The sequence below is a fragment of the Pezoporus occidentalis genome, unplaced genomic scaffold (genome assembly GCF_034315485.1).
Source record: "Pezoporus occidentalis ecotype Australia unplaced genomic scaffold, CSIRO_AGI_Poc_V1 ctg94, whole genome shotgun sequence".
In the NCBI taxonomy this organism is placed as follows: Eukaryota; Metazoa; Chordata; class Aves; order Psittaciformes; family Psittacidae; genus Pezoporus; species Pezoporus occidentalis.
The window spans coordinates 1,144,192-1,432,549 of record NW_026916304.1 but is presented as its reverse complement, the minus strand read 5'-3'; the positions used below and the strand labels follow the sequence as shown (position 1 = coordinate 1,432,549).

General features: G+C 43.2%; 3 protein-coding genes and 5 long non-coding RNA genes across 14 annotated transcripts in view; 5 read left to right on the top strand and 3 right to left on the bottom strand.

Moving 5' to 3' along the window:
- Positions 1-6,918, top strand: part of LOC134157291 (uncharacterized) — a 14,965-nt gene extending 8,047 nt beyond the window's left edge. For both annotated transcript variants that reach the window (XR_009962265.1, XR_009962264.1), the window contains one exon: positions 6,678-6,918. This is a non-coding gene — a long non-coding RNA (uncharacterized LOC134157291). The remainder of the gene's footprint in view (positions 1-6,677) is intronic.
- Positions 6,919-52,338: 45,420 nt separating this feature from the next.
- Positions 52,339-87,675, bottom strand: PLPPR4 (phospholipid phosphatase related 4). The gene is made up of 7 exons (XM_062606132.1): positions 87,521-87,675; positions 72,612-72,797; positions 67,989-68,118; positions 66,107-66,302; positions 60,905-60,962; positions 59,097-59,270; positions 52,339-57,029 (listed from the first exon to the last, which is right to left on the bottom strand). Exons 1-7 carry the CDS (start codon positions 87,596-87,598, stop codon positions 55,692-55,694), a joined length of 2,160 nt encoding a protein of 719 aa, XP_062462116.1. The 5' UTR covers positions 87,599-87,675; the 3' UTR covers positions 52,339-55,691.
- Positions 73,730-83,588, bottom strand: LOC134157316 (uncharacterized). The gene is made up of 3 exons (XR_009962280.1): positions 83,476-83,588; positions 82,996-83,190; positions 73,730-73,766 (listed from the first exon to the last, which is right to left on the bottom strand). It is a non-coding gene; the product is annotated as an uncharacterized LOC134157316 (long non-coding RNA).
- A 1,816-nt stretch (positions 87,676-89,491) lies between the features above and the next one.
- Positions 89,492-201,745, top strand: PLPPR5 (phospholipid phosphatase related 5). 6 transcript variants are annotated; one of them, XM_062606187.1, is made up of 8 exons: positions 89,492-89,700; positions 119,121-119,195; positions 136,579-136,767; positions 158,793-158,925; positions 161,118-161,368; positions 171,269-171,445; positions 172,881-173,000; positions 201,566-201,745. In XM_062606187.1, the coding sequence occupies exons 2-8, from the start codon at positions 119,127-119,129 to the stop codon at positions 201,641-201,643; spliced, it is 1,017 nt and encodes a 338-aa protein (XP_062462171.1). In that variant the 5' UTR covers positions 89,492-89,700; positions 119,121-119,126; the 3' UTR covers positions 201,644-201,745. The 6 variants fall into 6 exon arrangements, with proteins under 6 accessions (XP_062462171.1, XP_062462176.1, XP_062462174.1 ...); XM_062606190.1 differs by lacking the exon at positions 201,566-201,745 and adding an exon at positions 181,786-183,930 and having other exon boundaries at positions 89,505-89,700; XM_062606192.1 differs by lacking the exon at positions 136,579-136,767 and having other exon boundaries at positions 89,493-89,700.
- A 15,645-nt stretch (positions 201,746-217,390) lies between these two features.
- Positions 217,391-245,569, bottom strand: SNX7 (sorting nexin 7). Its single transcript, XM_062606183.1, has 9 exons — positions 245,357-245,569; positions 238,968-239,150; positions 236,988-237,098; positions 236,368-236,532; positions 235,185-235,389; positions 233,116-233,315; positions 229,376-229,456; positions 224,333-224,485; positions 217,391-217,785 (listed from the first exon to the last, which is right to left on the bottom strand). The coding sequence occupies exons 1-9, from the start codon at positions 245,507-245,509 to the stop codon at positions 217,705-217,707; spliced, it is 1,332 nt and encodes a 443-aa protein (XP_062462167.1). The 5' UTR covers positions 245,510-245,569; the 3' UTR covers positions 217,391-217,704.
- On the top strand, positions 221,593-234,522 carry LOC134157347 (uncharacterized). Its single transcript, XR_009962291.1, has 4 exons — positions 221,593-221,754; positions 225,611-225,742; positions 230,559-230,599; positions 233,880-234,522. It is a non-coding gene; the product is annotated as an uncharacterized LOC134157347 (long non-coding RNA).
- A 12,510-nt stretch (positions 245,570-258,079) lies between the features above and the next one.
- LOC134157346 (uncharacterized) lies at positions 258,080-265,821 on the top strand. The gene is made up of 3 exons (XR_009962290.1): positions 258,080-258,760; positions 261,971-262,042; positions 263,955-265,821. It is a non-coding gene; the product is annotated as an uncharacterized LOC134157346 (long non-coding RNA).
- Positions 265,822-274,568: 8,747 nt separating this feature from the next.
- On the top strand, positions 274,569-287,551 carry LOC134157348 (uncharacterized). Its single transcript, XR_009962292.1, has 2 exons — positions 274,569-275,190; positions 283,971-287,551. It is a non-coding gene; the product is annotated as an uncharacterized LOC134157348 (long non-coding RNA).
- The last annotated feature ends 807 nt before the right edge of the window (positions 287,552-288,358 follow it).

Here is a 288,358-nt window from a genome sequence, read left to right as displayed (position 1 = left end):
GATACTAATTTTAAAAAAGTATTGCTTTGCATATAGGGGGAAACTGTGCCAATTGCAACTGATTTATAGATAGAATTTGTCTGCCCATCTTCCTCTCAGGATTCAGTTTGCTATGGCTTTATTCTTTACAGCAAGTTACTTGTTTCATAGCATTACTGTGTCTATTATGTGTTTGCCAAGTTTTACCCTAAAGGTATGTGCATTTCAGTTCCGAGTGAAATTCTTCCTGAACAGTAGGTGACTTGCAAGGTGCTTTGTGATATTCGGTGATAAAAGGTGCTATGTAAATTATCTTTACTACCATATGGCCTCTTCCTGTTCCTATGAACCCACTGGGGGAAAAATCTCTTGGTAACATCAACAGCAGCACATCTGGTCCACACACAGTCTATGACAGAGTATTCTTTTGGTTTGATTAGTCCTTCTATGGAAGCTCAAACATCTTCAGCATAAGAAGAAGAAACGAAGCTTCTCAAAACTGAGAACCACTCTACAATGTTTTTAAGATATGCCAAAAACTGTTCTCAGTAGAGACAAGCATAACAGATTTTTTGGGGGTGCTGTTTGATGAAAAATTTAACATGAGCCGGCTTCAGTGTGCGCTCGCAGCCAGAAAGCCAACTGTATCCTGGGCTGCATCAAAAAGAGCGTGACCAGCAGGTCGAAGGAGGTGATCCTGCCCCGCTGCTCTGCTCTTGTGAGACCTCACCTGGAGTATTGTGTGCAGTTCTGGTGTCCTCAACATAAAAAGGACATGGAACTGTTGGAACAAGTCCAGAGGAGGACACGAGGATGATGAGGGGACTGGAGCACCTCCTGTATGAAGACAGGCTGAGAAAGTTGGGGCTGTTCAGCCTGGAGAAGAGAAGGCTGCGTGGAGACCTCATAGAAGCCTCCCAGTATCTGAAGGGCAGCTATAGGGATGCTGGGGAGGGACTATTCATTAGGGACTGTAGTGAAAGGACAAGGGGTAACGGGTTAAAACTGAAACAGGGGAAGTTTAGATTGGATATAAGGAAGAAATTCTTTACTGTGAGGGTGGTGAGACACTGGAATGGGTTACCCAGGGAAGCTGTGAATGCTTCATCCCTGGCAGTGTTCAAGGCCAGGTTGGACAGAGCCTTGGGTGACATGGTTTAGTGTGAGGTGTCCTTGCCCATGGCAGGCGGGTTGGAACTGGATGATCTTAGGGTTCTTTCCAACCCAAACCACTCTATGATTCTATGATTTTAAAGTGGCTTCATCAGACTGGAAACTGCTTGTAAGGGCACTGCTTTCAAATCACCTGGACTTGCAGGTCAGGAGTTTGCTGCAGAAATGCTCCAGACCCTGCGTATTATTTGTTCTGTGGAAATTCTGGTAGCTGTGACATGGGTTAGTGGTGGCCTTGGTAACAGTTTGACTTGATGATCTTAAAGGTCTTCTCCATCCTGGCTGATTCAAGCTCAGCATGCTAGATTTCACCAAGTCCACCTTTTCCCCTGTTGCTGACCACTGATAGGAGAGTGAACAATGGCTCTTGGCGCAGCTATTTTGTGTGCTGCTCTCAGATGAGGGAAACAAATGCTCTTACCCATGGGGGATGCTGACTGTCATGCTGCAATGCAGGCAGTTTCCCTCTGCTGCTCACAGAGAAGCATGCCAAATTCATGTCAGTGATTTTTTTTTTTTCCACTGCAGCCTCTTGCAATCTGAAAGCATTTTCAAACTAGAAATGACAATACCAGTGAGAGTGAACTTTGGCAGCAGTACAGTGGAATGGGTGGGAGGGAGCACTCAATCTGCAGGATTTGGAAGAGGATGTAATTCCGCCTCCAGTCCTGCAAGCTGTGGTATTACACTGAGGACTTTCAGTACGAGTAGCAAGAGTGTGTAGTCCAATTCATGCATGGTGAGAATAATCCCTTCTGGTGCATGTGCATGCAATATTAACACTCCAGGGTTTTCTCCATGTATTGTTTAAAGTGTGACCTCTTAGAGCCAGGAAGTCACTGAAGTTTCATGAATTTACTGTGCCCAGCAAAGTCAGACACTGTTAAGGGGACAGAATCACTGCTGTAGCACAAATAACATTATAGTTTTTCTCTTGGAGAAGTCACAGGAATAATGGTATCACTCCTTGGCATATAAACAACTTCCTAAGAAGATGTATTTTTTATAAGCAAATGCAGGTTTAAAAGTTACCTCATTACTTTAATAAAAGGCCAGGTTTTCATGTAATAGAACTTGTGGAAATGACTGAGGAATGTACCCAACAGCAGCAGCAGAAGAGACATTCCTGGTGGGAAGAAGGCGAGTCCCGCGATGATATTCATGTGGGTCTATGGTGTTCCAGGTGAACTTTTGGCAAGTCACATAGGTGTATTTATGGCTGGAGAAAGGGGTGATGGGCTTCCCAGTGCTTCAGGTAAAACGTGGATGGTTGTGGGTTTGGGATAAGTTCTGTGGGTTTCTAAATATAAAATCAGGGGATTTAATGACCCTTTGTGGAGCTTACGTGCTAAATGTATCAAAGATTAAGAAGCAGGTGCACACAAGGCAGATTCTGTCTCTGTACAGGAACTTCTAGAAGGAAACCGTGTCTGAGCCGCGGCGCGGACACCGGCACACCCGAGCCCATCGACGTCCATCACCGGCCCTTTGCCGCGGTGAGGCGCTGCGGGCCGGCACCGCCATGACGGGAAGAAGGCGGGAGGGGGGCAGGGCGCTGTGGCAGTTTGCGCGGGAAGGCGCGCGCGCGCTGAGATCAGGGGCCCAGGGTGAGGCGAGGCCGCTGTGGTGGCAGCCGGGCGGAGCTGGGCTGGGCGGGCGGCAGCGCGGAGCTCCGGGTGTCTCAGCTGCCTCCGCTCGTCTCTTGAGGTGAGCGTGGACCGGGCTGTGCACGCCGTGCCCTGCTGCAGCGGGTTGGTGGGCGGAGGGAGGCAGACGACACGAAGAGACGCCAGGGAGGCCGAGAGGGGCTGGGCTGGTGGCTGCAGGCCCAAACTGTGCAGGGGCCGCTCGGACAGAAAAGGAGGAGGGCATTAATGCAGGGGTTGGGAGCTTGTCACCAAGGAAACAACAAAAAAAAAGGAGGAAGAGGCCAGTTAAAAGCAAGGGGCTTCCTCCAAAACCCAGCGCCCCCACCCAGAGCTGCTTGGCAGCTCTGCAGGGGCTCGTAGAGGAACAGTTAATAGAGGTAGGTTTGCACAACTGGATTTTGCTTTCCTATTCTTTGTCCAGGCAACTGGTACTCTTTCTTTCACAAGCATACACATATTGATGGATTCTGCTTTCTTTAACACTGCTAAGCAGATTCTTTTCTAGAGACTGTGCTCAAGACACTTGATGGTTATATGGAAGCCATTTAGTGACAATACATACAGAAGTAGTCTCTTCTCTAGAATTCTTCACATGTACAGAATCATAGTGTCGGAAGGGACCTTACAGCTCATCCAGCTCCAACCTCTACCACAGGCAGGGACACCTTTCACTTGAGCAGGTTGCTCCAAGCGCCTGTGTCCAACCTGGCCTTGAACACTGCCAGGGATGGGGCAGCCACAGCTTCTCTGGGCACCCTGTGCCAGCGCCTCAGCACCCTCACAGGAAAGAGCTTCTGCCTAAGAGCTCATCTCAGTCTCCCCTGTTCTGGCAGGTTAAAGTCATTCCCCTTGTCCTGTCCCTGCAGGCCCTTGTCCAAAGCCCCTCTCCAGGTTTCCTGGAGCCCGTTTAGGCACTGGACTGCTCTAAGTCTCCCCTGAAGGAGCCTTCTCCAGGCTGAACCACCCCAGCTCTCTCAGCCTGGTTCCAGAGCAGAGCTGCTCCAGCCCTTGGAACATCTTCATGGTTTCTTACAAAATTGACAGAATATCTTCCTACTTTAGGTTCACTATCCTCTTCCCCTTATGGGTTGAAGGAAAGAATTTGGGAGGCTATAGAAACTGTCCTTTGTGGTCTTAGTTAATGGGAACAGATACAAGTTTTGCAAGGAATTTGCTGCACACTGCTTAGGGAGGACCATCAACAAAAATTGTCCAGAACCAAGACACGTGTACTGAAACAAGGGGGCACAAAATCACAAAAGGGAATATAGAAACCTTTAGAATTAGATTTAAGTAATGTTAAGTTTGATGGCTTTGTAACAGTAGCAATGGAAAATTACTGAGGTGCGTGATACATAGAGAAAAAAAAATAGAGTACAGCTAGAGAACATACTGAGAATTCTCGCAAGATAAATTGTTATAGTTGTGACATAGTTTACGAAAAACAGTCTAGAAGAATAGGACACAGGGATAAGGAGTATCTGGGAACCGCAGGTGTCTAGGATGGGCTACAGTTAAACTAACTGATAAGTAGGAGGATAGGAGGATTATTATGTCTCTGGTGCTAATGAACCAATTAAACTGGTATGAGCATCTACTGCGCATGCTTCAAAGGCTGCCAGAAGTGATGAAGATTGTTGGAAGAAGTAAATGACCCTCAGAGACCACCACCACAATTCTGTACGCATGCGGGGAACTTTCTGGAAAATTATGTAATCCATATGTAGCCTCATGAATATGTATGTATGCCCAGTGGCTATAAAAGGATGGCTTGTGTGGCAGTGGGGAGACACACGTTAGGAGGAGCTATCCCCCATGTCTCCTGGTGCCGCAATAAAGAATACCTGCTTGTCAGCTTGAAAACTTTGTTGGCAAGTTTGTTCCTGGAGTTTTCTCCATATCAGTACCAACCAGCCCTATCTGTTAATAGAATTATTTGTCTAATTCCTTAAGTGCTTGGTGAGTATGCAAGATGGATAGGCAGAGGTGATGCCTTCTATTTGACAGACCAGCTGGTTGGAAAAACAAAGTTTTGGGGCACAGAAAAGCCATTAACGTCCATGTGTCTTGAAAACCTCTCTTTTTTCCCCTCCTCCCAGCTGTATCTTTTGGTTTGATGAAAGAAGTCTGCTGTCCTGGTCAGCAACCCCAAGAAGTGAAGCAGCACGCCTGGGAGCTATGTCCAAAGCCTTTGCCGCCTCCCTTGGTTGGCTCTAATTCTGTGTTTGGGCATTCAGACAAAACACTGAAACATCACAGCAGGTAAGAAGAGAGGTGTTACACAAGAAGGTCTGGAAAGCCCTAGAGCTTGCTAAGTGGGTATTTCTTTTGTTCTGCAGCTCCTGCAGAACTTAACACTGAGGCTGGTCTCTGAGGGGTCCTTTCTGTGCCTGAGAGGAGGGACTTGTTCTATCCCAATTGCTGGCTTCAGGGACATTGCTCCAACTCACAGGCTGTTTGGCTGCCAATCTGCCTTTTCCCTGAGCAGGACTGAGGAGCAGTGGCCACAAACTAACACACAAATTTCACCTCAACCTGAGGAAGAGCTGCTTTACGTGAGGGTGTCAGAGCCCTGGCACAGGCTGCCCAGGGGGTTGTGGAGTCTCCCTCTCAAGCCATGCCAAACCCACCATGGACATGTTCCTGTGTGCTCTGCTCTGGGTGGCCCTGCCTTGGCAGGGGATTGAACTGGATGATCTCCAGAGGGCCCTTCCAACACTGAAGGTCCTGGGATTCTGTGTCAGCGAAACTGTTTATGGACTGGATGGCTCAGCCAAGAGTGTTAAGCATGGTAGTGTTTTATAATCCAGAATCACAAAAAATAAGATACTTTCTCATTTTGTAAAGCTTCCTATTTATTAATTTATTTACTTATTTCCTGTGTACAGTTAGACTATTAAAATCAGTGGTGGTGTTCACCTGACTATATCCTGTTTGACACAAGCAAGGACTGCAGGATCACGTCCTCATCTGAACTATTTAGAATTAAGTTTGTATAAATTGAGGGCTAACTCACTTGCAGCCACTGGAGGTGAACCAGAGCCCTGTCTGTGTTTCAGTGGCAAAAGGGAGAAAACTTTCTTTTTTAAATTAGACTGTATAGCACCTACTTGTACCCTTGGCAGGTTAACTACACTGAAACCAAACTGGTTTTAATTGTGTAGTGAGAGTGTTATTTAAATAAGCCTTCAAATGGCCCTGAAAGCACAATCCTGTGTACCCCAGTATCTGAGGCTCCTAAAGACACATAATCCCTAAATGCCTGAGCACAAGTTAATCTGGGTTGGGTGGGTAAATAGTGAAAAGTTTGTCCTGTGGTAATACCCAGTGATAAGAAACTGTTCTCTAAACATGCTGGTATTAGTTTGCAGGTAGCAGATCATCATCATCTGCAACCTACCCTTTCTTACCAGGTTTTGGATCTGGCAGGGGCACTGTGTAAGTCATGTAGCCTGCAGTGTTTTCACATGCCTGTGTGGGGCAGACCAACCTGATTGCAACTTGTAAATTCACAGTTTAGGCAAATTGTCATGCAGCTGTAGTAAAATGTCTTATCTTCCTTTGCCCAAAGCTGTCACATATGGCTGGATTCCTGGAGAGTGCAAAGCAGTTGAGCTTTGGAAATTACGCTGCTTGACATCAGCTGAGAACCCAGGCCACATTGCATATGGAAAACATAAAGCTTCTGCTCTGGTTTCTGATATTTTCTGCTATTTTAGTGTTTTGTTCCTACATATGCCTCTACAAGTTACTTCTTATTTGTGTTGCCTGGGTGAGAACAGGATTGAGCTTTAATCTGCTGGTCATGCTCCTTTTGGTGCACTTCTGTGCACTAGAAAAACAAGGAAAGGTATAAAGAATCTGTTTGGGTTTTAGGTGGATGATGAAGGCACCTGAAGAAGGCTGTGGCTGCTGCTAAGACTGTTCTGGTTGATCAAGAGGCCTGTGGTGGTACCTGGAGCATGGGGAGGTGAGTGTACTCCAATGTCACACCCTGGTGTCACCATTCATGTGGCCATAGTGAGCTTTTGCAAACTTTGTTGCCTCAAAATAACCTAAACATGGCTGAGTATGCTGAAGAGACTAAACTTAGCATTTACCTGTGCTGGTAGTATCTTATTTTGTAACTCTTAGAGCAAATCATTCCTCTAAGTAATGAGGAATAAGTAAGAGTAGAATTGCAGCAGTTAAATGGGTGACAAATCTTAGCCTTTAATTCTGCTTTAGATCTAACAGGTAGGAAGGACCAAACCACCTTTCTAGCTCCTAAGGTGCTACAGCACAGCAGGTCTGTGCTAGCATCTTTGTTGATCCTTCTAGAAACAAAAGAAAGGAATCTGTGACATGTAAATAAACAATCTTTCTCTCATGCTGTAGATGATGCTATATCCTGAGCTCATACTGAAACATTATTCAATAATGAACGTTGTATGTTTAAATATACATATATATATCTTACTATCCATTCTCACTTAATGGTGATCATTAAATACTTCTCTGGAATAGAAAGAATATATATTGCAGCACTGAAAATTCTGCAGATGCTTTGTTAATTTTTAGATAAATCAATAAGAATACTATTGTATTCCCCTTAGTATTTAATAAGATCCTTCCCACATTAAGTGATACACATTGTTTTTCACAAATACCTGTAACAGATGCAGGGCTGTACAAATGTGCCTGTGTGAAAGCAGCAGACCTGTGCACCAGGGGGCAGGATGAGACAAAAATTAAGGAGCATTAAGGGGAAAAAAAACCAACTCTGCTTTTAATCTTACTTTCCCCTTCAGACTCTGCAAAAGCACAACCTCTGCAGCTGTGTGACGTTCTGGGTGAAAGCAAATCTTCTGTTTGGGGTTCTTTCGAGGGCCATTATATAAGCAATGCTTGTCTGCTTTAGTGGATCTCTGTGTATTGCTGCTTCCGAGGTACTTTCTGTCCTCACCAACAAAAGTCCTGTGATCTATTTACAGAAGCATTTTTAAACTGTATAAGGCTAGCGAATAAATCTTAGATTTCCGATCTTGTAAAAAAAATGGTGTTGTTTCAAATCCCCTCTGCAGCATTTTTTCAGTTTTCTTCAGCACAGTTTAAAGGTAATCCTAGACATTAACTACAATTCAGGACTGTAGCATTATAATGTCTTTTGTGAAGACAAAGTAGTAGGAGCCTGAGGCTTATGCCATGCGCAGTTTCAGGAGCATTCTGATGTCCTAAGTGTTTCTTGTATCTAGGAATAATGCAGAAGTCAGCCTACTTCCTAAGCTATTGCAATGACCCACTTGTGCTATGATGGAAAGGGACCATTGGCTGGAGCCTGTTTAGCCCAACCATAAGTCAAATAGCTGTGAGGAGCAAAAAACTATTGCAAAACCAAGGTCTGTTCATAAAAGTGGATGTGCTTGTAAGGAAGGCTGTTTATAATTAATTATAGCCTAATCCCAGATGATTTGAGTACTCATCTCTGAGCAAGAAGACTGTGAAAGACATTTTAGTAATTATACAACAGAATTTAATATCTGTAAAAGGAGATGAATCGGCTGAGAATAGAAATCAACTCATTCCCAGGCCACTCCAAATCTGCAGCTGAGGTGTGAGCCTGTAGCTGTTAGGTGTGGGTTGCTCACAGCTGTGATTTCAAATATATTCTGTATATTCACTATATTTCACATATGGTTCTCTGTGAGGGTGCTGAGATGCTGGCACAGGGTGCCCAGAGAAGCTGTGGCTGCCCCATCTCTGGCAGTGTTCGAGGCCAGGTTGGACACAGGGGCTTGGAGCAACCTGCTGTTAGTGGAAGGTGTCCCTTAAGGTGATCCAGTTCCAACCCTCTATTGTCATAATTGTGTATAATACTTGAAGGTGTATATTGCAGTGACCAAACCTACAGTTTATCCTTCTGAAAACTTATTTTTTCTTGTTTTAAGAAAAACAGTATCTTGTTTCAAAGCTTATGTCAAAATATTAAGCTGTTTAAGCTTACTAGCTATTAATCAGGTATTCAGAAAATTAAGCCAAGACTATTATTTCTAATAAGTCTGCAATCTGATGAATCAAATGTCATGATCATAAAGTCTGAGTGTGATTCTGAAAATGCTTTATCTTGCTATACTTTATAAGATTTTTTTATTAGATAATTGTTACAGACACTAAATGGATGTCACTTGGGAACATTCAGTCACTAACTTTAAATGAAAGGACTGAAAACTGCCAGAGGGAAACCAACTAGTAGAGTTGAATTTCTTCTGTTTCTCTTTTACTCTTTCTTAATCCACAAATTCTTAATTTGATTTTTTTTTTAATGTCTAGACCATATTTTGTAAAATAATTTGTTACTCTGTTTTTAATTCAAAATGATTGACAGGAGAAACCAGGGGCTGAATGTCAAAGTATGTGAGTACTTTGGTGGCAGGAAGATGGGGGTAGATTCAGCATATGTTGGGAATTGCTGTTCCCACTGGAGGGATTCTGATGAGATACCTGGTTTGTGTCGGAAGTTAAGAAACAATTTTGCTGCTATGCATCTTTTTTGTGTCTGATGTGGCTACTTCCAGCAGTTAGAGAGGTGGGAGTTGCTGAGCCCATCTCTTTGCCCAGGGGTGATGGCAAGAGCATGAGCTAACTTCACCTGTGTTGCCTAGATGCAGTTGATTAATGTGTGATGGATGCAATGTATGTTTGTTCTAAAAGAAGTTGTAGTATGGAATTTTGAATCCTTTCGGATATTTGGCAGCAAATGGCAACCTGTAGGAAAAAATAAAATAGCGAACTGAAAAAAAGAGAATCTGAGAGTAACAGCATGAAAGTTCTCCTTTATTTAATTGTGATTATGATGGTGAATTCAAAATTCAAAGCCCTTCATCCATGTACCACTTTTTCATTTGAGAGTCCCAGGAGTGCTACAAACATTAATGAATTAATCTTCTTAATCATTCTGAGAAAGAAGATGGGTAATTATTATGAGATACTCGTTTTATAGTGGTAAGATGGCACAGATAAGTAATGTTGATGTTAAATACATGGGTTGTATCTGAAGTAGTTACAGCGTGAATTATAACAGGTAGAGTTGGGATCGGAGAACAATCTGAAAAGAAAAGGCACCTTCAGAATATCTTGGTACTCTTGTTCTTTTAACTGTTGGACCTCAAACCTGTCAAACACAAGTTGAGCAGCACTCTGGATTTCAGTAGCTATAGGAACAGATGTAAATACAAACATCTTGCGAAAAATTAGCTTCTAATTGATGTTTTCCTAAACTTTTTGGATGAAAAAATGCCAAGAAAGTCTTGGCTTCTCAAGGATTTTTCTGACATGTCTAGTATAAACAGAAGCCTTAAAAGAAGTGTATAGCTAATGGCTTATGTACTGATAGGCAACCTTTTCTTAAAGAAGTCTGCTTTAGAGCATTGAGGATTGAGGAAGCCCAAGTTGTCATTTTTAATGCTAGTGTTGACACTACTATGAACTCTATTTCTAATAGTACTGAATGTACTAAGAGAAGTGTTTTGGATCATAAAATACAGGCAAAAATATAAAGGATGGTGTGGAATCTGCTGTGTTTTAGTGAAGAAAACTCTCTTAGTGCTCAAAGCTTATGTTAGGGTAAACTAGATCCTACGGGAGGCTCACAGAGGGGAGAAGGAGCTGCAAAAGTTTCTTGTAGTGCAGCTAAGAATAATTACTTAAATAGTAAATTATGCTCAGTGACAACTCTTGTTATACTGAAAAGAAATGAAGCAGTGACTACAGTTGCTTTTCCTTAGGTGCTTTGTGTTTGAGCTTTATTCTGATGCTTTGACTGGCTTCCTTTGTCCCCTGAACTCCAGCCAGGTTGTACAAGCCCAGAAAAGGCAATCTCTGTTTCTCCTCATACCTGTAGAGTGAGTAAGGAAACTCTTAAAACTTTGGACTGGTCATCTGCAGCTTCAGTGGACAATGAAAGCAATACCAGCAGTACAGTTCGCAGAGAGGGCTAAAAGCCATGGTATTCCTAGGGCCAGAAGAAAGAGGGAGTACACCTCCAGTATATATGCACTGTCATTAACTGGGGGATCATGACAGAACAGGATTTGGTAGATATTCAGATTATCTTTACTACATTGAACATTCTCTTTCCATTGCTGAAGGAGAAGTGGCTGGAAAGCTCATTTTCACTGTATGTTAAATTGACATACAGGCCTGACAAGCTTCAGATTTGGGCTTGGCTAGACTGCAGTGCATTGCCCTGTGTTCATTTCCTCCCTTCATGGTCTGACGAGGCTGTTTCAGAGCCCTTCAGCTTTGATTTCACATGGATCTGCTTCTCTTCTCTGCCTCATCAGGCTGCGAATTAGAACAATCTTCATGAAATACCTTACACAGATGATTACCTGCAGCCCTGATGACTGAGGGAGAATTCTTCCTTGGGTGGAAAATGGTGCAGTGTAGGTGCAATGTCATTTTTCCTTGGGGCAAATGGGAATGGAGGGTGTGAAGATAATCCATAAATAGGTAGATACATATTGTGGAGTAGGAATCTCCTACAGATTTCCCCCTGCTGTATCTTTCATTTCTTTTATAACTTTAGCTGTGTGTGTAAAGCATTTTATAAAATGAATGTATTTAATGTTGGTTTAACTGAGAAAATGGAGAGGGAAAAATAAAAGACATAAATCTAAGAGAAAGGCTATAGATATCTTCCTGGCTTGCAGATATCTTCTTCAGGGCTGTTTCCATGGAAATTATTTATAGTGCCTGGAGGGAGTGAAGTGCAGGTCACAGATCTGCAGAGCTACAGTAGGCTCTCAGCCCAGTTAGGCAGCATCTGACAACAACAAATGTTTCTGAATGGAGCTATTCAGCTTTCAGAGGAAAACATAATATCTTATAAAAATGTACCTTTGAAAGAAAACTATTAATCTCTCTGGCAGTTGGGGGTGAAATTCTAAACAAGAGCTGTCAGTTTTCATAATGAAAACAGCTTCAAACCCTTGTCTCTCCGTTCCCCTTCCTGCTTGACGTCATTAAGGGTTTCATCACATTTCTCAGAGCAGAAATCTAAGTACCATTTTGGATAATTGCCACATATTCCAGTCTGGCTAATTATTTTTCATCTGGAATGTCTGCCTGGGATATGCCGAAAGAGAGCACAGGAGACAAAGCTGACAGATGCTGTGAGTATTGCCAGTGATCAGGGAGCATATTCTGCATTATATTTACATCCAGTTCACTGGCTGTTCTCACCCAAGATTCAGTCCCCTTGAGGTGCATGCCGAACTTGGAAATGGCTCTTCATCTGAGTCAGGTTTGCTCCAGTTAGGCTTCCCCTGTCGGTCCAGAAATAGAAATGGGTTGTGACCCTTGATGATATTCGGGTACAGTGTGCACTGGTGTCTTGTAGGGCCATATACTTTTGTGTCCCCGAGATGCCAGGCCATGTAATGCATCCAGTCCTGTGAAGGTGGTTAGACGTTCCATCTAACTTCCTCCAGCCACAGCGAGAGGCACTGCAGCCACTCCAACCACAGCATCAGGCACTGCAGCCAGTCCAACCACAGCAGCAAGCACTGCAGCCACTCCAACCACAGCAACAGGTACTGCAGGCAATGCAACCTCATCAACAGCCACTCCTCTGCACGGGGAGGATGTGGAAGCCACACCCCACAGGGTACCCTGTGCTTTTACCTGCGAGGCCAGAGACAGGACAGGAGGAAGTGAGATGGAAAACCCACCCACCTATGGGTACATGAATTGCAAGGAAGAACAACCACAAATGGCACTTCCCTTATACTTGGAGAGGCGTCCAGCACGCCTGGAACCGACTGCCACAGAGGTGGAAACACAACCCTACCATCTGCCGTGGACTGATCCACACTGCACTGGAACAGGGGCAAGCTCCAGAACACCTGTAATACACCGATGACATTGGAGTGGCTGCAGTGCCTGTTTCTGTGGTTGCAGTGGGTGCAGTGCGTGTTGGTGTGGTTGGTGTGGCTGCAGTGCCTGTTGCTGGGATTTCAGTTCTGCAGTTGCTTTTACTGTGGTTGCAGTGTCTGCAGTGCCTGTTGCTGTTGCTGGAGTGGCTGCAATTTCTGTTTCTGTGGTTGGAGGTGGCACATTGCAGCTCTCCAGTGTGTTGGCAATGGTGCTGAATGCATCGTTTCTCAATTTGACGCAAAGACCAGCTGCCGCTGGTCCCAGCGTGTGCATCGATAGGCAGCTCTGAAGGGGCCCTGCAGCCCAGTAAACAACAGTGATGCACAATACAATTGCTCAGTACCCTCAGGTCTATGCCCAGCCCGATCCGAGCAGCGATTGGTACCTTTGGGGTAACTCCCTCCAGGTTAGATTCTGGGCATGAGGTGGTGTGGCGTGGAATCCCCCTTTGGGTAGTTTGGGTCAGGTGTCCTGTCTCTGCTCCCTCCTGGCTTCCCGTGCCTCTCCCCACAGCAGAGCATGGGAGCCTGAAAAGTCCTCGATGGGGGTGTGTGCCTACTGAGCAACAACTGAAACCTCCGTGTGTTATCTGCAGTGTCCTGAGACTGAAGCCAAACCACAGCACTGCGCCAGCTGCCAGGAAAAACATCTCTCTATGCCAGCCAAAATCAGGACAGTGTCCATCCACCTCTTATTCCATAGCAGTGACGTCATGGCAGGTCTCACGCTTTCCACCATCACCTTTTCTGTCCTTTGAGAGATATACATATATATGTATATAAGAGATCTACATACAAATGTGTATATATATATATATATACACACACACACACACACAGATATCATTCCTGTAGTCTCTGGACCATCCCTACAACCGTCTGTTAAGTTCATTCAGTCCGGGACTTGGGGCTCCATCTGTGATGAGTCTCTGCGGGCAAGAAAGGTGGCTGGTGTGTGGTGGTGGATCGTTGCATGCTGAAGCTGATTGGTATTCCGTGAGCGCTGCCCTTGTCCAGTTTGATCAACGGTCCTGCTTCATTAGTGTGGTGATCACAAGGGATTGAGGTTGAGATGCTCAAATCTGGGGCAGTGGAGAAGGGTGTCAGGAGGCGTCCAGCGCAGTGATGGGTGTGTGGCCGCCGTGAAGTGATATTACCCAGTGTAAGCAGCATCATTCCCAAGGCAGGAATAATCAGACTCTTTTCCTGGTCAGGTGGATTCTTTGTTAGTTTGTTGTCGAGTGGGGCCTCCTCAGCATGTGTCAGCTCCTCCTCTGGTGACATTCCAAACTCTTTGCCCTCTACGCAGTCCACGATGACTTCCGGGATACCTGGATGACTGGGACTTGCTATTGGAAATGGCTCTTCTTCTGAGTCGCGTGCTAGAGAGGGCTTACAGTCAGCCTGTAATTTGGCCTATGCATTCTCTAGAAGCCCACAGCACCGAAGAAAGCTTGTGTTTCTTTCTGGTTCGTTGGCAGGGACATTGCAGTTATCTTGTTGATCAGGTGTGTGGGGAAGTGGGGACATGCGTCTTGCCATTTTCTTGCCCAGAGCTGGCTGTCCTGTACAGGTGCCTTGACCGTACTCTGTTTTCTGGCAAAAGCAGCCTTCAGCAGGATCTGGATTGTCTTCTTTCCTTTCTGAAAACCTTCTTCCGCTGTATCGGCCCACAGGATAATGTCATCAATGTTTTGCAGGTGTTCTGGAGCTTGCCCCTGTTCCAGTGCGGTGTGGATCAGTCCATGGCAGATGGTAGGGCTGTGTTTCCACCCCTGTGTCAGTCGGCTCTAGGACGCCTCTCCAAGTAAAAGGGAAGTGCCATTTGTGGTTGTTCTTCCTTGCAATTCATGTACCCCTAGGTGGGTGGGTTTTCCATCTCACTTCCTCCTGTCCTGTCTCTGGCCTCGCAGGTAAAAGCACAGGGTACCCTGTGGGGTGTGGCTTCCATATCCTCCCTCTGCAGAGGCAGGAGGCTTCTGTCAGTAGCGGAGATGTTGGCCCGTAGAGGTGGGGATTAGGATCTGTCTTCTTTCTGCTGCTGGAAATCCTGAAACAGTTTCTGCCATCATTCAGGCAGGTTTTCTACAGCCGAGATGAAAGGCCGTCGGGAGGAAGAGAGTTTTCTTCATGCTGCTGGAGTTGGCAGGCGAATTCATTCAGGACTGCTGCCTGTGCGTGTCTCCAGTTCATTCCTGCAGTGAGTTGTCACAGGATGATGGCGAACTTCGTAGCAGTTTGTGCCCCAGGACTCGTGAGTAGTGGCTGCAGTGCCAGATGGTGTGGTTGCAGTGGCTGCAGTGCCTGTTGGTGTGGTTGCAGTGGCTGCAGTGCGAGATGGTGTGGTTGCAGTGTCTGCCTTGCCTGTTGCTGTAGTTGGAGTGGCTGCAGAGCTTGCTGCTGTGGTTGGAGTGGCTGCAGTGCCTTTTGCTGTGGTTGGAGTGGCTGCAGTGCCTTTTGCTGTGGTTGGAGTGGCTGCAGTGACTTTTGCTGTGGTTGGAGTGGCTGCAGTGCTGCTGCTGTGGTTGGAGTGGCTGCAGTGCCTTTTGCTGTGGTTGGAGTGGCTGCAGGGCTTGCTGCTGTGGTTGGAGTGGCTGCAGTGCCTTTTGCTGTGGTTGGAGTGGCTGCAGTGCTTGCTGCTGTGGTTGGAGTGGCTGCAGTGACTTTTGCTGTGGTTGGAGTGGCTGCAGGGCTTGCTGCTGTGGTTGGAGTGGCGGCAGTGCTTGCTGCTGTGGTTGGAGTGGCTGCAGTGCTGCTGCTGTGGTTGGAGTGGCTGCAGTGCTGCTGCTGTGGTTGGAGTGGCTGCAGTGCCTTTTGCTGTGGTTGGAGTGGCTGCAGGGCTTGCTGCTGTGGTTGGAGTGGCTGCAGTGCCTTTTGCTGTGGTTGGAGGGACTGCAGGGCTTGCTGCTGTGGTTGTAGTGGCTGCAGTGCCTTTTGCCGTGGTTGGAGAGGCTGCAGTGCTTGCTGCTGTGGGTGGACTGGCTGCAGTGTCTGTTGCTGTTGTTGCAGTGTCTGCAGTGCCTATTGCTGTGATTGCAGTTGCTGCAGACATGCTGGGCAATGTTTGGACTTGATGGTCTTGAAGGTCTTTTCCAGCTCTGCTTAGTCTGTGATTCTGTGAGCAGAGTCTGAGCATCTTGTGCTGCAAATGGCTGTCTTGGTTTTCTCCCACATTCTAACAAGTGAGCATTGGGGAATCCTTCATCCTCATCTCCTTCTCTTCCAGTGCTTTTCCTGCTGATCTCATCTAGCGTCTCCGAGGGGATTTGCCACCTGCCTGTTGGATTTTGCAGGGCAGTGGCTGCCATGGCGCTCTCTTGCAGGTCTTTCAGGGTCATTGGCAGCTCTGTAAGGGTCTCAGTGTGGTGGTCACTGTGTCCTCGGCACCTTCACTCCTTGCCCCAGCGTGTGCAGAGTTGGGAATGGGGTTCAGGAAGCCACCGTGGGGTCTGTGCAGGGTGTCTTCAGGTCTGCCCTTGCAGCTTCCTGCCCTCTGTGTGCTGCTGCTCACTGCGGTGCTGTGCCTGTGCGTGTGCCCATCGCTCAGCATTTCCTAGTGCTTGCTGAGCTGGGGCAGCACCATCTTCCTCCTTTTCTTTGGTGGGACGCTGCTGTGCTGGGAGGACTCTTGCTCCGTGGTGGTGTGGGCTGGCTCAGGGCGCTTGGGCGGCCTGAAGCGTGTCAGAAGCACTCTTGGCTGCCTGTGGAGTGCCTCCTGCACCAGTGTGTGTGTGCTTGGCGCATGGTGCAGGGGCGCAGGCGAGGGGCTGGCGTATGGGCTCTGCAGTGTCATGCGGGTTAGAAGCACCCTGGGCTGCCTGTGGAGTGCTTCCTGCACCAGCTTGTCTGTGATTGATGCATGGTGCAGGGGCGCAGCCAAGGGGTTGGCCTGTGGGCTCTGCTGTGTCAAGGGGCTTAGAAGCACCCTGGGCTGGCAGCAGGGGCTCAGGATCAGATCCTGTGCAGTTGGTGTCAGGGGATCCTTGCGGGGTCTCTGTGCAGCGCCGTCCCCCGCAGCCTCTGCAGCCTGCTCGGAGCTCTGCCCAGAGCTCTCCAGAGAGCTCTCATTGAAGGGATGCGAGGGGCTGAGTTGTGGCCATGGGGGGAGGTCTGGTGCCGCCCTGACCTGCTCCCCCTGTGTGTCCTGCAAGGGGGAGGCCGGCACCCCCCAGAAGGGGTCAGCATCCCCCAGCATGGGTGACTCCGAGCAGCCCTTGGATCTCGTTCTGTGCACCCAATGCTGCATCAGGTCATGGGCTTGGGTGAGGGAATCGGTGCTGTCAGGAGTGTCAGGGCCATCACGGAATGTGTTGTCTCCATCCCCCAGCTTCACAGTGCAGATGTGCTCTGGCCTGTACAGCGAGAGGTGGGAGAGGTTGTTGAGGGAGCTGGTTGGGAATGGGGACTTTGGGGCCATCGGGGGCTGTGTCCTTGCTGGCCCCAGCCCTGCCACCACCGATGGGTCTTTGGGGTAGCCGTTCCCCCCCCCCCCGCCACGTACTTGGCGGGTTCTGGGAGCTGTTGGAGGACCTCGGTGGAAGGGCTGTGTCTGTCAGTGCTCACGGTGGTTTTCTCAGTGTGCGGTGTCTGTGGCAGCACAGCCTGGTTGAACGGGCAGTCGCCGTGTGCCTGGCCCTCCAAGAAGTCAAGGAGCTCCATGAAGAAGTCGGTGATGGTGAGGCTGTTGGTGGAATGGAGACACGAGGGACATCGTCCTCAGTGTCCCCTAGCCTCCCCCCCGCCTCCGCCCCCCGGCCTTGCTTCTACCCTGCAGAACGTACTCGGAGAGTTCAGGGAACTCGCAGAGGAATGCAGCCCAGTTGGGGACATCCGGGATGGTGTCACCTCTGTGTGCGGTGTCAGAGCAGGCGAGCTGATGGCTGAAGCTGGTGTCTGCTGCCTGCTTGGGAAGGGCCTCTGGGAAGGCGGCTGTTCCATGCTGGAACACCTGCATGGCCTGTGCCAGAGCTGCTGGGGTGGTCACTGCTGCTGCAAAAGCAAGCAAAGGCAAGGCAGGCGCAGGGCGATGCAGGCTTTGCTCAGCTTGGCTGCCTGTGCTCAGGCTCCTCAACCCCCAAGACTCACCTCTGGGGTTCACGGTGCTGGGTAGAGCTGGGGCAAGCCAGCGGGGCCTAGCAGAGGGGACGGTGTCCTCCATGGGTGCACGGTCCTTGGTGGAGGCCGCGTCCTGCCCATGGGCACAGGGGAGCTGTGCCACGGGGCGAAGTGGCAGCGCAGAGGGCAGCTGCAGCAGCTGCTGCAGGGCCCCGGGGAGTCCTGACCCCCCCCGCGCCAGGTGGCGGTGGCCAGGCAGGTCCTGGGCAGGCCCCAGGGGCAGCAGCATCCCGGGGACTGAAGATAGGTCACGAGTAGAGGCACGTCTCAACATGGCCAGAGCGCTGGGGCTCAGACCAGACACTTGTAATGGCGCTGGCAGGTGGAGGGGAAACCTCTCTGTTGGGAGAAGCAGAGAGAGGTGCTGGGGTGAGAAAGTGGCCGGCAGAGCCGGCCTGGGGTTACCTGTGGGGCAGGGGCAGCGGGAGGAGCGGGAGCTGCTGCTGTACCTGCCATGACCGTTGGTCAGTGTCAGTTGGGCGTGGGCCAACGGCCCCTCTCCAGCAGGACCCACCCAAGGGTCCACCAATGGTGGCTGCTCTGGCAGCCTCGCAGCCAATGGAATCCAACGCTTCCCCTTGCAGTGGTTTCCTGCCCTGTTGATGATTCCCTGTCCTAAGTCATGGTTCCCCAGCCCACGATGGTTTCCCATCCCAATGATGTTTTCTGGGGAGGTGAATTTCATGTGCGAGGGGCAGGGATGGGTCCAGCATCGCTGTCCCTGCGATGCTCACGGGTGTGCTTCCCAATGTTTTGCAGTGGTGGTGGTGGTGGTAAGGCGGCTGGTGGCAGTTTTGGGTTGTTCTTGTCCTCGTCCCTCTGTGGTGTGGGCCAGAGCTCGGTCTGGTTCTGGCTGTTGGGGCAGCAAAGCTGTGACGGTTCTTTGGGCCTTTCCCTTGCCTTTTGCGTGAGTAGTGCAAAGCGCTGTCAGGGAGCAGGGCCATGAAAGGCTGTGGGAGAGCTCTGCCAGGGTCCTGGAGTGCCCCGAGTCCTGTGGGAGGGTTTCTGTTAGAGTTCGAGTGGTGAAAGTGTTTAGGAAAAGGTGCAGTTTTTGCTGAAGCTTGGTATGAAATTTCCCAAGGTGTTTCAGGACAGGAAATAACCTGAGTAGCAGCGCCTGGGTCAAGTATTTCTTCCTGGTGAAAACATCTTGGTTTGCTCTGAAATGTGAAACTTTCCCACCGAAAGCTTAAGCTCTGCAGGCAGCAAATCTCTGTCAGGAAGATCTTAGCGGTTGGTGATGTGCTGCTGTGCGGTCCCTGTACACCCTTGGAGCAGAACCAGGTTCATTCTGTCATTGTGCATGTACTTGTTGAGCATTATCATCTGCAGTCAGGAGTACCTGAGCCCAGTGTAATGGAGTACCTGAGACACTGGCACAGGGTGCCCAGAGAAGCTGTGGCTGCCCCATCCGTGGCAGTGTTCAAGGGCAGGTTGGACACAGGGGCTTTGAAGAAGCTGACCTCGTGGTTCTCTGATCCGTTGTGAGAGAAGCGGAAGTGAGAATATTGGCATCAGTGCCAGCATCCCGTTGGTGACAGCAAATAACCCTGTGCTGGCTCTTTTCTCTTGCACAGGCCTTAAGAATTATTTTCATGGTGATGTTCTGTATTTATGCTCAGAATGTTAATATTTCCCATTTGTTTTTGCTCTTACTCATCTCTTAATTCTTGTAGATGCTGTTGTACAGTGCATTTTGAGTAGTTACTTCACAATGTAAATGACAATGAATTCTAGGAATTACTCTGAAGTGTTTAACCAGCAACCCTGCATATGTCAGTGCACCTCACATTGGTTTAGCCACTATCCCTGAGTTTAAGTATTGCTTACAACTATTTTTCAGTGTTGGTTTAGTATCCGAAAAGTTCTGCCTACTGCAGAGTGGTACCTTCTGCCGTAAGTGCTTAGCCACTGTGAAAGTCTGGAGGTACTGAAGAGGTTTTGAACACATGCCATGTCTCTTGTTATATCAAGCAAATAAAATCTCAAGGGCAGTGACAAGATTTATTGTTGTAGTTTAACACTGTAGTTTCTTTGGTTCGAGTCTTTGTGTTAATGGAAACGTAGGATTTTACCACTCTGAAATTGTCTAGAAATGAAGTGAAAAAACTATGTCCCTTACTGAGCTTCTTTCTTTCTTAGAGTGACACAGTATACTATGAGCTCATGTAGTTTGTGTCTCTCCTCAGCAGAGCTTCTCAGGGGGCAAAAAAAACATTAGAGTTTCAATCCCTTACCAGCACTGGGATGAGTTCTCTCTACTCCCCCCTCCCCTTTCCGGGATCTGTTCATGCTTTTCATTTGGAAGATGCTCTTCAAATAAGCAAAGAGTTTCCAAAAGCTCAATTAGGTAAGGCTGCTTTACCATACCACTCAGGTAGAAAAACCGTAGAGGTGGCTGCTGGCTAGAGGTTAAATATTAACCACAACCTAGATATCCAGCACTCACCTCATTAGTCCATTTGAAACCATCTGTCATAAAAATATGCAATATGCCACATCACCTCTTCCCCCCCGCTTTGGCATCTGCCCATTAATTTTTAATCTCTGAAAAATGTGTTGTTAAACTCGGTGATGTTGTGGCCGTGCTTTTGTCAGTTTGGATATCTTGGCTGATATTAAGACTGCTTCTGTTCAAAGAGGATCCATTTGAAATCTTTTCTATATGGCAGTAGACAGTTCTTCCCCTGGTGTCACCCTTCCTTGCTGGGACAGGCTGTTCTGAACAGTAGCATGCCCAAAGCTGTGCTCCCCATGCTCTTGGGATCAGAAATGAGCAAAACAAATCCAGCCCATATGCTCCCTTCCTGTGCTAAATGTGTTCAGATTCCCACAGTGGTGTGGAGTGGGTGTGGAATGCAGTATTTTCAGTGTGCTGGGATCTGCCCGTGCATATTGTGCTCCATTCCTATAGGCATGGTCTTGGATGCAGACAGCATTAGGAGCTGTGAGCCTTTCAAAAGCGGACATGGGGAATGGAAGATTGAGTGCTTCTGTGCTTTCTAAACTATTCAAGAGAGTAAGTCTGTATGCATTCCTAGGGCTACACACTGTTAGAGACTGAATGCCAGACTGTCTCTCTAAGAGTTTCAGTAGATGATAATTTCATCTGTTGTTACCTGTGGTGGTTTATGAAGACATGTACTAATGAGCTCTCAAAGGGCTCCTCAGTACAAGAAAAACAAGGAGCTGCTGGAAATGGTGCAGCAGGGGCCACAAGGATATTTAGGGATCTGGAGCAGCTCTCTTATGGTGCCTGTTTAGCCTGGAGAAGAGTAGCCTGCGTGGGGATCTCATCAATGCAGATCAATAGCTCAAAGGCGGGTGCCAGGAGGATGGTGCCAGACTCTTTCCAGTGGTGCCCAGTGACAGGACGAGGAGCAATGACCATAAACTGAAACACAACAAGTTTCACCTCAACATGAGTAAGAGCTGCTTTGCGTTGAGGGTCTCCCTCTCGGGAGCCATCCCAAACCCACCATGGACATGTTCCTGTGTGACCTGCTCTGGGGGGCCCTGCCTTGGCAGGGGTGTTGGACCGGATGATCTCCAGAGGCCCCTTCCAACACTGATGATCCTGTGATGCTGTGGTTTACATTGATGGGAATAGGTGTTGTTAGGAAGAGTGCTTGATGCACCATTATGGCTGCCTGAGCAGGGCACACTTAGGTGTTTCAACATCCTTTCCTGACGTTCAATAGTATACTTAGATCTATGCTGACCCTTTTGCATAGCTCATCTGTTACTTTTTCTCATTGTGCTTTAAAGCTCTTGCTTGGTAAGAGAAGGCTGACATCAATGCCAGTCTTCTGAAAGCTACATTTTTAGCAGAGCATTAACCAGCAGTATTGGTTTTCCTGCAGGTCACTGACACAAGCTTATTCAGCACTATAGACAACCCAGTTTTGCTTTTGCAGATGGAAATAAAGAGATACTGTTTATATTTTGCCCTCAAATTCCTATGCCTATAATTGCAGTGATGATTTGCTAACTGCTTGCTTATTTTTTGGATCTACAAAAATAAGCAGTCAGAACCCAGAATATGTATCCTAAGAGAAGCTCTGAAATACGATTTCGTAAGAGGGAAGCAATATTTTAACCCTGTCAGTCCTTCTATTTTGATATCCCTCTTTCAACTGTATAGCATCTATATTTGTGTTTCATTATAATAATGCTATAATAAAGCTGGATGGTTTCACCTTCATTGTCATGATGTTTTGACATAGTACAGCTTCTTATTTCTCTTATAATTGCTTAAAGGTGGTTTTTAATTGATGATCAGTCAGCAAACTGGTGGTTTAGTTTAGTGACCATTGTCTGCTCTGGGGAGAGGCTGAATTGAGTTAGCCTGCTAGAATTGAGTTAGCTTTACAGTTAAGTGAGAAAGGCAAGTCTCCCTGATGAAAACCTTACAGTGACTTGCTTTTTCCTGAGGTGCTCACTGAAGCTTAGCCATGAAAAGAGCAGATTGACAGTGATTAGCATGAGCCCTCACAAAGACTTGCACTCACTTTTGAACACTGCACTAGGCTAAACAGCTTCCTTGGCTTTTGTTTGCCTTTGCACCAGATCGGTGGCATTGTTTGATTTCACTGAAGTGAAATAAGAACAAAAAACGTAGGGTAAATGGTTTCCTTTCAGCCAAGGAGTAGCCACGTGCTCCTCAGCCAAGCAGAAGAGTACTACCCATGAGTGTGAATAATGCTTCTAGGCTCAGTGTTGCACAGTGCTCCCTGTTTATTTATTTAGGCAACCATGCAGAGTGAGTCTTCTGAAATGCAGTTCACAGAGATTACTTTATAAATGAATTTGACACTTTTGTCCCAGATTGGTTAAGAACTCTGAGATGGACATCCCTGATGAAATATGCAGGAGGGGTTTGGTTGGTCTGTGTAGTTCTCTCCTAGCCATTACCATGCGGTAGCTCTACAGAGACATAAAATACACTACAACCCGAGATTTTCTCACAGCACTGCACTGCTCCTTCTCTAGAGCTTATTTTACAGCAACTTGTGCAGAACCATTATGAATAAACATCTCCTATGTTTGCGCAGCCAATCCATACAAGCATGAATGAGGAGAAATGATAGTTCTGCAGTTCACTGCGCTTGCCAACAGTACTTGTTTCTGTGGTCATTCTTCTACCTTTTTCTCTCTCTGGGATTCTAAAGTATCAGTGCTGTAGCTTGTATATGTGAACAAGATGATAAGACAATGCACATTGAAGAGTTGGAGGGAAATAATCAGGCAGAAATGTGTATTCGAGAGGAAAATCACTTCTGAGCTTAGGTGACCATGAAGCGATGTGTAGAGTAGTTATGTGGATGTGTCAGCAGCCAGTCTGTTGTCCTATTGGCACTTAAAACTTACATTTTCTATTATAATTCCAGGATAATTATGCATCTCCCTGACATATCGCCTAAAACAGAGTATGCTTGCAGTTGGAATCCAAAGCAGTCAATGCTCTTGGGTTCTGTTAACTAAGGCTGACACTGAAGGCATCGGAGAGAAATGTGTAAATAAATTGTGTGACTGCCTTCAGCTGGGATCTGTAAGAGGAATTACATATGGAAGGGCATGAAGCAGAATGATTCAGTTTTACTTATTGTGTTTCTAGCCTCACTCTGAACTTGTGCTAAGGACCATTGTGTCTGAGCTCTCTGCAAATGGGTATCTGGTCATTTGGCCTGAGAAGGCAAAAGTAAGCAGATGTGATGCTAAGTGAAACCATTCCTTTGGGTGAAGTTGGCTCTGCAAGTTGGTGTGTCTTATTTTTACTAGCCTAGTGATCTAGTTGAGATCAGGAGGCATTTTTGCCTTTTGAATTGTAATAGAATATTTCACTTGGAAGGGACCCACAAAGACCATCTAGTCCTGACTGCTTTGGGGCCGACAAAAGGTTAAAGCATCTTATTAAGGGCATTGTCCAAATGCTTCAACACTGATGGGCCTGGGGCATCAACGACCTTTCTAGGAAGCTTGTTGCAGTGTTGGACCACCCTCTTGGTAAAGAATGATTTTTGGTTTGGCTGTTCTTGGATTTGTAATTCCATTCACACTAGCAGTTGGTCTGGCTGTGAAGCGTGCCTGAGAGTGTTGGTGAAACACCTCTCTCCCATAGCAAGTATTGATGTGTTCACAACCAATGAAGTCTTAATGCTTCCCTTTCACATTAGGTGCACTTGAATATAAGGCTGTCTCTTTTTTAATGAGGATCTCAAGTGTGGCAAAGTAATGATTGTGGTGTATATTTTTACATCTTAACTCCAGATGTTTGTTCCTCAGTAAAAAATGTACAGTGAAATAGTCCAGTGCATATGCTAGGGCTGAAACTTTTATCTTTAATGATAAAGAATGGTATTGAAATCAGAATGGGACAAATTAGTTTCTGTTACACTCTAGTCCTAGATCTATTATTAATGAATTGCAACAGCTTAAATCAGCACTGGGTGTACAATGTGAATATTTCAATTTATTTAATAAGGGTAATCTGTATCTGTTGGAAGGCAGTTCTGATAAAGCCTCTTGAAACAGGAGGAGAAACAAAGGTGATTCTAGGAGTGTTTGTTCAGCCTATCAGTGGGGACCATGTTTAAACAAAGAGGAAATTAGGTTTAAAGATCAAACACAGAGGTGTATGATTCTTCTGGAATGTGTTTGTATTTCCAGGTTGGCTATAAGATAGCCACCACAGGCACAGTGGAGTTTTGTGGAAGCTTTAGACAATGGAGTGCTGTATGTAAGACATAAGAATACTATGTATTCCTATATATACTATGTATTCCTATATATACTATGTATGCATCGTATATAGGCATCCTTGATGCCTACAAGGATGCTGGAGAGGGACTCTTCATCAGGGACAGTAGCGATAGGACAAGGGGTGATGGGTTCAAACTGAAACAGGGGAAGTTCAGGTTAGATCTACGGCAGAAGCTCTTCCCTGTGAGGGTGCTGAGGCGCTGGCACAGGGTGCCCAGAGAAGCTGTGGCTGCCCCATCCTTGGCAGTGTTCAAGGCCAGGTTGGACACAGGAGCTTGGAGCAACCTGCTCTAGTGGAAGGTGTCCCTGCCTGTGGCAGGGGGTTGGAACTGGATGAGCTTTAAGGTCGCTTCCAACCCAAACCATCTGTGATTCTGTGTGAGCAGGAAGAACACTCTCTTGCTGGTCTAGTCAAGCTCCTTGATTTAAGGGAACAGTTTGGTGGTTGTGTAGTGCACAGGGTATAGACACACCTATTGCTGCAGGGTGCCAGTGCTGTTTGTAACCATAACAAAGAAGGGATAGAATGGTTCCAGACTGTAGTAGATGATACAACCATAGTGGAGAGGGGGAGTACAACACTTGGACTCTGCCCATTTAAGATGCATTGTTAGAAAATGACTGGCTGAGAGTCAGATTTACTTTTAATGCTTCTTTGTTTACATTTCAGATAACTAATTCTTGTTTTTTTGGGAGGGTTTGACTCCCTCTTCTGTTGGTTTAAACATTTGTGTTCTCAAAAGTTGCTGTGATGTCTGATAAACCTGGCAATGAGAGCACATCCCTGGCAGGAGCAAAAATACAGCCTTCCAGTATCTGAAGGGGGCCTATGAGGATGCTGGGGAAGGACTCTTCATTAAGGACTGTAGTGGTAGGACAAGGGGTAACGGGTTAAAACTTAAAACAGGGGAAGTTTAGATTGGATATAAGGAGGAAGTTCTTTGCTGTAAGGGTGGTGAGGCATTGGAATGGTTTGCCCAGGGAGGTTGTGAATGCTCCATCCCTGGTGGTGTTCAAGGCCAGGTTGGACAGAGCCTTGGGTGACATGGTTTAGTGTGAGGTGTCCCTGCCCATGGCAGGGGGTTTGAACTAGATGATCTTATTGTCCTTTCCAACCCTAACTATTCTATGATTCCATGATTCTATAAAATGGCTTCTTACCAAGTTAAGTGTTGAATTTGTTTCTCTAGCTAAGGAATAACAACATTGATGCATGTAACAATATCAAGTGTTCTTTTTGTTTCTTAGTTGGCACATAACAGATTAGTTTTTCAGCACAGCATTTGTACTTCAGAATTCTTACTCCTCTGTAAATTTGGTACCCTGTTCACCAGGATTGAGGGATCAAATGACAGCTATGGTCAGGCCAGTAAAGTGCTGTGAGGGGTTATTCAGTTCAGTGCCTTCTGCTTGCTGCACGCTTCTCTGAGATTTCCCTTGATTTTCCTCAAAGCACACTGCATTTTGCTTCACTTGCTGTGGTTCTTTGTTAAAGCTGATGATCTTTAACATTACTTTGTCAAACTGTTAAGTTAAGCAGTGCCATAAAATCCTAGAGTCTGTTTTGAAATCCAGTAGCTGAATGACTTAACAAATGCAGCCTCCACAGAAGTTAATGAATTAAACCAGAGCTCTGTCTTGACTCTCACCTCTTAGCTCTATAAGTCAGTTGTCCATTTACTTGTTCTAGCTCATAGCTTAGCACTTTTCAGTCTTTGACCTGCAGAATGCTGAGCCACAGGACAAAATCTGAGTGAGAGGGTCAGTAGAGACTTAGCACTGAGAATGTTTTTTTTTTTTTGAGGGTATTTTTACATTCCTGCCAAAAAGTAAAGTAATATGTCACTTAAAATGCCTCCGAAGTGACAAATGAAGATCCCTGTGTTGTCTCTACAACAACCAGCACTATCTATCTAAATGCTTCTTTCTGATGCCCTGCAGTGGTCTTGCAAACAAAATCCCATCAGCTTTATTTATTTATTGAATCTCCCCTCTAGTTTTAGCACTATTTGTGTTCTTCCTCTTATTGGTCATATTTATATTTCTAAGGTTTTGAAAACCGTATCTTACACAACAAAGCCAGCTGGTTTCCTGTTAGTATTACAATGTGAATGGAGTGCTTTGTTCTCTCATCTTCAAAAGGGAGATTCTGTTGTTACTACTGTCACTAAACACTAGACATTAATATTCTAATGATTTAAGACATTTTGTCTTAACAGAGGTTTTAAAGTTCATCACTGCTGAATTATTTTCACTTGATGCAAAAATATTACCTAGAACAAAAAAGTAATGCAGTTAGAGAAATTTGATATATAACAATACATTGATTACACAAAGTTATGCAAGAGTGGGAAAGTAAAATGGTGAGATATATAAGCTCCACTCCAATGCATTTTAACTTGGGTTTGAGTTTTCGACTTCAAGATTTCTCTGAAACAGAATCTGGCTGATTTGGTGACAGCCTTCCCCCAAGTGCTTATAGCAACTCTGAGCACCCAAAGTGCTCATGAGCGCTTAAGTGCCTGCAGGAAATAACATAATCATAGAATCATAAATAACAGAATGGCTTGGGTTGGAAAGACCTTAAGATCATCCAGGTCCAACCCCTGCCATGGGCAGGAAGACGTCACACTGGACTAGGTTGCTCCAAGCCCTGTCCAACCTGGTCTTGAGCACTAATCTTTGAGCATTTGTGAGTTCAATGGAAAAAACCTACAAAGATGCATCATATAAAAGAGACAAATTGTTTTCAAACAGAGGTTGTGGATCACATTTTCAAGGGCACAGCAGGAGTCTCATTCTCCCCACCTACTAATCTCAATATTGATGCATGTCACTGCACACGTAGCACATGTTGGACCATCTCTGCTTATTTGCCTTGTACACTTAAGTTCATTGTATGCACACATCAACACACCAGAGCAATGAGCAATGCAAATAGAAAATGGTAATACAGTGGTAGCAAACAGCCTTCACCCTCTTCATCGTTTCAGTGGGAATAAAAATTGGGGGTAGAAGGTGTGCTCACTTCTTCACATCCGGGCTTAGACTTGGATGCTGATGGTTTGGATGTGCTCAAATGGAGGTTTCTCATTCAGATCTTCAGCTCACTGCAATTACAGCTCTGTCATCTCTCATTCTCATCTCTGCTGAGTTTTTTATGTTTTAATCTTACTCAATATGAAAAGCAGAAGCAAAGAAAAGCATCTGCTGAGGAGAAGATTCGGAATTGCAGTTCAGAGAGCTCCTGAATACTGTAGGCTTATCCCTTGTACAGAGCTGTGTAGGCAGCACACTGGCAAGACACACATGTAGGCAGCATGGGGGGACATCCCAGTGTGGAAATTTCTTCTAATGGCAGTGAAAAAATGAAGAAAAACCCCACCAAAACTGGAGGGCAGAGGCTTGATTTGGAGGGTGAGAATGGCATGTTGGGCACAAATTGCTGTATGAATTTGGGCTGATATGACGTGATTAAAAATCCATGTGCTTAATCCCCCAGGTCTTTATAGAGCTTGTTACCATTATGTGGGAAAATTCCATGGGCTGGTTTACAGGAATAAGTATGAATTTATGGATCTCAGGGAACTGGCCTTTTTTTTTTTCAAAATCACAGGATCCCAGACTGGTTTGGGTTGGAAAGGACCTTAAGATCATCAAGTTCCAACTCCCTGCCATGGGCAGGGACACCTCACACTAGAGCAGGTTGCTCCAAGCTCCTGTGTCCAACCTGGCCTTGAACACTGCCAGGGATGGGGCAGCCACAGCTTCTCTGGGCACCCTGTGCCAGCGCCTCAGCACCCTCACAGGGAAGAGCTTCTGCCTTAGATCTAACCTGAACTTCCCCTGTTTTGGTTTGAACCCATCACCCCTTGTCGTATCGCTACTGTCCCTGATGAAGAGTCCCTCTCCAGCATCCACATCTGGCATTTAGATGCAAAATCGAAATTTCTCATGCTGTTCCATGAACCAGGAAGGATTTGAAAACTCAGCTGTGCTTTTTCACTGGTAAAGCTGTGTGTTTTCTGATTCTCTTGGCTGTGTTTTCAGCTCTGTCATCAGTGCTTCTACCTGGCTTTGATGTTGCTATGTCTACCAGCTGGGTCTCTAGCTAACTCTCAGGAAATATTAGCAGGAAGGGTTTGAGCAATGGGTGATTGGGCTGTACAAAATAAATTTTGTATGCTTGGGCAGAATATAAGAGATTACACTTGTTACCAGAGCACTCTTCTGATTTCCAGTGTAAGTGCCAGCTAATATGTGTGTTCCAAAGCCCTGCCTGCCAAAGATGTTGTATTGGAGAACCTTTTTTCCTGCCAGTTGCTGTCATTTGGGTTGCCTATTATTACCCCCCTCAGCCCTTTTACAACGATTGTGCATCTTACACAAGTGCAGAAGTGAAGCTATTCAAGAGGCTGTTTTTGTGTTAAGGTACTCTCCAGGCAACTCACCTGCTGGAAATGAAACAATTCTGCATTTGTGACAATTTTCTCCCCTGTGCGTAGCATTTGTTCCACAAAAGGCATGATTATGGCTATAGAGTTCTTATTTGCTGAGCCATTAGTGAAAGTGAATGAAAACCTGATTCGTAGATGGTTTAAACCAAGCTGGGCAATTTTTAATGAAAGCAGTTTCTTTACAACAGGGCAGGAAATTGCTTTCCCATCCTGTAAATACTCACTATTTAAATACCTTCGTAACTGTAATGAAATTTGGACCCTAGGAAATAGTAACATAATTATGTTATGGGAAAAAAGTGCAGTCAAGAAAACGGAAACATTTAATTCAAATTCTTTTGGAAGATTTAGTTTCTCTCTTTATTACATATTGTAAATTCAGATGTTCAGCTATAAAAGGAAATTCTAACCCAAAATAGCATTTTGTATGATTTGGAGAGCCAGCATAAGCTATTTGGATGTCCAGAGAGATTTTCAATTGCTCTTCAACAAGGAATCTGTTCAAGTGTTTCTTTGCTGTTAAATGTTTTTAGCTCTGACATTATCATGGTTTTAATTGAAAACATGTAATTGAGTAACTCTCCTCTACCTCCAGTATAAGCTTTTGTATCCATTTCTGATCCAACCAAAGCTGGATTTAGTTACTTCAGTTTACTTGACAATATAGGACATTGGTCATACTTGAAATGACTTTAGGATTTCAAAACCAAGCAGAGCCAATGTTCTGTTGATCTTTGCAGCAGTTTAGTCACCAAAATATCATAACAGAAGCTTGTGTAAGAGCTTTCACTGTGCTTAGTGATCTTGGACAGACTGTGACTATGCTGATAGTAGCTCTTCTGCTGAATACAGAAATGCTTGACACAGGTGAAGTGCTTTAGGGGTCAGAATGTAGCCCTGTGTGTCACAGAGGCCAGAGGGGCCCTCTACGCCATGATTTTGCTCCTGTAAATGTCTCACAAATAACTAAAAAGTGCTTAAAATTTGAATGGCAGATACGTCTCCAGATGAGCAACTTCCATGGCCAACGTGCTTTGCCAGGATAACTGAGCAACAAGGGGATACACACCCTAATCGACATTGACCACCTAATAGAACTGCCGGCTGAGCTGTTGCATCTCCACAGGCTCCTGGTATCATCCATGGAGAGAGGTCACATCTTCCAGGCAGTATGTTTGAGGCAGGAGGACTTCAGGGGCTCAGAATTGCTATTGGATAAACCTGCATTTTTCCATTGACTGTTAAAGTTTAGGATGACCTGACAGAGTAATTAGGAGCCCAGAGGTGGGGGAATGAATATACCTTACATGGATTAGCAAGCACACCTCCAAGAGAGCAGGGCCATGCAGCAGTCCCCTGCACATGTGATGCAATCTGATTGCACTTAGTAGGTAACTTATGCAGTACAGGACCAGTTTCTCTGCATGTTCACTGTAGTTACTCTCTTGATGAGCTGCTGCAGTATCCCTTACCTGACACATGGGGCTATGAGACAACCCTTTTTCTCATGATTACGGTCTACAGCCTAGGCTTTGTGTTCTTCTAGATAGCTACTGGGATTGCTAGTTTAATTTTCAGATCCTTGCTAGTGGAAACAAAAGAGCCAGAATTATAGCTGTATTCTTTGTGTGTGTTGTGCAGTTATATCCTACGGCCTGCAACCTACCTACATATAGAAAGCCACCCACAAACTAACTCCAAAGTATCTGTTGTTCTGCCTGAGAAGATATTTCCACTAGTTCAATTACTAAAGTCCATCAGCTGTCATCATTTTTTCATCGCATGTTCTTAAATTATAGTACTTCTAAGAAAAGTGAAGTTTCAGGCTGTTGCTGAAGTGTTCATGTAAAAAGCATCACTTAAGCATTTCGTAGGGGAGTGGTTGTGTGAAGTAGGGCAAGAAAGTGTCAAACATACCAAATGTGTTCAGCTTAATAGTATGTTGTGTTTCAGAGGCACCAGTGCTTGGTTTGTGTGGCAGTGCTGAGTTCTAGCTGTCTCCTCTAGACTCACTTCTTACGGCACCCTCAGGCACTGCGCCATGATAATGCCATGCTGGTTGTGACAAGAGGGTGACTTCTTTGAGGTTGTTTTGGTGTCTTTGTGGAAGAACAGAAGCTCTTTGTCAGGTACCATGGGCTATAGTTTCAGTAGGTTCTCTTCAAAATACACTAGACCCATATGTGCCTTAAATTAGAGGTTTCCAGATTGATGTCAGATTTTCTGCCAAAGAATGATAATGAAAGGATTACTGTTTCACACCATAGCATGGGTAGTGGTTTGTAGGCCTGACAAATCCTGATCTTCAAATTGGTTAACTTTGCTTCATGGACACCACGGGGCAGAATTTGTTCCTCTTGGCTTGGAATTAAAATATTAAGGAGAAGATTTAATGAAAATCCTTCCAAATTCAAGGGTTTTAAAGATTTCAGTGAGCTCTGATTAGCATAAATCTTTCAGTCTCGGCTTTCTGGCCCCTCACAGCTGCCCATAGGTACCATCGTTTAGGTTACATGGTTCTCTGAGTAGCGAATCATAATCACTCAGGATTTGCCAAGCGCCTGGGGAACTGCTGCAATGGCAAAAGCTTGTAAAACCATTCTAATCCTTCCTTCTTTGTCTGATGCTTCCCAATTCAGATAATGCTGTCTGCTCTTTCTTAAGTGGAAGTTCATTATTTTCAAGGTTAATGCAAACTCAGGGATCTAAAGAAATAACTGAAGGGACTTCCAGTGCTTTCATAAAATTACATAGAAGGTGAAAGCATCCAGTGCTCTTGGAAATGAAGTTGGGTTTCATTGGAATTGGTAGCTAAAATGTAATTGCCTTTAGTTGAACTGTGAATTCCACCTGGTATTTAGTTTTATGGCTGGTTTAAAATTACCATTTAATCCTAACTCTTTAAGACACAAAGGGTGCACACACATATATGTTCACACATAGGCACACAAAAAAAGCAATTGCTAGCATCTGTAAAAGTTTCAAAATTTAATTTGAATCATAGACTAAAATACAGTAATAATGTTTTTTCTTCTCATGAGAATCAGCGTCTCCATATTAAACAAATTGTTTATTTTGGTGCTTATAGATCCTAATATATATTGGGTATGTATTAGAGGAAAAAAGTAGGACTTCAGGACTTACAGCTGGCCTAAGTCATGTTTCTGCTGCTGTGGGTTTTGATCTTTCTTTACTTGTGACTTAGGTTACTTTTATTCTGTACACATACTGTTAGTGAAGATGTGATAAAAGGTAGTGGTGGTAAAGTGACATCATGGATAGATTGCTGGCTGTTTTTAGAATCCCAGACAGGTTTGGGTTGGAAAGGACCTTAAAGATCATCAAGTTCCAACCCTCTGCCATGGGCAGGGACACCTTCCACTAGAGCAGGGTGCTCCGAGCCCCTGTGTCCAACCTGGCCTTGAACACTGCCAGGGATGGGGCAGACACAGCTTCTCTGGGCACCCTGCGCCAGCACCTCAGCACCCTCACAGGGAAGAGCTTCTGCCTTAGATCTAACCCGAACTTCCCCTGTTTCAGTGTGAACCCATCACCCCTTGTCCTATCTCTACAGTCCCTGATGCAGAGTCCCTCTCCAGCATCCTTGTAGCCCCCTTCAGACACTGGAAGCTGCTCTGAGGTCTCCATCAGCTTCTCTTCTTCAGGCTGAACAGCCCCAGTGTTCTCAGCCTGTCTCCATACAGGAGGTGCTCCAGCCCCTCATCATCCTCGGGGCCTCTGGACTTGCTCCACAGTTCCATGTCCTTCTGATGTTGAGGACACCAGCACTGCACACAGTGCTTTTCTTCTAGGGAGCCAAGATTAAAAACTCTTGGCTGCAAAAATGTGCCAAGTACACTCCTCTTCAACCCTAACCCCCCAACATGGGCTTATATTTACTATTAGTGTTAATGTTGCTGCTGCTTCTGAACAGAAATCTTACCAGAATCATCATCAGTATTCCTATACCCTTGGTGGAGAGAATTTTGGATTAGCTCCATCTACTGTCTTAAGGAAGGATTTGACATCCCAGTCACAGCTCAAGTTTAGGAATGGGTACTTCAGTCTGTGACAGCTTAGACTGAAGACAGCACTCCTCTTTAGCTACAACATCTTTCCTAGATTATCAGAGTGATCCTGTGCCCTCTGACCAGTGCCAGGAGGCTTTCTGTTACCTCTTGTATGGAAAAATGATCAAACCCACTGTATCTCAGTGCTAATATTGGGCAATTTGGCTGTTAAATTACATTTGACTTTCCACAGTGACTTGGACAGAAATTATCAAGTCTCTCAAGACATGCCAACCTAATATAGTATTACTTTAGCTCTGGTCACACCTGTGGTTATGAAGAAGAAAAGGAAAACACTTTGCAGGCTCTCAAAATCAGAAGGGAAAATGTTTTTTCATTGGAGTTCTGGCTATTTAAATGAATTGGAGATGTGTGCTGCAAAGAATTCTGTTTTAAGCAGCTCTTAGCATTAAGGGGTTTTTAATTACGTTTCCTTCTCCATGAGACATTTTAACATCACCAGGTGATTTGTAGAAATAGTGATTTTAGGCTGTGTCATGCTGGGTGGATGGATGAATATCTGTCATTGCCTGTGACAGGCATCTACTCTTACAGAGCTGTCAGCCTTGTGCTTTTAGTGCTATTGTTCCCCAGGAAGGCTGCTGCTGTTAGGAGACTCCTTGCAGCAAAAGGCAGCAGAGACGAGGTTCTAAGTATGCATAAAGCCACAATTTTTAGTGTTAATCTTTGGAGAGAAGTACTGAAGTATTGAAAGCCTTGATGTTCCCATTGATGCTGCATCTGCTTTGCTGTTATGTTGTACTTCTTGTAGTCATTTGTGCAAATTTCTTTCTAAATCTGTGGAGGTTACTTCTGAGAGCTTCTGGGTGATGGTGAGAGACTGTACCAAGTCTAGGGAAAAGGAGGATGACTTACGTTGTTTTTAGACACTGTATGGTATCCATGCCTTATTTCCTCATTCTGGTAATAGTTGGAATATGTTTAATATAGGGTTATTCAAACAAAAAGTAATCACAGAATCATAGAATCAGCCAGGTTGGAAAAGACCTTTAAACTCATCCAGTCCAACCCTTACCCCAGCACTACCAAGGCCACCACTAACCCATGGCACTGAGGCTTCGTCTCCACAGTGTGTGAACACTTGCAGGGACGGTGACTCCAGCACTGCCCTGGGCAGCCTGTTCCAATGCCTGAGCACCCTTTGGGGAAGGAATTGTTCCTCAGCTCCATCTAAACCTTCCCCTGGTGCAGCTTGAGGCCGTTTCCTCTTGTGCCATCCCTTGTTACCTGGGACACAAGCCCCCACCTCTTTATGTTTGGATCATGAAGTCCTAAACCAGTTTAAAGCTGAATGTTGGATAAGAGCAGCTACATCCTGGGCACTGCAGTTTTCTGTCAGTGCTGCAAATTCTCACTTTTAGGTGGCTTACTGTACGTTAATGACCACATGTGAGTAAGACTCAGACAAAGGACAGTGAACAGCAGACTACAGCACTTCCAGATACTCAGCTCTGACCTGCACACCTGTTTTCAGGCCAGAATCAAAAGGGGGAGGTATCTAAATGATACCTTTGGTGGGCTGATGTTGTGCTGGTGGAATACTGTCCTGGTCCTAGCCTGCCCTTCATGGCTGAGATCCATGGACATACATTCTGGAATCTGTGTGGGCCTCTGGAAGTGCTTATAAAGCTTTGTAAGTTAAATGTGGCATCTGGTTTGCCAAAGAGATAACTCACCTTAGTGAGTGTTCTTGTAGGTTTATATCGTTAGGGATATGACAAAGCTTACAGAGGAATCTGTAGGTCTTCCTATATTATGCATGAGATCAGGCATGTGATGGGCATATAAGGCAGAAGCTCTTCCCTGTGAGGGTGCTGAGGCGCTGGCCCAGGGTGCCCAGAGAAGCTGTGGCTGCCCCATCCCTGGCAGTGTTCAAGGCCAGGTTGGACACAGGGGCTTGGAGCCACCTGCTCTAGTGGAAGGTGTCCCTGCCCATGGCAGGGGTTGGAGCTGGATGAGCTTTAAGGTCCTTTCCAACCCAAACCAGTCTGGGATTGTATGATTCTATACTCCCTGTCCTCCCAGTGAGGAATTCAGATGTATTACCTTGCAGTTGCAAGCTGTGGATGTTCTCTGTTACTCCAGTGTAATTTTACTGACATATTGGACTTGAGGAGTGCAGTTACTAGTTGGTGTATTCTATAAGCATGTTTAGCACTGGTAACATAGCTAGAAATATGTGATTGGGATAGATTTCCAGACCCATGAAAGTTTTCTTAATAGAACTACCTGGATTCCTGGGAATTCTGTCTAATCTTGCAGGGAAATACTAGACAAGTTGTAGAAGGAAAGGGACTTGTTCTTTTCTTTAATTTGTGTAAGTTTCACATGTTAGTGATCATGGGAATGCCCAGTTTGTGTTTGCTTTTAATGGAGTTTATGTTTTGATGAAGCTCTTCCTTTTAAACAGTACCTGGTTGAAGCAATTTGCTTGTAAATCCTTTGTCAGGCACTCAACTGCTTTTAGTGTCATTTTTCTGCTCCGGATGAGTTAAAAAAGCAGCTTTTTAATGTTTTGTGTTTCCCAAGTTGCCTTTTGGAGGCTTTCTGCAGGAGGATTTAAAAATAAGGTCTCATCTGCAACTAGAAAAGGGAAGTCAACATTAATATTGTGGTGCAAACCTAAAGCAGTCTGAATTTGTAATCATTGAGAGCTGTGCATTAGGACAGCCTAATGAGAGCTTGGATGATTTTTATTCTTCATGTCTTTCTTCAGGGTGCTTTGCAGTTGCACTTTGGAGTGCAAGTGCTCGCCGGGGTAACGTGGTTCATCAGAAGTATCACAGAACGTCTGTGTGAGTTTGTTCCTTTGTGACCGACATGGATGGAGAGAATGAACATGAAAATTAGGGCTTTATGCCACACTTGTCTATGGAGAGCTGCAAGGAGATATTTAAGGACAGCTATTTAATGAAGCCTTAATGGATTCATACCAGCAGTGGCAGCAGTTTTCTTAGAACTGAATAGTAAGAATGCTGTATGTTTGGAATAAGAAAGTTTTATCATCTTCCCAACTGTGACCGAACAGTAGATGATAATAAATTGCATAGAAAATTTGAGGAAGTTTCTTGGTAGATGCTCTTTCAAAGGCTCAAGTCAGATATTAGGAAAAGTTGGCTCTGGTTTAGGGTATCACAGTCATTTAACAGGGCTGCATTAAATCCAGTTGGCATCAGGCCCCATGTATTACCACAAGGATATTGTTTGAGAACAATTGTTTATATCGTTTGATACTGCTAAGAAGGACATGGAGCTGCTGGAACAAGTCCAGAGGAGGCCACGAGGATGATGAGGGGCTGGAGCACCTCCTGTATGGAGACAGGCTGAGAACATTGGGGCTTGGTGAACCCAGAGAAGAGAAGGCTGCGTGGAGACCTCGGAGCAGCTTCCAGTGTCTGAGGGGGGCTACAAGGATGCTGGAGAGGGACTCTGCATCAGGGACTGTAGAGATAGGACAAGAGGTGATGGGTTCAAACTGAAACAGGGGAAGTTCAGGTTAGATCTAAGGCAGAAGCTCTTCCCTGTGAGGGTGCTGAGGCGCTGGCACAGGGTGCCCAGAGAAGCTGTGTCTGCCCCATCCCTGGCAGTGTTCAAGGCCAGGTTGGACACAGGGGCTTGGAGCACCCTGCTCTAGTGGAAGGTGTCCCTGCCCATGTCAGGGGCTTGGAACTTGATGATCTTTAAGGTCCTTTCCACCCCAAACCACTCTGGGATTCTGTGATTTTATCAGGGACATCTTCACTAGATCAGGTTGCCCAGTACTACATCTAACCTGACCTGGAATGTCTTCAGGGATGGAGCATCCACCACCTCTCTGTGCAACCTATTCCAGTGTTTCACCACCCTCACTGTAAAGACTTTTTAACTCACATCCTCACATGCTGTGTATATCAGCCATGAATGATGGTAAAGATAGAATTTCTTAGGCTTTGCTTGGTTTACTGAATTAAATATGTGAAGAATGCTGAGGAGCGGCAGTAAGTAAAAGGAAGAGGTGAGTCCTGCATCTACAGAAGTGTTGATTCTTATCTGTGTCTTTAATAGCCAGCTGGTAATCACAAACTGTGGATGTGCTTCATGCCAGGTTTACATTTCATCTAAGACATCTATTAAAATGTGTTGGTACAATTGTAGGAGGATACATTTTAGTGGCTGGTTTTGTTTCATGCTGTTCTTTTAACTCAGAAATGGGTATAATTGTTTCAGCTGTGAGATTCTGCTGTCAGCCAGGATGAGAGCCTTTCCTCTTTCAGAGGGGCCAGTCTGTTTCAGAAGTCACTTGCTTTTCCTCAGACCATGTTGTGAACATGCAGTAGATATTTCCCACCATCAAGCGAGCTTGTTGGGAAGGGAAAAGCTACTCCATGGCAGACTGTACTCATTTTGCTTTGATCTCGAGCAGAAATGAGCTTTTGTCAGGTTCAGCAAGCTTCATTTTCCACTACAGTGCACTGCAGTATTGCAAAAAAAGCCAGTTATCATGGGATTTTCTCTTTCCCTCTGACAAACTGCCTTCCCAGGAGCCTTTTCCAGGAGTGGAATCTAGACATCTGCTGCTGTTTGGCTACACTGACACATTCAGCAGCTGCACTTGCATTTAGGGTAGTAAAACCTTCAAACCACTTGAGTACCACTTAGGCTGAGTTCAGGTTCAGGTCTGATCAGCTTCAGCGCTTTCTTTGTGTGTGTTTCGGATGCTAAAGTTAGTAATAAACCTCAAGATGCCATGCAGTAATACCAGTGCTTTATTATCTTAGCCATATGGGGAGGTGCAGTAACTGATAACTTCATTTCAGCTGGATATTAGTGTTCATTATGACACAGGTTCTACAGTGCTCTGTCCTGGTCTCTTGGATAGCCCCTGCATAGCATTGGTTAAAGCTCTGAGTTTCCATTTCGTGAAGGAAAGTGTGGTTTGATTTCAATTTAATTGAGAGCAAAGCAACTTTAATTTGGTTTTCTTACAGAATGGAAATTCTTAATATTTCAATTTTAGCGTTTGATTTCAGGATCTTGAAAAGGTATTTCAACCTTTTTAGTATATCCTGAAATGATGGAGACATAAAAGAATAACAACCTGAATCAGAAAACAAATTCAAGTCTAGCCAACAATTGAGAATATATATATATTTAATGATTTTTATCAGATCCTTTATTTTTCTAAACAGTTTTGACAGGAGAAATGAACTCATTTCGTACTCAAGTAACAAGTGAGCTGCTGATGGAAACACCCAGGTCAGAGGTTTGTTCTTTTGAATCCTGATGCCATTCCAAGTGAACATTTTAAGGCAAATGTAGCATACTCTGTTGCTGTCCTGTGTTTACAGCATGATAGTAGACTACCTACACAACTAAAACGTCTGAGTGCTTCAGAATAGCCCTCAAGATTAATTCTGCATTATGTCTGCTAAATAAATTATGAAAATGTCACTTCTATGTTTATTTACATTGTCAAAAAACCATCAAAAATAGAGGTGTGCATTTCCCTTTTTAACGTTGCCTTGACATGGAGGTGACATATTACCTTTCCTTGTGGCAAAGGAGACCTTGGCATCTGCCATCAAAACCACTGTTTCTTTGGGTTCAGCCTGTGAACCAGAGCAGTGGTAGAGTCACCAAACCCTGGAGGCATTTAAAAGACATGTAGATGTGGTGCTTAGGGACATGGGTTCATGGTGGACTTGGCAGTGTTAGGTTTACACTTGGCCTCAATGATAATTCAGGGTCTTTCCAACCTAAGTGGTTCTGATTCTATAGCTATGTGGATATGATGGAGCCTGTGCTAGCTAGGTGTTAAATGTGATGTCTGATCATTTACAGGGGCTTGTGCTATCACTTGCTCTTCTTGCAGTTATCTCCTGTTTTCTCATGAACTTTAGTTAAGCCATTCAGAAAAGCTGAATATGGCTCTTTCTACAGCTCTTGCTGGCTATGAACCTTCTTTGTATTATAGGCAGTTATAATTGCATTGCGTTGTATGACAAGCAGCTGTCTGTTCTTGGTTTATAACTTTGTATTTTGCATACTAATGATATTTTGTATCACCAAACAGTAGTATTCTCTGCTGGACCTTTTTATCTGCATGTGTTACAGAATGTTATATATATATATATTATTTTGGGAATAAAATGGCAAGATGGACATAGGCAGATCCCCACAGATGTGATCAACAAGATAACAGCAGTGTCTCCACCAACTAGTAAGAAAGAAACACAAGCTTTCTTGGGTGCTGTGGGGTTCTGGAGAATGCACAGTTTTACAGTTCGATTGTAAGCCCTCTCTATCATGTGACCCGGAAGAAGAATGATTTTAAATGGGGCCCTGAGCAACAACAAGCCTTTGAGCAAATTAAACAAGAGACAGTTCATGCAGTGGCCCTTGGACCTGTCTGGACCGGGCCAGATGTAAAAAATGTGCTGTACACTGCAGCTGGGGAGAACGGTCCTACCTGGAGCCTCTGGCAGAAAGCTCCAGGGGAGACTCGAGGTCGACACCTTGGCTTTTGGAGTCAGGGATACAAAGGAGCTGAGGCCAGCTATAACCCAACTGAGAAAGAGATACTGGCAGCCTATGAAGGGGTTCGAGCTGCTTCGGAAGTGATTGGCACTGAAGCACAGCTCCTCCTGGCACCCCGGTGGCCCGTGCTGGGCTGGATGTTCAAAGGCAGGGTCTCCTCTACACATGCAGCTGATGGTACATGGAGTAAATGGGCTGCACTAATTACACAACGAACTCGAATAGGAAATCTCAGTCGTCCAGGCATTCTAGAAGTCATCATGGACTGGCCAGAGGGCAAAGATTTCGGAATGTCACCAGAGGAGGAGGCGGTGCGTGCTGAAGAGGCCCCACCATATAATAAACTGTCAGAAAGTGAAAAGCAGTATGCCTTGTTTACTGATGGATCCTGCCATATTGTGGGAAAGCATCGGAGATGGAAGGCAGCTGTATGGAGTCCTGGACGACAAGTTGCAGAAACTGCTGACGGAGAGGGTGAATCGAGTCAGTTTGCTGAGGTGAAAGCCATCCAGCTGGCCCTGGACATTGCCGAACGAGAAAAGTGGCCACTACTTTATACTGACTCATGGATGGTGGCAAATGCCCTGTAGGGGTGGTTGAAGCAATGGAAGCAGAGCAACTGGCAACACAGAGGTAAACCCATCTGGGCTGCTGCACTGTGGAAAGATATTGCTGCCCGGGTGCAGAACCTGGTGGTGAAGGTATGTCATGTAGATGCCCATGTACCCAAGAGTCGGGCCACTGAGGAACACCAGAACAACCAACAAGTGGATAAAGCGGCTAAGATTGAAGTGTCTCAGATGGACTTAGATTGGCAACTTAAAGGTGAATTATTTTTGGCCCGGTGGGCCCATGACACTTCAGGCCATCAGGGCAGAGATGCAACATACAGATGGGCCCGTGATCGAGGGGTGGACTTAACAATGGACACTATTGCCCAGGTTATTCATGAGTGTGAAACATGTGCTGCAATTAAACAAGCCAAGCGGTTAAAGCCTCCTTGGTATGGAGGACAATGGTTGAAGTATAAATATGGGGAGGCCTGGCAGATTGACTATATCACACTGCCACCAACCCGCCAAGGCAAGTGCCATGTGCTTACCATGGTGGAAGCAACCACCGGGTGGCTGGAAACATACACTGTGCCCCATGCCAGTGCCCGGAACACTATCCTGGGCCTTGAGAAACAGATTTTGTGGCAACATGGCACCCCAGAGAGTTTTGGGTCAGACAGTGGGACTCATTTCCGGAATAACCTTATCGATATTTGGGCCAAAGAGCATGGCATTGAGTGGGTATATCACATCCCCTACCATGCACCAGCCTCTGGGAAAATCGAACGGTACAATGGGCTGTTAAAAACTACACTGAGAGCAATGGGTGGGGGAACTTTCAAGCATTGGGATACACACTTACCAAAGGCCACCTGGTTGGTCAACACCAGAGGATCTGCCAACAGGGCTGGCCCAGCCCAGTCAGAACTTTTACATGTTGTAGAGGCGGACAAAGTTCCCGTGGTGCATATGAAGAATTTGCTGGGGAAGACAGTCTGGGTTATTCCTGCTTTAGGTAAAGGCAAACCACTCGTGGGATTGCTTTTGCTCAGGGACCTGGATATACTTAGGGGGTAATATGGGAAGATGGGGAAGTCCGATGTATACCTCAAGGGGATTCGATTAATTGTATGCTGTTGCCTGCTGTGTAATACTTTTATAGCCCATCAGCTAAATGTCTCCAGGTCACCAGCGACTAGCCCTGACTTCCCTCCAACCATCATCCCAACAGAGAATGAACTTTGGTAGAACTGGATGAGTTCTGCAGTAAAGGAACGACCAGCATCAGCAGGCAACGATCCAATACCGCACACAGCCTTTCCTGCCCGGAAAGATTGTTACAAGAGATGGAACCTGACATCATGGACTGAATGGACTCAGCAGCATTATAGGGATTGGTCCATGCACTAAGAAAACGATCTCTTTCTCTTGGTCTGTGTGTATATGGATGTATGTATGTGGGAGAGCGATGGTGTATTGAAAATGTGGGATCTGGGCATGACGTGAATGGTATGGAATAAGGGGTGGATAATGTCCTGGGTTCAGCAGTAGCAGTCATTTTTCTCCTTCGTGGTATCTGGTGCAGTGCTGTGATTTGACTTCCAGCCTGGTAACAGTCCTGGGGATACCAATGTTTTCGGTTGTTGCTAAGTGATGTTTACCCTGACCAAGGACTTTGTGAGGCTCATGCTCTGCCAGGGAGGAGGGGAAGCCGTGAGGAGGCAGAGACGGGGCGCCCGACCCAGGCTAGCCAAGGAGGTATTCCATACCACAGCACGTCATGCCCGGGGTGGGGGGTAACTGGGAGCTACCCGGAAGGACATGGGCTTCTGGGTGGGACTCGTTTCTTGGCCAGTGGTGTTGTATTCTCTTCCCTTGTTATTTTCTCTTATCATTGTTGTCGTTGGTGGTAGCGGTGGTGATTTGTGTTGTACATTGGTTGCTGGACTGTTCTTGTCTCAACCTGTGGAAGTTGCACTCTTTTGATCCTCCTCCCCGTTCCTCCAGGAGCGGGGAAGGGGAGAGTCCTGAGGGGGTGTGGGGGGGCCTCGATTGCTCTCAGGCTGGCACCACTCACTGGGAGTGAGTGAACAAGCTGTTTGGCTAGGGTTTAAACCATGACATAGTAACATGTCATTAGTAGACATTCTTGTTTACACTCATTGTATGTCACAGAAACATAAGGTAAAATGTTGCTGGAAGGAAATAGGTTGTTTGTAGTTTGCCAGTAGAATGTAAGGAAGAGAAAATGAAGTAGGATCAGTTGAGGTTATTATTTTATGGGGGGACACAAAATTTATTTGCTCGTGTTAAATATTAGGTGTGCAGAGCTGCTTCTCTGGCAAAGAAACTACCTCAGGTTGTTCTTTTTGCTTTGGATGAGTAGAGACTCAAAAGTAAATGCCAATGATTTCAGGTAAAATAAAATAGAAACATCTCAGGGAGATTAAAAGATGTCTGAACCCAAGACCAATTTACATTTGAATTTCTGCTTTTAACTGCAAAAAGTGGTAAAGTTTATTCAACTACATGACTTTTAACGACACATGTATAGGCTCTACACTAAAGACTCAAACATGGCTATAAAGAAGAATCTCCTCTAGTGCAATAAAGACAGGGAACAGTTGGAAATTTCATTGAAACTGAGGGAAAAAAGAGAAGGTGCACATATAGGCTTTGGAAAGATGTATGGAAAAGGTTTAGGAGAGCAAATTGGATGCCCTTAATACCCAGTGTTGACAGAAGCCTGACTACAAAAAATGCTAATGACCTGCAGTTTACTTTTAGACAGGAAACAAATGTATATATGTATAAAGAGCTACTTTACAGGAATTAATATCTAGCTATATAAAATTAAATAAAGCTATAAGATTTGATATAAGGAAGAAGTTCTGTACTGTAAGGGTGGTGAGGCACTGTAATGGGTTGCCCAGGGAAGTTGTGAATGCTCCATCCCTGACAGTGTTCAAGGCCAGGTTGGACAGAGCCTTGGGTGACATGGTTTAGTGTGAGGTGTCCCTGCCCATGGCAGGGGGATTGGAACTGGATGGTCTTAAGGTCCTTTCCAACCCTAACTATTCTATGATTCTGTGATTCTATAAAGTTTCATCAGCCCATTTTTCCTCCTGTACTTTCATAGAATCATAGAATGATTAGGATGAGAAAGGACCTTAAAGCTCACCCAGCTCCAATCCCTGCCACGGGCAGGGACACCTCACACTAGAGCAGGTTGCTCCAAGCTCCTGTGTCCAACCTGTCCTTGAACACTGCCAGGGATGGGGCAGCCACAGCTTCTCTGGGCACCCTGTGCCAGCACCTCAGCACCCTCACAGGGAAGAGCTTCTGCCTTAGATCTTCCCCTGTTTCAGTTTGAACCCATCACCCCTTGTCCTATCACTACAGTCCCTGATGAGGAGTCCCTCTCCAGCATCCTTGGAGCCCTCTTCAGACACTGGAAGCTGCTCTGGGGTCTCCACGCAGACTCTATTCTCCAGGCTGAACACCCCCAGTGTTCTCAGCCTGTCTCTGTATGGGAGGTGCTCCAGCCTCTGATCATCCTCATGGCCTCCTCTGGTCTTACTCCATCAGCTCCATGTCCTGCTGTTGAGGACACCAGCACTGCACACAGTGCTGCAAGTGGGATCTCATGAGAGCAGAGTAGAGGGGCAGGATCACCTCCTTTGACCTGCTGGTCATGCTCCTGTTGATGCAGCCCAGCACATAACTGGCTTTCAGCTTATTGCAGGTGAGTGGAGGGCAGTTCCTTTGAATAGTAACTTCCATCTATAAAGCATATTACTGACGCCTACAAATGATATAAAATATACAGGGTCTTAATTACTTTTATTAATTTCAAGATCTTGCCCACAGTGTGTGTTTATTTACAACTGTAAAATCTTCTGTCCCTCCAAATCTTTTAAGAACACTGCACCCTGCCTCCTCATTAGCTTACTGGTTTTAATTGCTTTTATTTTACTGATGTTACAGAAAAGTGGCTTTTCAGTAAATAATAGTACTGACTGATTTCAAAGTTTGAGGACCTGGCCTAGATCCAGCCTCATTTCCCTCTTCAAGAACAGGTCACAGAAGTAGGGCGCATCAGACTGGGCTCCCAGTGGGGAGAGGAAAACATGCCATGACTTCTTTTAGGCAGTGCAAGCAGTGCCACCTGGCTCATTCAGCTCAGTTCTGTAGAATCAGGCACAGTAGAAGGTGACCTACCTCCAGGTTGTACATTCAGCCTTAATTCTTTCAAGAGCAGACAAGTGTCTGCATTTGAAAGCAGTCATCTGATGTTTAGCTTCCTGACATCCCTGCAGGCGGCTGTGCTATAGAAGAGCTCTCCGAGGAGGCACAACCTGTTGGTATTCAGTGGTTGGCTTTTTCTGAGAGAGGAATGTATCTGAATCATCCCAAACTTGTCATTTCAGTCTTTCACAAATGGCACTGCAGCAACTGAGACAGAGTTCTTCAGATGCCTTTCCCTTCCCTAGTTCTATCCACGTATTCCTAACATATTCAAGGGCTCCAGTGCCTACCTACTGTAAGGCAGAGGCATTTGTAGTGAATAATACTTTTTTGATAGGAATAATATGACATATGTAATGCTTAAGAAACCCTCCAACCATGTACAGAGTGGTCAGTTAATTCAGAAGTGGCAGCTGCTGTTTACCCTCGGATTGTCTTAGTTTTCTAGTATAACTTAGGGACTGGAGTGATAGGACAAGGGGTGATGGGTTCACACTGAAACAGGGGAAGTTCAGGTTAGATCTAAGGCAAAAGCTCTTCCCTGTGAGGGTGCTGAGGCACTGGCACAGGGTGCCCAGAGAAGCTGTGGCTGCCCCATCCTTGGCAGTGTTCAAGGCCAGGTTGGACACAGGGGCTTGGAGCAACCTGCTCTAGTGTGAGGTGTCCCTGCCTGTGGCAGGGGGTTGGAACTGAGTGAGCTTTAAGGTCCCTTCCAAACCCAGGCTGGGATTCTATGAACTTTGGGGGACTGGGGGGAGGTGGTCTCTGATTTTGCCCCATTTCCCCACATATGCCCATGCAGAGGTTCCTGTTGCTGAATTCACAGTACCTGGCACAGTGAATCTGAGGATCCTGCATTGTATTGACAGGTTATTGTGTTATTTCATCTGATTTCTTCAAAGACATGGAACAGAAGCCCCTAAAATGTGAAAGGAGAACACAGATTTCTTTTCTTCAGTGTGTTCTGATCCTGTTCCCATTTATTTCAGTGGCTTTAGATCAGGCCCTGTTGCTAATTTGCCAGTTTCCCTGGTAACGTTTTATTTTTAGCATCATTATTCTTCAGAGGTCTGGCATGGAGGGTTCAGTTTGAATATGAACTATTATGATTTTATTTTTAAATGGTTCATTTTGTAGGCAAAAAGGAAAAAAAAACCCTAAGCTCTTCCACAAAATATCTGTAAATATCTGGAAAATGTGGCCATAGCACATGGTTAACACCTTGTTACTGCGGTTTTTTGTTTTCCATGGTTTCAGTGGAAGAGTTTTGGAAGACAGGTTGTTCTGCATTCATGGATTTTTAAATCTCTTAAAACCCAGGATCCTCCTGTACACGAGGGTTGTGTTACTCTGGTTTTCAGCTCTGATATCATAGCAGGCCCCTAATGCTCAACAGCACAGTGCCACTGAAAGGAATTGGTCTGGAGATAAAAGAGAAATACTTCTCTCATTCATCTTCAGTCAGTTTCTTTCCCTGCACAGTGGCAAGGCAGAAGTAAAGCTGTGGAGATTGCGTTTGTTTCCATTTTTAGGTTCTATTTAATGGCATACTAATTTCTTCAATAAGGAATGAGGAGAGCTGAAACTCTTAGTCTGGAGACTCCACCTATCATGACAGAATGGGATTCTAGCTGGAGACTGAACAATTGTTCTCCTTCTTTTGCTCCAGCATTACCTGATGATCCATTTGGAAACAACACAGTGACTCTGGGTAAAGAACCAATAGCACTTGGGAAGAAATATGGGGGTTCCTTTCTTGATTTAATGCATGAATGGTGATTCATTTTAACCCTCTCTCTCAGCTTCCTGACGGAAAGCAGTACTTGAGATCTGAGGCTGAATTTACTGGGAATGAAAATAATCCTATTAAATATTAATAGGGTAAAAAAGGAAAAAACTGTACCAGCCAGCAACACCCCCCCCCCCAGTCCTATGTCAGCGTGATGCTTAGAGTTCAGTGGTGCTACCTCGCTGTCAAAGAGCATTATAAAGCTTTCAGTGTTTTTCGGTAGTTTCAGGGTGCTGTTTGCCCATTAACAGATGAAGGATTTTCTAATTCTGTCTTTCACTCAAGTTGCAGAGGAAAGGTGATTTGCCAGAATTTATCAGCAGATGAAGAACTATTTATCCTCTTACGTAGGTTCCTATTTATAGTATTTGTCGAGCAAGTTCTCTCCTTGCGAGGGGTTATATGACCACTATGTGGTGTGATGAAAGCCTTCCCATACCTCAGGCTTTGTGAGCTCCTTTTATCTGAAATAATTGCCATAATAAGACATAAGGTCTAAAAAGCTCTTAGGGTTTTAACTGAAAGTCCTGCGCTATTCAGAAGATTCCTTGGTTACAAGCAGATGCTCCTATTTTCCAGCAATGCTGAAATCAAGGCTCTTCTCTAAGTGAAAAAGAGCCTCTCATTTTTTCTGTTGCTAGGGAAATGGTAAGAGAAAAATAATCCTTCCTCTTCCTTGAGAAAATGACCAATTCGTGTCATAAAACGTGTCAGTCTCAGGACTTTTTAGCTCTGTAGCTTCATCTGTCCAAACAATCTTGGCTAGGGCTGAGATAAGAGTCTGGCAAGACCTAGGTGCTAATTGGGCCAGTAAGAGCTCATCACTGTCTCTTCAGAGGTTAAATCAGATGATGAGAGAGTGGCTAGTTATGGCCATTGGCCCATCCCAGCTGCCATAGCCAAGAGTTGTGCTAATGGGAGCCGATGGGTTGCTTTCTGCCAAATTGACTTGTTCTCTTCACACAGACACATTTTTTGGCCTCTCACAGTGAGCAGGAATGAAGGGCTTTTGAAAAGAAGGAATTACTGGAGCTTCCTGAGTACAAAGGCTCATACACATTGCCTGTCAGTCCATTGGATTTGACAGGCAGGAAAGACACATCGGTGAGCAGGGGAGGGCTTGGACATTTGCTAGGGTCCAGCTAGAACATTTCTCATTTGGAGGTTCTGAATTTTCACACTCAGCTGAATGCTGCTCCTTTCCTCTGTTAGTGTGGGTTAATAATTAGCCCCTGCTTGCACTGATGGTTTTGTTAGTGCTGATTATTTGATCTGCTTTGGAAGATGCTGTCCCGTTTTGAAAGCTACATGTGATGGTATTGCACATTATTTGCACTTCTCTTCATCAGAACCTTTTTATCCTTTCTTAGTAGGGGGAAAAGGAATGGAGAGCATTAAAAATAGATACCTTGAAGCATTATCAGTCTGTCAGGAGTGTATATAGGCACTTGATATTGGGTTATGTAGTGCTTTCCCTGGTGCCCTGACTGCTAGCATATAAATGCTTGGCAGAGGTTAGCCTCTAGGGTCACTTATGGCCATCTATATAGGTTACAACCATGCTTTCTCACTGTGTAATAACACAGGGAGGGATTGTGCTTCCCAGAAAATGTTTGATCTAAGGAAAAAGAATGTCAAAATATGGCACACATACGAACATACAGAATCATGGAACAGTTTGGGTTGGAAGGGACCTTCAGAGCTCACCTAACCCAACCCCCTGCAGTGAGCAGGGACATTTTCACCTAGAGCAGGTTGCCAGATGCTCTGTTCTTAATATGACTACATAGAACATGTGGCTTCACAGAGATTCAGTGCAGCCCTGGCTCTCCTTGTTTCAAAGCTGTGTGAGGCTTTGGGCTTTGAAAATGGTAGCAATAAGAGCCTACCAAATGACAGACCTGCAGTAGTAGTAGTATGGGTCAGTGGTCAACCAGCATGACAAGCAACAGAACAAAGACAAGGGGAAGACAAGGCCAGGGAGTTGGAACTAGGTGAATACCCAAACCAGGCTGGGATTCTGTGATTCTGTAAGATTTTTTTTTGCTAACTTGTATCTGAATTATTCTTGCATCATAAAAAAGGTCAGTGAGAGGAGTCTTTCATAAATCTCATGAAAATGAAAACATTTGAAGAAACCTCTTCCAATGGTCTGCCATGGTTTAGCAGGTTAGACAAGTCTGCAATCTGTTAGGCATCCAGAGCTCACAAGCAGAGTGGGATATATAAAGTCCAAGCTGTCCTGAGTATTTAAATCACATGCCATTTTTCTGCTCATTATGCAAAAGTAGAAACCTTATGGTCTCTGATAGTAAACCAAGGCATTAAATTGGCATCAGACCCATGGTAGTTCTCAGGAAACTCACACTTAGAAGTGGCCAAAGCCTGCAACTCATCCCTTGCCAGGTTGGCACTGGCACTCTCCCACTCTCAGGGGTGGGAGATACAGGCTGCTGTAACCTCTTCTGTGAAAACTCTTCTCTCTACTAAGTATGGACATAATTGTCTCAGATTATATAGAAAAATCAGAAGTGCCAGAGGAGACTGTAACACATACTACTTGGAGGTTTTAGCTAATGCTTCCTTTGGGCCTGGGAACAGATTTCCATCCCCTAGTGATGCTCTGATAAAAGTGTAGGCCTGGTAGGGCTGGCCCTCTGCTTAAGTATCCACACCTTTTCTGGTGTAAAGCAGACAAGTTCCAGGGTGACTGCTCTCAAGGTGAATTACATAGCTCAGGCAAAGAACATCACTTGAATATGTATATGAAAGAACACCCACAGAGTAGGTACTGAAGACTTCGATAAACATAGGCTGTACATTATAGCTAGTTTTAGGGACAATTTAGATACAGCTGCTGTTGGCAAAGCCTTGATTATATTGTACTTTACAGGTTAGAACGAGCCAAGCTCCCAGCTGTGTGATGCTATTCTCCTAGCGGAGCTATTTTCAGGCCGCAGTGTGGTGTAGGAACAGACATCGTCATCAACAAGCTCAGTCTGAAGCAGGAACTTTTTCTGAGGGAAAGAATGGAATTCTCTTGATGTCATGGCACCCAGCTATGTTCCAGTCTCCTCAGAATGAACTGATCAGAGAGCAAAGCTTTCCCATATGCATGATTTAGTAGCTGCAGAGGCTCTACCAATCCACATATCCCTATGGCTCTCACTTCTCTCTGAGCATCACTGGGAAAGTAATAGAGCTGGAAAAGCTGAATGACAGTTGGCCTTTGAAGGTAGGGAGACTTTTCCTCAAACAGAAGAGGTGCTTTCAGGGTCTGAGCTGGCTTCTCGAATTCTGGCTGACTTCTCATCTTAGTGCAAGTTTCTTATTACCCTTTATGGCAAAACCACTGGAGGAACAGATTTCTTCTACGGGAGGTACAACCAAATGATGTCTTTATGTATATTTGGAAAGAGATTACTGCAGGCAAAGCAGAAAACACAATTAAGGCAAGTATTTGCAGCCTTGCACAACTTGTGCCTCCATTTGAATCATCTGTTTAGCTTTCTCTTTCTAAAGCCTGGCTTGAACATGCGAACTTTGAGTAAGCTCCCATGTGCCTTACTTGTGTTTTGAGCAAGCAGTACACAGACACTTACTAGTTTTGTCCAATGCTTGATACGGTCTGTGATATAAAGGTTTGTGAGCAGATTCTAGCCATGATTTTATGAACAAGGGTTGTAATGTCTTGGGAAGGTTCCTGCCAAATTAGCTGTGTACTGCTCTGTCACATAAAAGGTCTTCATATGCCTATACCCAGCTGATTATGATACAAGCTTGTCTGATGTGGTTTCTGAAATCAAGGCCTCTGAAGCTCTTTTACAGTCCAGCACAAAATAGATTATGTTTTGGTTTAATCACTCATAGCTTTGAAAACTCCTTTACTTGATTAGGTACAGCCATCAACCTGGATCCCTGTGAACTCTCTTAGTGACAGTGGTACTGTAGCCAGAATGGTCTAAGAGTAAGACAAGGTTTGTCAGTAGTTTCTCATCTTTAATCAAGCTTTATACTATAACCTGTACATCAAAGATACCCTTCAGAGGGGACTTCATTTTTAGCCTAACTTTAGATGTTTAAAATGTACCTTTTAAAATGTTTGAACTAATTGTCCAGACTCCTTTGTAGTTCATGGACTGGGCTGTTCACAGAGGAGAATTTATCAGATTTGGATGTGTTAGGCATCAGCTGCCAGTGGTCATACCCCAGCAGGAACTGGTTTACCCCCTTTCACTCCTTCCCATGGTCCCTGAGCCGTCACTGTCTGTAGCTTTCCCAGGCTACCAATGCATGTCCTAAAGGGTGGGACACCACAGCCTTGGTCCCCAGCCTTCCTGCTTCACATAGCCTCATTCAGACCAGTCATCTGCTGGGGCAGGTAACAGGCTGCTGCACCAGCGTCTGCTGCTGGCTAAAGGAGAGGTCTCTGCTGGAACTGAGTACTCATGCAGAGGGGTCAGGACACTCTCCACCCCCAGCCACAAGCAGGGTGCTCCTTCAGTCACTGCAGAGGGAGCAGTGTCACAACTGCTTGTAAACTTCCCTTTCTCTGAGAGCCAACAGACTCTTTTCCTGGTTCACTTTCGAATTGTCAGGGAAGTTCTGGGACAGGGATTGCCAAGTGAGGCACATCTGCACAGCAGCTTGGTGTGACACCAGCCAGCTCCAGCATGTGTTTGCTGGGAGCATAGTGCATGGATGATGCTGTACCATGCAGCAGTGCAGCCCAGCAGTGCAGTCAGCTGCCCGGTCCCTCCACCATCCTATGTCCCCAGCTAGAAAGACATGCAACTACAAGGTGGCAGCCTGCATAAAGGTCCAGGGACACGTGGGAAAGCTTCCTGGAGGCAGTTTACTTTGCTGCCATGTATTGCAGGGGCCCTACTTGTTCCTGGGGTCCTTATGTCTGTGCACGCCTCATCTTCCATCCCAGGAACTCAAGGTGCTTCTGTTGCCATGTTTCAGGGTGTTCAAGACAGGTTTGGAGGCTGTTTTCTTTTACATACCTTGTGTGGCTTCTAGGCAACACTGTTCTTCACTGTTGCCAGACAAGGGCATATCAAAAGGAGCGTGACCAACAGGTTGAAGGATGGGATCCTGCCCCTCTACTCTCCCCTGATGAGACCCCACTTGCAGCACTGTGTGCAGTGCTGGTGTCCTCAAGAACAGCAGGATATGGAGCTGTGTGGTCCAGAGGAGGACACGAGGAAGCTCAGGGGCTGGAGCACTTCCTGTATGGAGACAGGCTGAGAACACTGGGGCTGTTCAGCCTGGAGAAGAGAAGCTGTGTGGAGACCTCAGAGCAGCTTCCAGTGTCTGAAGGGGGCTACAAGGATGCTGGAGAAGGACTCTTCATCAGGGACTGTAGTGATAGGACAAGGGGTGATGGGTTCACACTGAAACAGGGGAAGTTCAGGTTGGAGGTAAGGCAGAAGCTCTTCCCCGTGAGGGTGCTGAGGCGCTGGCACAGGGTGCCCAGAGAAGCTGTGGCTGCCCCATCCCTGGCAGTGTTCAAGGCCAGGTTGGACACAGGGGCTTGGAGCAACCTGCTCTAGTGGAAGGTGTCCTTGCCCATGGCAGGGGCTTGGAACTGGATGAGCTTTAAGGTCCTTTCCACCCCAAACCACTCTGGGATTCTATGTCACCTGATGATTCATGCATCCTCACTTCTCCTGGGAAGAGCCCTGCAGCTCTCCCCAGCACTAGCGAGGTGGTTCTAGAGGCATTAGGGTCTTAACAGTGCAGCTGGTCCTGCAGAGTGATCTAGCAGATGTGTCCTCAAATGGCCTGGATTTCCTAATTCACTTGCTTGCTTTGTGAAATGGTTTTTGGATGCAGACAAGCTTGTTTGGACACTGTTCCTCCTAACGTCTTACAACTCCACAAGGTTTTGATGTTTCCCCCACCGATGAGCACTTTTACGTGTCATGAAATAACCAGTATTGAAAATTAAAGGGGGGACTTTAGTGGTGGCCTTGGCAGTCCCAGGGTAAAGGTTGGACTTGATGATCTTAAAGGTCTTTTCCAACCTAGTTGATTCTGTGATTCTATGAATGAGACTTTGCTTCACCACAGAGATGACTGAACATCAATGAGGAGCTTGATCTTTATTTTCATGATGTTAGCACAATAAACTCACACAGTAGCATCGATCTGTACTTATTTAACAAAATACATTTATAGCAATTTACAAATTCTTTTCCATTTGAAAACATTGCATACCATTTTATTAAACACCATACTTTATATAGAGAATTCTCATTTAAAAACATAGGTTGAGTATTTTCTTTTCTCAGTAAAGCACAGCCTGACAAAGAAATGCGTGCCTGTTAGCAAGTAAGAAAATCAGAACACTAAGAAGATGTCACCTGTCAATTTATTTGATTAATTTGAAATTAAGGTATCAGTGGAATGTAAACAAAGAGTAATTTTACAAAAGGCTCCTTATCAAATATACATGCAGAGGTCTGAGTTCCAATGTCGATAGTATTACATTTCTGCTCTCTAACGGAATAGAATTTGATAAGCCATTATTAAAAACAGTAGCCTTTGGCACTTGGAGTAAAAAAGAATATATCAATATTTATGTAAGAACACAATTTCAATGATTACACAAGAGCTTTAAAATCTTTTGTTAAGAAATAGGAAACCTTAGGAAAAATATCGTGCTGCACTTGAAAGAGTGCAGCGAGTTTTGAGTAATAAAAGCAACACATATGCCAATATATATCTGACTAAAACCAAGGAATAAAGAACAAACACTCCCACCAGGAATCCTGCTGTTTCCAAAACAGCTCAATTGCCAGAGGGAACATTTTCTAATCTTTGCTTTATTGCCATTATTCTCCATTTCAATTTTCCATTATTTCCAGGTTCATCTACTTATGTTCTTTGCCCTGCACTTACAAACTAACAAATGATTGCATCTTTTTTCCCTGCATTGATAGGCCAACAGTGATTGTGTCTCACCCGTTCCTTTAAAGCTAATCCTACCGGCTTCATCATGTACCTACACTAAACTAAATCCAAAGGGTTTTCCTCATGACAGTCCAAGTGTTTGTAATTCCTAGGAATCATGTACAAAACTGGATATTAAATACCAAGGAATTAAAGATTCATCCTTTCAAAAAGAAAAGCCAAATCCTGACTTGTAAATACTAGAATCTGAGAATTTATTTCTAAAAAATTACTCTTTCTTTTTATATTCCCTGGCATCTACGATTATTTTTCCCAGCTAAATGCCTTTAACATACACAATATGCTGCAGCCCTACTTCCATGTCACCTGCAAAATACCTCCTCCCAATCATCAAATGTATGATGGAGTTTTCTTCTATTACTTAACAGGATGTGGTCATTTTTTTAACACCAATGCTGTCCTGCAGCAGTGGGTGATGAGCAGGCATGGGAAGCATTGCTGACAGCACTCAGCTATGCCTGGAGCACCTTGTAACTGGGAAGGTATATAAAGCTTTCCATTGACTCCAAATCCCTTCTGTACAGATTGGCAAACGCCATCCTCACGCTTCTGAAATTTTTTAGGATTGGGATTGGGATTTTGGTTTGGTTTTGAGGGGGGTTGTGGGTGGGGGCTTTTTGGTTGAGTTTTTGGTCTGTGTGTGTTGTGCTATTTATCGTCTTGGGATGGGATGGTTCTTCCTTCCACCTCCTATTTGGCTGGGCTAGGGCGAGCTTTTCCTCAGAGTTCTGTGGGGTAGGGTCTGTAGACAGGTTCTGACTAGGTAGTATGTATCTGCTTCTTTGATATTCTAAAGCAGAAGAGGACTTAGAATGAATCACTGCTCTCAAGAAGCCAGAACAGACCTGATCTCCTACTGCTTACTCAGTGAGGGAACTGCTAAATCCTCCTTCTCCCTTCTACAATGAGAGCTGGGAGGTGCCTGACAGTAGTTCTCTTTCAGGTGAAAATCATCTAGGAGAGGATGAGGAGCTGCCCTGGGCGAGCACTACCCCTAGCTTCCTTGGTGGCTTAGGTTATTTATGTCACAGCCAAATACAATGAGGCATTTCTCCCAGCATGCCCAGGACATGTTATGCTTCTTCCTCTCAGAGCTTATCCTTTCAACAGTGTTGGCAATGGAGAGATTTTTTAGCAGGCAAGTTCTTTTGTTACGTTTGAAGCCCAATTTACTCAAATAATCCATATTCTCAAGTGGCAGTGGTGAGAAAAGAATCTGCTGTAAAGAAGGCTCTGTAGGGTGTCTCATGGGATGTGAAGAGTAGCAGTGGCACAATGAAACACTCAGTGATCCTGCATTCTGAGGCAGGAATTCCAAGGCATTCAGTTTTTAAAGGGAAGCATAAATTCCCTGAATTGATCATGTTTGGGGTGAAACTTGTGACTGTTCTTACGGCATGCTAAGCAAGTGAGGTGAATGACTGCTTCTAAGTGTGAGCTAGGATATTAATTGCTGTCTCCTTGGAAGGTGGTCAGGAAAGTGTCTGTTTATCTGCTTATGGCTCACCTTTCACATTAGCACATCTCGCAATTATTGGTGTCCTGCATTCTGTGGTTAAAAACTAATAGAAAAATGGAAGGGTTGCTGGAGGGCAGAATCAGAGGTTTAAAATGCAAAATCTGAATGAGTTGTACTTTAAAAGACCCCTTAAAAAGAACAATTTCAAACAATTCTATGAGTTAGCCCACTAAGAAGCAGCCTCTTCATTAGTAGCACCTCTTCTTAAACAAAAGTTGAGCAGTAGCAGCAAAACTAGTCAAAAATAGATAGTTATTCCATTCTAGTGGAACGTTACCCACATGGGTTTTGTTGCAGTAGACATCTTAAAGAACTACACGAAACCTTTGCAATCTTTGAATGTGACAGATCCACTATAACAAAGCTGTAAATATTTCCTATGCTAAATGAATGCAGCCAGCATCATCAATAGTATTAGCAATAGTACTTTGAAAATAACCGCACATCAATATGTCATGTGTTTGCAGAGTCTAATAAGTATTGTTTGAAGCATGTAAAGTTACCATCAGCACCATCCTGGATGAAAGATTTGGTGCAAATTCTGCAAAGGTGAATATATACCACTTGATACAGCCTTTGCTGTGAGAAATTCAGTCGATTTTGGACACATACAAAATAAAAAGTTGGCACATTCAGGAAATAATGTGTCTGTGTTCAAGACCGTTGTTTTGATTGACATCGTCACCCTCAGATAAATGCTTTGAGTCTGAAGAAACAAGCTGCTTGCAAATGTTTCACATTAGTTAGGTTCTGGCATTGTGCTTTCCCCCCACCACATACTTCCCACAGGCTCATGCATGTTGCACATCAGCAGCGTTCAACAGCAGTTGGGCTGCTGGGAAAGAATTTGGCACATCAAAAGTAAATATCAGCTCCAAACGAAGAGAGCAGAACCTGTGTCAAGATGTGATTGTGGTGGTACGGACCAGCTGATATGTCTCCTCTCATTCCTTGTATGCTCGTGTAGGGGATGTGCCCTTATAGAAGATGTTCCTGGTGTTCTCTGGACTGCTCCCTCTCTCGGGGATTAAAATGATGTTACCTTTCCTTCGAAGTGTTGAGTCCCGGCTAGAAGAAATGGACAGAGTCTCTGAGCCAATCTCGCTTCCCTCTACTGGTGTGACCCTTATTGTAGTGATCCCATGATGGTGATGCTCGCTGTTATCTATGTTGCTCCTTTTCCGGTCGCCTGACCCGTAACTGTCTTTTAAGGAGTCACAGCTCTCAGAGTCTCTGTTCAGATCATTTAGCTCATAGGTCTGACGAAGGGTGATTTTTTCAGGACCTTTCCATTTCCATGACCCACTCCCTTCACCTTCTGATGGCATCTGAATTACAGGTCTGTTATTCTCCGGATGGGCCTCAACTCTGACAATGCTGCTTGGCTCATGCTCTGTCAAGGTTTTGTATCTGATGGCTCCTGTGCAGGTGACTGTGCTTCCCTCTGAACCCTTTGGGCTGCTCTGAAGCACTCCTTGCTGCTTAGACATGGCTATTACTTGCATGATTCTTGGCTGGCTATTGCTTCTACATGCAACACTCTTCTCAGCAGCTTTCAGCCATTTAGCTCTAGCTGAACTAGTTTTGGGTGATGTGTTCACATTCTCCTGAGTCTCTTCAGGAATGTGGACTAGCTGGGAAGAACCAGGACGTGACTGAATAGAGACCCGTGGCCCACCGGAAAGACCTGTGTTGTTACAACCTGGTACGCTGCCAGGTTGAATTTTCAGGTATTGGCTAGTTGGGCCATGATGATCACCATTTACACCCACTCTGGAGGGTTCTGAGCTTGACCTCATCTCAATAGCCCTTGGTGGTGACTGGCCAGATTCAGTCTCTATGACTTGCAGAGACAGCTTTCGACTCTCATTCTTGTTCTTCCACTGGGAAAGCAGCTGTTTGGAACGGGCAGAATCCATGGATGCATGTATCGTTGCATTTCGCCTTGCCTGGTCTTCCATGGATGGTGTGTTGACTCTTGGCAAAGTGTTGCTGAAGGTGACCATATTTTCCTTTCCCATTGGGCTTCGCGGTGTTATTATTTCTACATCGGCATTTGCTCTCTTGATATTGGTCAGAGACCCTGTATCTCTGTGGTTTCTGTTCAGGATACCTTCTGTACGATGAGAAACAATGCCATCACTGCTGCTTCCGTTTTTACCTGGCAGGATCCTGTTGGCATCTTGACTGAGGTCTGTCAAAGACCTTAGAGGTTCTCTGTGAAAACTGGGCTGAAACACATTCTCATCACTTGGCAAGAAGTTCCCCACGGCATACAGGCCCTGGTATTGGAACAGAAGCATCAACAGTCAGTAAGGGGGGGGGGGGAAGAGACATTTAAAAATATTTTAATTATATTATGCTGCCTTTAAGTAAATATTGACTGATAGAATTAACAGCTTAACTGACAGGGTATGCTTGCTTTCCTTTCCTCCCCAGTATATCCTTATTCCACATTCTGTTCTTGGTCTGGTACATCTAGATATGTATGAAATAGGATAATTGGGGCACAGAGCTCATGGCAACAAATAGTCGAGGAAAAGATTTAGCCTCCTTCAGTTTTCTTCCTTTTATAAAGCAACAGATACAGCTGAGGAGAGAATGCTTTGTTATGAAAAGAACAAAATCAATGTTTGCAGTCTTCCAGGCAGTGCTATTTACTACTGTCTGCTCTGATTTACTGACTCTTGTTACAGCATGAGTTGTTCTCTGCTCTGTGATTCTGCCCTTTCTGCTGCATAATAACCGTGTAATGCAGTATCTACATGGTGGAATGATTTATCAACTTTAAATGAATTGCTTTCCGAGCTGCGCAGAGCTGTAACAAGATTTAGTAATACACTGTTTTCTTGTTCAGCAGACTCACTGTAAAATGTTGCCTTCTTAAAGAGACTCCACTGAGGGAGGATATTCCATGAAAGGGTCAAATGCCTGACTCAATCATTTAGGTTCTTTGTTCTTCACACTCCTTTCAGAGATATTTGTAGTTTCACATCATTTCTCCTCCCCTTCCTTTTACTGATGTATAGTTCTTAGGGCAGGTTTACTGACTACTGGGTAGCCAGGACAATGCCCTCTCTGATGCAACAGTATATGGAGAAGACCAAACAAAGAGCATACTTGTTTGTGCATTTCAAACAGGGGAACAACAGCCCCATTTATGAGAGCCTACAACAGCTTAATCGCTTGAAATAATATTCTCAAGAGAGTGCCCTTCTGCTCCCAGTGCATCATGGAAACTGGCTTTAGTAGCTCATGGGGTTTCTTATCTACTCTGCTTGCTCTTTCTTCTACCAGTGTGAAAGCCGTTTTTCCTTCATTCACCTTTGAGGACCACCTACATGTACCTCAGATCACCTCATCGCAGGAAAAAAGGTGGATAGGATATGAAGTTGTTTTAGAGCTATACTGAAATTCATCATTGACTTCTTGGGTATCAAAACCATCACACTGGCTGGCAAGACTCTGTTGTTCATCTGCCAACACCAGAGCAGAGCTGCTGTCAGGAAAAGCTCCTGAATGCCCACAGGTATCTGGGCTCACACAGTGCTCAACAGCTACAGCAGCAGCAGGTGTGGTGGTGACATACTGATGGCAGCAACCAAGAGCAAAGGCTTCATGAGCTTCCTACTAATAGATACAATCAGGCCTATCCTACAAACTCCTTTACAGGACCCTTCCAAGGTGCTCCACCTGTTTTAGCCCAATACGGAGGAAAGGCGTAGGAATAACCTGGCTTTGGCATTCTATTTTCCCAAAAGCTCCAAAGAATCCCAAGGGTGTAGCATGGCCTTTGATTTCTTGCAGGTTCAGCAATTTACTCAGCTAGTTGCTCTGGGTTTTTTTGAGATCATAAAGCTAACATAGAGTTATAGAATCATAGAACAGTTAGGGTTGGAAAGGACCTTAAGATCATCCAGTTCCAACCCCCCTGCCATGGGCAGGGACACCTCACACTAAACTATGTCACCCAAGGCTCTGTCCAACCTGGCAATATAAACTCAGGCTGGCAACAAATACCAATTAACCCAATGTTTCTCTTGCGTTATGCTTGTAAGTGTGGAGTAGAATGAGTATCTTTAAGTATTTAATGAAGCACATAATGTTAGAGCTGTTTCTGTGTATGATACCGTATAATTATATACTAGTTTGTGCAGTTGATTTGAATACATATTTGCTTTTCCCTGTGAAGTTTTAAAGTGATTACCCCAACATCATCATCTTCAACACATTTTGACTACATTTTTAATTATGGCATGTGATCACAATGAAAGGTTTTCATAAAAACTACCAGTACTCTTATTACAGTTTTATTTCCTAAAATTTGACTACATGAATATGATATTTACCAAATAGAGAGCAATTCCTCCTCCTATGAGAAAGCCACAGTAAACGTCAACTGGATGGTTCTTATACTGGGTGATACGAGTCAGACCACATATAATCCCACAGATGATAAAAGCGAAGACCAAGAGTGGTTTCAGAAGCTTTGAGGAGTCTGTTAACGTAGAATTGAAGTACATCTTGAAAAAAGAAAGAAATGAAGAAGCAGTTGAAGAGATTTACCCAGGAGGATATTAAATTCTCACATTCAGTGTTTCTTTCGCATGTAGATAACACAGTAATATTGAAAATAATCAGCCTAATTTTATTTCACAGCCCTGTTTAAATTTGCTTACTTAACCAGAGGGAGATCTGAAATCCCAAGGAATGGATTTCCAAAAGCATACACAATGTTGTCTATTGACATCACAGAATCCCAGCCTGGCTTGGGTTGGAAGGGACCATAAGGCTCATCCAGTTCCAACCCCCTGCCACGGGCAGGGACACCTCACACTAGAGCAGGTTGCTCCAAGCCCCTGTGTCCAACCTGGCCTTGAACACTGCCAGGGATGGGGCAGCCACAGCTTCTCTGGGCACCCTGTGCCAGCGCCTCAGCACCCTCACAGGGAAGAGCTTCTGCCTTAGATCTCACCTGAACTTCCCCTGTTTCTGTTTGAACCTTGTCCTATCGCTGCAGTCCCTGATGCAGAGTCCCTCTCCAGCATCCTTGTAGCCCCCTTCAGACACTGGAAGCTGCTCTGAGGTCTCCACGCAGCTTCTCTTCTCCAGGCTCAACAGCCCCAGTTTTCTCAGCCTGTCTTCATTAATTAGGATAAAGATTTTATGCCTAAATCCTGTTCACAGTCAGAGCCTAAATGTTCTGTAAATGTGACTAAGGAGCCACTGCTTCTGAAATGCAGAAGCCAGATGTTACACCAGATGAAAGCAATAACCTGCTCTAACAGCAGCTACGACCAGATGCTTTAGAGAGCTATTGCTCAACTGGGGGCCATGATGTCAGGGAGGTCACAGAAATTAAGTGGAGGTGGTTCATCAGTGTTCCAAGTTTTGGCCTTTCCATAGGCAGAAAAAAATACTGGCAAACTCCCAGTTCATGCACAATTCCGTTATCCAGGTTGAGTAACTGGTTGTTACTGTTGTTTTCCTCTGGTTTTTACAGGAGGAGTGATGGAATAACTTGTGGTTGCTCATACACGCATTCTAGCCCATACTGTAAAAATGTCACTGGTCAGATGTGGAAAATCAGCAGTGATTGCTGCAGCATGTCCTACGATTCCCTGCTAGTTACTGATGGGGTTTATTCACTTGCTTTGCAGTAGCACCTTGGAGGCCTCTGGGAGCGATTGTGCTAGTTCATCCATGCTGCAAATCTATGGAGGTCAAATGAAACTACATCACATCAGTGGCTGTTCCTTAATGCCTCAAGCTGAAAAGCAGCCAGTCAAGTGAAGACAGCAACAGAGAAAAAGCAGAACACATCATGGTTAATTTGAATGGTAAGTTAAAATATCACCCCATACGATGGATAAACACTGCATTTTACATGTGAATAATATGAGTTGAATAATCAGCTATACTTTAACATTAAACTGTTTGTTGCTTCTTAGCAAAGGCTGTGAAGCAATTGAATCTTTTCTGTATTCTTAATAGAGCTGGATTTAGGTTAACTGTTAGCAGTTCCATTTTGCTTTCAGACTGGGAGGATAAAAACTTACATCCATGCAGGATATTGAGGAAACACATCACTTTACAAGCAAATGACTTTCTGGCTTTTGTCTTGTATAGATGAAAATGAACAGAGTTGGTTACTCACCGAAATGTACACTGCTGCAAAGGCTGCCAGGGTGGCATGTTGAGAAGGGAATGACTTTCTGCCAAGGAAGGACACTCAAATTATGCTTCTCAGTTCAAATACACTGTGCTAGTGTTCATGTGAAAAAAAACACTGGGTGGTACAGTCATTTTCAGTTTACGCTTCCTAAGCAACATATCAGGAACATTTAATTTCTAACTTCTGTAAGCTGTAGAAAGTACCAATGTTAATGAAATGCCTTTGTTTTGAAGTAAACATTTAGCATGAAATTATTTTTGCATACTAAGAAATAGATATTGAAAGAACAGTGGGAATGAGCTAAAGACTGAATGCTTGATTGACGCAAATATTTATACATTTCTTTCTCTACATATATTCCCATAATAACTTTTCAGTGAGCATAAATGCATGAGCATTGATCGTATATTCATAGAATGGTTCGGGTAGGAAAGGACCTTAAAGCTCATCCAGTCCCAACCACCTGCCATGGGCAAGGACACATTCCACTAGAGCAGGTTGCTCCAAGCCTCCTGGCCTTGAACACTGCCAGGGATGGGGCAGCCACAGCTTCTCTGGGCACCCTGTGCCAGCGCCTCAGCACCCTCACAGGGAAGAGCTTCTGCCTTAGATCTAACCTGAACCTCCCCTGTTTCAGTTTGAACCCATCACCCCTTGCCTGTCACTACAGTCCCTGATGAAGAGCCCCTCTCCAGCATCCTTGTAGCCCCCTTCAGACATTGGAAGCTGCTCTGAGGTCTCCACACAGCTTCTCTTCTCCAGGCTGAACAGCCCCAATGTTCTCAGCCTGTCTCCATACAGGAGGTGCTCCAGCCCCTGCTCATCCTCATGGCCTCCTCTGGACTTGTTCCAACAGCTCCATGTCCTTTTTATGTTGATCTAATGATTATTTTCTCGGTGACTTCACTTGGACTCTTTTCAAAGTAAGGACTCATACGCTTCAATAGTCAGGCCCTAACTTCAGCAACAGAATTCATCATCTTTGTGCTCCTGCTTTGTTGCTCTAGCAACAGTGGGACATTCTGCTCAGGGAGAGGCAAACAACATCTCTATTTGCTGCGTCTTCTGGTTTAGTTTTGTTAATTTTTAAAAATTCTAACATGAATGGAGTGAATGGGCTACAGGAACATGGAGAGGGCATTTTAGGAGTTACCAGATTCCTTCTTGAAGCCCAGACCAAGTTGGTAAATGAAAATATGTCCACACTGTGTAAGGCAGTAGGCTCAGGGCTCCCATGGAAAGCCTGGGGACTTGAATGATGCGGCCTGGGTCTCAAGTCAGAAACAACAGGTATGGAAATTAGAAGTGACAGCTTAGCTTCTACTTCTCTGTCCAAGAAAAGGAGATTTTGCTCAAGTAGCAGCTACACAGAACCATCCCGTGAGGCTCTCTATCATTTCAACATGCTTCTTATATACCCATTCCATTAGTGGTGGGAACATTAAGGAGTATTGTTCGCTTTACACAGCAAAGGGAAAAGCTTGGCTGGGGGTGGATTCAGTAACACCTATTCTACCTAGTAAATAGCTTGCAGAATCCCAAAAACTCTTTTATGACCTCTGAGCTCTAGAAGGGAGTAAGATGCCATGAAAATGTACAACAGTTTATACCTGTGCATTTCTGTCCTTCAAAGGGCATGGACACATCATGTGCTGGCTGTTTTGGTGAAGAAGGGTGTGTCTATCTTGCAGCCACTTTCACCTGAGAAAGCTCAGCTTGGGATAATCCTTAAACACGTACTGGGCTTTCAATCCCAACGGGGCTCCATGTCCAGCCATGAGTGAGCCAGGATAAAATAGCAATGGCTGGAATACAGCCCTTTACCTTTAGACAGAGACATTTCTCTGCCAAGCAGCAGTCTGCTTTCTGAATTTGTTTCCTGTGCATTTGACTTTATCTGTTTGAAATAATTCATTGGCAATTCAATGCGTGCATGTAGTTGAATGTGAATCTGTGATCTGAATTGAAGCCTGTGGCTGCAGCAGGTTCATGGCTCTGGCCAAGATGAAATCAGCACGATCCCTTTTCTGTTTCTAAAGACATTTGCACCTAAATTCTTTTTCTTTCCTTCTTCCCCCCTGTTTCTTTTCCCCCTTTTTTTCTTTCTCCTCCCCCTGAACAAGCCTTTCACCAATAGTATCCCTGGGGAACAAGTTCAGGCTGGAGGACAGGAGGATAAAGACATGAACAAAATGGGAATGTTTGTAATGGGTAATCACCTTCTTTACCCTGGCCAGGTTTTAGTGGAAGCATGGATCTACTTGCAGTCTCTGTGGAGCTAATGTGTAGATTTGATTCTTTAGTACCAGTCAGAACTTACCCTTCACTTAAAGGCATTTTTAGAGTATAAAGAGTGTCACTATGTTACAGTCAATTTCTATTCTCTTTTCTATTAGCATGCTTTCAGGGCAAGCACAGCATGTTGCAGCCTAGATGCGCTCTGTGTAATGGTGCCACTGCTTTTGTTCCCCTATTTGTTATCTTTTCATTAAAATGAAAATAGTTCAAGCCAAAAATATGTAGCATTTTTGCACAGCTCTGTATTGAAAAGGTGAACAAAGGTCTCAAAGAAAACATATCCTGGACTTGGGTGACAGTGTATCACTAAATGCTCATGCAGGAGGATGTGTAGAGGGGGAACAACAATGAGAAAGAGTCATGCTGAGAGTCATACTGAGTGAGAACATCCAAAATGATAGGGAATCATCGGGGAAGTTGCTGGAAATCTGAACAGAAATGACTGAAAAGGCTTTCTGAAGGTAAAGAAGGAAAAGATGGACAAAGAAGGCTCCTGGATATTTGGGATGTTGCAGAAAATGATTTTATATAATCAGCTGGATAATTATGTTCTTCTCTGTAATTTCCATTGGGTGGAAATTTCTGGAGACAAGTTTTTGGGGAGTACAACTGAAGAATGAAGGCCATTAGCAACCTCAGCCCCTTACAGGCTGAAATCACTGAAGTAAATTAACCTCCTGGGCTGGACAAGTTATACCATAACTCCTATAGTAGATGACTGAAGGAAGTATTGAATCAGTAGCAAGTGCTGAGCGCTTTGGTAGAGTTGAGACAGACATAAGGAAGCAACAATTTAATAAGGCAAAATGCAATAAAATTGAAGTAAGGAGAAACTGAGGGTGATGGCAGAGTATTATAGATCACCAAATGTATCCTCTATGATAGGAATAAATTTGGGATACCAATACATAGTCGTCTTCTTATAGAAATAGAAACACACCAAAAAAAAGGTTGTTGAGTCTTAATATTTTACAACTGATTTTGCTGGGTTTTGGAAGTGATGATATTTAAACTTAGGATTGATCAGCATTTTTATCATGGCTACAGGCAGTCAGTTCAGAGTAGTAGCTCTTTCATCAGAGGTGATGAAATGAAGGAGATGAAATCATTGAAGTTTTTCTGCCTGCTCACATGTAAAGCTCCACTGATTTCCCTGGGATACCGCATAGGTGCAAGATATTGCTTGTGAGCATTGGGCTTCAATGGCAGCATCCCCGTAACAGCAATTGGTCATGGGAAAACAGACAGTGAGGTGAAGGCTGATAAAGCAATTCTGGTTATGCCTTTCACCAAAATTACTGTCACCCAATTATTAGGGCCAATACAACCCTTTATTCCAGCTCTGGATCATGCCCACATACATCCAATGAAAAGATATGGCAAATTAATCAATGCTAATTATTCTTATCCCACTAGATATATTTAAAACCAAATGCGTCAAATAATTAAGGGTCTTTAAACATCAGTGAAACTGGTTTGTCCCAGTGAAAGGAGACAGATGACAAGCATGGCTGGAAGATACAAAGTGAATGATTTCATGATTCCCAAGTGTGTTGACCACTGAAATAAGAGGAAAAGAAAACAAACAGGGCAAGAGTTGGCTTTATACATGGACAGATCATTTAACCAATATCCATGTGACAAAAAGGTAATGCAGTGAGGCATAAAGTTAAAAGAGAAGCATTTGGGGCTGCCTACGGAACAAGACAGGAGTGAAAAGCTTTAGTGAAGTAGGTGTGCCAGTAACACAACTTCGTGTCTATGAATCAGGTACACAGAGCAGCAATGTAGCTAAGTCAGAGACAGAAGTTGTCATCATTTCAAACACTCTATAATTATACTGTAACTTGTTTTGAGAATAGGAGGTTTTAAGAAGCACCAAGATTTTGAAGAACTGCAAAAGCATTCAAACATTCCATGACTAACAGGCAATAAAGGTTAACTTGCGGAAAAGAGAGCTATTGCATTCAGTGAAGTTTCATGGTTTCCCAGTACTGTAGTGCTTACATTTAGGACACTTCATGCTAATAAAGTCCTTGAACTAACAAGTAGCAGATGCTTTGGAACAGTGCAACTTACTGATGTACACCTTCAGATTCCTGTTTAAATTTATGACCTCTCCCATCAGTAGTTGAATTATCACTATTTTATCACATCAAGCTTGTTTAAAATAAGATATATAGTCTGGTTTATAGCTCAACTTGACTGAAAGGCATGGCCAAAACCTGCTGTTATAAAGAATACTAATTTCTCTGCTGGTATCTAAGTAAGGAGGCTAAAGACGAAATGATCAAGGTTACACCACCAGTTAAAATACCATGAAAGAAAAGTTTGGAAGCACACAGATTTGTGCTGTTGGGGCCTAATAAAGGAATTTTTTCAATGCTGTCAATATAAAAAACTTAATCAAGTTGAGATACAGAAAACAAACTCCTCCAACACATCTCAAAACAAAGCCTCACAAACTAAGACCAAAAAGCCAGCACAGTAATGTATGTCAGACAGAGGTCTCTGATAAAGTACTGGGTGACTTCTGCCACTGCCTGTTATGGGAAACTTACCCACATCCCACTGGGAGAAGCCACAGAAGCTATAGGTATTAATAATTGTATGGGAAATTGTCTCCTTTGAAGGAGGGAAAATAAACAGTTACTAATGCCTGTGCTTTGGAATCTGCCAGAGTCTTCCAAAGCCCACTGTTGGCATATTTTTATAGAGAAAATGGCACATTGCTAAACAGACACTTCTGTTCTCACCTTTGTTAGAAAAAAAATGAAAGAAATCATTGCAATTTTAGCCAGAAACAAACTAAATCTTGAAACTGGGGCAGAAAATAACAAATAAAATGAAAACTTGAAAATGTACACAAGGAAAGAGAGAACCAACCTTCCAGCATTGATAATACTGAGATCAGCTCCTGAGCAAATATCTTCCACAACGTAGGAATTCTCTGAGCAGGATACATTTAAGGATGTATAGTTAGGCTTGCAAACAGTCAGGAAATACGGTGCCTGATATCCTGTCGATAGCTGTATAATGTCAGTAACGAGAGCAGTAGAACAAAGACCAAACACATGAACACCTAGGAAAGAAATCAGTAGAGTTTCTTAACTTCATTATATGCAGAAATTAGATTAATGCATTCTGACAAAATACATTCAATGGAATTCTAGTGGCTTGTGCAGTCGGACTTGAGAGAACTGAGCTGAAGATGACGATGGGCTGTTTTAAGAGAGCTTATTGCAAAGTTGAATTCTTTAGTGTTAAAAAAGAAGATTATTTATGCTTGTTTTCTTCCTGTTAATACTTAACATTTTGATGGCTCGGTGTCCTCCAACATCTTTCCATGAAAGTGAACTACACTGGAGCTGCTTTGGCTTAGAGAGCAGTAGAGAGCAGCCTTCTGAACTGCCTACAGGACAGCCAACTGTTTGAGGAGGGTATATATGCTCATCCTGACCTTGGCCCACTGGGATACAGGCTTTCAATAGCACAGGGACCTGACCATTAGATCACTGCTTTGAGGGACCTGTTCTGTCTTTACCACCAGGTACTCCTCAGCTGGCAATAATTTTGACCACCTTCACGCCTCTGATGTTTCTTGAGTAACAAGTTGTTGCCATGAGTCCAAATACTGAAGTTGTTTTGGTAACTGATCAGTGTTTCTGTCTCGTTAATAATTCCAAATTCAGAGTTTGTAAATGAAGTTATTTTACTGAGCATTTTCAACTGCTTTTCCCCTAAAGATTAACACGAATTCCCTACTGCTGTCCATATAAATCTGTTTTTCATCTTAAAATGGAAGAATGCGAAAGTCATTTGAATCTGAAAGAAACTGCAAATTCCAGGTATGAATCAAGAATGAAATTCATGCATCTTTGAGTTTGCCTTTTTTGGTGATGGAACTGGATGCCATACAGGAGGAGAAGCAGAGAGCATGAGGTATCTTTACAGTTGTCCTTGCTGATGTTGTGATGTACCACCCCTCTGCTCACTTCCTCGCTGCTAATCTTAAGAGGATGCTTTACTGGTCATAGTAGAAGCTCTCCTGTTACCTCCCTGCTTGCCAGACAACAGGTACTTAGTGTGTAGTCCTCCTAGAGGGTTTTCAGCCTGCTGTCCTGAACACTGTCTTTGCCTAGGCTGCCCTCTCTAGTGCAAGATTCCTGGAACAGAAAATCTTTCCTTCAGCTACTCATTGGTAGAGGAAATTAGCTGTAAGAAGGGAAACAAAGTCCAGTTTTCATAACTGACAATTACAGTAAACCAGACCGATTCAACATGTTCCTCTCTAGCATTAGGTTACCAGATCCTAACCTTTTTTCAAGAAGTAGATAAACACATCCCAGCATAAGAATGTCAATTCTACTGAGAGCTTCTAACGCAGTTTTTTACTGTCTGAATACTGTGTCAGGTGGGTTGAATCTTTATGATGCACTGAAGACAGGCAGGGGAAACTATACACTGAAACCATTAAATGGGAGCCAGCTCAATGTGGGCAGAGCAGGAAAACCAAATTATTCTTTTAGAAACACTGACAGGAGAGGAAAGGGAAAACAGAGAGTGTAGATGCTGCATTCCTGAGGATGGATGAGGCTGCTCTGTTGCTGCATTTGACAGCTTCTTCTCGCATGTTGTGGCAGAGGAAGATCTATGCCAGTGACAGCCCTGTGCTGTTCTGAAAGGCTGCTTCAGAGAAGGAAACCTGCATGGTGATAACTGAATGTGCATGGAACGCTCTTCTTTGTGACTAACATTTGAAACCCACCAACAAATCTGACAGCTCTTCTGAGAAAAGAATTGAAGTTGCATCCTCCTGCATTAATATTGGCCTCCGTTCCAATCCCATTTCTTCTTTTGGACAGGCAACAGTAGAGTATTCCTTCTCCTATCATTATCTGCAATAACAAAGGAGCCATTAAATTAAATGCAGCAGTTACTCAGAAGACACTGATTGAATTTAAAGGCTGAAATGTAACTATCCCACAACCAGTTGACACTGGTCATGGGCACGTATTCTGCTTTGAAAGGTTTGTATCAATATGTAAGTGTTCAGTAATCATGCAACTTAGCCTGTGTGAGGGCAGGCAAGGAAGTGGCAGTGAAATGAAATGCAAGTGGCACACAGTATACAGTGCTCAGTGGGATCAGGGGTCAGAGCCACAGCCTAAATGTGATGATTCTATAGAATGAATCTTGCCTCTAAAATAATCCAGAGCCACTGCAATAACCCAGTGCTCCTGAGGTGGTTTTAGCACTCAGGCTTGGCCTTCAGCCTAGCAATCCCTAGCAGCTTCTAATTATGTGGCAGTTTGCTCTTCTGTGTTTGTTTGATTTGGCTTGGTTTTTAACCAGATCCACAGCAGCAGAAAAAGTTCTGTCTTTATGGTCCCTCTGAACACATCAAGCAAAACAGATTATGGCTGAAGCCCTAGAAAAAGGTTTATAAAGAGAAGAATATAAATGACAAATGGTGTTACTTGCTGGAAAATCCAGAGCCATTTATACATGTTCAGTCTCAGGTTTGGTGGGCTTCCCGTAGTGCAGCAACTTGGAGATCTGGACAGGCCTTGTGCAGAGTTCAGAATAAGGATTGGGTTGGTACACTAAAATTAATGAGGCAGTCCTCATCACTGAGAGATTCACTTTGGCCAGCCACAGATGCACTAGGAACTAGTACTTGCAACGCACAAAGCTTGCAATGCAATGTAAGGCATCTGAATGATGCTGAACGTTTGTGCATGCTAAGACCCCTCACCCTAGGAGATGGGAGATACAATGGCCAAGTTTAGTCTAACTCTTTCTTAGCTAAAGCTTTGCTAAATTGAAATGTTACTTCTTTGCCAGAAAAACAGCAGTAGTGAAGGTTGTCTCATTACATGGAAAAGTCAGTGGTAAGGGTTATCTAAGGCATTTTAATTAGATGAGAACCATGGTCACTATTATCTGTCTCCATTTGATCACTTTACAGCTGAAACTTCCCAGAGAAATCAGTAGTATTTCGACCTTAAACCAGAGGAACTCTAGTAGTTTTTATCCAAGCTCTAGGGACGATCTGGCACAGGTTAAAACACCAGAGAGATGGATTAGTTGGTGTGATAGAGGAGAAAATTGGGAAACAGCGAGGCCTATGTCAAGGAAAATTTGGAGGCTAGTATTTCCAAGGAAACCAACTCCCACAGCAGAAGAAGCAGCAGGACTGAAACTGCCAGCAGTGAATATCTCTCCTTGCAAACTGATTTCCCAAATCAATGTGATCTAATTTCTTGGTGATCTCTGTCAGAAAGCACACTGTTACCTTTAAAGTAGGTTTTCAGTCAGTGGCTGGTAAGGGTTTGAACCTACACTGATACGGTTAAATAACTGGTCCTAACATTTTGCAGTGAATAACTAGAGAGAAACTATGGCAGAGGATCAAATTCTGAGCTCTTAGAAACCAGCAGAAGTCACAGTGCAATTCACATATGTGTCTATTACAGGTATAAAATATCCATGTTGATAATGTCACACAAATCCAGTTGTTCTGCACTGAAGTCTCCTGTGGTTTATGAATGCATAGAGAAAAATTCATATATGCCACATGCTGTAAGACATGTGAAAATATTACAGGTAGTAATAATTTTCTGTAGCACTTCAGGGCTTAGTAACAGATCTGGTTAAAAGCGCTTGTAGCTCACTAACAATGAGCAGAAAAAAAGGAAAGGGAAAACCCACAAGCCATAAAGCCCCAAACCCAAATACAGACCCTTTGTATTAATGGCTTGGGAAAAGAAATTACAACATACTAGGTCTGTGGTGAAGAAAGTTTACTATAAAGTGAATAGATTTAAGATGTACTCCAGTAGTGGATAAAACTAAGTATAGAAACAATAATAATACAGAAAAGCAGTTAAGTCCTATGCTAGTATTTATATAAGGCTTTAAGGAGGGATTGAGACTGGAATTTGCTTGTGTTCTTTCCCTCACATGGAAGAGCTTCTGCCTAAGAGCTCATCTCAGTCTCCCCTGTTCTGGCTGGTTAAAGCCATTCCCCTTGTCCTGTCCCTGCAGGCCCTTGTCCAAAGCCCCTCTCCAGGTTTCCTGGAGCCCCTTTAGGCACTGGAGCTGCTCTGAGGTCTCTCCTTAAGGAGCCTTCTCTTCTCCAGGCTGAACCAGCCGAGCTCTCTCAGCCTGGCTCCATAGGAGATGTTACTGGAGATCCTCAATTCCTCATACAGCTCATGCTTTCTTTTCTAGATTTTTACAGATTTTATAAAGTAATTCATTGACATTTTAATGCAAATTAAATCATAAAATGCTAAACTCTGCAAGATGACAGTGGCACAGTTGTGATCTTTTTACATTGAGCTTCATTGGCCTATGTTTTCCGAAGAAAAAGGGAATAATTGGACAACCCCTCATGTAATTTCTTATTTCAGATAAATAGCTGATGCTCTACACCATCTTCAGTGTCTTTAATAAAAGGAAGTTGTGTATTCTGCAATACCAGAGACCATTCTCCATCTAATACAAGCATTACCTTTATGCTTACACTAATAAAAATGATCTAGACCTTCCTAAGGCTTGCAGCTTTTAAGTAGTTGTAATTTGAAGCTTCAGGATTTACTTTCTTTACTGACCTTAGGTTTGGTAGGTGTGCTCCAGTGTGGGCATGGTTGGGCTTAGTTGTCTGTACTGCTGCTAGGAGGATGACTGAAGCAAGAGCAACATTTCCTATTGCATAATTTCATGCAACACTCAAATAATTCATCTGTAATCAAAGCCCTTAATGAATGCTCTGTAATGAACTGATCATCTTTCATCTCAGTTGAAGGTTTCTGATATTACCTAGGCTTGAAATAAAACTCTCTGAAGTAAAAATCAGCTTTTACCTCTCTATTGTGGTCAGTGAGCCCATGTAGATTACTTTTAGGGTTGTTTTGGGAAAGTCCACGTTGGTGTTATCAGACACACTACCTAGACTGAAGAAAACCAGCCAGACTGCAGTACCAACAAGTTCTGGATTTATCAGAGTATCTGATGTTTGCTGCAAGTATCTGCACCAGGACCACTGAGAGTCTTAGCTCCCAGTTCCCAAACGAGTACAACTTTTAGTCTGATGGTTGTGCAAAATCCCTCAAAAATTGTTTTACAGCAACCAGAAGTCAAACAGAGCAAGAAGAGCGTGGTTAGAACAGAAGGACAAATAAACTAAAATCATCCTGGAAGGTAGGGAGGGAATGGCACATGGTGGTTTTTATATGGGCATTCGCATTTTATAGGTTTTATAATTGCAAGTTGGCTGGTATTAGAAAATGAAGGAACTGGTTGGATTTAAGGGAATTCAGAGGAGCTGGCAGCAGGGATGCATCTGTAGCTGGCCTTAGAGAAGTGTCTACCCAAGACGCACAGTCTGTTGTCCAGGGAGAGAAGAGACCCTTTCAGAAGGTTGATTCAGCTTTTTAGGTGCCTGGAATCACCCACTCCAGGTGAATTCCTCTGTCCATTTACCAAACCGGAGTGCTGTAAGCATAAGGCTCCTATCTGAGCTGCCTAAAATCACACACAATGAATTCCCTCCTGTATATATAGAGAGAGGTAAAGCCTTCAGATTTCATTTGATGCAGCAATTCCAGCAAAGACAGTATTCACCTCTATCAGACAATTTATGTATGTGTTTTTCTGTAAAACAGTGACCAGACTGCTCATACTGTGACAGGACATTGTGTTCTGCTGAAATCATCTTCTCCCTTTGGGTGAGTGATTTAACCAGCTTCCTTTTGCCTGCTTTTAATGACTACCTCAGAATTTAGAGGAGCCCCAGTGCTATTTTGGAGATTTCACTGATTTCACTGACATGATTGCTATACCTTCTCACTGAAGAAAGCTAGTTCTTGCACAGGTGGCTGTAAATGGGAGGCTTCCCTTTCCAACACAAGCTTGAATTGTTGGTGTATCTCAGAGTATGGAGATGCCCTGCCTGTAATAGTTCACGTATTTGCATAGCATAACAGAATGATTCAAGCTATTCTCACCCAACTGTGAATGCTGTTTCTTAACATTAATGTCCACTGTCAGGATCACAGAATCATAGGATCAGCGTGGTTGGAAAAGACCCTTAACATCACCAAGTCCAACTGAAAAGGCTACAGGGACTCTTTTAAGGAAAAAGTCTGGTTCTGTTATAGAAGAATAAAAGATGATTTGAAAATCCTAAGGTAATTGGCCTGGATGACACTCTGCACCCTAACTGAAACCAAAGGAGCTATTTTGTATTTTTTATATGTAGATTATATATTTATATAATTTATTTATATTTTGTTTATATAGTCTATGATTCTGTGATTTTCTTTATGCCACCTGAAACTCTGTTCAAAATCTTTCGTAAGTGACAGTGGCACCTTAAACTTACTGTAATTGATGGTCCAGCAAAAACCAGACTAAGCAACATCAGGAAGGGAACAGACTCTTGTGTAGGTTCAATGTATGGCATACTCAGACTCTTGTCATAGCAATTAAATCCAGCGTGAACTGGCTTGAAGACATCAGTAAGTTCAAGGAAGTAGAGGCTAACAACAGAGGATGCCAATATGGGTAACTGCAAGAGAAGAAAGCAACAAATTACTGTTTGCAAATGGAACAGCAATGCTTTTGCAAAGACAACATAGCTTGTTAATAAGTCTCTGTAATGTTTGCTATTTACATCTCACTGCTCCCTGTCATATGCATTTTGCCATCTTTAAGTAATGAATTCTCTAGAGATACGATACTGTTCAGCTGATGGCGAATAACCCTGTTGTCTACCAGGCTACTCAAAACACCCAGTCCAACCTTCAGCTCACGTAATTTGGACTTTTCATCTATGAAACATTAATAGACAAACTTCCATTTTATTTAATTGGGTTTTTTTCTTCAAAAGGGATGCTGTGTCCCATGTGAGGCTTCAGTGTGCTGCTGTTATCAGCACCCTTTTTGGTGCTTTAGCAACTCTGTCATGCATATGACAGTGCTTATATCAAAGCCAGTTTGCGTTACATTTCAAAGTAATGAAATACTGTATCCAGTGCTTCCCTGGAATCTAAATACGTGCTAATACAGTGTTTTGCCTTTGCACATTCATTGTGTAATTCTATCAAAAAAGCAATTAACTTTGGCAAGATGTGGTCTGTTTAGAACCATAATGACTCTGGTTCACAAGTCTTTTATCCTCCAGCTCTTTAGTGATTTTACTCCTCGCAATTACTGGCAGTAATTTATGAAGAGGGAAGCTGGCCCCTCTGGGGGTGAATTCCACCAGCTCCTGAAAGCACAGATTGAACCACGAGGCCTCTGTGGAAGGCATTGTTTGAGAGAAGAAGTAGCAAAAAGGCATTTTGAAGCCATTGGTTTCTAAGTGAGCAGAGCATGGGGGCACTCAGAGGTGACCAGCAGCATGTGATTGTTCTGTGTATCCTACTTGTAAGTGCTCAGAAACTGGTTTTGTTTGTCATTTCCTAGAGTCCTCACTGAATACCACTAGAACAACTGCCTGCTCCTCCATTGAGATGCAATGGTTCCTTCCCTGTGACTCTACTGCAATGGATAATATAATGTGACTGCCTATCTGCTTCCTATTCTTTCTGAGTTGGCTATGACATTAACTTCTCCTCGCTGTTAGCTGCAGCTGAAAAGCAAAAGCTTGCAACTACTAAATAGACTCATTTAGGTAAAAGCATAAAAATCTGATAAGGCTCTATCACATCTCTTGAGAAGAAAACTCTTACATCCAGCACCTCACATTATGAGAAATAGGGATTGTCCTAACATCATTTCAGGCATATTTAGATTATAGTATTCTTGCAATGTTTAGTACTCATTTACAAAAGTAATTGATTGATTAAAATCAGTGTCATTCATTTCATTCTACAGTGGAATAAAAACGCAGAGGTAAACTGGATAAATACCTATATTGGATAAATGACAGACAAAAACTGCTGTATATGGCAGAGGGACAATGGTTTCTTGCAGTAACTGGTCTTTTTCAGTTTTTCAAACCTTGGGATTTTAAAATTCAGACTTTTTTTTGTGCATAAAGATGTAATTCTGGGTGATAAAAGGAGGGTTCTAGCAAAATGTCACTGAAACATCTTTTACTATAACTTAGTTTTTGTTCCAAAAGAACATCTTACCTCTGATGTCCTGAAGGACAGATTGGAAGAGGGTGAGTTGTGTCTTAATTCTAAGGAAGAATAAAGTGGAGAATGGAAGAATTTTGCCTGTCTGGTTGTCGGTGTGCATGTTGATTGCACTGTCGTGTCACATAGTGTAGAGGCTGTGATGGTGTAGAATGGGAGGGAAGGTGCATTGGCATCCCTAAGTGCTAGGAGCATTACAAAAATAACACCAGGCATCTGGTAAGTTTGCTTCAGTAAGCTGTGTTTGTGTACTTGTATATGTATAAATGGATATCCGCACTCATATACAGTATTACAGACACAGACTGTGCATAGCACATAACATACACAATATGTAATACATATAGTATGAATATATAACTGGGATGTAATCTGACATATCATATGCATGGAATAATTATATACTGTGTAACTAAACTCAGTCATGCTTCCTGTCCATCACAGGGAGAATTGCACCTCTTTAGCTGGTTGCACTAAATAACACTGTTCCTCACTTCCTGCTGTATTGCAGTCCCTGAGTGACTATAAGGCAAGCATGCAAAATTAGTCAACACAGGCTAGACTGTTTCTACTCATTTTACAGATGTGCAGGGATCATAGAATGGTTTGGGTTGGAAAGCACCCATTCAACCTGGCCTTGGATGCTGGGCCAGCCAAGGAGCTGCTGGAGCAACTCCAGAGGAGGCTGCGAGGATGATGAGGGACTGGAGCAGCTCCTGTACGGAGACAGGCTGAGAACATTGGGGCTGTTCAGCCTGGAGAAGAGAAGCTGCGTGGAGACCTCAGAGCAGCTTCCAGTGTCTGAAGGGGGCTTCAAGGATGCTGGAGAGGGACTCTGCATCTGGGGCTGCAGCGATAGGACAAGGGGTGATGGGTTCACACTGAAACAGGGGAAGTTCAGGTTAGATCTAAGGCAGAAGCTCTTCCCTATGAGGGTGCTGAGGCGCTGGCCTCTGGGCTGAGGGTGCCCGGAGAAGCTGGATGGGGCTTGGAGCAACCTCCTCTAGTGGAAGGTGTGGAACTGGATGATCTTAAGGTCCTTTTGAACCCACACCATCCTGTGATTCAATGATTCTTTGATTAAGTAGTTGAAAGTTATACCTAATGACTTAGCCAGGGTGCAGGTCCCATGGGACAAAGCATCTTATAACAGAACACAAACCTATTCCAGTGAGCCAAATGGACACAATAAGCAAAGTGCCTATTGCTCTTCTCAGAAATCATGCCCTTTTATCTAGATGTGTAGATGGTTCATTCTAGAATGGAAACACAGAGCAGGCAGGCTCATGGAGCACCTTGTGCTCCCGAGTTTCATCTTCATTCTGTGTCCTTCTGTTTCTCCAATGTCAAGAAAGGGAGGCCTCTCCTTGAACAACAGGCTCTGCATTGCTCACAGGTCCACCTCTACTTTGATTATGGTATTCTTAAGCAGGCAACTGTTTTAAATGGCAATATTGAACTATTAAAAACAGGCAAAATATGAAGTGCTATTTTATTGTGAGACACTAAAATAAAAGATGTGGATAACTTCTTTTTAAAGTACTGCACTAAGCTGTAATTTTATCATTAATTACAAAATCAGGGAATTATAAGAATTGCATTTTCCTGTCTTCTGACTTCCCTACAGGACTCCCATATTATTTCTGACTGTAATTACCCATTCTGCTAAAAGAAAAGAAATTATTCCTAAGGACTATGAAACGTAACTGTATCTAATACTAATGAATAGGTTTCTAGTCAATTTACTATACATCAGATCCCATGGGATGTTTTTCTTCCCATCTCTTTAAAACTACAGATATAAAATGCTTGCTCTGAAAGTCAAGGCTTCTAAAGAAATAATGTTTCTAAAATCTTCTAAACAGTCTAAGTGGCTATTTAATACATGAATATTTATGGCTTATTCTGCTTGAAGCAGAAGTAGTTCTGTAATTATAGACTTCAGCTCCCAACACCTTGAAAATGTCAAATGTAATTAGATGGTAGAATGTGTATTGTTTTAATTACAAAATGGAATAGGAATTTTCCTGTTCCTAATTAGAATAATAACTCCCCCCCCCCCAACCTCAGTTCATGTATCTTGACTAATAAGTCTTTATATTTTCTTCCTTGTCTGATGGAGAAAGATCCCTGTTTAGCTTGTAGATCAGACCTGTAAATGTAGGGTTTGACCACAGTGATCAAACTTGTTTTGTTTAGAGTCTGAAAGTTAGTACCACAGTCAGCACGGCTGCTGAAAGTGTTTTATTTGGGGTTTTACTTACTTAAAAGAACAAAGTTTTTCTTTGTCCTCCTGTTATTTTCTTAAGCTGGAAGTTAAGGGCCTTTATTAAGCCATAGGACTCCTCTGAACTGGTAACAAATCTTCCTGCTGGCTAACAGCTACCAGACATGTATCACATATTGCAGAGGACTGAAAGAATCAGAGATTCACATTACCCCTTGTCCTAGCCTAAACAAGAAGAGATTGGTAAAAAAGAAGAGACGGCTGTGAGAGGAGGTCAGAAGTGGGATGTAGCAGTTCTTCAGGTTGCCCATCCCTCTCCTGTGGGCCATGCAGTGATTGCTCCTCATGCAGTTTCAGGGTGCTCCTGATTTACTTGTGAGGATTAAGATTATCCAGGACCCACAGTGCCAGCGCAATTTGTTACTGGTTATATGATACAGCGTGTGCATGGGAGCCCCACTGGTCCTGCCCAAAACCCAGTTGCTATGCCTTAACCACCAAACTTGCTGGAGCACCCCTGGGTAGATGGAAACGCTTCTGTTAAACTTCCCTATGTTTAGTTTTCCATGGCTTTGAGTGTATGGAAAGAGGAGCCTGTAGAGCTGTAGTCCACTAAATACAGTATTGTCATTGCTACTAACTCAGTACTGAGTTTGTAAAGACTCAGGACTGGGGCTTCTCAAACGTGTTTTGTCTGTATTTGTCTTGACCTGCCTGGAGCTTTGTTTTGATTTGTTTTAATTGTAACAGCAGTTTTCCCAGGCACGTTAGAAATCAGGCAATGCGAAATTTGTTTTACTTTCACGTTATCTGTGTATAGTATAGCTCTGCATGGATTTTGTATCTAGATCTAGTAGTACAAGTAGTTATTCTGTATAAAATGAGCTATTTATGACTCTAGTGTATCACAACTCAGATCCTTTGTCAGGAGCAGTATGATGATGATGGTGATTCTTCCTCACCCTAGGAAGCACTTGGGTTCATTTTTACATTTGCTAATGTGCTTTTAACACCTTGCTCTTTATCTTTTGGTCTTTCCCTTCATGTTACATCCCAGTTTACTCTATGTGGCATGGTTGACACATGCTGGATGATGTTCTTTGTGCTCTTTGTTACCCCTAAGCCCAGTTTTGCCAGCTGCAGTTCTGTATTTCTTTATGTGACCATTGAGTGAGTTGTTTGTAGCGTTGAGGTCTCCAGTACCAGCATATGCCCCATCTCTTCTCCTACATCTGCAAGTCCTCCACATTGCACCCTCTAAGGCAGGAATGTAGGTCTGGCATGATAGCAGAGGTTCTTGCAACTGGGGCAGTGGAAGGCCAAGCCTTAGCAGGAAAATCTCACTGGAGTGGATGAATAAAGAGCACAAGTTTGTCCTTTGGATAGCTGAGCATCTGGGTCGCTGACTTTTGTCTCCTGCCTTCCATCAAGCACAAAACCCGTTCTTCTGAAGGAAACATTGAACTGCTTGCTCTTGAGTTAATGTGTAGGACCTTTAACTTTTCTATTCCACAGGGTCTCTGCAGAGCCCTATATGTCTAATTCAGGGTGCTCCCTCCCCTTGGAGAATTTCCAAATCATCAAAGCTTCACTAAAACCACTTTCTCTCTGCAGGCGTCACAGCCAACTCAATGGCAGTCAGATATTGATGGGTTCTAAATGACACCATGGAGACAGCGAGGCTCAAACCAAAGAAAGGTAACAAGAACGCACACACACTCTGCAGTTCCTATCTTCCCTTGAAAGGAGATGCAATTGGATTGCATACATAATTCAGAACTCTCTGGGAATCAGTAGCTGCTGCAAATTCCCTTTCTCTAAAGCTGTACATTGGTAGTTATCTATCCAACTCCTATATCTGCCAGTATTTAACTAAGTAAAGGGCCCCTATTTATCTTCACAAGAATAGCATCTTAAAATCCATGGGCTTTGCACATACTTAAACATCTGAACCTGCTTCTTAGGTAGCAGTTCTGTGACCTGTCTTTGCTTTGTTAGAATGCACTACAAGCCTTATCTCTTATCATGAACTCATAGGCACATCCTGTGGTGGTGGTGGTGTATTGGGCTGTGTTGGTGGCTACTGGCAGACTCCAGTAAACTCTTTAAACATGAGCTACAACAGTGATTAGTCTGAGCTATATTTCAGTCCATCTAAATGTGTGTGCATGGGGGAATGAAATGCCTCTCTTGTAATTATAGTGGAATATTGAAGTCCCTGCTCAGTGAGCTGGCTAGAATGACTTCTTTTCCTTGAGACTGGATGCAAATATAAAGGATGTGGAATTGTTTTGTGGGTTAATTTTGCCTATATAAAAGATAGGTAGAAAACAGAGAAGCCATATGCATATAGCTTTCAGAGGAAGCCAAGGCATGATTAGTCAGATGAGGAATAAGGCTAGTATGACTAGCCCACATGTCAGAAATGGTTAAGGAATGCCTGATACACTATTGGGATCTTTCATATGCTGTAAATAATTAACTAGCCAGGAAATTCTCAGATCCTTAGGTCTTTCTGCAGCCTTTCCATAGCACTGAGGAGTTCCCGAGCATGGGGCCTGCCTCCTGGTGTTTCTCTTGTTTACTGGGAATCTTTGTAAGCAACCAAGTAAACAAACAGGATTGCTTCAAAGAGGTGTCTAATGAATGCCTGCGCTTTCTCCTCATGGGAAAAATACCATCCAAGTGCTTGGGAGAAGGATGGTCTATTTAATGACAGCACTGTGTTCACACTGCAAGGCTGTGGCATCATGGAAGATGCTGTTAAAATATATCAGAAATGCCAGTCTTTGTGCCAGAGAATTCATGGGCTAAATGACAAGGCACAACAGATGGATGAGCCAAAAAAGAGAGCTGTGGTGGGCTGGAGGAGACAAGGTATTCTTAGCCAACTACCAGCAGTGATTGCAGCTTTCACCCACCATGGATCTTGTCCTGTTGTGTTGTGCTGTGCTGGGAGTGTCCCTAATTCTGCCAGTTTCTCTTGTTGTTTAGAATCCATGGCTCCTGCTGAGCTCCACCAGTGCTGTACCTTTACCCTCAGCGAGGCTGCTGTGCAGGGCTGGGGCTACCCCCAAGCTCAAATGCATTGCACACTGGGCCGTCATAAGGACTCTTGAGGGATGGTGCTAAGCACAGGATGGCTGTAGACTCACTTGGCCTAAATATCAGCTTTGTAGATTATTTTATGTTCTAAAGTTAATTCTTCACTGCACAAGGCTTATAAGAGAAGGAATTCAAGCTTTTCAGAACTCTGAGATCGGCATCTATAGAAAGACTTTTTGCTTTTCTCTCTGCACTCGAGTTTCTGCTGCTTCTTGTCCTTTTTCTGGATGCAGGTTTCACCTGGCCCAAAGCTGTAAGGAACTGATCTTTTCGTTGAAGGATTTTTACCTCACCATTGTCTAAGCTTTGTGGAAATTAGTTGTAGAGCCGTGATATGAGGGTCTTTCCTCTCCTAGATTTAACACTATAGGATTTAATTTCAACTTGGATTCATTTCAAACCCCAGCTGTCACTGAAATCTATTATTGTTGCCATTTGGGAAAATTGAGTTATCCTTACTTCCAGCATTGATTTCAGAGTTTAATTCAATTGTTTGGTGACTGTCAATTAGAGTCTAGCTTTAAAAATATATCATATATCATCATGCAGCTCCTCAAACCTCTTGATCTTTTGCCAAATGCTAATAGGAAACCTTTCACAAAACAATCCCAGCCTGGTTTGATTTCGAAAGGACCTTAAAGCTCATTCAGCTCCAACCCCCTGCCATGGGCAGGGACACCTCACACTAGAGCAGGTTGCTCCAAGCCCCTGTGTCCAACCTGGCCTTGAACACTGCCAGGGATGGGGCAGCCACAGCTTCTCTGGGCACCCTGTGCCAGCGCCTCAGCACCCTCACAGGGAAGAACTTCTGCTGATGATAAAGCTGATGATACATCATTGATAAAATTCCTATTTATGTCAGAAATCTCAGTGCACAGTAACCCTGAAAGTGCTGGTTTCACAGGGAGAAACCAGCAAAATGAAAGTGTTTAATTCTCAGGTAGGAACAACCTAAAACTACCTTAAAAAAATTCTATTGAATTAAGTGGATGTTCATTAAAGAGGATGCAAATCCCTAGGCAAAAGTTTCATAACACAAAAAATACTATGAATGCATTTCTTTTCAGTGTGACTTTAAACATAATTGATGATTCCTTATATTATTATTACAGTTATATGATTACATTGTGATATAATATGATTTAATATTAATCAATATTTAATTAATATTGATTTATTAAATCAATGATTAGTTATAATCAACAAACACCTCCAAACAATTAGATTTGGGATATTGCATTTACTGTTGATGATGAAACTTATTTTATGCTCCTGGTGCTGGGTTGTGGTAAATCACAAGTTTTAAAGGCAGCACTTCAGAAAAAGGCGTTTTGTTTTGGGTCAGAGTATTCCCAAAGTTCAGCTCGAAGCTTCCTCAAACTCTCTATGGGACAAAGCTGCCCATCCCTACACAACACTGCAATTTATTGTACTCCATGTGTACAAAAGGGTGCCAGCCTTTCCCCGTGGTTACTCCCGCGCTGAGCACCCTTCCTACCAGCTGAGCTTTCAAGTGATGGGATCATCAGCAGGATACACTGTTTGTACCAGCTCAGCTCCTGTGGTAGCTCAGGGTTCATAATAAGCTCTTCTTTATTCATTTTGGCTGATGACACAGAGCTACTACATGCTGCTACATGCAACTACATGCTGCTATATGCCACATGCCACAATATGCATGCCTGCAGGACAGTGTCTTGGGGTAGCCACATGCGACTACATGCCACATGCTGCTACATGACACACACAGCCACACACAACTACATGCTGCTACACACAGCTACCTGCAGCTACACGCCACTACACGCTACATGGCACTACATGGTACATGCCACAAACCACTGCACGCCACATGCCACTGCATGCATGCCTGCAGGACTGTGTCTTGGGGTAGCCACACAGCACTATATGCCACATGCCACACACAATTACATGTTGCATACAGCTACACATGTGCTATGCACTGCCTCATGCCACTACACACCACAAACCAGTACACGCCACACGTTGCTATGCGCCACACGCCACTACAACCTACATGCCACTACATGCCACACGCTGCTATACGCTATTACACACTGCTACATGCAACTACACACTGCTACATGTAGCTACATGCCACATGCCACTCCATACCACATGTCACTACATGCATGCCTGCAGGACTGTGTCCTGGGGTAGCCACAAGCCACTACACGCTACATGCCACTAAATGCCACACGCAGCTTTTACTGCTGGGGCACTAGGTCAGGAGAATGGTGCAGGACTGAAAAGGGAGCAGGGCCTTGTTTCCCCATGAACTACTCAAACTCTACAGTGACCAAGCAAGTAGCCAAAACCAGAGGGAGATCTAACCTGTGGCACTTGCACTTTAAATCCCAGGGCAGCCTTTGCACAGGCCTGACACCCCCCTTTTAGCAGAAGATGGCCCTTTTCTGGTCATCTTCTGCTAAGACCTGAAACTATGCAGGCTGTACAGCTCTTCTGTAAGCACAGAAGTGATGTGCAGCATGTAGCGTCACTGATTCCAACAATGAATTACAGAGCTGCTTTGAATGCGTAGGAGCATCCTCAGGCCTCAGACAGCCCCTTAATATCTGGGGGATGCTGGTGCCTAATGCAGTGTTCTAACCAAGTGTGACATCAGTCCTCCGTGAGTCAGCCACACGACAAGGGCAGCTCAATGAGCAGACTGCTAAGTGTGGTTCTTCTCCTTCCCCTCACACATGGTTGGCTCCTTTGAGAGAAAAAGTAGTGTAGTTGAAAGTATTGTGCTGCTTGCACAGTATGGGTATAATGACAGCTTCTGGGGTTTTCTACTGTTTTTTCCCCCCCCTAAGGCTAATTCAAGCATAACAGAAAATCACTCTAGAGAGAAATGTGGCTACACTGGGTCTCCAACACACAGTGGTACGGTTTCATCCTTACACTAGACCCAAACATACTGTTCTGAGGAAGAAACATTTAGCCTTATAGCCTACTCTCTCTGCACTCAGTTTTCTAATCACTGCACTCCCTTGGCTTTTACCCTGGTGTCTCTCACACCTCTGCATGACTTGCAGGTGACAAAGTGCATAATTTAAATGTGGTAGCTCATGCATGGCTGAATAGCTGGGAAAAAATCCAGATGTGACCAAGAAGTAGCACTGAGCCACCAAGTGATATGTACATACACTTTGTGTTTCAAACCCAGCTCTGTCAGTATATGGTAGAAACAAAACCTAAAGCATCTGGTGCTGAGACACAGTGAACATTCTCCACATGCACTTATTTCAATGGAATCTGATGACTTCCTGTGTTTTGCAGCCTGCAGTCCTACAGTCATAACAGATCTTTGTGCTTTCTGCTGGTGAGGATTCCAGCTCCCTTGGGGAACAAGAAAAAGAAGTGGTCTTCCAGTACTGAAAGAAGCATTCCCAAACAATCCTACCATGGTTAACTCCTGGCTCTGCTCTGGAAAATGAAGGAAAAGAAGCAATCTGTATCTGTATGCATGCATCATATACAAGAGTCTAGCAGGCAACGTAAGGAAAACATTTAACTATACAAAGGATGTTGTTTTCATCGTCCAAAATATCTCTGATTTTAATGTCTCACCATCTGAAATGTCTCTGATTTTAGTATCTCACTGTTTGAAAGGTCTCTGATTTTAGCTGCTGGAAGTTAAGCAACCAACAGATGAAGGCTGTGCCACAGGAACACAATTTAGCTGTAGAGTAAGTGCATCAAGTTACTCAGGTTGACAACACCTTGGCCTTTTGCATTCCCACATTAATGGATGAAGCAATAGTGGCACTGAGGTCAAAGGCAAAATTCATAGCGACTTCTGTGAAACCAGCCTTTAAACTGGGAGGTTTGGAAGTGGGTGAAGACAGTCTTTTTCCTTCACCAAGAAGCAATGTGTCTGTCTGTGCTGCCTCTAAACTCTGACCATTCTGCCAGGAATAGAAACTACATAAGCCGGGAAGTTTTCCAGATTTCATATTAACCCACTGCCATATTTCTTCTGCAAGTGACTATCATTATGATACAGCCTGAATATGCTGAAAGTCAGTTAGCAAAAAGCAAAATGTATTCCAGGAACGCTCACTTTCAGTATCCCCCAGAGGTACGTAGACTTTTTACTATGAAAATTAATTCCTTCTTGACCTATGAATTTGCATTGGCAAGTTTTGTCTTTCTCAGGTGTGCAGATGAAGCTCAGATAACCCATTCAGGCTATGGAACCCTCAGATGCCACCAGTATGATTAGGAATAAAACAGGCCAAACTGCCTGGCAGTGCTGATTACCATGTGCTTCAGGTAAACGTGATGAGCAAGGCAATCTAAACCTCTCCATCTCGCAGGGGTGTGTGCTGATCAGAGGCTCTGCTAAGCAGAACTCTCACCAGTATCTTAAAAAAACCTCTAAAACATTCTTCTGAGACATAGCATACATCATCATGTTATTTTATGAATCACAAAACTGGAAAATATGTAACTGAAACTGTTAAGATTTGCTTTGTAATGGTCATTGGTTTGCCCCTGTTTAGAGAATGACCCATCCACTTCCTTCAGAAGCACCATCTCTTCATTTCAATTCCTTTTCATTTCTATGTCTCCCAAAGCTTTAGCCTGGTTCTCCTTTTGCCGTTCCTGAGTAAATGAAGAATAGCTGTAGTGATACCACTCATCTGCAGAGGGGCATCTTGCTTTCATGCTTTAACTCTGGCATTGCTCAAATCTGCTACTTTGAATTACTCTGAATTGCACTGAAACCAGAATCAGGCCCAGTGTTTCTTGTGCAGTGACCTGCATGCATTCTGTGTGACCAGGTTTCATGCAGTCCTGAAAGCTGCTGCCACCAAACACATGTGTTGGCAGGAGTCAGTCTCATTCATAACAGGAACTCTTAAGGTTCTTCATAGCAGAAAATCCTCAGTGTCGGAACTGTATTTGCTGCTATTTCTAAAGATAAAGTCGTTCTGAGCAGAGAATCTCTCTTCATTTGTTCTGCACGCTCGAATTATAGTAGGTATTACAGTATACAGTATATATAGTATCGCCTTTTCACTGTGTATTTCATTTGTGTGATACAAACCCATCCCTTTACTGCCACTTTGGAATTTTGACTTCCTCCCTGACCTACTATTGTTTTTCCACGTCTTCCCTGTCTAGAGAGAAAAAACAGCACTTTTAGGTGATGCAATTCCTAAACAATCTGCTCTTCCTTTGGCCTACACCTCCCATGTCTTGATGCAAAGTGGATGACAGCAAACCCCAGTTTTCTTGGTAAGCAACGTGCTATGGATATGGTATTTTTTCTGCAATTTAGGATGGGGAGGGACTGTCTGCTGGGAATGGGACAGGGAAAATTAAAGTAAATGAGTGGCAGAAATAAACAGGTTGGAATCCTGTTTCCCATCATCCATTCAACCACCATTCATGAAAGTAATAGCTTTAAAATTCAGAGAGCCTTAGTTAAATTGGATGAGTTTTGTTTTTAAATAGTTGGCTGTTGTTGAGTTGCATTAAGAACTTCCCTCCTGCTTACAAACAAAATCCATATCACATAATGATGCCAGTCAACCACACTGGGCAACTCCTCTATCCTTTATACTTGCAACCTTCTCATTGCAACTAAACTATATTGGATTAACTCCTCTTTATGAGGTACAACTCAATCTTTGGTTCTCCTTAAGCCAGGCACAATGGAAGAATCTAAACCATCAGGTCCTTTTTCGGTTGCTGTTGAAGTGCTGTGGCTGTGCTACAAAGCTCGAGAAAGGCATTCTCAGTAGTCTGAATAGAATTAGGGCACATGTGGGTAACTGCAGGGTGGGTGGACACAAGTAACACATGCTAAGGGTTTCTTTCTAAATACCATATGATTTGTTGTCAGTCTTTCCCTCAGGTGATTTCAGTGCTCAGCTAAAATATGGGAAATGGTTTCAAATCCTCCTGCTGGGTAATGGGAGAGCTGAGAGCTCACCAAAGGGATTCTTAATCAATGTTTAGGCTCTCGTGCATTGCAGTCAGTCTTTTCTCTTGATATTGCTTTTCCTTGTACTGAATATCTACAGGTTCATCAGGTCAAAGGGAGCCATAGATCTGTAGTTCAATAATGAGAACTCACTCATTAGGGCCCACACAGGCTCTAGGCTATGCTCCTGTGATTGAATAACATAGAAGTCCTAAAAGTTGCTTAGGAGACCATTCTGTTAAGAGAGCAGCTGGGTGGTGAAGACATCTTCACCTCCATTTAGATCTAGCTGTAAATGACCTGCTGAAGGTCTTAAATGTCCATGCCAGAAGGAGAGCTTGCCTGCTTCATATGGCAAGACAGAGCTCAGTCAAGGTTCTCCATTGCTTGCAGAATCCTTTGCCTTATTCCTTGTAACAGCTCCAGGGAGCTTCTAGAGGAGCTACAAGTAGGCAGTTAATATTACATCAGGCAACTTTTTTGAGCTCTGTACTTCATCCCATCTTGCCATAGGCCAAGGCACAGTTGTGCCCACCAAAAGGCACAGTTCTGTTGTGTCTTGCAGGATCTCTATATTGTCCATGAATTAAAGTTATCTGCTAGGTGAGGTCCAGCAATCTCCCTTCCTGGTTGGATTCCCAAAGCAACAAAGGGAGCACAGAGAGCGAGGAAACCCCTGTCTTCTTCTAGGGGCTTCTCCAAGCTTAACCTCTCTCTCCTATACAAAGCTAATGTAAGTGTATGGCACAGCAAGTGCCTCCATCAAAGGGCTTTTCAGGAGCAGGCCTAATTCCACAGGTGGGATGTGCCTGATGCTTCCATCTCACCAGCCTCTGCCAAGCTTTCAGGCTGGTGTGGCTTATTTTGGGTTAGCTCCTGACCACCTCCCAGTAGCCGGGGAGTGCAGGGAACAGGGACATTCTGTTATCACCTAAATCCCTTCTCAACCCAACCCCTTCTAGCTCCTAGAGAATCTCCAAAGCCCTGCAAGTGCACGTGAAAGAAAACACTTTTTGTTTTCTATTTTACCCAATGTTTATATGTTAATATTTCCTATGTTAAGAATTATGTGTATATTTATGCTTTTATTTAGTTACCATTGACTTTCGTCTTATTTTGCCATTAAGTTCTTCACATTATTTCCACAGTCTCTCTCCGATGTAAGTTACATGGTGCCTCAAAGAACCTTGGTCACCTCCCTGACACCCTTTGCTCAATCCATAAACCATTTTTACCTCCCTCTTACTGCTGTGCCATTAAACACATCCTCATCACACCAGTTCCCTTAAGCTTAACCTGTGTATGCTCCTGATCTTCCAGAAGCACCAAAGTAACTGCTTTCCAGGAAGCTAGATGTCTCCAAGTGACACACCAAGCAGCTAGTGCCTCTGCAACTCCACCTGCTCCCAGCCAAGCAGCCATAGCAGGGTTTGCCCTGTAAGATGTGCCGAGACCCGCATTCTGTTTCCAGACCAGGCATTTTTAGCTCTGTAGGAGGAAGCACGTAATCCAGGGGTCGGTAAAAGCATCACTGCTGATCACTGTGAGGACGTTTCCCAAGCATTCCCTCATGGATGTGATTTTTATTCTAGCCAAGCGGCGTTCGCCTAGCAGCCAGCCCTTCTTGAACATGTCCTCCTCCTGCAGGGTTCCTCTGCACACAACATGCTTTAGTTGCCCAAATCTTCCCTTTTCCGAGCAATTCCTAGCCAACAATTCCTCGTGACCAGGCTGCAAGAAGACGTTCATTACGCTGCCCCTTCTGGGGGGGCTCTAATTTCGGAACGGCAAAGCATCACGTAGGGATCTGCACCCCGCGGTGCGGCAGCATCCCCCGCGCCCGCGCCACTCACCTCCACGAAGTAGAAGCAGGGCAGGAGCGTGACGCTGTCCTTGGTCACTTTGCCCTTGGGCCGCTCCTTGGCGGACATGCTGCCGGCGCTGCGCCGCCCGCCGCAGCCGCGCTCCGCTCCGCTCCGCCCGCAGCCCTGTGCCCGGCTCCGCACCGGCTGTGAGCGCGTCCCCGCCGCCGAGCGAGCGCGGGGCTGACGTCAGGAGGCTGCGGGCTGCGGGGTCCCGGACGCTTTAACCGCTTCGCAGCCAGGATGCACTGGGGCACAGGGATGCGCTGGGACACGGGAATGTGCTGGGATATAGGGAAGCGCTGGGGCTCAGGGATGTGCTGGGATGCGGGGATGTGCTGGGACACGGGGATGCGCTGGCTGCAGTAGGCGGCTATGCAACCTGTGCCAGCGCCGCAGCACCCTCACAGGGAAGAGCTTCTGCCTTATCTCCATCCTGAACTTCCCCTGTTTCAGTTTGAACCCATCATCCCTTGTCCTGTCGCTACAGTCCCTGATGCAGAGTCCCTCTCCAGCATCCTTGTAGCCCCCCTTCAGACACTGGAAGCTGCTCTGAGATCTCCACGCAGCTTCTCTTCTCCAGGCTGAACAGCCCCAACTTTCTCAGCCTGTCTCCATATGGGGGCTGCTCCAGCCCCTGATCATCCTCATGGTCTCCTCTGGACTTGCTCCAACAGCTCCATGTCCTTCTCATCTCAAGGATGTAGCAGGTCTGCTTTGCACTAGTCTAAAAATGATAGTGATGGCCAAGTCTGGACATGGCTATGGTGCATTTCCCACCTTCTCTCTAGGCTTTCAACTTGTTCTCCGTTGGGACTCAGCTATAGGAGCCACTTTCTCAAATTAAGGAACCAAGATACAGCTAAGGTGCTACTCCATCATTTGTCCTTCGCTGTGCTGCCTGCAGTGCAGTCCTAGCTTCTGCCTTACCTGCCCAAGCTTCAGCGGGTAGCACCTGACATTCTCCATGCAGAGGGTCTGTATCTCACTTGATCTCCTGATATCCAGAGAGGGCTGCACTCATTTGGACCTTTTATCCTGACCTAACATAATGGAGTAAGAGTATTTCTTCTCTGCTCAAGACTGACATCTAGGTTCCTGTGTGTCCTCTTTAGAGCTCATGAATATTGATGGAAATGGGAAAAATCCTTTGCTGAGTGTAATGATAAAGCTTTTGGACTGATTATATATTAACATCTGGAAACACACAAGTCCCCTCAATGCTCTTGCATTCAGCTTTTGTGACAGTTATTAGAAACTATGAGAGTGATTCAAATTTACCTTGGGTTGCTCTAGAAGTATGAGCAGTCTTCAAATGGGTTCATCATACATTTATGTCCTTACGAAATTCCCTCAGCGTTGATATGACAGGGTGGAATGGGTTATGTGTAAATGAATGTATTGGGTTTGCATGGCAAGGATCGGGGGACACAGAGGTGGCTTCTGTTATAAGCTGAGGCTTCTTCTCTTTCCCATAGAGCCAATGCCAACTCCAAGATGGACCCGCCACTGACCAAGGCCCACTCCATCAGCAGTGGTGGCAGTGCCCCTGGGGTAATGGGCTGAAGAAGGGAGGAAAACCCAAACAGCAACTTCAGCTGGAGAAAGGAGTGAGAATATGTAAGAAACAGCCCTGCAGACACCAAGGTCAGTGCAGGAGGAGGCAGGAGGTCCTACAGGCACCGTAGCAGAAATTGCCCGGCAGTCCATGGAGATTAACAAGGGAGAAGTTGTGTACCTGCAGCCCATGGAAGTTAACAAGGGAGCACCTGCAGCCCATGGAGGTTAACAAGGGAGCAGATACCCACCTGCAGCCCATGGAGGACCCTATATACCACCTGGGGCAGTTAGATGTTTGCATTAAGCTGTTGTCCCATTGGAAGCTTGTGCTGGAGCAGGTTTGCTGGTGAGAGTTGGGAGTTGTGCTGGGGTAGCCTGTTCCTGAAGGGTTACCTCCTGCTGAAGGGAAGTACACTGAAGCAGTTCATGAAGAACTGCAGCACATGGGAAGGACTCATGGAAAAGTCCATGGAAGACTGTCTGCTATGGGAGGGACCGCACTGGAGATGGGAGGAGTGTAAGGAGTCCTCCCCCAGGGAGGAAGGAGCTGCAGAGACAACATGAGATGAACTGATGTCAACCCTCATTCCCTATCCCCCTGTGATGCTCAGGTAGGAGGGGGTGGGGAATTTGGGAGTGAAGTTAAGCCTGGAAAGAAGGGGGTGAGGAGATGTATTAAAAGATTTGGTTGTATTTCTCATTCTCTTGCTCTGATTTGACTGGTGATAAATTAATTTCCCTGGGTTGAATCTGTTTGCCTGTGACTAATTGTTGAATGATCTCTCTGTCCTTATCTCAGCCCATGAGCCTCTCCTTACATTTTCTCTCCCTTGTCCAGCTGAGGAGGAGGGGTCGTAGAACAGCTTTGGTGGGTGTCTGGCATCCAGCCTGGTCAGCCCACCGCAGTGAGTATCTCATCTGTCCCCATCCCCTACAGGGAAATATGTTGGTGATAAAAAAACTCAGGAAATGCCTCCCATTCTTTTTAGTCAAGAGTCTTAGGAGGCAGTGTGGTGCATGATGCACGATTTATGTGTTTAGGGCCAGGCAACCTGCTCTAGTGTGAGGTGTCCCTGCCCATGGCAGGGGTTTGGAACTGGATGAGCTTAAGGTCCTTTCCAACCCAAACTAGTCTGTGATTATCTATGTGCAGGACAGTCATGTACAAGATCTGCACTCATGCTGACAGCTCTTATTTTACCCACTTTCAAGCAATCTCTGTAACAGGAAAATGTCATGGAAACATGTTAGCACAAAGCATAAATCCTTTTGGTTATGCTTTCCTTCAGCCAAACCCATCGAGTTTGTGGAAAAATGTAAAGAACTTGGGGAACTAGAAGCTAAAATCCATAGATCTGGAGCACAGGCCTCTTATGACCCATCAGGAATGGGATTTTAAGAAGAGAGATTGGTTCTTCAACAAAACCAAACTGTGGCCATTTGGTGGGTGCCCCTGGTGATTCCAAGTGGATTGTCAAGCTGAGTGCTTAAAACAAAGCTTTGGCCCCCCCCAAAGAAGTACTATCAGAGGAGCTTCTCTAGGTGAAGATCACCCCTTCTTTGCACTTGTCAGGCAGACAGCAGCTTCCACAGCTACTAGAAACATGGTTTGCCATCACTTTCAGCACAGCCCAGTGTGTTGGCAGAGCTGCAATGCATAAAACATGACTGCAGGTCCTTAGCTCTTTACCCAGGTGCTCTCTTCCCCCTGTGGCAAAGTCTGCCTGTATTCCCAGGCTTTGGCAAATGCTGGGCACAAGCAGTGACTGTGGTTTCACTGTGCCATGGGAACAGAAAGCACACTGCATAAGCAGGGCTGTGTCACTGAATAACCCCCCTTGCAAAAGCAGGGTGGAATCATTTGAGGAAGAACTGGAATTGGCTGAGAGCTGGTGGGTCTGTGGCTGGTCAGAGAGTGGCACTGGGGTTGTAGCAAGCAGAGGCTGCAGCAGCAGCTGCAGTGGCTATTACTGTTGTTTAATAGCATAAGAAAATTCCCTTTCCCCTGGTCGCCACCATTTCCTTCCACAAGTGCCATTTCTGGGAATGTACATGGATGAGAGTTAGTTCTTTCTTATTATATAGATGGATGGTTTGGGTTCATTTTGCCCACTGAGCATGGAATAAATGATGTGAACTCAGCATATTGAAACAGTAATACTCTTCTGGAGAAAGAGTGGCATATGGGCACTGGGTTCTGCTGTGTGGAACTGACAGATGATTTTTGTTCCGCTTTGCTTGCCATATCAGAATGTAGAAATGTGGCTCTGTGTGGTGTGTGTGTGTATGTGTATATATATATAATTATTCTTTTTTTCCCCACTCCCTCAGGAAAATAGCTGGCTGGGGGAATTTGGATTTTTTTCCTTTTCCATGTTTCCAGTGCAAGTTTTCCTCTTTGACCCATCTGTAGCTCCCGTGTGAGCCGCACAGAGCACGCTTGGATAGATGGCATGTGACAGCACTGGGAGATTCCTAGTAGAACAAGCTCCAAACATACAACAGAGATCCACAGTGCAAATGGGAGGGCTCAATTCTGCTGGGAAGTTGTAATTGCATCGAGCAATTGTTTCCTCACTATGCCTAATCTCCTGTTGCTGTAAAGCTGTGTCTTCTAATGTCTTTGGCTACTAGATATAGGTCACTGCTTTAAAGTAGCAGATGAGTGACTGATTCCTGGCTTTTCTGCTGCCTTTTACACTGCAGTGTTTGGTCTAGAAAATGAATTTTGCATGAGTCATGCTAGGATCATTCTTCTGAATCTGTGGCTTTAAATACTACTTAGGAACACATCTACACAGTGTGTTTCACCCACAAGTGCCTGTGCTTTCTGGCTTAGGGCAAGTTTTGGGTCGCAAGCTATGTGGCTCCATAGTGCTGGACTGTGGTTTGTATGAACTGCTTCCTCTTAAGTCAGCATCAGGCTGAATGGCTACATGGTGCTTTAATGAAGCTGCCTTGTGGCTGGCTAATGTAGAATGTGGGAAAAGGAGACTGTTGTGTACTATGCCCACTATGCTTTTATTTTGATGCTAATAATGGTTACCTGGATACATCTGCATTTAAGATTTTAGTCACAGGCATGAAACCAGCAGAATCCCAGACTGTTTCTACAATGCTGGTGCTTATCAACGGTTTAAAGAACCAGTGGCTCTTTTAAAGCAGCTTTGTGGAGATATCAATAAGGCGCAAATCTGGATTTTTATGTGGTTAAATGTCACAGAGGTTTTGCTTGAATCTGAAGAACAGAGATTTGCTTGAATCTAGGCCAGCTGCTCATCACCAGCTAATTAAACATCAGCCTCTTGGTGCCTGAGCCGAGGCAGAGGTCGAGTGACAAACTGCATCATGCAATTACCAGTAGTACCCATTTGACTCAATGGGAATGCAGAGTTCCCAGCAGGAATCCTGTTTGCCCTGCAGTCTGTATGAAATACCATGTCAGAAAGGGGCTGATGTACATATCTGACATTTTGAGCACTCCTGCTGCAATAGCCTGTTGATATTAATCCATCCTTATCTAACCAGTGCATGTATTTGCTTCTGAACTTAGTTTTGCCGTTTCCAAGTCTGATGTCATGCTTTTTCCTTCTCATTTTTTTAACTTAAAGTTAACATGCATGAGCCCAACGTGGTTCCATACCTCTTAATGGAAAATACGTACTTCAAATCCTGTGAACAAGACTTTATAGCTTTCAGAGGGGAAGTTAGCAAGTGAATAGCAAAAACACAAGGTGGTGACTTACAGGAAATAGCAGGTAAAATGCTTAAAATACAGAAATATGTATTTTGCGGAGTGTTCTGAGGTGTTTCAAATTCACAATAGACCAAAATGTGTTGGATTTGCAATATTGAAGTCCGATGTTAACTTTCCTACAAGGATAACAATTCTTCTGGAAGTCTATGATCCCAGTGCTAAGGGTGCAAATGAGATGACCTCAGGACACAAGAAAACTTCTGTCCCCCACCATTTTATGCTCATTTTCACTGTTAGTTACTAAAACCAAGGCATAAGAACCTACCCTATGTGTACCTATGCACATAAATATGTTTTTAGTACCTGGGTGATTATTCCTTGGTATAAATAAAGATATAACTGTACAGTTTGCAACATCATGAGTGAGAATAGCTGAGTATTTAGCACTTGATTTTAAAAGATGATGCTTAGCAATAGTGCCTTAATAGAGGTGAGCCCATCAGGCAGGCTGCTTTGACATCCCTCATTCTCTGGACAGCTCAGAATCTGGCAGAATAGCTTAAAATGTTTCTACAACCTCAGAGAAAGATCTTCTGTGACTCGAACATGTGAAGGTGGCTCAGCAGAGGCTCTCCAGTCAGCCTTGGTATCCTATGCTTTGGTATCCAAATTATCCTATTATTTGGATAATTGCATCCAAATGGGAACAGACAAGAAAGCGGGAAGCCTTAACTCTGCTCCTGGCAAACTCTGTATCTAGAATGGAAATTAAACTGAACATAGATGTATACAATCAAGAGGCAAAAAAGTGACTTCATCCAACCACTTGTAAATCCATGAAAAGCAAGGCAATCTTCCCTTGAAATACTGCTTTAAAAAGCCCACAGCATTTCTCATACTAGCTTCTCAAATGAATATGAAGTTTAATGAGATACCAGGAACTGTTTAAAATCTCCTTTTCCTCACTGTGGACAGATGAATGTCACCTTACCTGGTTTTCAGCTGTACCCCTGAATCATGCTGGAACAGAGTTATTGATAGTTTTAATCTAACTCGAGTTAAAAAGCACACTGTTGGATTTGGAAGAAGCAAAAGCCTTACAGGAATGTTCTTAATTCCAAATTAACACAAACATACAATAGTGCAGTTTCCTTCATCTTTCCCAAGAGTCCATTTATGCTGATTGAGGGATTTATTTGTTTGGGATTTAAAAGACTTTGAAAACAGCACATTAACATAAGCACTTATTTGGTAGAGTGTGGTTTTCTTGTGTGTTTCATTACTATTATTTGCCTTCCTGCCTTAGCAGAATGCTCTCAAGATACAAATTCTAATGATAAATAGGGAACTGTGACCAATTGCAAATTACATGTCTAAAAAGAGGGAAACACATATGAAAGAGGTGATATTTTTTGTTCCTGCTTACTGAATTTTCCTGTTGTTTGGATGTCGTCATCAATCTACTTCATGGCAATAATTTGTTTTTACTGTTTTTTCCCTGCACCTAACCCATCACTTGGACAATAGTAAAGTTTACTGTTTTGATGGAAAATTCTGCATTTAATTGATCATGATTCAATGAGGGTATGGGAATGTGTCCTTTCATTCATACTGGGGTTAAATTCAGCTAGTCTGACCTGCTGTTAGAAGATCCTAATGGTTATGAATGTCACTAGAGTAGAAGTAGGGCAAGTAATCAGCAGACCTTTCTTATCTATGTACATGCCACGTGATGAATATGCAGATGAACTCTGTTACTCTCTTGAATACCAGATGGAAATTGTTTATGACTCTGAGATACGATTGGCTGGTTTAATTATGGTGCAAAAGAAGATGAAGCCCAGTGACTGCATCCATCATCTTAATTGTACACGTTAAAATGCTACATTTTTAATCACTGTGATGTCAAGATTACAACAGCTCTTAAGAGGATAGAAATTATTAACACCTTCCTATGCGCTAAAGTATATCCATTAATCTATTAATGGATTGGTGGCTGAATCGGGGATTATTGCTTTGTCTTGGGATAGAGATGTAAGGTTTGGAGATTGCAGGAAGGATGTGATGCTCCAGAAGCGGGTATCACTGTCCGTAATACAGGCTACACATTTTTGTTATGTTCTCCTTTCACTTTATGCTCTCCAGATGTGTATCTCTTGTGTCTCTTCCATATAATTTTCCTTGCCATTTCATCATCTCAGTTCTAGAGCTCCATTTTCTACGCACTTTATCTTTCTTCTGTCTTCATGCCTTTGCTCCCTCCTACATAGTTTCTTACTTTTCTTGCCTCCTCCCCCATCCTCCCTTCCTTCTCCTTTTCTCTCATCCAGCTCTTTCAGTTTTCCACTTTAATCTTCTCACCCTCTTTCGTTTGCTTTCCCCATGGCTATTTCCAGACTCCCTGCTCCTTTCTCCACAGGGCTCCACTTTGCTTTTGTCTGTCCTGCTCCCTCCTGGGTACTGCCAGCCAACCAGCCTTGCTTAGGGCAAGAGTTCATTGTGTCAGTAAGCAGAAACCAGGAGGCTGAGCCTGAAGAGCAATACAGCACCTTTCTCTTTACGTGTGTGTGTGTGTGTGTGTGTGTGTGCCCTGAGCTCACCATACCCCTCTTGGCGTTACCTGTACCAAGGTCATTGTGACATCGTGCTGTTTGCACAGGCAGAAGCAACGCTGAGGAGCTGTCCAAGGTATGTCTGGTGGTCCCATCTGTCCTGTTCCATCCCATCCTGTCCTACTTTTTCCTGCTTTAGTATTTTAGCACTGAGCTGCTCAGAAGCGTGCCTGCAGACATAGCCAGGAAGACTCTTATCCTAGTAACTCCATTGCAGTTTGTGGGGAGGTATCTGTTGATCCGAAATGGCTGTCACAAGGTGCTGGAGTCAGTAGGATGTTATGTGCAGGCAGCTCAGACCCTGTTTTAGCTGAAGATGAGGGACAGAGTGGAAAGCAGTATCTCTTGTTGCAAAGTGTGGCAGAAAGAGCATGTTTTTACATGGAGATGGAATTACAGATCACCAGTGTCCTGCATCCCTAAACACTTGCCTAGATAGAGTCCTCTGCATATGCATGTATGTTTTCTTCTATATTCAATTCATATAATTGGATTGTTTTCAAATGTTTGGGAAAACGCATTTAAAATGAGCTTCTGTGTATTGCTGTCAGTGTCATGAACTGACACCTAAGCACAGTCTGTTCACCTTTTGTTTAGAATGTATGTAATGGATATCTGGTGTATCAAAGCTGTGGTGAGAGACATTGGCAGGTACAAAAGATGAACCTTTACCTCTCCCTGCTCCAAGCAATGCCTTGTTTTCATGGACGTTCTCAACTAAGTCACCACATTCCTTGCCTGGAATATTTTCAGCATCTGTTTCAGGGAGCAGTATGTCTACACAGAGGGATAGAGAGAGTTTGTCTGTGGTCTAGTTTGCTTAATGTGTATATCTGACACTTCTTTGTGTGAAGTGAGCTTGTTTCCCCAGTGACTCAGTTTCCCCACTTATGCTACTCTTTCCAAGAGTTATTGGAGAGGGACTATACCCTAAACGCAGAAAAATGGGCTTATAACATCCCCCTCCAAAAAGCAGGAGGGTGCCACTGGGACAGCGCATTAAACTTGTGTTGTTCTTTCATTAACTTTGTTCCATGCTTTTGTTGGATCTCTCATGAGCGCTCTGTGCTGAAGTTACATTTTGTACCATGAGGACAACATCCCTTTCAGCCGTAGGTGATATGGACGTTCTGTAAACCATAGTTAAACCCAGTGCTGTGAGATCATTATGAGAAAGTCTCTTTGTGCTGTAACTCTGAGGATACCCAGGTGCAATTTCTAGCAATGCTGATGGGAGTTGGAATTTTTCAGGAACAGCTAAAGATGTGCCATGGGTTAGGGGTGGCCTTGGCAGTGCTGGGGAATGGCTGGACTTAAAGGTCTTTTCTGACCTGGTTGATTCTGTGATTCTATGTTGGAGACCTAGAATGAATACTTAAAATCTCTGCCTCTGTGCATTCTGATTATAGAGAGTCCTCTTCCCAGGGGAGCTATCAGAATCCTCTGCTGTCCCTAGAAGTTTTGGAATCAGGTGTGATAATAGGAGGTTCACATTCTACTCCATCTTACCTCTTCCAATCACACTGTCACAAAATAGTTATACAGGAGTTGTTAGCTACTGCTGTGTCTGCAGAGGAAATACCCCTATAATATATAAGGTTCCTCTAGGAGACAGTGAGCCTGAGGTGATGCCTTTAAATGGGTATTTTCCATGGCTGATGTCTTCTTTTTTTTTAATACAGTGACACTTTTTTAATGACACGAAGGGATTAATGTAGAAATGTCACAGAAAGCCAGAAATCTGGGTTATTATTAGTACTGTGCTATGAATTCCAGCACAGGTTTTCCTTTTAAATATACACAGAAGATTCCTATATATAAATGTAATGATTTATCATCTGTTGCTATACTTGAATTCTGAAGCACTTTTTTTCCTCAGTCTTTTCTGGGGCTCCAAGGAATGTTTTAAAATGTAAAAGGGCAAATAAAAAAACCTGAAGGTTGGCAAAGCATTGCTGAACTCTTCCAGTTTGTTCCCATGCTGGAAATGTGGTGAAACAGTAGTGTGAGGAGTGCAGTGATCAAATGTCATGGCAGTTGGCTCTGAGAAATATCAGCTTTTGTGGTTTGGAGAATTACTGAATAGCAGAGAGATGGAAACTGATTCTTGTGTAGTTTATAACAAAGTGTTATAATCGCCCATGTCCTGGGCTTCATCCCCAGCAGCGTGACCAGCAGGTCAAAGCAGGCGATCCTGCTCCTCTGCTCTGCTCTGGTGAGACCCCACTTGCAGCACTGTGTGCAGTGCTGGTGTCCCCAACATCAGCAGGACATGGAGCTGTTGGAGCAAGTCCAGAGGAGGCCATGAGGATGATCAGGGGCTGGAGCAGCTCCTGTACAGAGACGGGCTGAGAACATTGGGGCTGTTCAGCCTGGAGAAGAGAAGCTGCGTGGAGACCTCAGGGTACCTGCCAGTGTCTGAAGGGAGCTACAAGGATGCTGGGGAGGGACTCTTCATCAGGGCCTGTAGCGATAGGACAAGGGGTGATGGGTTCACACTGAAACAGGGGCAGTTCAGGTTAGATCTAAGGCAGAAGCTCTTCCCTGTGAGGGTGCTGAGGCGCTGGCACAGGGTGCCCAGAGAAGCTGTGGCTGCCCCATCCCTGGCAGTGTTCAAGGCCAGGTTGGACACAGGGGCTTGGAGCAACCTGCTCTAGGGGCTGGAACTGGATGAGCTTAAGGTCCTTTCCAGCACAAACCAGTCTGGGATTCTGTCATTTCTAAAAAGTGCGTCTATAAACGTACCTCTGACATGTGCAGGAGGGCAAAAAAGAAGAATGTGTATTTGGAAAGGAGTTTGCCACCTTATGTGTAATACTCCTCAGTGGGATTTACTTCAGGAGTTGTGTGAACTTCAAGAATAGGATGGAGGAGCACCTGTAGGTGCAAGTTGCATAGATGTTCAGGACAGCCCTGTTACCACAAGTTCTGTAGTGAACAAGCTACTTCACAAGAAAAGGAAAAGAGAAAGCATTTGTCTGAGTAACTTGCTGCTAGATAATCTCATCTCGGCAAGAACAATTGCAGTAAGATACAGAGCAGAGAGGTGCACTTTATGCCTCGTTTAATGTGTCATCATTGATTTTGCGTTCAATGCAAAAGCTTAAAGTATTGAGGTGTGTTCCTCACCCCTTCCCTTTCCCACCTCCTTCAAGTAACCTACTCAGCCTCCTGGGAGTGGAACGTTCCTCTAACTGCCACTTTGCCCTGAGCTAGATTTTGCAGTAATTGGCATTGCAGGACAATAGCTTTCCCTTCAGGAGTCTCCCTGTAAACACTGCTGGAAACTAGCAGCAGTATTTTGTCCTCACTTCCAGCTCTGAGTGCTTCACCTTGGATGATGGGAAAATCATGCCAAGTCTTTTCCTCCAAAGAATCCGCACCTGCAATTAAGGTGAGGCAGATTAGAATTAGTTACTCGCTTATGCCTGGTAACATCAATGCCTTCAAATGACATTGAGCTGACCCCTGTGCTGTGTCCCTTGCCTTCTGCTTGTCTGTGGGAGAGTGATGAGCATTAGGCCCAAGCAGTTTGCTCTGTATAAGTGACCTGCTCAGCCATGGAAATGCTCAGCCGTGCCTTCTGCTAAGTCTGGCTTGACTTGGCTTGGCTTGCTTTGGTTTATCAACTGGGTTACAGTTTCATGGAATCATAGAATTGTTGGAAAGGACCTTAAGATCATCCAGTTCCAATCCCTGCCGTGGGCAGGGACGCCTCACACTACAGCAGGTTGCGCAAGGCTCTGTCCAACCTGACCTTGAACACTGCCAGGGATGGGGCATTCACAACTTCCTTGGGCAAATTTCCATGGCTAAATGGCTCCAGGAAGACAAAAATGAAGCTTGTCCATGTTCTGGCCTTGCTCCTTTGACCAGTTCTGTTAAGTTGTATTTAATGAGGTGGTGGAAGTTTCACTGAGATAACCCTACCCCCAGACTTTTCAGGCTGTTATATTGTATTTGGGACCTGGGGGACACTAATGGTATTTAGCAAAACAGCCCCAATCTCTTTGAAAATGTGTTGTTTAGCAAACGATTGTGCTGATCCAAACCAGCCAACCAAGCTAAAAGATATTGGCTTCCTTCATGTTTTCTTAGGAGTTAAATAGAAGTAAAGGCAACAGTTTTGTGGCTGTGGTCAACAGAAGTTACCCAGTCCTAGAATCATGGAATCAACTAGGCTGGAAAAGACCCTTAAGATCATCAAGTCCAGCCTTTAGTATTTCAATAGAGATGATATCTGCTGTGTAAAAACCTGACTATATTAACATAATCCTCTTTCAGATTAATACTGCACTTAAGAGGGGAAAATTTGGGCCCAACTGAAGTTCATAACTTGAAACAAACTGTAATTTCTGGTATTTCCTGAGGACCTGCACTCCTTTGTCCCTCTAAGGAAATAGCTTCCTGGAATGAAGCTGTATACATTTCTTTTAAGGAGGAAAACTATTAAATGATGCCTCCGTAAAGCTCACATTGATCTGTTGTACACACAGGGCAGTCCTGTCCAGAATTGCCCGAGACTTTTTAAGCTACCTTTTGAACAGTCTTTCTAAAGCCTTGACTCATCTTTCAAATCTTCAAACCTTGCTGTACCAATATTGCTATTTCTGGCTGTGCTGCTATGGCTTCCATGCAGCTGCATTCTGAACCAAGGAATAGCCTGATTCTGGCTTCATTCTTATTGCAAGCCAGTAAAACTAGCATATGGCTGAGGTCAATGGATCTAATGAAGCTTTCAAACTATCTGCCTGAGAACATAACCACCTTGTGTGCAAAACCCATCAGAAGCAAATATTACTTCCTGGTGTTTCAGAGTAGCGCCTTTTGTTTTCAGGAGGATTTGGGAACATACCTTAGTGCTTTGGGTTTATGTCTCTCCAAACTTACACGTTACAGAAGGAAAAGGTTGTCAATAAAGCGTATTTGTAGAGCTTCACCCAACAAAAGGCCTTGACTTAGTGTATTTGTAATGCATGAAGTCCATTTGGGATGCTTTGCGGGAACAAAATACATGTTCCCTTCCAGTATGGATTTGGGGCATTTATTTACTGTATATTATAAGTCGTCTCATATTAATTTTCAAATTGGAACTAAGCCGAGAGTAGTTCTCTGAATGTCCTGCGTGCTTGTCCCAAACTTTAGAACTGGGGAAAACCTGGAGTTGGCCTGAAGATGCAGTGCCAAAGGGAATATGTACTTTAAAACAGTTGTCTTCACCTTCCTCTCTGAGGGTTTTCCCCTCCTGCTTGGAAAAGCAAGGTTATTTTGGCACCTGGATCATTGCAGTTACCAGGGATATGTGTTGTGGTGAAAATACATGAAGATGCTTGGAGAAAAACTGGTTTTTGTCACTTATACAGAGTCTATCAATTCTGGAAGAAAAATTGTCATTATGGAGTGTCCTGTGGTCAACTGATCATTTTTATTCTGTTGGCAGCTCAGAAGTGCAGTGATCTGTGTTTAATGGCAATAGCTGTATAAGGAGAAAAGAACTTGTGGTAAAGGTGTATTAAATGTCTTGCACGGGATTAGAGGGGGTGGTTTTGCTACCTCACCAGTGAGCTGGGTAGTGCATTAGCTGCATTCTCATGGTGACTGTGGTGTGTCTGTTCTATTATTCTTTGTATGTCAATGCTCTCCCTTAGTGCTGTATTCTTCCATGTCACGTGGAGGCCACAGACAGTTAAGCCAGGTATCTGGACACAGATTAGTTCTGCCCCTGTAGGCACTCAGTCCCCAGCTTTCCCATGGAGTACATCTGGATAAATCCAGGCCTTGGTATGTATTTTATACCCCTGCTATGCCAGGGAAAAGGCATCTCTTTGAGGGCCAGAATTAATTAGAAAAGAATGCATCTTACACATAGAGCATTAAGCTAAGACCCACTGTGAGTTGCATGCTTTAGAATGGACCATCAATAAATGTAACTCCAAGTCATGTTTGTGGTGGAAACATGAAATCACAACCTCGTATTTCATGAAGTGGAGCACTCCTTGTCACAGCAGCTCGGGTTTATCAAGGTCTATCTGTGCTCCAATTGCTAAAGCACACCAGGCAGGGCTGAACTGATGGTGGTCTTCGCTCCATCATGTAACTGGTAAATCTGGCTTCATGCAGAGACTTCTGCCTTTTCCTAAAATGGAGTCTTTTATTCCCCATAGACTTCACTGGGATAAAAGAGGTGCTAAACCTGCAGAGGTTGAGCTTCCTATTTCTTGGTAAGGTCTGTTTTAACTGCGCTCTAACATTAAACTCCCAGTTACTAAATCTCTGCATTCTATGATGCAGGGTTTCAGTGCAGAGCTACATTTGTTCTGAAAGAGCTAATAAACTGTTACATTTCTTTCTCAGTAATAGAGTCATGAAAACGACTAACTTAGCACTGAGAGTGTTTTATTATTTAATAGGGAGAAGAAACTCTAACTCCCATTAGCACAGAAACCAAGCAAACCAAAGAGGAGAGCCTGCAAGGAATGGCACTTCTCCTTAGCTCTAAAGTACACATTTTCTATTTCAAATTGCTGGGGGTGTAATTAAAGTAGATAGATAGTTTTACTGAGATTACATACTTATTTTTTTTTTTTTACAGTGATAAGGTACTTTAGCAGATGACAGTCTTAAGTCCTGAATGTACTACCTTGTAAAAGCTGTTATGACTATATTCATTCCAACTCCCATTTGTGCGTGTATAACTCACTGCATACACTTCTCCTGACCTACTCCTGATCTCCCTTGCTGCTTCGGAAAAACAAGTCAGAGAAGGGTAGGGATGCATATTTTAAGAATGGTATTTTGCAAATCTCTCTGATTTAAAATAGATTTCTTGAAATTAGAGGAATTTTCAGACAAAAGAGTGAGGATTCCCTGTTTATACTAAATTAGACGTATGGAAGGTGTGCAGTGTTCCCTTAAGGAAGTTCTTTACTGTGAGGGTGGTGAGGCCCTGGCATGGGTTGCTCAGAGAAGTGGTAAATGCCCCATCCCTAGCAGTGGGATGTCTAGTAGATGGTGCCCTGCCCATGGCAGGGGTTGGAACTGGATGAGCTCTAAGGTCCCTTCCAACTCAGACCAGTCTGGGATTCTATGAACTTCACTCTCATCCTGATGCTGCATTTTATCCTTTCTGGATGTTTTTTTTCTTTCTGAGCTTTCACATTCATCAGGGAAATAAATGTACAATTATCATCTACGTATAGTTGAAAAGAAAAGGGATAGTAACAATCCCAGGCATTGCATGGGTACGTACATGGATGGCTGTCCTGAGAAACCCTCATATTTCTGGCTTGTTCCATATTGCAGTTTGCTGGCAATTACAGTTATGAGACCAGGGCATCTACTGTTGGCAAGTTCGTGCTTTCCAGCACCACCAGTAGAGTGGTCTCTCATATTACATACAGCATTAGGGCAGTTCTCTCTCCCTTTGGATGTTTCTACTGAGTGAACAAATGAATATTTGTGGCACAGAACATCATGAGAAGCAGAATCTTGGGGTTTTGGCCAACATCTCTACCAAAGCAAACCTTCAGCTCCAGGGTACCCGTCATAAATGGAGAGTTTCTGTGATTTCAGCCTTGCTAGAATGTTTGCTCAGCTGGGGAGGGTAGCTTTTTTACAATAAATACTGAGGAATGAAAATCTTACTGATAATAGAGATCCCTTATGCAAAATTCTCTACATTTGGAGAAAGCTGAAAACATTTATTTATCAGTGGACAAGATTTTAGAGAAATGGCATAAAGATCTTAAAGGCCTGAAAAGCAAATAGGAGCATTGCTGTCCTATAGTAACTACTACAGAACAGTACAACACGTGTTGGTGCACGTTAAGGATGTACAGCTGTCCTCTAGTCTAACATTCAAGACCACAAAATTGATGTAGTCTGTACCACTGGGTCAATACACAGTGCCAAGCACAAAGAAACCTTGCTTTATTTTTTTGACCATTCAAATATGACTGTAATAAAAAGGAAATGATAATTGTATGACTTCTAGACAACGTATGTTAGAAAGCACTACATAAAGGGTGGGTTACAGACTCTGGATCTTTTTGCAAAGAGGGCTTAATTTAGAATAAGAACTGATCTACTGGCAGTGGCATACTTTAGGAGAAGAGCTCTTCTGTGCTGAAAGTAGCTGTTGGTAGTTGACTTCTTCAGTGTTTTCTCTATAGCCTAGAAAGCACTTGGTAAAGGAGAAGGTGGGAGCAGAGACTGACATGTGGTCTGAGACCACACCAGAGTACTGTGTCCTGCTCTGGAGCCCTTGGTACAGGGAAGACCCAGACCTGCTGGAGAGGGTCCAGAGAAAGGCCACAAAAATGATCAGGGGCTGGAGCACCTCTGCTATGAGGAAAGGCTGAGAAGGTTGGGGTTGTTCAGCCTGGACAAGGCTCTGTGGAGACCTTATTGAAGCCTTTCAGCTCTTAAAATGGGCCTGGGAGAAAGATGGGGAGAGGCTTTTGAGCAGGGCCCATCAGGGGTGATGGGTTTAAATTGACAGGGGATTCAGGCTGGATGTGAAGAAGAAATTCTTTACAGTGAGGGTGTTGAAACCCTGGTGCAGATAGCCCAGAGAGGTGGTGGATGCCCCATCCCTGGAGACATTCCAGGCCAAGCGTGATGTGGTTCTGGGCAAAGGACTTCTGAAGGTTCCTTCCAACCCAAACTGTTCTATGGCACCCAGATGTGTTTTTAAGGATATCTCTAATGAGAGAGAACAAGTATTTTGCTCTGCTGACTCCAGCAGAACAAGTTATGGTATGTCACTAATACAGAGTGCACGGGCACACAAACCCAGGCATGGTGCCTGCTCTGCTGTCTGCTTTTTAATGTGTGCTGGATGTTTCACAGAAACTAAAAGGATGCGAGGCATTTTATTTTGGTCTCTGCAGCTCTTCAGTGTAGAAACACCATTGATTTTTCTGTTCTGTGAGGAATAACAATAATCTCCAGGTAATGGAATAAGCAGAAAACATGAAACCTATTTCTTCTCCTTTTAATCCAACAAATAACTGTTAATTACAAGACAGAGGTTTAAATTCCCTGTGACTGGACAAACTGCAGTTTTCCTCTTGTGTGTGGGTGCCTGCAGTGAACTGTGCATGCAGGGCTAGAGCCCTCTGCTGAGCACTGCTGATGATGGTAAGGACACTGGTCTCCTCCCTGCACTTATCTGCACATTTGTTGTCATCTCAGGCTCTGCTCCTTTTCAGTTCTTTTCATGGTGCCAGAATGTGTCACTAGTATTTTTACCCAGGTTCTCATCTGTGGGATCCATGAGGAAAGAGGGCCACATCCAATTCTAGTCCTGGTATCCCAACAGCAAACCAGGAATTCTGTTATAGGAGATAGAAATGTGTTGTTTTCTGAGCGTAATTGATCTGTAAAAAATCAATCAGCAGTGATTTGCTTTGCTTCTTCCTTAGCTGTGAGGGGCTGCCAGTCATGTGTACATAATCCTGATCAGCTGGCAATCCCTGCTGGGATTTTCCACTTGATCGACACAGTGCAGTGTGAAATTCAGCAGTGAATATGCATCAAAGTTGCTTCAAAACCCCCCCAAAACATTTGGGCTTTTCTTTCCTTCAGTGAGTCCATGTAATCTAGAAGCAATCAGAAGCTATCAGAGCTTTTCATTTTTACCTTGTTATTTCTCTTACTGCTGGCAGCAGCTGTAAGGAGGCAGAAAACTCCTGTTACTTTGCACCTGATTCTGTTGATGTTGATTTAACAGGCAGAAAGTGTAAAACTAAGGTTGCTAAGAAGACCAGTTATACTTTTTTTAGTTACCTAAATTATCTGTTCTCTGGAAGAAATGGACCAAAGAGACTGAAATATGCAGTGTAATGCACTGGGGAACTGAATATATTATAAGAACTCACGTAGATGAAATGCTGATTAGTATTTAGGAATATTAATTACAGTTAAAGACTGCTCTACTGAGCACAGGCTAAAATGTAACCTTTGCTGTGTCTTCAGAATCCATGGGAGTGTATAAGACAAACCAGCCTACCTGGAATCTGGTACATGTGTATTTGTGTGGCTCACATCGGTATGCGCTGAGTGGCAGATTGGCATGTAAATCAGGAAAACGAGCATCTCACAGCTGCAACAGAGCTGGATACAACACCCCTGGAAAAATGGAATCTGATTTCTAGAGGTGTTCATCTAACAGGATGAATCTGTGCAGAGCTTTCAGGATGTGAACAGGGAGGGATTTGCTGATGTCGAGGGCTTACTGGGTGGAGAATAAAGTACTAGAAGGCAATAGCTGGGATTTAAAAATAAACTGCTCTATATTTGCCTGTTTTTTTCAGGTTGCTTTTTCTTCTAATACACAATTCCCATCTCACAAATGACTTGTGGATGTTGACAGAAGATATTTTCTGCACTAGAGGTGTTCAGCTCAACCTATGAGGGATATGGTGCTTTTCCATACTGAATTTTACATATGTTAGCTGGGACGTGCTCTGCATGTGCTGCAGCACCAAGAATGTTGAAGCTTTGGGGCACAAAATGATCAGCTACTCAGAAATGGAAGAAAGGCATCCCTCTATCAGTGCATTCCTGGAGTTTAATGTTTTGGGGAGTAGTAGTGGTTGTTCAGAAAAGACATAAAGCTAGATGGATCTTTGCTCTGTTCCTCTATGGTGCTTCTAATATTCCTAAATTGCTATGGACAGCTAAAATGGAAAGAAATGTTGCAGATGTCCACACAAAACTTTCTTCCTTCACAGTGTTCCACAGAAGCAGTTGTCTGTGTTGCCCAAGTAGTAGCATTTGGTGCAGAACGGGAATGTTTTAATGAAAATGGAGAATATTAAATAGGTGCTGGGCAATATCAGAACAAACTGATCAAGCAGATACCATTCTCCAGCCACCAGAAACCCCCTTGCACGGAAGCTTTTCCTCTGAGAATAGAAAAGAGACAGCAATTCCATTAAATGCAGTGACCAGTTCATGTTAAATGTAAGGCAGAAGTTCTTCGCTTTGAGGGTGGTGAGGTGCTTGATTTCCATGAATCAAGCACAAATTCCTGGTTGTCTTCCAGGAATTATAACCTTCAGTTTCCCGTTGTCTTTCTACTACCTATTTACTCTGAGGTTTCTTCTGTGTACGTGAGAAACATTGTTTACATTGGGGCCTATAAGAATGCTGGGGAGAGACCCTTCATTAGGGACTGTAGTGATAGGACAAGGGGTGGTGGGTTCACACTGAAACAGGGGAAGTTCAGGTTAGATCTAAGGCAGAAGCTCTTCCCTGTGAGGGTGATGAGGCGCTGGAATGGGTTGCCCAGGGAAGTTGTGAATGCTCCGAATGTACAGTTATGTACCTTTGGATAGTTTGAAGAGGGGAATTGTAGAAAGAAAAATGGAGAGACTTCTTGTTATGCTTATAGGGTGTGACCAGGAGTGTAAGGTCATCGGAGAACACTCAACCTGGTGGACCAGTGATGTCAGCACTACTTATTCCTGCGTGAGGAGATTCTCATTTCCTTTCCTCTGTCTTTTTAGCCCTATGAGTTGTTTAAAATGAGATGTTAAGTGACAGAGCTTAATGGACTGTAGTTTGCTGTGGTGGTACTCATATACATGTTCGTATAGGTGCTCCTGCCATTGAGTGCTGTAATTGAGCAGCCCAGCTCTCTCTCTAGTCTACCAGTGATATTGCCCAGTAAAACGAGACATAGGCAAATTCACAGTACAAGGAGGTTGAGTGCACTTTAGAATTCACTGGATAGATAAATAATAAGCAGATGCTGAGAGCACCTGAAGCTAGCACTTCACCAACTAGTGAGTCTGGGTGCCATCGGTGTCAACAGCTCCAAAGGCCATTTTTAGAAAAGTATAAATGCCATCTCAAGAAATGGTATCATCAGGTATTGGAAGTTATGCACAGAAGGATAAAGTGATAGGCCCAAGGGAAAGGCACAAACCTCTTCAGAAAATAGCAGGATGCTGAGATTTGGTTTTACTGCATATTAAGGCCAAAAGTCCCGTTCATTTCAGCAGAGAAAGGAAGGGTCATTAGTCTTCTTTCTATCCTTTCTTTTTCCCTTTCTTTTTTTTTTTTTTTTTTGAGCATGGAAAGAACTGAGAACACCAAAAATAAATCTTTCTCAAGAAGCATTAAATGCTCTTCCAGAATCTTTCCAATAGCACAGTTCAAGTGATCCTTCAAATGTCAGTGTCAAATCTCAGTGTCAGGTAGTCACCGCCTGTTCTATTATTACTACTGCTGCCTTTGACAAAAGTCTTTTCACAATAGGTGCCTTTTTAAAGATATGCAGCAAGATGTTAATGTGTCTTTCCATCTATGTCATGTACTGGTTTAATTGCAGTACCATCTGGGCCTCAGGAACAGGCACTATATTAATAATAAAGAGAAACATGGAAGAAAATCTTTGACTGGCTGAGACAGCAGGATGCATTTGACCCCTTTTCTGCTATGTTGTGCTTACCTATTTGTGCATTCCTGTAAGGGAAATTAGCCAGAAGCCCAGCAGAACTAGGAGTCATAGCTGTAGCTAAGCTGAAGGCGGATCATGGCTATATCCATAGTCCAAAACTTCTTCAAAGTTCAGTTTTCAATACAGTGTGTGCTAAATAAAGAACTGTGATTGTGCAGAGGTCATTTTTGCTTGCGTTCCTCTTTGCCCAAATGGATGTTCTTCCAGAGTATGTCTCTCCCTACAAGAGGGACACTGAGGTGCTGGAGTGGGGCCAGAGAAGGGCAACGGAGCTGGTGCAGGGCCTGGATCACAAGTGTGATGGGGAATGGCTGAGGGACCTCCTTTCTTAATAAGAAAAAGTAATCCAGGTGAAATAGGTTACCATTGTTTTTGTGCCATAGTGCATGAACTTTGGTTTTCAGTCACTTCTATGAATGATGCATATATTCCAGGATGTTCCTTTAGACTGCACTGTTGCTTCATGGAGTAAAGTCCTGGAAGTAGCCATGGATAAGACTGTAACTTCCATGCACTTTCCAACTCTCAAGTAGTCTTCTGTCCAAGAGTGTGGAGTTGAAGTTATTACCATATCAAACTAAGCCGTCTGGCTCTTTGTCTGCAAAAAGGGTAGGGAGTGAAGGCTCCTCATGTGATCACTGTGTCCCAGTCTGTACTCCATAAGATAAAGAAGTCAGACAACCAGTAACAGGGATGCCAAATGTTCTTATTCCCTCTTGTTACATTACAGAGATATGTTTCAATATCAAACTCGAAGCACAGGTGCAGTGAGTTAGACCAGAGGGCCATCTAGCCTGATTCCTGCTTCTGACTATGACCATTAAAAGATGCTTAAGGAAGAAACAGAAGTAGTAGAGAGTATATCTTAATGATCCTTCCCCTGGAAAGGCATTCCGGATTTAATGCTTTATAACCTGAAGGTTCAGCTGGATCATCATGTTTAAAAGCTGATCACGTCCTCAGTGAATGCGTCTGAGCAGGTAACCCTGTATTTTCTGGTAAGTGCTTTGAGCTAAGAACACTTACATGGACGTTTACTGCAACTGATCTCACAACAAAGATCCAAAGAGGCAGTTGAGGGAATCACACACTTCTGACACTACCCAGCAGAACTGATTTTGGCCTACCTAGGTTCTGCTTCAGCCACAGTAGCCCTTCTTCTTTAGAGTCTGTCACACCTTTCCTGTAAAATGACATCTCACTATATTTAAGTTCATATCCCTCTCCTGGCCACCAAGTTCTTTGTGATGCTGGTGTCCTTGTCATAACTGCTATCTCAACATGCTTTCCCCCAGAGGTTCTTCTCATTTATGCACATAGATTTCAAGTTATAAATAACCTGTTTTGGGAGCTATTTTAGCTACTTTTGGAACCTGTGTCACTGACTCAGCTGATGTTTTCTTTAATATTATCCTTTGTATTTCTTTACTGTCCCTTCCTTAAAAAGTTCTCCCTTCTGAAAAGTCCTCTATTGAGTGGCCAAGCAACCTGAAGTCTTCCTTCTAAGATCAGTCTTTATCTCCCAGTTTATTTAACTTTGTATTTCATGTTTCTTCTCTTGAGGCTGGAATAATTCTATCACAGACTAGATAAGCCAGTCTTTCCCATCTGGCATTGATGGAATTTTGCAGTGACATTTTTCACCATGAAGTAGGATTAGTGGATTCTTCTGGTGTCCCCAACATCAGCAGGACATGGAGCTGTTGGAGCAAGTCCAGAGGAGACCATGAGGATGATTAGGGGCTGGAGCAGCTCCTGTATGGAGACAGGCTGAGAAAGTTGGGGCTGTTCAGCCTAGAGAAGAGAAGCTGCATGGAGACCTCGGAGCAGCTTCCAGTGTCTGAAGGGGGCTACAAGGATGCTGGGGAGGGACTCTTCATCAGGGACTGTAGTGATAGGACAAGGGGTGATGGGTTCAAACTGAAACAGGGGAAGTTCAGGTTAGATCTAAGGCAGAAGCTCTTCCCTGTGAGGGTGCTGAGGCGCTGGCACAGGGTGCCCACAGAAGCTGTGGCTGCCCCATCCCTGGCAGTGTTCAAGGTCAGGTTGGACACAGGGGCTTAGAGCAACCTGCTCTAGTGTGAGGTGTCCCTGCCCGTGGCAGGGGGTGGAACTGGATGAGCTTTAAGGTCCTTTCCAACCAAAACCAGTCTGTGATGATGACTTCTTGTGGTGTATTCTTGCTCACACCACACCACATATCTTTCTTTCCTCCAGATAAGCTCTGATGACTTGCTTTTTGACTCTAATGGCAATCTTCAGTCATCCACATCTGTCTGGTTTTCATGTTGCAAATGAGCTTTTCCCGTTATCCCTCATCTGTTATTCCCTTATCTGTTATTTTTCTCCTTTTCTGATCTCTGTCATGATCTTTTATATAATGTAATGCATTGTCCTCATGATCCAGTCTCTGCTTATTTTCATTGCCCCTCCCTCTCTCATGGAGCTCATTGCTCTTCTTTGCCCCTCGCTGTGTCTACCAATTTCTTCTCCTTGTTTCAATGGGCTGTCTTTGCTCTTACCTTGTCTTGATGGCATGAATAGCTACTTTTCTTTCCGGGTACACTGTGTTTCAGATCCTCATTTTCTTCAAGAGATCTGCAATTCCTGAATCTTCCATGCTGCCTTTTCTCCTCTATCACGTCCTTAAATCCCCTTTAGAAACCTGATTCTATGTACCCATGGCAACAGTCGCCTCAGATTCCGTGACCAAAGCCAGCACTGAATTAATTGTGCAGAGCTTTTCTTGTTTACCAGATCACATAAAAATTGGTTGAGCTGAATTTTCTCATCTGATGACTCATAACCCTCCAATAGAGCTGATGTTAGAACCCTTTTCTGTAGAGCTGAGTGAACGTCTCCTAAGGAACAGCTCGTTTGGGGAAAGTCACCCTTTTTTGTTTCCTTCTTTTCTAGCTCTTGTGAAACAGAATCTGTTGGATTTTGACAAAAAGGGAATCTTGAATGGTTCATTAGGGTGTGCTGAGCTCTGGAATATTCTTCCCAAAACCTTTGGTGAAGAAAGCTAGCAATGGGCTGTACGTATTTGGAATGGTGAGGGAGGAAGTAGGGTAAACCAACTTTGTTAGCAGCCATCTGTTACTCCCACAAACACTGCCGCCTTGTGCATGAGTGATTAAAAGCAATTCAGTAGTTCAGTCTGAGGGAACAGCTTTGCAAACCTTTGGCAAACACTACTAGGAAGCTACAAGGGCCCCTCAGTCAATAAGAACTGATAAGCTGCTGGTAAGCTCATCACAACATAGGATTGAAAGCTTCATAGGTTCAGAGCACCAACTAGCATGTTAGGGAAACTGCATGGCTGCTACATGTGTAACATGCACATTGTCCACTACAAACGAGCAGTGAAATCCCAAGGTGGCTGTGACACGTAGAAGGATGCTTAATAGTGAAACAGGGATGTAGCTGTATATAGGTTGATGGATCTTGTAAGATAAGGTACTGGTGTGGTTTCTCATGTCAGTAATACTAGAAAGAAGCTGCTTATCTGATTATACAGATTGTGGAAAGAACTAGTTCTTTAGCAGAAGACTCTCCTACAGATAAGATGCATCTTGACCATCTGTTGCCAGATGGAAGTGTTCTACTTCTGAATCACTGGCTGCAATGGCATATTTAGAAAATGAATCTGTCATGGGTAGATCTGCAGCACAAACTGTTTGTGATGAGCCTCCCATACACATACTGAGGTTATATTTTCTGTTTACTTGGCCTTCAGTTATAGTATGGGATTTAGCAGAACCCTGCAGCTCACACCCACCCTTTGTGCGGTATCCCGGTTGCCTGAATAAGAAGGATATAATTTATCATCAGAAGATGCAAACACAACCTGGAAGTCCTGTTTCACTTGGATTTTGAAATCTATACCTGTATTTGAGGAGTCTGTAGGATTCAGCAGATGTCCTCAGGTGGCCAGTGTGGGCAGAACACAGCCAGTCAACTCCTGTACCTTCACCTATGGGTCTGTACTTTAATATATCCCGTGGGGGGAAAAAAGCCCTCATGTTTTCTTTCTTCTGCTTTTTTTTTTTTCCTCCAAGATGTTTACTATGATTGTTTTTAGTGAATAGAGGGAAAGAAGAAAAAAAACCCCATACATCAACTAATGGAGATCTTTACAATTCTGCAGGAAAATGTGAAGTCATTACTGGTTTAATGAAGTAGAAAGATGATTATCATGCTGAAGTTCTTTGAAGTTTAATTGTGGCTTTTTACAGTCATTATTAGGCATAAATTAGGTCTTAACAGAAGCTGAGAACTGTCAGTGAATTTGATCTTAACAGAAATAATGCCAGGTTTTAGTCTTCCATGAGCTGAAATGAACTGACTTTATTTGGCCAGAAGGAAATAGGACAAATAAGTAGAAACTGAAGAAACAGCATATAGAGATGTATCCATGCCAGCTTCCATCACACTGGACTAAGGGAGAAATGGTTGGTAAGCAGACTGTTGCCGTATCATGGGGACCCTCTCACCAGTGACATGGTGACCTCTGGTTTTGAGGAAAGAATCGGATCCGCTCCCATCTGGGAAAAGATCCAACACATTTTTTTGGCAATACAGAATTTGCTCAGAGAGCCATGTGAGGAAAGTCCTTAACCTATGAAAGAAAGACAGGGAATAAAACCATTCCAGTTTGTTCAGCCCAGCTGCCCAAAAATCAGCACTGGGAATCCTGCAGATCAGCAGTTCAAGACAACTTGAAATGCAGCTGTTAACTACAAACTAGTTCTGGTATGTATGTTCCTGCAGTGGTTTCTGCTGCTTCTTTGTGTGTACTTTTGGTGAACATCAGCACTGCTCATTTCTTTCTTTTTCTGGCCAAAAAAAAAAAAAAAAAATATTTAGAAATAGCAGATTTCACAGGTTGAGTTTTAACTTTGAACACAAGCTGAAATTGGTCTTTAACAGAAGCAGTAATGAATGATATTTGCATCTACCAAAACTAATCAGCACCTCTCAAAATTTGGATATTTGGCAATAATGAGAATTAAAAAATCAGAAGAGAAATGTTAATACTGAATAAAGAAGAGGAAATCACAATCTGACCCTGCTTAGTTGTTGTTTTGCTCTAATAATGCTGTTAATGCTGTGAAGCACACACGAAGTACATCAGTCACTTGGGTAAGTTTTATCAGTAGCAGTTTCAGATCAGAGACTCACAGGATCATCGATGTTGGCAGGACCCTCTGTAGCTCATCCAGCCCAACCCCTGCCAAGGCAGGGCCACCCAGGGCAGGGCACACAGGAACATGTCCAGGTGGGTTGGGATGGCTCCAGAGAGGGAGACTCCACAACCCCCTGGGCAGCCTGTGCCAGCGCTCTGACACCCTCACGTAAAGCAGCTCTTACTCATGTTGAGGTGACACTTGGTGTGTGCTAGTTTATGGTCATTGCTTCTCGTCCTGTCACTGGGCACCACTAGAAAGAGTCTGGCACCATCCTCCTGGCACTCACCTTTGAGCTATTGATCTGCATTGATGAGATCCCCTCACAGGCTGCTCTTCTCCAGGTCAGACAGGCCCAGCTCCTGCAACTCCTGTGAACATTGAGTGAGGCAGTGAAAAGTGGGACAAAAGATGCTTCTTATCTGTAGATCCAATCATGGATGTGTCACACAAGCTTGACTCACCCCCTGCCTCCACAGCCCTACCAGCCTTGACTGTGTGGGGCTCTTGGCAGCAGCACTGTAGTGTCATCAAGAAGTTTAAAATCACATAATTATGTTTTATTTGTGAGTTATTTGTTCAGAGCTTTAAGGACTCAACGCTTAATTACGCTGGGTTTAAAACATACCCAGTATTGCTACCCCATCGCATTGCCTGTGTCATTCATAGTCCAGCTCACTACAACCTCCTGTCAGGTAAGTTGTAGAGAGCAATAGAAGACAATAAGGTTCCACAATCCATATGGGAATTACTTGCTGTACTGGCCATTTCAGTGAGTATCTCTGCAGAGGTTCCCCAGTCAGCTGCCTGGCTGTGGGAAGGTGCCTTTGTAGGTACCTTCTGAGTGGCAAGGGCTTCCTGTTGGTGTTATAAGAAGGTTGTTGTTGTATCTGTGTTGGATGGGATTTCACGTCAGAGCTAGGATTTTGCTCCTTCACTTCAGTGGGGACTTGTTTTAAATACAAAACTAGGATTAAATTTGCCTTGATTTCACAACTAAAGTAATTGTGTGGAATTCCTTTATTGGTTAATCCATATTAATTTGCCTGCTTGCAAAAGAAGTTCATTCTTCCCTCATCTTCTTAACGTAAAAATGACCTTGTTATTTCTGATAATGCAGCTTGTTGGGCAAAACTTAATCCCGTTGCTATAGACGTAATCCAGTGAATCCTCTTCTTGCTGCTAACAGTTTCTACTGTTTGAACTCCTGTGGGGAGCTTTTGATCTGGTGTTTGACAGGCTTCCAGGTCCTCCTCATGTTAATCTTCAGAAAATGAGTAATCTAAGAAAGAGAAGGATAGTTTCTCCGATTCTTAGCTTTCATCTTTCCTGCTAATAAGATTGTCTCTTTACACAATTTCAACTGGTTTATGTTTAATTTCAAGACAGGAGAGCATGAATTAGCTTTCAATATCATCCCAGATGTGCAGCCATCAGAAGGCCAGCAAAGAATGAAGAACCAAGAAAGATTTGTGCAATGTATGTGGAAATCACTGGGGAAAATAGTGTGTTGGTAGATGTTTCAGTGCCTCCAACCCGCTGGTAACATTCTCCTCCACATTGCACTTACTCTTAACACAGATGTTGCTGTCTGTTGGCAGTCACTGATGGTGCAGGGGGTACTTGTTGGCTGGGGTTAATACACTTGTCAGGTGAAGTGGTGTTTGGAGGGAGTGGCAAAATGAGTGACTGCCCTGGGCTTCAGAGGGAAAGAGCATCGGAGCTCATTACTGAGGTTCACCAGTTAGTGGCACTCTTGAATTTTCAGGTAGCAAAAGCAGCCAAGCCTTTTCCTGTTCTCATCAGGGCAATTTGCAGTTGTGCTTCTCTTATGTGTGTCTCAGCTGATAGCAACCTATTCTTGCAGTTTGTATTTCACTGGCTTCACACTTTGCTTTTCAATATACATGAAAACGTTGACTTTGATCTGTACAGTCTGTACCCAGGTTATCTTACACAGTAATTTCTCCTGCAGCATCTTTACTATCTTTATGAGCTGTGTTACTTCTGTACCTTATCCCTGTTATGTGCATAAGAGAGACGTTCTCTCTCCTGTTTGGGAGAATTGGCTCTCATGTATTTCTTTCCATACTCTGACAGATCTGGAGCCTGAAAGGATCATCAGTCCTATTTTCTAATCGTACAGGATTTTTATTGAAGAAAAGCAATTTGAAAGAATGTCACACACTTGGCTGAGAGCAAACTCCTAGAATTTACACCAAAAAGGTATCAATTTTAGTATACAAAATTCCCTATTTTATCACTCCTATCAAAGATGAGTTCTTTGTTATTCTGCAGTTCAGTTTGATATTCAGGTTATATTAGATATCAGGCTTATCTCTATTCTGTCAGTTATTCAAAGCACCCGTTTATTGTTGTTAGAGTTTAGTTTCCCCTTGCTTTAACTGTCCTCTCTTCTCTCACCCCAACCTCATCACTAATATCAGCATCAGGAAAAAAGAGACTTTTAATTCCGGCAGCACCAAAGCTTAGTCGGAGAAATCCCATTGAAGAAAGAGGAAGAATAGTGTGAAAATGTGGCAAACCCAATGAACTGTGGTGTTCTTCAGATTTCTCTGTATTTCCACCACAAATATGGTTCAGGTTATTACAGTGGTTTTCTGTGATGAGTTTCCTCAGCCTTAGAGAAGTTAAAATATCAGCTGAAACTGATTTTTCTCAGCTTTAGATCATGTTCTTTCTGATAGAACAGAGACTTCATTCTGTGGAAGCCTGAGGAGAGGTTGAAAAAGCAGCTGCCTCTGTGCAGATGCATGGAGCAGAGAGGTAGCTAGAACATAGTGAAGATTTCTCCTGTTTTCAACCTATCTGGTGATAAATAGGATAGATGCAAATGGTTGAGATTGAATGTCGGTGTCTCGGATTAAATTATCTTCATTGTTTTTCTCTTTTTCTTCATTAAAATGTTATTCTGTCCATTCTCCATTCCCTCTATGAAGACTACATAGATTTGGCACGTAAAAATGGGTTCCTATCACAGAAATCTGTTTTCTTCATAGCACAGTGACCTTATTTTCCTGTTTTCTTGACAAATCCAACATTCCCCAGACAGATTCTCTCTTTACCTTCTGGCAAGCCTCTTCATTTTTACCACACTGGGGAGTCTGAGTGCTACAGATAGTTCCAGTGAGCTTTATTTGCATTTTAGAAGGATTTTTTTAGTTCAGAGCATATCTTTACATCTCCTGAATTATTGATAAGTACTTTTTACTTGGTAGGTGTAGGTGAACTTCACCCATAGCTGGAAAGAGACAAATGAAATAGAATATGCTATTTGCATTTCTAAGTGAATCCTCGGTTACAGGGAAACCTGTAATGGAATACACATAATGATACAGAACTGTCTTAGATCTGCTTGGCACTTGCATAGCAAGATACGGAAGATGGGCAGCACCAGATTCTCTTCAAACTGGCTTTCACCAACAAAGGGACATAGGCAGTCATACAAATGGCAAGTGTGGGTAATACAAGTAGTAAAATAATGAGAAGATCAGGGGATGCCCTTTCAGAACTAAGGCTATTTGAGTTCATTTTGTGGCTCTGGTAGAAATGTGATATTAAGGAAATCACTTGAAGTCATATTCAAGCTGTGAGCCTGAGTACTTCTGTTTCTGAGTAACTCTGGAAGTGCGTAAACTCCAGGCATTTTACATGGTTTACATTAAAAGCTTTTGTAGAGTTTCCCCAGCTTCTTGCTGATGTCTCATCCAAAGGGGAGGTCTCCCTGTGAACTGAAGTACTGGAGCTGGTAGGCATGCCTAGAAACCACCCGCAGGATGTAAAAACATTCTGCTGTTTTGGCCATGGTCTTGCTGCCAAGAATACACAGAAACTAAAAGCTAACAAACCCACTAACAAATCCACCAACAAACATGAATGCAATTCTTTCCTGTTGAGAAGTGCTGAGACTTCTTCTCTTGAACAGATCTTGGTCCAAATGGGATCAGAAGCATTGAGGGCATGTTTGCAACAGCTGTATGCATTGAGGATGTTCACCCCACAGCTGCCAAGTGTAAAATCCAGCTGTGGCTCATCACCACCCATCCCTCAGAGGTTAAGGGGGGTACCACTGCTCAGTCACACACTGTTGCCCAAGCTCCTCCTGGAGGTGTGTGCAGGCTGCCTCGTGCATGCAGTGGTGTACTGCCAGAGGAGCTGTCTCATAGGCTGCCTAGTTACTGGTTACAGAAAAAGACTTCATATTGCTAAAACAGAGCCATTTCTCTACCAACAGCTTTTTATAGGGATGCTTGTAGCATTTCAGCTATGCCCTTGCAGATGGCTTCTTCATGCCGCACTCCAGCTCACTCATCTTCCTCCAGACTCATAGCAGCAACCTCTGGAAAGGCAATTTCACACATGACATGTATTTACCCTGTGTAATGGGTGTTCCTGGCTCTAACCAATGTCTGTCTCCATGTTACGGAAAAGGGAATTCTGGGGGACACCTCAGGTTCTCCAGTTCATCCTCATTTTGGTGCATGGAGGGCTTTAAGCATTGGCAGACACCCATCTGCAGTACTTATAACAATGTGGTTCTGGGCAGCCTGATCCGGTTGAAGGTGTCCCTGTTCATTGTGGGGGGTTGAATTGGATGAGCTTTGAAAGTCCCTCCCAACCTCTAGGATTCTGTGATTAATAAGACCATGTCTCTCCATGGAGAAGACAAGTCTTAGGCCCTTTTTTGAGCTAACAGCTGAAGAGGGGTCACGTATTGGTCCTGGATAAACACAAGCTGAATGCAGGTAACCGCTGCTGTGCTTCATAGCACCAAAGACTGGGTCTGAAACTGCCCAGAGTGACAAGGTCCTAACAGAGAAGCAGTTTGTCTGCTATTCCTCAGAAGCATCTGCTTTATCTTCTCTCTTCAGCATCCTGCTAACCGGCCTCGTCAGCCCCAAGCCCTGTCTGAGACATGCACATGCACAGGAGGGAGAGAGAGAGAGGTGTCAGCTGCAGCATACTAAAGCATTAGAGGAAGAAAGGGAGTCAAAGATAGATTTGGGAACCATGGAAGAGACAGAGAAGGAGATGCAGGATGTTGGAAGAGGCGCTACATCAGCGAAGCTGAAGTAGGGAAAGGGATGATGTGAAAAGGATAAAGAGAAACTGGCAGAAGAACACAGGAAGAGCAGGAGGAGAGAACACAAAGGAGGGAATGGTGAGATGAGGAAGAGTAAGGGCACAGTTGAGAAAGAAGGGAGCTAAAGGGCTCTTTGTGAATCTTTTCGGAAGGGCCTAGAGAAAAGCTTTGAAAACCAGAGCTTTACAAATGAAATAAGCAAAGCAATAGTGTTGGGGTTTGAGGTTTTTATAAGGAAGAAGAGAGCAATCTAGAGAGGATGCCCAGCATTTAGAAGTTTCCTAATTCTTAGAGATGCAAAGTCCTCTATAGATTTGAGTCAGTTGCAGTGATGGGCTGATTCCTGGCATCATTGCACCCAGTGTGTTGTTTTCTGCTCTTCTTTTCCTATGGCAGAGATGAGAAGTGCAGGTTGTTATTCCAGGTGGTTATTACTCTTTTGGTTTGTCTTAGTTTTAACAACAGACCTTAGTATTCTTGCAAGGGATTAGGAAAGTGGTTGTAGCTGTGATGCTGAGAGCAAACATTCCTTGGAGCCTTCAGAACCAGGCATCTACGGTACTGTGAGTGCAAGACACAACTTCTAAGCTTTCAACTAATGCCCCTTCAGCAGAGCCCTCTAACGTAAGCTGTAAGAACATGCTAAAGCTTCTTTGAAGTCATTACAAAAGTTCTGAAAAGAGAGCAAGGATTTGTTTTGTTGAAGTATGGAGGGATAGAGTGAAAACAAATCTTTGCATAAATACTGTTGTTTGGAACAAAAATCAATTTAACAAAATAAGAAAGCTTAAATTAATGTGAAATTCTTTCATAATGGAATAAAGGAGGACACGTGACCAGTCCTCATCCCTCCTGTAATTTTCACCATTCCTTATTCTGATACAAATCTCTGTTTTAAGTATGCCTTAAACAATCGGTACTTCTTACAGATGGACACAGTCGACTTTGTTTCTGTCATAGGTGAACATGATTTCAAAGAGCAGGCATCAGTCTCGGAGAAGCTACGCATCATTGCTGTGCTTCGTGTTAGCTGAGGTAAGAAAACACCGTAGGAGAACTGATAAGTTTTGATTTCTATTTTCCCAACATGTTTCTGTTTGTCTCCCCATGGGGTGCTGTGCTTGGTGGCAATCCCGTATGGCAGCTCTCATGAACATTGCTGTTCCCATACTGTGTTTTATTTCCCCAGTTCTTTCATGAGAAGGGATGAAGGGGGTCCCTGTGCCTGCAATTTCATTGTAAGCAGATGTGATGTTCTGAAGGGCGAAGGGCCAGGATCCAGGAGAGTGAAGCTGTGGCTGCCCCGTCCCTGGCAGTGCTCAAAGCCAGGCTGGTGGGGGCTTGGAACAACCTGCTCTAGTGTAAGGTGTCCCTGCCTGTGGGAGGGGTTGGAGCTGGATAAGCTTAAGGCCCCTTCCAACACAAACCAGTCTGGGGTTCTGTGATTCTATCATCTCTGAGCTGGACCCATAGAGATATTGGTGATTAAATCTTGATAATACTGTGCCATCAGTCTAGAATTCTTTCTGTTCATCAGTCTTACTCCACTTTTCACTTGAAAGTGAAGATCATCATTTTAATTATAAAGACAAGGACAGTGGAGCAGAAAGTTGCTTTAGTTGTTCAAGGTCGTTCAGTCTGTCAGGAACAGGAGGCATTTTGGAATAATACATATTGAGTAACTTAAGCACCACCCAAAGCAGTTTGCATCTCTTTTGCTTATATTTTTGAGCCTCTTCTGAGGCCCCATAAAAAATTTCCGTTTCTTTATCCTGATGCTTATAGGTCGTGCTCATAAGAGAACTGACCCTAGTTATGACCCAAGTACAGCAGAACTGACCCCAGCTCCAGCCCTGCAGTGGAGCTGGAGCTGCAGCACAGCAGGGATCTCTTTCGCTCTGTTTAATATGACTTTAAGGTGGGTTGCTTCAGCCCCACCATGAACTCAGCAGAACTTGCCACCTTGCAGGGGTTTTGGAGGGCCTGGATGCTGTGGCTGTATCCCCATTTTGGTTAACCTCATTATGGCTGTGTGGAAATGCTCCATTTGCTGCTAGGTGCAAGCTCACTTCTGGAGAATGGACTAAACTGTATTGTAACAAATAATATAACACATAACAACATATATCTTGTGGAACCTGATAAAATCTTGGTGTGAAGGAAACATAGCTTCCTCATAGGGCAGGTTTTGCTCAACTCAGTTTAGGGTAGTTGTGCCCATTTATATTGGCAGAGGTTTAGTTTCTCTTAAGGCATTTCTACATCCAAAACATTTAGATCACGTATGAAATGGCAGAATCCCAGGCTGGTTTGGGTTGGAAAGGATTTTAAGATAATCCAGTTCCAACCCCCTGCCACGGGCAGGGACACCTCACACTAGAGCAGGTTGCTCCAAGCCCCTGTGTCCAACCTGGCCTTGAACACTGCCAGGGATGGGGCAGCCACAGCTTCTCTGGGCACCCTGTGCCAGCGCCTCAGCACCCTCACAGGGAAGAGCTTCTGCCTTAGATCTAACCTGAACTTCCCCTGTTTCAGTTTGAACCCATCACCCCTTGTCCTGTCACTACACTCCCTGATGCAGAGTCCCTCTCCAGCATCCTTGTAGCCCCCTTCAGACACTGGAAGCTGCTCTGAGGTCTCCACGCAGCTTCTCTTCTCCAGGCTGAACACCCCCAGTGTTCTCTGCCTGCCTCCATACAGGAAGGCACCATTTTGCTTATCTTTTAATGCATGCTACTTGTAATGAAGTGTTCTAATGGTTCTCCTGGGGTTGCCAGCTGGGTTGGTATAAGGGAGCCTGAGGGAGATGATTAAGTTATATTTTGAGCACAGTCTTTCCTGACTTGTGTACATTGGTATCAACTGGATTCTGTGGATTGCAGATGGAAGCAGAACATCCTCAGATGCATATTGTTTAGGCTGAGGGAGAGTGGGGGATTTGCATTCAGTTTTCTGCTCAGCCAGACTTGCCACTTGAACCTTACTGCACAGGCAACTGGTCATTTTTACACTGGATTTTAGGCCATCTCTTTGGTAGCAGTTTTTCTGGGGGGGTTCAGTGGTGCTTGGCATTGGACTTCAGAAGTAAAAGTTGAGGAGCATTAGGATTCCCCTGTGGATCTAGTTCCTGGACTCACTGTGTCTTGGTACCCACCTCCTTACCTCACACTGGGCCTGGGAAACCAGCATTTTGGTCACTGTAGGATGCTTAGATCCTCCTGTGATAACATTTAGAGATACCTGATAATTGCAGAGCCTCATAAATTGAAGGAGAATATAGCAACATGCCCAAGAAAAGTTATTGATGGTGTAAACATCATGATTTGAGTGCCCTTTCCTGAAGAAAATTATTACCCTCCTTGGTGTCTTTCTCTTTGCCTTTTAAATGACAGTGGGGTTTTATCAGCACATTTCAGAAGTTGCTTCCAAGTGGATAGAAATGTGCTTCATTGTCTGGCATGATTTCTGTCACACTGTTTTAGCTAGCTGTGTAACTTGCCAATTCAGGTTCATTGCTTTCAGGTCATGTTGGTGATCGACAGCGACACACATCGCTGCAGATCCACTGTCTTTCCTTGCTTGTGCTGTGTCACACTGAGACAGCATCAAGATACATGACCTCTGTATCATCACATCTCATGGCATTAGGGGATTCAAAAGTCTGATGATGTCGTGATACTGTTGTATGAATTTATGAATTTATGTCTTGGAATCCACTATGGACACTGCACATAGCCCCTGGAGATGTAGATGGGGATCAGGAGACATGATTCCTGTGCCTGAATATTGGAGAAATCATAGAATGGTTTGCTTTGGAAAGGACCTTAAGACCACGGGCAGGGACACCTTCCACTAGAGCAGGTTGCTTAAAGCCTTGAACGCTGCCAGGGATGGGGCTGAGCCTTATTCAGCTTCTGGGTCATTTATTTGTAAAACCTGAATAACAATTCTATGCTCACGTTTGATAAGATCCACGGACAGAACCACAGAGTGGTTGAAGCTGGAAGGGGCCACTGGAGGTCCAACCTCCCCACTAAGGCAGTGTCACCTATGGCACGTTGATCAGAATTGTGTCCACACAGCTCTTGAATACCTCCAGGGAAGGAGACTGCAACCTCTCTGGGCAACCTCTTCCAATGCTCAGTCATCCTCACAGTAAAGGAGTTTTTGCTCATGTTCAGGTGGAACATCCTGACAGCAGACATGTTGCAGTAACACTGTGTTCTGTAATCACTTGTTATTGTCGTTGCTCTCCAGTATCAAAAGGTGATCCAAATGTTCTAAGAGCTGTAATTCTTTGTTAAAGCAACTGGGTGAGAGAAGTCTGCAGTATTTGAGTATCTGGGTGGTGAAAAGGGCCATGAGCTTTCTCAGCCTTCCTTTAAAAGTCTCATTGTACATTACATCTCTGGAAGAAGAAATCAGTCCACTCCTATACATAAAAGACATGATAAGGCAACAGTTTTGCTTACGCTTAGGTTGTAAGTGGAGAGCAAAAGAAGATACCAGCTAAGGGTTCAAGGATCTGCAGCCACACAGCCACAAAACCAAGTCCTCCATACTGATAAAAGGGAATGGAAATGATGAGGTACCAGTGGCAGTAGTGGTGATTGCCATTTGGTGGTGATTGGCTGTAGAGACCTGGCTTATCCACACAGTTCATTGGACTGGGCTGTCAGCTGTTTATTTGCAGAGGAACAGTGAATAGTTACATACATGTTAGGTTCTGTTTCGCCCTCTTCAGGAAAATGTGCCTTTATCATGAGCAGCCTGCAGGTTAGCAGCAAAAGAAAAGGTGGAGATTGGAGGCATTTACATTAGGGGAATGCCAAGAGTAGTTTCACTCTTGTAACAAGACATACTGAGGTTTCCTTCACTTCCTAGAGCTTGCTCCCAAGCATGGACTTGATACTGCTAAGCAATGAGATGTGTTACATCACATTTATTTGGTAGATGTAGGTTCTCTGCTCTTGGCCTTTCTTGCAGTATTTAGCAGAGGTTTTTTCCTAACTTACTTCTAACCTTGTGAGAAAAATGGTCTGAGCAGATGAAATGCACATAAACTTCCACAATAAGAACACCAGGGTCTGTGCAGACGTCATCCTTCTGGTGACACTGAGCTCTCTGCCTTCCCAAATGTCAGCTTTTCCCTACCGAGCAGCCTCGTAAGCTATTGCTGTCAGCCTTTGCAAAAAACTCTGTCCCCTTCAATCCAGAACAGAGAGCAAAGATGCACCTGGGTGTTCTGTCACCTGCTCCAGGTACTTTCATCAGTCTAATTCAAAGAGATAAACACCTTTTTATCTGTCAGTCCTAGGGGATGGAACCAGGAGCTTGCACATGACTGCCCGTGGACCGAAACGTGTGAAATCTGTAAGACTTTGAAAGCTCCAAACCTGAATCTGCTTGGCAGAACTTGAGCTGTGCCAGCATCTGTTACATGCTACTGCTGTCAAGAGCCTCTGCTGGTTCAAGGCATCATTTACACTTTGTTTTCTGCAGCAGACATTGAATTCTGCACTTGTTTCTGTATTGTTTTCCTGCTAGTACCTTCAGGTGTTTGAACCCATTTCTTGTTTAGTGGTTTTAGTATCTTTCTAACGTGTGCTGAAAACAGCTATGAGGTAACCTCAGCTGTCTCTTGGACTGAGATACTCTGCACATGGCAGTTAGCTGTCAAAAATGCCTGCTGGACTTAGTCTTAACTAACCTAAACCTAACTGTACTGATCCTGTAACTGGTTACAGAAAGTGCGCAGCTGGTGATATTAATCTTGCACAGTTGTGCAGTTGTAGGCTTAGGCATTCTCCTACTAAAAGCATTATGTGGTACTATTTAAATGATCTGTTTAATCTGTTTTTTCTGCTTTGCTTTTCTTTTTGCCCCCCTTGTGCACATAAATATCCTCACTGGAATCTCTAGAGAACTTTTAGAAATTGCTAAACTTACCTTTTTTGAATGCAGGAATCAGAACATTACTGACTCTGGCAGTGGGCACATCCCTTAATGTATAGAATCATAGAATAGCTTGGGTTGGAAAGGACCTTAAGATAATCCCGTTCCAACCCCCTGCCATGGGCAGGGACACCTTCCACGAGAGCAGGTTGCTCCAAGTCCCTGTGTCCAGCCTGGCCTTGAACACTGCCAGGGATGGGGCAGCCACAGCTTCTCTGGGCACCCTGTGCCAGCGCCTCAGCACCCTCACAGGGAAGAGCTTCTGCCTTAGATCTAACCTGAACTTCCCCTGGTTCAGTGTGAACCCATCACCCCTTGTCCAACCGCTGCAGTCCCTTATAAAGAGTCCCCCTCCAGCATCCCTGTAGGCCCCAAAGACTTCTTCTTTCTTAGCACAGAGCTCTAAATTGTGCTCCCAGGCTTCGTTCTTTCTTAGTTTTGGTTGGGCATATGTTTTGTAGCAACACAGCACTGGCTTTTTTTCATGCTTCTCAGGAGATCCTGGCTGACATTTATCTCTGCCTTGGTTCTGACTCTGCAGAGCTCTTTATGCAATTTATTCTCCATTGAGTTGTGAGCTTTCTCATAGCTGAAAATGAAGATGACTCAGACAATTTACAGCTGATTCAACAGTAGAAGGTCAATTTTAGCTTCTCCTTTACCCTTTGGGTGCTAAGGATTTATTTTCTGCCCAAGAAGGACATTATTTGTAATCCCTCTCTTGTGTCATTTTCTCAGCTTCCCATTTTCTTCTCCTCTTTTTATTTGTTTGGTTTCCAGTATCAAAGAGTAGCTTGTCAGAAGTCTTAAAAACTGGCCAGGAAGGCATTTACTATTAGTGTGTAGGATGCAGAAACTGGTTGCATGTAAATGACTGAACTGCAGTTGTTCGAATTTATAGTGAGACTGAAAAGCCAGCAAGGAAGTAAGTAAAAAGTATTTCACATCTCCCGTCAAAACATCCATTCTTCACATCTCAACTTGTCAGACAATCTTTAGTGTCATTTCTAACTCTCAAAATACGTCCTTTCTTTAAATCTAGACTTTTTCATGGTTTTATTTCAATGAATCTTAAAGATACTGCACTGAGGTGAAACACTAGATGTGGATCCTGGAGTCTGCTCTTAGGTGAATAGAATGTGGTTTCTGCTTTTACTAACTATACATGTTGAAATTCCCCTGTTTCAGTGTGAACCCATCACCCCTTGTCCTGTCGCTACAGTCCCTGATGCAGAGTCCCTCTCCAGCATCCCTGGAGCCCCCTTCAGACACTGGAAGCTGCTCTGAGGTCTCCATGCAGCTTCTCTTCTCCAGGCCCCAGTGTTCTCAGCCTGTCTTTCTGCATAAATAATACAGAAATAAACAAAGCGTAGCTGAAACCCCTGCTCCATAGCGTTCAGTGCCTTTGGCTGTCCTTGGCTTGCTGCTTGGTGGAAAGCTGTTCCTTCCATTCCTTCCTTTTGACTCATTTTCACATAGGGAAAATAGACTTGTGACTGTCCTGTGTATTTCTTGGAGCATCTAGACTGGGAGAGACAATTTGTTTTTACTAATCTTGCATCCCATTAACTACTCCTGGCTTATGACCTCAGATACAAATACAATCCTAACAGGAGGCACAAAGATTTATTGCTTTAGGGTAATAACATGAGCTTTGAACTAGGAAGGGAATTGCTTAGGCAGTCTTTGTCATTGAATTTGTCCAGGATGTTATAGATAGATCATCTTCCAGAGCAGTTGTCATGGCTGACTGTTCTCTAACCCCATTCCAAAAACAGGAAGAAAAAGTTGGTCCCTTTAAAATCTTGCTGAATTAGATATATTAATTATTTGACAAAGAGCATGGAGGGAAATGCACCTCTACAGATGGTGTGTGGGGGTCTCATTCCAATAGATTCTTCTCTTCCTTTGTGAAAAGAGAAAACTATCTGCTTGGAATCTGAGCCTTATGGATGTTATTGCCATGTATTGATTAACCTACATTTACTGTTCTGATCATTCAAATAGCTTGTGGAAAAGCAGTTCTTTTGCAGTTCTTTTCAGTTGCTAATTTCTGTAATTCATTTTGGTAACACTTTGCAATAGAAAATGCATGTGCCACAATACCTCTCTGTTCTGTCTTTGCTAGACAGGAATAGTCCACTGTTAGAAACAGCCCACAGGGGTCTCTGGCTATCTGTGTAGTATTTTACTTTCAAGAACAGGAACATGTTTTACTTGACAATGCCCTGAAAAATTCAACTTCCAACCATATCTAACAGGATGCTAAACATTTATAGAGATTTCCACACTAATCATTCACTGAGAGCAATGCAACAGAGAGAGAAGCGACCAATGCAGATGAAAAGCACTAATTGTGCTCATGAAACTTTTTAATGTCTTCTACTGACAAGGCAAGCATTGGAAAGCTGCTGCCTCTTTGAAATGGATAAAGCACTGTCATTCAATAAACGTTCCTTATTTGTCATGGCATCTTTCCAAGCAGTTTCTGAGCTTAGTTCTCCAAGCCAGGAACACCCTAGTAAGCAGTTTCAGTGTAGCAGGTAATAATAGAGAACCAGATGCAAGTAAACATAAGGGTTGTGTTAGTCTCCCCTGGCAGTGCAGGAATGAGCCACATCCCCTTCTTTGTTCATTTTCACCTGCTGGTACTGACCAGGATTGTGATAGTCGATACCAGGAACCAGGTACCGTTCCTCCTCGTTTTCCTGATGCCTGTTTCACACAGAAGAAAAGTCAAAGCACAAGGCAGCAGGAAGAGAAGATACCAAAGCCAGCAGGAGCCATGGAAGCTATGATCTGAGTGAAACTAATCCATCAATGATGATTTTTTTCTGCCATTGTCTTGAAGTCTAAAGAGATTTCCAGAATTTCGGCTCTTCTCTGTGCTGTAATGACTTTTCCAGCCCTGACTGTGAGAAACTCAGGGAGAAGAAAACCTCCTGGCATCCAGTGAAAAGGTTGTGGTTTACCTTTCCTGCTGACTATCCTAGAGGAAGGGAGGGCATCGTGAGTTCTGGACCTACTGGGCATGAACAAGGAGTTGAACTTCCCTTTCTCTGTGGGATATTTTCAGTATGCTTAAGGGTATTTTTAGGCAGTGAGAGTCTTTTCTAAGAGCTTGTATAGAATAACTATCCTCATTGGTTTCTAAGCTTTAATACTCTGTCTTGAAAATACCCACACTGGTGATATTTTTCTTGAGAACTGAAATGAAAAGATGATGTAGAAGTACCTATTCATTTCATAAAACTAGTAAGATCCAGCTACTGGTGCAGGATTCAATTGCTGTGTATCAACTGCAATGAAAATTTCTCCTTCCAAGGGTTTTTTTCTACCTTTGGGGAAGATTCTATGACCTAAGCTGCTCTGCAGCCCCATTTCAATGAACCTGCTTTCTGGAATTGCTACATGCAACATTATTGTAAGGCAGCTGGGATGCTCAATGGAGAGTGCATGATGAAAACCTGTGTGGATGCTATGCAGTTTTTAGATTCCTACATAATACACCATACGTAGTTTCATGGTTTTCCTAATATTTGGCTGTGTAATGTCAAGGTCAGCTGCTGTTGTTCCCGTTTCTGTAAGATGACTTTTCTTTTTAAATGTTCCTAACGGAATTAAACACTGGCCATGAGCATAATAATAAGCTAAATAATTTGCTTAGATCCAATTTGGAGACTGGCCTAGTTACTGTAGAAGCAGTATTAAGCATGCCGGCTACTGGCATTGCTCTATGAAGAAAAGGTTAATGCCATAAAAATTATGTGCCCTCAGATGGTTGTATCCTGTTAGCAACTGCTCACACCATTTCCCAAAGGTCAGGTTTCGTGCTGCTGAGTGAGAATCTGCTTCTGCAGCCCTTACGTTCTATACTCAGAGCTCCTACTTATTTTAATCTCTCTAAATCAATAGAAATTTTATGGGAGGGAGAGGGAGGGAAGACCAACCACTACTAATGTTTTAATGCCTCTCTATTTCGGAGGTAGTTGTACTTCATATTTACAACATGAGCACACGGCAGTCAGTTCAATGGAAATGAGCCTTATGTGCTTCTAAGAACAATAGCTTCTGGCAACGTGAAGAGTATAAAAGTCTGCATGATGCTTGCAGGGACGGTGACTCCAGCCCTGCCCTGGGCAGCCTGTTCCGATGCCTGAGCACCCTCTGGGGAAGGAATTGCTCCTCAGCTCCATCTAAACCTGCCCTGGTGCAGCTTGAGGCTGTTTCCTCTTGTCCCATCCCTTGTTCCTTGGGAACTCGCTCTCCATTGAACCACTTGCTGAAGGTATCCTGAACTTGCTCATTCTATGCTTTTCATCTTAATTTTATGAAGCAATGGATAACACCCAACTTGGGAATGGGATTTCAGGTGTAATGCTAATGAGAAATGTCTGGTATCATTTGTAAGAACATAAGTAGTTCTGCTGCACAACTGTGTGAGCTTATCCAGCAGAAAATACAGAGTTACAGAGGATGTACTGGACTCCTGCCAGGATGAGCTGCATATATTAAGTGATAACCAGAGCTTGAATATGCAGTGATTATGGTGCATAATTTATGATATTAGCCTATTTGTCTTTCCCTTTTGAGAGGAAGGCTAGTAAGTGGCTTAATTTCGTCTTATGTAGAGACGTGCTTCAAAGTATCTTTGGGGTCTTGTATACCTTACCTGTTTGTGATACAATTGCTAAGGGCCAAGCTTGGTTATGGAAAGAGATGACTGCAGGTTTTACTATGCAGCTGCCACTGAATTGAGGAATCCTCAGTCTTTGAAGGAAGACCTCAGAATTCCATGCAGAATGCCATGTCAAAGTGACAGTCTGGTATCTTTTACACACCTGGGGATGGCTTTGCCTTTCACCTCCTCAGTATCCCAGGATAGTTTACTCACCAGTCATGGTATAAGCAAAAGATAATGATGGCAAATGTGCAGAGCTAAGAATTAGTCTCTCTTCTGTTTAAGTGTGGAGTTTAAAAATGAGAGGGTGGATCCATCCAGATAGAGACCACATGGTAAAACAACAGCCCTGCAAGTAGACAGGGAATGGTTTTTCACACAGGTTTTCTTGCTAACGGCAAAGGTTTCCTTCAGTTAAAACTAAGCTTATCACCATCTCTCTGGTACCTTCAACTGTTGCTCATGGATCTTAGAGCAATGTGTTCCCAGCATGCATGAAAGCACTGGAGAATGCTGGAGCCCAGCTTCTATAGATGGTAGCCACAGAAAGGGCTGGCCATTTACTTCCTTCATACTTCTGTGCTTTTAGATTGATGAGAGTTTTATACTGAAAACATAGAATCTTAAGGAGTGGGCAAGTGCATGCCCTTAATGGCTAAATACAGAATATTTAGCTGATAAGTTGTATGTCCTCAACATAAAAAGGACATGGAGCTGTTGGAGCAAGTCCAGAGGAGGCCACGAGGATGATCAGGGGCTGGAGCAGCTCCTGTATGGAGACAGGCTGAGAACGTTGGGGCTGTTGAGCCTGGAGAAGAGAAGCTGTGTGGAGATCTCAGAGCAGCTTCCAGTGTCTGAAGGGGGGCTATAGGGATGCTGGGGATGGACTCCTTATTAGGGACTGTAGTGACAGGACAAGGGATAACAGGTTCAAACTTAAACAGGGGAAGTTTAGATTGGATATAAGGAGGAAATTCTTTCCTGTTAGGGTGGTGAGGCACTGGAATGGGTTGCCCAATGAAGCTGTGAATGCTCCATCCCTGGCAGTGTTCAAGGCCAGGTTGGACAGAGCCTTGGGTGACATGGTTTAGTGTGAGGTGTCCCTGCCCATGGCAGGGGGGTTGGCACTAGATGATCTTAAGGTCCTTTCCAACCCTAACTCTTCTATGATTCTGTAAGTTGTATTATTAGCCTCACTCTTTGTAATGAAAAGGTACAAAAAAGAAGGCAAACTACAACACAGAAAACCACTGTATTCAAATGATTGAAATTAATTCAGTAAAGGGAGTTTCAGGATTGGGCTGTAAAACCTTCAGGCGTTCTACAAATGTCTGAGCTAATGTTGGATTATGTACAAAATGGGCTGCACAGATACATACACTTTACTGCACAGGGCAGGTCTTTGTGACTCCACTTGCCTACCGTACGTAGGAAAGGCAGCAGTGCTCTGCTGCTGTTCAGTATCTGTTGCATCAGTCTTCCAAGGAATCACTGATTACCTTGGAAAGGAGTTTTCTTTCATCAAAAGCAAGGATAACAATGCTGGTATTTTGGGTGAATGAGACGAGGAAATTTATTCCAAAATCCTGAGGTTAGTCAGACCCTTTCCAGTGGTGCCCTGCGACAACACGAGGAGCAGTGGCCATAAACTAACACACACCAAGTGTCACCTCAACATGAGGACGAACTTCTTTACGTGAGTGTGTCAGAGCCCTGGCACAGGCTGCCCAGGGGGTCGGACTGGGTGATCTCCAGAGGCCCCTTCAGTCACTCCTGTGAGTCTGTGGTTTTTATTGAGCCAGTTATGCCAAAGGTTCCAAGTTTTCTGTCGGTTTGTACAGCACTGCAGTTGCTGAAGATGTGTCTACCAGTGAAGATAACCTCAGAGCTGCGGTGATCATTTTCCAAATAGGCTGTTTTCCTAAGTTTATCTTGGGTAAGATTAAATAATCACTATTTGAGGTTTCAGATGTGAATGTTTCATTTCCCATTGACAAAACTGTGTTCTGTAGCATTTTATTTTGGCTATGTCGTGGTAGATGTGCGTGTACAGGTTTTAGTTCTGAGGATGTACAGCCCAGAGGTACATGGTGTCCCTCTGGCATAGCAAATTTCAGTTCTCACCTATAAAGAACTCCCTGCAAGAATACTTAATCTGAAGATAGCAAGCAGATTTAAGATTAATTCTCTTATTGATGTAAACACTGACTAAGTAACTAATGTGCTATGACTGCTGTTCATTATATCAAACTCAATCATTTCATTGTTGCCTTGTCCCCCTCCTCCTCCTTTATTTCATCTCCATCTGCTCGCTCTCTCTGGTATTTGCACTGTGTCGTATGAGGGGCCCAAGCTTACTAGGGCAAAATGTTACCTTCTGTGGAAACAGGGTTTAGCTGCACATAAAACTGCAATACCAATGTAATGTTAATGCTTGTGCTGCTGCTAATTTGACTGTTTTTTTTCTCTCTGTGTAACTCTTGAAAAGTACCGTTCCTATTATGGAGCTAGTTGAGCTACGTGCCAGTGAATGTTAAGGGTAAAATTGATCATATCTCACTAGAGCCCTTTAAAAGAAGAGTGCTAGTCAAAGCCAGTCATCAGCACTCAATTCGTTATTGTTGCAAGTGCTATCTTCAGAAATTGGTATTTCTTAGGATGGATTGAATGACATTTTCAGAGGATGACTCATCCTGCCCCAATGTAGTGGCGCTTAGTCACCTACTAGAGTTGTCTCTCTCCATCAGCTAGGTATTAAGACCATATGAAAAGCTTCTATTTGGTGCCTAACTTGTTTGAATCATACTGCAAGTGTTCTGGGCACAGCCCCCATTTCTGACTCTGTCCTGCTTCTGCTCCAACTGCTAGAAAGTGATTTTTCTCTTGCACTATGATGGTACTACGAGCATAGATCTTAGCATTTACATGCCCTGGCCTTTAGGACTTAAATCACTGCATATCATGAAACAATTTAATTAAGCAAAATGTCCTTTTAGTTATCTCTTAACAGTATCTGCCATTAAATATATTAAATACATTGTGTATTGGCAGAGTAAAGCCAAATTGTATCAAATAACGAAGTACTACCTTGCCTGCTGTTTGCCAAATTAGGGGGCTTTTCCCAGTTTCCTTCCTGGATAAAGCCAGGAAGTATCTAGAGATTTTGGTTCATTCTGTCTCTTCCTTGCTGCTGTGCCATCAACACGGATGCAGCATTCCCTTCAGAAACGCTTGGTTTATTCTAGTAGTGTGGAGATGTAGCAGGGAAGCAGCCATGGCGTTCCCATGACAGCTGCTGGCACTCTGGGAAAGCATGAAAGAGGTAAATAGAAAGGGAAAAGCAGTGGATTATTTGATACCAGTTCTTAGTTTCCTTCCCATTGAGGAGGTTTTCTTGGATTGTCTTTGTTTCTTTATTCCCTTTTGCCATAGCAATATAGAACTAGAAAATTCTGTGAAAGGTGCTGATGTAAGCACATGAAAGGGTAGTGAATGTGGTTTGAAATTGGAAAGATCCCCTTGTAATGAAGGTCACTATTTCAAAGTATTGTGGAACAGTGCACCTAAGGTTTCCCTTTGTCTGCACTGCTTACACTTGTGTCTCTTGAGCTGGTATTTCACTTAAAATTAGGTAGGAAATGAAAAGAACAAGATAAATCCATGAGGAATATCAGGAGGACTCCCACTCTGAGATCAATGGTGGTCTTCCCAAGAAAGGTGCTTTCCAAACCCTGTCTGTCACTTGAGTTTCAACTGACAATTCTACCGATAGCCTTCTGAAACAAAACTTGTGGGTTCTGGGCTTTTCTCTGCCATTCTGCTGTCATTGCATAGAACGGACATAAAGCAGCAGGGAATACTGTGATATTATTTAGCAGAATATATTTAGCTGGCTGCATTAGTCACTGGGGACTGTGTTCTTGCTTCTGTTTGTTTAATACATGATTGTGTATTGAACCATGCAGCAGATAAACATCATGTTCATTATAATAAAAAGTAAAGCTCTGGTTTTACTTGATCAGGCACCTGCATGTCCAGGAAGGCAAGAGCAGGCCTTGTGTAAAAGTATTAAAAAAAAAAAAGCAATATGATTGTCTTTTTGCTTTTGTCTAAGCAGCTTGGAGCTTTGACCTGCCTCCCCTATGCATTGCCAAGCATTTCTGCCCCTCTTTGTTGAAACAAATAGCAGCCTACATCGTGCAACAGTCAACTTCTATGAGGAGAGCAGCAGCAAGGATCAAGTGCATGTATGTTTTTCAAGTGGGGCAAGTCAGATAGGAGGAATCCAGGTTTGAACTTCATCACCTGCAAGAAACCAAGCCTTGCAGACTTGTCCTAAGGCAAGAAAATGCTTTAAATGGGAGTGGAGGAAGAAGGGGCTGAGAAAGAATAGGACAGGAGGTGATAGGTTCACACTGAAACAGGGGAAGTTCAGGTTAGATCTAAGGCAGAAGCTCTTCCCTGTGAGGGTGCTGAGGCGCTGGCACAGGGTGCCCAGAGAAGCTGTGGCTGCCACATCTGTGGCAGTGTTCAAGGCCAGGTTGGACACAGGGGCTTGGAGCAACCTGCTCTAGTGTGAGGTGTCCCTGCTGTGGCAGGGGTTGGAACTGGGTGACATTAAGGTCCTTTCCAACCCAGACCAGTCTAGGATTCTATGACTCTGTAGGGGATGACAGTACCAGGGCAGGTCTTACCTCTATAAAAAGAAATAAAAGTCCACCAGTATTTTCAGAAACAGTAAGTTGACAGGGCTTTCAAAGAAAGAAAATACAGATTTATTTTTTTTATATATATACCTTCTGCTTTAAAGCTTTTTGGCATCTGCTCATTTACTCCATAGTTGAGCCCCTCGCTACTCAATAAGGTGACCTCATTGCTTTTCTCACCTAATGATCTTTACTCTAAAACCTGGAGGTTTGAGAAGGGGAATAATTAATTACCTTAATTCCTCAGTGAAGCACCAAGTTGATAATCAATCCATTTCCCATGGAGCACCACTTTTTTGGGATGAAAACCAGAGCCTGACGTTTTGGTGCCTTATTTTTTTTTCCGCAGTGACCTGTGTTGACTCGGATAGCTCTGAGATGACTACCAAGGAAGGTGACTTTAAACCTCCTCTTGGCCTTATATCCTGTATTCTTTGGTTTGTAACTCTACTAAATGGCCAGTCCACCTGGAGTATTTGAAGCATGGGAACCAGACTGAGCCAAATAATACAAGTGAATCTTGTATCCAATAGATTGTTAGTTGCACACCATGTTTTTAAATGCTTTCAAGTTAAATATTAGAGGCTAAATAGTGCCAGCGTTGTAGAGTAACAGAAAAGCATAAAGACAAACTCTCTTCTTTGTCATGCCCCTTAATAATTCCTTTAAGTCTTGTGCTTCACTTAGTGGCAGCCAACATACACTTGCTAACGTTTGTGTCTCAAGTACAAAGCAAAACTGCTCTCTCCATGTCAGTGGTTGGACATTCAGGGTGGTTCTGGGATCTCCATACTTTGAGCTACTTGGCAGTTGACTGGACTGAGCACCAGCAGGAGCTGTGTTGAGCAGGTGGTTGGACTATGTGACCTGCAGAGATTCCTTCCGAAACCTGCCATCCCAAATCCATCAGAGGTTCTGACAGCAGCTTCAAACAGGTTTTGTAAAACCAGGACTTTTATACCCTCTAACTCCTACGTGCAGTAGCTCCATTGGTGTAGTTGTAATAGCAGTTGGCTTGTAATAGCAAAGTGCAGGAGTACTTTATTAGCTGGTTACTGGGAAAGGGTCGATTCCCTCCAGTGCCTGTTTTTGACAGAAACGCCAGTTTCTCTGGTCCATCCACTCAAACAGAACAGAAGGGCTGAGCCTAGTGCTCACTGCAGTCCTGCTGTTGACTTTGGTCTTTGGATCAGGCCTTAGGTCCTGACAATTGAGGGGGGGGTTGGTTTCTGTTCAATCTCTGGGATGAAATTTAGGTTTTTATGTGTATGGTAATGGCTACCGGGCTGTGCTAAAGAAATAAGGACGATAAGCTCTGTGCTAGGCAGAGTTGACCACCAGATGTCTCATGTCTCACTACATACTGTTCACAGTGTAAGGGAGCTACCCAAGGAAGTCTGGAGAGTGCCATGTAAATGGAGCACTTTGGCTGCTTCTGGGGAGTATGTTAAGAACACATAAAAATAGCCTGGATGTGGAATCCAGGCATGAAGAGTGTGTTCTGCTAGGCCTGGTTAAAAATAAATGCAGAGAGACTAGCATCACTGAATGGGAACAGGATTCTTCAAAGAGGAGAGGGAAACGAACACTTAAAGGCCAAGTACAGCACTGGAAGAACGATTACACATTATGAACCATTTGATTATAAATCAGGTCTCATTTGTTGTTTCTAACAGCCTTTGCTAAGTAGCCAAATGGAATCTTTAAGGTGAAGGTGTCCCTTTGAAGACTGTTTCCTGGCCATATAATGTTTTGGGGCAGGCGGGGATGACCTTTAAGTGACTTTTAAACTCTTGGGTTTGGGATTCCAGAATAGAGCCTGCACACAGTGAAGTTGTAAAAGCATTGGGCACAGCCGACTATCCCTAAGTGTATATGTATGAGCTATAGATGTATTTTCAAATGGAACTCTTTTGTGTTTGTATATACTCCCACTTGCAGCACTGTGTGCAGTTCTGGTGTCTTCAACATAAGAAGGACATGGAGTTGTTAGGGCAAGTCCAGAGGAGGCCACGAGGATGAGCAGGTGCTGGAGCACCTCCTGTATAGAGACAGGCTGAGAACATTGGGGCTGTTGAGCCTGGAGAAGAGAAGCTGCGTGGAGACCTCAGAGCAGCTTCCAGTGTCTGAAGGGATGCTGGAGAGGGACTCTTCATCAGGGCCTGTAGCGATAGGACAAGGGGTGATGGGTTCAAACTGAAACAGGGCAAGTTCAGGTTAGATCTAAGGCAGAAGCTCTTCCCTGTGAGGGTGCTGAGGCGCTGGCACAGGGTGCCCAGAGAAGCTGTGGCTGCCCCATCCCTGGCAGTGTTCAAGGCCAGGTTGGACACAGGGGCTTGGAGCAACCTGCTCTAGTGGAAGGTGTCCCTGCCCAGGGCAGGGAGTTGGGACTGGATGATCTTAAGGTCCTTTCCAACCCAAACCAGTCTGGAATTCTGTGATTCTATGCATAATTCTTCCCAGCCCTGGAGCAGACTACCCTCTTACTCTGGGATGTCACTTGGCTGAGGATAGCTTCATGTCCAGCTACCCGTTTTCTTTACAGCTCTTACATGAAGGCTTTAAACATCGCTTCCTTTCATAGCTACCCATATACTTCAGAGTCTGTATTTCCAGTTGGAGCCATTTACAAATAGCCACGATCCGGGTACATCCCAGTGCTCCGGGAGCATCGTTTGCCCCTCGCACGGGTTCGTGCACGTCGGTGCCCAGCGAAGAACCCGCAGCAGGGCGGGGGGGGGGGGGTCCTTAACCACGTCCGCCGGGTGGGGCTGCTCCGACTCTGCCCCCGGCCGCTCCTTCCCTCCTCCTCCTCTTCCTCCTCCCGCCCGGGCCGGGGTCCGGCTGCCGCGGCTGCTCCGGGGCGGGGCGAAGCCGCCTCCTCCCGCCGCCGCGCTCCGCCCGCTGCAGGAGCCGGAGCCGGTGGCGGAGCGGCGGGCAGGGCCCCCGCTGCCCTGTGCCCAGCGCTGCCGACCGCCGCCGTGGATGCCGCCGGGGAGCGGGCGGAGCGCGGCGGCCGCCGGAGCCCACGTACATGCGAGTGCCCTCTCCGCTCAGCAGCATGCTTTACTTCCAGATGGTGATCATGGCAGGGACCGTGATGCTGGCTTACTACTTCGAGTACACGGACACCTTCGCCGTCAACGTGCAAGGCTTCTTCTGCTACGACGGCGCGTACCGGAAGCCCTACCCGGGCCCGGAGGACCGCAGCGCCGTGCCCCCGGTGCTGCTCTACTCGCTCACCGCAGGCGTGCCCGTGCTGGTGGTAAGAAGGGGCCAACCGCGACCCACTCGGGCGACTTGTTGGGCTCCGGAGCGGCTGCGGCCGGTGGGGACCCGACCCCGGCCCCGCTGCCCACCCCGCGCCTCCGGAGGTTATTTTTAGCACGGTTTATGTAACTGCTGGTGTCGGGATTTCCAGCCCTGTTTGGGGCTTTTTGGTGAAAATAACGTTTTCCAAAGCGTGTGTCGGTGGTCGGTGGGTGCGCTGGAGGGGACGCGGTTGTGAGCAGCCGCTTTGCTGGTATTTCACCCAGTGCTGACCAGAAAACCCCTTCTCAGCCTGGGCTTTTGAGGGTGAAGTGGTACGTGCAAGGCGCAGGGAGCAGTTCTGCTGGATTGAGTTGTCTCCGTATGTCACGGTTACTGATGTGTGTGCGAACTAAACCTGTGTGTCTCTAATGGAATGTGATCATCTGTCAGTCAGGTTTAAGTAGGTGTAGCTAAAAGGAGATCTGTTTCATTGATTTTCTTTGGGGCTTGGGGAAAATAGCCAAGAGGGAAAAGCAGCGAGATGTGTTCCCTTTGAGTCTCTGTATGCTCTGGTTGTGTGGTCAGATAACAAGGACATGAGCATCGTTTAATAATCCTTGACCATGCTGTGGAGCAAAGGCTAAGAGAGGGAATGAGATGGGAATGTTTAACCATCAGGAATGGGTTATATATAGACTGCCCAGGTGCATACACAGTTACATGTATAGAAACTCTTTGTAAAGAGTTTATTTTAATCAGCTGTAAGCATTAGAATGATAAAAAAAAAAAAGATAAAATAAGGCCTCTTAAGAGAGTAATTATTAGTTTCACAGATTAATTCCTTTTCAGGAAAATATAACAAATATGAGAAGAAAAAGCTTCAGGGTGATCCCAGCCACAGTTCCCTTCTGCATTGTAGTACCATGAGGTCTCAGGTGGTATCCAACGTAAAACCTCATGGTCAGGCTCAGCCTTGGCATTTCAGACTTGGTTCTTTTTTCCTAAGGGTTAAAGGGCATCATTTGGCAAACCATGTTCTGTAGCCGTTTGATTTCCTTTTTATTTTAACGTCAATTAGTTGACCGTTTGATTGACCTGTTTGTTCTTTGGAACCCCCAGTAGCACTGAGATGTTAAAGGTTTGCTTTGGGTGGTGATGTTTTTCCTGTCATTCCCATATGATGTTTGTTTTGCATTTAATTCTATTTCTTTTGTTTGGCTCAGGAAGCCGTAAAGATTATGTCAGCTATTCATGATGAGCACCTTCTTTTCCTAATCTGTGTCACCAGAATGGATTGGGAGTTTCCATTCATTTCCTAGGTGCCTGATGATTACATCAGAGAAATCACCATGACATTTTGGGTTGGCTGTCTCGTAATGAGCCTTTCTGAAAAGAGAAGAATGTAATGCCATAGAAGTGTGCTTGCTCCCCCAGTCAGACAGATGGCATGCACGGGGAGGTCAGTGCATAGCAGACCATGATGCTGGTGCCTGTGTTGCACTTTTTTCTTTTAATTATAATTTTATGAACTGGAGAATTCAGCCCCATGGACTCTCATGGGTTCAACAGCATTAAAGCCTCATCATTCATGTTACTTAATAACGGCAACATGTTTCAGGCTTCAGGTAGGATTCTGCTCTGATTCTCCTTGGCCAATGCTCCTGGACTTAGTGTTTGCATGGGACAGCTCGTGCTTGGTTGTGCCAGATATAGACATTGCCTTTGCTTGTTCTTTTCATTGGAAGAAATGCTGAAGGCAACATTACTTCACCAGAGTAACTTGTCTGCTTTTAGCAGTTGTTCAGCATCCTTCCCAAGATTACGGGGATTAATTAAGTTCTCTTCGTTTCATTTTTCTGCTCTGTGATGGCTTGAATATAGCTGTTTTGTGTAACTTGAGTTCTTTTCCTATAACTATTGTATCCAGATGAACCATGTAACAAAGCCGGATTTCTGCCTGTAAAGATACAAACATAGACCAGTGGAGGAAATGGATCTCTATGAATGAAATTGGATGGGACTTAACTGAATTGTCATGGAATAGAGTTTATTAAATGCTATGATTGTGAGAGCTTTTTTTTACCACCTCCCTTTCCTTTTTTTTCTTTCTTTGTGTTAGTTTGGTGCATGAGGTTAATGTTGTTTCTGGAGTTTTGAGATAGAGCAGCAAAGAGGTTTTACTGTGGGCTTTGGAGGAACTCGGGTTTGTTTTGGCTTTCTAAGGGATGTTGATTTGGAGCCAAGTGCTTCAAGGACATTCACGTTCTTTTAATGCAACTCAACTGATGGCTCCGTTGCATTGAGTTTAAATGAAGTTGCTCTTAAATCAGAGACTAAATTAGTTCTTTTCCAGTTACATTCCTCCTTCCACAACTAAAGTACCAGTAGCTGGATCTGTCTTGACTATCATCTTGTCAGCAGTGGGTCTCTTGCTGCTGGGAGGCTGTCACAGAGCTGGCTGTGCAAAGGACTTGTGCCACCCCAGAGCCGCAGTGGCATACCCGAGTGTCAAGCCATGATGTAGAGCTGAGTGTGTCTGGTCACAGGGCAGCAACTGGGCCAGGTTGAACACAGGGGCTTGGAGCAACCTGCTCTAGTGGAAGGTGTCCCTGCCTGTGGCAGGGGTGGGAATTGGATGAGCTTAAGGTCCTTTCCAACCCAAACCATTCTGTGATTCTATAGCATGCCTGTGCTGAGGTGTAATTAACGAGCTGGGTCACTTGACAGGGACGTACCTGTGAGCAGTGTGTTAAGCCTGGAAACTTTCCCGTTAGTCTTTGAAACACTATTTCCTAATCTTTTCCTTCATCCCTAGTGCAGCACTGCTGCCGTGCTTCCATCCCTGAGTCTGTCTGCTTTCCCCATGCCATCCAAGGACAGATGCAGTTGGCTGTCAGGTCATAGATCCTCAGGGGTCTGAGCTGGGAGTGGAGTCCTGGTGCAGAAGCAGAGATTGCTTACTCTACTGTAATTGCGGGTGCTCTGCTATGGGAAGGGAAAACTGGGTCTGAAGGAAGGCGGGTTAGTACTCTGCACTTGGGACTTACTGGGTTTATATACATACAGTCTTTGGTTGAGTATTAACAAAGTATTAGACAAATCAGGTCAACCCTGAAGCAGTCAGGCACTTGGATTAGATGATCTTCCAATTGAACTACTCTATTCTACAGTATCTCCTAGGTCATGTAGAAGCTAGTAAGAAGTGAAATTGTTGTGCTGTCCACTTCAACAGTAATGAATTTGTTGTCCACTAATAGACATCTCTTGTTGTCCACTAATAGACATCTCTGCTTGAAGTCCTTGCAGCTTTGGAGTTGTCCCAGAGAAGCTGTGGCTGCCCCATCCCTGGCAGTGTTCAAGGGCAGGTTGGATGGGGCTTGGAGCAACCTGCTGGAGTGGAAGGTGTCCCTGCCTGTGGCAGGAGGTTGGAACTGGATGAGCTTTAAGGTCCTTTCCATCCCAGCCCAAACCTTTCTATGATTCACAAATAGCATCTGTAGGAAACCCCTAGAGGCAGCCATTCTGTAGGATGAGAAGAGCTTCATCTTTTCCCTTTTTCCAGTTAGTTTCCTAGCTTTTTAATGCAGCTTCCATGAATGAAGCAGCATACATTAAAACATTGGTTTTCTGTGTTCTGTGGATATCTCTAAAGTGTGTATGCGCTGTTTCTTATCTGCTAAATCTGAGTAGCTTCTGAGTTCTTCCATTGGGGAATTTTGAGGGCCCAGATGTTTGGGTTGGTTTGTGGGGGTTTGGTGGGGCTTTTTGTTGTTTGGTTGGGGTTTGTTTATTAAATAAAAGCTGAAACCAGCAGCATATTAACATATAACAAAATACATGGTTCATTCCAATGTTAGACTATTATTTATGGGAGGTCTCCTAAGTCATAGGAGACTTTAGGCATAGGTAAAGTAATGCCTTAGGTGAGTGGATGTATTTGCTTAGGAGCAGCCTAAGAGTAAAGTGCTCTACAAAATGTAGATGAGGTTGAAATTGCCATTGGAAAAATGTAAAAGCCCTAAGTAGGAGATGCTGTGATGGAAAAATGAGGCTCCTGCAGAGGCAGAACCCTGTGGGCTCACTTCCTTGCATTTGTCTTTGTGACTCAGGATTGAAAGCGTACTGCTGGCTTTGCACTCCCATCCTTTTACTCTCCATAGCACTAATGTCCAGAAATCCCTGGTGTACTGAGGAATTCTCAAGTCACTTTTTCTCACCCCCTTTTTTTTTTTTGTCTTCCTTTTTCTATTTCATTCTTTAAGCCAAATGTGAAAGTGAGAAGAAACACACTCGATTTGAGTCTATTCAGATATGTAAGAAGCATAGAAGTGCTAGTTGAGAGCTCAGAGCTATTTAAGCCATTTCCCAAAGTGCCAGTTCTTGCTCAGTGGGCTGGTTGCTTTTTTAGACTCGTTATGACAGATGTAGCTTGGGAAATATACGTCAGTCAAATCCTTTAGCTTCCAGTAGAAGTGATTTGTAGATCTGTGAGGCCCATTTCTTGTGTTCTCAGAATCTACAGGGTGATCAGGTTTGCATTATTTCTTTCTGGTAGATCCTAATAAGTTTGATAGCTCTAAAATACTGTTAACTGTATTTAAGGATTCTTTTAATGAGTTCAGTGCTAATATGGATTAATTAAAATGTCAAAAATGTTTAAGCAATGATTGGTGTAAAGCTCAATGTATTGGACCTAAGATGTACACTGACTGTGGTAGAAAAGCCAGGAGGGGATAATGGCACACGTTCATTAAGATCTGCAAACAGTTTTATTATGCAAATGTATTTATGCATAAAATAGACACTGTTTGCTTAAGTGAATTCTTAGCATATTTCTGTTTTCTCTGTAAACCAATTAAAGACTAATTTGGTTGAGGCTAATCCTCTTAATATCATCATAGAAAAAAAGAGCTGCCATTCAGACATAAAGTAGCGTAGTCTGTTGGTTTTTAGTAGACTGGATGAATCTTTAAATGGGCACAGCCAACCAAAGAGTGGATGTGTGAAATCAGGCATTCTGCTTCGGCTTAGCTTTAGTCAGTCACTTTCTCCTTTCTGATGGAATCATAAGATCCACCAGGTTGGAAAAGCCCTTTAAGCTCATCCAGTCCAACCCCTACCCCAGCACTGCCAAGGCCACCACTAACCCATGGCACTGAGGCCTCGTCTCCACGGTGTGTGAACACTTGCAGGGACGGTGACTCCACCAATATTTGAGGAAGGAATTTTGATACCTGGTAGAAGACACTGTAGAGTGAGAGATGCACTATCATTGTGCAGGTATCAAACTTGCTCTACACTCATGCTTTAAGAAAACCAGGCTCATTCTGTGAATAGTGAGAAAGAGAAGCTGCCTTTCGAAGGATCAGCACAGATTTCATAAGCCCCTTTCTTCTTTAGTGGTGGTCTCTTGATAGTTCCAGGTCTGAGCAGCTCACGAGTTGTTGAAGGATATGCAGAGACCTGGAAGAGGTGCTCTGCTGGTTTCCAGCACATAGATCTGGCTGATGTGATTGGGCATGCTCCTATCTTGTTTTCTTTCTGGCACCTATGATTCCTTGTGCTGTGGCATCAGGGACTGACTGGCTTTTATCAGGTTGAGTTTTCCAAATGCTCTTGTCAGCATAGCTTTTAGTTAACCTGTACTTCACTGAAACTGTTCTACTCTGGTATAACTTAGTGCTGTACATGAAAAAGGGTGCTGGGTTGTGATCTGTTTCTGGGACATCCCAGTATTCTGTTATCTGTTTGTCATATCTTCAGGAGAACCACAATCTGGAATTAAAGTTCTGAGAAATAAGTATCTCTGGAAATGTCCTCTCTGAAGTTGCCATGCCAGGAATATGTCAATTTACCTCATACCTGAGGGCTCGAGATGCTTTTCATTCCTTAGTCAGAACAAAGCACTGCCTTCACCAATGCATCTTCCATCTATTTTAGGCTGATTATTTTCTTTCTACCTGCCAGGAGGTTGCAGTGAGGTGGGATTGGTCTCTGGTCCCAAGGAGCAAGGGATGGGACAAGAGGAAACGGCCTCAAGCTGCACCAGGGCAGGTTTAGATGGAGCTGAGGAACAATTCCTTCCCCAGAGGGTGCTCAGGCATTGGAACAGGCTGCCCAGGGCAGGGCTGGAGTCACCGTCCCTGCAAGTGTTCACACACCGTGGAGACGAGGCCTCAGTGCCATGGGTTAGTGGTGGCCTTGGCAGTGCTGGGGTAAGGGTTGGACTGGATGAGCTTAAAGGGCTTTTCCAGCCCTGCTAATTCCATGATTCTGTGGTTGATATTCAAATGGAAATTCCTGTGTTTCAACTTGTGCCCATTCCCCATGAGAACCAGGGCCTGTGATTGTGAGGCTACTTCCAGCTGTCTGCAGAAGGTCTCATTGACTTCCTGACCACAACAGTGTCACCCATGTTTAGCTGTCGCTTAATCCTTACCCAGGAGCTCTTGGCTTGCTCTTCCTCCACCCCTAGTCAGAGCTTGATGTATTCCAGCTGCTCTCTCACCTAAAAAGCAATTCCACCACCTCACCTTGCTGGCCTGTGTCTCCTAAAAAGTAGATAGCTGTCCATGGCAGCACTGCAGTCATGCGAGCTATCCCACCATGTCTAATTGCAGTGAGGTCATGGCCCTGTGACGGTACTCACATCTGTAATTCTCTGTGTTTAGTCCCCATGTTGTGTGTGTTGGCATATTCCCCAATTGGATGTGATGGTGTGAGCATTGCCACTTTGGACCCTGCTCCCCAAGCCCTTCACTTTAAAGCCCATCTCACCAAGTTGGCCAACCTGCTGCCAAAGATTCCCTTGCTTCTTCTATACAGGTGGATCCCATCCTTCCCTAACAGGCTGTAGTCATCAAAGAATGGCCGCTTGTCATACAAGCCATGACATGGCTGGTACTGAGTTGCTTTAGCTTCTGTAGGCAGTTTGATACTTCAAGGCCAGGTTGGACACAGCCTTGGGCAACATGGTCTAGTGTGAGGTGTCCCTGCCCATTGCAGGGGGTTGGAACTGGGTGATGTTAAGGTCCTTTCCACCCCAAACTAGTCTGGGATTCTATACTGTTGGAAAAAACTAAAGCACAGGGGCAAAGTCAACCAGACATTTCTCGTGCTCTGCTGCTTGAAATAGAAATGGCCTCGGTGCATCCTGGAGGAGACTGAGCTGTTTTGTCACTTTTGCCACAAAGAAATCAAGGCAACTTGATAATAATACAAGGGTGCAGAGTTGCCAGTAGCTTGCTGTTACAGGGCAAAGCAATTCCAAGTGTATGTAGTGCAGTATTCATTTTTCCTTTTTTATGTCCATCTTCTAGAGCAAGTTAAAGGAATCATCCAGCAAAGTGTTCAGGCTGTGCTGTTGCTCTTTTTTGGAGAGCCAGTAAGCTTCTTTGGCTAGGTAGGCAGCTGCAAGATTTGACCATCTCCCAATACTCTTTTGGAAATGACAATGGCAATGCAACAGAAGATTAGAACTGCACATCAATACACTTTGCCTTCTTGATTTATGACCTATTTCAGTAATCTGGGAGCATCTTTGATTAGCTAAAGTGTCTTTCTGTGTCCTTCTCTTGTTGGCACATTTACAGCTTTTATGACTACCTGAAGAAGGAATTGCCAGAGTGGTTTGCTCTGTGATCGCGCTGTTCTTGAGGAGCCCATTTGGCCTTTGTCTTCATAGTTTCAACCAGTTGGTGCAGCTGCAACTTCTTTTCCTTGGTCCTTCTTTTTCCTTGCTTGTTTTTTTCTTCCATTCTCACATTTAGGGGGGAGGGACAAGAGAAAAAAGACAAAAGATGTGTAAAAATTGCTGCCCTTCTCTTTGGATGTGCAGGTGCTGGGGGCTCCAGCAAGGGGGGAGTGCCAGCAGGAGGTATGAAAGCTAAGAGCCAATTTATGTCCTGCCCTTCCTTTGAGAAGGGATAATTGCATTGTGGCTTTATTGAAGAATGAGAACTAAATCACACTGTTAAAGTCTGCAGCGACTTTGTGTACCAGATGTCACGATTGGCCTGTTGGGACACATAGCAAGATAAATACATGGTTTAATAGTCTGATGGTGTTTTCATCCCAGCATAAAACCACTAATCCAAGAGAGCTGTAACTAGGAGGAATGATAAAAGATTCAGAACCACTGTGGGTTTTCTTGGGAATTCTTTGGCTGTCTTCCTCTTGTGCTGTGATGGTCGATATGAACAGGGCCTGCAGAAGTTATGTCTGCACTTCAAACTGAATGTATAACTTCTGCTGTGCTTCCTATGATGCTGTTTACAAACGCCAGTGCTATTGAGGCCATATGCTTCATCTCTTGATGGCCTCTCTGGAAGGAAAGTGGCAAGCAGATGTGAACAAGGCTGTTTGCAGCAGCTGAATGCCTGCTTGTCCTCTAAACGATGCACTTAATGTTGAAGTGAGAAGTTGTTAATCCACCTAATCCTGCATGATGGGGGCATTTGTCTGCATCGTTTGTAATCTGAAAGAGCAAGCTTGGAGTAAGAATGGGTTTTTCAAGCAAACAATTCTTGTACATCATGCAGGACTGGGGAGATGGGGGTCCATATGATACATAATGAATGACAGCCAAAGCAGAACTGTAAGTAGCTTTAGCTATTATGTTTTTCAGCCTTAAAAGCAGTGTGATGTTTAAAGAGCTTTACAGTGCCCTTGCAGCATCTCTGGGATGGACTGGAGTGAGTGATGACCCAGCTGTCATCATAAATGGTGCTTATTTAGCTCACCCATCACATATAAAAAGCCTAGCTGAGGTGGATGTACCCCATCGCCAACACATGTACAAGTGTGTGCTGCTTCAGTGATTAAGATCTGTTGTAAATATACTAGTGCTTAATATTCACCCATGGTACAGTGAACATGGTAGTGGAGAGGGCCCAGGAAAGCCGAAGTTACAGCACCTGCTATCTCTGATCAGCAACCAGGCTTTGCTAGGGTCACTTCTGTTCATCTGCAAGTGAGAATATATTTATTTTCAGTGGAAAACACTAAGAAATCTGCTGTAGAAAACTTACTATGTGTGTGTATATATATAAAAAATATATATTATCTACTGTTAATCTAATAAATCATTTAGTACTGCTTCCCAGTTGACTTCCAATCCTGGATGCCATTTCCTGGGGTATGAAGCACCATAAAACTCCTCTCTGGTTATACTCGGTCAACTGTGGATTACACTGGTTATACTCGGTCAACTGTGGATTCCAGCTTCCCATGCTGGACCATGTACACTGTTCCCTGTCATTTTGCATGTACTGTATAAATGTATCGTAATTACCTATTGTATAATTATGATCCATTATATATTTCTATGAAAATGTCATTAACCTTACGTACTTACTAATGTACAACCAGTTACAAATGCAGTAGAGCTCTATTTTCATAGAATCACAGAATGGTTTGGGTTGGAAGGGACCTTCAAAGCTCATCCAGTCCAACCCCCTGCAATGTGTAGGGACACCTTCAACTAGATCAGGTTGCCCAGAACCACATTTAAGGGCTTTTTCTTTACAAATAGTATTATTCCTTCCTGCCTCTCACCCATGTAAGAGTTAGAGTATGGCTGAAGGCATTCATTCCTAAACTAGAGGCTTTTGTTTTCTAAATGATATATAGAAAACCTGTCATGATCAGAAGTCAGCTCAGTAGTATCCTGCTGTTCTGATTCTTTTTTCCTTTCTCTGTATAACATTTTGAAACACCCCTTGGTTTAGGCTGGTAGGTCTCATGCTGGCTCTAAGAGGGATCTGAATCATACTATGTTGTTGTTCAAACTCTGAATAATATTATGAGGACTTTCTTTGGTCAATTTGTAGTTTGCCTCTTTATAAATTAAGTATTAAATATGAGAACCAGTAAGTGGAACCCAGCTTCCCAGCACACTTATTTTGGGTGGTACGAGGCATTTCTGTGACCTATCCATAGCGAGTTAGGGCTCAGACATGACTGAATTAATTCTGCTTGAAGATTTGTTAATCATGGGTCAGCAGAGCTGCAGTAACCATGTGCAGCTTACAGCCTGTGGGGGGCACGAGGTGAAGTATTTGAGCTTGACCTGCTTTAATTATGGCTCAGGATAATATGTGGTACCTTATTTCACACAGTGGGTGCACAGATTGTCCGTGACATGGCTCTGCTGACTGATGAGACCTCATATGGTCACACTGCTCCCGGCTGATGTCTGAAGTGCAGAAGTTCATCTCTATGCAGAACAACATGTGGACACACTGGAGTTTCGGCATATACTCAGCAGTAGTTTGATCATATTTACACAGATTGATTTTAGAGTCCAGAACCTCTTCACTGCTCAGTTTCTGCTTCTCCTGTTCCTATGGGGGGGGGTTGTCCTTGGACCTGTTGGGGCATATCTGGGCTTGCCCAGGCTTGAGGCTGCTGCCTTGGTGCTTTCAAACTGTGCAGAGTCTGAGCATCCAAAGGGCCCGAGGGAGGAATGAGGAGCTTGTGCTGCATTTGACTGAAGGCCATGAGCGGGCTCATGTGAATGGTGGCGAGGACAGTCTGGCTGTTACAATGGTTCTTTTTGCCCTCTTTGCCAAATGCTCACACTCGACTGAAGTCAGCACTTCAGTCCATCGCAGGAGCCCTTTCCAGAGCATTTAGCAAAGGCAGATGAGATCTGTAGGCAGACTGGCCGTGGGGTATGTGAGGAGTTCGTGGACATCTGCAGCTGGCAGGATAAATGGATGGAGCTCTGTCAGGCTTTGCCTTGATAAAAGGATGTGGCCACCCAAGCAGGATGTTCATTTAGCCTTTACTGCCTAGCTGTCATGTGGCAATTGTGAAACCAGGCTTCTCTGTAAAGAACTGGGAGATTTGGGCGTGAAAAGAGTTAAACAAGAGCTAGGTATGTAGTAATTTTGAATTGATTATCTCGGTGCTGGTGAGTTCTAATCGCAAGCTTCAGTGCTACTTGAGCCAGCGAGGCTTTCCTGAGGTGGAACGGTATATGGGAATGAGCGTGATGCTGATTGAATCTTTGTATTGTGATGCTGACTAATCCTTTGTATGGAGCCATGTTCATTTCAAAGAGTCAGTATTGCAGTTGTACTCTGAATTTCTTTTGCTTCTGTATGGACTGTGGTTGCTGCATGATCAGAAGTAGAAGGAAATCATAAAGCAGAACTTATTCCTTTAAAAACTCAAGATGTGGGTACGCACAACACCCTGCCCCGAAATAGTCACGTTTCCGTGGTCAATTTGTAGCTCACCTGTGTTGTTAACCTCAAGTGCAATGGCAAAAAAGTAATGCCTGAAAGAATGAGTTCACACACCAGAGTATCTAAACAGGGGTCATATCGCTGAGCTTGTGAAGGCACCTTTCAACACAGCGTGCTTTGAACTTCTCTTTCTAGTGATAACTTCAATTGCTCCAATAATGAGAGATTACATCCACCGCTAATTAAAAGCCAGTGTTCACGCATTTACATAATGATCATGTATTTTATGTAATACCCCTTTACTGTCTTCACAGAGAAGACCAAATGCCAGCTCTTCTCAAGTCTGCCTTGAAGACAGCCAGTGTCAAAGCTTCCCAAGATCTGAAATTCTTAAATAGCCTCATTCATCCTTAAAACACTTTTCTCACCACTTGAGCTTTTCTTAAGGTATTTTATTAAACCAGCAGCATGTTTGCTAGTATTTTACAGTGCAAAGGAGGTGATCCTTTGGTAAGCTTTAAGGTAAAGCGTTACGCCCTAGTTTATGAGTGGAAGGAGATACAGTCACATAGTGAAGAAGAGTAGCTGGGCTTACTTCAGCCTGTAGTCTTCACAATTAGTTTTCAGAATACCACTGCATGCCTAAAAGAGCTGTTTTTATGCTCTGCTGTCTTCACAGCAAAGCGTACAATCTCCCCTCTGTCTTGGAGGCATTTCCTGTACAAGGGATTTTTTGCTAAGATTTCCCACTCTTGCTGCTCTTATTTCAGCTCATTGGCTGCTGTGCTAATGAGGGCACTTGGGACTTCCTCTCCATTCAAGCACTACATTGTGTAAACTCCTAACCAGGGTCAGACAACATAGTGTTGCCAGCTGCACATCTGCAGCCATCTGGATTCGTGGCAGGAGCAGTAAAATGGACAGTGTGTAGCAGAGTTGAAAGAGTGATGAGAGTGGTACAGATCATATTTGCAGAAAACCATAAAATAAATGCCCCATATTTGATCTGCAGGATGTACAGAATCATTCCTGAAGCAGTCTTTCAACGTGTAGAGGTGTCAAATAAAGACAAATGGGACATGCTGCGGCTCCAAAGTGTTCTGTGAAGAAGCTGCTTAATTCAGTGCCGTTGCATTGTTAAGAGGCAAGCAATTATTAAAACTTGTGATGCTCATAAACAGTTCTCTGCTCCCACTTCTGTGCCTTCATTAAGATTCTGTTTCTAATAAACACCACTTCAGTGTCTTAATTAATTATAATAACATTCTTAAGGAGAAATAATTGCACACTGTGAAAGTACAGCTTTCGAGTCTGAGGGAATAGGTGCAGGTGAATGGTCACACGTTGGTTCGCATCTGGGCTGCTTGGGGCAGGCCTGGAAGAGGAACTTCTCTTTTTCTCTCTCATCCTTTCTCACTGACCAGCATCTCTAGTGACCATGCCAGGAATAACATCAGGGAAGTCAGGGAAGCTTCAGAAGTTACTTTTGGTAGAGCCATAGATTCATTGCTTTGACTGTGTTACTGTCAATACAAGTCACAGTCTCTGCTTTTTCTTTTAAAGCTTTTATTTGGTCATTTGCTTTCTGGCTTTCACAGGCACTAGAAATGTGGGTTAAGGCTCTCAGGGTTTGTTACTCAGTAGTTTTTCTGCTGGTTTTATGCTGAGTGTACATATTACGCACAAGTAACCCCAGTGTGAGATGGCTCAGATTAAAGTCAGAGTTCTAGATCAGATCCTTTGTGGTAATGCTTGCAATGTGAAGATGAGAAAGTATTCGCTAAGAATAATGTTATGGTAATACAGTCAGCAGTAAGCATTACAGTTGTAGACTTTTCTGTCTGATTTATTGGACCTATTAAACCTCTTTCCTAACTATTTAGTACTACTCCTTTGTAAAATTGGTTTAGCTTTCCAGTTTTGTTTTCTTATCTTCTTGGGATGGCATTCATAGCTAAGATGCATTTCCCCACTTTGGCTGAAGTGTTGGTTTTAACCTGGAGTGCCATAGGTTTTCACAGCTAATCCAGCCCCTTTGCATTTAGTGGGGATATTACCTTTGATTTCAACTAGAAGATGATAATGACCTTAGTGTATGTGATGGGTTGGCAATTAGCCTAAGAGAATTGTAAAGGTAGAGATGCTTGTACAGAGGCCATTATAGGAGTTGAGCTAGTTATGTGCTTTCAGTGAAAGCTATTGTACTGTGAAGATTATTTTTAATAGAAAAGTGTAGAATTGTTTCATTGAGCTGCCTACTTAGCATCATGAATCCAATCCTAATTGACAGTAACAAATACGAGTGAAAACCAATTCTGTGTGTATGTTTTGCAGACACGTTTTGCGACAAAAATCCAGATTTCATTTTTGTGGCATTAATCCTATGTGCAACATGGTTTTCTCATGATTATATTAAAACACAGGGTGCTTACGCTGATACAATGGCCCTTCAGTTTCAGTTGTTTGGTGGGGATGGCATTCCTGATTGCAGGAGTAGTGTATCTCCAAAACACGGGTGGCCTGGAGTAGAAGTGAGATAGAAGTAAAACAGTGTGAAAAGCAGGAAAGGATCTTCTCCTTCCTCTGAGCCTCTGGGAACAGTTGGCTCCAGTCACATGCTGACTGTAAAATCACTACTTTGTGAGCAGAATCTTTAAGAGATGCCTTTTATGTGATCAGTTTTTATTCAAACAGGGATGAAAGCCCGTTTATATTGAATTTTGCAACTGAATGTTCATGCTGGGTAGAAAAGTGCAGTTGTGCAGATCATTTAAGGTTTAAAGCATTAAGTAACATTTCTATTAGAGGTGACTGTTGCTATGGGTATCATAAGCATTGGGATTGTGCTCATCAAGGAATGATGTTTTCAAGATGTGCAGAAGAGTTAAGAAACCAATCTCTCTCAACAGACAGAACAAAGTACTGCTTTCTTGGACTGGCAAGAAACAAAGGGGTTTACCAAGGCCAGGCCATAAGGAACTGCAGTCTTTTTCACATGGATCACTTGAAGTCCAATAGAAGACTTCCTTAATACAGCTGAGTGCAGAGCTGAGCATGCCATATGGAATTCATCTTCTGATGGGGGAGATAAGTGGTAGTAGGGCTTGGAATGTTTTGTTTCTCCTTCTCCAACATTATGGTGTTTTAAAGGTTGAAGCTAAGCACCTGCAAAAAACCTCCACATTTGATAAATAGTTCTCTTTCAAAATCCTTAATGAAATACTTGTATGTAACAACAGCCCTTTTCAGGTAGACTGAAATCAGTAGATCTCTGGTCATATTACAGTCCATCTTCGTGTTTGTAGCATGAATTGTGGAGCTTGGAAACTGGATAATGGCATCCTTGTTTTTGTAAAAAGAAAATGAGAACAACTTCAAACCTATTCGAAGAACCTTGTCTGGAGTCTTTCAGCCTGAAGTAACTTTATCTTCTGAAACGTGAATTGATGCTTTTTGAATGCAGGTTTGAATTCATTCTTTTCTCTTCCTCTCATCATTTTCAGATCAAAATTACTTAATTTGGGGTTGGTTTTTTAGGTTGTTTTTTTTTAATGTGAAGGATTTTCTCCAGATTAATAATTTTTTTCCCTAGCTTTTGGATGTTAGTTTCTAAAATGAGAAAAGCCCAAAGTTCTCACCACAATCTGTTACCCACTGCCTCTTGGAATGTGCTCACTGAGAATACTTGTCTGAGCATCGTGAAACCGTGCCAGCAGTTAGATAATTTTGGAGTCAGGTACCAGACACTTCGTTTTCCCAGACATGTTAGCATTACTGAAGCTTATTTTCCTAGTGTCCAGGCCATTTCTAACCCCCTGGAGAACTGCAGTGGATACTCCTTGTCTCACAGCAATATAAAAGGTTTAGGAGACATGAGGAGGGGATGGGATGGCAAGCACAGTGGGTAAAGTGGGCTGAATCTGGAGCAAATGGTCCCATCAAGGCAGGGCCAGAGCACCCCATGGGGCTGCTTGCTTGTCCCTCTGCTGCTGTTGCAGATCATCAGTTGGTCCAGAGAAGGGCCACAACATGATCAGGGGCTGGAGCACATCTGTTGTGAGGAAAGGCTGAGAGGGTTGGGGTTGTTCAGCCTGGAGAGGGCTTTGGGGAGACCTTATTGCAGCCTTTCACCTCTTAAAAGGGGCCTGAAGAAAGATGGGGAGAGAATTTTGAGCAGGGCCCATCAGGGGTGATGGGTTTAAATTGACAGAGGGGATTCAGGCTGGATGTGAGGAAGAAATTCTCCACCATGAGGGTGCTGAAACCCTGGCACAGGTCTCCCAGAGAGGTGGTGGATGCCCCATCCCTGGAGACATTCCAGGCCAGGCTGGATGTGTTTCTGGGCAACCTGATCTGGTTGAAGGTGTCCCTGCTCATTGCAGGAGGTTGGGCAAAATAAGCTTTGAAGGTCCATCCGACCCAAACTAGTCTGTGATGCTGCTCTGTGTTTCAAATGAAGGACCTGCTGTCACATGCCAGCATTCGCCCTCTGTGGTGATGGCACAAGGCCCTTCTTTTAGATACTCACAATAGCAGGGTCCTGGTAACTGCTTCTCTAAATGATCTTTTAGATAACCAGGTTTTGCTCTAGCACTGTGTGATTCCAGCCCTGGAGGCAGTGTGCTTCTGTACAGAGGCTTTGCTTGCTGGGTAAGGCAGGCATGTTCTGAAGGAGATGCTGTTTACATACATGAGCAACTGCTCGGTTAGGAAAAAAATAAAAAGAAGGGAGAAAAAAGACAAAAGGACTGTTTCTGAGACACTGGACTTAAAAATATTTAATTTTTTTCTGTTATATGGTAGTGAATTAAGTTAATTCGGTGAGTGATGCGGTTGTCTATGTTTCTGTGATTGTCACAGAACCCCAGCCTGGTTTTTGTTGGAAGGGACCTTAAAGCTCATCCAGCTCCAGCCCCTGCCATGGGCAGGGACACCTCATGCTAGAGCAGGTTGCTCCAAGCCCCTGTGTCCAACCTGGCCTTGAACACTGCCAGGGATGGGGCAGCCACAGCTTCCTCACAGGGAAGAGCTTCTGCCTTATATGTGCTTGAAGCTCCCTGGTTATCTAGTGCTTGGGGTTTATGTGCCTTTTGTTTTCAGATAGCAACAAAGACTTCATGAAGTGAGCAACCTTTACTGTTGTTATGTACTCGCTACATGTACTCTGTATGGCAAAGAGCAGTAAAGAATATTTCTCCCTGTCAGAAGTAATATTAGTGTTCAGTAATGTATAGCCATAGTCTGCAACACAGAGAAAGCAGCAGATAATATTTGACTATTAGATGTGGAACCTTATATTGCTGTTTTTCTTTTCTAAATGGCCATGACCAAATATATACCAACAAAAAAGTTATATGTATTTTGAAAACAGAATTGATTGGAAAAAAAAGGTTGAGTATTTTACCCCATCTTTCTCTAGAAAAGCAATTTTCTTTTCAGAACTCTTCTCCAGACCTTCAGAAGCTGCTATGCCACATGGTCCTATACGTCCATGCTGAATGCAAGGGGGGATATTTTGTATTTCATCAATAGCAGACAGATTTCTCCAGGATTTATTTTTTCATTTTCCTCAAAACTACAGGTCATTTTTTTTCCCATAGAAAAAATGCAGTTCTGTGAAAATCAACCAGGGCACTTGCTGTCAGCTTTAAGCAAGCAAGAAGCAATGGGAACAAGAAAAACACAAAGAAAATGGCCTCGAGGGAAAGCTTTGCATAATGAACTTGAAATTGCTACTGCTGTGAATACTGTTACTGCTTTTCCTGCCAGAGCTGTCACCTCACACAGCAATTTTAGCTTAAAGCAGACTGCAGAGCTTAGCTACACATCACTAAAGACCAAGGTTTCTCCTGCTCCATTCTCCAAACTCTTGAGACCACTGTGCTCTGGGGTATCTTGGTGGCATTTTTCAAGGAGAAACAGGCCAGAAATAGCCCATTGCTTAAAGTTAAGAGGTGAAAATAAAGACCAGGAACCACAAAGCCTGTGGAAACCAGATTTGACAAAGAAATCTACACCACGCTTTCACAATGAGACCTTGTAAGTGAAATGAGTGGGGGGGGGCCCATGCAACTGAAATGATAACGATTTGCCTAGAGATGCAGAGAGCATCCCCCAGATTTTTAGCTCCAGTTCCCAGCTTCCCTTCCTGACTGTTAAGGAAGCATGAGGAAGTTCATCCTAGAAAGAAAAGCAGCACTGTGGACTGCCCAAGATGCACATTCCCCAAAGCAACAATCCCTTGCCGTGTTGTTTCTTGACAATGGCCTCACAAAACCCTTGTTTAGGGTTCAAGTCATGCCAATACGAGAGAGACACAATAAATGACAAGTCCAAAGAGAAGTTGCAGTGCACAGTATTGTCAGCTCTTCTTAACTTGGATAAATTCAGAACATGGATGAGTATTTAGTGGCCTTTTTAGCGCAAGAGCTGTTTTTCAGTGTTACTCATCCAAGTGGTTGCTGTAGCTACAGCATTACCCTGAGAATTGGCAGAGAGGGAGTCGTGTGTTCTACCACGTTCCCTGGCCCCTATGAACGTTTGTATGCCCAAATCTTTAGGTGTTATCTGGGAAGATCTGTGAATGTTTGTGCAGAAATTTCATTGCTCATCCCAAGCAGAGATTATCAACCTTAAACTTCTGGATTGATCTTGTTTAAATGCATGCCTGTGCCCTCAGATAGCTTATCACCCAAATGAATGTTTGATTTTTCACTTGAATCCCGCATTTTGATAGGCAGTAACATCATGCATGAGAAGGCAATCTATACAATAAATCTTATTAGGATTTCAGAAGTACAGATTTTAGGTCATATATTTATATAGGTGCTAGCTGTTGTAAACCATGCTTGACACGAGGGGAAGTTTGTTTAGGGAGCCAGTTCACTGGAAAATCAACAAGGTCAGAGTTGCTCTGGCACTGAGGTTTGGGATGAGTCAGGGTTGACATTTCCAGTTGAAAAAGAGCTTGAAATTTCGAACCCAGTTAAGAGCATACTTGATAGATGATTTTGGGAAGGACAGATTCGGTTTCGGAATTTGACATGCAGTGTTAAAACTAAGAACAGCTTGCCTGAATTCAGAAAAATGACTAATACAGAGAAAACCTGAACTTATCTGGGAGGAAGGAATCAGTGTAGGGAATGAGTGCTCAACGCTATAAGTATCCTGCGTGGAAAACAAGGAAAGGGGGACCGGCATTGGGTGGTTGGCAGTGAATGTATTATTACTGCAGAACCACCATGGAAATCACTCAGCTCATATATGAATCAGGAGCTAAGAGGTGAAATAAAAAGAAATATTAATTTTAGATCCCATTCCTCCCACTGTTCCTGACTGTTGAATGGGTTGTCACATCGCAGACAGGATGCGATTGCCATGGAGATGGATACGAGAACTTTTCCTGGAATTTAGATTCTGCTGCGTTAATATTTCTTTTCTGTGCTTCCATGAAAAGAAATGATTATCTAAAAGCTAGTTATGAAGGATGTATTAACAATAAATATCGTTATATAGGGTGATTTTTGTGGTGTTCCTGTTACGCTTTATACTGTGTACCAGGTCTAACGGCCTTCCCTGCTGCTATAGGGGGAAGCTGTAGTAGATCAAGGGCCTGATCATCACCCATCAGAGCTTAGGCCAGTGCTTGTAGGGTGATCATTCTTGTCTTATTCCTTCTTGTAACAGTTATGTACACTGTATTTTTATCTAAGGACTGTGAAAATAATTCATATGTATGGTCTTTAGAAAACCAAAAAGCCTGCAACTTGTATTGTTAGTCTTCAGGTGAAAATTGCTCTTTTCATTATACTTTACATGCTATAATTATATATGAGAAGGTTTTTTCAGCCTTGGGGATGGATGGCCTCTGCTTTTAACAGCTGTTAAAATATCTGTTAAGCTAGGGATTTTCATACAGAAAATGCTTCAGGAGATACATACAGTGATCTAAAGTAGTATGACCGTGTTAGACAGAATAAGGTAACAGACACTTCTAATACCTTCACTTTTTCCATTGCAAATTCTATTTCTATAGCTGAGCTTGTGTAGCTCTGTCCAAAAGTTGATGTTGTCAGAGCTGTCAGATTCTCCATAGCAATTCTTCACTGTCAGGTTTGGCATACTGCAAAAACTTGTTGCCCCAAGACTTGGTCAAGAGGCATACAAGTAATCCTGTTCTATTAAATGGCATTTGTTGACTGGCTGCAACTTGCGTATGTAGTGGAAGGGGTTAATGGTGGTCCCTGTGCCGGGGGAATGCAGAAATTGTTCCTTCCTGGAATATAGCAGGCACATGGATTATGTTAATGGGCAAGAAGGAGATTGCTGTCCCTTTCTTCTGCCCTGTAGAGCTGATTATTGCCAGTAGTGCCGGAAAGAAGAATTGCGCTAGGAAACAGAACCTCTCCTGGGACTTAGGAGATTGAAAAAGATTTTCCTTTCATTTCTGAAGCCTCAATAGGCTGATGACTGAGATAAGCAGTGCTTGTGCTGAAGGATGGAGGAGGAACAGCTGCCAGTGCAGAAAAACACAGAACCTGTATGTATTGCCAAATTCCAGAAGGATTCTATCAAAGCCAAGCCACAAAATGATAGAGATGAATACCTGTTGTGCTCAGTGGCATATCCCACTCTGATTACTGCTGAGGGTAGAGCACTAGGCCTAATATAGCAACAATTTTGTCTTTAGCCAAGTTCTGCATCGTTCTGACCCTTGCACCTCCGTATCCACTCTGAGGGTATTTTTGCTCCACTCAGAACTTGAACACTGCTCCCTCCTGTTCCTGCAGCAGAGCGTTTCCTTCATCCAGCTCCCCATCAAAGACAGGGGACTGTAAGGAAGGGCTGCTGCCAGCAGCACAGACCTGCTGAAGGTGGGTTGCTGTAAGTTTGGAAGTGAGGATCTCCTTTCCTATAGCTGAATGAACAGTTCTCCTAACTTCCCCACCTGCCAACAAGAAGACCTGTATTCCTAGATCAGCAGATCCGGACTCCACTCAGAGCTGGAGAGCTGAGCTTCCTGGCACACTTGCTCTTGGTGTTCTTGCCTAGGTTGAGCACTGTCTATCACAGATGCTTGACGGTTCATTATTCCAGAGGAAAGGAGGGTGTTCCTATGACTCTCAGTGAAAACAGTAGTATTTCAGTTCTCACCTATATGAATCTTACTGGAACTGGGCTTGTGTTTGTTTGTTTTCATGAAAGCTGAAGGGATCATTGGGCTGAATTCTCCTTATCAGCGTCAGAATGATGACCGTGATTTCAAGGTTATGTTTCATACATGTACCCATCATTTGCTGATAACAGATGAAGGAATGTACTTCAGTATGCTAAAATTTGCTTGCACTAAAGTAGAAGGAGGATAGTTGTTACTTCAGGTATTGACATTTGGTTTTCATCTAAAAATGCCACTAGGATCTAAAGCCGGTCTGAAGTAATGGATGATGCCTGGTTCTGTAACAAACTGGCTTTTGCTTTGCACATGCTTGCCACCACAGTGATTTTTGCTATTTGTGCCTTGTTATGTGTAAGAAGCACTTTCTTCCTCTGTGTGTCACGATTTAGCCCAAAGTCATCTGTGTAGATCTACAAATAAGTAAGGCCATTAATCATATTCTTCCTGTTGACAACAATCTGTGCTTATGAGCCATCACCCATAGTTGTTCTACATCTTGGTTTGGGGGGTTTTGTTGGGGTTTTGTTTTTGTAACCAGTGCTGTGTGTAGAACTGTTCAGACCTATTGTCATCTATGCAAAGGTTTCTCATTTCCTGCTAGGTCAACGGGTTAGGAAAACCTAGGCACTGAATGAAATTTGATGGCATTATTTCTTGTATAATATGTATAATATGAAGACTTTCAGTTTGATGGTCTTCATTACTGTTCATCACAGTGTGATGTACCTAGCAATAAGCTTTCCTGGTTACTGGAAGAGCCTTGCCTTTAAGTCCCACAGTGCATCAGAGTTGGAATAAAGTGGTCAGTATCTGATCCTTCTGGTCCTTTTAATCATGCCTACTGTAAAGCTTCAGTGTCATGGGTTTAGGTAGATCCATGCTTAGGGCTTGCCTTTGGCTAATGAATCTCAATACCATAACTATCATAAGGAAATTAAAGGTCATGTTTTCTTGCACATCTTAGAGGGGATATTTTACATTCAAATTCTGTACTTTTCCGTTTCTTTTCTTTTTTGACACCTGGAATGTGAATGATCTATAGAGAACTTTATTCATTTTGGTGTCGTGAATGTGAAACAGGCCATGCTTAGAATATCAGTGGTGACACTTTGCTCAAGCGTGAGGAACAAAGCTAAAGCCAGACCTGATAAACTGAGCTGGCAAAATCTGCATCAAACCCTGTTAAACACCTCCTGGCAAACCAGTCCTCTGATGTGAACAGGAACTCTGTTGTGATTTGCTCCTGTAGACCCTATGGTTCAGAATTCAGAGCCCTGTGAAGTGCTGGGTGTCAGTGAAAGCCATGTGGGAACTGAAATGTTCACCATTTCCCAGGGTGAGGCCTTTGCTTTGGTCCACATCTTGTGTGTTGTGTGATCTGATGGTGTTGAACCGACAGATTTCTTTCTCTTTCCCCTCATTCTGGAAACTCATTTATGTTAATTCCAAGTCTTGGTTATAGAAGTTTATTCTCTTCTAATGCAAATAAAGTAAAGCCATAATGCATGTTTTCCTCATAAGAAGATTAACATTTGGTTCACTTATGTTATCTTTTTGTGCTGGTTTGGTCTTGTTTCTGTAAGATGCGATAGCTATCTCTGTAACACCAGTATGTTTGACTTGCTGTAACCTGATGTACCATTTCTCTCCCCTTTTTTCTCCTTCCCTAAGATTATCGTTGGAGAAACTGCAGTGTTTTGTCTACAGTTAGCTACAAAGGATTTTGAAAACCAAGAGAAAACAATATTAACTGGAGACTGTTGTTATATAAATCCACTGGTGCGCAGGACCATCAGATTCCTTGGTATGAGCAAAACTAATGCTTTCCTTTTCTGAATGCTGACAGTGATCGGTTGTGTCGTAATTTTGACCCAGGGAGAATATTCACATAGCCATACACCATCTCATGTGTAGTCTTAACTCAGGTGCAGCGAGTTCTCTCCTTTTGGGTAGCAACTGAAGCTTCTTGGAAGTTGGGATAAAGACCAGTTGCAGAAGCAGCAGTAAAAAGAGAAGAAATTGGGATCACAAGGAGGAAGAACAACCAGCAGGCCCAGAGAAAGGAGATATCCTTGTGCCATAGCTATAGTTGGTAGTTTTCTTTTGGTTATGCACACACATAGCAGACAAAGTTGAAGACATGGGGGTGTTTGAAGCACAGTTTAGGTACTTTCTGAGCCTAGAGATTATTTTACAGTCCCTAGTAGAAAACTGAACAAAGTCTGTGCTCCACTGAAGTTGGCTGTAACTCTCCCCTTGATCTTAGTAGGTATGTCATCCTTTCAACTTAGCTCATTGTAAATGTGTTCAGAGGGAGAAGTACTGCTGCTCCAAATGGCTGTTGAACATTCCCGGATGCTGCTTTTCAGTACATGCAGGGCTGCCATAGCAGGGCTCACTGATGTTTGCTGATGGTTGTATCTAAGCAAAGCAGCTGGAGGAAGGAAGCCTTGGGGCATCTAATCCTCCTGCATGCCCCAGTCGCAGGGGAAAGGAGGGGATGGGCAGCTGTGTCTGTATTTGCCGTGTTTGTGTAACAGCTGGGCCTGCCTTTGAGAGCCCATTGCTTGCTGGACTGCTAAAAGTCATTAAGAATCAGACTGTCTTGCGTAGGTCCAGAGGAGGTGGGGGATGATGATGAGGAGCTCCTCCTGCCCCATTTGTTCTGTGTGCAATCAGTGCCCTCGTTTCCTTCCCATTTGGTGGGCTCTCCTTGCTCGCAGAAGTTAAAGCACTGTTGTACGAGATGAGGCATCACCACCCATTGCGCTCACACCAAGTGATGGATGTGGCCACCTATGGTGGGGCAGTGCACACCCTCAGGGCTTGCTGAAAGGGCCCTTCTGTGCAGCCACTTGGCCAGGCACAGTCCACTGCTCACCAGTGTCAAGCAGCTCAAAGTGAATTAATGTAAGTGTGATGCTGCTGACCAACCAGGATCTCAGAGCTCATCCACAGTCCTCCCTCCCTTTGCTGAGGGAAACAACTGGCCTGTTAGAAACATGCATGTTTCTGTGGGATCATGTCTGCTGTGGTGTACCTCTTGGAAGAGCCCTCATGGTGCCTCGTGTAGTTGGGAATGGCCAGAATTTACAGTGAGTTGAAATATGGGAAAGGTAAAGTGATTTGCCCATGGAAATCCGTGAGGAAATCTGTAGCTCAGGTGGGATTTGAACACGGAGCTGCTGACTTTGCCTCCCAGTCAGGGTGCTGTGTTTGCATTTCCTTCTAGAGCTCATTTTCTGCTTCCAAAAGAGTAGGAAGGGACCTCATCTGTTTTCTTTTAAGTGATCAGATACATTCATTTCCATTCTAATGAATGACTACATGTGTTTAATGTCTTGCTGATAGGTCTCAGAAAACAAACCCTCTTTAGCATAAGTAGCTCCTCCGATATACAGATCTTTAGCTCGCTGTGTTGATCTTGTGATTGATATGCTCTGCATAGAGATGTACCCCGTAGCAGGCAAGATGAAGACAACTCATGCATGGCACTATTAAATTATTCAGTACTTCAGCTTCTTTACAGCTGCAGGGGAAGAGAAAATGATGTCCAGTCTGTGTTGTGACTTTTCAGGTTACTTCTCCATCGTGGCCTGGCTTCCTTGGTTCTCCAGCAGGTTTATAGGGTGAAGAATTTGCCTCTGTCACTCCTGTTCAGTGAACATGGGTCAAAGTTAGATACCAGTATAGCTAGCTATCCTGAACAAGGGAGATTCGTGCCTATGAGGCCTGGGGAAGCAGGCTGCTTGTACAAGAGCTGAGCATGCTCCTCTGAAGGGTGCAGAGACATCAGGTGTGTAGGTACATGCAGTGTGGTTGCTGTGGTTGTGAAGGTACATCTCCAACATGAGCTGGGATCTTTAGGGTATGGTACGTGTGAGGGGTTTTCGTGTTCTTAAATGGAGGGAGCTGGTCTTTACAATGATAAATCCTAGAATATGTTGCCCTGGAGTGAAATTGTCACTAAATGTAACTCTGTGTTTCCCTCCTTAGGAATTTACGCATTTGGACTGTTTGCTACGGACATCTTTGTAAATGCTGGACAAGTAGTAACAGGGAATCTTGCACCACATTTTCTTGCACTTTGTAAACCCAACTATACAGCACTTGGATGTAAACAGTATACACAGTTCATCAGTAGCGTACATGCCTGTACTGGAAATCCAGACCTTATCATGAAAGCCAGAAAGACATTCCCATCCAAAGAAGCAGCACTAAGCGTATATGCAGCTATGTATCTGGCTGTAAGTATATTGTACTATTTAATATCACTGTATTTGTTGGGAGCAAACAGCTCACAGTGAGGGGAGGAGGGAGGAATGGGGAGAAGATGCAACAACTGTTGGCTGATTTTATGTGTGCAAACCTGCTATGAGTTACTGTGAGGCCTTGGAGAACTTGATTTGTTGGACTTCATTCTGAGCATCACACACGTAGTGGTTCTCTGAGCCTTGAAAGCTAAGGCAATGCTGAGAGAGAGATAATTGTCCAAAAGGGGTGAGAGATTTAGGATAACCAGGTTTGTTGGGTGGTAAAGAATAAGAGTGAGGATTGCTTGTGACTGGTAGTTGTACCTCTCCAATTTTAAACCAGTACAGATTAGTAGAATTGCACATTCTTTGGTGGGGTAAAGCAGAAGAGTGGGTGTATGTAAGTGTCTGATCTCTGCAGGTTTCCCCAGATCCATGTATGTCTCTGCATGCCAGAATTGGTATTTACAGGTACCTCAGTGCTCATGCAAAGTCCATTTGGCTCTTATTCTGCAACGAGGTGGGCTACAAGACAATACAGCTCTTCTTCCTTCTCTCTGATACAGGGAGTGATGAGCAGGGATGGGATAGAAGGTGTTTACTAGCTGGTATTAGAGGTGGTTTAGAGGCTACTGAGAACTGCGGGGAGGCAGAGTGACTAATGAATCCCACAGAAGTAGCTCTGTGCCTGGCTCAGTTGGGAGTGCATGTCATTCTAGTCTTAGGCAGAAGCATGACTTGTTCTCAAGTAAACAGCACGTGCCTGTGGGAGTCTGTTCCCTGACCTGTACTTCTCATTGTAGCCCTTTGGATGGGCTGAGGGCTGCCCTAATAGTGTCAGTGGGAAATGAGAGAGTGCGTAACTCTGGCCAGGCTTATCCTCTCACTCAGTTCATAGAATCATGGACTGGTTTGGATTGGAAAGGACCTTAAGATCATTCAGTTCCAACCCCCTGCCACAGGCAGGGACCCCTCACACTAGAGCAGGTTGCTCCAAGCCCCTGTGTCCAACCTGGCCTTGAACACTGCCAGGGATGGGGCAGCCACAGCTTCTCTGGGCACCCTGTGCCAGCGCCTCAGCACCCTCACAGGGAAGAGCTTCTGCCTTAGATCTAACCTGAACTTCCCCTGTTTCAGTTTGAACCCATCACCCCTTGTCCTATCGCTACATTGGCCACCTCTCCAGCGTGTTCAGTTTCCTCTGGATCCCATCCCTTCCCTCCAGCGTCTTGACCGCACCACACGGCTCGGTGTCATTACAGACACCTTAATCCCACTGTCCATGTCTGCGACCAAGATGTTGACCAGGATTGTACAGTTATTGCATGATGAGCAGAAAGGTCACCACAAACAGCATTCCATGTTATTGCAACACAGAAGCTGAACTGCCAGAACAACACTGATGCCATCTTCAACCAGCTGGTTTTAATGTAAACCAGAACATAAACTGAGTATGTTATTCTGGATTACTGCAATAGTTGTTGCCTTTAAGGAAGGCTAATTGCTCTTCAAATTGGGTTGAAGAATTTAAATGTTACCTCATGCTCCTGTTTAGTCATCTTCCATATAGCTTTGTACCAGCTTTGGGATCTTTAGTGCCCTTTGGCCAGATGCTAAAAGGAGCAAAACTTGGAAGTAATTAGTTTTGAAATACTGCCTTTTTATTAACCCAACATGTATGAATTCTTTAGCCTGGCAGACAAGTCAGGATTTTAAACCAGAAAATATATGACCAGGAAAAAACCCCAAACATAACCACAAGCAAGATCCAAGTTTCTAAAGTGTGTATTTCTACCTCTGATTGTTCCAAATCCAGTTCTCTGATCCAAGTGTGGAGAAGCAATAAAGAGTAATAGGAGGAAATACAAAGCAGGAGATACAGAGAAGTCAAGGTTTTGTAGGTAATCACAAGAAGAACTTTTTATTGCTTTCACTCTTGGCAGGGTGGGAAGAGACAGAATGGTTCCTTGTTAACGTTTGAAAGGTTGGATGGGGCTTGGAGCAACCTGCTCTAGTGGAAGGTGTCCCTGCCCATGTCAGGGGCTGGAACTGGATGAGCTTTAAGGTCCTTTCCAACCCAAGCCATTCTATGATTCTGTATATGGATGTGTGCATATATACATGCATATATATATATATATATATGTGTTGCTTTTGAACATATATTTAATAAGCTGACTTTTAATTCCTGATCTGGAAACTGATCCTTGGCAACATGGCAAAGATCCCAACCCCATCCACAGACTGCCAACTCCATGAACTTCTGAATATGGTCTTAGAACCACTTGCTTCAAATCTGCAGTACTGACAGTAACATTTACCAAAGGTTCCTTGTGAGCAATGTCTATTTAAGAGATTTGGATCTTGAGTTAATACAAGCAAGTGCTATCTGCAAATAAGAGATGAGCAATGAACTTCTAACTTGAGGCAAGTGTAAGACTCCTCATAGTATTGTCTTTATTTGGGGAGATATCTAAGGCTTTGCTTCACTGAAACATACCTCTAAATTTGGCAAAAACTATTTTAGACAATATCCAGCATTCTTCATTTTAATTGCTCCTATTTTTCTCATCCATCTGTAAAGTTGGATTTCCACTGTTGCCATGAATCATAGTAACCGAAGGAAACCAACTGTTCAGCTACTGCAAAGCAGGAAGGAAAAGAGTATTAATGCATTTTAAAAATAAGAAGTAGGCATTATCTGTCAGTGGTAATCAATGCCTATAGTATCTACAGCTTTTGACATGAACAAGAGTATGCAAACCTTATGCTGTCTGTAGTCATTGTAGTTAGCAGCATCAGCCATTAGAACTGTTGTGATCTGTCTCGTGACTTTATACACAACACTGTCATAATTTAACTAAAGCGCTAGAAACTGCTCTCAGGATTTATGAATTCTTACATGCTGCTTAATAATTGCTATTATGTATTAGCTGGGTTGTAGCCTGCAAAATAGGTCCTTGATGCAATATTGGCAGTCCTTAAGATTTTTAATCCTATTGCATGGTTGCAGGTAAAAATCAGGGAAGGAAGTTCCATGTTCCTATATTTGGGGTCATGTCCTTACACTGTCATTTTATCAGGATAGCTGGCCCTGAATAACAGCTTCCTCATCACTGTTCTCTTGAGTAGAAGTTTTAAAGAGTACCCTGCTCATTGTGTGAGCCGTGGTACAACAGTTACTGAGAGCACAGTCACATATTAGCTAGGATTTCATGAGCATGGAATCTCTGGTACAAAATGCATGTTCTTTTTGGTTAGCAGAAATGTTTGGAAGAGAGGGAGGGATTGTTCCCGAATCCTCCCTGGGCGTTTCAGCCAGCTGTGCACAAAACACCAGCTTAGAGCCGTAAACAGGCAACAAGCTGATCTTGCTGGGAGTAAACAATGTCAGACTTACGTGTTTTCACTCATCAACCCATTTAGAAGCAAAGCCTATACTTTATCTACTAATTCCCCTATCTCTCCCATCTAAGTGCAGCCAGGTCCTTATCTCCTGGCATCTGTGCACATTGTCTTGTTAACAATAAGCTCCTTTTTTTTCATCTAAGTTCTTGAGTCTTCCCCTTTTTCCCCCTCCCTCCTTTCAAGAGTGGGTGGCTGCTATGGTAACTCTGAATTCCTCTCTTGCTCAAAGTACAGCCTTTTGCCAACAATTGTATTCCTGTCTTCTTCAGGCTTTCAGGATTATTTTTCACAGGGTACCACAGTCTTCAAAATGAAATGTTTTAAATCTCTCCCAGAATGTCCAACTGGGCTGGCTGCTACTTGGATTTCTCCTTAGGTAGCTGCCCAACTCATCTTAGGTCTTCTGTTTGCTCTGTTTTGCTTGAGTTGGGTTAATAACTTGAGTGCATCTGCTTTCATTTCCTCTCAGCATTGCAGTTCACCCTTTCTCAGCTGGAACAACATCTGCTAACATAGGTATTAAGGAAAATACTGCAAGTTTGTAACACAGAATATAATTGGATGTGCCACACTTTGATAGATGTAAGCGGACACAGCCTGGACAATTAGAGGTCTATTCTGAAGCAGCCAAGTATGCACATACTTGGGTTTTTTCCACAACTGAGACATAGAAATGAGAAGTCATGAGTCTTTTTTTTTAGTAGGATTTCTAAAGTGATACATGAAGATTTAGTCACTCTATTCCCATGGATTGAATTACAAGACTTGTGACTAACAGCAGCCCTTTGTTGTTGCAGACCTAGGGGATTGCTACTTGGAGTTTAAGACAAATCTCAATTCATTCTATGAAATCTTGCTCTTTTGTTGTTTTATTTTTATTGCAATGGACAAGAGAAGTTGGCAGCCAACCTCTGTAGGCTGATGTTTGAACTCAGTGCTACTGCCTACATTTCAGTCCTGCTTTGGATTTGTAATGACAGAGGGGTAGGTTTAATGTCTTCATAATTGACATAGCCCTTAGCTCTGTAGCTTGCTTATGTGGCTTTGTAAATGTGAACCCTTTCTTCAGCTGCAGCCTCAGGCAGGGCTAGCAGGTAAAGCTGACATTTTCCTCACTGCAGAGCTCTTGTTGGGGCTGTGATCATCTTTCTGCAAGGTTCTAGCTCCTGGCATTCTGCTGTATCATATTTGCTGTTTACTGTGTTTATAGGTCACTGGGAAAAGACAGCAAGTCAGTGTGGGTCACAGTGCTGGCAGCCTGGTGGCATTCTGCTCCCTGTCACTCCTTCATCCAGCCTTGTCTCCCCTCTCCTTCATCTTGAAGTGCCTGGTGGAGAGGCATGACAGGCCTTTCTTTGATAAGCTTTAGGGAGTGTTCAGGAGGAAAAGGAGCAGCAGAGGCACCTTATTTTAGAGTCAGCTTTGTTGTCCATTTCCTTCAATTTCCAGGAAATTGAAGAATTTACGGATTCTCTTGGCTGCTTTTCAGGGGCAGTGTTAGGATGGGGAATTTCTTTGCAGTGTCTGCCACAGCAAATGAAAGTGTCCCTTGACACTGCTTGTACAGCATATATCATGGGCTTCATGTATTGGATGTATTAGTTACTTGCCAGCTGGATAGTAAACTAACATTGCAGTGTGATCCAGGGATTTATCTAAAGACATTGGGGTATTCCCTGTCAGTCAATTCTTCATTACAATTCAGTTTTGCTCAAGATAATGACCTCTGGAGACTGAATTAGCTTTAATTAGTATTTGGATGTATCTTACAGTCCTGGTACATTGAAGGATGCTTCTTTCCTTCTCCAGTTGTTTAGAGTTACAGCTGTGGGGAACTCCTAGTGGGAAACTTTATAGTAAGGTCCAGCATTTCTAGAGCTTTCTTTTCCCTTTGCCAACCCTGACATTGAAAGCACATCATAAAAGCAAAACAAAACACGACAGACCTTATATTTGTAGCGCTGCCGGGATAGGTGCCTGGACCGTGATTCCTTCTTCTTCCTGCTTGTGGCTTCATGAGTCACTGTTCTCTGCCCACTAATGGACTGGTCTGTCTCTTTGACAGTCCCCCAGACCATCTGCTTCAGGGAGAACTGAAATAGCAAGCACAGAGGGCATCTTTGTACCTGCATCCCTGGGCTCCAGGCTGTTGGAATCAGCTAGGAAAACTAACCTCCCTCCTGACTGGGGCAGCCAGCCTGACAACTAGCAGTGCTCTAACTAGAACAGGGCTCTGGGACCTGTTACTTGTGTGTTTGTGGGCACAGGCATTCGCGTTGGTGAGCATACTTGACATACACGTCCTGTTCTCCTCTTAACAAGTTTTGGAATGATTTTGGTTGCACTAGGTTTAGGACACACTTCATGTGAGTCAGACGTGCAACATGATGCTTTGAGAAGCTTTCCCACTACAAGCTAAATTCCAACACTACGATTATTCCTTAAATTGTGACCTGAGACAGTCATGTCAGCAGCCTCAAGTTAAGGGTAGCTTTATCTTCGGGGTGCTGGTGGTGATTCTGACTCTTTCAAATACCTGTTTTCAAACCCACTTCCAGTAAAATTGTTCTTTCAGTTTATGAGGTTCTCTGAAGATTTCACTTTCCATCACCTTGAGGATTGAAGGACAAATGTGTTTTCCTGAAAATCCAGTAAATATTGGTATATAGATGATCTTAAGGTCTTTCCAACCCTAACCATTCTGACTCTATGCCCCTATAGACCGATCAGATAACATGCACCTCCTTACATGGCTCTCTGCCACTCTCTGCTTGCTGTTATCACCTTTTATATCTATTCATACTAAAATCTTACTTCAGGAAGAAGGAAAAGCAATAGCAGAAGTTCGTCAAGAGAAGCTTCACCACTGACCTGATTGTCACAGGACAATGTGCAGACTGCAAAATCAATTCCAACTACTGTATCGATCCTTGACTTTACATACAAAATCTCTGCTGTTGGTCTTGCATTGGCTAATTCCAACAATTTCTTTGATTAGATTCTTCCTCTCCCAGTTTCTGTCCTTAAAAGGAACTGAGACAGATTTGTAAAGATGGACTTGTAATGATGGGCTCGTAACAATGGACTTGCCATTCCTTCTCACTCATGTTTTAAATCACTGAGCTATTTTCTTTTGTTGATACTGCATTTAATATTTATGAAAAGTAAGAGAGGAAAAATGCTGTCATCTTTCAAGATGTTTCTTTGCCGTCAGTTACTGATTGTGCTGGTTTATAGTTTTCCTTCCAGCATCAAGAAGAAAATAGCTGCTTACTTATATTTTATTCTTAGTGCAAATCAGATCTTTGAATGAATTGACAGTGTTAACGTATTGTACTAGAGCTGCAAGGGGTGAAGTTTAAGAATAGACATCTATGAATCCTGCCTTGGAAAAGTTTGCATTTGCTGTGTAGAGTTTTGCAAATGTACAGAATTTTCACTTTCAGGAAAAGTTTACCCTGTTTCTATTGATTCTTTAATAATATTTTAATTTAATACTATTATTACTGTTAGTGGTGTTTGTTCTTTGAAGAAAAGAACTGAGACAGGGGAAATTCAGGTTAGATCTAAGGCAGAAGCTCTTCCCTGTGAGGGTGCTGAGGCGCTGGCACAGGGTGCCCAGAGAAGCTGTGGCTGCCCCATCCCTGGCAGTGTTCAAGGCCAGGTTGGACACAGGGGCTTGGAGCAACCTGCTCTAGTGAAAGGTGTCCCTGCCCGTGGCAGGGGGTTGGAACTGGATGAGCTTTAAGGTCTCTTCCAACCCAAACCATTCTGTGTTTCTATAAAAGAAATGTTACCTGTGCTGACAGAACTCCCAGGTTATTTTCAGTAGTGGGCTGGGCATGACAATCTTGACTGCACATATAGGAAGGGAGTTAGCAAATGGAGGTCTTTACTACTCATATGAGGCACAGCCTAAGTCTGCTGTTGTTTCTGCTCACTCAGTGCTTTGAGTAGGCATTTGAGAGACGTGATTGACAGTAAAAAGATCGTGAGGATTTTCTGCAGAGCACTTTCCAGGTTAGCTTTGAATGAGAACTGCTGAAGTTTGGCTGGATTACTGCAGAATCAGTGCTTCACACACATCTGGTTTGACTTCATGAGAACTGATATCATCTTCTTGGGTGATGAGCAGTTGTTAGAGATAACTGGAATGCATCACTGAGGCCACTTAAAGTGTCAGCCTCCCCAAACTGGATTTGAAACTGGGTTGTCTTGCTTCATATTCAGGATATTAGACTATTTTCCCTAGCACCAGATGTTCTAGGAGGTTGTGTGAATGTGAATAAAAGTGGTAGTATCCAGGGATACAAGGAGACTCACTAAAATAGAGGGTTGCTGAGTAACTTGGTGTTAACTGCTCTGTGCCATGTAGAAAACCAGCTGCAGTTCTCTTACCAGCGTTCCACATGATAAGAGTAACTTACTGAGGAGAGCCTGAGAAAATGAGGAGCTAAGATAAAAGGATAGTCAGTGAATGGAGAAATGCTGTTTCTGAAATACTCTAGGAAGAACAGAGGAGCTGTGGCTTGGACACCCACCCCAAAACTCACCCCCAGCCCCAGCTTTGCTCTGTCTGCATTAGTTGAAAGCTTGCTGCTAGTTTGCTGACTATCACGTAAGGTGCATTGAAGGTGTTTGTATTGCAGTAGTGGGTGATTATAAGCTAAAGCTGTGATTTTAAGCTTAAGCATTGATTTGTCCTCTAAAACATGGAGCTTCTGAACAAAAATTGCTGTCAGACGTTACTTCTTTCAGACAGCCTCCTGCCTCCTTCGCTTAGTTTATGATAACTGTAACCATGCTTCCCAGACTTCTTCTTGACTGGATTATTGCAGCACCTCATAACTCATTACCCAGGAAATGCAGCTGCGTTTCGGACAGTACAGAAAAAGAAAGCATTGCCCGTTTGTTGGCCCAAAAGGTACTGATTCTTCATTGCAGATTTATAGAATCATAGAATAGATAGGGTTGGAAAGGACCTTAAGATCATCCAGTTCCAACCCCCCTGCCATGGGCAGAGACACCTTGCACTAAACCGTGCCACCCAAGGCACTCCGTATCTGTTTCCCTTTGCAGTTCAAAGGCACAGCATTCCACACTTGGGAGCATCCAGTGAAACTCCAGAGAAAATATTTACATTCTTCGATCTAAAAACTTCAACTCTGTGAAGGTTTTAGGGATTTCAGGGGTCTAATTGCACAAACATCTTTTTTTTTCCCTCAAAATCTTGTTAGTTGAAGTATAATTCATCAAAGGGGGCAACTTTCAGCAGTTGTAATGCCAAGATAGAAGAAAATGGAAATTAAACATTTGGTTTTCATGCGTGTTCAGCCTGGAGAAGAGAAGGTGCGTGGAGATCTCAGAGCAGCTTCCAGTGTCTGAAGGGGGCTCCAAGGATGCTGGAGAGGGACTCTTCATCAGGGACTGTAGTGATAGGACAAGGGGTGATGAGTTCAAAGTAAAACAGGGGAAGTTCAGGTTAGATCTAAGGCAGAAGCTCTTCCCTGTGAGGGTGCTGAGGTGCTGGCACAGGGTGCCCAGAGAAGCTGTGGCTGCCCCATCCCTGGCAGTGTTCATGGCCAGGTTGGACACAGGGGCTTGGAGCAACCTGCTCTAGTGTGAGGTGTCCCTGCCCGTGGCAGGGGGCTGGAACTGCATGAGCTTTAAGGTTTTTTCCAAGTCAAACCAGTCTGGGATTCTATGATTTCTTCCATTGGCCCATCAGAGCTTGGAAAGTGCTGGCTAGTAGTCACTAATGCACCCTTAGGGCAGAAGAGCTGCTCTGTCATCAGGCAGTGCTTTTAGTTCAGGAGTATTGCACAGGGAGAGTTAGAGTGCAGGCAGGGCACATTGATTTCTCAGTTTGATGCATAAAAGTTTCTGCCTATAGATTGGGTTGTGTGCCGGGAGGGACTGGTACTAAACATCCTCAGTTGCCATCTGTGAAGCACAGGGCTCTATTGGTTCAGTGCTGGTTGGAGCTATTACATGTTATTTATAAAAGCAGATGCTGGCATTTAGCTCCATTTTCACTGCTCTTTGACAAATCTCTAGTTAATCACTTGAAGAAGTTGTGTATGAGGAAGAAAGGCATTTCCTAATGATAACAAGGCCTTGACATAGCCACTTTAAGGGTAAGGATAGTTTGCTATTGTTGTCAACACTGTGCCATGAAAAATCAGTCACTTTACCTCTCTTCATAAATAAATACAAAGATTGAGAGTAATAGCTTAGGATTGACTCATTTGCCTGTTCTTTTGGGGGCTTTTTAGATTCACATGAAATGTAATTTTGCTGTTATGATCTAATTCTTGTTCTATATCCCTCGGGCAAGGGCGTGATGTTGGTGCTTGATTTCTTGTTTCTTTACCAAAAGAAAAGATAAATACAAACAGTGTATTCAAACAAAATGCAGAGTTTTTATTCTCCACTTAGTGGGAGCTATTGATCAGGCTTTATAATGTCTTCCTTTCTAATTTTCAGATGTATATCACCAACACAGTAAAAGCCAGAGGAACAAGGCTTGCAAAACCTGTTCTGTGTTTGGGCTTGATGTGCATGGCTTTCCTTACTGGAATCAACAGAGTAGCAGAGTATCGAAATCACTGGTCAGATGTAATAGCAGGATTTGTTATCGGAATATCTATAGCAGTATTTTTGGTAAGTGTGTATCTGTGTCACTTCTGTGTGAAAACAATCAGTGCATAGCTTTGTATCTCTTAAAACTGGGGGCCTTGGCAGAAGAGGGTTTTCTGGTTCTCGTTTTTAATGACTTAACCAGTTTCCTCAGTTATATTTGCACCAACTCGGGAATGTGAAGAAAGGACTGATCCAGTGAGCTTTTTGTTCACTTCCTTACAAACCAGATTGTAGCATTTCCATCAAGCTCCACTTTAAAAAACTGCAGATCCTCCAGAAGAACCTCTAGTTATGATTTCATGTATGAAGTATGAATTTCAGTACAGCGATACCTACACTGATCAGGGAATAAGCAATCAGTGAAGGTCTCTACACTGGATATAAGACAGGCAATTCTAGCAATAAGATAAGCATTTCTTTTCTGGCTTTAAAGTAAGCCTGTTGAATTTCTTTCATACTAATTCAGGTTTACATTGACCTTTTATGTTATTTTGTATCAGAAAAATCCTTGTTTAGCCTTTTCCTGTTCTGGAACGGTGTTCCAAAAGCAGATTGTTAGTCACAGTTCCCAATGACTAGGATCTGTGTCAGAAAGCTGCTGCTAATCTATAAATGATCTTCCCTGATAACTTCACTGCGAGGCTATTGCACAGAATAGTCACTGCTGTTCCCTGCCTGCAGGTTTGTCTGCCTGGCAGCTTGGAATAGTCATAAATACACCTTTGATTTTTCCCCATAAAAACACCTTTGAGCTTGACTCTGGGATCTCAAGGTCTTGATCTTAAGATCTTGGATCTGAAGACTTGGCTTGGCTGAGAACTCTCACCAGGATGGCTGAAGTGGGTGTATATTGCATTAGTCCCTGAGTAGCATCCAATTTACTTGAGTTTTGAGGAAAACCAAATGTGCAAACATTGCTGCTTAGATGAGTGTCTGAATTAATAGAAACGCTAACAAACTGGTCTAGATCACATTCTGATATTCCTGTGTGAGAGGGACCGCTGCCCTAAGAAGGTTTACAGCTTAGCTCAAACTTAGAGATGATCTTTGTCTTTTTATTCTCCTTTCTCACTCTCCATTTGAGGTCTTTGCTGGACAAAACTTAGATGGTACTTGGCCCTTCATAGGAATTTAAGTTCATATTCTGCTGCACACACTCTGGACATCTATTCATGATATTGCTCATGGTTGCTATTATTCAGCTTTGGTAATGGATTTGCTTTTAGATAAGATGGTTTTTTGGTTCTCAGATGATGCACATAACACTGAATTGGTTGGAAATCTTTTGTCTTGAAATGTTAATTCAGGATTTTCTGTAAACCGTGAACTTCCCATTTCTGTGTTTCTACTGTGACGAAAGCTGGCGTCAGTTCTGCCTAGTTACGGATGTCAGGATCAAAGCTTCAAGAAATGAGTTGTTCCTTAGCTATTCTATTTATCTTCTAATCCCTTCTAGGTTGTTTGTGTGGTAAATAACTTCAGAGGACGTCAGCCAGAACATGAACATTCTCATATGGATAATCTGGCCCAGATGCCCACGATCAGCATACCCCGAGTAGAAAGCCCTTTAGAAAAGGTAATGTCTGACTTACTTAAAACCAATGATATAAAATGTAGCTTTCCTGGAAGGACAGCCCCAAACTATCTTGACAAGAGAGTTAATCAGAGTTCAAGTAAGGAGCCATGGCCATGAAGGAGAAAGAAGGGAAAAATTAATTCAGAGGCATTCCTTGCGGGACTTTTCATGTCACCTTCAAGAACAATCACTACATACCAGTCCAGTTTGCTGCTGTAGCCACAGCTAAGTTGGTGGAGTCAGGCTTAACAGATCTGAGGCCCTGTTTCCTTGTGTTCCTCAGGTGAGTTTGATTAACGCTTTGGCTGAGAGTCCACAGAGCTTGAAATACTTAGAGGAAAATTGAGCCCCTGAGCCCAAGGGGTTGTGCAATTCAGGTGTGAGTGGCATTTATCCTGTTTTTTCAGGATATGTCCTCATGGTCGTGCAGGGAACTTATGGGGCTGTGGTTCTTTTCTCATGCTAGCCTCAGGACAGGGCATCCACCTTGTGATGTGGGGGATCTGACATCTGCTCTAGCAGGGCAAACAATGTAGTGAATAATAATAGGGAGTGATAATAGGGAGTAACATGGGGCATACAGTGACTGCACAGAAGCCATGGTCTCCAGCCAAGGCAAATGGGATTTTGGACTAGGACGTGTTAGTGGTAGCCTCCTGTGTACGCCAAGAATTTTTGCATGAGCATTGTGGTGTGTTAAAAATCTGGTTTCCTATAATAAAAGTTTATGATCTTGAAGATGTTAGTGGTAAGACAAGGGGTGATGGGGTCCAACTGAAACAGGGGAAGTTCAGGTTAGATCTAAGGCAGAAGCTCTTTACTGTGAAGGTGATGAGGCGTTGGCACAGGGTGCCCAAGTAAGTGATAAATGCTCCATCCCTGGCAGTGATCAAGTCCAGGTTGGAAGGAGCTTTGGGTGACAGTGGTCTGGTGTGAGGTGTCCCTGCCCATGGCAGGGGGTGGAAATGGATGATCTTAAGGTCCTTTCCAACCCCAACCTTAACTATGATTCTATGGTGTTGTACTATGCAAGTGTTAGGTAAGATTGTCTGAACAATTTCATGAACCAACAAGCACTGAAATAGCATAACCAAATAAAACATTTTAGGCATTTTTACTAGGGGAGTGTTTGAGCTACTAAAATAAAGCTTGAAAGCAATTCTTCATTTTCCAATGACTGTATTTGTCATTATTTCTTACAATCTCTTCTGTTATGCCCATGTTTGAAGATAGTAAACAATTCTACACTGGGTTGGGCACTGAAAGTATGTTTCTGTGTCATTCTTTCCAATCCAAATTATTCCTAATATTTTATTAATATTAAACATATGTTCAATATGAATAAAAATGTTTAATATGAATAAATTTTCTTTTTAACCATTTCCATTCTGTCTTAGTCACTGGAAGTGGTGGAAGTTGTCCTTCAGTAAGCAGTGCTGCTAGCTCTTGAGTTTCTTTTCCCTTTCCTTGAAGGGAAAGAAGGTTTCTTTGCAGAATGATCTAATGTGCTTTTTGAACCAGATGTGCCTAAGCTCTTTCTGCTGATACCTTGTCATAAGGAGGTCAGAATCTCATTTGCTTGAACAAGCATTTAGAAGATGAATGTGTATCTTCCAAATCACCCATTCAGTAAGCTTTCTGTAACATGTCAAAACAAAACAAGCTGTCAGTTGGACTAGGACATACCGCATTAAGAAGAGCATGTCTTATTTACGTGCTAGGCTCTCCTGCAATAGCAGCCATTTCTGAGGCTCAAAAGCCAGCAGAGGTAATAGATGTACATTTTCTTGCTGTTTAATTGTATTTTTGGGAGGATTGACATACAGACCTTGCATTAACTTAGTATTTCTACCTAATTTGATGCGGTTTTGCTCATGATGAGCAAGATCTTTTCCTGAGCCTTTGCCTAGGCAAGATTGAGGCATTGTGAGGAAACCTATGGGTGTGGGAAGGTGGTGCAGGAATAGTGTTTGGTCTGCTTGAGGGTGATGGCTGTTCAGCCTGGAGAAGAGAAGCTGCGTGGAGACCTCAGAGCAGCTTCCAGTGTCTGAAGGGGGCTCCAAGGATGCTGGGGAGGGACTCTGCATCAGGGACTGCAGCGATAGGACAAGGGATGATGGGTTCACACTGAAACAGGGGAAGTTCAGGTTAGATCTAAGGCAGAAGCTCTTCCCTGTGAGGGTGCTGAGACGCTGGCACAGGGTGCCCAGAGAAGCTGTGGCTGCCCCATCCCTGGCAGTGTTCATGGCCAGGTTGGACACAGGGGCTTGGAGCAACCTGCTCTAGCGTGAGGTGTCCCTGCCCATGGCAGGGGGTTGAAACTGGATGAGCTGAAGGTCCTTTTCAAGTCAAACCACTCTGGGATTCTATGATTTGTGAACTGCCCAGGAACTCCATTATGTGAATGAGCTTCTTTCCTTCCAAACATATATTCCTGTGGCAGCAGAGGGTAGCTGTTGGCTGCCATGGAACTTTTCTGTGTAGAGTTAAAGTGGGGGCTATCATCAGGGTGTTACACTTGGTGAGATCTCAGTGTTAGGGGTTCATCTTTTTTCCATATTGCAAAGCCTTTCTCCTTTCCAAATAGAGAGAGTGAGATGGGAATTTGATAGCATGGAGACTTTGCTGGTTGTTGGAAAATGCTTTCTGCTGTTTCCACTCTCAGAAATCAGCACATAACTGATGAAAAGGTTACTTGATGTGAGTGATTCGGGCGTTGAGGCTTTGTGGAATGTTTCCTTTTCCCCCAGTGCTGCTTCTAAAGTTTTAGATAGAAGCCAGACCCTGTTAAATAAAAGGCACTAAGAATAACACTTATGTAGGCCTAAGGTCTAAATGGAGCCATCTCCATTAACTACCATCACTACGAGAGTTATTAACTTAGTCTTTACTTTTTTAGCTTCCTTCTTTTTTTACATCCTTTTTTCTCCTCTGGAGAGAGAAGGGTGCTAAATAATTCATGTGCTACTTGCCTTTGCTGACTTTAGCCGTGTGCAAGTTACTTTTCACTACATTTCAGTTAGGGCTGTTCCAGTTCCGTATTCTGAATGCACATACATTTACATTTGGCTTACTGAAGCTCTTGTTTTTTCTTACTCTCAGCCTGCAAGTTCCTGTGCCAGTATCAAAGGCAGCTTTCTGTCAGAAATCAGCTACTAAGAGTAGCACAGATCCTGACTGACGGAAGTTATCATGTGCAAAGCAGTGCTAGCATGAGGCAATACAGCTCTTATTGGTATTTAATAACCATATGGGCATCTGGGAGCAAGCAAGTCAAAGATGCTGCCTTAATGAATAACTTCATTAGATGTTCCTACCAGATGGGACCTCACTCATTGCAGTTTTGTAATAAGTTCACCTGTAAATGAATATAAGCACATGGTACCTCACACAGACCTGGAAGCACCTTACTGTTGTGTTGCTAGATCTGATACTTGCTATTCCAGTGCTTCTTCCTGCTGGAAAATGAATGCTCTTGGCATGCTTGTCATGCTGACCGTGCTGCCACTGTCTGAGTTCTGGTGGAGGTCAAGAGATACATTTGAAGTGCATTGAAATAGGAATAAGTGTACTTGTAATATTTTGAATTGAGCTGCTGCTGGTTGATGACATGGGTAGATCACTGTTTGCATGACACTTGTCTTTAATTGTGGTGCATGCAGATGATGAAGCTGTTCTGCATGGGTACCCGCTTCTCATGCACTCAAGCCATAGTTACAGAGTGTCTCCTTGAAGAAGCCTTGCCAGAGCTGGCTCAGCAAGGCAGACGCATTCAGAATTAATGAAAAGAATGAAAGCCAAGCAGCCTCATCACTCATCCATCTGCTCCTTTTTCTCCTTTGTCTCTGACCTTCTTAATCTCTTATAAGTCAACTTGTGTTTCAGTTAGCTGGTGTCCTACAAAGCGGAGGCGCTCTTGTTACCTCAGTCAAGGTTAGAGACTCCTGTTCTTTTGCAAGAGTTACTGGGAAATACGGATATTCTGGGTGGTTCCTGGAAGAGGTGAAACTTCAGCTTCATCCAGTGCAGTCGTAACCTATTTTTTCTGGGTTTTGTTCCAGGGCAGACTGACATTAGTTCATACTGAAGTCACTTGAAGTTAGCCAGGGGTTACAGAGGGCTCATGCACATCTTGTCATAGCTGCTGACTCTCTTAGCCTTTGGGTTTTTGTTTTTAAATACTCTAGCTTTGAAAAAATCAAATACAAAGGGAACATGGAGCTGTTTAGGACCGGTTGAGGCAGTAGGTAGAATACTGGGGTGAGAGGTTGGGTTAGGAGGGGCACTGTGGTTCTTCTCCTGTAGGGTGGTGGCACATTACTGTGTCTGGTCATCGGTGCTTTCTGTAGCTGCTCAGTATTACTTACTTGCACAGTGGGTTCTTTGCAGTGTTCTGTTTGACAGCTAAGCTGCATTTATCCCCAGAGTCTCTGCTTGGCAGTCCTTCTAAGTGCTGCTTCTCTCAGCAGTGCCCAAACCGCATTCCCAAACACACTCACTGTTCCTTGTTACAATGAGGTGTCTTACACTGCACCTATAGCACTGACTCCAGGATCACTGTGAACTAGAAGCAGAAGACACTTTAGGTGCTCTCTTTGTGTTTTCTTCCATGTCTCTCTCAACCATTTCCAAGTTGTAATGATGGTAAGCATTTGGAATTCCTCATATGACATTCTTATTGCCTATCATAGCAATTGCCGGTGACTGTCAGGGTTGGCTTGTTGAGTTTGACACTATAATCCTTGTTTTACTGTGCACATGCCAAAGGCAACAGTGGTGATAAAACATTTTAACAATAGGAGGTATCGATATTGCAATGGATTCTGGTAATACTTTATGACTGGTGAAGCTTTACCCTTCTGTTTTTAAGGTACAATGTTTTTTCCATTTACTCCATCTCGATTACGCGTAAGACACAGAACAATTTCATCACAGTGTCAGAAAAGGGTATTTTTAACTTAAATCTCAGTGTTGCCTGCTTTTTCCTTGGTCTTAACCAGTTTGGTACTAAGTCTTTCACTGGTATGCGCACGTGTGCACACACAGTGGGACCTCTTTAGTCCAGTCTGGTCCCTGGGGCTCTTCATGAGCTCACAGCCTAAAAGCAAAACACAAAAGATGTTTTAGCTCTTCATACTGTGGGCAAATGGGGGAGAGGTGTTGTGTCTGTTTCTGTTGCTTCAAAATAGTTGAGAAGCATCTAAATACTGTTGTATGTATATAGGTATCCATGCAGTGGTATAGTACATGTATGTGTATCCTCAGGACTGCTTCGCTAGCATCTGTGTGCTTGTAAGCAGGCTTCTGTTGTCATAATGGTTCTCTCTTGAGAATAAGTCTGTTAAAGGAGATACAGTACAACATTGTTTCACACACAGAAACACATACCCAGGAGAGGCAGCTCAGAAAAGACCATAAGCAATTTTGTTTTGTTGTCAAGCGTTTGAAATTGCATTCATGTCTTACACTTCTGCTTAAATCTGCTTATGTGGGATTGTACAAGAATTACTTCTGTTTGAATGCAAACTGTGGTCACCACATCTAATGTTCAAATGGAAAAAAACGTGGAAAATGGAACGATATATTCAGTGTGACATCCTCAAATGTACATGTTGTAGGTATTACAGAATCAAGGCATTAGTAACAATCAAGAAGATCCTTTGCAACGAAATCCCCTCAAAGCACGCATCCTTAAGTTCTTCTCCTGGATATCAGGAATGGACCATTTTGAACATCTTCATATAAGGCAATAAACGTATGAGTGTGTGTGTGGAATTGAAGCAGAGGCAGATGCAGTGTGGGGCAGCATTCAGTGCAGGTCTGCCACCTTTTAAATGGGGAATTTCACTGGAACTCATTCTCTTCCCTAAAAATGTGATTTGTCCGCTAAAATTATCAAATATACTTTGTTGACACAGAGAATTTTATAACATGATTATTGTCCTATGATAAATTAGCATTTAAAATCTTATCAGAAGATGTACAGGTCTGGATCATTACCCCCCAGAAACCTGCACTGAAGGCTTAGCCTTTAGCTTTCCTTTTTAATGGTGGTGATGTGAGAGCATGGCTTTGAAGCATGTTTTGTTCACATGGGTGCTGACTCCAAGCTGATCCTGTCCATTTGCTATATTATTTCTTATTCATTGTCGTGGTTTATTAAAGCTGGAGTGCCTGGAAACTGCTGCCATTGAGCAAATCCTCAGCACAGCCCAATTCTTTCGAATACTATAAGGAAAATCATTTTTGACGGAGTTGGAGCAGCTGAGGTCTTGTGCATGGGGTTTGTTGCTTGTCCCCTGCATCTGTGTGAATCTGCTGATGCTGGTTCCTCTCTCACACTGAACTTTGCCACAGTAAATCCAAGCAGAAGCAAAATAGCATAGTAAGAGAGGTGAAATGCAGTTGTTACTCAAGGGGGATGGTGTTAGTTTGAGGTTTTGCCTGTGAAGAGTCTCAGCAAAGCTTAGTTGTAGCTTTGCTGGAGGTAACAGCTGCAAAAAAGCACCATTTTCAGACAGTTGCATGACTCTGTAACAGTGATTCTTGCCATTAGCAACTGATTAATTCTGACCTACTTATGCATTGCCCTGCTGAGTCCATTGGAAATGAATTGACAAGTGTTCACAAGGGTCCAAATTAATAGCTCTATGAGCAGCAGCTTAAGCAGTTCTTCCTGGGGGTTATAGAGGTTTATTGTGGTGTTATAGCCCATGCTCTGCATGTCCTTCCAAGGATGGCGTCCTGCTTATTTTGGAAGTATAGCTGGCAGGAGTATGCACCACATTCTCCTTTCCTAAGTAATAGTTATCTAGTCCTGCATTAATGCTACATGAAGGAGCATTTGGTTCACTGCATCACAGACAAATGTGTGTTGTTTAAAGAGCATGCAGCAGGGCATGCAAGAATTGGTTCGAATAAATAAGGAGGACTTCTTATTCCTCCAGTTCCTCATTTGTAAACCATCTTATTTATCAGCACAGTGACTACTTTTAGACTGATGCTGGTTTAAGCTGACAGGAGGATTTTCAGGTCTAAATAAGGAGAAAAAGAAAGTAAATACTATGAAGAAAACATCCTAATAGCCTCAGAGGCACTCTGGAGGCATTGAGGTTGACCCAATGTGTCGTCTTCCCTGTACTGAAAGCGGAAGATGGCCAGCCAGCTAAAATGCTTTGAAATGTGAATGGTTTGGTTTCTAGTTAGGAAATCTAATTTTGCTTTTCTTCTGCAGAATCAAAACCTGGAAACAATGACGTTTGTCACCACTGCAACCATTTGAACTGAAAGTCTTTTATCTGGTGCTTTTTGATGAGTCTGCTAGCTGTGGTTTAATCATAAGGATTCATTTAGAATACATTAATTCTCTCTTGGAGAAGAATGTACGTAGATGTTTGCTATTTAGTAGTGTTCTCTTAGGACAGGTGACAGAAAATACCCAGACAGGTTGAAGAAGAACTGAGAAATAGAAACGTGTGTGGTGGCTGCTGCTTCTCCCCAGCATTTTCTATGGGGTGTGATAAGGGATTTTCTGAAGGACTTTGAACAACTGCCCTTAAGTAAAAAAGGGAGATCTTTCCCACTCCCCCTGGGTTATCTACATCCCCCCTCATCTTCACCTTACACTTCCTCTTTTCTGACTTTGGTCAGCTCCAGGAGGGGAGGTGATGACAGAAATCAGTGTTTTGCATGGTATTATTTCCCTGTGTGTGTTTTTGTGCTGGGAAACAAACACATGTCTTAACATCAAGATTCCATTGATTCATTTCATCCATTGCATGTTTAATCAAAGATGGTGGCAGTCAAGGTCACTGTGTGCCTAACCGAAATACCTAGTTCTTATGGATCCTGCATGTCACTGGACGGTTGAATCTTCACCTACCAAATGTTTGCAGAGGCACTTGCTTAGGTTAGAGCATGGCAAATAGCACAGGATGCTGCACCTTTGCTGTGTAGCTGCTCATAGTATATTGCACATTCTTTGTGCTCGTAAGAATTGTCCAGTTGAAGGAAAGAGGAGAGAACAACGTTGCAAAGGAAGAGGACACTGTAGTGATTCTGGAATAGGAATTTTGAGTATGAGTCCTCAATGGCTGAATGCAATAGGACAAGGGGTGATGGGTTCACACTGAAACAGGGGAAGTTCAGGTTAGATCTAAGGCAGAAGCTCTTCCCTGTGAGGGTGCTGAGGCGCTGGCACAGGGTGCCCAGAGAAGCTGTGGCTGCCCCATCCCTGGTAGTGTTCAAGGCCAGGTTGGACACAGGGGCTTGGTGCAACCTTCTCTACTGGAAGGTGTCCCTGCCTGTGGCAGGGGGTTTGGAACTGGGTAGTCTTAAGGTCTCTTCCAACCCAAACCAGTCTGGGGTGCCATGATTTTATTAATACTGGAATAGAATATTATAATCTGTCAGAACCTGTCATTTTAATTTCTAGGGATTTCGCTATAAATGGTGACTAAGGTAGCAGTACAAGTCCAGCCAACTCTGTTATTCATATTGTTACTTAATTTAAAAAGAAAGCCATCTAAAGCTAAAATCCTATAGAACCATTGCACCCGATGACTTTGTTGAGCACACTTCCCTAGCCAGCCTTTCAACAGTTAACAAAGCTGCAGTGGGACGGAGTGAGAGTATGTAGTGAGAACCAGTTTAATTTCCATCCTCCTGTAATAGTTCTGAAGCATAAAGCTGTCCCTGAAGAGGTAAAAGGATTGTCACAATGGCAACTGCTGCCTGCCTGTGGGGTTACTGGGGTTTATCTCTTTGTTTCTTCTTTAACCCATAGAACCACATCACGGCCTTTGCAGAAGTTACATGATGTTGACGCTGAGGTCTATTCCCTCCATTGGACTTCATCTCTTTTCACAGCCCACCCACGATAATTGCGGTGTTACCCAAAACCAGAAGTTTTTAGAAGTCCTGTCTTTGACTTGGTTTCTCCATTATTCAAACGATACCGGCATCTCGAAGAGGTCTGAAATCTCAGAGCATCATTTTACTTCCTAGCAAAAAGATGAACTGTTTACTTTGGGATGGGACAACCTGAGCACTAATTCTCTTTTGGCTTCTCATTGTTTTTAATGTACCTATTCCAGCAGCACTTCATGTTTTGGTTTGACTTTGGTTTTTCAACTCTACATTTTTAATTCAGCATGAACTTGTTTCCATTTGAGGCGATTTCAGTGTATAAACTAGACAGATATTATGTTCTGTATGAAAATGCTGTTTGCACATTGTATTCCACTGTATTCCATGTAAGATATCATTCCAACAGTATGTTATATGTAAGACTGGTGCTTCTGCTTTTGAAGAAAAAAAGAAAAATTGCCAATTTTTACTGTAGTAAGTATTGTATCATAATTAAAAGTTTATTTATTTGGATATTTTCCTGACATAATTGTAGTTGAATTGTTGTTTTGTAGTTCTTGAATGTCTTGGGTGGTATATATGTATCTAGGTTAAAAGAAATGACAATAATATAGGAAGTTTGATCATTGATATCTATTTTATTACTAATTCTAGCCCATGAAAGGTTAAGGGCTCCATTCTTAGCTCAGCGTATCTGACGGGATAAAAAATTGCAACAAACGATCAAGGAAGGCTGCATCTTCTCGTATCTGTTGTACACCCTGATACTGTGCTGGGATAATGGGTATTAAGATGAGTGTCACTGGCTTAGTGAGAAGCATGCAGATGAGTTTCTGTTCTACATTTTCCTGTTGGAGAAGTCATGGAAAAACCAAACTGGTTTCGTTCATTTCCTTCAGCCTCAGTGGCCAGGACAGGCAGATTTTCTCTCTATAAATCTTTCTATCTCTGTTTGTGTTTCAGGGCCAGATTCTTGCAAAACCATCCTGTCGGTCTGTGCAATTGGTTTTTCTTCCAATTCAGGCAATGCTGTTAGATCTCTGTTTTGGTTGTGAATAAGCAAATTGAGCCTTCCCTCCAAAAGACAGCCTTGCTTGACTATTCATAGTGAAGTTGTCCTAGAAAACTGGAGCACCGAATGGATCTGAATATTGTAGATGCTGAAGATGCTCTCAACATCTTCCAGGAAGTTTTCCAACAGCTGGTACAGTGCGGGCACTTGGAGACACATTGAGAACAGGAATGTTCAGTGCAGGCTCTTGGGTATTCTGGGCCTTAAGTTTTCCATAAGGCAGTGTATTTCCTGGGCATTCCTTATTGTTAGAAGATGTTTGCAGCATAAGGCTGTAGAATCAGGTATAGATTTTTTTATGATGGATTTTAATGCGTTCCCACATAGTCATCCAGGTAAGACTTGCTTTTTGAATTCTTCCTTGAACCTCTGCTTTCACGAAAATGCAGCTACCTAAATAGTGCTTGGCAAACAGAGCAAGGCCAAGTCACCTTTGAGTGCAATAGAGCGTATCTCACAAAGTCATTGTGCTGAGCTGAGAATTAGAGAAGAAAGGAGCACATCAGTGGTGAGAAAAGTCCTAGAATAGAGCCCTTAGCTACAACAGTGTTACTTAGGTGATTGAGACCCTACCTTTATTAGACTATCAACTGTGTTTACACAATTGTAGTAGGTCCAAAGTTTGTAGCACCACGTTAGGCACACTTACCCTTCTCTTAGTCTAGCTATTTAGGGTCCAAGGTACTAATGATTTCTCCATGTGCAGATTTAAATGAAATCTTCACTCATTTTTGCATGGTAGTAAACCTGCATTTTTTTAGATCTGATTTATAAGATTACCAAGAGATTCTTTTATGTTAAAAGAGATGACTCTTTTTTCAGTGTACTGTATATCATCAGCTTGTAACTGGTCTCTTTCTCAGGATCTTTCCCAGTCAAATATTTGGGTTCAATTTATCATATGATCTCTGTGAACCAGCAGTGAGAAAACAAAATGAGAGACACTCTGCTGTATAATGTATTTTTAAATAAAATAATTTTTCATTCCTATGTAGTGGGTGGGGGTGTTTTTTGAGATCTCTGCTCTAGAATCGTTTTGGTTCTAGTGCACAGGGAATGGTTCTTGTCAACTGCTTCTGTTTTCACAATTAACCAGGAATCCCCACAGTTCACTCCCTTCCCTTAGAGGTGGTTCTGCTGGAACTGAAAAGCAGGAGAGGAAGAGCTGTGTTGCAGAAACATCCACAGACTGTTGGTGAAGGACTCTCCCCACCATGGACCAGCCAAGCTCAGACCCTACTTTGGTGTTCAGAAGTGGCAAGAACTCACCTCTCCACTGCTCTGGCACTCGGGCCATCTCTTTTCCATTCTGGAAACGAAAAAGCTTTTGGTAGGAGCAGTTTGCCAAAGCAAAGGTAAGTTGGCATTTTCTGACTGCAGTGGCTTTTTAGTGGTTGCATTTAAAAACCGCATCAGTAAGGAGCCTATGGCAAACAAGCATTATCCCTCCTTCAGGGAATATTCTGGTGCAGAGTGGTTCCTGATCAAAGCACTGCAGTGGAATCACGTCACTGGGTTTGGATGCAGCTGGTTTTGTGCTCCTTGTGGACCTTTTCTGTGCATTCTTCAGTGAAACAGCTCCACTCTATAAATGAGATGGTTAAGAAGTATCTCTAATGCTATGTGCTGCTGTGTCCCTAAAAATGGAATTCATAAGGCATATGGGGACACCAGCTGGGCTCGTATCCCTACCATTTCAGATTCCCTTATATGAATGCTGCTGTTTGTTCGTAATCAGGAATTGCATAAAACATACGGTGCTAGCATCTGGGCTCACATCTCTTCAGCTTTGAAAACGTTCATTTTAACAATATGTATTAAAAGAGGATAATGTGGGTATTTTTCAGCTGCAGTTTTCTTTGCTGCTGCCTTCTAATTCTGTTGCTGTCCAAGATCACAGTGAGTGTGACAGTCCTTTTGCACATTCTTTAGCAGGCAGCTTTTTATACTCTTCTGAATTCTAATTTGGGTATTTCTGAGGCTTGCCACACAGGAAATGGTGCACAGCATTTTAGAAACAGATCATAGTCTGGTTTTGATCATCTCCATTCCTGGCCATCTGCATAGCCTTGGCCTTGGGGACACATGGGAGCATTTGCAGGCAGAAGGGCTGAGCAGACCTCCAGACCTCTTGGTCCTGCAGCACCTCCCTCCAGGCACAGCGAGAGCATTGTCACCAAGAGCTGCCTCTGAAAACTGATTTGACACCAACACACCAGACTTTCCTGCTGTACACCAGCACTTTTCACTTAGATAAGTGGAAAGCCAAATGGAGGGGGACCTGTCGTGGGTTCAGCTTTTCACATCCTCCTCTTTCTAGGCCTTTTGGTTTTCAGGGGCGTCCACAAAGGAAGGGAAAGCTTCACAGTCTTTCTGCCCACTTGAACCTCTGCTGCATGCTTAGGGTTGTGTAAGGTTTACTCTTGCTATTAACTTTCCACTGAAGCACAGTGTTGCCTTTTTGCCATCTTCTCCTGTGTGAGGGTGGCTGAAAATAGGATTTACAGGCTTGACCTGATGTTTTGGGAAGAGGACACTGTCAGCACCCCAGAAATACTCCTGTGGGGGTGTGAATTGGAGGCCTTAGTGGGGCTGTGTGATAAGCCCCATTGTTTCCTCAGCACTTGCTGAGTTACCAAGCCAGGGTACAACTCTTAGGTTTACTCTTGATACTAAACTGCCCAGATTTGCTTCATCATGAAGCCCCAGTCAGCTTTAACAGAAAGGATTAGGTACTTGGTTCCCTACTCAATACTGGAGCTTGTTCTTTCTCTGTAGAGATTCCTAGGAAGTGCACCATGTCCTGTAAGGAACCTGACATGAGGCATAAGGGGAGAGCGGCTGTGTTCAACAGCAGACCTTTACATGTCTTCAGCTCTTGGTCTGTTCTCACTAGCTGTGCAAAGCATTTGGAAGTAAGTTATTGTAAATTGAATTAAGACAATTTAATTCCAAATCCAAGTATACACCCAAGAGGTTTTATATGATTCTAACTAATCCACAGCAAATCTCTAGCTAATTCACATAAACCGTCCTGAATTGTCCCTTGTGTGGACAAGTCGTAAGCCTTTTCCCAGAAGAACTCTGCTGTTGTAGTACCTTCCCCTAGTGACCACAGCCAGAGCAGCATGCAGAGACAGCTCCCTGGAGTGAGAACATCAGCAGAATCATCAGCTCGACATTATCTCCCTACCAGTGGGCCGGGTGCAGAGGACTCCTCCTGTGCTCTCAAAGTGACTAGCAATGGGCACGATGCTAATCTCCAACTGGAACATTACTGAATCCATCCTCTAAGGTGTGAGCTTCATTAGAAGCCCCAGTAAAGAGTTTTAGCCCCCAAACCCCATTTCTTGGCACTAGTGCTCTCATCTGACAATGTTCAGATCTAAATAAATACAAATAAGAAACCAAGCCTTTTCTTCCTCACAAGTCTATCCCTAAATACCAGTGTTCTACCTAAATCCATACTCTGCAGCTACAGGGAGCTTGTAGCCTTGCTGCCAATCTTTAATGTGGTTCTGAATTCTTACAGCTCCACGAGATTTTGAGGTTTCCCCCACAGATGAGCACTTTTACATGTCATGAAATAACTAGTATCGAAAATTAAAGGGAGGACTTTAGTGATGGCCTTGGCAGTCCCAGGGTAAAGGTTGGACTTGATGATCTTAAAGGTCTTTTCCAACCTAGCTGATTCTGTGATTCTGTGATTCTATGAATGTGAGATCCTTGAGTTGTGAACTCCTGAGATTGCTCTGAAGCCAGCAAATAACCCTAAAAAGAGAGAGTGAAGATGTCTTCCACTGTAAAAGAGAAACTAGAGATGCACATGGAGAAGAGGCTGAATTTCAGAAACAGGAAAAATGCCTTCTTACGCTTGGCAGCAAATGTGCCAGTTTGAGGTGGATTTGCTCTGTTGGTCTAACGTGAAATAGCAATACTTTAGTGAATGGCATTTCTGCATCTTTGGAATACTGCAGGAGAAGAGAACTGCTGTCTCTGCTAAGAAATCATCTGCTGTTCCATCCTCTTTACCTACTGTTGCTTGAGGAAGCAGCTACTGTGCCTTCCTTAGCAACCTCTATTTATACAGTAGCAACTGACAGCTTAAAGATATGCTATTCAAATAGTCTAAAAATAGGTCTGATGTGACGAGGATGAAGTGCTTATTTAGGAAAACAAAAGAAAAGCCCCTTTGGCTTTCGCTGAAGATGGGGGACTTGAAGCTAATCCTAATAGGAAACACCAGGAGCAAAACAAGACCTTTGCCTTCTGGCAAGACTTGCATTATTGTCAAGGCAAGGTGCTAGATCCTTTTGGAGATTAATACCTCTTTTCTTTCTTCTGAAACATTACAAGGATGCAGCTTGGAGCATCTGGTCCTCCAGAGAGAAACAGAGAATGCCCTTGGTTTTGTATTCTATTGATTCTGTGGATTCACACTCAAAGACAGTGGACACCAATGCAGAAGAGGGGGAACAGAAAGAATAAACAAACTCTATCTTGTCAATGGAGGTTGGGAGCTTTCCCACACGGAGTCTATTTGGGAATGACACCAAGTGATGAGGGACTTGATGTCAGCTGAGTGCGTGACAGAATTACATCATCCTGGGTGTCCAGTGGGAATGTTGCCTGCTTATAATGTATATATTTTAGTCAATTGCCATTTTGCTTACAGGAGCAGATAACTGTGAGATATTTGCTCTTTGGTTCTTTGTTAGATTAAGGCAAGTCGATACACACATGGCACTGGACCTGATGCTGCTGGTTTTGATTTGCTGCCTGTTGACCTGCCGCCCCTGCACATTTAAGGTAAAAGGCTGTATTCTGCATTTTTGAATTGATACGCCAGTTTTTCTTCAGGAATCTGGTGATCTGCATGGAGAGGTTAAGGAAATCTCCCCCACAGATGGGATTTCTTTTGGAAATTGGGATTGTAAACTCACTTCTACCTTGATACCGCTATAAACCTGAAACCAGAAGCTTCTAAATCTGAAAGTTTTAAAGCAACTAGAAGCTGAGGGGAAGAGCCACCTCTACAGGCTCAGTGGAAGAGCCAGCTTCTGCATGTCTTGAGCACTGTGGTGGGAGATACCATATGGGTTTGGTCTCCTACAAGGCTCTTTATGACCTGCTTGGTCTCATGTGTGCAATTTGGTTTTCAAATGTACCGCTGACTTCACTATGGTTGTGGTTTCAGCTGGGAAGAAGATTGGTGAGAAGCATGGATGTTAACACAACAGAGAGCAGTACCAAAGCTTCCCTTTTCATCCTCACTGGCATTTAGTATACCTAGATAGCCTTTTGTTACATGGGTCTGTGTTCTGTCCTCTCTTTTCCACTCTGCTTCTGGCATTTGGCTTTCCCATTAGATGTTACATATTGCTGTGTCACACTGTGTAATAACCAGCAGATGTAGTTGGACTTAGGCCTTTGCCAACATAAAATGGATTTTTCAGGTGCACAAAGTAGAAAAAATGTGGGGAGGTGCCAGTTATTTTAATGGGAGAAGAACAACAGCAGAATATGAGATTGTTCCAGAAAAAACAGTGTGCAATAGAGCAGCAAATCAGGATTGCTCAAAAAAGGACTAGGTACTGCTCTTTTCCCTCCTTGTGGGAGTCAGGGGACTTGTTCCAGATTTAAACAGGAGACATAGTGGAGGGTGGGAAGGGTGGGTTTGTATCTTGCTGTCATTTACAAATCAGACTGTATGTTTGCTAATTCTCTCAAGTAGAATCATAGAATCAACTAGATTGGAAAAGACCTTTAAGATCATCAAGTCATACATGTGGTACTTTGGAGCAGGACTCTAGACAGGAGAAAATGGCGCTTTCCAAAGCATGCTTCTTGTGTGGAGCTACTCAAAGAAAATCCCCAATAAAGATGTATGGGAGACAACAGGAAAATCCCAATCATGATCACTTCCCTTCAGCCACCTTGTGTCCTGCTTTGAGCGGTCCCCTCTCTAAAACTCACACCCAACCCTGATCAGGCTGTGAATCAGACCTCAAATGTAGGTCACCCGATGCGCATCAGTACCTCTCCTGTGCATCTCGCCTCTGCTCTCACCCCTGCTCCAGCCTGCATCACACACCATTAGCAAGGCTTCAAACACAGCTTTTGCATTAGGTGTGAGGAGAGCTGCAGCTTCCCCTGTCACTGCTGTTGCATAACTAGAGCTGAGATACACAGCCGTGCTCCCTCCTCTTATGGTAAAAGGGTACCAGACGTCTTCATCAGGAAACAGGGGAAGTTCAGGTTAGATCTAAGGCAGAAGCTCTTCCCTGTGAGGGTGCTGAGGCGCTGGCACAGGGTGCCCAGAGAAGCTGTGGCTGCCCCATCCCTGGCAGTGTTCAAGGCCAGGTTGGACACAGCAGCTTGGAGCAACCTGCTCTAGTGTGAGGTGTCCCTGCCCGGGGCAGGGAGTTGGGACTGGATGAGCTTAAGGCCCTTTCCAACCCAAACCATTCTTTGACAGAATGCTGGGGGGGAAAGGGCCGTGGTCTTAGTTGCCGATGAGTATTTGCACATTTGTATTGTTACATTGGTGGTGTTCTTCCTGACACAGTTGTGAGAGGAGGCTGCAGGCTCGCGTAACGCAGCGGTTAGCTCTGGAACAGGGAAGTGCTCTTTCACCTGCCAGATGGGGACTGGAATTACCATGGGAATTTATCAGCTGTGTCTCCCGGAAGCTTTAAGACATCCTGGCCTAGCCCTTTTCCAGGACATTATGTTACTGGAATAGGCTTTCAGTTTGTCATTTCTTCTTCCTTTAGTCTAAGACAAAAGTGATTTCCATTCATCCTCTGTAACAGATGCCGTCTTTTTTTTTACATGCCAATTTCTTGATTACTTTTTTGACTTATTCAGTCTTCCATATTGGTCTTTTATTGCTCCTCTTACCAGATGGCTTAAAGAGCTTTGCAGCATACATTAATCTGGCTTTAACAATGTTCAATGTTCCATTTCCCTTCAGTGCTGTACCTCTCTGCTGAGTTTTACACTTAGGCAGTGTGTGTGTCCTCTTCTTCATCGTTTGATGTTGGTTTGCAGCTTAGCATTTGGCTTAGAGTATGCGATAGACAAATAGATAGCTTTGCCGTGCACTTTTCAATGCCTAAGCTCCTGTCTCCTTGCTGGAGTGGTGCAACAGTGATGTTCTGCCAGTTTGTGTATTAGTGGATGTGGTTCCAGCAGTACAGGCAAGGAGAAGTTGAGACTTACCAAAAGCAGGGAGAGATCTCCTGGTCCAGGCAGTGGTGTCGTCATGGCTCTGCTGGCACAGCCACTCATGAGACAGGACTTGTCACAGGCAGCTGTGGTCCTTTTGGAGTCCTGCTCTTGTATTCAGTGCTGCTGTTACGAGAACACCTGTATTCTGCTGTTTGCCCACGTCCTTCTGTTTCTGTATCAGCAGGCTCAAAGCAGATTAAGTGATGCCAGGAATGCATGGGCTTCCTGACACTTTCTCACTTGCTGTTGCCTACCCCTTCATGCCAGTAGGCAACACACTGATATGTCAATGCAAGTATCACCTCATCTGTTTTCTCACCATCCTTCAGATATGACTGACCATGTTTTTACCAAGGAAGCAACACCATATTGACTCCCTTCCCTCATCTTACTCTCTTCCACTAGTGACTCGCCCACTACTGTTAGTCCCTTTAACTTTGATTTTATTTTAGCACACACCAGTACCCACGGAAGCAGTGCTGTGTATATGTGTATTTGTCTCTTACCACATAATCTGTGGTACAACATATCCTGGACTGCATCAAAAGCAGTGTGAGCAGAAGGTTGAGGGAGGTGATCCTGCCCCTCTGCTCTGCTCTCGTGAGACCCCACTTGCAACACTGTGTGCAGTGCTGGTGTCCTCAACATACAAGGACATGGAGCTGTTGGAGCAAGTCCAGAGGAGGCCATGAGGATGATCAGGGGCTGGAGCAGCTCCTGTATGGAGAAAGGCTGAGAACATTGGGGCTGTTGAGCCTGGAGAAGAGAAGCTGCGTGGAGACCTCAGAGCAGCTTCCAGTGTCTGAAGGGGGCTACAAGGATGCTGGAGAGGGACTCTTCATCAGGGACTGTAGCAATAGGACAAGTGGTGATGGGTTCAAACTGAAACAGGGGAAGTTCAGGTTAGATCTAAGGCAGAAGCTCTTCCCTGTGAGGGTGCTGAGGCGCTGGCACAGGGTGCCCAGAGAAGCTGTGGCTGCCCCATCCCTGGCAGTGTCCCTGGCCATGGCAGGGGGTTGGAACTGGATGAGCTTTAAGGTCCTTTCCAAATCAAACCAGGCTGAGATTTTATGATCTGGTCACATGCATGGTGTGATTGATTTCTATTAGACTGCAGATTGTTTGAACTGTGAATTATCTGTATTTGTGCCTGCCAGGCACCATATCAAATGTAGCTTTCATCCCAAATGGGACCATTAAATGTCACCTGTAATATTCCATAAACACTTTTATATGTCCAGGAAACATTTGGGATCCCGCTGCTGAGCACAGTATCTGGAGACCTACAGCTGTGGACTCCAGGTTCTGAGATGCTCCAGGCAGCCGGTGACCATGAAAGAATAGGCCAGCTATAAGTTTACTGTATTTACAGATGGTATTTATGCAACAGGGATTTGTTTCCTGAGCTGCTGTTCCCTGAATGGAGCTCCTCAGGATCACTATGTGCTGAATATGCGTGTGCAGCCAGGACTTGTGTCAGCTAGTTAACAGCAGCTTAGGAGCTGGAGGTGACGGCTACTGAATCCATTATTCACTGTTTCCCTTATCACACACCCATGCTCTTACAAAGAGAGACTGTAACCAAATCACTCCATTTACAACCTTAGCAATAGGAACTGCCACTGTTGGTAACAGCATGACAGTTTCTAATCCCAGCAGTTAAAGAGGGTTCTAGACAAACGTATAGGCAGTTTAGGTGCAGTGTGACTCTAGGTATCAGAGTCCTGATGTTCATCACTTTTACTTCTAGAGAGGCTTAGGAGAAGGATTTGTCAGGCAGAGGCTGGGGACACATGAGGAAAGCAGTTGCACAGCTGTGCAAGTGCTAACTCAGCATTTTGAGTAAGGATGTACGGTTCCATTTATCAGACAGGGACTCTGCCTTGAAGGACTCTTTAGCTAGGAGAAGGTTCTTTAGGATGGATTCACTCATCAGCTATTAAAGCAATTGGTCTCTGAGGTATCTAAAAGCAAAATTATGGTGAAAGTCCTTTTTTTCCATCCTAGTATAGTCACAGAACATGGTGCAGTTTGACCAGATTTTCAGGCAAAACAGCCAATTCGATGCTCATGCATTAGTTTTGATAGCAAAGAGCCTGATCCCTTGGGTGGTCTTAACCTAACTCTAATTAAAAACTGCTTATTGCCCTGGGGAATCCACTCCTCAGGAAACTTGCTCTTTCCAGCAGCAAAGCAGCAGCTCTTAGAAGTGAGCATTGCTCCTGTTTCCATTTCTCTGGTCTCCTGGTCCTTATGTCTCAGCTCGTATCAAAGAAGCAGGATGTACCAGACAACAGCAAAAATAAGGTCTGAGCCCATCTTTCTCTTCCTCTCTTCTTTAAAAATGGTATTGTAGAGGTCGCCCCTTGGTGCAGACGTAAGTTTGTAGCTATATCTTGTTTCCTTTTCTCAGTGGAGTTCAGTCTTAGTTGTAGTCCAAGATAGACTCATAGAATCATAGAATAGTTAGGGTTGGAAAGGACCTTAAGATCATCTAGTTCCAATCCCCCTGCCATGGGCAGGGACACCTCACACTAAACCATGTCACCCAAGGCTTCGTCCAACCTGGCCTTGAACACTGCCAGGGATGAAGCATTCACAACCTCCCTGGGCAACCCATTCCAGTGCCTCACCACCCTAACAGGAAAGAATTTCTTCCTTATATCCAGTCTAAACTTCTCCTGTTTAAGTTTTAACCCGTTACCCCTTGTCCTATCACTACAGTCCCTAACGAAGAGTCCATCCCCAGCATCCTTATAGGCCCCCTTCAGATACTGGAAGGCTGCTATGAGGTCTCCACGCAGCCTTCTCTTCTCCAGGCTGAACAGCCCCAACTTCCTCAGCCTGTCTTCATACAGGAGGTGCTCCAGTCCCCTGATCATCCTCGTGGCCCTTCTCTGGACTTGTTCCAACAGTTCCATGTTCTTTTTATGCTGAGGACACCAGAACTGCACACAATGCTCCAGGTGAGGTCTCACGAGAGCAGAGTAGAGGGGCAGGATCACCTCCTTCGACCTGCTGGTCACGCTCCTTTTGATGCAGCCCAGGATATGGTTGGCTTTCTGGGCTCAAGCACACACTGAAGCCGGCTCATGTTAATTTCCTCATCTGCCAACACCCCCAAGTCCTTCTCCGCAGGGCTGCTCTGAATCTCTTTTCTGCCCAACCTGTAGCTGTGCCTGGGATTGCTCCGACCCAGCTGTAGGACCTTGCGCTTGTCATGGTTAAACTTCATGAGGTTGGCATCAGCCCACCTCACAAGCATGTCGAGGTCCTTCTGGATGGCATTCCTTCCCTCCGGTGTTATCAACCGAACCACACAGCTTGGTGTCATCGGCAAACGTGCTGAGGGCGCACTCAATCCCACTGTCCATGTCAGCAACAAAGATGTTGAACAAGACCAGTCCCAACAACGATCCCTGAGGGACACCGTGCACCAGCCGGACATTGAGCCATTGACCACAACTCTTTGTGTGTGGCCATCCAGCCAGTTCTTTATCCACCGAGTGGTCCATCCATCAAATTGATGTCTCTCCAATTTAGAGACAAGGATGTTGTGTGGGACAGTGTCAAATGCTTTGCACAAGTCCAGGTAGATGACATCAACTGCTCTACCCCTGTCCATCAGTTCTGTAGCCCCATCATAGAAGGCCACCAAATTGGTCAGGCAGGATTTCCCCTTAGTGAAGCCATGCTGGCTGTCACCAAGCACCTTGTTGTTTTTCATGTGCCCCAGAATGCCTTCCAGGAGAATCTGCTCCAAGATTTCGCCAGGCACAGAGGTGAGACTGACTGGTCTGTAATTCCCCGGGTCATCCATTTTCCCCTTCTTGAAAATGGGGGTTATATTTCCCTTTTTCCAGTCATCGGGAACTTCACCTGACTGCCATGATTTCTCAAATACGATGGCCAGTGGCTTAGCAACTTCATTCGCCAGCTCCTTCAGGAGCCACGGATGGATTTCATCAGGTCCCAGGGACTTGTGCATGTTCAGATTTTCAAGATGGTCTTGAACAAGTTCCTCTCCTGCAGTGGGCCCAAGGTCTTCATTCTTACAGTCCCTGCATCTGCCTTCCAAGACTTGGGTGGTGTGGTCAGAGCCTTTGCCAGTGAAGACGGAGGCAAAGAAGTCATTCAGAACCTCAGCCTTCTCCAAATCCTGTGTAGCCAGTTCTCCTGAGAGCTTCCAGAGGTGGCCTACGTTCTCCCTAGTCTGTTTTTTATTTGCTATGTACCTGTAGAATCCCTTCCTGTTACACTTAACATCCCTAGCCAAGTTTAATTCTAACTGGGCCTTAGCTTTCCTAACCTGGTCCCTAGCTTCCCGGACAACATCCCTGTACTCTTCCCACGCCGCCTGTCCTTGCTTCCGCCTTTTATAAGCCTCTTTTTTCATTTGAATTTTCCTCAGCAGCTCCTTATCCATCCAAGGAGGTCTCCTGGCCCTCCTGCTGCACTTCTTTCTAGATCTTGTCCATTGTGATGGGAAGATCTGTAGCCTGTTCTGTTTTCCGGATAACCCCCAGGGATGTTCTGGCTTAATTTGCTGAGTGCCACCAACAGGCTGATCAGAGTTTTCACTCCCTGTTCTTCAATTTGGCTCAGTGTTGCTGTGCATCAGTAAAACAGCCAACCTGTGGTAATCACTGGGCCAAACTGATAGTGACTGAAGAGGCTGGCTGTTCTGAGGCCAGTGATGCAGTGACAGTGGTGTCTTGGGTTCATTTTGGAAGGCGGTTGTTTACTAGGCTTTGTATTTGCATCCTCTGTAGCCTGGTTAGCAGTGCCTTTCAGGGGTCAGTTGAAGTCTGGGGCAGAGATTGGTGGCTCAGATTTCTCACATCTTACCGTAGAAAACAGAATTAACTGAAGGATGGTGAAATAAATGCCTGAATCATTATTGTAAGGTGGGAAAGCACAAGGGAGATGGGGAGTTGGGAATATGTTGGGAATATGGAAAGTGCGTTTTAAGCAGAGCATTCAGTCTAGAAAGCACCAACTATAAGAATTAGTAGCCTGTGCTTTGGAAGTCATTCTTCATAGAAAAATTGTATTCTAATTTGTACTTTTAATGGAGTTGTTCTTTATTATTCTGTAAACTTGAGGGAGTTCTCTGAATACCTATTGGCAGAAACTTAGTAACTTCTGAAAGTGCGCAATTTTACTCGGTAGCTATTTTCATATTGATGGGTCTCTTTCTGATTACTGTAAGCTTGGATTTAGGCCTAAACAGGTGCTAGTACAGCTATCTTAGAGCTATCTTAGTAAAGCTATCTTAGTAGAGTTATCTTGGTAGAGCTATCTTAGTAGAGCTATCTGATCAAAGTTGTCTTAGTAGAGCTATCTTAATAAAGCTATCTTAGTAGAGCTATCTTAGTAAAGCTGTCTTACTAGAACTATCTTAATAAAGCTATCTTAGTAGAGCTATCTTAGAAAAGCTATCATAGTAAAGCCATCTTAGTAAAGCTATCTTAGCAGAGCTATCTTAGAGCTATCCTAGTAAAGCTATCTTAGTAGAGCTATCTTAGTAGAGCTATCCTAGTAAAGCTATCTTAGTAAAGCTATCCTAGTAGAGCTATCTTAGTAAAGCTATCTTAGCAGAGCTATCTTAGTAGAGCTATCCTAGTAAAGCTATGTTAGTAGAGCTATCCTAGTAAAGCTATGTTAGGAGAGCTATCCTAGTAGAGCTATCCTAGTGAAGCTATCTTAGTAAAGCTATGTTAATAGAGCTATCCTAGTAAAGCTTTCTTAGTAAAGCTATGTTAGTAGAGCTATCCTAGTAAAGCTGTCTTAGTAGAGCTATCTTTTTAAAGCTCTCTTAGTAGAGCTGTCTTAGTAAAGCTATCTTAGTAAAGCTGTGTTAGTAGATCTATCCTAGTAAAGTTATCTTAGTAAATCTATCTTAGTAGAGCTATCCTAGTAAAGTTATCTTAGTAGAGCTATCTTCGTTGAGCTATCCTGGTAAAGCTATCTTTGTAGAGCTATCTTAGTAGAGCTATCTTAGAGCTATCTTAGTTGAGCCGTCTTAGTAGAGCTGTCTTAGTAAAGCTATCTTAGTAGAGATAGCTTGAATCAACAGCTGACTTGAGCTTTTTCAAACCGTTGGTAGCAATTTTATTTTTCTGTGTCCTTGAGCCAAGGTTTCCAAATGCATTTTATCATTCAAATGTTAGTATTTTTTCAAAGGCATTAACTGACCACATTTACCAGTGTGTGCCTATTTCTGGATGGAGGAGTCTAATATTAGGCTGAACACTTAGATTTGTCCTTAATATGCTGGCAGTGCTGAGTTGATGCTGGAGTGAACCTACAAGAGTCAGCTTGCAAGTCTCAGTTTGTTGGCTGCACACAGAGAAATATGATTGCATAGGATGCTGAGCTGCGGAAACACATTACTGTGGGACAGACACAGCAAAGGGCTTCCAGACATTCTGAGGAGCTCAGCTTGAGATTTGCCTCAAGCTCTTGATGGGCTCATTGGACACAGCCAGCAGGGACTGAAAGCAATGAGTGCCTCATCACTGATTTAGCAGGGGCAGAGGCAACCCACATAGTCTATGCAGAACAGATTATCCTGGAAGGAATCCCAGGAATGAAAAGCACAAAAGCAGAGATTAGAACTCATTCCAGCAGGGTGGTGGAAAAGGCAGACCACAGGTGCACCCTGAGCAGGGACATGGCAAGAAGTGCTCACCCTATGAAGTAGCCTTGCTTCTTCCCCCTGGGGCATTTGTGCTGGCTGGGAAGCCATGAAACAGTCTGCAGGTGGCAGTTTCTTTTTGGCCAAGAAAAGATGCTTATATACCATAGCTGAGGGATTTGCCAAAGAGAGAAAGCAAATGTCATATGCTTTAGCTTGCAGTGGGAGTTCTGTGGATTAGCTTTTGGGTGCCTTTGAAAAGCACAGCCTGTGCTATTCATTTGAGGATATCAGGTGGTGGATTCGGGGATTCTGAAGAGCCCTTTCTTGAAGTCATAGGTTCTGGCTTTTTTAAATCTATTTAAACTCCATATTGGAATATTGCATCTGAAACAAAGAAATCTCCACTTTGCCTCTACTGTTTATTCAGAGATTTCCCATGCTTACAGGGCAGCAGGAAAGAGCTATGCAGAGTTCAAGCTGGGAAGTCCAGTTCTGAAGCATATAGCACATGTGATGTAGTAGTATTTCTGTCCCTACTTGTCTTAGAGTAAACCTGAAAAAAAAAAGAAGCACAAAGCTTAATTTGCCAATACCTCTGAGGTTGGTGCAAAGCTTCCAGTTTAGCTTAACATCTTTTGGAAGGAGGAGAGAAGAGAGAAGAAAACATTTAGGGAGCTGAATTGTTCTTTGGCTTGTAGGCTGAGTGCTGGAGAGTTTGGTTTGGAGCGATAGGACAAGGGGTGATGGGTTCACACTGAAACAGGGGAAGTTCAGGTTAGATCTAAGGCAGAAGCTCTTCCCTGTGAGGGTGCTGAGGCGCTGGCACAGGGTGCCCAGAGAAGCTGTGGCTGCCCCATCCCTGGCAGTGTTCAAGGCCAGGTTGGACACAGGGGCTTGGAGCAACCTGCTCTAGTGTGAGGTGTCCCTGCCTGTGGCAGGGGTTGGAACTGAATGATCTTTAAGGTCCTTTCAACCCAAACCATTCTATGATTCTTAAGTATAAAAAGCCCAATCATGTGATTGCATCTTCTGTAATGCAGTTATTACAGTGAAATCCCTTCTGAGATCAAGGGTATATATGTATCATTTTTGTCATTTTTTCAGGTAGCAAATTAAACTGTATAAACTTATTAAACTGGTTTAACTACAGGCTTATCCTGGTTATCCTTTCCTGGTTTCTATGCAGCGTACCCACTGTGCTGTATCATAATAGCAGGAGTACATGACTATTTTATTTGGTAATGTGTATACTTTTAAGATAATGGAAGACAAATTCTCCAGCAACCACCGACTGAGTCCAAAGTGTACTTGCAATTCAGTTCTCTTAATAGCATCTGCAGCTGCTATAATGGTGCCTTGTACATTCGGATGCTGAGATCAGTTGGAAATAAAAACAAGGCTTAAACTACTCCTAAGTAGTAAATAAGCAAAGAATTATGTTCTCTGTGCTCTTTACTGCAGGTGCTTTTGCCTTTTACAGGCTATTTCAGAACACCTCAGCGCTTACATGGTAGATTATAGGTAATAATTCCCAATGAAACTGTAGAGTTTTCCTCCACACATCACCTCCCTGCAACAGAGGAACCAAATGGAGCATGTGAAGGTTTTGTTCTTCTTGATTTGGTGTCAACAAATGCTCTTGAGCATCAATTGAGTGTTTTTATTTCTTCTTTCCCCCTTGAGGAGCTGGAAAACAAAATTCACTTTTTCAGGAAGCTGGGATTACAGAGCACCTTATGTGCAAGAAATGAGATGGGGAAATGATCCTTACTCATGCACCTTGCACACTGCTTACAGCTATTTCCAACCTATTACCGAGTCATTACATCAATGGTTATAGCTGACACTTGTGAGTACCATAAACTGTTCCCAACCACTCCTGTCTGCAGTGCACCCATGGCTTCTGAGAGCTGATGTGTCCTGTGCTGATTTCCTACCCTCAACTCCTGCTGGGTTGGAAGCTGCTGTGTGCCCTGCCTGGTGCTGTCCTGGTGTATGGACACCCTCCAAAGGACACCCTCCAACTGCTCCTCAGGCCTTGGAGCATCCTGGCATGGGCACTTGCTGAGGGAGGAGTTCTCATTTCAGCAGGAATCATGGCCCCCATCGCATTCATTAGACATTGCATTGGGAAGCTCTGAAATGATTGCATTGCACAATCCCAGTCCTCTGGGAGGAAGGATGGTTCAGAACAGCTTCTGATGGAATTGCAAGCTGAGGTTCACCCTTTTCATTTTTGAACTCAGAACTGGGCCCTTTAGAGCTGCCACTCCCCTTTGTGAGCATTTCAGGACAAATGGCTTTGCTTTCTGAGGCTTTTCTCACTAGGGACTTGTTTTAATGTTCAGCACCACTGCAAGGGGCTTGGCACTGTGCATATGTCCCAACAACTGCATCTCCTTTAGATGAGACAGCACTGCTGAAATAGTGTTTTCCTCATGAGCAGCAGCATCTTCCACCTTCCTGATGTCTCATGGGTGAGGAGTGAGGTACATCAGACCTTGTATCCTGTGGCTTTGCATAGTGCACTGATTGACACTGAAACTTGGCCTAAGTGAAAGCAACGCAAGGCTGTGGTGAATCAGGTTTCCAGGCACTGGTAAACCCCAGTGTTAAAACCAGGCTTTTAGCATCACCATGCTGTGCTCAGTTTCACAGTCGTAATGTGGCTATGGTGTTACCTGATGTGCATCCCTTGCTCAGCAAATGAGGCTATAGAAAAGTCACCCTCATTAAGGTGTTTGGGGTTTACTTCAAGGAAACAGCAGCAAAATGGTTTAATTGAGAAAACTGAATGTATCAGAGAAAAGGAAGAATATTGAGAGAATAAATAGTGTGTGTTGAGTAGGAAGGATTTTGCAGAATAGATGTTTTCTTCCAGCGAAGCCTGAACCCAGTTCTGTGTGGCAACAAGCAAGCAAGCGAGAGAAGTAAAGCTCCAGCTCCTCAGGAGCTGTTACTGTGTGTGACAAAGGTGTTTTTGCCTAGGAGACAAGCTTAAAACTGGTGCCCTTTAAAATTAACTCAAGGCATCTCTTACCAGAGGGTTGTGCTGAAGCGAAGAGCTTAGGAAGAGTCAGGAACTGAATTAGATGAATAGATGATGGAAATGTTCATGATTATTGTATGTAAGATTACAAGCCATTTACAATAGAATTAAACCAATAGGCTAAGGAAGCAATCTTAGTCCTGAAGAGAGGACTTCTCATATAAGGATTTTTTACTTCATCTTTGCTCTTACCCAGTGTCTTGCGGAAAAATCCCATGTGATACCTACCAGAGGCTGCATATCGGGCTAAATGGATCTCAGTTGAGTCTACGCTTACAAATGCTCTCTCAGATGGTTTGTATCTGTGAATTGGCTACAAATAACTTAATCAACATGCTTAGTATTTGCAGTTTGACCTGTTCAGATGAGAAAGGAATAAATCAGTGATGTGGCTAAATACACAAACACTTCAGAAAGGCAGACCTTTGGTTTGGGTTGTTTTGGCAAAGTGGTTTGGTTACTAATAAAATACAAGGTGAAATCTTACTGTAATGGAGCAGTAATGTTGCAAATTTGATTTGTGTAGCTAGCAAACACTGTGTAGATGAGAAACAGCCAAGGAAATAGCATAAATCATAGCATAAATCATAGCTGGGCGTAATGTACGAGTAGATGTTGGTGCCATTCTCATGGTGTTTCAGTACCCTCCGCCTTGACTTTTGTTTAAGTACACGGGACACAGTTGCTGTACATGTAGAAACAAGACATGCAAATCCCCTCTGGATTTCTATCGAAGGTATAATTCAAGTATGCATTTAATAATAGGAAATAATAAATTGTTAATAATAGGAAAGTCATAAGTTAAATATGACAGGTCAGGAAAGAACCTGTAAAGGAGTCAGGTGTGGTCATCACCTACAGTCCCTCATTCAGCATTAGTTTAATGTGTTAGTCCTTTGCATATATTGCAAAGGCTATCTTTTCTCTCTGCCCTGTGGGATAAGCAAGTGCAGGAGCATGCTGCAGGCTCGACACAGGCTTCTTTGAGTTACTGTGAAGGTTTTGTTGTTTAGCATTGCTGCATCTGAAGGTTTGTTTTCATTGCAGACAGGATGCCTGAACACACTGTGTGTGAAGTTAGCAGAGCTGGTTCTGGAACGTTTTAGGCTTATTGCATGACAGACAGTTTGCTACAAGACCCAAGAGAATGATGTTTTGAGGCAATCTCCTGAATTCCCATGGGTCGTCGTTTTGATGTAGTTAACTACACACACAGTTGTAAGCTGAAGGAATTCTGTTCCTTTTGGCAAAGATTCATCAGCGCATGAAATGGTACAAAATGTGCTAGATTTTCATACATGAGATTTCCTGAGTTCCTGCGTTTCAAAAAGCTTTCCTCACTTGTATTTCCCTTTGTAATTGTCTTTGCTATAGGAAAAGTAGGTTGTTCAAAGGCAGTCATTTAACTTTGCTAACATCAGAGCTGTGAGAGTTTTGTTTCATCCCGATCACATCTGTCTGCTTCTCTTAGGTTTATGACAAAGCCCATTCCCATCACAAACGCCACAGGCTGCAGAATCCTTGATGTTAAGATGATGTTGCTCTGATTAAGACATAGGCAGCCAGCAAATTAGAAATGCTGATCCTCAGCTGCTGAGCTGGAGCTTTGATTAATCATTAGCAGTAAATAGAAAAGTCCTATCAAAATATCTTCCTCACTCATAGATAAACAGTATGTGTCGTGCCTGTCTCTTTTGCAGGGATCCCTCCTGTTCTCTGCGACAGTGACCAACAGCCCAATATGGCACAGTGGCCGCAAGCAGTGGAGTGGTCCATGAAGTACAGTAGTCATGTAAGGATGAAGGACATAACACATCCAGGAAGTGGCTTCCACAGACAGCAGTAGCTGCAGCTTCATCTGTGTAATATTAATTGTCTCACACTATATACTGCTTCAGAATGGCTGATCAGAGGTAGGAAATCACTGGGGTGTGAGGGCCATAATAGCTAGGCCCAGATGTCTGTTTAAATAGGCTATTGCCCTCTTCTGAGTTGGAGTACTGTGGCATGGAGAGCTGTAACCTGGAATACTGTGGCAATGTGCCAGGAAGGAGGGATGATAGAGTGCGTAAGCTTTGGTGCTATAATAGTCCCTATAAATGAGCTGTTCATCATACAATTATATACACATTGCTTAATTTTTTTCATAGTGGTTTTCAGCTACTTCTCCCATTGTATAACTGAGGTTTAACAGTGATAACAGTGTGAAAAGATCAGTAGTTTTCTGAACAAAATCTGATTCCGTAAGAGATCTATTTCACAGTTGAATTTTAACCATCAACTGCTTGATCTGCTTTCTAGCTAGTAGGAAATCCATTATGTGCTCATAGAGCAAGTGCTGTAAATCTCAAGACAAGAGGGAAAACAGAAAGGAAACCACATCATCCACATAAATAATGAAGTTGACCCCTGATTTAAATTCAAAGCTCAATTCACCCTTAACTATAGAGCTGCAGCTGGCACCTCATAATATAAACCCCTCAGTACCCTTCAGACTTTATCCTCAGTGTCCACAAATGAAGTTATGAACTTACTTTAGAGCTTCCCTTTTGCTTCAATGCTAGAGGACCCATGGGTTTAGGTCCTCTGTAGACTTCACAATAGCCCTGTGTTTCCTTGGGTGCGCGGGAAATTCCATAGGAGACGTGCAAACATCCCATGGCTTGAGCTCTCTGCAGCTGTGCAAACAGCACAAGGGGTATGCAATACTCTTCTTTAAACATGCCCATGGATAATTGAGCTTCAAAGCAATAGCTCTGCTAATTCTTTTATGAGAATGCAAATTCCTGGTGTGACTTCTCACTGGCTTGGGAGCTTAATAGGACAATCAGTGGACTCTAAGATGGCCCTGAGGCATAAGCATAGCTAGGGGTGTTTCTGCAAGTCTGATCCATACTTAATTCCCTGGCAGGGTGCAGAACTAACAGCAGCCTAGAGTTTGTCAACTTTTCACATTCAAATCCTAATACTCGAGTTACCTCCCCTTATAACCTGCAGTATTTCAGGAACAAGTGTCCTGATTCTGGTATTAGTTGCAGGGATCAAGCATGAGCAAGAGGGACTCTTCATCAGGGACTGCAGTGACAGGACAAGGGGTGATGGGTTCAAACTGAAACAGGGGAAGTTCAGGTTAGATCTAAGGCAGAAGCTCTTCCCTGTGAGGGTGCTGAGGCGCTGGCACAGGGTGCCCAGAGAAGCTGTGGCTGCCCCATCCCTGGCAGTGTTCAAGGCCAGGTTGGACACAGGGGCTTGGAGCAACCTGCTCTAGTGTGAGGTGTCCATGCCCATGGCAGGGGTTGGAGCTGGATGAGCTTTAAGATCCTTTCCAACCCAAACCAGTCTGGGAGTCTGTCAAAATAAAAGTTTAATAAGGCGAAAAATTCCATATATTCTCAAAGATTTAGTATGGAAAGTGGAATATTTGTTAAATTCAGTGTCATTCAGCAAAATCATGCCCAACTGTGGGCATGATAGCAGATTTGCCTTCATTATATGTATTTCCTGGTTTATTTTTGTAAATGAGCCTTAACTTGCTAAATACTTGGTGTCTTCTTCTTTGACAATCACCATTGTACAGCCAGCTTTTATGTGAAAGGCTGAAAAATATATCAGGTGCCTCAAAGGCAGCAAGAACAATTTGCCGTCTTGTTTTCCAATCACAGAAACAGGTATGGAAGTTTAACTTCCAGCTATTGGGAAGTCCAACTCTGATTAATTCAATATAGAAAATCAAGGCCTAAGAGGAGTAAATGGCTCTGAGCAGAGCTTACACAGGGTCAAGGCTGTTTCTGCTTCTCACCCCACCAGCAAGCTGGCTGGGGGTGCACAAGGAGCTTGGAGGGGAAGCAGCTGATCCCAATGGACCAAAGGGATACTCCAGACCGTATGGAGTCAGGCTGGGCACATAAAGCTGGGGAAAGGAGGAGGAGTTACAGCATTTGTCTTCCCAAGTAACGGTTACGCATGATGGAGCCCTGCTGTCCTGGAGATGGCTGAAGCCTGACCATGGGAAGTGGTGAATGAATCCCTTGTTCTCCTCTGCCTGTGTGTGTGGCTTTGGCTTTCCCTGTTCAGTTGCATTTGTCTCAACCCATGAGTTGTTTCCTCACTTTTACCCTTCCCATTTTCTCCCCCATCCCACTGGGGAGGAGTGAGCAAGCGGCTGCGTGGGGCTTAGTTGCTGGGTGGGGTTAAACCATGACATCCAACTGGGGCTTGGAGTAGTGGAGATAGTGACACAGGGTGATTGGAGTGTGCTGTTCTAGATGGAATTTGTAGCTGTTATTGCTGTTTAGTCTGTGCCTTCCTGTATATCGAGTATAGTGTTTGTTAGTGGGTGCTTTTTGCTTTCACAGCTTGCTGTACCACTTGCCATCTTACACTGCTGTGCCTGGGAACATTCTGATAACAGCAACGTGGTGCTGTACCTGAGCAGGACATTAATGCTGTTTCTGTGCTGGACAGGCTGGAACTCCCGTGTCAACTTGATTTCAAGAGGCTGTGACCTGTGCATGGGTCTGCATGGGAGGAGGTGTATCCTGACCCATCTGTGGCTGTGGTTATGTCTGTGCCACGGCAGGGTTTACCTCTGAAGGAAAAGGATGAGTCCTTGCTGGAAAAGGTGCACCTCGCAGCATCTGTGGCTGTGGAGAAGTCCACGCAGCAGCAGGTACCCCTTGAAGCATCCATGGCAGTGCATGAGGTCATGCTGGAGCATCTCAAAGCATGGATGAGTGGATGAGCCCATGATGGAGTAGGTATGCCCCTGGAAGGACTGCAGCCAGGGGTAAGGCCATGCTGGAACAGGTTTATTCCTGAAAGGACTTTGGGTACGGCTGCGCTGGAGCAGGCACATCTCTGGAGGCATTGTGGCCCTTGGATAAGGCCATGCTCAAAGTGACAGTGGCTGTGGGTTAGTCTGTGCAGCAGCAGGTATACCCATGAACAGACTTGTAGGTAAGGCTTCTTCTGGGGCAGATACAGCCCTAAGGGACTGCAGTCAGTGAGTGAGTCTAGGCTGGAGCAGGGGCAACAGGAGGCGTTCGTCGCAACGGTAAACCCTATGGTCTGTCCAAAGGGACGGGGGTGAAGATGGAAGTACCTTTAAATTGTTGTATCTGGGGTTTGAGGTCTATGTTGTAGGGTATATTGTATATATAGATATATATAACCGCTTGAACCCATGGAGAACAAGCCTTACAAGAAGCAGTGCAAATGCTTAGTTGCCAGCTGGGGTTAAACCACAGCAGTGGCAAAGGGTGAAGTGTGGAGGTGGACACAGCAACAGAGGCTCTCCTTGCAGCTCATTAGTTCATACCTTACTTGTACTAATCCTGGGTCACTAACAGGCTGTCCAGTCTGAGACCGTTGTCCCCCTTGAACCAGATCACACCAGGGAGAAGAAACCTCTCCTCCCTGTGCATGGCCAGTTCTGTGCAGCAGAGCCACAGAAGCTGGAGCGAGCAGAGGTTGGACATGGAGAGTGTAGCATTTATTTATACATGATGCCTTTTTTCTCTTCTCCTCTCTATCCTTTGATCAGAGACTCCTCACATCTTATGTTCTACCTCCTGATGCTCTTGTTTTTCTCTGCTGGGTTTTTTCCTCTGAGTCTTGCTTTTCGTCTTCATTTTTTCACAGCAGTTTTGAAGCAGAAACTCCATCAAAGATGCTTTAAGATTGCGCTGAGCTTTAAACCCCACAGTCCCTGAGAGGCTCGAGGGCTAAGGTGGATTCACATCCTTCCTTGGTGATGGGGACAGGCTGGACCTGGTGTGTGCCCTGGGCAGGCAGGGCAGAAGCTGTCCCCAGAGAGGACCAGAGCCAAGCTGCCTCACTGATGGGAACAGGGGCAGGAGCAGGGTGAGTGCCCTGCTACAAATGTGCTTCCAGGAGTTCACTATGTCCCAAATTATCCTCTTAATAGAAAGGAAACCCTAAAAGCCAGGACAGCCATTGCCAGCACCCCTGCAACACACGGCCCGATGGCGCTGCTTTCAGTCTGGCATTTGAATCGCTCCAACAGATGGAACAAAAGGATGTAGTAAAACGTGACGTTCCGTTTTATCATCTCTATTTGTTGGGTGAATTCTGCTGCTCATTCCCACTGCTGGTAGCACTGAATGCAGGTCAGATCCTGACGGTTCGCAGTTTATAAAGCCCAACTCCAGGGGTCAGAGAGAAAACCAATCAGTAATAATGAGTTACAGGATACATGTTCATCTATGGAATTGGCTCTGGTGGGTGACAGCTCAGCTCAATCCCAGACTGGTTTCGGCTGGAAAGGACCTTAAGCTCATCCAGTTCCAACCCCCTGCCATGGGCTGGGACACCTTCCACTAGAGCAGGTTGCTCCAAGCCCTGTCCTTTGAACAGTGCCAGGGATGGAGCAGCCTGATGAGTCCAAATAGTCACAGCTTCTACAGTCAATCATTTACACGCCACTTCTCAGTACCCATTGCCTATTAAGTCATCATCCTTATGTGTATTTCTATTCTCAAGGTTTGATTAGAAGCTCAGAAAGTAAAGCTAGATTTGTTTTCTTCACTGTCTTCCACATGAGTGACCCTGGTTTGCTTTGCTATGGTACCTTCTCTCTGTCCTCTTCCAGTTTGGTCAGGGACTTGAGCAGCAATTAGATCACTTCATGTTCAGTTAGTGCTACAGCTGGAATATTAAGCACTAAATGACTGAACTTTTAATTAGCGGTTTAACTAAAAGCAGCCTCCTCGCTGTAAGAGATGTTACCGAGGATTAACTTTACACCTGATGGTGTTTGCCAAACAGCTTACAGGGGACACTTTCCTGGGGGCTAGTCCTGAGTTCGTGATGACTACTTGCTCCTGCCTAAGGGTTTGCATCCATATGATCCTATGGTTTGCATCCACAGGACATTCCAAAGCCACACGTGCAGAGGTAATTATTAATCCCACTGCAGCAGCAGCTCTCAAGTTCAGAACAGCAAATGCTGGGTTAGGTGCTTCAGCAGCCTTTAAGCTGATAATCTGAGGACCTGCAGTATTTACATCTGTGCTTCCACAAATGCTTGGAAGAAATAATAACTACTGCTAGAACACGGTGTCACTGTTTATTTGTGGCAACAGAAGAAGCCAAAGTGGCCAAGAAAGTACTGACACCTCTCTATGTGGTGCAGAAACAAGCTGGAAGCTGGGGATGCTCTGCTCCCGTGAGACCCCACTTTCAGCACTGTGTGCAGTGCTGGTGTCTTCAACATAAGAAGGACATGGAGCTGTTCTGATTCCATGCTGTGTTTTCCTGGCCACTCTTTTGGGCAGCAAGGGGGAGGGTCTCACAAGAGCACAGTAGAAGGGCAGGATCACCTCCTTTGATGTTGTTTTCAGGGAGACAGTTTGAAGCAGGGACATCTTCACTGGATCAGAAGAGCTTCCACCAGGGGACAGTTGGATGCAAGTTGGGTTTTTACCACCAGGATTCTTGGTGGCCCCTCTGGACAATACAAGAGGAATTGTTTGCCAAAATTACTCAGCAACACGTTTCAGGTAATGAATATTTCCAGTGAATCATTCTGGGCCAGACTTGATCAGGAAAGGAGGCAAAAGAGTTGGTAAATTATTTATGCAGCTTTAGCACGAATGTAATAAATATTCCATGGTGTCGGAGGGAAATGAAGGGGTTTGAAATGAAGAAAGAAATTAACTATGAAGGAAAAGCACCTGAAAACTGTGGAAGGTGAATACACAGATCTGAGGTATTTGAATAATAATGATGAGACTAACAGGGGGAAGTGCAAAGGATGGAAGCCATGGCTCACATTCAGAGGCAGCTCTTCCTCAATGGTTCTTTCTCTACAGATGATATACAAACTTTTCAAGCTTCCTTCAGTTCTGTTTAGAAACAAAGCAAAGAAAACAAAAGAATTACCTGGGAGTTAGCCAGAGGAGGACATCCCTAGATCCGGCTAAAAGAATTGCATGTTCAGGAGCAGTGATTTACGATAAGGCCGTAACTTCAGGAGAGAAATACCATTTTGAGTATCAGATAATGATGTGCTATTTGGATTTTCCAGAGTGACTTTTCTCAGAAACAACACTGAATTAGGACAATTGTGTGGTTTTTAAGGACAGAATCCATAGGGCTTCTGTTGTGCTTGGGACAGGCACATCCAGCAGCAGTAGCTGCTGTGCCCTTAAGGATCTGTTCTGGCACCACATAAAGTAACACCACCATTACTCCTGGTGTCCTCAGGTGTGATGTGTACAGACTCTTATTGGTCTTACAAGTCGACTCTTCATGTTAACAGCTGAAAACTCACTAATTTTAAATCTTAGTTTTGAGGGAGACTGATTTAACTTTGTTTTTCAGTTCCAAATCCCTTCCTTCTCAAACTTCCTTTTCCAGAAGGAAATGGGCGAGAAGAGAGTAAACAAGCGAAGGAACCCCAACATATTCGAAACACATATTGACAAACTGGGATTTTTTCTGAACCCCAGAGACACACAACACATTTTTTTCCCTGTTGACAATGGACTTGGGCTTCTTTTAACCTCAGGACTAACATTCAAGCGCAATGCTTAATGTTCGTCATTGTCATGAATGTCTCACAGACAAGATCTGTCATGGGCACACCAGTCTCCTCCTCATTGGCTATTCCCAGCTTTGGCATATCAATCCATCCCTTGCACATCTGCTCAGAAAATGTCATTAGTTACGCCCATATGCTGCAGAAGTACGTGATAAAACTTAAGGAACAGAAAAGGCCAAGAGATGTGACAGCCCTTCTTCCTGCTGTGTGTGTTTGTCAGAGATGTAGGCAAATGAGCTTTTCTTGCCCTCTGCCACACGGTGGGGATATCACTGTGTCCTGAGCACCATCTGGAGATGAGGCAAAAGCAATTTATCATTTATTCTGATACTTCTGCTTCTATTCACAGAATAACCAGGTTGGAAAAGACCTTTAAGATCATGGAGTCCAACCATTCCCAGCACTGCCAAGGCCACCACTAACCCATGGCACTGAGGCCTCGTCTCCATGGTGTGTGAGCACTTGCAGGGACGGTGACTCCAGCCCTGCCCTGGGCAGCCTGTTCCAATGCCTGAGCACCCCGTGGGGAAGGAATTGTTCCTCAGCTCCATCTAAACCTGCCCTGGTGCAGCTTGAGGCCGTTTCCTCTTGTCCCATCCCTTGTTCCTTGGCAGCAGAGCCCAGCCCCTCCTGGCTCCATCCTCCTGTCAGGTATTCACTCAAGAACAGTGATTTATACTCTGAAGAGATGTAACATTCCCCACACAGACATAGCTTCTTCCCTTTAGTAAATCATTAGCATCATACTCGATAACTTGTCCTTGCAAAGAAATGATGAATAGGATGGACAGGGATCCTCATCTGCAGTTCTGTGACATGGGAGACCCAAATGAGAAGCTCTTACTATGAAAAATGACACTCAAATATAGCAAATATGGAAACTCTGAGCTTGTTCATCACCTTTTTGACAGCTGGGCTTCATTTTGGTAGCAAATGGCAAAGCAGAGAGGGACCCCAGCCCCAAACCAAGCTATGCCACGGCAACTCAGTTGCTTCAGTGGCATCTTGGTACCATTTGGCTGGTGTGTAGAGCTGTTCCAGTGCTCAGCCCTGCATTCAGTGGCCATATCTCTGCACAAAGGCCAAGCAGAGGGCTGGTGTTACTGCCTTGAACTTTATTCAACTACAGGGTCCTCTAAAATCTGCTTTATTCACTAAGAAGCATCAATTACTTGGCATTCATATTAGGCTCTTCTTTCTTATGACGCTATAGTTCAAGGCTATAGATACAGGAATAGAGCTATTATAACTATGACTTATCTATTAATGGCAGCTTCTTCAAAGTTAAAGAATGAGATAGACTGAATATACTCTGTTTCCATCTCCCTGACAAGGGGTTGGCAGCTGTTCTCAGTATCTGCTGTAATGCAACATCAGTTCAATTCTTTCCTGCATGGTCCATTATGAACCTCAGTCAGTGGCATGTTTAAAACCCAGGATTGCAATTCAATTCACAAGAGATTTGAGCTTTCAGCAGGACCTCACTGCCGCAGTGGGGAGCAAAAGTCACCGGCCACTATTTAAATGAGAGGGTGCCAAACAGAAGTCTGAAAATGCTGATTTCTGTCAACTGTTGTCTTGGTTCCTGACTGAAATCCAAACCAGTGTCACCGTTCACTGTCTGAACAACCTGATGGTGATTCAGCATTGCAGAAACACCACTGGAAGTTCATCTCTGGCACCCCCCATTCAGCCGTTGTATGTGTGGTTCAATGGCTGTACTTTAAAACAAAACCCAAACCAAATCAACTTAACAAATTAGCAGCATTCTTTTACTCCAGGAGGCGGTTCCAAATCAAAGCTACTCAACCTCCATCCTCCTCTTTTTCCTTTAGGATTAACTGGGGAAAAAGAAAAGCTTTCCTAATTATAGAGCTTTAGCTTGCTTTATAATCTGGGTATTTTAAGATCTGTTTACAAGATCACAATATGAAACATCATTCAACAACCGTGTGAATTGATTACATCCTTCTGAAGGCCATGTCACAGTAGAATATGCATTTGTAGCTGTTACACTGCCCTATAATTAAGGCTTTATTGGTTCCATTCTAAACAAGTTACTGCAGCTGGAGAACAGCTGAGATGGAAAATGCTCCCCCCAGAACAAAGAAACCACCCCCCAGCCTTCTAGAAACAAATGGAACTACCAAATATAAGCGTAAGTCAAGATACTGATTGTATTTTTCTGCTCCAGTTTCTTTTTAATGTGCAAATTTTCCCCAAATACTATTAATAAATTGAATGTTGCTTTATTGGGACACTTTGTGTTAGAATGGCTGAACACAGTCTTTGGTCTTTTCATTCATTTCTGTGGAACCTGGAGAACAGCTTGATGCTGGCATGGTTAGCAGTCACATTGGGGATCTTCACATGTCCCACAACGAATGAACAGAAAAAACCAAAAAGGCACCATATAAATACATTTACATGGTTAGAATGGCTTTTCTCCAGGCTGAACAGTCCCAGTGTTCTCAGCCTGTCTCCATACAGGAGCTGCTCCAGCCCCTGCTCATCCTCGTGGCTTCCTCTGGGCTTGCTCCAACAGCTCCATGTCCTCCTTATAATACTGGTTTCCATCAAGGTCATCCATGTCCTTCTAAGGGCAGAAAAACATAGATAGCAATACCACTGTTCAGCTTTATCATGTTGCAGACAATGACTTTCTGAACAATGAAGCCAGAATTCCCATAGCAACCCTCGCAAAATGCAGGTGTAGGTAGCAAGCTGTATAAAGCAGGAACAGGAACATCTTGAGTTAAGGGTTAAAACTAAGCTAAATGTAATTTAAATCATGAAAGTAAATATCCTTCTAATTGTATCCAAGTCATTTTTTCCCTTTCCGTACTATTTTTTGCTGTTCTATATTCTGAAATCTATGTATAGGCTGCAATTGAAGTGACAGATGACAGTTATCTTTGTACCACTCCCAGCACCTGAGTAAGGAGACAAGGTACAGCAGCTCCTCAGCACCCCTCAGCACTGGGGCAGTGCTGCAGCTGAGAGAACCTGGGCTGAGAACATTGGGGCCATTCAGCCTGGAGAAGAGAAGCTGCGTGGAGACCTCAGAGCAGCTTCCAGTGTCTGAAGGGGGCTACAGGGATGCTGGAGAGGGACTCTGCATCAGGGACTGCAACGATAGGACAAGGGGTGATGGGTTAACACTGAAACAGGGGAAGTTCAGGTGAGCTCTTAGGCACAAGCTCTTCCCTGTGAGGGTGCTGAGGCACTGGCACAGGGTGCCCAGAGAAGCTGTGGCTGCTCCATCCCTGGCAGTGTTCAAGGCCAGGTTGGACACAGGGGCTCAGAGCAACCTGCTCTAGTGTGAGGTGTCCCTGCCCATGGCAGGGGTTGGAGCTGGATGAACTTTAAGGTCCTTTCCAACCCAAAACAGTCGGGGATTCTATCATTCCATGATTACTTCTTCCCAGTGTGTGCTTGCCTCTCAGCTCTCCACACCTTGCTCTTTGCCAGGTCCTCCATCAGAGGACTGTGTACCGTGCCCGAACATGGCTCTAAAAGTCCTTGTAAACCTGAATGAGGTGTTCAGGGGGTAGGCAGGAACCAGGGTGGGACCTGTATTAAGTGGCTCTGCAGCTATCATGGAAAAGGAGGGGGAAAAAGAAACAGAATTAGGGAATGTCTTCTATTGGCATCTCTGCATTTAACCAGGCAGGGCATGGCTTTTTTTGCCTTGGTTGAAAGAAGCTGGCTCAGATTTGCCAGTGTGACCCAGTGCTGCCTTTCTGCATTAGATACTCTGGATAAAGCTGATGCTGGTCTGTATTGAGTCTTTCTGCTTTAGCAAAGAAACGCAGAACTGAAGACAAGGCTAATAGAAAGCAAAGGTTCTGGGTTCAGTCTTCAGCAGAAGCGTGTTTCTTCATTAGCTGTACTCATATATGACAAAGTAAGGCTCTCAACAATGCCACAGGGCACTGTCATCATCTCGGAGGATGGTAAGTAAGTTAGGTGCTTTTTCCCCTTGTGTGCCTCCCTTTTTCTATTTCTCCCTTCTTTTTCTTGCTCTCACAATGAGGTGGTTACAAAATCTGTGCACTCACACGATGAAAGCACCATGCTGGAAGGTACCAACAGCTATCGAACAAGTGACTTTACTAGGCTAAGCTGTCACAATTGATTTGCTTATAATCCGTGGACTGTCCTGTCAGTGAATGAGCACAGTGTCCAAAGAGAGCTTCTCACTTTGCTGTTTTCTCTCAAACCCAATTACAAATCCTCTTCTCATCTTACCTGAGCCTGCTTTTATGCCAGGTTGTTTTGGCTATGGCAAAATGTGCTGCTGGTGGACAAGAGTAGAAGAGGATGCACTAAATCCCCATAGTAGTTTTTCTCTTCATATCATAGACTCATTGAATACTTTTTAGGTTGAAAGGGACCTTCATAACCTTCCCTCTTTTGCTCTTACTAGGTAGGAACTTTGGACTCGAGCTGTGTATATTGAAGTATCAAGCAGTAAAAAGAGATGAAAAAGCATTCTGCAACACCAGTGAGGCAGATACAAGGAGCCTTGTGATGTGTGGAGTTTCAAGCTCAGCTCTCCTTTTACATTACTGTTTTTTTACCTCCTGGTGCAAGCTTAACTTCTTATTTAAATGAAGGCAGTTCCAGAGCACAACTGAGAACTAACCACCTAATTTCTTTTCATTTGCGGAAGAGCCTGGTGAGATGTTTTCCTTTTGGAAAAACAAAACGTCCCATTATAACACTGCAGCCACTTAGGTTTTGATTAAAGAAGTTAATTTGGGATATGCTCTTTAAGCTGACACAGTGTTATAAAACAGTGCACGTTCCCCACACTGTATAATCAACGTTGCCTTGATTCCAAGGATGTTTCTTAGTTTGGCTTTGACAGTTAATGGCTTACTGGCAACTCTTGGTTAATTATTAATGCAGACACCATAATGCTTATTCGTTAACTAACCTTCTAAGCAATCCAGTTGTCAAAGGAATTCTTCCTGCTGAAAACTCAGTGTCGTATCACGGCCTAGATCAAAAACTGTTAAATGACAAAGTCTGGCTCTTTGCCTTGAGGAACACAATGGGGTTTTGATACTCTTTCCAATTAAACAAGGTCATCCTTTTACAGTTCTGCATGTCTTTCATGGTGTATCTTCCCTAGAACAGGATGTGCCTTCACTTGTCAGATCCCTAAAACCTCCCAGATCTACTGAGTTTGTGGCTGTCCCTTTCAGGTTCAGATGAGCAGTGGCCTCTCAGATCCCCCAGCAAGGCACAGCCACTGCCAAGAGTGGGGCTGCACCAACCACTGCTGCAGCTTGGAAAAGCAACATGGTTTCTTGAAGAACCTTCAGGTTCAGTTTGTTGAGAAGCGTTTCTTTTAATCACCCTGTATTCAATCAGCTGCCTCTGTGGGGGGTTAGATACTTCATGGTGATGGCAGGGCGAGAGTGGAGGAAACAGAAAGCAAACAGTTCATAACTGCTACAAGCTTCAAAGCTGTGCTGTGCTTCATGAATGTTCGGCTGTCCAGGTGCTTTCCTAGAATCCCAGACACTTTGGGTTGGGAAGAGCCTTCAGATCATCCAGTTCCAACCCCTGCCATGGGGCTGTAACTTTCTGCTTTACCTTCTGCTAAGGCTTTGCTATTTATTCCTCTAGTCCCTCAGTCAGCCCCATCAGCGGCAGGTAGGCGCTCCTCCATCTGTCAGCAAAGGTTTGTTTAGCTGTTCTCATTGAGTAAACTCAAAACATATCAGAGCCTATTAAACAACCTCTGCCCTCATCACGAGGCTGCAAGAGACTGTTTGTGCAATATTTAAATAGTGCAGATATTTACGTGTGATTTGGGCATATGGAAGGGAAAGCCCTTGATCTTCCTCCTGGCGTGCACAGCTCCTGCTGGAAAGTTGGTTTCGTGATTCATTTGTGCCAGTGCTACCCTTGTTTTAGTCATGCTCTCAGTGAGATCCATAGCTGCCCATAGCTATCAGGCAATATATCAGTATATAAACCCCACATCCTTCTGAAGTCACTATTTTGGGTGCACCTTGTCAGCAGCAGGGGCCAGCAGCTCTTTTTATCCATATTATCCTTTTTCTGGACATGCATCTTATCTCACATCACTTTTGAAGCTACGGAGTCTGTACCAGGCAAGCATACAGTGGTTAGAGCCACTGATGCTTTACCCATACAAGCTGTCTGGTTTACCTCTATTACCAGCAGTTGGCACTGGTGACAGCTCCCCTGTCAGGTAGCTGAGAAGCTTTTTGTTCTTGTCTTCATATGTGTTTTCAGTCTAACAAGAAACGCAGATTCGCAGCCCCAGCTATGAACCACTAACACAGAAAGAGGCAGCATGTTCCCAACAGCTGACCTTTTCTTCTGGCTTGGAATTGTTTCCTCTTTATGGTCAAGACACCGTAACATCTAAACCTTGCAGCCCTATAAGCTGTGCAATCACATTCACCCTGGTTTGTGCAATAAAACCCACCCAGGCAGTGTTGTACCACTCAGCGCTGGTGTTTCTTGCTCTCTGAAGACAGACACAATAAAACATTGCCCTGTTTTTACCCCGATTTATTTTCTTGAAGATCAGATTTGTCCTGTGGTTCATTATATTCGGTCTGCAAATGTGCAGAAGGGAGTGGAGGCCTCTGGACAGAAGCTGTTAGCTGGAAGCAGCTGGAAGTTTAATTCCTTGTCAGACTTCTGGTACTTCAGAACTGATTTGAAGTGGCTGGGCTCTAACAAGATGTAACCAAAGCTGTCTGAAAGCAGCAGAAAGAAAACCCACTAAGATTGATTCTGAGTGATCAAATAGTGTAAGCACTTGCTAAGCATTAGGCTAAGGAAGGTGACTCCATACAAGAAAGACCTTTGGAAATAGGTCTAAATATACAATAGACTCTAAAATTGAGTATCAGAAACACTCTCATGACACAAAAGGACAATGGTGGATTGTACGCAATTGGTTTTGCATGATGATAGTGCTACTAGAAAATCAGCCTCTATATAACCAGTTACCAAAGTCTTTCCCCCATAAGTTATGGCCTAGCTAAAAAGGAAAAGAAATTGAAACGAAACCACAAACATAATGAACCACAGACCACGTTTTTACCAAGGATGCAAAATGCTTCTGATTTCCAAATACCTCAAAGGGCAGCTTTCTGCTGAACATATGGGTAAAAACAGTGCAAAGCACACTGGCATTCCCCATCTCAGCTCATCAGGCATTACCCTTTCTTGGAGAAGCCTAAATTAGAGGCTCAGTATTTAACTTTGTGTTCCATTTAACGATTTGTATCCTTTCAGGTAAGCCTGTTCCAGCTGAATTTCTTGAACTCTTGCTTATCTGGTATTCAGAGTGTTACTGCTGTCTATCTTGTTGGAATCCTGTTTATAGGAGCGTAAACTACTGGGAGATTAGGAGCTAAAAACAGCAGGCAAAACTGAGTATTAATAAATGCAAATGAATGCTCCCTGGGGAAAAGCCAGTTCTCCTATATATACACACTGATGATAGAAATTCAATTATTTAGTAATCTTCAGAATAGCTCTTAATGTTAGTGGACAGTTCTATGGGATGGCAGCTCAGCATTCAGTGCTACTTTAAATTAGAAATGAGTAGGAAAGAATGAGGAAAAGTAAATCAAAGGCATAATTCCAACAACATTTACATGTCTGGTGTGCCTGCACTTTGAATCCCAGTCTCAGAAGAACTAGAAAATAGGAAAGCAGCAGCCGTGAGCACAGATGTGAAATGCCTGTTGTACAAGATGATATTGAGCTATGGCTTTTCCTCTGGGAAAAGAGGCAGTGCTTGGAAGGCACACTAGAGGTTTGTCAATTCATGAGTGGTACAGGGAAGACAAATAGGAAGCAGTTGTTCACCTCTTCTCCCAGTTTAAGAGGCAGAGGGCATTACCTGAAATTATTGGGTAGCTGGTTTAGGAAATCTCAAAATGAATTGGATTTTTTCCTGCCAATTAAATTCTGGAATCCACCGATATTCAGCACGGTAAATACAAAAAGTTTAGATGGAAATCAAAAGAAAATAAAGCACAAGGAAAGACATTAAGGGCTATTAAGCACATTGATAGAAGTTCTGATATTAAAAACAATCAGTGGGAAGGGTAAAACAGGAAAAGTCCAGCCATGTTATTCCGTGCCCCCTGCAAGCATCCATACCCATACCAAATTCCTCCTAACACAGACTTGCCTCTCATCTGAGTTGTCCATGCTGGGAGAGATGCGTTTTTCCTGCAGTATTGCAGAAGCATCTTAAGTGCTATTTTATACCTGAAAGAAAGAAATAACTGAACTTTCATTAATACTTGATAGGGGGAGCATGAAAGCAATGTTCCTTGCAGTGCTGAAAAGGCCATGCTAGTATTCCAGGTCTCACCTGGAATCTAGAGTTCCTAATGGCTCAGCCCGCCTGGACAGGTTCACAGCCACCCAGCCCATCATTTTAATGCAAAACTCTCTTTTCCTTCCTTATCTCTTTCTTTACCACACCAGCTATTCAAAGAGGGAGGAAGTTCAGGATCACAGAAAGGTCAACCATGGGAATACAAGGTTTGATCCTGCAAACTCCAAATGGAGCTCTTGTGTTGGCAGGATCAGTGCTGCGAATAATGTTGTATCACTGTAGAAACAGTCTGTTTCATGACCTGTCAGGGGTTTTTTATCCTTTATAAAATGTCAAACTGAAGATGTTTAATAGGCATGGAAATACAGCAATCTGAATAGTGAATTACCAGTACTTTAAAGCAGCATTACTCTCACAAGAACATGTTCAGCATCTTTCCGTACCATGTTGCCATCGGGTGAGTAGCACAAGCTAGTAAAATAATCCTAAAGAGCTCCTTGAAGACTACACTAGGTAATTTCACAGGAAATTACTAACAAAGGGAATGGAACAAGCATGCTAAAATACCAAAATACTTCTTCCAGGCTAAGATCCACAACAAAACCAAGCTTTTCTTATTAAACTTTTTATTAAAATGAAGCTATTTTCACATTTTTAAAATACTTTATATCCAAATTATGCAATATTTATGAAAACAATTGTATGCAAACACTTGCATAAAAATATGTAAAATCACAGCTAAGCAATATAAAGCAATATATAGCATATTCCAAAATGTACTTCAGGACTAGAATACCTGAGTTTTAATAAGCTGGTTTCACTGATTCTTAACAGTTAAATTTAATGATGTATTTTATCTTGTATAAAGCACTTTGGTTGGGAAACACTGCATGGACTATGCAGAGGTTGAGCAGAGATATTACTCAAGGTCGATCTTCAGAATCTTCTTCCATATGAAGCTCCACTGTTTGAGATGCTAGGAAGGACTCCCATGTAGCAAGGCACTTAAAAAAAACAAAAGACAACACAAATACACATGAATATAGCAGATGGATAGATTCCTGTCAACCTGGTAGCCAAGGAGAAGAAAAAAGCAGAATACATCCACATTGTCCCAAGCTGCTTTTGTGGGGCTATGGTAAGAGCAAAATATGGTTTCCTAGGAAGCTCAGTGATGTGCAGAATGTTAGCCAACAAGCCAAGTGAGCTGTAAAGGTCACTTCTTTTACATAATGACAAGAGCACAGTGTGAGTATTGCAATGGTATGTGTTAGCATGGAAGATGCTAACATTAATTACATTCTTCTTTCATCTCCCCCTTTAGTTAAAAGATCTCTACCAAATAGGAAGCACACTGTCAGGTACAGTTCCCTTGTAATCCTTGTGGCTTCCTACTGTATACCTAATTTTACTTCCAACTTAAATGAACGGGTTATATTCTACACACACCAAAAAATCTTTTTGCCCCTGAGTAATAGGAAAGAAATGGGACCAGAAAGGCAGGAGCTGAGGAAATTGTCATCCTTACAACAAGTGGCATTTCTCTCCTCATGGCAAAATGTATTTAAAATTGTACAAACTACGTTTTTCATTTGAAACAGGTTCTTTTTTTCAGTAGCATCATAGCAATAGAATGATTGCATGAATTTGCCTGCCCTGTTTTAATCATAGAATCATAGAATGGTTTGGGTTGGAAAGGGTCTTAAAGCTCATCCAGTTCCAACTTACTCCTCCAGTCTTCTTCTGATCTGGCTGACAAAATCCCCAACTAACTTCTGCTGCTTGAGCACACAACGTTGTGCTGCTGTTCAGAGCACATGTATGGTTCAAATTACTGTGAAAAGAGAAGACCAACAGGCTAAGAAAGAGTTGTGTGGAAATCTATGTCTTCACTGACTTTTTTTGAGAAGTGTTATTTTGACATGGTAAATCAGGGAGAAACAGTGAAAACAGCACTAGCACGACCTGCAAGTGCTGCAAACTGATTTCTGGCTTAAAAGGTCTTTTTGACCTTTTGTATAAAGCCTTAAAGGTTTGATCAACAGCTTCCCCCTACTTCATGTGACACAGTGGCAGGCAAGTCTATCTGAGATGCCTGAGCTGGAAGGTGGCATCTTGTTTTTAAAATGTCAACAGCTGCTAGCGCTGTGTCTTCACTGTGGTGCTTGGACTCTGATTTCTGCCTTATTGAGCTCAGCGCAGATTACCATCCTAGTCAGCTGCAAGGCACATCTGTTTTCATAGGCTCTTTCTAGGTGTGGGACAAGAAATGATCACTCTTTCTTGAAAAGTCTTTTGTTGCCAATGGCTGACTTTTGCTTTTCCTGAACAAGAGTTTAATTTCTAGCCTGTAACTCCATGGTTTGTCATTCTGTGATTTCAGCCATGTGAATTAAAATACATGTATCAGCACTGGCTGGAATGCGAAAATGACTTTCTGTTATCTTTGCAATGCTGAGCCACCAAACTGCACATCTTCAAATGCAATCCCAGGATGTTCATTACCCAGACTGATACATTCTCCTGAAGTCTTTGCAGACAAAAGATGCAAAACATTTTCAGTTACACAAGTTATTCAGCTTTTAATTCATCCTCCTTTATATAACCAAAACATATTTCCCAAACTGTAAGAGCAATGGTGGCTCATTTCACTGTCAGACATCACAGCTGACAAGCTTTATAATTAACCACACCAACCCAAAACTAGGTCTCTGTGCCTTAGGCTCAAATTTTTCTACTATGAAGCATGAGCTGCATAAACAACATTTGTTAGTGATGGATATTTCAACATTATTATGGAATGACCGTACTTCATTTTCCTGGAAGTTGGAAAACTGAGATGGAACTAGAGGATCAGCCAGCTTTCACAAAGGAGACAGAAAAGGGAAGAAAAAAGAAAACCAAACCTAGGAAATTCAATGAGGATTGAAATTCATAATCCAATTACTTGTGAAAGCCTGGTGGAAGGCATAAAAAAGCCTAAATACACAAAATGAAATAGGAAAAAGCTAAATAAGCCTACTTTACCTAAAATGCTCTGATTACTACTGCAGGTCATACATTGATTCTGAAACATCAACAGCAAAAAGGTTTTCATATCTAGTACAACTGCACAGCTAAGTAAAAAAGAGATCTAAAACTAGAGTCTATGGTAGGGATAACAGCAGAAGCAGTGTGTCACGTGCCATGTGTGTTTCTGTCCCAGTTGCCTCTTCTCCAAGGTTGAAACCTTAAAAATACCTTTTCTGGTGGCATTTTCTGCAGTAAAATCTGAAAATAAAATCTTATGTGTGCCTGAGAAAGTGACCAAAAATACTGTCATAGTCCTGGGTGCATGGAAACAAAAACCGGAGTTCACAGAAACAGTGATTCCAACTGCAAGGAAAAACATCTTCCTCGAAGTATTTAAAAGAAATGTTTATGGTTGACAAGAGTAAGGGTTCAAGGATGGATAATGGCTTTGAAGTGACAGTTACAAATGGGCTCAGCCATGTGGAAGCTTTGGGAAATCACATGAAGTTTGTTAGCTAAAATCCCAGGCACTGTTAAGGTAGGATGTAATCAACATGCATGAGCAGCTAACTTTTTGCTATGCAACCAAATTACTAGTTAAATGCATCACTACAGAGGCCTCTAGGGCAAGCAACAAATCTCATCTATTTTTCTACAGCTTTTACTAGCTAGAGAGGCACAGGAGGGCTTTGGATTGCAAAGGAAGTTGTTGTAATGGGGAAGGAGTATTGCTTTGCCCCAGTGACTCTTTTGGCTCAATTTATGCCTGTACAACAATGTAGGTCACAGAAATAAACTTGAAATAGTTAAGAAAATGAGGAAATGATTTCCATTTTGGGGAAAAGAGAAAGTTGTGTCATTACTAACAAGAATCTCACTATAGCAAAGATGACTGTAGCTTTTGATTTGATTAAGCTGCAAAGATTATAACAGGATTAGTTTGACATGAGAAAATCAGAGCCTATGCTGTAAAAAAAAAAGGCTCATCCATGCACAAGAGAAAAGCATGTTCTTTCCATGCCAAAACTAATTAAACATCATCCTACATTATGACAAAAACCCAGTCTTCCTGCATTTACTACAGTGCCTCATGAGCCGTGGAAAACCAAACTCTAGTATATTTGCTGGATTTAGAATGTTTAACTAATCTTTGGATTGGGCTGAAAAATCTCACTACTTCTTGTTCTGGTGTTTGTTCTGGAGAGAATAGGTTAACAAAGATCCTTGCTGAGAAACATGTAAAGTGTTTGTCTTTGCTGCTGTAAATATCCTCAAGATGATAGTAAACACATGAGAAAAGCAAAAGGAAAAATGTAGCAAATGTTTAATTTCCATTGCTCTTTGAAGCCACAGTTCAGCATTGCCTGGTTTGGTTTTGCTCATTTGTGCCAGGAATGCTTTAAACCTGCTGGCTAAATAATACCACCACCAGCACTAACTTTAGATCTTGGTTTGGTTTTAGTCTGCAGAGCATCTGTACCTAACTTAATGAAAATACTCCTGGTGACAGTCATCTTTCTCAGCTGTAAACTCCACTCTGAGAACAGTCTGTGATTTCAACTGTGTGGCAGACACCTTGTCTGTGCTAAGGTGTGCTACTGCAGACAATAGCATCACACCTAAGGCATGGGGAAAAGGAATAAAATAAAGGGTAGGGTGTTAACACATGCTTCATTCAAGCATTTTTCTCTGTAAGACTAAAGAATCACTGCTATTTACTTCAGAAATCAGGTTCTGAATTTTGAAATCTTGTTTCAGACACCACCCCCCCCCCCCCCCCCCCCATTTTTGCAGTGCATTTACAGTCATTATTAATACAGCATATTACTGGCTTTAAGCCTTTGTGGAATACAGAGAGACTTAAGTGTGTGTTCAACTGTTTTCCAGAAGCAAAGAAAAGGAAGTAGAGAACCGTATGAACTTTTGAGACCAGCTACAGGAATACCAAATACTCGGTCTTGGTAATTCCTGGCTACTAAATTACAGGGGGGTTGGAACTAGATGATCTTAAGGTTTTTTCCAACCCTAACTATTCTATGATTCTATGGTTATATTTAAATATTTAAATAAAATTCTAAGATAGCTTGCACATTATCACAGCAAAACCTTCACTCTCATAACCCTGTACATATGCAACATGGGGCTTTAGTTATCTTTGTTGCCACAGCTTTGAGTGACACAAAGAGACTGGTGTAGAATCAAAGGAACACTTCTTATTCAAGTACATTAAATTCAGGTAGTCAATAAAGTGGAAAGCAACAGAAATACCTCTACTTGTTTTGAATGAATAAATCTGGAGAGCACTTCATGTAACATGACCATCAATTCAGATTAAGGGAGACATTCTCTTTCATGTGATGAGACATACTCTTTTAAGTACATCTTTCAAGTGATGATTGACAGATTGACAGCAGAACCCTCAGACAACTACAAATAAGGAAAGATCCAAACAAATGTAAGGTCATACCTTTCCTCATATTGTGACAGACAAAATAACGTTTTAGATGTTCTAGTGCACTAGTGCACTTTGATGCACGTCAATGTTGGACTTGATCACACTAGTGTTTGTTAGTTTCATATACTCTTGAAGGACTGGATTCTCTACTGCAAAATCCACCAGAAAACATGACATGTCTCTCATTACTCTGTAGATCTCAGCAATGTAAGTGATGCAGAGAATGGCCACCAACATGAATTTGTTGTGTGCATGGAAAATGAAGTCAGCAAGACTGGGGAAAAACAAAGCACTGTGAAATGTTGACATAGAGAATAACATGCAACCGGCAAGAATGGGACTTTAACTGGAGGGGGAGGAAGCTGTGGAAAGGAGGAGAAGCACGTACTGACTAAATCAGAAAGAGATGATATTTCACAGGAGATGAACAGAAGAGCTGGGCATGAATCCTATCCATAGCATCCATGGCCTAGGAGCATGCAGAGATCATACTTGGAGGGGGGGGAAGCAGGAAATAAGACTGAGGGATGCTGCAGCAAGGGAAAGTCTAGTAAGCACCAAATGGTGCATCAAAAGCAAAGGATCACTTCTTATTCAAGTACATTAAATTCACGTAGTCAGTAAACTGGAAGGCTACAGCAATACCTCTACTTGTTTCCAATGACTAAATCTGGAGAAATACAATTACAGGTAACACTTGAAAGTGGTTTAATTTTGGACATGTGAGAGCTAAACCAGTTTGTGACATAATGAGAGTAATTTAATGTACAGGATGAGCTTTGCTATTCTGAATTAAAAGTCTAATCAGCAAAAAAGCATTTCTAGACAGGAAAGAGAAATAAATTATTATTTTGGGGGTTTAATTTAGCAAATTGTTCATTAAGAAAATATTCCAATCCACTCAGCATCATTTTTACACACATATTGCTGAGACAGAAGTCAGAGATCATCAATAACTGAAGAAAATGTGAAAGGATGCCAAAAGCTTGCTGCCTGATTTCAGGAGATATTTTGATTTTAATATGGAACAACAGCTTGTCGATGTCCATGCATCTCATAGACTGGATGTTAATTAATTAGATTATGATCAAGAGCTCTGTCTTTTCAATTATGTTTTAACAAAGTGATTTGTAAAATCAGGACACTGTCGCCATAAAAAGTTCAGCGTACAGGACTGGAAATCACAGCTAGCCACACAGATCTGTGAAATCATTGATTTATGGTTAATAGATGGCTTATATGTTGCAATTCTTTTCTCAAAAGAAGTAGAAATTATTTAAATCATTTCAAGACATCTGGGATGTCTTCAAAATGTGCTCTTCAATCAACAGCGTGTTCCTCAGGAAGAAACCTCACAGAATGCTTAACATATTTGGTTATATGTTTTCAAGTTCTCTGTCTCAGTACACATCCTTGTAAAAGGGAATTCTCACCAAGAATATTATCTGTGGCATTTGATATGAAAATAAGAATCTAATTTCAACCACTTTTCTTCCTTTCTGAAGGAGTAAGTTTCCATTATAAAGAGATTTGATTTATTCACTTTACATACTTGCAGCATTTGTATTTTTTAAGCTTTTCATATTAACTTCTAAAAATTATATTCCTAAAGTCTGATTATTTCACGAAAGGCAATTCCTTTAGAAAAATAATAAGGACTTCCTGAATGTGCTGTCTGAAATGGAATCACATTTCAATGTTTTCCTCATATATTTAACAGAAGTTTCAGTATTCCAGAGGCCTTCTTCATGCAGTTACAGCAAAGGATTTCCAAACTGAACTATAGCAGCCGACACTGAACCACAAAATATGGTCCAAATTATGTGGTTAAATGGTTAGTAAAACTAGAGTGCCCTCTGTCGATGATGAACTCAGGATCAAGCACTTGGGAAAAAATGAAACGTATATGGCTTGAAACATGTCCAGTTAAGGATAACTGCCTCCCTCTTCCCACAAAAACTCATCCTGAACTTAACACAGATCTGGACTAAAATGCAAAAATTTGTCTTTACAGACAATCCGTGGACTTCTCCACTGAAATAATCTATGAAAGAATAACGCTGCTATTGTGAAAGTGGTTTTACCTCTTCATAATAACGGAGGTTATTCTCAGCCACATTAGTGAAAGTTGATCTCATGTCACACTGCATATTTTGCTTCCACCTGTCCCAGTCTGCTTTCAGGGCATTATTGGCACATTCGACTTTGTCTTCAAGTTTCCCAATCTCTTCTGAGAACTAAATATGAATTGTAAACATAAAAAATATTAGTAAAGGCATGATTTCAAAGGGATTGAAATCAAGTGTTTGTAGTGCAAGGAAAGAGAAATGCAGAAACGAGGCTGGTGTTTAACCTAGCACAGAAAATCATGCCCCAAGAGAAAATGTAAGTTTTATTCTTAATGAATAACTTGGGAAAAAGTCTGAGATATTAACAATAGAAATTCTAGAGCAGAAGTAAAGTGATGCTGAAGATATTTGTATTGACTGAGAAGTTAACAGACTCTAGCACCTCTTCACTAGCACTTGACAGTAATGCATCTAAAAAAGAAAACGCCAAATCAACTATGCAGAGTAGATTTTGCCAGAAAACTGAGGAAAACCTGATAGAACATTTGAGAACCTCAGGAGAAAACAGAAGGGGGAGAAGACAGTAGAAATCAAAAGCACAAACTGCCTGATTTCTTGCCTGTCACACTGCTGTCTTTTCCTGTGGAACTAATGTCTGTGTGACCATATGAGAGACATGCAGAAACAGAGAAAGAAAGTAAACCAAAGGACTTCTGCAGAGAAGAAACTCTTCTACAGTGATCCAGGCCCAAAACCTTGAGAGCTACTCTACAGCCATCATTTGCTTCTACTCACTGTACACACACAAAGTGACTTTTCAGCTAATGGGAATGAGGAAGTAGATGGAGCTGAAAAGCCCAAGTTCAATTATCTAGCCAGATCAGTAATTAAACTATGGACACAGGTAATTTCAACTGCCAACACTGTATTCAATATGAAAAGGTTAATCTAAAGTTTAAGTGTGGGGAAATCACCTTTAAAGGAATTATAGGCAGCTGGATTTGGTATTTTGGGCACGTCTCATGTTAATTGCATTTCCTTGAAATACCAAAACTAAATGCACACAGAATACTGAAAACAGTGAATATTTTCAGATGATTTGGTGTAGGAAAGGCAGCTGAATCCATATTCTGCTTTTACAAGAAAAAAAGCCTCTGTATGGCAATGAGTTAGGCTGCACACATAAAGAACCTTTCTGACTTCGAACTCTTGGTTGTGGCAGCTTCCTCTTATCTCATTCTTCATATCTTTGAGACTTTTTTTTACAGGGTGTTTTTGTCTTGCCTTTTCTAGGAACTTTGAATTTCTTCCACAGTGTAGTCACAACATGATGTGGAGAAGCAGACTCTGTTCTCCATTCCTGCCTGGATACGCTGTTTAAACATCACCCTCTACAACCCAAAAGAAATTGTGTGCTCTATCAAGGTAAGAGTTGGACTTAAGGTCTAAAGACAGCATTACACCACGCTTCTTCATCTGAAGTAGAGAGGTTTAAGGTCTACTTTTCACAGCTGATAACATAAATGCCACCCTCTTCAGCTGCCATGACAGCAGAAACCAAAGAAGAATGGCTTGGTCCAACAAAACCATCTACCTAATGTGTTCCTCATTTACACAACTTATCCTGCAAATTAAATAAGATTCTGAATCAGTTTTCTTACACTGATCTCACTGAAGCAGCTAGTAGGATAAATTAAATCTATCAGTGAAACACAGGATAGTGCTCATCAGACCTCAGACGATGGGACAGGAACTGGGAACCAGGCACTGCTAGGGCAGAACACAACCAGATGTGAACCTGTAGCCAAAGAGAATTGACCTAATAGCCAAATTACCTGGTAAGTGACACAGCATTTTACAGTCACACTATGCAAAACAGCACAAATTCCTATCTGCTCTGTGAATTAATCCTACAGCTTGGTGATACTAATCCTTCTTAGCCTAGAGTTGGTGCCCAGCACCAGGATCTAAACTTCCTCTGTTTAAGTTTGAATCCATTACCCCTAGTCCTATCACTACACTCCCTGATGAAGAGTCCCTCTCCAGCATCCTTGTAGGCCTATGCTTGGTGAGTCTATGATTCTGTGAGTTAAAGCATAAGATATATTCAGAATGTGATAAATTCAGCAATTCATCTCTTTACTACTCAGTTTCAATCCTGAACACAAAAATCCTCAAGTTAGCATTTAATGCTCATCTGTCTCTGTCAGAGCACATTATACCAACCTCTTGTCAGAAGCACTAGTGGCAGTACCAAAACTGTTAAAAAAAACAAGCCACAAAGGGATGCTCTAGCATTGCTGTTTATGCTTTCAGAATGGAGTGTGGGAGTGAAAAGAGCCACAAACTCCCAACATCTTTTCAGCCTGGAGGGAAGAAAGGTCTAGATAAGCAAAGTCCTCCCAGATACCTCTGTCAGAGCCTGCATCCAAACTCACAGTTTTCAAACCTTCCATACTGTGAACAACTGCCTTCTTCATGGACTAACTTTTGGAGAGGGAGACAAGGTTCTGGCTTTTTAGCAGCACCACCAGCAACTTTGTAAAAGCCCAGTAGCAGAAGCACAACTCAAGAAAACAGTTTTTCTCAGCCAATGAACCTGACATCTCCTGAAGTTTGATTTGTGATTCCAGCCTCTTTCAGCTGCACTGACCTTGGAGATATTTTGCATTCTCCTGCTGTATAACCTCCTGTTGGTTAAATCATCTAATGGTTGTCATGACTAATGCTAAAGATCTTGCAGGCTTTTATCAGCTATAATGACAGTCTGAGATTCCTTATCTATGGTGGAAATACGCTCAAATGAGATTAGAGTTCATGCCACTCGTCAGCAGAATTTCTGGCTACTAAATTGCACTGACAAGTTCAATCTGACATCTATAAGATCATTAGAAGCTACATAAGTTCTGCTTAGGAATAGACTTGTGAAAATACAGCCAAACTCAGTGTTTGACACCAATTCCAATGACACTAACATGTAGTATGACCACCTTTGGTTCTAAAATCAGTCTGGTTTGAAATGTGAGCAGAATATTTCAACATATATATATAGTACAAATTATTACACTAAAAAAACAGATGAAGAAAGTGATTACAAGTTACTTGAATGGTTAAAAATAGCAGTGGCCAAACTAAAATTCATAGAAAAAGCCTTCAACTTCCAATGAAGAAGTAGTCTTCAGGGTACACCTGCCACTCCATTGGATAACACAGGGGTTTATGATCAGATTAGACAGACAGAAATCTGTTCTACTGCTCTTGTGAGACTGAAGGGAGAATCAGGCTCTGCAAAAAGAGGGTTTTGAACTGAGTAAGAAATAAGAGGAGTTGGAAAGATAAAGCCAAGATCTGAACACCTGGCTAATCCCAATGTCCAAAACACCTGGATAATCCCAGTGGCCAAAGGCTTTTACCAAAACTGTAAACATGGCTTTGGAAACACAGAAACAGTGAAAACAAACAAGATCTCCAAATTTTACTGGAAGCAAGTACAAATACCTCCTTACAGAGTAAGCACTGTTGAGATGAACTCAACATGGTATGATCAATACTATGCTAAGGAAAAATACTCCTTTTTGTCTGTACCAGTTCAGGAAGAGAGGGTGCATGTGCCTTGTCTGAGGACTCATCAGATCTGCATCAGAAATACGTTCTGAAAAGACCACATGCTGCCAGGCAATACTCTATGAAACCACAGGACAGCAGAAGATATAAGAGAACAGAATTTCTACTTCAGGAAAAAACAAACCTAGAGGTATTTACTTACTGTCCTACTGCAGGACAGAAAGGCAAATTGGTACAAAATATGCTATAGCCATCGTAGAGCTCAGACAGTGCTAATATAACTGAATTATTCAGCTCAGTGACAAGAAATCACAGAAAAATATGCATTTCAAGTGCCAAACCCCATCTAAACAGCTCATCTTTACATGAAAGCTGATTACAACAACCCTAATTAAAAGTACCTGAAATGTCAAGGACTTTTTCCTTTGATGTACTAAAAAGTTATTAGTCATTTTTATGTATTCTGTGTAACACTTTGTGATAACACTGCGCTAAAAGAACACTATTTGGGCTGGAGAGTTATACAAGAATTTTAAAAATGTCAATATCCATCCTTGGAGCAGCAGCTCCAAGAGCACTGCAGCAAATCCTCCTTTCCTTTATCTCCCAGTGTGGAAGTAAAGAGAAGTGCCAATATTAAGCTATGGTACAGACTGGGTTAACAAAACAAGAGTGGTCACCCACTGTTTGCTTTTTCTTTGCTTCAGTGTCCTATCTTCTGAAGCTGTGCCTCTTTCTCATGATTGCCTTTACAGGACACGCATAGCTACGAAGACCAAGTAATTTTAAGGATCAGAATTACAGATTATGCAGTTATAAAGCATGGCTTCAGAGGACAAATGTATGCTGGGCTGCACCCAAAGAAGCATGGCCAGCAGGTCAAGGGAGGTGATTCTACCCATCTACTCTGCTCCTGTGAGACCCTACATGGAGTACTGTGTTCAGTACTCATAAGGACAAGGAGCTGTTGGAGCAGAGTCAAAAGGAGGACCACAATGATGTTCTGAGGGTTGGAGCACCTCTCCTGTGGAGACAGGCTGAGAGAGCTGGGCTTGTTCAGCCTGGAGAAGGGAAGGATCCTTAAAGGGAGACCTCAGAGCATCTCCCAGTGCCTAAAGGGGCTACAAGAAACCTGGAGAGGGGCTTTGGACAGGGACCCGTAGGGACAGGACAAGGGCATTGGCTTCAACCTGGGAGACCGAGATGAGATCTTAGGCAGAAGTTTCTCCCTGTGAGGGTGCTGAGGCACTGGCACAGGGTGCCCAGAAGTAAAAGCCATCCCTGGCAGTGTTCAAGGCCAGGTTGGACAGGGCTTGGAGCAATCTGCTCTAGTGGAAGGTGCCCCTGCCCATGCCAGGGGGTTGGAACTGGATGCTCTTTCAGGTCCATTGCAACCAAAACCATTCTATGATTCCATGACATGCTTTCCTCAGGGGATCATCTTTTACAGTTAGAATAAGGCCTGGAAAATTTCAACTTTCTGTACATACTCACCAGATCCTTTTCTGCCTTTTTACTGGCATCAACTTTGGAGTCGAGCTCAGCTTGAATTTGGTCTCTCCTTTTCAAAACACCCTTCATAGAGAGAAAGAGAAAGAAAGAAAGTAGTAAACTTCACCAAATTTTAGCCATCTGTACAGAAAACCATCAAACAACTTGGCTATTTAAGAAATGAACCAAGATCACAGAATGATGCCATTTAGTATTTTGGACATGATACATGTATTTTCTAGGAAAAAACCCTTAAAATCATGAACTTACTTTTCAATACCTGTATTTTATTTATCTTACGTGTTTTTCAAGAATCTTGGTAAATCCCAAATCAGTGCCACAAGAATCTGCCATACATAGTGTCACTGTATGCCTGTATGCGAAAATCTACAACATCAGCTTACTTAGTATCAGCTCAACTTAGTATAGATTTAGATTTGAAACCAGCAACATGAGTTTGCCCAATCTCAGGAACAAAAGTATCTTCTTTGAGAAAAAAGTTACAGTATAGAGTAGAAAAAATGACTAAAAATGATATTCCTGCAATTGTGAGTTTAACCTTCAATATTATTTTGTAAGTGCCAAAAGTAGTTCAGAAGAATCAGATGAAATTATAATGAAAATGAGAGATGTGCTAACACTGGTATGTGTGCTTATTTTCAGGGTATGTAACTATTACCTCCTTTAAAACTGTCTTAGTAGATATTGGCTTTTTAGCATAATGTTAAAAATAGTTAGAAAGGGGAAGGAATGTTATTTGAACTACAAAACAGGAATGGTATTATGATTAGATTTCCATTTCCAATGCTCACTTGCTCTGTGACCTTGATGAAGCCTTAGTTTCCTCATCTGGAAAAGCATACTCAGGTGTGCTTATCTTGCAGAAATGTTACAAGGCTTTCATCCTCTTTAAAAAGAAAAGAAGTCAGAAGCAGATATAGAATATAAATCTCAAACCCTTCTTTTACATCACCTTGCCACAACTGGTTTTACTGCTTCTTCTGCATATACTGAAGAGATTCTGTGAATTCACCTCTAGCAGAGGGCATGTTGAAATAGCAGAGGGCACAAGCAGCTCTACCTTCTCTAGCTGTCTTATCTGACTGAGTTCGCTTTGAAATCTTGTCACTTTAACAAACACAACAGAAGAATTTAGGAGGTTAATTCTCAAATAACTTTTCAACAGGTACTCACTAGAAAAATATTGGTGAACCTGAATGGACAAATGTGAGTAGTAACAGATTAGCAATATACACTAATGCTCATCAATCTATATCTTTATAGCTCAGGGTATCTTTTGGTTAGATAAACAGAGAAAACATTTAGCAAAATGAGTATGTTTGGAAAAGCTGTCCTTAAAAATGCTTTTTCTATTTCTTTTGCCTCTTTTAAAACTCTTTTAATGATTATTTGGCAACTTTTACCACAAATAGTCCTTAAATTACAAGATAAACCCAATTACTTTAATATTAATGTGCTACAACTGCAGACAAGTGCTGACTTCTAATGGCAAAGAAAGGGACTTTTTAAAGTTTTTAAAGCATATTATTATACTTGTACAATGTTTTTTGTGTAATATTTTATGGTACCCTGCCATAAAACCCTCAAATAATGATACGTGGACCCATAACCGATTTAATGCTGCAGTTTGTACCCTGAGGCACAGCAGGACTCTGCACTCCCCAGATTTGTTCTGTTAGTCACTTAGGAAGGAGCCAATCCAGATGTATATATTTTAGCTATGAATTCATTGCTTTCCTCAGATTCAGGCTGAGCTTCCAAACCTGGAAAATACAAGGATTGTACTGTATCCACCACACCTTCTCCTGCTCATCTCCCCATGATCCTAGCAGCAGAGCACAAAGGTCCCTGTGATGAGGGGCTAAACACACGTCTGAAAGCAGGTTTTACTAGTGTGTGACTTCCCTTCTTGTATTTTTAGTGTGAGTAGAAGTTTGCCCACTCCCAACTGCAAGAGGGAAGCAAGCTGTAGGAAAACAAAAAATCCATTGTAAATGAAGGGAAAGAAACAGTTGTAGAACAGGAATGAGCAAGTGAAGGAAGATTTTCTTCTGGACAGAACTACACGGCAGCCTAATCCTGTGTTGCAAATGTTGAATGAAGAACACTGTAAGCAGAAAGAAACAAGGTCATGGGCAACAGCTGTTTGTAATATGCATAAAGAGCCAGGTAGTCACTCTGGGGCTTGTCCACAGGAACCTCTCTGTGCTCTGGACAAAAGAGAATATCTGAGAATCAGAATCACAATCACAGAATGGTTTTGGTTGGAAAGAACCTTAAGATCATCCAGTTGCAACCCTTGCCACGGGCAGGGGCACCTCACACTAGAGCAGGCTGCTCCAAGCCCCTGTCTCCAACCTGGCCTTGAACACTGCAGCAGATGGGGCAACCACAGCTTCTCTGGGCACCCTGTGCCAGCCCTCAGCACCCTCACAGGGAAGAACTTCTGCCTTAGATCTAACCTGAACTTCCCCTGTTTCACTTTGAACCCATCAACCCTTGTCCTATCACTACGTAATCCCTAATGAAGAGGCCCTCTCCAGCATCCTTGTAGGCCCCCTTCAGATACTGGAAAATAGAAAAGAGTGATATTCAAAAGTAAAATTCCAGATACTGGAAAAAGAGAAAGGGTGATGCACAGTAGAAGGCAATGGGCAGGCAGCATCTCCTCAATAGCATGAAGGCTAGGAATGCTCATGGGTAACAGAAAATGTGAAGTCTGTAAGGGGGCGGGGCAGAGGAATAAGACCTGCAATTGGTAGGAATCAATTCAGAGCTTTAAGCAAAGCAGTTCCTACCCCCATTTACCTGCATGTCCCTGCGGGCATTGCAGCAATAATTCTTAAGCCTTACTGAGAAACTGGCAATGCTCTGTTCAGTGCCAGGAAAGGCTCAGTTAACTTGGGTCTTGCTCTACCCATGGCCTATAACACACTCTCAGCTCCTACTCAGAAACCACTGCAGCAGCAGCTGGGTTCCCAGCAGTAAGGCAAGAACAGATCCTGCAGCTTGCATTGCTCAAAACCTAGACAAAGAGGGGTTTGTACGCATTTTTTGCTTCCTGGAGGCAGCGGAGTAGGAATTATATGCTGAATTCAGTTACTTAATCATGTTGATTATCCATCAGCACTGACTTTGTCAACTCTGTAGTGAGATTTTTTCCATTCTCTCCGAGTGTAAGAAAAACGCATACATAAAGGAAACTGAAAGCATCAGCTTATGGCAAAGACTAACACTTGCTTATATAACGGCACAGGGACTGGAAGCTCCCTGCTGTTCTGGAAAAAAGAAAACATAGTTTAGGAACATCTCCTGGAAAGGGAAAAACCTCTCCACTCCTTTTCCCCCACACAATCTGTTGCTTGATGAGTTCATATTTCAGCAGAAAGGAAGGCCTTTCAGACTCCTTTCAGAGGAGGTCTTTCCCAGCTGCTCTTCCTCAAACCTTTCTGTGATCCTGTCTCTCTGCTACAATGCAGATGGCAAAACCTCATGTTCTTTAGCACATCTACAAAGGGCTGCCCGCTAGCCAAAACTACTAAGATCTCATCTGGAAGGGGTGCCTCTTGCCTGATTAGCAAGGGAAATAGAACTGGATTCCCTAATGGACAGCTATCCCCTGCTGTGCACTTTTCATAAAGACAGAATTCTCTTCTAGAGTTTGTTACTGGACTATACCATATTTTACATACAGCCATAAGCAATCCTTAAGGAACACTTACCATCAGAATTTCACTGTAGAGGACATATTCATGTAGAATGGGAAGCAGGTTTTCTGAGAGCCCTGCCATCTTCTTCTCTGTAGCCTTGCAGCACTTGTCAATGCAGCTGGCAACACCTTTCAGGGACTCTGCTATATCTTCTTCTGATGCTGACCACAGTGTGTGGATGGGGCCGTATTCCTTCATTTCATTAAAATACTCTTAACAGGAACATATATGCATATTACTCTTTTGTTCATTAATAGATGTCTAAGTGATACTAATTGCAACCTCCTAGTTTGCTGTGAACAAAGTAAGAGACTGAGGCTAAGGTTTAAATCTGCTCAAGTGACTGAGGTAAGTAAACTGCAGTTCATTGCTTATGAATAAACTAAGCAATGAATGTCTTGTAATTAAGCAGTTCCTAGAAACCTATCAGCAAAAACGCCCCAGTCATTTCAAAAGAACACACATACTCAGGTAGACCTCAAGAATTGTATTCAAGACCCAATGACCTGAATTAGTTCATGTTGTCTTCATAGAGAGGGACAGGAGCCATAGCATCTCTGGGCAGAAGTCAGTCTGATTTGCTTCTACTGCCCTGATTCCTCTGCTACAGTAGCGCTCCAAGTCCTGTCTACTAAGCCTGTCTACTAAGCCTACTATGTCCCACAAGCTTCAGAAGACACACTGAACTTGATTCCAGTTCTGCAGGTGTTAGCTCATTTAGTAGTTTTTACTGATCTAAATACTAGGATGTCCTACAAATTCTCTTCTGTCTCTAGGGCAAGTGATAATCTGTAAGCAGACAAAAAGCCCAGAATTCACCATTGTGCCATTTGGTAGGGCCAAACTTGGGCAAGGCTGGATATGATCTGGAAGCTGCATGTTTACAGGAGGGTATTGTGAACGTGCTGGTCATGTATTGAAAACTCAATTTCATCACAACTGAAGTGATAATAAAGAAATGTCCAAGAAAATGTGCAAAGCAGCCATGTGGCATGAAGAGTGTAATGCTTACTTTGAGATTAAATGGACAACAAAAACCTCCATGAAAGATGTCATTAAGAATCCCATGTTAAGCTACTGCAAGCACGAATGTTGTCTGAATCAGTTATCACCAGTTCACATCCACAACAGTGCAGCCCTGCACACAAGTGTTCCGCCCAGTGCTATTTTGAAAATCTAGAAAGATATGATCTACAGCATTTGGGAGCATGTCAAAATTCATGAGGTTTTCCGAGAAATATTTTGGCATTGATGCCTTGATCCTATGGACCTCAACCAGTTACTTCCACTGAAATGAATGATATCAAAAGAAACAATTCCTTCTATAAGACCCTCTCCATTTTAGTGAGGACACGCTGAGGTCTGGTACTGCACAAGGGCTCAGTTCTTAAAGAACACAGTGCAGCCCTTCAAATTATATTATACAGACAATAAAATCCCTTCAAGTGCTGACCAGTGGAAGTTCTACTGAATAGGCCTAGTCTGAGATGAGGGTTAATCTCAGAAAGTCAGAAATGTAACATTCCAAAGAGGTGCAAACTGCTGTTACTTAAGGAGAAAATTGAGATTAAGCTATCCTTCTTAAGAAAACTCTAACAGAAATTACGGCCAATGGTAAAGCTATTTAAAAAACCCTAAAATCTCCTTGGTCGACACGGAAAAAGGTGCAGAATGAAACCCAGAAAAGAAATGTTTAGAGATCTGGACTCTAGACAGCATTATGCCAGTATGAGACAGCCCAGAAAACTGTGACTGTTCACATTCCACTCAAAGTACAAAACAAAAGGTCACACAGCTTTCCAAAAAGCACAAGTAAAAAATAGAGTCAAACTTGCTACATTTTCTTCTAAGTTCCTGGTCAAGTAGTTCAATGATAAGTTAAAACTCTTCCTGTTAACAAGTTACTCAAACTAATTTGAAGGGCTGCCAAAACAATAACCATTATGAAAAGCACAATAGAAACACCCATCTCTCCTTTCTCCTGCTTGCTGGGAACTTTGCCTGGCATAATGAAAACTAATTTACTTTGCCAATATACTAATTTCTTTCATCAATAAAACTGATACTTGTTTTCCACTTACCCCTTTCTTCCTTGTAAATTCTATGGGCTATTTTGTCAAGTACATTGATTTTCTGACTAAATGCTTCCATATAGCTGTTCATTTCTGTAAACATTTCAGGACGATTTTTAACTCCTCCTCCTCTCACTGAGGATGCTACAGCTCTGACGGTCTGTCCCATCCTGCTCAGCAAACCAGGACCTTGCTTCTTGTGGGAGGAGAGTTCCTAAAGACAGAACAAGTGTTTACTTCCAAGTAGTTTCTTTTAAATTCTCTAAAAATAACACATATTTTAAAGCTTTTTCTTCAAAAAAAACCCCAACAAAACTACTTAAACCTCTGCATGCGTTGTTTTATTTTAGCATAGAAATCTTTACTTTAAACTTACGAGATCAGTGTCAGAACTCTTCCTGTCACGTGCATTTATTAGCTCAGCTTTCTGAGCAAACACAAGCGTGCTGTGTTATCACTCTCTCCCAAGAACCTTTACCCTTTCACTCCTTAGGGTGAGGTAGCTGGTTTGCAATTTAGCCTTTTGACAGGCAAGCAGAGGTAATGATTGCAGGAATAAGTCATTGAGAAAAGCAAACAGTATTCCTACTGGAAGAAGTAATCCATCTCTTTGTTTTCCTTAACTCTTTTTCTGTGTTGTTAGAATAAGCTTTGCTGAAGTTCAGAGCTTTTGCTGAGTACAAACGTTCAATTTTCAACTGGATACATCATGCAAAACTACAACAGGAAATTCAAAGGCTGTATTTGAGTTTTATGAGACTAGTGTATCTCTTCTGAGAAAAGCAGATGAAAAAGACAGTGCCATGCCAAAACAAGAATTAATTTTAAATACCACTTTTCATATCATCTTGGAAGCTTATCTGTATACCAAAAAGCATGCAGAGTTGAGATATTGTGAATTTGACATAGAAATCCAAAATGGGGCAAGAAAAGCTGCTATGGAAGATACAGCAATATTTATAGCAACACAATTTGTAACAATAAATACAGTTTTTATGTACCAAAAGCACAGAAGAAAAGGTTATCTCAGGGAATGAATATTTCATAAATCCCCTGTCTTCTTCTGACACGTCTGTCACAAGCTGTGGGAGGACACTATTGAATCTACTGACACTATGAGACTCCTGATATACTCTACTAACACAAGACGTGGTTTCACACATCTGTAAATACAAAACTAAAGTCATTTTACCCAGGCCTGTGCAGTAAGAAAAATTTTGAAGTCTTCATTAAAAGTTAAAGTTGGATGATCAGCAATGCGGTTCAGGAATTTATGTAAAGCTTTCCTTCGAGTCTCAATGAATTCATCACTGAATCGTTCCACCATTCCTTTCATGATGAATTTTTCAGGCAATGGCTATGGAAAGAAGAAGAAATAGATTATACCTTTTGCATAATATCATGGGTATTATTACAGTTCTTCAACTTACTAAAAAAAACAGGTAAAAAAACCTTATAAAATCCACCATACAAACCCCAAACTGTTATAAAGTTATCATATTCAATAGTGGTGCTAAAACAACATGGCTCTTTTAGCACACAGTGCAGAAGAATACAAGTACAACTAAGAAAGAAGGGCATAAATTACTGCAAATGGCACAATTAGAACCATAATAGCTTTATGGGTATTTATGGGATACCTTTATGGGATTTTTAATTATCACATACATGTAAAACTAATAAAAAGAGGTTGAGTTTGAAACTGAAGAAAGCCCTCAAGCATCTCCATAGAACACTGAAGCCATCTTATAAACAAATACAAATAAATTAACCAATATTTTAAGCAATATTTTAACAAATAATTGAACAAACAGGAATAATCAGTGTTGGATGTGCTTCTTCAAGTTTGCTCTTCAACCAAAGGAAATCCTGGTACCGTCTTCGAACTTCATATTCACTGGAGTCAAATTCACCCCGGGATGTCTGAAAAACAGAGGCAGAAAAAACAGGCCTAGGTTAAGGTGCCAAAAAATAAAAGAAGAACAGAATAGTATTAGATTTAAAAGAAAACTGAATACTTGTGATTCTATTTTGCCTGTGCTATTTGCTTGCTGGTTCTTAAAGTTCAATGATCAACTACTTGAAGAGATAAAACACATCTCATTTGAGCAAGAAATCAAAGTTTTGTTGTAAAAAGAGTCACTTACAATATTAGCTTCCCACAGTGTTTCAAAAGATTTCAATCATTATTTTAGTGTGGTGTTTTCCTTTCAGTAATCATGGTTGTGTTCCTTACTTTTAGGGCACTTCTTTGCAAGTTATTAATAATCCACCAGTGAGGAACGTCCATTTTTTTAGCATTCCAAATAAAAGCCCCAAATAGCTGCCATACATCCTCAGGACTTGCTGACACTAGGCAACAATCCCCACATTCAAGAAATGGAAACTTCAGCATATCATAGCAGTAACACTTCCTGCACTGCTTAACGGACTCTGTGTTCCATTATCACTTCTAGTTTTGTAGACCTTTGTTAGAACTTGCCAACAAACCTTTAATGAGCAGGAAAAAATGCTTATTACAGGGTTGCAAAGTTGTCAGACCATGACATTTATTTTATCAGTGCTCTATCTTCTCAAATCAAGCCACAAAGAGCCCGTATTTTCATTAGTGTGCTGTTTAACATGCATTGTTGCACAGAGATTTATAACGCAAGGCAAGTAAATTCAACAAACCTCCAAACATGCTTTTGTACTCGACATTTTTGAGGGTTGAATAAGAATTCTTTGAGGTATGTGGGAGGAATGCTATTACTTTATCATCAACAACCAGCACTTCAAATTAAATATGATAAGAAAGGATAGAAGAGATAAAAAAGCAAAAGCAATCCACCTTACAGCCCTGCCATATTTGCCTGAAGAGAAAATGTTCTCTCGTCTCCAAAAGCATGCATAAAGCAAAAATGATTGCTAGCAATCTCCTGAAGATAGCTCTCTTCCTACTCTTTAAACATTTCATGAAGAATTGATATCTCCTCATATTTAAGGATGAGTAATTCCCATTTGGAAATTCGGGTTTAAATGAATCTTTTCAAAGGAACGCAAAGTAAAATAAATGAACAGTGCAAGCCTCAACATGCAGCCTGCAGAATATTTGCTGGTAATCCCAGAAGAAACCAGCTGGTCTCACAAGGCTGACTTTCTTCCTTCTTTCTCATCAATAATTTGCATTCAGGACAGCTAAAAATATACCTGGTTGTTTCCTAAGATTTACTTTTACATTGCACAATTATGGCAACTTCCCCAGAAATCATATGCAACTGTCAATGGGAAACAAACATTCATGTGATAGCGGACACTGCAATTAGAAAGGAACTGAATTAAAAGACATTGTAGCTGGTCACATTTAAGCAAGACAAAGGTCACAAATACTTGGGCTAATATTCTGCTTCAAACGGAATCAGTCCTGCTGCTGTTTCATATTCCTGCTGAAGCAGAATATGTTATTCTCACACAGAACTGATGTTGCTCTGGAAGAATTAGTAGCTATTTTCATAGACTCACAGAATGATAGAATGGTTTAGGTTGGAAGGGACCTTAAGATCATACAGTTCCACCACCCCCCCCCACCACAGGCAGGGACATAAAGAACTTAAGCACTGATGTATGTAGACTTACACTGAGTTTTTTCCAGAACCTACTGCAGAGTTTCAGACAGTTTTAGTGGTCTGTAACTCATGGCAAAACCAGAGTATAATTTAAACTTAACAATATTGCAGAGAATGGTAAGAAGAGGAGTGAAAATGCTCCTACTGTTAGCAGTGTATACCGTTACAGCCACGAATAGGTTCTTACCTTTGTGACTACCCTGTAAGTAATAAATGTTTCGATGGCTGTAATGTGGCTTTCAGGATCATCGACTGTAATGAAGAGATCTCTTAATTCTGGTTCATCTTCCAATTTATACTGGTTTATCATTGATGAGGGGGATATTGGCACTGAAGAACTGAATGAGTTTACCTCAGCCAGTGATGTATCCTACAGATAAAACAGAACATCCTTTTCAATACATCTTTGTATACAGACACACACATACAAACACATATGTCCCAGATGCCAAAATGGCAAGCTTTTAAATAATCAAATAAACCATGTAAAATGTAGAGCAGATGGAAGACTTCTATAGTACATGGCAAATCCATTCTCCTTTTCAGTATTTGCTGCAGTGTGGAGGTAAGAAATGAGATTTATTCTAAAACTGATGAAAAAGCAAAATGCCACCATTGAGAAGAATGTGAAGCATAGCTAAGAAAGAGAACTCACCACTGCGTAGGAAAATCAGTTATGAATCCACGCACCCAGTAGGATACTTACCAGCTTGATTAAAATTGGTAGAAGCCAGTTATTCAAGACTTATGAAGTTTGAATTATTATCTCTATTAACCTGACCAGGATGGATAAAAAATGATGATATTAAAAGAAAACAAGACAAAATCTGAATCACAGATTAGAACTGGATGCTTCAGTTTGCATCTATTTCAATATGAAATTCAAAATGGAAAATGTTTACAGAGACATCATCTTTTTCACAAAGAAAACCAGGAAGGAGCAGGACAAAATTGCTGCTTCATTTCTCAAAGAAAAAGCCAAACCACAGTTTTGCTGAAGTGAAAAACCACTTTTTGATAGCATCAGCCACTTCCACCACAGCTCTCTAAGAATATGTCCCCATAGCAGCTGCTGCTGTTCAGTCTCTTCAATGACTATTACTCAAATGCTGAGAAACAGAGAGGAAAATGGGAACAGGCAAGAAATATTACCTAGATATGAGTTCAGATGAGATCTACTGATCTAAAATCTGTAGGATGCAGTGATAAGGAAAATGAATTAAATCAACTAACTCTATAAAAGAGCATAATAAATGAATGTCATTAAAAATAACAAATTAGAGCAATTTAAATAGATCACTATACTTTAAATATCAGCTATTTTCATAGCATCCCAGACTGGTTTGGGTTGGAAAGGACCTTAAGCTCATCCAGTTCCAACCCTCTGCCATGGGCAGGGACATCTCACACTTAGAGCAGGTTGCTCCAAGCCCCTGTGTCCAACCTGGCCTTGAACACTGCCAGGGATGGGGCAGCCACAGCTTCTCTGGGCACCCTGTGCCAGCGCCTCAGCACCCTCACAGGGAAGAGCTTCTGCCTTAGATCTAACCTGAACTTCCCCTGTTTCAGTGTGAACCCATCACCCTTTGTCCTATCACTACAGTCCCTGATGGAGAGTCCCTCTCCAGCATCCTTGTCGGTCTCCACACAGCTTCTCTTCTCCAGGCTGAACAGCCCCAACGTTCTCAGCCTGTCTCCATATGGGAGGTGCTTCAGCCCCTGCTCAGCCTCATGGCCTTCTCTTGACTTGCTCCAACAGCTCCATGTCCTTCTTATGTTGAGGAGACCAGCACTGTGGTATCTCATGAGAGTGGGGTCTCACGAGAGCAGAGGGGCAGTATCACCTCCTTTGACCTGCTTCTCATGCTCCTTTTGATGCATTTTATACATTTCTCCTAATATATCCAATGCAATGAAGTATTTTCATAACAAACTTTACAATTCATCTTGAAGTTTTCTAAAGGTGTAGTTAGACTACACTAACTACCCAGTTGCACAGAGTTGCCCTTTCTGGTGCCTTGCTAACAACGGAGCAAGGAGAAAAGAAAAACCCACTCAAATGCCAGGCGTGGAAACTTGCAAGTCCACACAAAATAGAGTCACAGCATTATACCAAGGCCAATCCCATGGGAGTGACGAGCACAGCAGTGCTGCTAGTCTTGCTGAAAGTTGTCTTTTCCCTTTGAATTCATCTGGATCAAAACTTCCCCTGGAACACATTCTCTTTTGCTCTTTTCCTGCTGACTGCCATCTCTCTCTCCTTTATGTTGTATTTATCAGTATATTTATCAGTGTACCCCCATAAATAAAGAGCAGAAACTGATACTGGGAATCATGCCTGGAAAACACTGATGTACCAGTTCTCCTCCTATCATTTATGTGCAGTTCTCTGAACAGGGAAACAAAAACAAGACGCAAAACTACAACTACTTTTTAAATATTATACAAATATATGTATTTGTACACCTGACAGGCATTTTTCTTTTACTCAGTGTGTTCCTACACCATTTCTATACTGGTATCCAGCCAGCACTGTCCTGATTATGACAGAGAAGCACTAACTGGACACGCTCTTCTACATGAAGAATGAGGACTGCTGGTTCAGAGCCGCCCAAAGTACTGAGACAAAAGGAAATTTCCAGGGAAAGAAGAATGCCTGTGACCATCTAAGGGATTTGAACGGCCATATAACTTAAGGAATAAGGACTCTGCAAGGCCTAAATTGGATCAAGGTAAATGTGCTTCATATTTTCTCATTTTCCATGGGTCATTAATATCTTAATGTCCCATTCCTCCTGCTAGGTTGCTACTAAAAATTGCTCTACACAAGCAGGTTTCTGAAAGTCTATTTTGATCGGGAGGGCTTATGAATATGTGGTTTGTGAAACAAAACACAGGCAATAAAACCCGTTTTGTTGTAATACAGCTCTAGTGTTCATCTGCACGTGAATGAATGCATGGGAGTTTCAAACAAGCATCTGTTTCTCTTTGTCCTTATGATACTTGAGGTTTAAATCCAGTAGTTCTTGAAGTTCATGTGACAGAAGTCTGATGTCATCACAGAAACACAGTAAAAAAAGGTGACTGTTTTCTATACAGTGGTAATTTTGTGGTTGGAACTCTGGTTTTGTGTGCATACAGATAAGGGCAGAAGGAGTTTTGTGGCACAAGACAGACAACTCTTCTACCTCTTGGGCTGTATAGATGCCCTTTGGCAGAGCTGTATGTGCCGATTAGCACAAGTTAATGGATTTTCATTTACCAGCCAGAAGACCAAGCAGACAGAAAATCAATGAGCTCCTGGCAGCATGAGGGCTTTGTTCTGGGTCTCCTTCCTCTAATACTTGCAGTTACTGTATCTCACTCTCACATTTGGCTGCAATCAGTCAGTAAGACTCCAAAATAAGGGAAGGAAAACACTCATATAGCAGGAGCAGCCTCAAAGTAGGCTGAGCACACCACTGAGCCTCAGCTCTTTGTAGAAAAATTACAGAATCAACCAGGTTGGAAAAGGCCTTTAAGATCATGGAGTCCAACCATTCCCAGCACTGCCAAGGCCACCACTAACCCATGGCACTGAGGGCCTCGTCTACACGGTGTGTGAACACTTGCAGGGATGGTGACTCCACCATTGCCCTGGGCAGCCTGTTCCAATGCCTGATCACATTAAGTCCTTCCCAGAGCACAGATCCTTGACTCAATGTGCCTCTGTGCCTTATCCATGCTTCCCTTCATCCACCCCTCCCAAGGAGGATCCAGAACTTGCAATCTTCTGAGCCCAGGGATCCAAAGCAGGTCTGGAGCTAAAGGATGTGGTGGCAGACTTTGTCTTAGAAGAGAAGAGCTTCATTGTTGGCACATTCTTCAAAGAAGCAGAGATTCATGAGACAGACAAGTTCCTTGGGCAAAAGAATAATTTATAAGTCAGTCTCAAATCCTTTATCAACTTGTTATAGAAGAAAAATTAGCCCCTATGCAATTCTTAAGTGGCATATTTCCAGAAATACCATTAATTAAGTTTCCTGTAAATATGAAATGGAGACAAACACTGTGAAACAGAGTCTGAAAGAAGAGCTGCTGAAGATTTTAAGGATTAACCAAAGTGCTGACAGCCTTGTCAATTGTATCAGTTAACAAAGGAATAGATACGCGTGGTACTCCATACTTCGAAGCTAATGGAAGAAAGCAGATTGGAAACACTGTGTTTGTGTGACTCGTAACTCCACCCCAGAAGTTGTCTCTGCTAAGAAGTACCCAGAACATTTTTGATGGTAATGGAAACCAGGATTAAGCGAACTGCACGTCACATCATGGAATGCTTTAGCAGAGTTGATAAGGCAGACTAAAGCCAAAACACAGCACTGAACCAGCTACTAGGAAGGAGATTAACTCCATCCCAGCCGAAACCAGGACTCCAATGATGACAGTCTGTAATATTTGAGCTATGTCACAGGATACCGGATCAACAGTTTCTGATGCTCTCAGGTTAAACCTCTACGAATGTTCATAAAATAAAAGCCTTGTGTTTACATCTTGAGTAATAACTTCTGGTATTGAGGTTGACAAGCTTTAAGAATCCCATTTTTCACCATTTTGGTAGCTGGTACATTTCACTGACTAAACTGAGAACGATGAAGTTGATGTCAGTGACAAGCACCGAGCCCTGCACTGTCCCCCTTGGCTGCAAATGCTCCACCACCACCTTAAAGACAGTGGTATGAGAAACCCCATTAGGATACAATTTAAAACAAGGCGATCCTGGAACAGTAGGTTATGGAAAAATGAGGTTTACAAAACTTAGTCTGAAGCTCCATTTAGGCTGTCAGTTTCCTGTGAATACATGGAAAATGAACAAAAATGGGGTGTAATGCCCAATGAACCTCACAGATTTTCTTTCATTGGCTCAAAAGATCAGCCCTCAAATTGCACTTGAAAGCAAAGCCTGAATTTCTGGTCTATCTATAGCCACCACATGCAGGTGTCCAGGCTTTGGAAAGAATGCTGTGTTTTCACATTTCATGACAGATGTTCTTGCTTGCAGGAATAAGTTATCATCATGCATTAATGGCAGTTAAGATTTAATATAAGGAAGAAGTATTTGGCATAATCCAGGTAGCAGAAATCTAAAGATATAGACACTTGCCATACAGCACCAGTAACTCACATCAACTACACTTGGTTTTATCTTTGATTCATAAGGAGCATTGCTCACGACAAGCAAGCAGCATAACCTGCATGCACAACTGCCTGAGCTCACCTAGTAAAAGCAAAAGAATTCAAAGGAAGAAACAAACAACTAAAATCATATTTTAGAACCACTTTTGCATGCAAGTTCAGTGAATCATTCATCTCTTGAAGTTGAATCAAGAGTAGAGAACATGATTTAGCCAGACCCTAGTTATGCTTCCGAAAAACACAGATAGCTTCGTGAAATTTAGCCTGACCTCGTGCTTGTTACAGACCATTAAATCACCTAATAGCCCTTTCTGGCCTTAAAATCCAGGAATTTTACTACAGTCAAAGTTTAATTACATAGCTCCTAAGAACAAAGCTCCTATTGCAATGTCTATATTTATGCATAACAAAAAATAAACTTCGTTTACAGAAATATAACAAAATGCACCTTTAATTTGTATGACCTCCTGAAAATAATTTGATGTCACATTTTCAAACAGGAAATGTATCTCTCTAGTGCCACACATCCTGTCATGCAGCAGTTCAGAAGCCTCAGAAGGTGAATGGGGCCTTAGTCCCCTATATATATATATATTTTCCACCTTCGCTCTCTGCATGTCCTTATGTTATATTTCAGCTGCTGGCATTGATAAGGCAAACAGATCCACGACATGCTTTCCTTACGGGCTGCGAAGGCAAGGGGTAAGTCTCAGCTTAGCCAAATCAGTATGAAATAAGAAACAATATACGTGGTAGCCTCACTTTACTGCTTTAATGAAAATGAGCAATTTGGCAAGCCTGTGCCCATGTAGCTAGCTAACCCTGTGTGCTTGTGAAACATAGACCCTAATACCTCACCAGTTACACTCACCTTATTCTCATCATCGAAACAACAGACGTGACCTTCTCAAACCACCTCTGCAAAGGAGCAGGGCTTCCCTTCGTCTTTTAAAAGAAAACTCTGGCACTACTTATTTATATTTAAATACAACGGCAACTACTAAATGCATCGACATTTACAGACACATACTTGGCACATGCCAAACGTAAGCGATGGTTACAGCGATCACCTGGCAAATGGAAGGTAAGCGCAGTCAGGACTTGCTCAGCTCATCTCACGGTGCATTTCATTGACAGAAACAGAACAACATGCACATTTAATCCGTAAGACCCCGTTAAAACACACTGGAAACGCATCTGCTCATTGTCCCCGGTGCCACACATCCTGTCACACACCAGGACCCCCTCACCCCCTCGCCGTGCCCAAGCACAGAGGCCCCCGCCGCTCGGCGGTCCCGGTGCCTCCTCCTTGGTGCCCCGCCTGGCGCTGCATGGCCCGGGGCAGCCGGGCAGAGGCCGCGCTCGCTCCTGCCCCGTCCCGTCGGGGACCGCGCTCCGTACCTTGCTGAACACCTCCAGGTCCTCCTCATCGTCCAACGCCAGCACCTCAGCGGCGAGCAGAGGCCCTGGTACCGCGCCGGGGCCTCCGGCCCCTCCGCCGCCGGGGGAAGGCGGGCGGAGCGGCGGCGCCAGCACCCGGCCCTCAGCCGCCATCCTGCCCGGCGAGCGCGGGCGGCGCCCCCGCCGCAGCCGCTCCCCTGGGGGCCGCGATGGGCTGCCCGCCCCAGTGCGCAGGAGTGGAAGCGGCGGCGGGAGGGCAGCGCCGCGAGGCCGGGAGGAAGCGGGAAGCGGCGGGGCTGTGGAGGAGGCCGCAGCCTCTCCCGTGAAGGGGTGGGAGCGGGCGGCGGCTCACAACGCCCACAGGCGGGTGCGTGCAGACGGCGGGTTCGTTGCGGCGTCCCGGCTTCCCGAGGGGCCGGTGCGGCCGGCGTGAGCGGCCCTTGGTTAGCGGGGAGCGCTGTTGCGGGTGCGGGTCACTGGGAAGGTTCCGTGCTTGGGTTGGAAAAGACCTTTGAGATCATCCAGGACACCTGTTCCCAGCACTGCCAAGGCTTCGAGGTGCCCAGTCCCTGCCCCAGCCCTGCTGCCACACTGGTGCTGATACAGGCCAGGATGTTGGTGGCTTCCTGGCTGCTGGGCACAAGCTGCTCATGTTCAGCTCCGTCAGTCAGCACCCCCAGCTCCTTTCCCATGAGCAGTTTCCAGCCACTCTTTCCCAAGCCTGGAGCGTTGCAGGGGGTTGTTGTGGCCCAAGTGCAGGACCCACACTTTGCCTTGTGGAACCTCAATCCCATTGGCCACAGCCCATGGATCCAGCCTTCCCAGACCCCTCTGCGGAGCTTCCTACCCTCCAGCAGATCAACGCTCCCACCCAGCTTGGTGTCATCTGCAGATATACTGAGAGTACCCTCTATCACATCATCAGAGCCTTGGGGAGCCAAACTGCATCAGCCGGTGTCCTCGGAAGCCATGACAGCCCTCGGCAGGGATGGGCATACCCAGACTTTCCTTCTTTCTCTGGGCTGATGTTCTCCTCCCTCCAGGCTGCAGGTCCCACATTGCTCATCCCTGCTACCGAAGCAGCAGACAGAAAATTGGCCTTGTTTCTTGCCTCTTTTATACCTTGGATAGCTGTTTTGCCCTTTGTAGCTGGAGGCTTACTCACTCCTTCATCATGGGATCTGGTGCACTTTCTGGTATTGAAGCCAGAGATTACTTTGGGCCCAAAGATTTTACTTGTGAGGACAAATTGACACCCCATTACATCTGAAAAGGAGTGGGGAAAGGATGCCAAACCTTTAAAAGCTGCAGAAAGTACAAACATCAGAACTGAGGGATTTTGGAGTTGCCAGTGTTGAATAAAAAGTAATGAGCGGTGCTGCTAATTGCAAAAGCCACGGGTGTGTAGTAAGTGGGCAGGCAAGGTGAAGGAGGGGAAGGCTGGTCTGACCTGTAGTGGGGTTCCACACCACCCTAAGCAACCAGCTTCTGTGTTGAGCACGGAGCTCCTCCTCCACGTCAGCAAGGCCATAGAATCCCAGACTGGTTAGGGTTGGAAAGGATCTTAAGATCATCCAGTTCCAACCCCCTGCCGTGGGCAGGGACACCTCACACTAAACCATGTCACCTAAGGCTCTATCCATCCTGTCCTTGAACACTGCCAGGGACGGAGCATTCACAGCTTCCTTGGGCAACCCATTGTTTGTATAGTGTAGAATCCCAGGACCATCAGTGATGGCAGGGCCCTCTGGAGATCACCAAGTCCAACCCCTTGCTAAGGCGGGGCCACCCAGAGCAGAGCACCCAGGAACGTGTCCAGGTGGGTTTGGGATGGCTCCAGAAAGGGAGACTCCACAAACCCCTGGGCAGCCTGTGCCAGGGCTCTGACACCCTCACATAAAGAAGCTCTTCCTCATGTTGAGGTGAAACTTGTCCTGTGTTAGTTTATGGCCATTGCTTCTCGTGTTGTTGCAGGGCACCACTGGAAAGAACAAGGCAAGTCTTTACAGGCTCCGTCTGAAACATCTGAAGTCAATGAAGCTTTTGTTGTTAACGTAGTCTTGGAGAGCCCTGGGCAGGTACTTCATCAGGTTGTTGTGGACACCACATAATCTCTGTGTACGCTGGTTCCCTGGCTGTCAAATTAGAACAGACAAACCAGGAAATCAAAGGAAAGTGTTTTGAAAAGCATCCATCCGGGAAGTGCTCCGGGCAGTTAAGGAGAAAACTCATGCAGTATTTCCTGCTTTTCAGTGAAGGCTTGAGCTACGACGTGAAAGAAAGAGTTAAACACAAACTGTTCACTGAACTGTGCAAAGAAAAGTGTGTAAGGAGATGCCTGTGAATGTATACGAAGACATTTATATACTAAGACATTTTACTATATATACATTTACCAAATGCATACTAAGACATTTTCGGGTTTGCTTGTAAGAGCCCCAGAGTCTAAAATTTAGAGGGAACTGAAGGTTTGGGCTTTACGCAGAGCCGAGCGCACGCATTTTGGCAGACAAGCTTTTGCTGGACTTCTATGGACCAGCCACCAGAGGGAGATGGGATGCGCTTGTCCTGGATGCTCGCTGATGGCAGAGTGCGGTTTAAGTTAAAATAGACGGTTTCCGTGGTTTTACAATAACAGCTGGCCCTGAAACGAAAACCTCAGGCTTCTTTCCCTTCCAACCCTGTTTAAACCGGCCCTGCCCTGCGGCTGTTTGCTGTGCCCTGCTCTGTGCCTCTGGGGAACCTGGCATTTCTCCTATGCACTTCCTTCCTCGCAGGCTGCTACCAGCCGTTGCCCACGTGCTGCTCACCTCCAGGCTCTGCAAGGCACAGGCTGGGGTTCCCTGTGGTGCAGGTTCCTCTCATCCAGATCCAAATCTACAGCTCTTCCCAACTCTTTGTCCTTTACAGTTGCTCTCCAGTGTCCTCACAGCTCACATGTCCTCTGGTTACCCTCTGGTACCAAATACTGAAAAAGAGTAAATATCAATATTAATTTCCTATTCTGTCCTCCGTCCTTTGTACATCAATGATAAGGCAAGTGTAACTAGTTTGATTTCTGACTTTACGTATGTGATGGATGAGTTTTCTTTCCTGGTTTTGTCTGTATTTCACTGTTCCTGTGTGTTGTACCAGAGGCCTACAGGTTTTCTGAATCAAGTACCTATAACCCATCTAATGCCTGAGTTTTTCAATATCTGTATTTAAATTCAGGTGTTATCCTTCCGAGGCAATAACAAAACTCATCAAAGATGAGAATTCCAGACAGCACACATCAGAGATGATAAATAAAGGACAGCTAGTCAAAGAAAGCGTAAAACTGATGTACTGTAGGCTTGGATATTAAAGCCGTCATCTGGATCATACTGAAGTTTCAAAGTTTTACCATTCTCTTGGGTTCTTTATTTCTGTTTGAGAGAAAGCACACAAGATGCTTTAATTGGATTTTTTCTTATTATAGCGTTTTATTAGCTTGTTAATCAAGCTTAAGAAGACATATTTTTAGATTCCTTGCTGGCAGTGCTTATCTCTCGTGCTTTCTATTTGAAGTACCAATCTGGAAGGAAAAGGTATTCACTGTCCTTGGCTCTATGAAAATATGCATTACGTTTAACAGTGATTTGGACTTTGAATCATCGTAAGGACCCATGATAAAACAAAACAGGAGACTGTTCTGCCATCACTTCCACCTGCCCTCCCCACTCTCTACCCAAGTTGTCCCTAATCTCTATCAAAACCCAGGGAGCAAATCCAAATGGGATTTTACAGTGGGGTTTCCAGCACCTCTCCTTCTGCAGTGTTTAGCAACAAGAGCTTTATACAGACCCAGGAATTTGTTCCTCATTTTCTGCTGTAGGACCAGAGATGACTTGAAACACTTTGATTGTGCTATTCAGAGATACTGCAGGTAGCATAAATACAGAGCTACGCTTGCTAGAGGGGATTTACAGGTGCAGATCCTGGTTATTCTTTGTTTCAATGTGTTATTGTGCACATGTATGATGACAGGCTCTGGAATGCCTGGGATTTTTACGCATTTAACCACAGATGTTTGAATGCTGGGGAGGGACTCTTCATCAGGGGTGATGGGTTCAAACTGAAATAGGGGAAGTTCAGGTTAGATCTAAGGCAGAAGCACTTCCCTGTGAGGGTGCTGAGGCGCTGGCACAGGGTGCCCAGAGAAGCTGTGGCTGCCCCATCCCTGGCAGTGTTCAAGGCCAGGCTGGACACAGGGGCTTGGAGCAACCTGCTCTAGTGGAAGGTGTCCCTGCCCATGGCAGGGGTTGGAACTGGATGAGCTTTAGGGTCCCTTCCAACCCAAACCAGTCTGGGATTCTGTGATTCTTCCCTCAACCTGTGGAATTAGATCTTGGAATAATTAAGGGTCAATATGTCAGAAGTTGTTATGCCATGAATATTATTACCCCCCTAATTTAAAGAAATAGCTATTGCACTGAGACAATACTGGGCAATATTTTGCTAAATAAATTTGAGCATTTTGTAAAATGTGTATTTTTCTAGATGCCTGTACAATCTCCATGAAATACTCAGCCTTTCTAGGCCCTTCTAATCAGGACCACCAATTCACATATGGCAGGGCTGAGCTGCAGTCGCCTCCAACTTTCATTTATTCACTTAAGCCCAAAAAGCTATTTTGTATGACAGAAACGTCAATATTATTCCTACTTGCATTTCCCCTTTTCCTTTGGTTAGAGTGTTGATCCTAGCTCATAATCCCTTCCAGAGCTGCTTTTTCTTGAGCAAATTAAATTTACAAACACTGAAGCAGAACCAAGCTATTCCTTCACTCTCATGTGCAGCCTGCATGTGATCCCTTTAGGCTACAATCCCACTTGGAATGCTTAATGTTGACTTGCTGAGTTTCACCAACTGCACAGTGATACGGACAGGATTAAATCTTGTTTTATTCCATCGGCTCCCTAGGCAGGCAGAAGCAGGGTATGGAGGGCTCCTGGTGTTTGACTCTGTTCCACCACTGCAGTGCAAATAATCAGCATACTAGTGAATGTGCTGACGTTGGGCACCTTGACTCAAAGAGGACATTTTTCCAGGACTGAAATACGCTGTCAATTAGAGTTCTTGTTCAGGGTTGTGTAGTGTGTAAGCAGAAGGCATTATGTTTACACCCAGAAGACAGCTTGATGGTAAATTAAAGGCTGACCTTCATATCATACCATTTATTAGAGCAAGCTTTATAGTAAGCTCCATATTGTGGTTCAAAATAAGGCTAACTTTGTGTTCCATGGCTGAACTACCAAAGGAGTTAGAGCATTAAATCTCTCAGATCAGTTGTGAGATGCTTAGCTTTTTGGTTGAAAGGTGACTGTTAAGCTCTCCTATGAGTTGGGAAGGTGCTTTAACTGGAATATTGTACAATGACTTCTCTGTCAGACAGTGGATATCCTCCAAGCTGATTTTCTTTCAGAGACTATCAGACTGTCTTTGCTTTCTGACTGCCCAAAGGAAATTACAATGTAGGGTACTCATAATCGTGTTATCTCTTTTATAGCTGCAGATCGTTTTTATGACACTGTAGATATACAAAGCCCTGATCGATATCGAGAGATGTGCTATCCTTTTAAGTGATGTGACTCTGCCAAATTTCAGACATGAAAATGTTCCAGGTGAAGCGTTATTGGGTTTCATAATTTTTACAATATCTAAAAACAGTTGCCAAGCTTCATTGGATATGAAAGCATCGATTTTTTTCCTTTTTAATACTTTGCACTGTTGTCAGATCGAGTCCATCTGTTCTAATCTCGCATTGTCTCTTCTGCTGAAGGAATGGTTTCACGTTTCCAAATAATTGCTGCTGTCCTTGCTTTGTGATGAATAGCATATTTAGCAATCTGTCCTTCATGCCATGAAATACTAGAGTATCTCCTAGGCCCAAAGTATGCAACCAATATATTAATATTTAACATACCTTTAAAGGCTTATTGACTCCATTTGATATATGAATCCACGTTCTTTCTATTTTTAATTTCCCTGATGCCTCATTTGGGAGCTCTGAACTTTAAGTAGAAGGAAACAGATTAATACTGTACCGCAGTGAACCTGTTTATCAATGACTAGGTGTGGTTCTGGTTGTTAAATAACTGAAAAGAAGAGACAGTGACTGATAGGAATGTTGTTCATTTACCGATGTCTGTTTATAACCCATTGAAATGGAACAATTCTCAGGTTTAGCTCTTGCAGTGTAATGAACAGGCTCTGAAAGTACTGTGCAAACCTGTGATCATTGGTTTATCTTTTTAGGCTGTTGTTAGACTTTTCAGATTTGCTTCATAAGGATTTAGCAATCTTTTCTTGTTCACACATGCTTTCAGTGACCCAGTTAATCAAGGGCTGGTAGGTGAGCCTACATAAACCAATCCAGGTTTATGGACTGGTGTTTGAATTAACCCTCCCTACTCATGATATTTTAATAGATTTCCTTTCTTTATAGACAGAAACTTTGTGTACCTATTGCCTTAATTCAGTACCAGGATGACTAATAAGGAAGTTTTTCATATAAAAGGTGTTTTCAGTCCTCTGAAACTAGTGACATAAAATGAGGATCTACATGAGACCTAATTAACATTTTAATAGTTATTGATGGAATAAGTATTATGTTGATATTACTTATATCTATATCTATGTATATATCTACTTATATGTAGATAGTAATTCATAACACAAATAGAAATTTCATTCTACAGCTATACTGCCACAGAATCTCTTACTTCTATCTTCTGTCACTGAGCTCTTCTCTTTCATAAAACTCTGTGCTGCTAATTGTAAAGGACAGTGCTTAAAACCTGCCCCTTTGTGTTCTCCAGAGATCAGAAAATGTAAAAAAAAACACCCCAAACATCACTGTAATGCAGAAAAGAAGGAGTGGTCATGGAGAGTGGATTATGACCCAGAGGAAAGAATGTGAACGTGGCTGCAGAGAGGAATTTGAATGATGTATGTGGAACTGCCAACCTGAGAATCGCAGCTGAAGGAAGCGAGCCAGCAGTCTAACTACAATCAATATCCAGGTTAAGCAAACAATGAGAGTCTGCTGGAGTTGGAAGGAAATCCACAGGGTCTGATAGTGTCTGAGGTGTAAATTCTGAATTTGCTTCATGGATCCCTTTCTTGCCATTTACACAGACTGTAACTGATTTCTTTCGCAGCCTATCAGGCTGAGTTTATGAAGACCTGTTGTTAAGTCCTTGCAAACAAATGATGCATGTCAGTTAGGAGTGGAGGTTGGTTTAGAAACCTGGAAACTGCTGAGACACATAAGTGACCAAAAGAACAATGTGTGTTACCGCACAATATGATTAGCCAGAGAAGAAGGCTTATGAATAAGTAAAAAATACAAAGGGGTAATATTAGGGAACTTTGCGAGTGCTGGGCTTTGCCCAGCACAGTAGGCATCAATCCTAGGATGGAAACAGCTGTGTTTACAACATTTTAGGATCGTTTCACTATCAAATATTAACATGTGGGAAAGCCCTTGTGTGAAAACTTGGCAGTTGGTCCAACAGAAGATTCTTGTTCTCCATGCAGTATTTGCTACAAAATTGCTAAACCAGCTCAAAATAGTTTCAACACCATTAAAAGGGATGCCTCCTGTACCCAAAAAAGCTGAGATTGATTTCTACATGAAAGAATAGTTTTTACATTTTGGCTTGATCTCCTACCCCTTACTTAGGCAAAGCTTCTTGGCAAACTGATAGCATACATACATATGAAACTGATAGTGGAGTAGACAGCTGTTCTACTAATAACCCCTTATTTTATATATAACCCCATACTAAATATCTTTATGCTTTAAAAATATCAGTTGCTACTATTTGACAAGTAAAGTGTTGGAGGGTGTTTGTTTCCCTGTGCCTAGACCCAATGAAATGCCATGAACTAGATAATGCCTGTTCTACCACCACTGCATATCTTGCTTAGGATTAGCTAAGACGTCTGGTGGATCTAGTGGGAATGCTGTTTAGTGAATGTGTGAGTGAGATGTGGCACGAGCACACAGGCAAGTAGACTTCATTTATTTTGTAGCCCAAATTTGATGTCCTCTTAGAATGATGTGTTTGCACCGTGTACAGTTTTGGAGGCTCTTTGTCTTCAAAACTGGGAAGTATTTGTCTTCAAATGCTAAGAAGAACCATTGCCAAATTCTAGAAAAGAATAGCAGAGGAAACAATGTGATTTTCAAGACTTCATGTCAAGATGACTTTGTCTGCTCTGGTGAGACCCCACTTGCATCCACTGAGATGGTTTGTCAAGGAAATTGCAGCAGCCGGAGGGAAAAGCAACAGGCTGGTGCAGTTCTTCAGGAGTAGAGTTAGGTGCTGTAATTAGCAGAAGGATTTTGATTCATCTGATTAAAAACTGGGATTGAAATGTTTGTATTCACATAAACTGAGCTGTACGGACAAAATGTGGGATTTCAGAAGGATTACAAGAACACAGTGTAAAAACATACAGAATGGGATGTGGTCATCAAAAAAGAGAATTGCATGTTAATTTATGAGGCAGGTTAAAATAAGCAGCAATAGTTGTAGCTATATGTTGTTTGCACTTCATAATCAGGGGTTGATGGTTAGAATAATGCTATTAATCTGGAAGGTATTGTAGGGTTGGGTTTGGTTACTAAAGGGGATCTTTTTAAAGCATTTTGTGTTTTGATATTTTGTGCATGGTTAAAGCTTTAAGTACTCCCAGGAGTTGTGACCATACGGGTGGGCAGCCCCACATATGGAAGTGTTTAACTTCTTCAGTAGAGCTTGGAGAACAAATGCTAATAATGCTGCTTATTTCTGCTGGTAAGAGCTGCCATTTTTTCACTTCATCGATAAGAGACCGATTTTAAGGTTTCATTTAAGTCATGGTTAAAGAACTTCTGATATGTGATTCAGATAGTATTAAATGACAGGAGTAAAACAAATAGGTATGTAACTGAGGATTTCAAAGTTTGAGACTCTACAGGTGTGAATGATTAAACCACTCTACCGCAGAAGCTCAGAAACTCAAATGTGGAGGAGGTCTGGAACTTTCTTACTCAAAAGGTAGCAAATGAATTAATATCCAGAACAAAGAAGGGAACATTATAGTGAAAAACCTAACTGGAGGAAAGGCCACGTTGTTAAAAATAAATGAGGAGAATGAAAAGAAATTGCAGAAAGGACTGACAGGCCAAGAAATCTATGCAAAAGAGGTAAAGAAGCACAGGACTAAGGTGAACTGGACAAAAGTCAAGCAGAGTTAGACCTGGCACTGGATATTAAACATTATAAAATTACCCAGCCTTAAGCAAGCAGTTTCAGAAACAAACCACGAAGAAGAATATGGGGTCACTGCTTAGAGATTAAATATGTGACCCTAAATAGAAGAAAATCCTTAATTCTCTCGTCAGGAAATGCTGCTGCTGACTGTGGTGGGAAATGGAGGTTACCTCATAGGAATGAGTGCACAGGCTTTAAAATCAAGATCATTGCAACTGGTACACAAGTAAAACAGAAGCAATTAGTGAAGGATGGCAATCAAGTTTCATGACCAGAAGGAGACAAGCTCGTGAGAGAGATTTTGAAGGACACACTTGAGTCTACAAAGGTTTTCCCATAAGAATGAAGTCCCCTAGAGGAATGTCAAGTTTGGTCCTGGAAGGCAAGTGCTTTATACCTCTTCTTAGCACTAAGCATCAATTAAGATGTAATTTGCAACTTAAACTGATTTTCAAATTGTGTTTAAGCCATGGTGCTGCAAATGAGGTGAGAAATCACAACAGGCCTTTCCCAGTAGGTTCCTTCATAAAGGAGTTTCCTTCTTGACCACCAGAACCAACCAGCAGCCTGACAAAAAAGCATTCCAGTAACACCTTTTCTGTACTACATCTACAGGGACTGCAAGAAAAATAGGTTCAACCCAGAAATCAAGGGTAAGTCACTTACATTACGTATCCTCTGATCTTCCCCACCCTTTGGGATTTTTGTTGGACTGAGGTTTGAGCAGTTCTTTCCAGAACTGAGATGAGGAGGTGGTGGGCAGTTTTACAACATAGACCATCTTAGTATTAAATTAGTGCTTAGAGTGCTTATACTGTTCCAGGTAGTGCTGGAAGAGGGTTGTGCAATGAATAATAAATTTAGGCAATGCTGATAAAATTAAAGTAAAACCTGGCTTTAGAAGTTGCTCAGAGGAGCTTGTTTCATCTTGAAGTTTTCCCAGTATTAAATAGGAAATCACTGGGAATGCCTAACGTCTTTCATAAGAATGTAGTTCAGATATACTCCTTAAACAGGCTCATATCATTAGAGGGGCAATTGTGTCATCTCTGGTAGAATTACTCCATACCATTGGTATTTCTTGGCAGACTTGACGTTTTCATGTGGTCTTACTGCCTAAGCATTCTTCCATAGCAAGCTTCTCTCCCAGCAAAGAGCAAGCTCTCAGCTCTGATCTTTTAGGTCTGCAAAGTAATCCATGTTATTTTGCCAACGGGTTCTGGAATAGAGCAGTGGAAAGCTGCTGGTGCAGTGGTATAGCCTTTCTGAGAGGGCTGGATTGTTTGCAGCTAGGCAAAAATGCTGCTAAATCAAACTTTCTCTCATAATTCCAGGCAAAAGGCATGGCTGGCTGCTGAGTAAAATGTGCTAGAATGTACTGTGTAATGACTGAGTAGACTGGCGCTGTTAGCAGTGAGCATTCAGACCCCGTAGTAAACACCTGGCAGAACCAGGGAACCGTGGTCATTCATATTTAGTGAGGGAATGGTGGGCTCAGCATGCACAGATATGTTTAAAGCAGCAGTGAAAATGTTTACCTGGAGTCAGTTTGTCTTCTTTTGGAAGTGTAAAAAGCTTGGATTTCCCATTTACCAGGATAAGCAGTAGTAATGTGAGTAACGAGTTTAAGAACCCCACTTGCAGCACTGTGTGCAGTGCTGGTGTCCTCAACATAAGAAGGACATGGAGCTGTTGGAGCAAGTCCAGAGGAGCCACAGGGATGATCAGGGGCTGGAGCAGCAACACTGGGGCTGTTCAGCCTGGAGAAGAGAAGCTGTGTGGAGACCTCAGAGCAGCTTCCAGTGTCTGAAGGGGGCTCCAAGGATGCTGGAGAAGGACTCTTCATCAGGGACTGTAGCGAGAGGACAAGGGGTGATGGGTTCACACTGAAACAGGGGAAGTTCAGGTTAGATCTAAGGCAGAAGGTGTTAACTTTATTCTTTACTTTTTCACTTCTAATATGTATTTTTTCATACCTTTAAGAAAAGCTTGGCTATCAGTTTAAAGTATGTTCATGATAACAGGCAGGCAAGGGCTGGGTGAGCTCTTCTTTTATTCTTATGTGCAGTATCTGGGGTATTCAAAGGGGTCCTTAGTGATCCCTTCCTCTAAGAAGCTCAAATAATTCTTGGTATTTTATTAATCTGTCAGAGCAGGGGTTGCTTCTGAATTTATCTTGGTATTTCTGTCTGAAACAGCTGTGCAGCCTATGCTTCAAATTGCCAGCATTAAATCAACATAGTTTTCCTCCTCATTCTTCATCAATTTGTCATCTAGATAAGCCCACTACCTGCACTAGCAATCTTCCATTATTCGCTGTTCTTGCTGGTTTCTTCCATATACTTCCATCAACACCCACAAAGGCTTTTTACTCTCATATATCCTGTCTTTTTCTCTTTAGGTTTTTTAACGCCACTGCTTAAGACGATGCCTGCAGATAGCTAATGACTCTAAAAATTGAGCATGTCATAATGACTTATTTTGCCAGTGATGTACCTGGGTAGTTTGGACTTTAATCTCTTGAGATCACACAAAGGAAATAAGAGAGTTGTAAGTCAGACATAAAGAAAAAAATCTCCAAAACCACACAAGAGCAAAAGGCATCTTGATTACTTCTGTTATTTATGGCAACTTTAGCATCATATTTCTTTTCTAATTACTGAAATTGCATACAGAGAGACACATAAATGAATATACCGTCTCCTGCATTATGCACTGTGCAGTGTCCTTCATGATCAGATTTTTACCCCATGAAATTTACTCAGTCAGATTATTCTGCTTTTTTAATAGATTTGCTTGTTCTTAAATGTGCTTCTGTGACATGTGTATGTGTAACCTCCATAACTGAGATGTTCTCATTTGCATTGTAAAAGAGCAAAGCATTTCTAATGCCAGTATTATAATGAATACTGTATTTAAAAGATCATGCCTCATTTTTCTACGCGCTGTATTGGCAGCAGAGTGCTATAGTCTGTCCTGATATTTCACTGTATAAATTAGACAGCTAAGGAAGGAAGAAGAAAAACAGCAGATAGAGATTAAGTGACCTGTTCCAGATCACAACGCACAACTTTGACAGCAGGAGAAGCAAATTCCCAGACCAACCTCCTACATTTGGAGTCATCAGAAATGGAATCCTCATTTTTAGGGGAAAAAAAAGGCGAGAGGTTTGGAATTGGCTTGAATTTTATTTCAATCCTTTTTGTGCTTCTCTACAGCAATAGTTTTAACAGTGGCTGCTTTTCAGAAACTGCTGTTCCCAGTTGTCATTTCAGTCGTATTTGTCTAAAATGGAAACAAAATGAAACCCCCAGTTTTTACATAGGAAGAAAGACATTTCATGGACTTGCTGCTTTTCCTCCATTAGAGCACAAGCACAAGTTGAAAAGGGGCATATGTTTTTCAGTGTGTAACCTCCATGTGTGGGCATGTTGGATACTAAAAAAAGACCCGCTAGACTTCTTTGCAAGGAGTAGATTTATTTGCAAAGGGAAAGATTAGCAAAATCACCAAAACACCTGAAGACCAAATAAATCAGAACTAAAACAAATGGGGGAGTCCTCTAGAAATACCTGTAATCGTGCAAGGTGTTTGCAAATAAATGCTTTAGAAGAGATGTTTCTTCTTTCAAATCAGACACAAGCTGCTGATTCCCTCTGCTTCCCTATTGCTTCTTGCGGGTGCCCCAGGCTTTTTCCTCTAGTGCAGCTGTGCTCCACTGAAATAAATGGCACTTCCTGGGGACTGCATCTTTAGTTACTGGTACAGAAGTCATCATAATGTGCACCGAGATATTTCAATAATGCTTTCAAATGGCTCTTAAAACACAACACTGCATAATAAAACCACAACTGCATGGTTGCAGATAGAGCTACCAGTGACACAGCTACCTACATATTATTCCCTTCAAAGAGCAACTACTAGAGAAACTGTAGGGGAGCAAGGAAAGGCATAAAATCCCTCAGACACTCACTGCTGTCTGTTTTTTCTTCCCAGGTCCTTCCCAGTTTTCTGGTTTGGTTTGCAATCTCCAAAGTACTGAGTTTTCATCACTCATTTATTGCCTTGCATCCCAGGGAATAATAATAAGTGTGACATCTGGAAAAGCAGATTCAAGGTAAGCAGATGTCTTCAAGAAGATGCCAGTTATTTCGCAGAGAATCATGGAATGGTTTGGATTGGAAAGGACCTTAACATCATTCGGTTCCAATCCCCTGCAATGGGCAGGGACACCTTACACTAAAGCAGGTTGCTGTTCTGCAGCATCGAAATCTAGAGGATAAAGTAAACAGCGTTGAAGAATTGTAGCAAGTAATCCACTTCTCTTCCTGAGTATCCACCAGTAAATACCAAAAATGAAACACATGTAAGTTAGTTGGTTCTAAGTGCTCTAGTGTGGGGTGTCCCTGCCTGTAGCAGGGGGTTGGAACTGGATGAGCATTAAGGTCCCTTCCAACCCAAACCAGTCTGGGATTGTGTGATTCTGTGACATGGTGGATTTATCTGGCAAGAGCTTTGGAGCTCTCAAGGCTCTTGACCTCAAAAGTGTTTCAGGATTCCTCGCCTAACCCAAAATACTCGTGTGTCTAGGGAAGGACCCCTGTGTATCAAGGCAACAAGATTTCCAGTAAGGAGCTATGCACACCTCTTGGGTCAAGTAAATAGGGACTTAAAGTACTGCTGGGTGCTTGGAGACTGAGCCCTGCAGCAGCTAACAGCATCTAGCCCTGTGCTTTGCTTTTGTTTTCAGATATTTGTGGGTTTGGGTTTGGTCATTAGCTTATTCTGCCCTTAAATACGGTTTGCAGCTTGTCACTTTTCTCATTTGAGGACCTGTGTGTCATCCTGGACCCATGAAGTTGTACCTCTAATATGAAGAGTATTTCAAGTGGACCCTGTATACTCTTAAAAAGTTAGAATTCAAGATCTAAAGAGAAGAAGTTCAGGTTAGATCTAAGGCAGAAGCTCTTCCCTGTGAGGGTGCTGAGGCGCTGGCACAGGGTACCCAGAGAAGCTGTGGCTGCCCCATCCCTGGCAGTGTTCAAGGCCAGGCTGGACACAGGGGCTTGGAGCATCCTGCCCTAGTGGAACCCCCATGGCAGGGGGTTGGAACTGGATGAGCTTTAAGGTCCCTTGCAACCCAAACCAGGCTGGGATTCTAGGATACTATGATCTTTCCAGTGACAGCCATGACTGCCTTGTTTAATGTCAGGCTTCTAGAAGATCCTTTCCTAGCCTGTTTGGCCATCTGTCCCTTAAAGAGAAAAGGAGACACAGGTCTTACGTTTGAGTTACACAGTCTCCAGCTGGAAATATTGCCTATTATATTCTTCATTGCATTTTTTTACAGAGTATGTGGCACCTGCTCGAGTATACCAACACCATGTATTTGTATTGTTTTGTTTGTATAGTGCCTGACATTTGCCCAGTAATGGATAATCAAATCTTTCTGAAATCTCTTATTTTTGCAATACAGTTTCAATCTCATTTTGTATTTTGTACTATTTCTTTTTCCATAAGAACTGTTGAAACTCATAGTAAGCACTTTGACACTGTAGTTTGTCAGGCAGTTTAGTTGGGAACAAGTATGGTTATCTTGAAGATATTTCCACCATGGTATTTGTGAAAACAAAGGCTTTGTCTCTGCACTAGTTGAGAAAATCAGTGATTGAAATCTGAGCCGTATGCTGCTTTGATAGAAAGTATATTCTGGGTTTGTTTTCTGCTTGGGGAGGAATCGGCTTTCAGCTCGAGCGGTCATGTATTCTCCATCTGTATTTTGTTTCTGGGAGGTTGTTCTACAAGCCTGCAGAGTAGTGTTACAAGATAAAAATCTCCTGAACACATCCTAAATACCTTTATGTGTATAGATACGTAGATATGCCAGATTAGAATATTCATAATTCAAAGGATTTTGATTTCCTTCTACTTTGGAGAGGATTTTGGAGTGTCAGGAAGAGAAAGTCTGTGTTTAAATTCATCTGATTCTTTGAATTAGTGTAAGGAAATTCTCCTCATAAATATGTCTAGGAAAAATAGTCTCCTTTGAGTCTTCAGTAGCTTAAAGGCATCACTTAATGTCATCCCTTTATATATATATATATATATATATATGAGTGTGGTTTGAATTCAAAGACTGAAGATTAACATGGTTGGGACACTTAAAAGCTGATGGGAAAGGGACAGTGGACAGTTATTAAAATTCAGGATAATTGAGACTAGAGGTGCAAGCAACTGCTCTTAATATTGGCAGCTAATTACTGTGCCTAATTGTCCTGTAATGATTTGTGTCCTATAGAAAAGATGTGATTTTGCAGATGAAGCTTCCTATGGAGCTATCAAATTCCTATCGTTCCCATTCCTGAAATAATCAAATGACACCTTCTTATATTTAGCTAGAGAGACCAAAGTGCTTTTCACATACAGTGCTGCGCTTAGCACAAAAACAAATGCTAATGTGACTATCGGTACAGGACCAAACTTTATCTGAGATCTGGGGTGTTGCCATGGCAATTCCAATTGTTGGGGGAAAAAAAAAATCCCTTTTGTGCTTCAGTCTGACATTATATTGCAAAATGATGATTAGGAAGAAACATGCAACCTAAAAGGGGGAAAAAGATCATCTCTTTTTGAAGGTGTAAAACACACTTTCTACCCCATTTACCTCTTGTGGGAACCCTGAGTGTGTGCCCAGATTGTTGCCAGCTGTATTTTTTGCAGATGCATTTTTAGTTCTCAAATTGCCATAATAGCACTGAATGTTATTTCTCCTAACTGTAATAATCAACATAATAAGGATCTTGGAGACATAGATCCCATTTCCTATGCAAAATAGCAATTTCTAGTATCCTATACTGTGACCTGGAGCTCCTGCGTTTAACAATACTGCCTATGTTAGTTGAAGCATAGCTAAAATACATAACTTGCCTATGTTATTTATATAGATCAACTGTATGATCTATGTATAATGTAATCAGAATAGCTCATAATAGGCAATGGATCAGTCATTTCTGTTTCTAGTTAAAAAGTTGTTTTCTACCAATACATCTCACAGGGAGAAAATTGATGTGGCTATTACCTATTCCTTGCTAAATCAATGTACTGCAAGCTTTAAGTAAAAAAACCCGCATAGTACTCAAAAAAAAAAAAGGGAAAAGAATGAGGGGGTAAAGTTAACAAAAGGCTACAATTCCCACTGAAGTTTATTGTGCATTCTTTCCTGTAGGAAATGCATCAAATGGGAAACATTTCCAGAAGAGAACTAATGCTTGCAGTGCTGCATTGCTGCTTTATAAATAAATCATTGTCCTTTCCCTATTGATCACAGGAACAATCCAGTGGAAGAATGCTGACTTAGTGTAGCCCTGCTCAGGAGTGCTGGATTGAGGGAAAAAGCTGGGTAAGTGGGACCCAGCAGCAGGGAGTAGGGAAAACCCCATGCTGGTTAGAGATCAGGGTTGGTGCATCAAATCCAGCCCTTCATTTCTTTCTTACCTCCAAATAAGCTTATTTTGATGTCATTAATCAGGGAGAATATAAGACAATACCAGTTGTAATTACTAGATGCTGAAGACCTGTGCAGAATGTGTTGTGAAATTTTTGTAGCACATGCTCAAAAAGACCTATTCTGAATGAAATTCAGTCTTTTAATGATCCTAATTGTGGAATTTATTTGTCAAGAAATAAGGCTCGAGTCTTCCAGGAATAAGTTTGAATGAGTAGATTCTTGGAAATAGTACTGCACTTCTGTGATTTGGGCTGGAATCTGGATTGTATTTGGTTACCTCAAAGGTCATGGCTTGCAAGTCTGACAGTTTGGAATGTCGGCTTTGTCAGGATTGCTGGTATTGAGCCACAGGGCTTTTCTGGGAAGAGAAGGAACCTGTTTTGTGAGGAGTGGAGAAATACTGTCTGGTTTGCATGTCTGGACATTATGATCAGTGTTGGATCTCAGAGGCATATACGTTCTAAAACATGGCTTTCACTGGAGCCTGTGCTAGGTGTCTGTATCAGGACTGTACATTCACAATGCTGTCATCCAGAACTTCCACCTAGTTCCAGAATACAAACTTCTTCTTTTTCATATAATATGATTTCCTGGTAGAGGGCTCAGCCGATGGCAGGTCATTCAGGGCCACGGTGATGCAGAGCTTTTAGGGCATGTTGTCATCACATCAGGATTTTTCTGTTTCCCGTTAATTATGAATGCTTTCAGGATGCAGGCCTGTAAGATGTAATTATTTATTCCCCGGGGAGTTTTGTCTCTAGTGTCGCATTCAGAGGCAGCACAAGCTCCCTATATTCTCACCCAGCGCTGTTAGCTGTCTGATAGGAAGCAAAGTATTAGCCAGCTTTCTGGAATACAAGAGAGCACAACAGCTCCATGTGAAGGACTGTGGACCTGAATGCGTAAACTGATCTAAATCACTTCAGTAGTGTGCAGGGTTGCTGTTCCCTGTTTGCTGATGGCGAGGTGAGGCTGTGGACCCATCAGCATTGCGCACAGTCGACAGCAAAACATCCCTCAACTTAAACTATAAATCTGGACCAAAAGCACTACAGGGAACAAATCTAGAGGCAAAGAAAGGATTAAAAGTAGCGCTGTTGCTAACATAGCAGAAAGCACCCCTGGCACAGACTATTGGACTGGCAGCGGATGGGCTTTCCCTTTCTTCTCCCAGTGTCCGTGTATCATTCCGTTCATGCCTTCTGCTCGTGTTCTGAAATGCTCGTCATTAACATGGACATCATGAATCGTGTTTTGTTATGTGGGATAATGCAATCTGTTAAACAGACAACCAACAAACCCGGTGGTTATTACTTCTCCCTTGGACCATCTTCCTCCCAGCTAAGGCAGAGTCTGGCCGCTGACCACTAGATGACACTGTTGTATAAGGCCATGTTCGGCATGGCTTAGACAATAACTAATTTACTTAGAGAACATGTATGTGTATAATTAGGAGTCATCAATGTCTTTCTTTTAAAATAAAATAAGTTTACCATATCTAATTAGATATTTCTTATAAGATGGATTTCACTCTAATTGGGTAAAGCTATGCTACTGGTTTGAAATATAGCAAAGGATATACTTGTATTCACTTTCACTGTTTCCATATTTTTTTCCTGGTCCTTGCAATAAACTGATCTGATTACACCTTTTAAATCGATGTTCTCTCAAACTCTCAACTCAAACTCTCAAACATGATGACAGAAATGATCTGTCGTCAGGAGTTCTACTGCCCTTGTTTTCAGCACATGAGGTTTGTTAGTGATAGCTCTCTTAATCTCAGTCTCTTTCACCATCCTCCCAGACTGTGGTCTGGAATCTGCATGTTCTTCCCATCCAAACTGAAATGATCTATTTAAAGAGCCAACAACTGCCAGCACTCACCACTCTAGCTTGACCATGACAGTGCAGGCTTTCCAGCGGCAGTGAGCTCAGCAATCCCCAGCTGATGAAGAACAGCTCCAAGGTGTCTGGTGTGTGTGCCTTTAAAAGCTCAGGTTTCCTATAGTGAGTGTTGCCAGTGGAGGATCCAGCTTCTGCACATGTCAGACTAAATCCAGTTTACATAAAAATTGAATTCGGTGCTTTTTGGTAGGGAAAATTAATGTCTTCAAGCTTCTGTGTGACTTCAGGAGGCACTGGCTAGCCAGTGCCACACCCAGCACAGACAAGGGTTACACCCCTTCCCAAAGGAATTTCATAGAATCCTGGAATCCCAGGTTGGAAGGGGCCTCAAGCATCATCTGGTCCAACCTTTCTAGGAAAAGCATGACCCAGCCTAGATGTGCAGCATCCTGTCCAGCCAAATCTTAAGTGTCCAGCGTGGGTGAATCCTCCACTTCCCTGGGGAGATCATTCCAGTGGCTGATTGTTCTCATTGGGAAATGTTTTCCTCCAGTGTCCAACCAGAATCTCCCCAGGATAACTTGTGCCGATCACCCCTCATCTTTTCCATGTGACTCCCTGTAAAAAGGGAGTCTCCATCTTCTTTGTAGCCCCCCTTTAAATACTGGAACACTGTGATAAGGTCTCCCCTGAGCCTTCTTTTCTCTGGTGATGCCAGGCTGGGGCACCCACCACTTTAACATTGTGCGTGTTCCCATCACTCTATTTCGCCAGCTGACATAGGAGGCCCTCACAACTCTGTTTCCCAGTGATGACCAGAACTTGTCTATCACTTCTTGATGGCATCTTTTAAATGGATTTAAATTTTCTTCTGAAAAAGTCATTTTAGAATAATATTCAAACCATGGTTTATGACTACATTATACCTCAGAAATAGCTTGTCTGACTATCCCAGTGGTGCAGGGCTTTCTCTGCTATCCCTATATCTCATATACAAAATGATGGGCTATTATACAAAAGTCATATCTCTGTCTTATTTATTGAAGTGCTGGTTCACTAAATAAAGGTTCTCAACAATGATTTGAGCTGGTTGAAAACCTGCTTGAAAATTCTATATTTCAGGAAAAGCTTTTCCACGAGCTCTGTTTCTGAAGCTAAAGTACTTCAATTCCCAATGACCAAACCCATTAAAATACAAATTAGCCTAAAGAAACAGATGAATTACAATGGTGTATTTGCATATCATATTTTGGTGTGAATATAACAGTGTCTTCATGTAGACTAACAGCTCCTGCAATCTTCACAGCCCCATAGTTGAGTAAATGACTGTGGGGCAAATGAGGAAGCAAAGAAGACAAAGATGAATATTATTTATACTGAATAGGAGAGAATAGTTCAGGATTTTGTGGTTTGAATTGAAAGCTGTGTTAAACCAATTTCCTTCACCAAGGGAGGAATCAATCCTCCCTTAGCTAATCGCTTAACATAGGAGGTATATGCATGTCTCCGTATTCTACTAATAGAAGGGGATTTAAGGGGATGGCATGTTTTGATTGTCTTTTCAGAACTGTAGATAATCTGTGATTATTGCAACAAGGGTGAATGTGATATAAGAAAGAAAGGTGGAGAGTGATCAGGCTGGATGGAATCAGAATGCCTTATCTCAAGGGAATGAAATGATCCACCTGAGGAAAGACCTTTGCATTCCCGAAAGGCAGCACCAGAGATTTCTCATAAAGTTTGACCTGTTGTTCTGTAAGTAATATAGCAGAGCCTCCACTACAGAGTATCTTGTCAATTCCTTTTAATAAATGAAGCTGAACTGATGCAGCAGCCTGTGTACTTTCTCTGATCTGTACCAATTCTCTGCTCTCTGCCTTCATGTGTGTTTCCGTGAATTCCTGATGCACTTGGCCACTGAGTTTGCTGTGACTTCAAAGCCAAACCTTTCCCTTTGCCTTGTATAAAACATGCCCAGAAGCTGGGTACTGAAGAAAATAAGTTGGGAGAAGAATATTGATTTTAGATGTTAGGGTAATCTAAGAAAAATGGTTCAAAAACAGACGAAGGGGGAGGAGTGAAGGCCCTTTCTTCTCTATTTTGGATTTTTTAGCTTTCTTATTTATTGCCAATATTTTCCAGCAAATTCTTTTGTAGAAAAGTAACTGGCTCTATATAAATGCAAACACTAACTGGGAATGATGCAGTTGTAACTTCTAGAAGGTGCTGTGGTATTGGAGGGTATAATCTTAAGAAGATGCTGTTCTGTATCCCTTCAGCTCCCCAGGGGAAATGATGAAGAACAAATAGGTTGCTTTTCAAGAATTGATGGACATCAGGCTCACCAGTGGCTTTTTGGCATCATAGTGCACAAACTTGATTAGCTGTAATGTGATTGTCTTTGTTAGCTTTTGTGATGCAACTCAGTGTGTGTTGACAAAGTAACAGTAGGGAGATGGTTGAAAGAGCCAAGTAGTCCCAGATTTATGCCCTTTTGAAAAGTGACTAAGACATTTTGAATCGTATAGGTCAATAGACCTTTATACTTCTAAATCACCTCGAATATCTTTGAAAATGTGACCTTTAATCCAGTCCCATCTTTCCAAACAGCTTCAGGGGTCATCCTAGAATTTCCAGAGAAATTTGGAGGAAAATCAAATGAGGAGTGCTGAATTCAGCTTCAAACGGAGAAAGAATAAATCACAAGATGTGAAGAAAAGAAAGTTCTGGGACTAAAGCTTTTCCAAACAATGGGATTTTTACTGTATTATCATATCCCATGAGTTCTTCATTCACATGGGACCTTGAAGCATATCAGCAATCTAACTAAGTGTGACTATTGCTACTCTTTAGGAAAATGTTTCAATAACTCATTGACCGGCAACTGTTTAAACTTATTGTCTCCTCCTTTCCCTTGATTGTGTAAATCTTTTCATAAATGAAAGCAGCTTTAATATTCAACTTTCTAGTGTTTGAAACCAGCCTGAAATAGATCATTTCATGAGAGTTTGATAAACTTCATTTCAACTGAATCCAAGGAAATGAGGGGAAAAAAAGTCTTGCAGATGAATGCTTTTTAAGGGATTGGGAGGAAGAGACACCATTATGTAAAGGAATGTTTAGTATCACAGCATATAAATAGCTGGAGCTGACAGCAGAACAATAACTTCAAAAGATCACAAATTAGTCTCAAATCTTAATAAAAAAAGGGACCTGGATTCATTCCATTCTGAAAAGAAGAAAGGATCCCGCTGAATTCTCTTCTTTTGGCACTTCTCAGACATGCTTAACTTTTGATTTCCGTGTTTTTAATCCTGATTTGCACTAATAAAAACTAGGTGCAAATGAGCACTGGTGAGTCTGTAGTGAAGTTAAAGGAATAGTCAAAAATGTCTATGAATATTCATTTGAATTCAGAAATTAGCTCCAAATTGATCATGTCTATGGCTCTTTGTGAGTTTGCTCTCTCTGAGCATACAAGGACTTGAAATTCTCTTTCATGAATATTTGCCAAAGTAAATTTTCAATTAGACTTTTTGGATACTTGCAGAAAATACATTTTCAGTGATCTATTTAATTGTGAGATTTGGATTTCCCATCGTGGGGCCCAGTATTTGGGATCTATTCCATGGGACTGCATACCTGATGGACCTTAGGACAGTTTTTGCTTTGGAGAACCTTTACCTTGTGGACTGCAGAATTCATCATGAAGCAGAACCAAATTAGAAGATACAAGAAAATAAGAAACTGCGCAGATTTCCATTTTCTACTTGAGGAATATTGGTTTTTAGTGGATTGGACATTGTACTTCAGCAGAAAGTGAATCTTAGAGGCCAATTTCTCCTTATTTGTCCTGACAGGAAATTATTGCTGGCAAGTTCAGTGGCTATGTCCAAGCAGAATTAACAAAGTGGGTGGGTTTTTTCTTTAACCATTTAAGACACAAGAATTGTGGTAGAAATCAATGGCTAATAGTTAGAAAAAGCCCTGTATATACACTGGAACTCTAAACTCATTGGAACTCGGAAGTGTGATGTGTGTTTTCACACAGGAAGCTAACATCACTTAAGACACACTAACTCTACTAAGATATTGGTATAAAACAGTTCTCATGGTATATGAAATTTCAGCATAGTCTTGAGCATGTTGTTACTTGCAGGAAGACCTGAAGCTGAAAAGAATATTCTTACTAAGGATGATGATAGAAATAGTCCAGTAAATCTTCCATGGCAGAGGAAGAAACCAGCAACAGTGGGCAAGGTGGAAGGGTGAGATGTGTCCTGCTTGGCACATGTATAGGTGAACAGCCTGGGTGAGGTTTTACCTGCAATTGCCAGCCCACTGTACTGCTGATCTCAGGGGCAGGGAGCAGGAGAGGTCCTTATCCATAACTGCAGCCTAGGAATGTGCTATCGAAGTTTAGTTTAGTTTTTGTTTTGTGAGTGCATCCAATGCTGTGCCCAAGGAACAAGGGATGGGACAAGAGGAAGCGGCCTCAAACTGTACCAGGGGAGGTTTAGATGGAGCTGAGGAACAATTCCTTCCCCAGAAGGTGCTCAGGCATTGGAACAGGCTGCCCAGGGCAGTGCTGGAGTCACCGTCCCTGCAAGTGTTCACACACCGTGGAGACAAGGCCTCAGTGCTATGGGTTAGTGGTGGCCTTGGCAGTGCTGGGGAATGGTTGGACTGGATGAGTTTAAAGATCTTTTCCAATGCCACTGATTCCAGGATTCTAAGAGTCTAACCACTTATTTTGCTGGACCAAATGTGTCTGGATTTCACCTTTTACTTTCCCCAGACCCTATGACTGATTCAGCTCACTTGGTTACTTGGGGAGCAAAGAACTGAAGTACATGCTAATGCACACGTATTTCCTCAGAGCAGAGGAGTGGTTTCTCACCTAGTTATTAGAGTCAGCTGGAGGGCAGGTAACAGGCAGTGCTGGGTCATTCTCCTTCTGCAGACACAGCCAGTGCCTCTAACAAGCAGCAGGTGAGGGGGAGATTGTTTATGATGTTTAAGGTGCTCTAAGAGGGTCAAAAAGATATCAGATCAGGTTTCTGAAACCAAGACAACTAAGTTATTCAGCATGAACAGTCTTTGCTTGCAAAGGTGCTGAGTGCCTTGAATCCCATCTTCAAATATTCTGCAAGCTAAAATGCTATTTATTGGAAGAAATCTGTGAGTACTTTCAAGCCAGGGATTATTCAGGGAGTTTTGTAAGTGTTTTATAGGCTATTTACAAGCAAGAAAAGAAGGATGAATAACTTATTTCATGACATATTACTTCTTCATCTCTACTTTTGGTGGTGAGGGAATCCAGCCCCAGTGCCTAGAAGGCATACATGCCAAGGATTGGATTTCCTGTGTAGAAGCTATCCGATGTGATAACACAGTTGTACTGCATATTCAGTTTTGATATGTAACCTTTTAAATAAATTGGAATACTCTTTGTGCCTATACCAGCACACATGGAGGGATCATAAACAATAATGCTGTAAAGGTCACTTCCTCTCAAAGTGCTTGGAGCTTATGGCAAGAGCAGTATAGGCCTATTAAAGGACCTTTATGCTTCTGGGATTTGGTGGGAGTTAATATTTTTGCAGTTTTGAATCTCTGTTTAGTCATAGGATCATAGAATCATAGAATCAACCCGGTTGGAAAAGACCTTTAAGATCATGGAGTCCAACCATTCCCCAGCACTGCCAAGATAACCACTAACCCATGGCACTGAGGGCCTTGTATAGGGGCTCTATAGTCTTTTATACCATGGGTCTGTCTGTACAGCCTTGTGCTGCCTTGCCCTGCTGCAGGGCTAGCAGTGAGTGCCCTCATTGCCTGTTCTGGGGTGATCTGGGAGGTTGCTTGAGGAAGCAGCATGATGAAGCATGACTGAGGCTGGCAGCATCCTTGCTGCTGGCAATGAGGGGAAGCACAGCACAATTCAAACCACTGCAGTTTTGACCTGGATGAAGGGGCATTGTGCACCCTCAGCACATTTGCTGATGACATGAAGCTGGGGATACACCTGAAGCTGTGCTGCCATTCAGCAGGACTTCAATAGGCTGGAGAGAAACCTAATGAGGACACTTTCCTGTGTGCCCTGATCTGGGTGGCCCTGCCTTGGCAGGGGGTTGGACTGGATGATACCCAGAGGGCCCTTCAACCCTAATGGTTCTGTGATGCTGTGATTCTGTGATAAAACCATGAAAGGCTGCTGACCTTTTGTGCCAGAAGCATCCCAAAACAACCAAGTAGCACACCAGTTTAGCATCCTCAGGAACCCAGGCAATGCATCAGTGCCAACAGTGGCTGAGGGATCTGCGCAAGGCAAGAGATACCAGTTGCCCACCAAGCCCATATTGCTCAGCTCTTCCTGCTTTGTCTTTGAAGGTGCTAATGATGTTACTGATGGAACCATTTTATTTTGGCCCAGTGGAAAACTTCTCTTGGTCTTGCTTGTCTCCAGCAAAATATTTTATCTCAGAAGGAACCTTTGGAAGCATCCAATCAACAGGAAAACCAACTATATCTGCTGGTCTTTAGAAGTAAAAGCACCTTCTGTTACAAACTCCCCTTATATTATAGCTGCTGGGCTGTTCTTCTTTCCTGTGATTGACAAGAGAGCCTAAATCAATATCTTTTTCTTTTCAGACCTCTATTATTTTAAGGAAATCCACATCTGTCTTGCTGACAGTTAGTTTAGGGAAGAGTTATTCCCCACTGTAGTGGCATCAGCGGACACCATCAGCTGGGTAAATAGAGTCTATCTGGTGTCATTAAAATAGCCCCTAGCCTGTGGCTGTGTGCAGCATTTGGGAGCTCCTGCCCCACAAGAGAGTCAAGAAGGAGGCTGTGGTTTAATTCTGAGATATGTTTCTCCAGTTCTCCCTATTGGTGTGAAGCCACTGTGGCTCATAGAAAGAGCAGGATGTTTGTAAGGACATCAGGGGCTGCATCAACAGGAGTGAGAGCAGCAGATCAAGGGAGGTGATTCTGCCCCTCCACTCTGCTCTGGTGAGACCCCACTTGCAGCACTGTGTACAGTGCTGGTGTCCTCAACAACAGCAGGACATGGAGCTGTTGCAGCAAGTGCAGAGGAGGCCACGAGGGTGATCAGGGGCTGGAGCACCTCCTGTATGGAGACAGGCTGAGAACACTGGAACTGTTCAGCCTGGAGAAGAGAAGCTGCGTGGAGACCTCAGAGCAGCTTCCAGTGTCTGAAAGAGGCTACAAGGATGCTGGGGAGGGACTCTTCATCTGGGGCTGCAGCGATAGGACAAGGGGTGATGGGTTCACACTGAAACAAGGGAAGCTCAGGTTAGATCTAAGGCAGAAGCTCTTCCCTGTGAGGGTGCTGAGGCGCTGGCACAGGGTGCCCAGAGAAGCTGTGGCTGCCCCATCCCTGGCAGTGTTCAAGGCCAGGTTCGACACAGGGGCTTGCAGCCACCTGCTCTAGTGTGAGGTGTCCCTGCCCGTGGCAGGGTTTGGAACTGGATGATCTTTAAGGTCCTTTCCAACCCAAACCAGCCTGGGATTCTATGATATTGGCAATACACAGAGGTGTCGTAATTAGCCAACACCATAGTGTGCTCACAGAAAGGATGCTTGATGTTGCAGTCCAAGTTCCTGCTGCCAGCATCTGTGCTGCTGTGGTGTTTATTCAATACCTAGGAATTTTAGTTCAGATTATTTCAGCTCTGTCTCAGTGAGAAGCCCTTGAATGTGTGATCCAAAGCTTTGATTTCTTTCTTCAGATGGGTATTTCCCAACCTGAAAGTATCAGTGAGTTTGTTGCTCACCCCTCCTGCAGGAGCATGACCAACCCTATGAAGAGCTTGTCTGGCTTATGGGACTCTTAATAAATCACCTAAATTTTAACACATTTGCATGACAGAATTTTACACAAGGTTGTATTTTCTGTGGCATTATAGAAATATGTATTTGTTCCACCTTACTCCACAGTCTGTAACTGGGGTTTCCTCAGTACATTGGGGCTAGTAATTTTATTCCTTTGGCAGCATTTGTCTGACCTTCCCAATGGACCCTGCTTCCTGAATTGAAAGGAATTTATGGTAAGATACCACATAATCTTCCCAGGAAAGGGATAGGACTTCAATCTCAGAATAAGGAATAAAAGATGTAATTTCCCTTGTGATTGATAAGCCTCATTTGTAAATGAACTTGCTTAGTGGGAGGGTGAAAAATGGTTGGAACAGTTAAAACATGGGTTGAATGTGGAGAAACTACATTTCCATCAGAAAGATTATAAATCTGTCTTTCTGTGGAATGTGGAATACAAAATGATTTTTAGACATTAAATTAACAAATTAATTTGGCTGACACAACCTCCAATTTACATAGCAACTATTCTTTCTATTTTCCATGTAGACCATTTTCTGTGTTCTGCTGTGACTGAGGGAAAAACAAAGCAGATGAGTCCTTTAAGGCAAGAGGAAAACATCCCAAAAGTCATTTCAACTCATTCCAAGAGTTGTGCAGTGGGCAGGGATTCAGGGAATGACAAAGGCATGCACAGTGATGCCAGGGTAACAGCTGGTATCTGAAGAAGCCCAGTTTGCTGTTCCCTTTAGAATGCTGTGTGGAGCCGTTTGCTGATCAGGCTGTCGCAAGGATGCTGCTGTGGAGCTGCTGGTCTGACACTCATGGCTTGGTATGTCCCAGCTGGTTGGGATCAGGACAGCAAAACCAGATCCTAACTCCACGCTGCCATTGAGACGTGGAATGGCTGCACCAAGGAAAGGTCTCTGTGTGTGGTGGGCTTGTCTTGCTTGTACGGTAGACATTGCCACTAATGGGTGGACACACGGAGGCTCATCTGTGTTTGTCTGTCTCTTAGTGATGTGGGTTAGTGGTGGCCTTGGCAAGCAGCTGGACTTGATGATCTTAAAGGTCTTTTCCAACACATCCCAAAGCTGAACAGCTGGGGAAGGCCAAAGATCCATATTTAAGGCACTAGTTCCTCAGGCAAAGCACAGCACAGTTATGTGATGTGATATGACAGCAAAGTCCAATGACTTTTGACACAGGAGGAATCAGGTGAATGTCTCAGCAAGTGCAGCTCATTTGCACAAGCAGAGTCCAGCCCCCCACTTAATTTAACTTAATCCTGTAGGGACATTTCAGACAGAAGATAGGGAACGATCCATGAATCCAAAGGACAATGTAAGAAAAGCCTAATGATTATTTCCAATTTCTTCCACAAGCAGTTTAAGGAGAAAAACCCTGTTCCATATCTCTGTTATCATGTGCTGCTTGACATTGAAGTTCAGCAGCAAACTATGTGAAATCAGCCATTCACATTTCCGGTAGCCAGAAATGACAGTGTGAAGATATTGAGAATAGAGAAGCAGAGATATAGGTTTCCCATTCTCCTTCCTTTCATCCCTTGCACAGTTTGGCAGAGAGTTTGGGAAGGGGCTTTTCGTCTCTTCGGGGAGAGACATAAACTTGGACCACCCAGGCTCAAACTCTGCCAGCTTGTCATTCAGCTCCTGCATTCAAGATGTTGCATATTAATAGCACTCCCTGATGGCTGGTGGATGGGGGTCTCTCCACCTATGCAAAACAAGCCTCTTGGCACAACAAAGTACAAAAGAGGCCCACGCAGGAAAAAGAAGATGCACTTGAGATCTGGTTTGGAGAAGCTCTGCACAGATGCTCGTGTGCAGATGCATATTTCAGATGTTCTTTTCCTGATTAGCATGCAGCAACCTCACCTGGTTTGCTGCTGAAAGGAGTCACGGTAGAAATGGAGAAACACCTGCATGAGTTCAGTTCTTTTCTCCTATGAATATGATTTCCACAGCACCCTCTTTCAACTGCTCTTCTGTGCAGCCACTGCGTGCTTTTCAGTCTCCTTCTTGGATGTGCCTACTCCAGCAACCCCAACCACTTCCCTTCTCTTCTTCTCAACTTCAGGATGGAGACTAAGCAGGGGACTGCACGTTGAGAAGAGAAGGGAAGTGGTGGGTGGACTGGTCGCATCAGCTCTTACTGTACTGAGCATCACTAGGCATGCTCAGGCCAGATGGGTTCTGGCATGGCTGAGAGAGGAGGATGAGCTAGTCAAGTCCAACCATTCACAGCACTGCCAAGGCCACCACTGCCAAGGCCACCACTAACCCATGGCACTGAGGCCTCGTCTCCACGGTGTGTGAACACTTGCAGGGACGGTGACTCCAGCTCTGCCCTGGGCAGCCTGTTCCAATGCCTGAGCACCCTCTGGGGAAGGAATTGTTCCTCAGCTCCATCTAAACCTGCCCTGGTGCAGCTTGAGGCTGTTTCCTCTTGTCCCATCCCTTGTTCCTTGGCAGCAGAGCCCAGCCCCTCCTGGCTCCATCCTCCTGTCAGGCAGTTGTAGGGAGCGATCAGGTCCCCCCTGAGCCTTCTCTTCTCCAGACTGACCCCCCCAGGTCCCTCAGCCGTTCCCCATCACACTTGTGCTCCAGGCCCTGCTCCTCACACCAGAGAACAGATTACAGACAGAGGTCTCCAGGTAAATCTAGGGTGGATTTTGATGCAGCGGCTCTTTCATACTCTTTGGCTGAAGTCTGCTGACTGACACCAATGGGGCGAATAGGCAGTGGAAGGGGTCTCTCTATTTTCCTAAGCTGTCTAAATCAGTTCGGTGTTTGAGGCGTGGTGGTGTGTTTCCTGGGAACTTCCTTTCTTTCTGTTACCCTCCTGAGAAAAGCAGCTGATCCCTTTGGAGTTTGCAAAGGAAGATGCGCCCCACAGAGTTAATGTTGTGTGCACTACATGGGGAAAAGGTATGTTTAACAAAAGGTGAGAAGTTATGGATCAAATAATGCTGTGGAAGCTACTCTCACAAACAATGAAGATCATTCTGGATGCACTCCAAATATCGTTACTATTGCTTAATTTCAACTCCAGTGCTGCATCTGCTTAAGATAGTGTCAAAGATGATAATCTCACCAGACAGATACAAAGCACGAAACTGAAATGATGTTGCTCCATTATTTTATTTAGTAGTGGTGTGAAACTCCTGGGTTTGTGTGAATCATGCAGGAGAGCTGTGATTTTTACCTTTAAACTCCCCTGAAAATGCAGCAGTTTAGCATCGGCACCTGTTCCTTTCCAGATTACGCCACATGAATGAGTTTGGTCGGAGTCACCATGGTGAGGAAAAGATAATGGAATTTCAGGTAAGAGTTCTTCATAATGAATTCCTTCCTTACCCCATGTTAACACCCACACACGGAATTAGGGACCTTTGTAACACAATGCAACAATTTACTAGACAGCACAAAACACCAATTATAGAATTGGACTGAAATTGGCTGCCAAATCCTCCCTTCCCTGATAAAGGAAGGATAGGTAAGTCATGCCAGCACATTTTAACTCCTTCTTAAAAAACCACTTGGGTCTATTGTGTGATTTCTCAGTGATACAGAAGTAGATTGGCTGCAGTGCTATGTATATGAAAGGAAGTGCAAAGGAAAATAGAAGTGGATAGGTCAGGAACAGCGGTGAATATGAACTCAGTTTGGATCATATTTATTTAAATAATCACAACAGAGAGTTAAACTTGGAGCATCTTCTGATTTACACAAGGGGAAAAGGAAAGTCAGCTCCTATATTGTACGTTTCGCTTGATAAAAGCAAGGCAGCCTGTATGGATGAGGCATGCGACTGAGGTTCCTCAGCTGATATTTGATAAAAGCACAATTAAATGTCAGTGTTTTACAAAGAACTCTTGAATCCTCAGACTGAATCTTGTCTGGTTTTACTGGGAGCAGCGTACCAAAGTGTAAGCAGAACTGAGCAGGATCTGACTTTCCATCACAGACAGTTAATAATTAAATCAAACATTATATTCAACAATAGAACATATGCATCAGCTTCTTTCAAATTGCATTTCCTTCCTGTTAGATCCATTAGTGTAAACCAGACTGCCTTTAGAAAACCCCTTATTGCTGCTGTCTTTCAGCACAGTTCCTGAAATGGATAATGTGGTGCATATTATGGGCAATTACACAGAACTCCCTAGTGATAGGGTTTTAGAGTTTTAGAATAAAACAGCTGGAACTACAGGGCTGTAAACTACTCTGAAAAAGAGACAATAGTAAGACAGTTAATACACATTGTTAGAGCATGGACAAAGACAAGATGTGGAATACTACGTTTCACCGTACCCACGACATCACACAGCATCTTCTCTGCAAAATCCCGTTTAACTCTTGAAAGGCAAAGCAGCCAAAAAGCAAAGGTTTTGCCATGAGAAAATGCACCCACAGCTGTATAACCCAAGCTAATTGGAAACATGAAAGAAAGAAGTCTTGATCCAGAGCCCTGCTTTTCTCCTAATGGCAGCAGAGTTTGACTCAAATCCAGAACCCTATTAAAAATGATAATTTATTAATGAATGCATAATGAATATACACCTAGATACACTAAGAAGCTATGTCTCCCTCCCTCCTTTACTGTTTCAATATACTCTGAAAATGTAGCATTTGGGATACAAAAATTGGACACAAGATTACAGCTCCAAGACGCCACACTTGGTCCTCCATCAGTTCAAATTGACAGCAAAGCTCCCATTAATTTTAGTGATATAGCAGTGAATTTTTAGGAGAGCACATGCATCATTTGGAAGCACAATGACCATGATTACATGTGTAATCATAGTAATTGTGCACACAATTACTGGTTGGGTATCTCACTGCCTTTTCAAATCACTTGCTCCACTTGCATGTCTACTCACAGCAGTTGCTTGTGCAAATACAGCGCAGCCCAGAGCATCCCTACTCTGTGCTCTGGGAAATGATACAGGAGAGAGCTCTGTCTGTGGCACTATGTGGGGTAGGGAAGCGTACGTTTATGCTGTGGTCGTGTGAACAATAAATAAGAAGGGAAGAGAAATGGTTGCAGTGTCTCTTTGGGGAAGTAAAAATGTGAAATCCCTTCAACTAATTTTTCAAAGGGACAGAGACTGATTTTCCTCCGGCTCCTTTCTTGTGAGGCTCCTTATCAGCAGGGGCCAGCAGGCATCAGCGAGTTGGCGTTTTGTAATGCTGTGTCAAAATGAGCAAATAATTGAGCAAATAACAGCCCCACGCTGCAGTAACGCAACGAATGAAACAAACAAGCAAAGAGAACCCAACGCTGGGTAAAATCATGAGGCTTCAAAAAGTCAGAAAACTGCTTTTCCGCTGAGTTTGCTGTGAGTTTCTCACATTGCACAACCTGAAAGCCAGTTGTTGTGGCGAGCTCTGGTTGAAAAGGTGACTCCTTTTGCTCAGAAGATTGATTTTTATACTCATAGCTGTATATAAAAGCACATCCTCTGTAGGCAGTGATAAGAATTCCAGATCCATCCTTTTGCACAGCAAAACGGTAGCAGGACAAATTTGACACAAAGCATCTTATTCAGCTGTCCCTTACAATCCTGACCTCCCTCCTTCCCTGGAGACCGATGAGTCTGTTTTCTTTTCTCAACAACAGCTTTACCACTCCACATTCGAGGGAACAAGGAGCTGGGGTGGATGTGATGGTTACAGATGACACATGCTGTCCAAATGAGATTTGTATATAAAAATACCAGCGTGTCCAGCAGTGTTTGAGGTCTCAACTTCCTTTGGTTTAGAGGCTGAAAATTAGAAGCTCATCCCCGTTTGTGGGTTTTAGTCCATCAGCCCCTTGTGTCAGGGTCTGGGAAGTTTGGCCCTGAGCTCTGATACACTGAGATGATGAATACACGAGCTCTGTCAGGCAGAAGAGGAAACAGCATTCACATGCTTTGAAAAATGTTTGCTCTGCTACCAGAAATCTTCAGCGCATTTCCACCAAACAGCATTAGCTTGCTGCTGAACAAAAGGCCAGGGAGCACTGTGCTGTGCTTCCCAGTTTGTCAGAGCCCATGGTCATATCGGCTTGACAGGTTAGCAAAATAGCTCTGAGTGAAGCCGGATGATGTGTCCTATTGCCACAAATAACTGCTAAATAACTGCTTAAAACTTTGTTGTAATACTTGCATAGAATCCCAGACTGGTTTGTGTTGGAAAGGACCTTCAGCTCATCCAGTTCCAACCCCTGCCACAGGCAAGGACACCTCACACTAGAGCAGGTTGCTCCAAGCCCCTGTGTCCAACCTGGCCTTGAACACTGCCAGGGATGCGGCAGCCACAGCTTCTCTGGGCACCCTGTGCCAGCGCCTCAGCACCCTCACAGGGAAGAGCTTCTGCCTTAGATCTAACCTGAACTTCCCCTGCTTCAGTGTGAACCCATCACCCCTTGTCCAAATGCTGCAGCCCCTGATGAAGAGCCTGATTCTCTACAACCATCCTGCTGCTAATTGCAAAAGTTTTGTTCTTAGTTTCATTAGAGCAAACATGAAGTAATCCCGTGGAACTTCAATCAGAGGGAACATCAGCTCTATGCATTGCTTTGGGTCTGCAGTCTTGTATGCAGGAGCTGTGCGTGTGGCCTGAATTCTTTATGAAACATCGAAAGCTGTCTCTTTTGCCATTAACTTTAGAGAGCTACAGGAAGTGTTGAAGCTAAGAAATCCTACAAGCCCTGTAGAAAACATTTCTTTATACAGATCTGAAATGTTATTGAAGGGAATTCACCCTAAAGGATGGACAGCTGCTGGGATGTGAAGAGTATAAAGCTCTACAGGTTCTTCTGTGACATGGTCTAGTGGGACATGTCCCTGCCCATGGCAGGTGGTTGAAACTGGATGACTTCAAGGCCCTTTCCAACCCAAACCATTCTGTGATTCTATGATTCTAAGGATGTATGTTGGAGAAACGTTCCCTCAGAAGCATACATTTAGTCTCTGATACCTTTGGTGATAACGTGCTGCCTTGTCTGCCACCTCTGCAAGTGTGGCTTTACTTTCGCTGTTATTGCAACATGCATCAAGTGAAATGAAAACAGGAATTTGGGCTAGGATATAATTAACCTACTTGTGAGTGCTAACCTTAAATATCATGCTAATTATCTTGCTAATTTAATTACTGCAGATCTCAAACTTGTTTGTTAAATACTGAATTCTGCAAATCGTTTTTGATGCTGAGGTGTGGGGAGCTTGCTGGGAATGTAAGTTACTCTCGGAAACTCCTTGCGAAGCCATTGTATGTGAACAAACCCCACTGTCAACAAGACTTTGAATGGAAATCAGAGAAACCAGGCCCTGAGGCTAAGAGATACAGTGTCCTCTTATTTGTAAACCTAATGAACATGTTGTGCAGGGAGTAGACACGGGTAAATTTCTGCCTGCACATCTTCATGTTTGATTCTACAGGAGTCTAGACTGGAAAGCTTTACTTTTCCTTGTTTCTCTGGTTGCAATGCAGCTGTAGGGTTGTTTCTGATCTATTCACCTCTTGATTACTTGAGTAACTGAGCAAATTATGTCCTTGATCTTCAGCCCTTCTTATCAAGTGACTACTTTGTGCTAAAAGTAACCTAAAATGTGTTTAGATGCTCCAACACCGCCCAAAGTGGCTCTAATTATTCCTGAGAGGAAGCTTTTGAATTTGGGAGTGTTTGTGGAGAAGATGAAAGCTCAGTGTTTGTTCCTGCCTCCCCGATGGGAGGGGGCCATGCTGGCACAGCCTCCCGCAAGCACCCACGAGGCTCAGCCAAGCACAGCTGGGGCAGGGGCATGGGAAGAGGCGATGGGTTCCAAGGAACAGCCAAGCCAGGATGAGCACTGGAGGCTAGGGGTACCCTCATGCTCTGTCCTATGGGAATGTGGGGGCTCTGTGCTGTGCAGCCCCATGCTTCAGGCTGTACTCGTGTGGCAGTACTTCTTCAGTAGCATTTTCTTCATTTTTGTTGTATCTGTCTCCTTAATTGAGGAAGGAGGTGCAAGGCTGGGGTTGACATTGTGTTTCTGCACTGTAATTCTTCCTATTATCAGAGGAAGGTGCTAAGTACAGGTGATGGCTCACAGCAGACCTCTGAGAGAGGCTATTTGATTAGTGAGGTATCCATATAAATACCTATTTGGGATTATATTGTTACCTTCTCATATATTATTCAGAATTTCCTCCTGATTGCCCTTATTTATTTATTATGATCTTGCACACAAAATTTATCCTGTTTAGTTCATCCCTGGCAATAAGAAACAAATTTCTGTGAATTTAGCTGAATAAAGCTATGTTTGTTCTTGTTAGTCATCAGAAGTCTGGTCCTTTCTATGCATTATCTCAATTCCTGGGCATTTTTACCCTTCATTTACTCCCCAAATGACTTCAATACTAATGAATACTGAAAGACAGCCAAGACAGGATGAACTTTTGGACAATTTATGCAAACAAAACAGATGAGAATAGATTTACTATAAACATGTCAAGCACAAAAGACTTGACTGCTTTTTAAATACAGATACTGGAAGAGATTTATGGATATTTTCAACTGTTCATTAAAGAGAAAAATATTTCGAAACTATAGGCACTCTCCTTTTATGCAGTTTTGCCTTCGAGGCTCAGTTGCAAACCTTTGATGTTTTCTTCACCAAAAAATAAAAGTAGTTCTGAATTTATTTCTCCCAAGCACTTTCATTTTTGTGTCAATTTACAGTTTTTATTACATTGCTGGCACTCCATACGGTGGTGTTTGGAGAGCAGTTAGTCCACAGCTCGGAGTGTTCTCAAAATAGGGATGAAGTTCACTTAACGATGCTTTCCGGCCACTGTCTTTCTTCTCCTCTTTTTAGTAATAAAAGGTTAATAAAATCTATGAATACTTTAACTGCCTGCCAGAGCAACCAACCAATTAGAGATGATTCTAATCTAAATGACTGGAAGCCACTTGAATTGAGGAAGTTAACATGCGATAGCTAGAACCTGCTGGATCAGATTCATAACATGGAAAGGCTTAGACATGGAAATAATGTATAAATATAGTCCCTATAGGAGGCTGAGGCATCAGTTCTTGCAGTCAGACAGGCATATATTTAACAGTGTATGTTCAGAGTCTGCTTCTGTGCCCTTACAAATCAATAGTAAACCTTACTTTCAACACCAGTGCAACTGAGGTTGTTGTCGGTCAATGATTTTCCAGGATGGGATAGAGGCGTTGGAGTAGTTTCATGGAATTACTGGATTCTTTCTTTCTAACATAGTGCTAAACTCATCTAGGTAGTAAGGAATCTCAATGGGAAAATATGTGCCCTTGCATTGCTTCTTAAAGAAATTGTATCTTGTCAAATCTCCCATGAAGTCAAAATTGCACCAAAATGGCAGCAGGAAAGACTGTGCAGTGCTTGAAGATCTAAACCTGCATATTTACAGTGCTGATTATGCTTTGGCTCTTTGAGAAGGTGGAGAAAGAGCACATTTGGGTGGAAAAGAACGCAATTTTCATTGCAACCTTAGGAAGACATTGGCAATTTTGGCAGAATGATTTGAGCATTGGGAGACCCTTCCAAAGAAGGCAGGAAGCTCAATAAAGGCTTCATTTTGGAAAATGGAGTAACTGCAAGTCATGTTTTAACTAATTTTTAGTGGACCTGCATTTCCAGCCTTTTTTATTTAATTGAAGAGCCACAAAGCAACACACATTTATAAATAACATAATGCAGTTGGAGATAATGCAAATGTCTTTATAAATAACACAGTATCGCTTAAATCATTATTTTTAATGCCTCTATTTTTTGTTCCTATATGAACAGGTCTGCGCTGGTCTGCATTAATTAAATTTAAGTAGGATTTCTAAGGCCAGATCATCATTACTTCTGTGTCCCTGATTTAAATCTGCAGTAAAACATTTCTCCATTTAGTTTGGTGCTTTTGTGTCATATTTCATACACTAGTTGTCTCTTAATTAAATCCATGATGGCCCACCAACACAGACTATTAAAATAACTATACTTTGCACTTGACATATTTATGAGACAGATTCATAAGAGTATAGACTGATACTTGAACTACTCACTGAGAAATGCTAATAAGATTATGATGAAGGTAAGATTAGAACATTCGTCTCCTTTTCTCTTCTTCTTTCTTTTTAGGAATTTATTTTTATAACTGCAATTCACTACTTCTATTTCAGGCTGTTGTTGTATATACCAACAGCTCTTTCTGTGTGGATTTATTGTGGCAATGAAGAGTGGGGAGCTGCTAATTCATATCACACCACTAAAGCGCATAAGTATTGTGGTCCCTGAAGGATGAATGTTTGCAGATGTCTGTAAAACCTTCACATGGGATTGACATGTTCAAGATTGTGTATATTCAGGAGTTAGTCTACATAAAGGTGAATTGGGTGATGTGAAATATGGATTACCATGAAGTGCTGCACTGTTTTACCTTTATTGCCTTATATCTTCAGTGGTCCTGTTGGCTTGATCTGTTCTTGCGTGAGGGAGAAGGCAGTGATCACTTGCTGCATGATGTTGGGCCAGGCAGGATGTGGCCTTATCCATCTCTCAGCTTCAGCACAGCATGTTGGCATCTCGTGGGTTGTGCAGTTTGCTCTGGGTGGTTTGACTGTCACAGCAGTGTTGGGAATTGTGTGGATGTATGGTCTTGGTGGTTAAGGAATACAGAAAAGAAAGCAAATCTACAAGCATATGACTTGAAAGGTTGCTTTGCATATATACTGGGGTTTGATCATTTGCATTTATAAATCGGACTTTTTGCATCTAAGATGCTGCATTGGACAGGGCTTGGAGCAACCCGGTCTAGTGAGTAGAAGGTGTGCCTGCTTGTGATAGGGGGGTTAGAGCTAGATGATCTTTAAGGTCCCTTCCAATGCAAACCATTCCATGCTTCTAGGATTCTAGGATCTTGAAATGACTTCTTAGAAGCTGATATCTACTTGATAATTGTGTTAATAATTTGGATATGGAGGGTTCAAGAAACTCCATATTTGAGAAAAAAATTGTTGCTAGAAGTGAAAAAGCTACTAAGGTTTTCTATCTCTTTTCAGGACCATGAAATTCACCTCTCAGGGACCTTTTCCCTCCCTTCCTTCCTCCCTCCCTCCCTCCCTCCCTCCCTCCCTCCCTCCCTCCCTCCCTCCCTCCCTCCCTCCCTCCCTCTCTCCCTCCCTCCCTCTCTCCCTCCCTCTCTCCCTTTTTATCCAGTCACATCCTTTCATGGAAGGGCTCCTGTACATCGCTGCATTAAAGGTCCAAGTGTGGGTATGAATATAGAGAGCTCTAAATACATGCAGTTTGAAGGGTATTTATGTTACAAGTGTGATATGTTTCTATATATAGAAGCCCAAATCTACATGATGTTCAGTTTTTTTTGATGATTATATGTTACTATGCTTCATATGGTATTCTCTATGAAAGCAAAAAAAGCATCAAATGTTGGGATTTCAATCTTAGAAAGTAAGAACAATAAAGATATATTCAATATTTCATCGTCTACAGAAATAAAGCAGCCACAGTTCAGGGAGCTTCACTAAACACATTAAGTCTAATAGAATCGCCTACACGTCCTCCTGACACTAGTAGTAATTAAAGTAACTTGCCTCAAAAAACTGGGCCTATACATGAATACTTATTGGCAATTATTTCTAAGTTCTTCAAACCAAAGCTAACATAATTTGATTCACACACAATGTTCTTGTAAAAGTAGTTCATACTGGGGTTTATATGCAGCTTAGGACTCTTAATTGCCATTCGGAGCCTCACAGTAAAATAGAGTTCAGCGTGTCGCTCTGGCTGAAGTATTGAGAAGTGTTTGAGAAATGCTTGTCTCAGGCCGATCAACTGCTGAATAATTTATTCCTGAGCCCTACTTTTCAGTATGAGTGGACCTGACTTTTCTCAGAGCTTTGAAATCGAATCAACTTGATACATTCATTTCATTAATGAAATCTGTAATGAGCTGGGATGTGTCTTGTACCAACAGGCTCCTTTGGTTGTGTAGAATTAGCCTATGTTCATTGTGAATGTGATGGTAGTTTTTTATACTGACAGGTAGACTTTACTAAACAAATCCATTGTTTTTTTCCACATGTATAGGTCAATATGAATGAAATATAAACTGTTTTCTGAGCTGACCCAGCATCCAGCTCCTCTCATTCATACAGCTGTAGCTTCCAGGCAATTCTCAGTTCTGGAAGGGTTACAAGTGTTCTTCTGTGCTTCAGAGAGAAGGAAGATGGAATCAAGGTGTGACATACAAGAGTGTGGATAAGAGACTGCCTTTTTTCAGTCAAAGTTCACCTGAAAAAGGTCATCCCAGTAGAAGATTAAAACACTGACACAAGCTTGTGGTCAGGATCCACACACCATGGAGTGTGTGGAGGGGTGAGCTAAGGATGCTGAGGTTAAGTCCAGCCTGAAGAAGTTTTTTCTCATTTCTCTGAGCAATCAGCATCATTGGAAGGAAATAGCTGCTAAAATAAAGGGCTCATTCCTCGTATATGCATCTTTTATATATTAACTTGCTAGTAAATGTTTACAAGTCCATCATTCCTCCCATCATTATGTGACAGAAGGAACATCTTTTATTAAAAACAAAGAGAGATACTGTGGGGATTGGCACATCTGTTTTTATTCCTTATGCTCAGGCAAACTCTTCAGCCTCAGAGAAAAGGTCTTTGACCCTGGCCTAAAATACTGTCCAGTGCTTATGGGGTGTAGTAATATGAAAATCATCAGACCTGTCCTTGGCAGTATGTTTCTTTCCATTAGTTGATTAAAATGGTTTATTGTTGCCTACAGCACTGTTGCTTTGTATGTATTTTTGTTACACAGAGCAGATGTGCCCAGGTCCTGCACTGCTTCTCTTTGTGCGGTTTTTGATGAATACAGAAGTGAAATCACTACCTGGGCAGATCCCCCTCCCCGGGAAGAGGGAAAGAAGGGAAAGATGAGGGGCTCAGTGGTGGAGCTGGGGTACCGGCTGCATGGGGATCAGCAGGGGAAGGCTGCACTCTTGTTGCATCAGGATGAAAACCTTCCCTATCCTTCTGCTATTACAAAGAAAACAGGAAAAGTCCAAGTCTTCAGGGAGAATCTGATGTTTCTTTGTTTTCTTGTTCTTGCTTGATGGGGGAGCTGGAATCTCAATACAAATGCTATTTCCAAGTCCAGATTCATTTCAAGCAGTGGCTTTGACACAAGTACCTTTCCATCCCCCCCCCAGCACAGGTTTTTCTAAGGCATGTTGTCATGTAATAGTAATATGATCTTTCATTACAGAGTCACAAATCATTGGGCATGTGATCTTATGCTCAATAAATATTTATTTGAGAATGATAGGTTAATTAATTTCCATTGTTTCTGGTTTAATTCTATACATGCTTATACTATACAATTAGAGAAAAACACAGAGAACCAGGAGTAAATGCTACTCATGCAAAATGTTTCTATTATCCTTTACTTTTAAAACCATTAATAGATTATTATGAGATATAAACATAGGAGACCATGGATCATATTTGCATGTTAATGAAATCCATGAATTATACATTATTTGCTGTGGAGAGTACTAGAAACAGTATTCCTCCTTTCTAATAGCAATAAAAGCTGGCGGTTTCCTGGAGCACACATCACATCCCCTCTGCAATACCTTCTAATAGAAAAGAAAGAAATCCAGCTCTTCAAAGCAATCTCTCTCTAAATGAAATAGATTTGTTTGTGTTGCTTTGCAACACACCAATGTGACAGTTCATTTTTAAACAAAATAGTTTTAATAATGTCATTACTAATATCTATTTGGTCATCTCACTGAAAAATGGTCTTTTAATAGGAATGTTTCATTTTAATAAATGGCAGAAGAGGCAAGCTCTGCCCTGAGTCAGCAGGAAGTGGATATACACCAGAGAACAGGCTGATTGTGTTAGATTCATCCAGAACATTGAACAGCACACAGACAGTCCAAGAAAAAGCAACTGCCTTTATTCAAATGATTAGTTTTACTGCTACGCTGTAGCACAGATTCACACATTCTTCTATTATTCCTTGACCTTGTGCCAAAACCTCCCACTTGAAGTAATAATTAGAATTAGTGTTTCCAGTGCATGCTTCCATCTTCCTCACAAACAGTAATGAAATGTGGCTTTTACAAAATATGCAGTTAATTAAACTGGTTTTTGGAGCATTGTTTGATTAATACAGTTCCCCTCTGCGAGCCCCTCATTATGCCCAGCTACCTCTACCTGATACTGGTGAGACGGAAGAAAACCACCACTGATGGGATGAGGGAAAGTTCAGAAATATGCACTTTAAAATTGCTTGTGGGGTTGGTTTGGTGGGTTTTTTTCCTTCTTGTTTTGTCTCTGTCAGGGAATAAACTGGAAAATTGGTCATTATTTGTAATCCTGTCTTTTAAGCTGAGGACAGTATGTGTATTCTCTCCAAATACCCTCAGCATGAATATGTAGAGCACATATATCAAGTGATACGAGGTAATAAGTGGATTTGGAGGCAGGATTCTTGCAAAGGTGGCTCAGCATTGTATTGCTTAATAACACCATGCAAATAGAAACTCGGATTTCATTTTTTCTTTATTATTATTTCATGCTTTTTTACTGTCTCCCTTAATTATCCCAATGCTGAACAAGTGCAGTCTTTTGATTGATGAGAGTTCCACCCCTTTACCCACACCCCTGACAGATATGAGGCTCCACAGTTTAGTACCATAAATCACTGTGATTGTATAACTTAACTACTGTATGATCAGGAGATCACACACAGCGTTAGCCTGAATATGCATTCATCCTTCGTTATGGATGTTTTAGGGCTGAATTTATTTGGGATGTTTGGAGCAATAAGACATTTCTGCACAGAAGAAAGCAATGCATTTTAAATAAGCAATTCTTTCAACAACTGGAAATAATCAGAAAAGTCTTCTATTTGCAATCTTCATTAATGTGAGTTATGTCATCACTTTAGGAGAAATCCTCTCTGAGAAAAACAACAATTCAGCCCCTTCCCTTCCCTCCCCCAGGTTCTGACAGCTAAAAATCTATGGATCAGCCAGTTTAGTAATTAACCACAATTCCTCTGATTTGTGAATTTCCAGATGATGAGGCAGGAAGCAAGTTATATCTCGGAGAAATTGCCCTCAGGAGAGAGGAAAAAACTACTGCGAGGTTGACAGCACAACCTTGTACTAGCGCAGTTTCCCTTCCCTAGTGGTTCAAGGAGTTCCAAGCACCCTCCTGTAAATCATCAGCTCACATCTATTTATTATCTTCCAGCCCAGTGCACAACACTATCTGTTACACACGGATACCAGCAATATTACAAGGTGGACTCAAGGGATAAGAGACAGCAAACCCTGCACACCTCCTGTGCCTGAGTCACACTGGTATGAAGGCAGGTTCTGTTCATAAAGTACATGCTTTTGCCAGAAATGAGACAGTATGAACTGTTATGTTTCAGAGTAATATTTTTTTTTAGTGTTTCTCAGCATCTTATCAGCTGGTATCGTTGTGTTATTACAGAGACAAAATTTACCTGTGTAGCAATGGACAAAATGTCTGTGAACATATTGCTATTCATTCAATGATGGCTGTTGTATTTGGAGTAGGCACCAGCTACACTCTGTGATGCTTGTCCTGGAATACCAATAAATAAATCATAAAAGCCAATGCTTCAAATATTGAAAAATTCACACTTCAAACTGTGTTTTGAACTACACTGAGAGCAATGTCTCAGATTGTCCTTTTGCTTTATGTGAACAGAGGAAATTCAAAGTAGAAGGAGCTCTCTCCTGGGATTTGGCATAAGGGAGTGCCACAAACCATCAGCCTTCCCGTCCCTGCTGTGCCAGAAAAGCCTCTCCTGGGATATACCATGAGAACCAGACTGTGTGTCTGGGGAGTTCGTGTGGCTTCAGATGAAATCATCTCCTGCAGTATCCACCTCGCCTGATGCTTGTGTGTATGCAAAGGAGCCAGGCAGTGGCAAGGAGCAGGACAGGAGACAAGAAGCAGCACCTCCCTGTGACCCTGTTGGTCTAAGCGAAGTTCCTTGCACCACAGCTTCATGGTGTTAATGAAGGTGAGACATCACCACTCCTTTACTTCCTTCTAAGGCCTGAATTTAGTAAGAACCAGCTCACTGAAATCTCCACCCTGTTGCCCACTTGTAGTGCTCATTGGTAATGGATGTCTAAATTGTATGGTGTGAATGACAACATTAAAAGGTGAAATGAGGGCAAATTCCCTTCTGGAAGGTATGCTGTAGTTCAAGCACAGGTTTTGGGGGCTGATGCCCAAGTTGCAGAATGAATTTCCATGCTTTGCATTGTGCAGGGGGCCACAGTGCAATTCTAATGGTTCTTCTGCTTTTTGAAGCACTAAAATTAGATGAAAGCTACAATTAAGAGCGGTATTCTGTAGTTTAATTGTGAATGCAAGACTAGACTGGCACTGGAAATCGCTCAGGTACATCTA

Bases quoted from the DNA above. Each gene is read 5' to 3' on its own strand.
- PLPPR4 (XM_062606132.1), bottom strand. From the start codon at position 87,598: ATGTCCGCCAAGGAGCGGCCCAAGGGCAAAGTGACCAAGGACAGCGTC. The intron at 68,119-72,611 runs GTAAGTTTAAGG...TTGTTATTGCAG, and splicing joins TTGCTGGACCATCAATTACA to ATAATGATAGGAGAAGGAAT. The intron at 59,271-60,904 runs GTGAGTAACCAA...TCTTTTTTCAAG, and splicing joins TTGCAGCAGTGTACATTTCG to ATGTACTTCAATTCTACGTT.
- PLPPR5 (XM_062606187.1), top strand. From the start codon at position 119,127: ATGATTTCAAAGAGCAGGCATCAGTCTCGGAGAAGCTACGCATCATTG. The intron at 161,369-171,268 runs GTAAGTATATTG...TCTAATTTTCAG, and splicing joins ATGCAGCTATGTATCTGGCT to ATGTATATCACCAACACAGT. The intron at 173,001-201,565 runs GTAATGTCTGAC...TCTCTTTTGCAG, and splicing joins TAGAAAGCCCTTTAGAAAAG to GGATCCCTCCTGTTCTCTGC.
- SNX7 (XM_062606183.1), bottom strand. From the start codon at position 245,509: ATGGCGGCTGAGGGCCGGGTGCTGGCGCCGCCGCTCCGCCCGCCTTCC. The intron at 235,390-236,367 runs GTAAAATGACTT...TTCTGTCTTTAG, and splicing joins TTCTTACTGCACAGGCCTGG to GAACTCTCCTCCCACAAGAA. The intron at 217,786-224,332 runs GTAAAACCACTT...GTTTTTTTTAAG, and splicing joins ACCTCCGTTATTATGAAGAG to TGCCTTGCTACATGGGAGTC.